Source organism: Penicillium expansum (assembly GCF_000769745.1).
Source record: "Penicillium expansum strain MD-8 chromosome Unknown contig8, whole genome shotgun sequence".
NCBI classification, from domain to species: domain Eukaryota; kingdom Fungi; phylum Ascomycota; class Eurotiomycetes; order Eurotiales; family Aspergillaceae; genus Penicillium; species Penicillium expansum.
The window spans coordinates 7,569-251,361 of NW_015971309.1; the positions used below are offsets into that span (position 1 = coordinate 7,569).

Sequence of the window (243,793 nt, forward strand, 5' to 3'; positions counted from 1 at the left end):
GCAAGCAGTCGATGTGCGGGTATACTAACGCAAGTGGAGGAAGGCGCCCCCGGCATAATCCAAGCTCCAGGACTAACCCGATTTAGGAAGTAGCCTTTCAGTCCACTGTCATCGACGTACAAATACCGTCACTACTGGGTACCTCTATTCTCCTTCATGGTGGGAAAGCAACAAAGGTCTCATCAACCATTTTTATTAACTTATAAACATACAAACAGACAGATACACAAAATGGATATCCAACACATTGGGCGGCAACTCAGCAGACTCACCTCCACCTCCATCTTTTGTGGACCTCATAATGTGCCACATCAGACAGCCACTGTATTTTGTCCCAATTTCATTTCTAATGAAAGGTCAACCACAAATATACTCCATCGACTTAAGAATAGCCGCTGGAAACATTGCCATTGCTTCTGCCAGTGCTATCAGCAGCTGTACCCACCTCCAAAACGCCACTATCGCCTTACCTGGCCATTTTCTCGAGGTCCCTGCTTCTATGCTGGAGAGATCAATATTTGCCCTTGCTTCAGCATCAAATTTCCAGATTTACGTCACTTGATTGATATGTTAAAATCACGAAAAGACAGGCTACCTGATTCCCGAAAATACCACGACTATCCTATGTTCCACAATCTGAGATTGAGCGATGTTCGTGATCACATGGTGCATTATTGTGCCTTCACTCAGCATCCTCTTGTCAATATTCAAATCATGACGATACTTTGGATCAATGAGCCTACCCAGACTCTGCGTGTGCTGACTTGTTTTGCAATACGCGGATCTAAATTTATTTTGTCACAAATTCTTGCAAATCCGAAAGCTCTTGCACATAGGGACATAGCGAAGTGGCTCAGAAAGATTTTTGATGAGGCTGGCTCTACCTTTTCCGGTTGGCAGAAAAATGGTTACTTTCTGGTATCTTCAAACCGTCCTGAAATGCCCAAAGGTCATGAGCCTAATCTTCTGGAAATATCCATCTCGCGGAACCTAGGAGATGGCCAATGGCCTAACAAACAATGGAAGGCCAATGCCCATTCCTAAAATTGCGAACTTGAACTAAAGCTGTGTTTCAGCTGGCTGCCGTCCTATTTAATAGGACCATAGTTGATTGCTGCATGATTGGTCTTCATTTCTTGGTTTTGGTGTTTATAACAAATGACTTTGCTTTTTTGGGACAGTACACACGTAGTTAGGAAAGAGACCTTTATACCTTTGGATAATCTTTCTCCCGAGGGATCGAAGGCCCGCATAAACAAGATGGCAAGGTTAATATTAGTTCAGATTATCGTGAGAGACTGTCTATAACGTCCAAATATCTCTCAAAGGTAACTTTTTCTAGCCCTGTCGACATCATTATAACCTACCCCACTTGAATACGTCAAGTGGACATGAAGCCAATTCCCCTCAACTAAACTATCCTTTTACGTACTAGCTTAGCTGACGGCCTTGTGGGGGCCAGGTGACTCAGACATCTCTGCCAAGTCACTCGGTTAGAACGGCATTCTAGAAGAACGCTAGAAGGGGAGTTAGGCGAGTTTGATTGGTGACGAGAAGAAAGATCGGGGCACGAGGATTTCTCATAAAGGCTTCGTATGTTGTACAATTTCGGTTTCTTGTCCAATATTAATGCTAACCCCGCGCAGTGACCCCCCACTTGAGCGGAGCGATGAAGTCAGGATCCCGAGAGGAATCAGGTATGGAAGACTTTCATCTATCTTGACTTTGGGTACGGAGTACTCCGTACAACATATAATAAATTTATGCACATTGCGACCGAAAAGTGCAGAATGTAGACGTGTCATTTCAAATACGGGATGGATGTAAGCAAACAAAAGCCCAGGCATGTCAAAGACGGTCAAGATGCGGTGAATCTGCGGGGTCCGAAAAGCGGAAGAGGAGGCTCCAAGGCAGAAACAATTGCTGATTGGCTGGTGGACGGGCGATAGGGCACTTTCTCCCTCGGAACCTCCCAAATCTCACCGACAACAAAAAATCACGCTAAACCTTACCAGTGGATCTTCCAACTTCCTCAACTCGATTTCTATTGGTTGGAATGTGGACGGGTCTGTCGCCAAACCATGTGCTATGATGCTGATTGGCTGTATCTCTCCCGAGGGCGTTCCTTTGTCCGTGTTTGGCGACATCATAGCGACAATGTTGTACTTTGGCTTGCATTTTGGTTGGTTGCCCTACGGGACAACCCCTCCCCCCCCCCGATGATCCCAACCGGGTAATTACTTGGTTACCCAGGTAGTCTCAAACATAAATAAACCCATCCCGCAGGCTTCTTGATTTTTATTCCCATTCTCTACTTCATATCCCAAGTGATGCACACTCAATCTAATATCTATCCCAAGAGATCGCTCTCCCAAACGTCAGCTACCTCAACCTCCTCCCACACTAGCCAGTCCTCTCAAGAGAAAAAGCGCTCCAGATTGTCGAAGCCCCTCTCCAATCTCTTTCGATCCAAGTCTCCTGCACTGATCGATATTCCCAAGAGCCACGAAGACATAATGTCACAGCCTCGAGACATCCCACAGAGCAATCACAAAAGTTCATACTTCCCAGACCAAGACTACACCTCAACCAGCCCTACCCAGATGTCTCCCAGCATGGGTTCACCGAAGGCGGACAGCCCCAAGCGTGCATCTACCCCCACCCGCAAAAGCAGCGGCGACTACAAACGCTACAGTGGAACTGTCAACCACTACGGTCGCCACTCCAACGACTGGCTATTTGGTGGCTTCAGTGTTCGCTATACTGTTCGTGATAGCCTTGATAAGCTCCGCAGCCAGGACAAGGAGAGCTGAATGAATGGTTCTTCTTTGCAATCTCGAATACGTCCAACATGCGGACCCCCTATCGGATCTACTCTGTCCTGTTTACCCCCTGGTTTACATCCATCTCATAATGAGACCCACCCCGACCGTTCGGCGAGAATCAATACTTGATCCACCTTCATTTGAAAGCTGTTGTGCTTCAAGGTCCTGAACCCGAATGTGGTCCGCCCCTGAGGGGTGTTACTATATTCGGGCGTCAACCACCGCGTCCGCTATGTACGAATTAGCCAATCGTCTGTGACCCTACTTCGTTTTCAGCTCGATCTCTGCCCTCAATCTGTGTGACCACCAGCACTTGACTTGCACCGGTCGCTACTTATGTTCCCCCGGGTCTTAAATATTTGATCATTTCCATCGTGTCTTGAATTGTGTTGGATTCAATATCTCATTATGTGCGCGATTGCGTTCTTTCTCGTTATATAGTCGATTTATCTATGAACGGACCAGACTCTGCCACGATCCCTTTTTTTTGAACTTCGTCAAATCAAATACAAATACCATAAAGCGTGACATTTTACAGAACCAAAGTAATCTAGAATATAAGGCCCACCGTCTCATGTTACCCCTGCAAAAACGATTTTATAACCTCCCAGGGCCGGGCCGGACCCTAACCCACATACATGATGAGTTTCATTCTCCTTACGATAGAGGTATAAATGTTTCGCTTTCTTATCTTACTTGACTCATCGTCATAACGGAGCCCAGAAGCACCATTAGAATAACGGAGGTCAGCACTAGCAGCGATATTCGAACTGTCATTGGGCCATCGATCCCTTTCAAGGTTTGTCGATACCCCCGCCTGGACACTATATGGGCTAAGCCTCTTTGCCCAGCCTCCACAGCCTCTCCCCCACTGTCTCCCAGCTATCTTAAACTCAACAAACTCCCCGTGTTGCATCAAAGTTCACCAGCATGATAGCATATTGGTGAATCAAGATCCCCCATGTCCCAAGCCCTCAGGACCGCCTCACGCCTAAAGCCCGAGATCCGTCTGGCTCAGGCAGTTTCGGAGTTTGAAGCTGATCTGTCCGGAGAACAGAAAGCGGCTTTTCGGGCTAATAGAGCTAAGACAATACAATCGTTGCCAAATACTCAAGATGTCATGTGTCTTGCTGCGGAGATCGATCGTGCCTCGGGAAGAAGTGGCCGTTGTCTCGGGCCTAGGCTTATGAATCTCCTGCAGGCAATTCAGAAATTTGCTGCCCTCGGTGATGTAATAGTTGGGGGATCACAAAATCTTATTGCGTGCGGAATTTGGACGATTGTTCGAACGTCGTTGCAGGTAGGTGTTTCAAAGCTCTCAATGGAAGGAGAACCATAGGATGGATAGGAATCTCAATTCCATTCTTTTGCTGACTGTCTAATCAATAGCTTCTGACAACATTCTCCTCGTATCTTGAGAAGCTGTCTATGCTGTTTATGAATGTTGGTCGTTCAGCACCTCGTTTTGAAAGCATGGCTCTACTTTATCCTCGCTCTAGGGATTTGCAATCATCACTTTGTGAATACTTTATCGGGGTTGTTCATCTCTGTCACGACATATTACGGTTCACCCGCAAGTCAAACCTGAAGAAGTTTGGTTCATCATTATCCGATTCGAATTTGAATAAATATGAGTCCGATCTTGAGTCCTGGGGGAATACAATCAAGGAGGAAGTTGCCCTTCTTATGGCAACCAGAATTGAGGAGGAAGCTAATAAGAACTCCAAGTTGCGAGAGGTTTCGTCCAGATTCTTTCGGACAGCCTCAAACCAGCAAAAGGTCCAGGCTCGTCAGCGAGTTCTCGATATCTGTACCAACTTTGACCACATGGTGGTGTGGAAGCAGATTCGAAAGGCCGGAAACACAAATACCTTTCGCCAATGCCTACACTACCAAAGGTGGATAAGTACGACAACATCGAACACACTCATTTATACGGGCAAACTTGGGGCTGGCAAATCCGTATTGCTTGCTAATATAGTCGAAAACTTGCATCTGCAGGTACAAGTCGAGGTTATACCGGTGGCCTTCTTCTTTGCCCGACACGACGTTTCGGAGAGTTTAAAAGCACAAACCGTGCTCGGCTCAATTGCGCGACAACTCCTTGAACGGGTTTCAGATCTGACAAGGCCGGCTGAGCTACTCGAGCGAATAAACAATATGGATTCCCCCGAAAGAATCTTTGCTCTCCTCCAATCCGCATTCCCACACGGATATAGGGCGTTTATCGTAATCGATGGAATTGATGAACTCGATCAAGAAGAAAGGAAATTTCCGATTCAACACCTTCACAAACTTCAAACTATGTTTGTGATTTCACTTTGCGTTTCGCTTCGGCAAGACGCAAATGACCCGCTGAATATCCGCTCGGAACAGCTTTCCGTTGTTACGATGACTTCGATGCCCGAAAACACGTCCGAGATCGAACTCTTCATTTCACATGAATTACAGAGATGCATCGAGTCCAAGAAGCTCATTGTTGGAGATGTATCCCTGCTCCTTGAAATACAGGAGACCCTTACCATGTTCTCACAGGGCATGTTTCTCTGGGTCACTCTTCAGATTGAATCTTTATGCGCCATGGAGACCGACGAAGCAATTTGTCAAGCTCTTAAAGACCTCCCGAAAGGCCTTTCCGAGACATTTTGGCGCATCTTGCAGAGATCACAGAAACTTGGCCATTCCTATCAGAGACCGATCCTAGAGCTGGTGACTGTGGCTCAGCGTCCGCTGACGTTAGATGAGCTACGCGAGGTACTGAGTGTAGTTCCAGGTGATACAAAGTGGAATCCAACGCGGCTTCTTAATAACATCCATAGCGCCCTGGCATGCTGCGGAAGCCTTGTCATTATCGACGAAGAGGAGTTGACCTTACGCCTAGTTCACCACAGTGTCAAGCAATATCTTCTTACAGAGTTCAAAGACTCAGCTAGTAGGTCAGTCACGAGTGTCGAGGCCCATGCAAGGATGTCGGATATCATTGTGACTTATCTGAACTATTCCGACTACGATCGTCAGCTGTCAAAGGTTGTCATCCCTGAGATCAAGTCTGATGAAACGATGAATGGTATAATTCGGTCTACGCGCTACTCCTTAGACTCCGTGAGCAGCAGCCTTGCTTTAAAGCTCTTTCGATTCCAGAATGACTCCGGCTTCAACATGGCGAAGGCACTCGCAGAAGCGAAAGCCGCGCGCTTACGTTCGATGGACCATTTTTTCTTTCGTGATTATGCGATGCTATACTGGCAGTCTCACATTTCACGATCTTTACCACTAAGCCCTGCAAGCAGTAACCTTCTTGAGAGGCTGTTTGAGCGGAAAGCTTTGGACCTTGTCACAATGACAGACGATGGAGCATCGTTCCTCCTCTTCCGAGCCGCGGAAACTGGCAATTTGTCTGCTGTTAAATATATCATCAGCTCAAAGCCAGGTATAGATGTGAACAAGAAGATGAATCACCACGGACACACAGCATTGCACGCAGCTGCTTGGTATGGAGCTGAAACCACAACCCAGTTCTTACTTTTCTGGGAGAATACCGATCAAGCTGCTACAGACCTTGATAATAACACGCCTCTTGATTTGGCAATCAAAAGGGGTCATGTGTTTATTGTGGTCGCTTTCGTGGGTCACTGTGGCTCGGATCTCACAAGAGCCGACCACGTTATCAGATCATTGCACCACCATCTTGACACCACTAGCAACTTCAACTTTGATGTGATCAGTGGAGTACTGCTAGTGGCAGCACGTGATGGAAATGAAAGATTAATCAGGATGATTCTCGAAGAAAGCCGGGTGGATATTGTTCTAAGACGTCGGATATGGAGAGCCATACATGCGGCAGTGAGCGGGAGGCAATTGCACATTGTTGAATTGTTGCTCAGCTATTCAAGGATACATCGACTTCCGCATTATGCGGTACAACTTGGCTATGATTCCCTACAGCAAGCTGTCAATTTAGGAGATCGGAGAATCGTGAAGTCTTTGATTAACTCCAATAAGGTGGATATTGATTCAATCAACCAAGACGGCTTGACGGCACTACATATTGCAACAGAGTTCAATAACCTGGCAATGGTGAAGCTACTGCTTTTTCATTCCAGATTGTCTGTTGTGTATATCCTGAGTAGTCAAAACCAAACTCCATTACAGACAGCGCTTTCTTATGGATGCGAGGAAGCAGGAGAGTTGATGGTTCAACATGTGCTCAGTGCCACAATCACCAAAGGCAACATTGAGACTGGAGATTTTTCCGCGCCAAGATGGGAAGCCAAGCCAGTCTACACACCGTTTCATTATGCCGTCGAGAAAGACGATGTTTCCATGGCCACTTCTCTGATTGAATTTGATGCAAGCTGGGTTCACACACTGGATCACGAAGGAAGATACCCATTACACTTGGCTGCCATGAATGGCAATTTGGATATTGTTAACCTAATACTTGCCATTGAGAACGTGGATGTCTTTCATATTGATAATCGGGGTTATTCACCTAGAGACTATGCGATGAGATTTGGCCATGCTGTTATAGCGAGATTACTGTCTTGATCATTCGATACTCGAGAATCAACTCACCGACCTTAAGCTAAAAGAAAATATAGGGAAAGAAAAGAAAAGAAAACGTAGACCGGTAGACCTGTAAGAAATATCGGAACCTACCAACGTGTTTGTGGATTCTATAAATTGAGATATATTCAGAAGGACGTAAATGGTACTAAGAAGACATAACTTGACATACAAGGACCCAACTTTCCTATCTTCAATTAAAAAATAATATGCTTCGCCTTTATCTTTACCGTCACTCTACCTAGGTACTTTTCTATTTAAGGTTTACTTGGCCAGGGTTGGAATTCAATAGAATCTCAAAATGTGTAGTTCCAGCCTTCGTCATTGCGATACATGGAGCGATAGACCCCATTACCGGTAACTCTTATCCTTTGGGAGTTTGTTAACTAGTCGTGTTGCAGGACTCATTGCGTCGTGCATTGCTTAAGGTTTAATGACCACGGATGTAGATAGTTGAAAGAGTCTCAGTATTCCCAAGAATGAAGCAGGGAATGAGCAAGGACGGACGGTAGAGATTTGACGGGAAGGGAATTGGTCTCTAAATGGACGAGTAAATATAGAGTATCTCATAAAGACTGCAGGGACAAGGGTAACAGAATACAGAATTTGATGGGCGCGTGGTTTATATTCCTATTTTATACTCGAGCAGAGAGCGATGATATATATAAGTACCTGCCTAGTGCCTAGATAAAACTAGAACGTTAAGTAATGGTATAATGGGAACCAATGGACCTCCAGAGCTGCTCAGCCGGGAATTATCTAGACATTAAAATATTATTGAGCAGAAGGGGGCCATCGGGACTCGATAATGGGAAGTTGAGAAATGACGTCCAAATCTGTCTAGAAACAACTTGGGCTATGTAGCTTAGATAGCCCAGTATTTCCATCAACCAGCCAAGTGGTCGAGCAGTAACTCGACCATCGCGTCTTCCTTGGTCTAGTGGTGATGATTTCCGCTTGTCATTAATACCGATAAGCGCGGGAGACCGGGGTTCGATTCCCCGAGGGAGAGATTTCTTTTTTGCATTTGTTTTTTTTTTGCTCTGGACTTGTGCTGTGCTTTTTTGACCATATGAAACAGCAAAATCACATAAAAAAACATCGAATTGTTTCTTTGTTTATATTCATATACGGCTAACCCAACCTTTTATTACTAGATAGGGCTGACCAAATTGGTGACTTATAATGAGGCTCAACCAGTGGGCAGTGGGGAAGGGATACCAGTGTTTTTTAGCCAAGCTGAAAAAATCATTAAATCACTCCCGATTTAAAATTATTCAGGCAGACGTGCGCGATGTGAGATAGTGTGAAAGACTATTGGCGAGGCTCGGTAATTTGCTTCGGTTTTCGCCACGGAAGCCTACGCTAAGGGTACGATATTTATTTAAGACATAAAATGTCTCCCACTTTTGGCTTTTAGTTCCATTTCACCGCCAAAAAACCATGGATTTCCTATCATCTCTCCGCAGGACAATGCCTGGAGCGTTCGACGACAGTGATGGAACCGCCGAGCCGAAAGAGCCCCTTTCTCCGCTCCATGCGGCAGTTGATGCGGAAGATGTGGACCAGGTGCGCCAATTGGCTATCACTGCGGACCCTGTCGATCTGACTGCCGCTCTAAGTCGATCTTGCGAACGTGGTAAAATAACCAGCGCCCAGGCTCTGCTTGAGACCGGGCGATGTGATGTCAACGCGGTGGTGGAAGGGGACACGCTCTTATTCTCGGCCGCGAAAAAAGCCGATTTGGCCATAGTAAAATCCCTGCTTCAGCACGGGGCCGATGCCACAATCAGATCCAAGAACAAGCGGTCCGGAGATAAACCCCCAGCTTTCACACCCCTACACGGAGTGGCGGACAGCACGCGTCCCTATGAAAAGTTGGAAGACCTGCCCCGTTACGAAGAGCTGATGCAGTTGCTGCTGGATGCTGGGTGCGACATCAATGCACAGGATGCCCACGGAAACACCGCGCTGCTGCTGTCCGTACACAATGAGATCGCCCTGGTCCCGTTTCTCTTACAACATGGCGCGGACCCGAACATCGCAGAGGACCGAGGAGGCACCTCTGCGCATTTCCTCCACCACCCCCTAGACCAGCCAGATTGGTTCAGAGGCCTTATGGCGAATGGGGCCCGCCTGGACATCATTCGAAGTGGAGATGGCCAAACCCCGCTGCATGCCTATGCATTTAAATGTCAGCTGGGCGATCTCTCATTGTTCCAGCCATTTGTGTCGGATTGGATGATTACTGATGGAAATGGTAACACGCTTCTTCACACCGCCGTCGCGAGATATCATCCCGGGAGCAAAACTATAGTGGAGCTTCTAAAACTTGGAATTGACCCGAACCAGAGGAACCATAAAGGGCAACAGGCAATTCACATGGTTGAAGGATCCGAACAAAATGTCCAGGAAGTGTTGGACATTCTGTGCGCAGCCGGTGCAGATCTCGAGGCTAGAGATTATCATGGATGTACGCTTCTCACTAAGGCTATGCGTGGCACCCCGCAGTGGAATTGTCGCGAGCTACTTCCCTATCTCATCAGCCGCGGAGCCAATATCAACACGCAGGATTATAAAGGCAATGGGGTTCTATCCTATCTGATCCAACCATACCATTTCCGATCGGAGTACTTAGACTTTTTACTGTCCCTTGGAGCAGATCCAAAAATGGTTAATTACGAAGGAGACACGTTCCTGCATCATCTCGCAGCCAATTTTGCCACCATCAACCAAGATAACGTTCTTTTAGCCATGATTCAACTTATCAAAATGGGCGTCTCCCCGACCATTCAAAATTTCCGAGGTTGGACGCCTCTGCATATGCTATGCAGTCAGTCTTCGGACGATTTTTTCGCAGCAACCGCAGAAGGAGGCAAGTGTGCTATCGACCTACTCCTAGATGCGGGTCTTGGTGTCGGTCTGAACATGAGTGACCACCAGGGGATTCGACCTATCCACCTTGCTGCCACGGTTTCTGAGCACCTGGTCGGTAAATTACTCGCTCACGGGGCCGATGCCACTGTTTTAACAAAGGATGGCCGCAATTTATTGCATATTGCTTCAACCGCGCGCCAAAGTAACTCCGTTGGGCTGATTTTAGACCACTGCGACTCCAAGACGCTGGCTTCAAGGCTAAATGCACGCTCGGAAGATGGAAGAACACCGTTGCATGTGGCTTGCCGCTCTGGAAGACTGGAGACGGTGAACATTCTTCTCGCACACGGAGCGGATGTCAACATCGAGGATAAGCACAACCGTACCCCTCTAGATGCATGTTCCGAGTCCATTGCCGAAGACCAGCTCTGGCAGGGGGCCGATGACCAGGAAAACATGATGAACACGTGCTCCGCGGCAGGGGTTTTGGCAGAAGACAGCAACCGACCGAAACAGCCCACATCGAAGATGAAAACGCCGCGTCACAACACCAAAAGTTTGGGGTGGAAAGGAGAAATCACATCTGAAAGTTCGACACTCGGAATTGGACGAATTGTGCGAGCATTGGCGTCTCATGGAGCCTTGGCATATGAAAAGAATTTTGGCACTGGTCCCATGTATTATGCGGTTGCCGAGGGAAATGAGGAGATGGCCGTGGAATTGGACCGGTTATCAAGAGAAATGAGCATTGATATGGGAAATTTCCGCTTTGTTAATACTGAATTCTATCTGCTGCGCTCTAAGCATCTCCCAGACCAACTCCGGGAGCAATTCAAGGAGTATGTTTCTGAACATAATGTGCTCCCAATGATCTTACTCGGCTACCACCATGAGGTTGCACAGGCGCTGGAGAAGAACGCTTCCATTATCGAGGACAAATCATCAATGCCAGCGATCATGGCTTCGCTCGCGCGGTGGGGATTTTCAGAGCTCTTTGGCCGGATTGGCAGCACCATAACCGGCAACTGGATCAACGGCGGCGACACTAATCTTGGCAGCGGAAAGATGACTCCGTATCTTCTAGCGGCTGGCCAGCGAGACCTTCCTAATCTAGATGTCATTCAGGTCATGGTCGAGAAGTTCAACGTGGATGTTAATATCAGATTTGAAGCGGACATGGTCGATAAACCTAGGGTATACTACCAATCAACGATGGCACTGGCTCGGCATTATAAGCCAGGTGACACGATCCTTCACCAACTGGCCCAAGGTACGCACTGGTGGTATAAAGGAGCCATTCGGTACCTCCTGGAACACGGGGGCGACCCCAACGCCCGAAATGACCAGGGCAAGACGCCTTTATGCAATGCCGTTTCACGGCGGGAGCTGGGCGGCCACCTCCAGCTCGAAATCACCAGAATCTTGCTGGAGGGCGGCGCCGATCCTAACATCCCTGCGACGTGTGGCTATACTCCGCTTGCCATGTCGGCGCATGACAAGCAGTTGTTCGAATTATTGATCGAACATGGAGCATATCCCTCTCAGGATCACCCCATGGAACTTTTCGTTGCATTGTATAGTTTCAACAAAGACGTGGTCTCCGCTCTTTTGGAAATGGACCTGGACTGCAACACGACGGTGTTATCCGATGCGCAACCACATTGGCACACGCACCGTTTCAAAAAGGTTGCAGTGAACAGCGGGCTCATACTAAGCCCTCTTTTTTACATCTCAATGCTACCATTCAACGAAGCCAACAGCCGCGACCACGCCTGCAGGATGATTCGATTCCTACTAGAACGCGGTGCAGATCCCTTCCTGCCTTGCGATGCGAACGACGTGGTTCTACACCAGATTTTCGCCAGCGGAGGAATCATCCAACCGTGGCTAGATATGCCCAACCTTGACCTCGAACGACGCGATTCTACAGGAAGAACGCTGTTGCTGGCAGCGGCGGGCTGTGTGACTGGAACCGACTCGTATGCCTGCTCGGTCTCGGCGTACCCACTCCGAGGTGGACAGCTTGGACCGGCGTTCTGGAAGGAGGGTGACCTGACGCGTGCAATGAGCCTGTATGAACGGGGAGCGGATTTGAGCGCAGTAGATTACGAGGGCAACAATGTATTGCATTATCTGGCTGATGTTGACTGCTCTAATGACCAATTTGCGTCGATTGAAGTGAGACGGACGTTGGCATTGTTTGTGGATAAAGCCCCAGAGTTGGTGCAACAAACCAACGTGCATGGGCAGACGCCCTGGTCGATTGCTGCGGAGAAGAATTTCGAGGAGTTCATGGAGATTTTGAGGACGGATATTGCGCGCGCGGGATGATAGTTTGCGGGTGTCATTTATTCGAAATATGTGGCTATCCAGGAGCTGTATGAGCCATCGGTGATCCCAAACTGGCTATATCAGATGGGTTAGATTTGTTGATATGCCATGTGACAGAGGAACATCATGCATATAATAATGAGTTATTATTCTGGGTATACTTTTCAAGACAGCTCTGAAGTGCATATGGGAGTCATTAGAGCAACTTCAGAGAATACAGCTATAAAGATTTTGAAAAGACTACACCACCACGCTAAGTGAAGATTGGGGGCCGAAAAGGGCTAGGTTTGACGCCGTTTAAGCGTTGTAGATCTTAACCATTGAGATACCACCCGTGGACGCGCTTCATTGCGGCTCACCTTTACTATATGCTCACTTAGTGCTCAGGGATCAGCTTACCCTTCACTTAGGGTACTCACGGCAGGAAAATAGGGGGGTCATCATGTCCTACCAATTAGATTGATATTATATGTGAAGTAAATCAGGTCCAATAGAGCCTACTAGAGCCTATTCCTAGCCCACTTAACCTTTCTAATTCTTGAAAGATGGAAGTATTCCGAGGTGTGATTTGTATACTGCATGTAATAAGAGAACCCAGAGACAATGGTAGCTTCTGCCTTCCGCGAAACTTATGTACCTCCGTTCCGCGGGAACCCTCTTTCCAAAGTTGATATATCATCCTCTTCCCAGCTGGTCTTCCATTCATGATTCAATGAACTTTCTGGACCTGTTGAGTGCGTCGGATCGTATCTTATACCAGGCACTATCTCCTGGTGTGCTTGGTCCACTGCAACACGTTCCACCTCCCCATTTGGTATGCTTCCGTTGGCAAGGTCACTGCGATGGGTAGTTGTACTAACACTAGAGAGGGGGCCCCAGTTGCTCAAAGTTGGGCACAAAGATTTTATTATCCTACACCTTCTCCCTTCCGCCCAGGGTAGTTGGGTGGATCTATTGACTTCTCTCGGCCTCTTCTCCGGACATAGGATCGAATTTTTCCGGGTCAAAGTATACAATATTGTATCACACAGACCAGACAAGGCCATCAAAGAGCCCGCGATGCAGAAATATGTGGCGCTAGGGGTATGACCAGATGTAGACGCCATTCGTCCGACGGCGAGAGGTAACGTCAGTGTGATATACACGGCCGGGTATAGCGCCATGTAGCTGATGACCCGTTTTAAGCGGCAGAGACTATTAGTGTTGGAACCTCCTAGCGTAATACAGTCGGTGATTCTGCGCTGGAGGTGAATGAACATAATAGCATGAAGTAGAAGCGTGACAAATTGTGCGGCGAAGATCCAGAAGTAGTGTGTCCACAGTCGCAATGCCGGGTGTTTAGTTGTTATCCAACACTAGGCGAAAAGGGATCAGCCATTTAACACAAGGCTATTTTACCAATGAATGGGGGAACTTACCCATGCGACTGAAGGGAACCAGACGTATCGACCAACGGTCGCGATTGGAATGATGACCATCAAAACGCCGAACATCCACAAACCGACTACCACACCCACGAATTTCCGATGGCCCATCTGGAAGTCCAGCACGATATGTAAGAAGGTAAACACAGCAATAGCAAACACAAACACCCCACTCATCAGATTTCCTGCCTGTAGCCAAATGCCTTGCAGAAAACACGAGACATCGGATGCATGGAGGGAGTTGGTGGCAATCCACCGTAAACTGACAATGAACCCCAGGCCCTGTATTAAGTCTGCAATTGCCAGGTTATATACAAGGACGATATATTGGTTGTACCCGATGTATCTTCGATAGTATCTGCGCCAGAAAATGAACCGATAAGTAAGGAAACATAGGACTAAACAGATTGCCACCAGCGAAACAGATGCGACAGATGAAACTGCAATCAACCCATTTCGCTGTAATCGAGGCAACGGATCGATCACACTCGCCCCAAGAGGCGATGTCGCCGGATTGGTTTGTAACGGTTCATTGCGAGACTGGAGTTGCCCGCCGTTTGAGAGCAACCAGTTCGCATAATTTGACATGGCTATCGTTGGCTGGGGCTGGGAACCAAAGAACCTTTTGACTCGACGAATGGATTCAGCATAATATAAATAAAAATACCCCACTTGAGAAATTTCGGTAGTTGTAGCTAGTTTTCTAGCTAGCCTGTTAGGTGTTACCTAGGAAGGTCATAGCCCACATGATCCACGGTATATAGGAACACGAGCTAGTTTAATAATGGAAATATACGGGGTTAAAGTTTGGTATTGAGCTTATTTAGGGATGGTCCACGGGAATTGGTTGGGCCCGTGAGAAATGGGCCAATTGGAATGCAAATCCCCAAGGGGGGTGATCTTAGGACCAAGAGAAACACGAATGAACTCATCATAGATTCCTGGGAAGTTACTTAGGTACTTATTCTTGCTTTTACGTCATCTCTTCTTTTGCGTCGGCTTCTTAGGGGTGTATATAGCAACTCCGACTAAGAGGAAACGTTGAAAACTCAAGAAATCACTCAATGTCTCTACCCTGGCCGACCCATTCAAGATCATCCTTCTCTTACTCCACTCCGTATAGCACTCCGTGGATAATTGTGCTCCTGGCCATGTATTCAAACCTTCTGGGAACTGGATAGTCCATACAGCGCCCCCAATATATTCCATGTATTTTTCGGTAAAAACAAAATCGGTCTCTGTTCCCTCTTTCTCGCGAAGAAAAACGTCGCGAAATTGCAGGTTAAGCTGTCCATTGACCCTGGGGTAGTTTGGCGCTGGTTTGCGGACGATCTCAATCATTTGAGCAGGAATCCGCAGGTCCACGCTCCCGTCAGGCCTTTGGTTTCTTCCCCACTGTTCAATGGTAATTCGGCCACGAGCATGGACAGTCATTGCGATCGCGGCCTTGACTTGACCGTCAGACTCTTTGAATCAGAATTCGATATCTTGCAGGACTTTTCGTCGTGGTTCGGACCATGCTACTTCGCCAACGAAATTTGGTCACTTGTTGAGTTCTTGGCCTGTCGCTTTGATCGGCCTCCAGGAATTGTCTGGTTTCTTGGTTATTTTCTGTCCACGGAAACCTCTTCTGCCTGTAGGCAATATGGAGGGAGACTCGTCGATTCTGGTCCAAGTCGAGACAACTTCATCCAACGCTGCGACAGCCACTGAGTGGGGTTGTGACCCCACTTCTGAAATATTGGACTGAGAGGCATGGTCGTAAGTCTCCCATGACAGCCTAAGGAGACTCTCTCCAGAATCCAAAAAGCACTCAATAAAGGAGCGTTCATCAATATTCATGATGAAATAAGGGTTGGACAACCCTCCGGATTCCTGACGCTCATAGCGGTCGAACTCTTGTTAATAATCCTAACATATTCCTCGACTCCCCCATGGTTGTAATTGTACCTTGGTGTCGTAGAAGGAAGGACATCAGCTAATATGACTCGATCAACGTCATGTCTTTTGAAGGAGGTGTAGAACACAAAGCGAGAAGGCCTGGTAGATGCTGAGTTGGGGAGTGACTAGCTAACGTTGTAAATATGACGACACATGTCTTTTTGGTAGTATTTCTGGAGGTGTTTTTCTGGTAGTTTTTTGAGATGAAATCTTTTTGTTCGCTATGTAACCGGTGTTATAGTTAGAATGATAAGAAGGATTACATTTCAAAGATTATCTGCTAGGATATCATTTAGAGAGCCAGATACCGCCTTCCATATCCGGAACCAGGGGTCGACTCCAAAAATAGCCAAGCCATGACGTCAACCCCCACACCATCAACATGGGGTACGCGCTAGCCAACGTCCGGTGCCCAGATGGTAAGCAATACCAAGCTTCTCACTCCCCAGTGCATTTTCGTCGCTAATTTTTGAAGATGAGCCATGGATCACAAATGCCGGGACAGTTGGATGATGAGAGCCATGATCTCAACGAGACCCCAGAGGAGCTTGGTCCCCTCCAGACCCTGAGCCCGAGACCGCCCAACACTCAGTGGAAGGCATCGTCGCGGGCAGTAGAGGAGACTCTTGCTAAGGGTCTGTCTAATGAAGATTTATGGATGTTGATCCGACGATTTGACAAGGTTAGTATGGTCCCTAGTTGTCCAGAATAATCGCTGACATGTGACCAGCAAATCTACCATGTGAAAGCGGTTCATGATACCGCTTCTCTGAACTTGGATCTCAATCGTACCGAAAATGAGAAGTTTCCACCAGAAAAACTGCGCATGACGCTTGAGAGGTTTTATATCTCCGTGGTTGTCGGAGTGACCGAATTTTTCCGCCATATCACTCGCCTGCGGTCGTGGAAAGAACCAGTGAGAACGACAATATTCTGCGCGGTATGTGTATCAGAAATAGTCGGGGTTTGCATAAGTCGTTAATAATTTACAGGGCTATTTCGTTGCTTGGGCCGTGGATCTCTTGGTTCCAACCATCTTAGGTCTTGTCGTAGCCTTGATCATGGTCCCGTCTGTTCGCCTATTACTATTCCCTGTTCGGCTAAAGAAAGACGAATCAAATGGGAGTAGCCCTACAGAAGGACAAGTTCAATCCGAGGATAGTCTCACGGGCGCTCCAGAAAACCACAAGGGTGAAGCCGCTGAACAAGAAGCCAAGAATCTGGTTGACAGCTTTGCCACTGTTGCTATGGAGAGTGCATCGGCCAGATACGGTCAAACAGTGTCAGAGGACGCTTCTGACAGACATGCGCTCATTGAAAGCACAGAAGCTGCCGATGCTGCAGCCGGAACCTCGACCGTCGATTCCCCTGAAGACAAGACAAAGAAGCCCATGAAAAAGAAGGTATCACATGCGACTGATAAAGTTATGCGCATACTGAGCGATATTACGGACATCTATGAGAAATTCGCCAAGTGAGCCATTCTGGAAGGATATATGAACACATGATATTAACGATATAACAGCATCCTTTCACCAACACCTCCGTTCCTTTTGATTACATCTAGACTCCGCATTGCGAGCATCTTTACATTGGTATCTGTTATTGTACCTTTTACATCTAGTTATTGGATCATCAAGCTCGTTGGATTCGCACTTGGGCTGGGCTTCTTCGGGGAACCAATCCTCACCTACACCCTTGATCTGCTGAACGCAAAAGTACCAAACTGGAAAGATCATCTCGATTTGCAGAAGTATGACAGCCATCGCTTTTTAGCCTCTTCTTGCATTGCTGACCAAAATACAGGACACTCTTGGCTGGAGTCCCCACAAACGCGCAGCTCACTTTGACCCTGCTCCGAATTGGCGAGATTAATTCTTCGCCACTACCACCCGCTCCATCGTCTGATGAAAACGAGCCGGTATGGCCCATCCGCCGGAAGAAGTCACAAGCAGCGAGCTCTACCGACGTCAGTAGGCAGGGGTCATCTGGGGACCTCCAGTCGACAAACTCCACCACATCGCTTCCGGAAACAAAGGTGCCGAAGAAGAGATTTGTGCTCAAACTGTTCAAGTTCCTTCGCCGCACAATTGCTACGGCAATCAAGGGCCATATTGCCTTTGACCGAGCCATGGCTATTGCAGGTTCTGCACATACCAAGAATCTGATTGGAATGCTGCAAACTGGGCACTTTGCCGCAACGCCTTTCGGGCCCTTGAAGTTCGATGCAAAGTTCGAACGCAAGAGAGGCGCGGCGGTCATTGACTCGTCGAAGGAGCCTCCTATTTTGTATTTTACCACAAATCAATCCGCTGGACTGGATGACCTACGCATCGAAAGTAGGAAGAAGGGAACTGTTCTGTTCCAGATTCCCGTCACCGAGATCAAAGAGCTGAAGAAGACGGAGGGACTTGGCTGGAAGGGGAAATTGATTGTTGAACTGACGGCTGGGAGCAAGGAGGCTGCGGGTGGGCTGGTTGTTAGCGGTGATGAGCTGGGCCAGTCTTACCATCTCACTGGCATGAGATCACGAAATCAACTGTTTAATCGGTTGGTTGCTATTGATGCGCAGTTCTGGGAAAGCCGTTGATACCTAAACATCTAGCTTCGTTGTACTGCATCTGGTCTATTTAGAGCTTACTGTCAGCCTTAGAGCCTACATACATATTTGTAGAATTGCAAATATCATATCACTTTACAGTAGAGCTGTATACCCCAATCAACTTATTACATTCAAATATATTTATTGCCGCTAAAACACTACTAAATTGATTCAACGAAAACCTTTATCTATCCGGATATGTATCTCTTCTATAATTTAATTACTAGAAGCTGGCAGACCCCAGATCAGCAAGCCCCTACTCAGCTCTCTGCAAGAGGAACATAACTGATATTATATCCATACGTAACCATATCTCACTAAAAGCACAAAGCTAGATACTTCTTGCATACTCGAATAAATGCGGGTTTTGTTGCAATGCTCTCTTCCATCTCAGCCTTTTGCCGGGCTTTGGTTATCTCGATTGGCTCCATCGACACCCCAGTCACCAGATCTGCTTCGAAAGCCTTGACGCGCCCAGTTCGGTAATAAAATTTGTAACCAAACAGGCAACCCAAATAAATCGGCAGCCCAATATACTGCAAGATGAAGTTTTTGTAATCAAATTCGATCAAGAATACTCCAAATCCCTTTGTGAGTGTCAAAAGACACAATATCAACAAACCACCCAGGGATCCCCATTCTCTTAATGGTGCCCGGTACGCGAATAGATTTGCCGGTATTTTTTGCAATTTGACCGCACGAGAGAAGTAAATGTGGGTAACCAGAATGGAAATCCAGGTGAGCATGCCTGTTAATTACAATAAAAACATTAGCTTCCGAAATTTCTTGAACGAGAGGTCGGTTATAAGAGGCTGAGAACATACCAAAAGTGGAAACCATGGAAGTAAGATAACTGAACACGACCTTTGCACCAGAACTTGTGCTCATATACGCCAAAAAGCAAAAAGCAGTGGGGATGATCATTGCAAATATAGGCACACCTCGATTATTTGTTCGAGTCAAAATCTTAGGTGCGTTCCCGTCAGCGGCAATGTTGTAGATTGTTCTTGTGGCGATATAATAGTCTGTTTCGTGTTAGCCAATGATGATATTGAGATATGGACACAAAGAAGACATACCGGAGGTAGCCGCTGATATCACAAACATCAGCAGACATGCGTTGATCACATGGTCTAGACCCCTTATCTTTGCGAGTTTGATAGCCACAACAAAAGGCGATGCGGCGGCGCTGGTGGAAGAGCCCGCGGCAAACGCCAATTCGGAGCTGTTGTATGGAACAACCATTCCGAGAAAGAGAACCGACAGTATATAGAAGATCACAATGCGGAAGAATGTCAGCTTTACAGCTCGTGCCATGGCCAGCCTTGGATTTTGAGCTTCCGAAACTGTGACGGCCACTAGCTCTGTTCCGCCGTAGGCATATACTCTAAAAGGTTAAACATGTCAGCATTTTTTGTGTTTGAATACTCCATACTCCATATGATAATAAAGTCGAAAAATGTGATATCCTTACGCTTGAACCATTGTACTCCAAACACCAACAAACCTACCCAAGGAGCCCTTTAATTTGTACTCCGCAAAGGCTCCTGGGTTGCTCCAGTATCGAAAGCCGGTTCGTTCTAAGCTGTCTTGGGTATTAGAAACGCTGTTTTATAGCAAGAGCTGATTGTGGGATACTGACTTGGCTCCACCACCAAGTGCCAAAACCAGCAGAAGAATGATAGCACCGGTCATGACTATGATTTTGAAGGACGATAACCAGAATTCGAACTCCCCAAAGGCTTTGACGCTGATAAAATTGATCACCAGGATGGCTATCAAGGCGATGGTGATCCATACCGCAGGATTGACCTTGTCTCCAGTCCAGTACTGGCAAAAAGTGTGACTGTAAATATCCCGTTCCTAGAAAATGTACGGATAGAGGGAGTAATACCTCAATGATAAGAGCTATAGCCGACAGCTGATTTGGAGTCGCGAGAAGGTATTTGAAGAAGTATGCGTATCCCGTAGCAAAGCCGAGAGCAGGGTCAACAAAACGTGTTGCATAGCCACCAAATCCTCCTAAGCTCTGTTTTAGCACACCCAATCTGTAGACAAAGATGTTCACGGCGTGTGAACTTACGTGACATCGGAGCAAAGGAAGTCATCTCTCCCAGTGCAGCCATAACCATGAAAACAATCACTCCGATTATGCTGTAGTCGACCAAAATTCCTCCAGGACCCGTCTGTGCTAATGCCGATCCACTAGTAAAATGCGTGAGCCATAAGATCGAGCTGAGAGTTCATCAGGTGAGACTTACGTTCCAATTAACAGACCAGTGCCCAGTGCACCGCCCATAGCTATCATGCTCAAGTGACGGTCCTTCAGGGTCTTGTGTAGATCCCCTTCCTCCTGAGAAGGAATATCCTTCATAGAACCCGTTACCATGTCTTCCACAGGGGGTGGTTCAACCCCAATCACATCTGCTTTGTGGGCCATAATATAAAATAAACGCGTGGAGAAGAAAAAGGACAATGGGAGTGAAGAGAGAATGCAAAATTCAGATCTTTCACTTGCTCCGGATACTTTGATTCCTTTAAGTACCGTAACTGACCTATGGCCAAATGGCCGGGGCGGCTCGTAAAGATACGATTCCGATTAAATGCGATAGTAAACTACCAAGCCCTCATGAAGCCTCGAAATTACAGACTCTGTTATCTTTTGAGCGGGATAGGCCTGGAGAAGATCTTAGGAAAGTGGGTTTCGACTGATAAGGCTCGGGCTCGGGCTCCGAGCCCGAGCATTCCCCAGAAGTCATGAAACCCTAAATTCGAGCAAAGCATTTCATTTCTTCCCTACTATGTACATATACCCTTATCACGTATCTTTCAAACCTCCATATTTGATAATTCTTCAATCGGAAGCATCATGGGCATGTTTGACAATGTCCCGCGTGGTCCTAAAGACCCAATGTTTGACCTGAAAAAACAGGCAGACAACGATCATTCTCCAAGAAAAGTTGATTTGGGAGTTGGGATTTATCGAAACGAGGAAGGAAATTATCATGAGATAAACGCTGTTCATGAGGTAATTCATAACCGTTGAAATGGTTGATCGATTTGACTCTGACGGTTCTCTCGCAAATCAGGCTAAGAGAATTTTGTATGAAAAGAACCTAGGGCATGATGTATGTATCCTCTCCTTCGTCAATTTTTGTTGCAAATATTCGGTTTGAAATCTGATGCCTTGAGATTAGTATGAATCGACTACTGGGAATCCAGAGTTCTTGAAGAGTGCAGCAGCTATCATGTTCGGAGAGGCATGCGAGGCTCTCACTTCCGGTCGGGTAAGTAGTCCTGGGAATCTGAATATGTAATGAACTCGAAGAAACCCAGTACTAGCATATTCACCCTTTTTCTCCCTTTTCTCACAATCTCCTACTTGCAGGTTGCATCTGTCCAGACCATATCGGGGACCGGTGCCAATCATCTTGCTGCCATGTTCCTCGCCAGATGTGACACGTCCTCTAGCCCTAAAGTATACCTCGGGACTCCAACCTGGGGAAATTATGAGCCACTTTGCACATTAGTTGGCTTGGAAGTGGTAAAATATCCCTACTACGACCCCAAGTCTGCTACTGTGAACTTCCCAACTTTAATTGAACGGGTGTTGCAAGCATCGCCAGGCAGTATCTTTATTTTACAGCCGTGCTGCCACAATCCCGTCGGCATGGATTTGTCCCAGTCTCAGTGGGACATGCTTGCCGATGCGATGAAAGAAGCACACATCTTCCCATGGTTCGATATTGCTTATCAAGGTCTGGGCGATTCTCTGGTAGAAGACGCTTATGCGGTGCGCCATTTTGTGGAAATGGGATTCGAAATGGTCGTTTGTCAATCTTTCTCTAAGAACTTTGGACTCTATGGAGAGAGATGCGGCACCCTTCATGTGGTTTGTAAATCCGACACCACTGCTGCAAATGTCTATGATCAATTGCGTTGTCTGATCCGATGGGAAATATCATCTTCGCCGCTGTACGGAGCGCGACTTGTTACAACTATCATTGGCAACAACCAGCTAAAGCAAGATTGGTGGGTATTTTATACCTTGGGTGGGGTCTTGGATTATTCTAATTATTTTGCAGGTCTGATGAGTTGTCAATCATGCGGAACCGTCTCCGCAGAAATCGGCTAGAGCTTCATGAAGCCCTAAAAGGCGTACGTTTTGAGAACCCATCCTCTTGTGTATATTGACTGACTAGGGTAACATATTTTAGAATCCCGGATCTTGGGATGTCATTATCAACACCAAGGGTCTTTTTTGGTAAGATGAATAGTTGACTCCTTTTATACCCAGAATGCTGAAGTACTGAAATATTCTAGTTGCTTGCCTTTGTCTCCACGGCAATGCCAAAGACTTCGCGATGAACATCATATTTATCTGCCAGACAATGGCCGGATCAATATATCTGGCCTAAACTCGTCTAATATTCGCCGGGTAGCCTCTGCAATCGTGGCTGTTAGGCAGGATACACATCAGGTTCATTTGTAACGCTTTTGATTCTTTGTTTGCATTAACCCTTATAGAATAGAATTTAAGAATCATTAGAGCTTGCGTTGGATCATTTTGAATCTTATAAGCTTGAAGTACGGCCCTTGAGAGCTTAATGAGAAAATTCCGCAAAAAACAAGGAATCGTAGTCTGATAGTGTGGTATTGAAGTTGCTAAGAAATGATACAGAAATGCATAAGCTGTGGAAAGATTTTTGATCTAAGGCTGTTCAAATGGCAACGACAAAATCGGATTCCCGAAAACATCTCCCCAATCTAACAAGCGCGCAATTTCGAGCATTTCCGACGGCGACAATCCGGCATCGCCAACTGCATCGACAAATTGTGAGAATGTGGATGTCTCTTCAAAGCTCCCGTTTTGATGAGCATCATCCTGAAAAACAACTTCTTCCGGCGGGACTAGATTTTGATCGTCCTGTTCTCCGAAAAGCCGAAGCAGCTGCTGGAATATCTCCAATTCAGACTGACGATATTGGGCGGGTACTGAACCACGTTCGATCATCGAGTCCAGAACCTCCTTTGAACGATCAATTTGGGGCATATCGTAGCCAGATATTTCCGGAAATGGACAGATGCTTTTAATCAAGAGAAGAACAAATGCGGAGGAATGTGTGCAGTCAATGTCAAACGGAAGAAACCAGTCTAGACGTGGGTTAGGATACAGAAAAATCCACGGTTGTTTTCGTGAGAGGCATACCAAGAAGACCCTGGGACCGCAAGGCCGAGAGTATTTGAAGGGACTTGTGTGCAGCTTCGAAGCATTTTCTGGTCAAAGCTATGATCGGATCGGTAAAGGTATGATTATTGGAGGTTGACAATCTTTGGAAAAGGATGTGCACAAGAAGCGGCCGCGTGGCTAGAATGACACACTAATTGGAATGCATTAATATCATTTTCCAAGCCGAAGACCCATGATGTACTGGAATGTGGATTACCTGGTGATAGCAGAGATGAAGTGTGCCAGTAGCTCTCGAAATTGGTTCCCCGCTAGAACCATTGAGCTTGAACTGGCGCTCAAGGTCTGGGGCGAGAGCAGCTAGACTGCGGAGAACTTCTTGCACGCTTTTTATAAAGGATTGATTTAATCGCCCATCTGATCCATAGACAGCTTATAAGACGAAAGGGAAGGACACATTAGTCAAATCTACCAAACAGTAAGCCTTTCAGTAGAAGAGGTACTTACAGTCTAGCACATTTGAAATGATTCGTGAAAGTCTGACGTGCATACCCAAGGTCCTGCATCTTTGGTGTAAAATGCCAGAGTTAGGTAACCCCATAGTCACATCAGCATCATTTATAGAGATCGGAGTCCCCATCAATGAGGAAAACCTTCGATCTAAAATATATAGTGTCCACCAAATAGACCGGTATCGTTCCGACTCTTCATCCGAGGCTTCGAGATCGACCTCACGATGTAGCCCTTGTGTTAGAGCCATACGAAGAGCGATTCCAAGCTAGAAGTGGTATATTTGTTAATTTTCTGAAACCTCAAGGGACCGAAAATAGTCTCATCGCCACTCACATAAACATATGCAAGGTTTCGGTGGTCTAGGCACTGCAGGTACAATGACGCTGCACATAAAATCTCCATAGATAGTAGAGGATCATCATATAGACCTTGTATGTCTGGCAGAAGCTTTATTGCTCGAGCAAAAAATACCACGCCAGATGGAGGCTCTTTAGCAGTCTTTTGCATCAAAAATGACTTGCCGAATGAGATGATGAGAAGATATTGTATGTACCACAATTTGGACTTCGGAGGCTCTGGAACGGTGCAATCGTAGAATTGATAAAGCCCATCCATAAAGGACTTTTGATCGAAAAGGTGATATAGCTGTGCAATGTGAAACTGAACGGTATTCATCAGGTAAAGTGCATAATCCAACGAAGGTAACTCGGCCTTGGTGAATGGTGTATCTCCAGCATCCGATAGATTAAACATGTATGCGTTACCGTCCACATGAAGAGGTATCTCAGGTATGCTTGGATGGTTGAAATGCTGTTGAATATCAACAATTACCTGGCGAGTGTATGCCCATGTTGACGACGGTCCTAGAAATCCTGCAAAGATGTCAGACCTAGGTAAAGCAAACCTCTAAAGAATAAGGACAAACCTACGTCTCCGGCCATTATTGTCAACACAGAACCTTGATCTTCCTGAGTCCAATGGATTTGAGATACTTGTCTCAGGTCCTTCAATATCGCCCAAGTCACTATGAGAACTTGATGCAACCACAGGCCCGTTTTGTTCCACGGTGGCCGCAGTGACTGCTTCTTGGCCTATATCCAATGCTTGGAATGTTAATACAAAAAGGACAACAGAAGCTCGCCAAATTTCTCTCCAAAAACTGGTGCTTGAAAAAAAGGGAAGCGGGGGCGGGCTTGGAGAGATGGGGTGGGTCATTCACCACTACCGTATGGCCGGGCTCTAGTATCTCCAACGTTGGAGGTTCGGCTTTGCCGATCTGGGGAGCTTTCCGGTCGTCTTCTTCGATTTGGACTTTCCTCATTTGGATCTTCACGAGCTTTTCGTTTCAGATCATTCAAAAACCTGGTGATGATCTCGTGAGCATAATAGTTTTCTGCTTGTAGGAAACGTGTAGCACATACCTTTCGCTGACCGTGACCTTGCGGTCATCTGGACCAAAGGTACAAACGGTAGAGCGTCTAACGCAGGTAGTACATGGATAGGTGCCAGAGCACCGAACTTTGCGGTCACGACAGATCATGCATCTAGACCACAATATCAGCGTGAATGAGGCTTGCAATCCAATGCCAAAGTGGATCGTTACGCATTAATCCTGCGGGTGCGACGCAGGTCCCTCGATGAATCCTCGTGCTCCATCGTATTACTTGACTCTGACTGGCCAGTGGATTCGCAGTACAACACTATAGGCACAGGCGGGGCGACTCTGGGAAAACGTTCGGTCGACGAGCCCGAGACAGAGTCAGGCCCCAAAGAGGACAACTTTTGTGGTTCACTTGTACTCTTCTCTCCCGACAGCCATTCGACGATAATAATGATGCGGGAATTGAGTTCAATCTTTCGCCAAAAGAGTATTCATCCACTGGTAGAGCCAGCCCTGGGGGATCAGAGAATCTATTCCGTTATCGCGGATCCACGTGATTGTTCGGTAAACCGGACCGACCAATTCAGGCTCAATTGATTTATATCGCTAGGTAATAGTTGGGAACAAACATTCAACCCATTGTAAAGCCTACATAAAACACAGCCCAAGGTTGATTCTTCTACTTTCCCTCAAATACAACTTATACCTGCCTAATTGGATTGCCCAGGCAACCACAGGTTTTACATGTAGAAAAGTCGCTTGCACAAAGTATGATTTTTTTACCGCCTTCAAATAAATCAAAACCGAAAAACAGACCACCTAGAAGAACATCACGATGCCGCAAACGCGACCAAAATAGCAAAAAGAAAAAACATACAACAGTGAGGATTCGCTGGTGGTCACCCACCCAACTACTAACTCACCGGCGTGTGGCTTAAGTACGGCTGAGCGGACGGGAAGCCCTGTTTTCCACACCCTATGGTCGTATGTATCGTCTTATTTGTGGAAGAGTAACATAGAGTGCACTCTGTGTCTGATTTCTGCCATCTTCTATTACCTTTAGAACTAGTACTTGAACAATTATTCGAAGGCGTGAGATCTTTAAAGTAACCATTCCTCCAGAGTAGCTCTCAAATCCCCCCAAAATCTCTTTATCGCTTGTAACTCCTAAAAGTGTCCGAAATTATGCGGAACAACTTTATACATACTATAAAGCGTAACCGGTATATTACCCTCTTCTAGCTTTCTGGCATATACAATCCCCTTATCTCGTAAGGGATCCTATCCTGCTACAAACATCAAATGTCGCGGAAGATTTTCCGCATCTCCGAGCAACAAAGACGCTTTACTGTTTAAGCACGAGGCGGTATCTGGATGAAATAGGTTCTAAACGGCGAGGAACCCACTTAAGCCTATGAAGATTTCCATACACTAGGTGCAAGAACGAAGGTATTCTTCAGAGGGACCGTACTCGGCGAACTATAGATAAAGAGGGTCGTATAGTCTGGGAGCGTTAAGGATAACACTATTGATAGGGATGCCCTTGTTACGATAGATCTGAGAGAGAGCGATACTGATTCCTGCTCCAGAGGAGGAACTAGCCAGGATGAGTCGATGGAGATCAACCTTGATGTTTGCGTTTAAATGGAGAAGTCTCTTAGGGAATCGAGTAGGACATCTAGTACACCCTCGGAATCTTCAATCCAGATCGGGAACTGGTTCTCCAGAGCCAGGCGGTATTCTATACTGACAATCACAAGGTCGAAACGCTCATAAAATGGGCATAAGAGCCAAAGCTCCTCGGAGGTATAATTGATTTAAATCTAGCCCCTACCATACGTAACTAAGAGGATCGGTAGAGGAATTTTATCTTTCTATCTAGCGTGGAGATAGTCGGACCGTGGAAATGATACTTGCACGTTGATATCAGCACCATCGCGGGATCGGACTGTGGTAGACTTTGCAGTATAGCCGACCTCTTCAAGAGGGTGACTTTCAGCCCATTTGGTGTTATATGTGGCCTTGTATGCTCGAATGGAAGCGAAATCAACTAAATGCCCTTAAATCACCTATTGTAAGAGTGGATATTCTCAGAGTATGATCCGAGCAAACCGCAAACCTTTCAAAGCCCTTTAACCTATTCCCGGATGAGATACTGCTTGGGCTGGTATGAGTTCCATACTGTGAGTCTCGATTTTAAGCTGTAGATGTAGATAAGGGCCGGTCAGAGGAGACTATGGCTTTCCTTTACTTGTCGAGATTTCTGTGCTACATGAAATCCTATCATTTCTTTCAATGGTTATTACCATTATAGGGGTTTACGGATCCGACTCATGTAAGCAAAGTGTATAATTGATCTCAGAAAAAATCTGTTTCCCGGTGCTGAGGCTCTAGGAAATACTTTATAGTATGACTTCGCAAGCTTGCGGATGGTCTTACATAGGCTGCGTCGGTATCTGGTAGACTAGTTAAAGTCAACTCAAGCTAAGAAAATGTTTGTAAAAAATACTCAATCAACTGTTTGGGGCTATTGCAGACTCACCTGCCTTGGGATAGTATTCTTATCTAACACAAGCTCTGGGCAGGGTAAGTGCCTTGCATTGCGGAAATACCCAAGTGTCCTCTCCATGTGCCACTTCCATGTTGCATTGTCAAGCACAGTGCCGAAGTGCTTCCCAGACCATCCCATGCATCGTCAAGAGCAGAGACCATTGTCTTGATCTGAGCAGTAGTATCACAGTTACGCCCCGAGGCGTAGAAGTAATAGGAATAACTCACTCCGTTATAGTCTTGCAGGGTACCTGTGACGCTACTGCAGCTTCCGGCTTGACTTTGCTGATACATCTTGTTCGCAATTCCGAGGATCACTGGCTGGGACTTGTTGGCATCGCTGAACTTGGTGCTTCCTGATTTCTTGTTTGACTCTGAGACGGAGATTGAAGTCCTCTTCACAAGTCCAATTTCATTTCTCTTCGTGGCGTTTCTGTCTTCCTCGAGCTCAAGAAAGTCAGCATCGCTCCTTTTAGCGCCTGCGTGATGATCGGAGCAAGCGCTTTGTGGGTCAATTCCAGAGCCGACGGTTGCCAGGCCAAGCACTCCATGCCATGTACCATGGTGATCAAAGTCAAGGCACACTGCAGAGGCTCCCTGAGAATGCAAGTCATCGAATGCATCGGAGAGCTTGTTGGTGATGGTCTTTGCTCGCTGAGTGCTGTCACAGTTTGAGCCAGTTGTGTAAGAATAGACGTAGTATTTATAGCCGACTCCATCGCCTCCTGTGGTGCTAATTGTCGCTGACTTTCCACAGATCTTTTGCGCGTCTGGTGTGCTGCTGTACCAGCTGGTAATTACGTTGGCAACTCCAGTAATCACGAGGCCAACCGAAGCAGCCGTTCCGATGATGGCTCCACCGCTCCACTTATGGACGATAGTATACTCATCGCTTGTCCGGACTTCCAGCTCCGCAACCTCTTTGTCATTGGTTTGACCTGAAGTCTGGTTTGGCTCAACTTCAAGTGCTGAGCAAACACCTTGTATGGACAGCAAAGCGACGATGATGGATCCAAAATGATCCGAGATGCCTTTGAACATGATTGCGATATGACGATGACTCTTGTGTTCGTGTAATATGGATAGTGTCTATGCCGAGTTAGCAAGATCTCCGAAGAGTTAGGCAGAGTAGTTGTAGATTGCATACTGTTAAAAAGATGGACGTGAAATGCAAGAGAACAGGGATAGAAGGGAATCACAATGATGATCGAATTCCCGAATGCCTCTGATGAATTGCTCAGAGAACGCGAGGGCCGATGCCTTTTTATATGCCAACGACTACACCACAGTGATATCGAGCCTACTTGCCTCATCTGGTAAGGTAGTTGGCTATCTGTGGATATCAGGTAAATGCCTCACTCTCATAACACTATCTGCATATCTATCTATATTAGGGGGCGAAGAATTGACCCCAAGTTGCCCCATTGTGGATCAAACGAAACTTGTTGTCAACACCTCAAAATTTGGGGGCGAGAGAGATACAGTGTCAGTCGCTTTTTCCTGGACCCCCTTGAAACATATAAATCACAAGGCAGATGGAAAAATGGAGATATTATCGAGGCGATACACAGCCTGAACGATGGCCCATAGAGTACCGGCTTTTCTTTTTGTCTTTCCCCTACAGGTTGCAGCATGGATATGAAGTGTAAGTACAGTGTTCCAAGACCCCACTTCTTTGATAACCTAATGAGTGCTCAACTGATGAGAACCAACATAAAGAAAGCAGACACCGAAGAGCGGCCGGAGAGTGGAGATAAGGCACAGTGGAGCCCGCTAGTGCCCTGGAAGTGCCAATCCCGCTTACTGGGGGCGACGCTGAGGGCTTTCAGAGTATCTGCAGAATTAGAGGGTTTATGAGCTAGTGACACAAAACTTGATATTAAGTAGGCGTATGAAATCAGACTTCTTTCAAAACACGTATTTTTCTGGGTTTGCGAGGCTCGGGACAAACTGTTATGATAAATATTGCCAGTGTTTGATGGAACAGAAACACTGAGGAGCACATTTCCCCCTTTTTGCATGCAGTTCTCTTTCTAAGACCTTTCCCCGGTAGATCTAGAAGTCCAATAATCAGACTGGGCTTTTTCAAGAGTATCGTATCGCGGAGTTGATGTATATTGGACTTCATGTTCCTTTCACGCCCCACATAGCCTGCAGTCTTTCATAAACTATTCCACGCTAAGTATAGATCGGGGGATCCCAACACTAGTGGCGTTTTTGCATTCTTCAGCCACTAAGCTGCCAACTATATCTGAGACATGGGGGGCTGAAAAAACCTGATATATGGTCCCCGGAAGACACCAAGTATTGCTTACATTGGGGGCCAAGGAAGTGGTATTTGTTTCTCGGAGTCAACCCGATGCCCGCGAAGGGCGATAAGACGACGTGCAAACTGCTTTTCGTATCTCTGCTTTGGATAAAACAACCACAACAACAGTTCCATCAAGTACAAGGCCTTGCGCGGGGCCCAATTCATATTTCACGCGCTCTCGAGATGTGATTCCCATAGTGGAACCATGACCACCACGACATTGTGTATCCTCTGAGCTTGCCTTCCTGTTTGATAGTGGACTATTGTCCCAATTACCTGCCGTATCCTTTAGCAAAATCTATTTTCAATACTAAAGGTGCATTGTGCGAGATCTGTGGCCACCCAGAATCTTTCATTGAAACTAAGAGGTAACCTGGTATATCCTACATGCAATCGGAATGAATGATACGTACTGAAAGAGCTTGAAATTGCCATATACCAGAATCTTTCTCCATCTAGCTTCCATGCATTTATAACCAGAGCTAGGTGCCACGACCAGTCATATGCCTTTGCGCTTTGAGCATACAGCGATGACATCAAGACGCATTCATGGAGGTCTGCATGCTTGTCTTGTTAATGTTTTGTCTTAGTCAGATGTAAACCCGGGCATACCTAGGTACCTAGGTAGGTACAAATTTACGGTGACTGTTCATAAGTATTAACACCTGGGCACACCACTTTGATTATGTAATTTTCTGCCAGTCAAAAGATTTTCTTCAATACTTTTGTACATCAAAATCTCTGGCTTTTGATGATTGTCTACACTAGGCTAGGCATCGTCTTTAAGAAATCATATCAAAATATCCAGACATGCGACATGAACTCGAGAGAGATAAGGTTCACCAATCTATTTATATAGGCGGTATAGGCGGTTAAGGAAGGCGGTATATGGGTGAAGCCAAAGGGAGTGTTAAAACTTACCTAGGTATGAACAGTCACTGTAAAAGAGGTAGTTGACATCTATTTCAATTGGCTGGGAAGAACCAAGATTCGAGAATGCCTGAGGTTACGAGGCCCCACCTGGGCAGCACGAATGGATGACTCAGAAATTCCTAACCAAATGTCAGTGATTACATACAGCCCTATACCTATTTGGGACTAGCGTCACCTTATTGATGATGGATAATGATTCCATAATCCCGATGAGATGGATTTCCAAGGTTCTTGAGCCGTCTAGACGACTTGATCTTAAGCTATATAAACCCTCAGGCCCACGTCGATATTTTTTCTAATCATAAAAAAGAACAATCTCAAACACATTTCAATTGTGCTATTTGACCAATCTAAAACCAAAATAATGTCGAACCCACTTGCCCACGCTAAGATTGCTCTCCGCCGATCCAGTGAACGTGGATACGCTGAACATGGCGGCTGGCTCAAATCTTTCCATACTTTCAGCTTCGCCGGCTATTACGATCATCGATTCCAGAATTTCGGAAGTCTGCGCGTTCTAAATGAGGACCGTGTTGCAGCGCGCAATGGATTCCCAACGCATCCGCATCGCGATGCGGAAATCTTCAGCTACATCCTAAATGGCGAGCTCACGCACCGGGATAGCATGGTTAAGAAGGGCTCCGAGGGGGAGCAAGGAAAAGAATTTTACCGAATGAAGCGGGGAGATGTACAATTCACCACAGGCGGAACGGGTAAGTCTATCGAACCTCCAATTTACCCCATAGTCAATTGAAGCTGACATGAGACAGGAATCGCACACTCGGAGCAGAACGAATCCAACAAGTCGGTTCACTTCCTTCAAATTTGGGCACTTCCCTGGAAGCAGGGCCTCAAGCCACAGTACCACACTATGGCATTCAGCGAGGAAGCAAAGCGCAAAGCATTTGTTCCTATCTTATCCCCGCTTGCTGCGGGACCCGAAGCTACCCCAGCACAGGAAGATGCTGCCGTGCCCAAAATTTCCGGTACTATCCCCATTCATGCTGATTTCGTCATGGGGGCTGGAATTATTGAGCCGGCCTCGACATTTAAGTGGACTATTGGCGCTGGAGAAGCTGTCGAGTCCAGGAAGAAGCGAAATGTTTATATTCACTTGCCCATGACCAAACAGGGCAAGTCCAAGGTCAGGATCAATGGTAGGGAGGATGCCGTTCTTGAGGAGGGCGATGGGGCTTTTATTACAATGGTAAATGCTGGAGATGCGCTCTGCGTGGAGAGTGTTGGAGAAGTAGAGGCAGAGGTTATTGTGCTGGATAGCAACTGAGAATCACCTCTTTTGAACCGAGCTTTTGTTGATCGCCTTTCATGTATAGTAGGAATTTAACGACAAATATGAAGTATCTGTACTCATTTATCAGCTCTTTACGTTGTTCATCTTCTCATGCATTGTTCCGTACTTCCTTGCGACAAGGCCTCCAAAGCGCGCTTGGTCAGGTTCACTTGAACGCCGCAATATGAGCTAAGCACTAAATCTCCGGTCAGCGTTGTTGGGATAAAATGCCTTATTGTAGGAACGTGACGAGATTGCGCACAGTTTGTACAGCCAACTCTAATATCAATGGTGTTCCCCAGTATTTTGACAGAAGCAAGAAGCTGGCAGCACTTTGGGGCCTATGTAATCCTTTGGTCCTCTGCGATAATTTCTCCTTACGTTCTCACGCTTATATTTGCATATGTTCCCCACCAACACCGGGTGTAAAGCGTTTTGTGTGGGCTTGCCACGATTATTCCTCTACTTAGGTAAACTTACACTCCCAGACTGGCTGGATCAAAATATATACATATAAGTTGCGTATGTATTCTATTGTTTGTAAATCCGAGAGAGAACATCGGCACATTTCTTTCCAGCACCGGCAATTAAACCGGAATCTTGTTGTGCAAGGATGAACCGAGCACCCAAAGTATTCAAAGCCCAGTCTTGGATCTCCGGGGCGTCGTAGATTCCAGCAAGACCAAAGATCTTGCGGTGTTTATGGCAGGATTGGCTGACTTTCTCTAGCGCATTACGGAACTCTGTACTTTCAAATTGGCCGGGGACGCCGAGTTCGATTGCCAAGTCATTCGACCCGATGAGAAGCACGTCAACGCCGTCAACGGCGGCAATATCGTCCACATTTTCGATGCTGTCCTTAGTTTCAATCATCAAAAGCACAGTGGAGGCATGTGCGTTGGTTTCCTCGATGATTGTCTTGACTGGAGTCGATCGAAGACCGAAAACTGGCAACTGGCCGGTCATCGACCGAAATCCCTGCGGAGAATACTTCGAGATTCCCACTGCAGCCTCCGCATCTCCTGTAACCGTTCCAAAAGCCGTTAGAATAGTTTTGTTTGGTACATCGAACGAGCGGCTCACCTTTATTATGGATATGTGGGAAGACAACACCCATGGCACCGCTATCCAGCACACGCTGGACAAACCCGTTCCCACATTGATATGGCACTCGAACAAAAGGAGTGATATCGATCTGCAGAGCTGCAGTGCAAATCTGGCTAGCATCATTTACTGATAATGTAGAATGCTCCAAGTCGACAAATAACGCGTCGAACCCGCCGTTTTTCGCAAGTTGGACAACAGCAGGGTTTGTAACTAGTCGAATGCCTAATGCCTTTATCGAGAGGCCCATATGGTGAGTATGGTATTATTATGCGGTGAAAGGACTACTGACCTTGCAGAGGCCCCCTTGGGCGACTTTTGTATAAAGATTATTGCTCAAAATCATACTTATAGTGGTAGATTTTGACCGGGAAGGGTATAAAAGCGGAAAACAGACGAGGAAGGTGGAATTTACAAGGGAACGAGACTTTGAATCTTAAGAAGATAGCAGAGCCTTTTAATAAAGACCATTTGGCTCCTTTAATTGAGCCCAATGAGCCGAATCTGCAACTTCTCATCGTCGACGACGAACCTGGCTAGTATAATTTCGGGCTCGGACCGGCACCCCGAAAAACAACACCGGTTCGCTGCGTAGGTTTGGAGTGACCCACCATTTAGCCGATAAGCTCCCATGCTATCTGATTACGCTCATTTGACTCTAATTATCGCTTCTGACTATACCACTAAAGTGGGGACTCAGCCGGTTAACATCACATCCCTTCTGCTGTGTCTACTCGGTGCGTGCTCCACCCACCGCTCGGCCTCGGGGCCTCGGGGCTATGTTTCGAGCTGACTCGGGAGTGATCCATCCCCATTGTCGCCGGGGATTGTCCCCCGCGCAAAGTTTCCACAGGGAAGACACCCAGGTAATAGCGATCGGTATGGGGATGGGCTCATGTTGTTGAAGATGGTTGATTAGCCATTATAGCTAACGATTTCAATACAGGGGTATCTACATAATTCAGGAACGGATTCAATGGCTATAAGCTCTATTAGCTGATGATTGTGGTATTTCCACTATGTAGGCTAGTAGTGTGTATAGTGTGCTATAAAAGTAAGAGGATGGAAACCATAGCTAATAAGAAGTGATTGTAGTTATGTCAAATATAGTAATAATTTATAGATCATTCTATCACGTGTTTAGCATGTCTCGGACTTTGTGAACTCTGGGGCTTGGCAGGGGCATCAGTCATGTTTGATGCCCGCTTTGTAGGGCAACCGCTTGGTCGAACCAGGCAAGCCAGGTTGGCAGCTTCGGCAGGCAAGCTTCTGTAATTACACTTCGTAACGTAACTAATTCACATGCGACCCGCCACCATAAGCGAGCCGCCACCCTACCTATATCTATTCATTTTAAATGCGTTTTTCTTAACCAAAACGCCATTAAATTCAATAAGCTAAAAACGTGTTCTCATAGGAAATGTAGTCAATTTATGACCCTGAATTACACATATACTGCACTTCGGTAAGGCTCTCGTACGTGGCTGTAAAGGTGCCGGAGCTGATTCTGCTTCACGGGGTATTTGCGTTAAAACTGCTTGCTCCGGCTGCATCGTTAATGTAGAGGCCTCTAAAACTGAGAGGCTTTCTTCGGAAGCTATTTGCCCTCTAGACTGAGTCCTTTTTCGCTTTTTCGTCTCGTTTTCAGCGCGTAATTCGCTTACTTCTTTCTTGAGTAAAGCTGCCGATTGCATCGTAATTTGGCAGGCCTTTAAAACTTGATTCATCACGGAGTTGAGCGGGCTCCGTGGGCTTTTGAGCGCTGTTTTAGCAAGGCTTTGATTAAGGAAGCGTGATGGGCACGTTGGACTGTGCTTTCCCATCTCTGGGCCAGGTGGCCGGACAAGTGGTTGCAGAAGCTTGCCGTCGCTTTTGTCGGTATGGCAGCGTAGACCTCTAGAGCGACCAGAAGAAACCGCACTGCGAACACTCCCATTTACCCTCGTCGTGAGCCAACTACCTAGGTCATGGGTGATGTCAGTAGGAACAATACCCAGCCTGTAGGAACGAAGCATTGCCATTTTTGGCCTAGTGCCTCATTAGAACCATCATACTATAGTTACCCTAGATACATTGTAGATTCTAAGAGAGCTGTGCCCCGAATTGAAATACTGTCGGATCAATTTTGATTAGGTGAGGCGATATAGGGGTGAGTTTCTGCAATAATGAACATTAAATAACAGACTTTTGCACAAACAGAATTCTGACTCCTAAAACACGGGTAATCCGGCTCATTCGGACTAGTTATTACAGCTCATGCCTCTTCTCAGGGAATGGATAACCAACGGCGGTCCAAGCTTCCCTGACTTTATCCACATGCTCGCCAGCACTCTCAATTGTAAGATCGGCGAACTCTTTGAATGTAGCTTCACCATCCGTGGGAAGCTTACCACTGCTCAGAGCGCGGTACCAGATAGGACCAGCACCTTCCCAAGCATATCCCCCAATCTTAGTAGCAGCAAGGAAGAAAGCGCGATTTGGGATGCCAGAGTTGATGTGAACACCGCCATTGTCGTTGCTGAGTTTCTTGAAATCCCTCCAGTGCGCAGGCTGAGGGTCTTTCCCCACTCGATCATCATCAAAAGCTGTTCCAGGATTCGCCATATCCCGGAGAGCCCTGCCATTGACACCTGCAGCCCAGATTCCCTCCCCAATAAGCCAGTTGGCGTGGTCAACAGTCTGGGGGTTGCCTTCACCCCATTGTTTTACCATAATACCAAAGGCATCTGCAATAGACTCATTGAGAGCACCACTCTGGTACCAGTATGGAAGTAAACTCGTAAACTCCACCACGCCATGGCTAAACTCGTGACCGATAACATCGAGCTCATCTGTGAAGCCATCAAAGAGAACACCATCTCCGTCACCAAAGACTAGCTCTTCGCCGTTGAAGAAGGCGTTGTAGAGGTCCCCAGCATGCACGAAGCCATCGAGCTTGATACCATTATTATCAAATGAATTTCGCCCGAAGAAATTGAAGTAGAAGTCATAAGTCTTCCCAAGCCCAACATAGCACTCGTTTGCATTGTTTGTTGGATCAGTCTCTTGCGAAAGAAGTTCACCACCTTCTGGAATCAGAATTTTGTCACGGGGAGGATGATCATCACGTGAATTCTGCGCATCGTAGACCGTACGGTTCAATTGACGCACACGCCCTGCCACTGTTCGATGCTTAGCACTGTATGCAAGTGTGTGGCGGGCTGCCTCGCGTTGTTGTTCTGTCGCAGCATTCCGTGCAAGTGTTTCAAGGATGTAAGGTGGAATAATACCTTGAGAGGTTTGTTGTGGCTGAGCCGCTGCGATACTCTGCCGATGACGTTCACGAACATCTTGAAGTTGCTTTGTTTTTTCAAGAGTGGATTGGCACCGACGGATAGTGTCCTGTGGTGCCAACCCCTTTTCAATGATGCCCTCCAGTACATATTCTGGTATAATGCCACATAAAGGAGCCATGCTCACGACCTGGCAGGTATATCGGTCGATACCCTTGGCTGACTTTGAATAATAAAGAAGCTGACTGATAAGATTGAAGTAGTTGCTTATGATAATTCTCTAGGATGTGTCCACAGCCTTCCTTTCCCCTAGAAGTCTATCGCTTTATATACATTAATGCTGATGTAGACTTCATACGGTAACATGACCACCTGGCCCATTTTCCTTTGCTTCATTGTTCATGATCTAGATCTTCACTCCCGTCATTGTTTAAGTCATTATTTGTACAGATAATGTAAATGTGACGATTAGATTACTAGCTATCTTATGGCTAGGCAATTCTGAATTCCATCCAGACTATCCTGCTTCCCATGACTTGCAATACAATATCCCTAGAAACTCAGCCACCACTTCTCTCGCAATTTTGGAACAAGGATCCCATTTTATGTGCCCATGGGCTAGTGCGCTCCACGTCGTTCTTCTGTGTAGAGCAAGCTAGAACACATTCATTACAGGAGCACTTAAGTTTACCGTTCATAGAACATCGAAACGCGGCTCGGACGTATTGACCATGGTTGTAAAGGGGCTCGAAGGAACCTTGTATAGAACATTGCTGAGACTAATTTACCTCGTATTCCCCAGCACAGTTCAACACAGATAATGAGCGATGTGAGAAATATTAACTTGTGACAAGGATTAGTGAAGGTTTGACTACAATAATGTATGTAGCATACCAACTAAGGCTCGGATAAGCCGGTAGAACTCTAATTTCAATCGCATTGTCTTGACGGCAGATCATGCCGCATGCGGCCTCGTTAGTCGTGTGATCTCCCACAAAAGGCATTACTTTTAGGCTTGCCAGCGGAGACCACAAGGATTCATCTTGTGGTTGTCTAGTAAAATCTAGTAAAATCAAACTTTTAGGTTGACGGTGACCATTGGAAAATGTGATTTTCCTTATTTCAAAGAACCGACTTTTTCTGGTTCAAAGTAAACAGCCAGAAACAGTGACCCGGTGGTATACTAATAGACTGTTAGTTCAACCCGCAAATAAAATGACGTATGATGCGCACGAACTAGGAACGCGCTTCTCCAAAGATAAATCCAATTTTGTTGGTGTGGTTCTATCGACTTCCTAGCCAGAGCAATTCACCCACACAGTTTGTAATAATATACAATAAACAGACAAAATAGTGATATCACCCTAACCAACCCTTAAACAGCAGCCAATCCAATACCCTTGGGATTACGAATTGCGGCGGGGAAGCAAAAATACAAACATGTTAACACGAAGGGACAAATTAATCTTACTTTTGCCATTGAGGTAAATTTAGTAATGAGCGCCCAAAGCGGATGGCCGCCGCCAGTTTATGTCAATCATATGAGCCCGCAAACTTGTACTGACTTCGTCTGATGTTGGGTTATCCGAGGTTTCTCCTCACTGTCAAAGCCTTACATTTACAGAATCGGTATCAACTGGTAACAAGCTCAAAATTAGGCTACATTAACAAAGATCAGATACCCGGACCAGCGGATCAGGTTATGGGACGTCAAAGTCTATTCCTACTTCTATAATTGTGCCAAGCGAAAGTGAATTTGTGCTTGAAATTGGCCAAAAGTTTGCTATGGAATGGCCGTTTATGGATATCGATTTCTAGATTGAAAGAAAAATCCGATAAAACGTTCCAAATACTATTAGCATAGTCTTGAAAGTACTGCTGTGGAAGTCCATAAACTTAAGATTATTTGATAATTCACAGATTTGCGCGTATATAAACCGTGCTCTGTCATAGTCGCATTGAGACTCAGTGCAGCATTATTTTATGTCACGGGTTCTCAATCAGAACATAATTAATTGAGGAATATGGCGGGAGATTGAATGATGTCTAAAACTTGGAGTGTCGTGCGTGGGTAACGAGAGTGTGCCCGGAATACGAAATCATATCATCATAAATTTTAGCGACAAGGGTTCTAGATGATTTGTTCCGCTAACGACTGCATTCTACGTAGAACTGGTACTATTTGCTTCGTCGCTATAAAAGCTTTTAGGTAGACCGGAGTACTAAGACTTCGTCCAATAGCAATCTTCAAGCACAATCTTGGTTTGCTCGTGTAGTTACAATCCCTTTATTGCCTGGATCGCTTCGTCCACGCCCCGCCCCAAAGCCTTTAGCAACCATACATCTCTTCCTCAGTTAATAATTTACTATGACTTCCACGATCGTTCCTCCAGCAGACACGGTGACAAACATGACGTCCAACTACGAGGTCAGGCTCTTGCTCGACCCGGATGCGGTGCTCAGCTTTAAACTCGAGCTAGCAGACACTGTCCTATCGACTTTTCATGTGGCCTCAACCACCAAGATGAATGTCCAGTTCCTGGACACGTGCTCCAAGGATATCTATACAGCCGGCTGGAGCACTCGTATACGCAAGGCCGAAAATGATGACTTGGAGCTGACGTATAAGAAGCGGTATGCCACATTGCCCGTCCACAGCGGGCGGTGGGCTATTTGGGTTTTCGAGTGCCCGTCCTTAACGCCCACCGCCCGCGGGCATGCCCACTATGCCTACCGTTATATAAAGTTGTCTTAAATATATATAAAAATCCGGAATTATGATTGTAAATATATAAAAATTACAAATTTAGTTGAAATATTTTGAAATCTGTCAAAAAAGATCACGCGTTACGCTAATTTTGCTTACTAAAAAGGCCCACGGGCCATGGGCCTCTCAATAGGGCCCATTTCCCGCTTACATAAGGCCCGTGGGCAATGCCCACCCGCCCGTCCATGGGCGATGTCGCAGTCTAATCTTAGCTATATAATACTAAGGAATAAAAGTAGGATTAAAGTAGGATTAAGACTAATTATAATAATAGTCTATATAGTTATAGAGGTTTTTTCTACCGAGATGTTAAGCCCCTGCTGTGATTTCTGGTATCTGACCTTAAATTATAGGCACCAATAGACCAAAACACACAGAGTCACGTTTGTTATGTATGACGTCACTGCTATATATCTCACCCAGTAGATATGGCTAGGTGGAAACGCTCACTCATCTACCTGGATTGGGGCAAAGTCCCTATAAAGCTCGCGGTTCAAACGGTACGCTAACCAGGTTCCCCAATAAAAAAAATTGGGGTTTCCTTAAAAGATGACCAGACACTCAATATCTGCCCAGAATCATCTTTTTACTAATAGAATTTATTTTGTTTACCTCTTTGAATAGCTTGATAATCTCATATAACTCATGACTATGGCTCTGTCACACGAATTGTGAGGGTAACTGCAGTATAGCTGTGAAAATACGGTGTGTGGAACGTAGTCCCACCAAATGCTAATATTGCCCCGTGTGCATGACTATTCTTTCACCTACCTCATTTTGAGAGCTTGTAGTTTTTGATCGGTATTATCGGTGTCCTATTCGAAGCAGGAATACATAAACGAGGTGGTCAATTTTGAAATTTGTTTATTCAATCTGAGTAGATGAGAGATTTTTATAAGAATTTCGGCAATTGCTGCCCTTGTAACACAGCCAGAAACTCATCTCGGTCTATTATTTATTTCGATATTGGTTAGTATGATATAAAAACTTAAGATTAAGTTCCAAAAGGGATGGGGCAGGCTGACCTTCACTTATTTGAAAAGAAATCGAGATGGCACCCTCTTTTTTTTTGGCATTGGAATTCTTGGGGCTCCGAGCCATGACATTCATCATATCAAGTGTCATGCCACGCAAGTATGGAAGACGTGGAAGGGTGAGCCGGGTATTCTCTTTTGAGAAATCGATGAACTCGGATGGAACAGAGATGGTTAGCCACTTGTCCGAGTCGGAATCATCCCACCGTGCGGCAAATTGGAAAGCCGTTCCCCGACGCCATAGTTGTATCTCGGCGCTGCGCTTGCCGGACATCTGGAACCCGAAGAGTGAATTGCCTTTCGTTGATAGGGACTGGATCCGCCGGGAGTAGAGGAGTTCGTACAGAGGAGAGAGGGAGCTGAGGAATGAGCGGGCTACAAGGTCGTTGCCAAACTCGATGGTTGTCTGGCTGGTCTTCTTGTCGCAATGGGAGAAATTGACGGGTGTCTCTGGATGGTAGAGCTGGTCAACGTGAGTTGAGATGTAGTCTGTGGAGTAGATGCGAGGGAAATGGATCCTGAACAAGGAGTGGTCGTATTCATAGTCGGCGTCACGATATATATAGTACAGGTCTGAATATCGCCATGATGCACGAGTTCGAAATACCAGCACGGCTTTGTATTGCTTGTGCTCAGTGCCTGCATCAACCACATTGTAGACGAGACCAGATCCACAGGGTTGCGACCATGAGAACTCCGGACGGAAGTTCATCTCTAGGACGGCTTTTTCAAAATCCCACGCCTCTAGATATGAGTGGAATTGTAGACCGACACCAATATTTGGCGCTGTGTCGTCGTAAACGTAGGAGTGCAGGGTGTTATAACTGCCATCGGTCTTGTCAGATCGCGCTTGGCATGTGTCGGACCACTGTAAGACCACTTGGCGGGACATGTTTCCTCGGTTGATCTGAATTCCACTGAGAGGCATGAAAAGTTCCATCGTCCCTGGAGACTTCTCGGCAGCAGAGGAAGTAATTACCATGCGTCGGATAGACCGCCAGGCTTCCCCAAAAGAGCGTTCCAGAATGCGCACCTCGCACGATTTGACCACGACAGGCGGGTTCAATGATTTCATGGTTGGCGTGTTCAGTTGCTCGAACATATCCACCGAAGTCTTGAAAATAACGCTCTCGGTAGATTCGCTTGCATCAACTAGTTCTCTCTGCCATACAGCGTCAAAGTAAGCCTTTGGAATATTGATGAATTGCGCGAGATCTCCATCAGACTGGAATGATATCGAAACGCTCATATCCTCAAATTTAAATGGGACAGGTTCTGAGACTCGAGCTCCGGGGAAGCCAGTCAAAGCGGCATTTGATAATTGAATAAGGGGCGGTAGATCATCCAGTACGACTAGCATTATCGGTTAGCTTCATGAGAGGGTGTTATAAGAATCATCACTTACAGTCTCGTTCAAGACACAGACTACCACTTTGGTTGCAGAGAATAATTTTTGGCTCACTTTCACCTTCCCGTGTTGCCAGCAAGAGCATGTAGGGAGCACCCTTGGTGCGCATGCGAGATCTTTTGCCCCCGATGCTGGCATTGACAAAAGTGCGGTAGAGGACCTTTTCCTGTTCGTTACCTGCATCCTCTAAATCAACAGCAATCCAGCGCAAATTATCCAACCCAAGATCTAGATCAATGCCGCCATCCCAGATTTCCTCCGGCTGCATAGGCTCCCAAATGGCAAGGTTTTGGGCATGTAGGTTCGACGGTTCGGGGATGTCGACTGAAGTATATTGGGAAAGTTCCTCGTTGATACCCTATATTGAATTAGTCACATGTTCAAGTAAATGATTAGAAGGCGCTGACATCGGAAACCTCGACAATTGACTTTCGATCCTCATCAATCAGAGGAGAAGAGGTGGCTTCTTCCTCCAGAACAATATCGTACAGAATATATGAAGCCTTGAGGAGGTCAAGATAAGCTTGGTGACTAGTCGATCTGGATTCTATGGAGGGACTCAGACTACCACGGGCACTGACATAATTATGTCTGTTGCAATTTGCTAATGTCGTGCGCGCCTTGAGAAAACGTTAGTAAATATTGTGTCCTGTTAATTTTACACGGAGATCTCACTTTCAACAACCACCAAGTCGCCACGCGAAGCCAATCTCTTGTTCGTAGCCTTGTGATCTGCAAACCGTCATTGACTGATGCTTCGAATATTTTCAATGTTTCCGCAGTTGGTTTATGTAATTCATTCTGTGGCCCAAAACGTATTGGCCGTGAGATATGCTCCTGGTGCCGAACCTCACGAAGATTTTGCATAGCGGATGTCACGGCCTCGACAACCCACGGATGGCCGTATTCAGCATCAGAGTAGGATCTTTTGTGATGTACGACTTGTTTCTCCGCCAGGTCGGACTCGTTCGCCCATATTCCACCATCAAGTGTCCGACCGTCGATCGAACCGCCCAAGAGAAGCTGCTCACTGCGGATCCGTGTATAATTTATTCGACCCCTAGTAGATAGGAATGGTGAGGTGTCCAAGGATAACCAAGAAGTCGCCGGGGTACTGTTGAAGAGCGAATCATCGGATTGGGTCATCGCCGATTCGGAGGATGTGGATGTATATTTGACGTTGCTGCTGCTACTCACAGAGCTTCTATTATTAGCTAAATCCGACATTCTGGCGCGGACGTCCTGGATTATATCGATTTCGCATTCCTCTTCGTTATTAGCTGGTAGCTCTACCACACCAAGGGCTGGGCTCATCGGCGAGACAACAGAGTCTGTATCCCGAACAGGTGATGCCTCCGTGCTGAGAACAACCTGTTCATCCTCTTCCATCGCTAGAACCATTGTTTTCTCTATAGGAGAAAGCGATACACTAAAATGATTAGACCATGAGCCCCAAATTTCGAGACAAGCAGAACAAACTCACTTCCCTTTAGAGCTTGAACATAGACTCAGATTGCAAGTGTGCACCATGATCCTAGATCTGATATCCTCAATCTGGGTTCGTTGTGTCGCCCATTTGATCTTTTGCCAGAAGACCATTCCATCGCCAGTTTCAAACCCCTTCCACCGGGCAAGGAGCTCTTTCAATCGCTGTAGGGTCGCGAGACAAGTACCGAGGGTTCGTTCGAAGGTCTGTTTGCGATCCTCATCCATCTTCTCAAAGAAAGATGAGTTGGAGCTCACATCGTCGGAGATGGCGCGCAAAGTGCCTTGTAACGAGCCCAGCTCAGTTACTAGCCTTTGGAGTCCTGTGGGAGCATCCTTCGCGAGGATTTGGCATTGGTTGCATACGTCCCATGTCACCTTGGTGAGGGCGGGGATCTCGATAACCCCGAGATTTGAAGGCATTTAATCGAAAAAATACAATGCCAACGAGACTGAATAATTTGAGAGAGAATGGACAAGAAGCTATGAGAGGAGTGGTCTTCCCTACAGTCATGATCCACAAGGTGAACAGAATGCCTTTCAACAGGTCTGGACTGAGGTAGACAGTAAAATATAACAAAGTGTTGCCCAGAGACAAGCCGAAGAACGCTTAGCCATTATAGTAATAGCTGTGAAAGAGACAGCCTCGAAGGATAACCCGCCAAGCATTCTGAGCCAACACGGACATCAGGGTTGATTCGCCTATTCGATGGGTGCACCCAACCACAGGTACTTTTTTCAAGTTAGTGATTTATACAACATAATTATTGGCCAACTGAATCAATAGTATGAATGGGTATCGGTGGAGAATGCAGACGGCTTTTCCCAAACCCACGTTTCTTTGATAAATTCCCACTAGGCTGTGTGTGCTGCAGGCAAACAAAGAAGCGTTGAGAAAGGTGGTGTCGGGTGAGTGCAAGCCAGTCTGGAACTATACAAACGACTGATAGCGTAGAGAATCATTAAAACTTCTGCTAAATTGGTATTTTTTTCATTTTGGGTTGGACATGAAGACGAACGAGCAGAGACCGCCCACTTATCCCCTGCATTTTACTGTCAAGGTGGTTCAAACCAAATCGAACATGACAACATGCAGTAAGCAAGGGTATTACACTGCTTGTTTCAAGTGATACAAAGGAAAACAAAACCTGAAAATGAAGATATAACTACTCTCCGAACTCTTATAGAAATTGCACTCCGCGACCCACTCGCTGCCTGAGGCACCAACTTTTGATCGTCGCGACAGCTCAGCCCCTAATTTTTTTATTTCGTCTCCTATCAGACACCCCATCAAGCTCTCAATTGATTCCACAAAGCATGAAACACATCTAAATAGTGTTGATTCTACCAGGCTGAGATATCTACAAGCTTGCCTACCACCATAGACCCCTTGACGATCTCCAAATAATCAAATCCACCATGGCGTCCACCGCGTCCTTCACTTTGGACGCGACGACAGTCCTCTGCATCGTATTCTCACTTTCTATGATGCCAATCGCGTACATTTTGAGCAAGACACTTGTCCCAGCCCACAGGACACGCGATCGTGTCCTCTTTTTCTGGCACGCGTATGACGCTCTCACCCACATCTTCATCGAAGGCTCGTTTCTCTACGAGTGCTTCTTCAGCTACACCACTCTTGCTGCAAATCAGAGCGTGGAGCCCTTCTTCCTCAACGACCCAACCCGTCTCTACGGTCCCGCATACGGGACTCGACCTACCTCGCGTCTGTGGCAGGAATACGCCAAGGCTGACCGCCGCTGGGCTGGCGCTGATTTGACTGTCATCTCGCTGGAGTTATTGACCGTCTTCCTCGGTGGTCCGGCTGCGGTTTACATCTGCTATTTGCTGTGCCGGTCGTCGAATGAGAAGATCAGTGCCAAGTCCCGTGGCGGTGTTAAGGCGACGCTGTGGCTGGTTTCGACCGTGCTGGCTACGGCCGAGTTGTACGGTGGATTTATGACCTTTGCGCCGGAATGGCTGACGGGAAGCTCTCAGCTGGCTACTGAGGATCCGGTTTATCTTTGGCTGTACTTGTTCTTCTTCAATACTCTCTGGGTCTTTATCCCTCTGTGGGTGTTGTGGGAGGCGGCGAAAGAGCTACGCGGTGCCTTTGTGGCAGCGGAGTCTGAGGATGAGAGGAAGAACCAGTAAGCTAGGTCTGAGTGTGGGTGTTATTGGAACGCCTGGATGAACTTACGGCTGAAATCTTTGCCATCTTTTTTTCGGAAATCTTGATCGGTTCACATCCATCAGGTATAAAACCAGGCTGGTGAAATGTCGCTATGTCTGTTAGGATCATGGTTGCATAAATTGTGATGATAGAATTTTGATTGTCTCTCAAGCATTACTGGCTCTTGATGATAGTAAAAAATGTTAACATCGCTTCTTACATAGCATTTTGATAGAAAGCAATGACTTCTAAGGTTATCACCGTGACTTCAAATTCGACAATGATAATAAATCAGAGATTTGCCTACTTGACCTAAGGGATTTCTAGAAGACCGGAATATTATCAGGATCCAGTTACCTAGGTAGGCTTGCTCCGTACTTAGTCACGGCTTCCCAAGCCACATCATTAGCGTAGTAATTTTGGTTTTCTTGGCGTACTCTTGTCATTAACTCGTGTTTCCCACGATTTCTGGATTACAAGCTTCTCAATTTTCATCCTCATGGCACCAAATCGAGACGCTGTCCGGATTCCCTGGTGGTTTCACCACGAGAGCTGGACCACGCCATGGTCATCTACGTCCGGAGATTTCCCGCCCGAGGAAACGGAACGTGAACATGAACAGCGAGTCCGCCAGCTCAAGATCCAACCATGGTTTAAACGGGCCTCGTGTGAAGCCACGGGACTCTTGACATATGAACTCCCTCTTCGTTGGCCTTGGGGATATACTATTTATCGCACTGTCTATACCCCAGAGTCAGATCTTTACTGGGAAGCTGCCGCTGATGCGATCCGATCTAATATCTTCGCTACACTTGACTGGGAATTACACCACGGTCGACGCCAGCACGAGCAATCCCATCGAATCTTACGCGACGGGTACCGCAGTCTCGTGTTTGATGACGAGACTCGCTTTGATGGGGCTAGCATTGCTCAAGTCCGAGAGGATTTCAGGGCCTTTGTGGAAAGCGAGGTCGGAGCTCTTGGTAACCGGTTCCGCTGGTGTCTGGTTATTGACGAAGAGGCCTTGAAGTGTTTTATCCGTCATCAAAAGTCTCTTGCTGGGCAATCAGAGCAAGATTCAACGCAGGAAAGTGAGCCCTGGGTGACGGTTGTCGAACCTAAATACGAACAAGAGCAAAGCAGTCAGTACGCAGGCTACATGCGCATTCCTCTTTCCCGACTCTTCCGGCTTGCGCGTCTTGGAGATATGGTACCCATGTCTCAAATGTGCACCATTTCTGAAGATATTCCCTGGTACGAAGACTTTTGATGCAGCACTATGGGTAAACGGCTACGCGGCTTTAAATGGACGCCCTTCATATATATTCTATTAGGGGAAGCAAAGCGAACAAATAAATCTATCAGCAGGCCCAAAGCTTTCATTACTATCCCTCTCACTGCCCCCGAGCTTTTTGAAACTCCAGAGGTTGCACCGGAGGTACCTCCCCAGTTAATCGGCTTTCGGGTTAATCCCATGCTAGTCTATCCATCTACGAATTTGTTTCATCGGATTGGCCTTTATTCTTCTCACAGGCTTTACTTCATGTAGAGACTTGTCATTTGAATTAGCACCGTGATATTATAGAAACACTATTTAATATAGGTCATTGAGATCGAGTTTGACCTTCTTTCCCACTTGGGTACGAAGACCCTTGATAATCCGTATCACTTTGGCTTTAAGTTTGTCTTTCTTCCCACTCCATTCATTCTCCATGTCATCCAGTGCATCCGTGAGCCAATCAGTCGCATGATCAACAATTGTGCTTAAATGTTCGGCAAACCACTCATCCCAACAGTCCAAGATTTTGGTATTTTTTCCAGTAGCTTTGTTATAAGCGTCTTGCGTAGATTTCAATTCCTGTCGAATCAATTTATTGGTGGCCTTCAATCGACTCCAAACTTCGTTATTTTCAGATAATTGAACACGGAGATGACCTGATATGTTGTAAGCCTTAGCTCATTATTATACTCACACACCACGGCGAAACGGCCTTACCTTCTTGATTGCAGTGATTGCCTCCGCTGGATCTGCCTTCCCAACGGCAGTGCCCCATTTCTTTTCCTCCACAGGAGCAACAAGACGCCACAGCTGTTTAATTAATGTTGAGTTAGCGATAATACCAATTAAATATCGGATAACCCCTGGAAAGTCCCCTGGAAAAGGAAAACTCGTACTGAGGACGCACCTGGGCTTTCATGCCATTCAACCTTCTTTGCAACAAACGGAACTTTTTGTCGTTTGTCCAGCTCCCAAGGGCCTCCATGATTCGCAGAGATGGAGTGCCTGGGTTGTAACCTCCCGGCATTGCGGTAGTTCCACTCAGGACATTCTTGTTGAAAAAGTTCAAGAAGAAGTCGCAGTCAATTTGGCACTTGATATTACTGACAAGCCATGCGAAGAAAAGGGGCATGGATTGGAGCTCGATGATGTGCTCAGCTACACGTTCTCGGTGAATTAACATTGATACAAAGGAGTCCTAAGAAGCACACTTACTATGGTAGTCTGTGTTGTCTGCCAGGACTATTGTTTGAACGTTAGTCTCAGTATTTGTGCATTCAACGTCCTCATTATCAATTGCTTCGTCGTAGATTGTGTTAGCAGTGGGCCATTCTCCGCTGCTTGGATATGCCTGTCTCCAAAATCTGATGACAACCTTGATCGTGCCATCATCACAGAGAAAAGAGTCCTCATGTTCGGGCGTCCGCTTTCCCAATAGGTGAGGGACCTTAGTAGTTTAATGCGGTGAGTCTCTCTCTAGATTGAAGGCCATGAAAGTTTTCAATGTAAGCTTACCTGGTCTGCCCATTGGGTATGCTGATGGATGCTTTGTTTGCTATTTTGCGTGAAATAAGGATTGTCAAATCCTTCTTCTGTGCACAAAAATGGGTCGGAAATACAGGAGTCGAAATCACAGACAATGTCATCTTCATTGCCACCTTGAAGCAAGTCATTCCAATTCTCGGGATCACAGGTGAGCGATTGTGAAACATTGTAGCTCCCGTATTGAACCAGATAAGCCTCGTGCTCGGAATTATCCTGCAAGTTCGCGTATAAGTCGTCACATGCGAGGTTTGACCAGCCTTTGCCCTTGACATATGTATCCCACACTTCACACAGCGAGCCGACGTTACCAGCCGCTCCATATGGTACGCAACCACCATGCTTAGAATGAATGATCGAATCCTTTGGGCTGGTGTTTCAGTTTTGTCTATGGTCGCCAGGGCTGTAGTCTCGATGTGCCCTTGCTTCAAATCAGGTTTGACTGCGCAAGTTGGATTGTTTCCCCATGCCTTGAGGGCATTTTTGAAATACTGCACCTCGTCAGAGTACCGCGTTGTCTCAGTATAGTAGCTTGATTCGCAACAATAGGTCCCATATCCACTTTGATAGCAACCGTGATTATAAGTATCCATAGCTACCTTGACTTTCCCTGCTGGACAAAAGCCAACACAACTCATATCCTTGTCGATATATCCAAAATGGTAGACCCATTCACAGTTCTGCCATCTCTTTTCTTCTTTCTCCGTATTACAGCAGTATTTCTGCTCACCAAGCTGCAGACTTGGCCAATAGTCGTTGTTTTTGCCAGTGTGATCCTGACAGAAATTTCCTCCACTACCAGTCCCAGACTTGCCAAGCTCTGTTTGCATTGTGCTCCCCTTGCCGGCACATGCGCCGGACTCACACGCAGGACTACCCCCCCATTCACAACTGTCATAAAGCGCCATGGAGGGTATACCGCTGGTGCAGCACGCTGTCTGATGAGTGTCCTGGCGACAACCCGACCTTGTAGAGCCGATTTCTTTCATGTCACTTGCGCATCCACCGTCACAGATGCCATCATTGAATTCATACCAACCGCAGGTAGGGGACTTTCCCGGCGGACAGCACCATGATCGATAGCCGAGACCCTCTCCACATGCCGATGCATCTATCATCGGTTCGCCGTCGTAGTTTTTCCATTTATCGGTACGCTGGATCATATGCCAGCCGGCAGGACATGGTATGCCACAATTTGTCCAATGGCATTGGTCGTGATGATTTTTCTCTGTGACTTTGCCAGAGTCATAGTCATATTGGATGTTACCAATGTATCCAGTGACGGTGCCCAACGCTTTGGAGTAAGTCGCGTTTTTGGTGTCATGGCTGATTGCCCAGACCATGACACCACCAAGGCATCGTTTTCGGGCAAAGTTCGTTTTCAGTTTGAATGTATCGACATCATCGTAGGAAACCCACTGGTTATCCCAAGTGTATATTTTCACGGTAGCATCCCGATCCAAAGTGGGCTTACCTCCTTTAGCTTCGCGGATCTGGTCTATCTCATTGTTAAGCAAGACTCCGACCTCTCGACTGCAAGCTCCTTTGATACCACCAGATAGATAGATGTATCCGGGATCTGTGCAGGAAGGATCGATGGTGTATGTCCGACCGTAGAAGGCTAGCCCCATGACAACCATGCCTTTTTGAATGTCATTTCTCCAGAGTAGATCTAAAGCGAGGTCAATCTCTGTGAGATTTGTATGCGCATTTAGATATCCCCCGGTCCATTTATTCCCTAAGTCCCAGGTGCCGTGGAGATCGTAGGACATTATATTAAAGAAGCTGACTGACTTTGCCAGAGCCTTGACATCGAAGTGTTGTAAGTACCAGTATGACGCCGGGAGAGTGATTGAAATCCCATTTCGACCACCTGTGTGATCTAGAGCCTTTCTCAGGTTTGCAATAAACTTAGGGAAATTTTTGAAATCCTCAGGACGGCCATTGCGGTCGGTTGCCTCAGGGTATTCCCAATCCAGGTCCATTCCATCAAAATCGTAGGTGGACATGAATGATACTAGGGAATTGATGAACTTTTTCTGATTCGCCACAGATCTAGCAATGTCGGAAAAGACTGTCTGTGTCGGGCCTGGATCGTTGAATGTCCAACCCCCTATTGCGATAAAGACTTCCAAGTTTGGATCGCCCTTTTTCAAGTCGGTCACCCGGGTGTACAGCTCGACATCTCGCTCATCGGCTGGTTTGACTTCGAAGGTTTCCGGATCAATGGTTGCGAAAGCAAAGTTGATGTGGCTATATACGCCGCCTGGAATATTTTCGGGCCAGAACCTGTTGCATGGTCTCCGGGATGCCCAGCCTTCGAAGTATCCAACGACTCGATCGAGTCGGCCGCTCTCAGAACAGTGCCCTCGGTCGACAGTTTTATTTCCACACTATTTCGAGATAAGCTGTTAGCGAAGACATCGAAGAGAGAAACCGTTTGACCAGGAGCACTTGCAAATTCTTCGGTTACGCCACAGAAACCCTAGTGAGAATGACATCTTGTTAGATCGGCTATAGCAACCCAATAATTGAATACTCACAAACTTCGAACAGCACACATTCAAGGGACAATTCTTCGCGTTCGAGAACTTTAACCCATAGTCACCCGGGTCGCATTCAGCTTTGGAGTCGCACCCGGCAACACAACTATCTCCGCAGAAATTGGGACCAAGTCCACAAATCCCAAATTTATTACTTCAAAATTTCTGTCGTCAGTATTGGCCATCGAAAAGCATCTGAGCATATGAGAATTTTCTTTTAACTTACCAACACCCACTTGGACAAGGGTTTGATGCATCGCAGCCTAGCTTGTAGTCACAAGTATCAACACATCCTGCACCGCAATGTTCCTCTGTTGTGCCACAGAAACCATCTTTAGAACTTTCAAAGCACATTATCAGCTTTGCTCTCCTCAAATTTTGAATAGCGAACTCACCAACAGCCCGTAGAACATGGGTTACTCTTACTGCATCCCTCTGATAGGGCAGTGCCTATCAGAAGGCACAAAAATACAAAAGTGAAAGTCGTGTGGGTAAGTACCCAGCGCTGTCTCGACATGTTACCGACAAACTGGTGTCTCTTATCTTGAGCGTGGACTTTTTCCTTGAGTGCTTTACGAATATGCTCGATGCCTCTTTTAAACTGAAAGCCATATCATTCATTATCGGCCAAATACAAAAATTACCACTGGTTTCATTTCAACCCTGTATATTGAGATTAGTCTAATTTCGACTAGCTGCAAATGTACCGCCGGCCCCTATTATTGCCTGCTATCCGCGAAGCTCTAGCTTCATTAGTTGGAAGGCTTACATTTTTGGGACTCGGGCCTCACAAGGAGCGTTACATTGCACCCAGTGTACTTGTAAATAATAACTTGCAGACGGGCTCCGGTCAACTCCGTACAACGGCAAAATCAGTGTTCTGCTATAGTTAGGGCTCGGCGGCTCCATCGGATGAGTGACTAGCTCTGCCAAGCCCCCAATAAAACATACGATATGTTCATCAACTGCATCTCGGCCAACCGGAGGCTTTAGTCTACCAATGGAAAGTTCCGAGGTTCGCATCCATAAACTTGTAAAATTTGGACATTCACAACGCTGTAGGAAACCAAGTTATAGAGGACCAATGTTTCTGTGACCTTTTCATCGATGATAATGCTGCTTAAAGTCTCCAGATATAATTGGAGTCCTTCCAAAATTGGAAGCATATATCAAACAAACGTGCCAAATCCCGACACTCAATTCCAAGATTGACCGAAGCCCTAGCCCAGCTGAAAGACCCTAGGTGCGGAGTACTCCGTAGGTAAACAGCTGATATTTTGCTGAGAATAATAGCTAATACAAAGTACTAAGACGATCGTCCCCATGGATAGATTGCGATACATACCTAGGTACTCGTGCTCCATGAGCCCACGGGTTCGAGAGCGGCTACTCCCGAAACCCCTACCCAATCAGCTTCAAGGTTATTTGCATGCCGGATCCTCTTGACCAAGATAAACAAACCAACAACAGATGAGAGCTTTACTAGCCTCACAAGGTATCTGCAATTTCCACAACATTCTCAGCGTTGAGCTAGTTCGCCAGGCTGTTCCCGTATTTGGATACATGTACTTCGTATGTACTTGCCAAGGCGCCGGATCGATGCCAAGGATGCAACCTTGGGACTCTGCCAAGAGCTGTAGCGGTCAATACGCGCCACCCAATCTCCACCAAGTAGAATCGCGCGAAGCCCCGAACCCTTTGGAGCAAGAACTACTAGACTGAATTCGGAAAATCATGTGCGGCATACTAAAATGATCTTTCATTCTATCAGACATCGAGGGAAGCATTCTCATCTTCGAATACAAGTAAGTTGTTTGTACAATTTGCTATTTGCATAAGAAAGCCTCCAACTAGCGAGAAGGTCTACGGAGTGGGTAACGATGCGATACTTGGGTTTCTCTGTGGCCATAATCCTTCAGGTGAGCAGATTGGTAGTTGCTGAAGGTCACAGCAATCACCATGGCCATGCACACCTTCACCACCACTTCCATCGGGGCGGGAATAACAATCCGACACCGATTGAAATCAGCGTTGGGGCAACCTCTACTCGAATAGAATATAGCGGGACTCCGGTAGCTGTGAATGATTCCGCCGAACTAGTCTCGCAAGCTCTAGGAAAACTGGCAGTGATCAACAAAGAGCGTTACGAAAACATCACTTACAACAGATATGAGTTTGCGGACGCACACCAGATTGTTGGCCAAAAGATCAATGCTCCACCGTTGAATTATGGTTCAAATGTCACACAGAGCTTACCAAATATTTCTAGCCACGAGAAGAGAGACGACCATGAGGGAAACTCTACCCGCAGATTGGTGTACAGTATCTCTCCAGAACTAGCCCAGGCAGCTAGAATTCTAGCTGAATCTCAACCTCCTACTCCATCGACTGGAGAAGAGGCAGATTTGGCAATGAACGTGAGGATGAAATACTTTGCAGAATCAAATGACACCAACACTCCTCAACAAGCCCATCGGCATTCAGATGGTCTTTCGGAATATGCTGTGACTTGGGCAGATGAAATGCCACTTGCAAATCGGACTACCGTTGAAAACGACGGGAAACTGTTGAAAAGAGCTTCATCGTCCGACTATTGGATGGCAAACTTGGAGCAGCGAGGTGCCAGTCCATACGCACCCACTGGGTACAAGGTCTTCAGAAATGTTAAAGACTACGGTGCGAAGGGTGAGTAGACCTTTTATTTTAGTTCCCTTGACCACTATAAGCTGACGGCTGAATAGGCGATGGTGTGACGGATGATACAGGTGCGACAGCTCATTTGATTGAGAGGAGGCATTGTTTCTAAAATTTTGGCCTGAGCTAATTTTGGGAATTATTTAGCCGCCATCAACACAGCAATCGCCGATGGCAATCGATGTGGTGCTGACTGCAGCTCTAGCACGGTTTATCCCGCTGTGGTGTTTTTCCCACGTGGATCTTATCTTGTTAGCAGTCCTATCATCCAATACTACAACACTCAGTTCCTCGGAGATGTATGTACTGAGCTCCACGGCCTATTCAAATCATTAATCTTACTACTCATGTCTAATCAATTATCAGCCGGGCGACTATCCTACAATTCTCGCAGCTGCAAGCTTTGTTGGACTAGGTGTCATCACGTCGGATGTTTACGTTGGTGATCAAGATGAATGGTACGTGAAACAAGCCTAATTGAAGCTATTTATGCTTTGATCGGGTTACACCTTCAAATATATAACCCTGACGATGGTAATAGGTACATCAACACGAATAATTTCCTTCGCAGTGTGCGAAATTTCAAAATGGATATAACAAGGACTGACCCTAATGCCTACGTCTGCGCCATCCATTGGCAGGTTGCACAAGGCACATCCCTAGAAAATATTGACTTTTACATGTCTCGAGCAGCTGGTAACACCCAACAAGTGAGCTTCCCCTTGCTGAAACCGCCTGTGGGTAGATCTAATTCGTTTCTAGGGTATCTACATGGAGAATGGGAGTGGTGGTTTTATGGCTAATCTGACTTTCGTCGGGGGAAATTTTGGGTATGGCTTCATTCCGATTTCTACTTGGTGTGTCAAACTTTCTCCAGAAAGCTGACAACAAAGGGCAGTGCATACTTGGGAAACCAACAGTTCACCACGAGTCAGTTGGTATTTGTTCAATGCAAAACTGCCATGCAGGTCCACTGGGACTGGGCGTGGACGATGCAAGACGTTGTCATTGAAAGCTGTGGAACGGGTATCCTCCTTACCGGTGGGGTCAGTCTAGCCATGAACCCTACCTCAATTCAACGGGCTTACTGATGTCTCTAACTATTGGTATTTCTAGGCCGGTGGCTCTTTTAGCACTGGACAAGGGGTCGGGTCCTTAATTCTGGTGGATGCAATAATTGCCAACACACCGACTGGAATAATGACTTCCCTATACGGGCAAAACTCCACAGAATTCCTTCTCCAGAACGTTGGTTTCTTCAACGTTCAGAAGGCAATAATCGCCGAGAGATTTTCAGATCCAATTCTTGCTGGTGGAAACGAAGTTCTGATTGATGCTTGGGGATTTGGCCTTTATGGTAATGCCAGTGGAGTCTTTTTCGCCCAGGAGAATGATCTTCCGGTTATGAAGCGCCCGGAAGCTCTGGTTGGTAGCAACAAATATGTGAAACCGAATTTGTTCACGCGTCGCCGACCTCAATACTATGATCTCGGTGGAAGCCAAGTCATTGATGTAAAGGCATATGGTGCCAAGGGTGACGGGGTCACAGATGACACGGATGCATTGAACAGTGTTCTCTCTACTGCCGCTAATCTCTCGTCGATAGTCTTTATCCCTTACGGTGTGTATATTATCAAAGACACACTAAAGGTCCCAGAAGGATCCCGGATCATGGGTCAGGCGTGGTCGCAGATTATGGCCACTGGGGCAAAGTTCGAAGATATTGAGAAGCCCCATGTAGCCGTCAAAATCGGCGACCATGGAGATGAGGGAATCGTCGAAATCCAAGAACTATTATTTACTGTCTCAGGACCCACGGCCGGTGCCATTCTTGTGGAATGGAACATACACGAGTCGACTCAAGGTTCAGCGGGCTTATGGGGTAAGTGATCCGATTTTTTATTTATCACCTCTGTTTACACTCTAACCACTTGGTTTTCAGATTCCCATTTCCGTGTCGGTGGAGCAAAGGGCTCCATGCTCCAAGCTAAGGATTGTCCTAAAAGGGCCTCGACGCTGAACAAGAATTGTATCGCGGCTTCAATGTTAATGCATATCACTCAAGGTGCATCTGCATACATATGGCGAGACTCCTGTGTGGGCCAAAGATACCAAGAATGGATACACTTCTTCCTTGCTAGGATGGTACCGCGAGCCAACCGATATCGTGGGCCAGCGCAATTTCACGGGCTATTATCTTTATAGCAAATCACGGAATAATGCTCTGCTCAACAGACTGTCTAACACATGCCAAACGGCAATGACAAGATTGATCAATTGCCCCGATGAGACCTACGCATTTCTCGGGCGAGGCTGGCCACAGTCGTATACAAACAAGACTATCGCCAGTATGGTCTGCAGCCGTGGATGTAAAGATTCGATCCAATCGTGGTATGAAGAGGTTACCACCCACTGCAAAGAATTCGATACCAAGGAGGATGTGATGAACTTTCGCGGCGGTATTCTTTGGGCTGGATGGAACCAGACATGTCTCCAGAGCCCCCAGGGGGGCGAATATTGCAGCGGTGAGCCACGGAGTTTATATAACTGGTTTCAATAGTTACTCATTCTTTCTCATCGCAGATGTAATCGCGGGATTCTCACCTGTCAAACATGCGGAGGAAATGCTTGACTCGGAGTTGTGTTCCTACTGCTATACAACCGTTCTGCAAATGGCTCAACAATCTCCATATTCCTTTTATGACCAGAGCTATCAGAGGCTATTGAATCTGACCCAGGAGAGGTGTGGTTTGACCGGGGCAACAGATATCGCAAAACCTGTTGAAGACCGTAGCGATGACCCCAACGACTTTTGCGCCTCTGACATCGTTTACACTACTATCCAGGGGGATACATGTGACTCCATTGCTGTTACGCACACTATTTCCTCCGCCGCGCTTTTCATCGGCAGTCCAGAGATCATCGATTGCACCGATATCAGACCCGGGCTGTCTATATGTCTACCATTTTCGTGTGACAATGTCTATACCTACCCTGCGAATGCCACATGTGCGACAATTGAGGATAGCTTTGGCATGGATAGTGGGGTGATCCGTCGATTAAATCCTTGGATTGATGGCGGCTGCACCAATCTTCAAGAATGGAGTGTGAACTACGGGCATGTTCTTTGCGTGTCGCCACAGGCCGGTACCCACACGCACATGGCGCCCCCACCGGGTGTTACATCACTACCAGGCTCAGATACTGGGTTTACAGATCAGGATATTGCCCCACCTGCTAATAGCACAGTGGCTAATGGGACAACAATGAGTTGTGGGCGTTGGCACGTTGCCCGCGATCAGGACACCTGCACAGCAATCTGTGTACAGGGTGGCATTGAATTTTCCTTATTTCTGGCTGTGAATCCATCACTATCAGCCGATTCTTGCACGACAGAATTGCAGATGGGAGCCGCATACTGCACTGGGCCAACCCAAGGCTGGGGCCTCGTTCGTCCGAACTCAACCACCCCTAGGTCATCCGTGGTAGCTACAAACACTGCGTTAGATCTTGGAATCTAGAAACTGTGCGTGGATTTGGTACATACGATGTGAAGAGAGTGAGGTTGGGAAGTGGTTCATCTTCAATGATCTTGAGGATGAAAGTTGTCCCTACAATCTATTACAGGTCGGTACTTGTTGAAGGTTGAATGCCAGTATTTCGCATGAGACTTATTATCAAAGAATGTATTTGACTGTTCTAATAGTAAGACCTATATTCATAACCACCCGAGATAACTAAATGTCGGCCCATACTATGAATCTAATACAGCAGACCTCTTTGAATCCTGCCATCGCTAGGCCGAATTAGTGCGTTGTCTAGATTTCATGCCCAAGTAGCACTGTATTTGCTCAATGCCCGCAACTAACTTGGAAGAGTTTGACGATGTAAGTAATCGCCGAGACGACTAAGCAATCGTCATGGCGACTAAGCGACTGGTATATGGATGAGACAGGTTGCGCATAAAATCTTGTCCCTTCCAACCTCTCATCTTTCTTCTTCATCCATCCCTAACTTTTCTTTCTTCTTGCACTGCCTAAAGTCAGAGATCAGATTTATCAAACATGTCATTGCTTATGCCCATCTCTCTTCTTCCTCTCTTTGATCGAGCCCCTCCTACCCCTCCTAGACGAGAGACGGGGTTTCAAGACCTCCCGGCAGAAATCAAGGTTATCATTGTTAAATACCTTGATGGTGACACCTTGACACTCAGGCATGTGGCTACCTGCAACAGACAGTTGTATCTCATGGCCATGCCTGAACTGTACGCCCATGTATCTTTAGGAGCTCCTCCTAATTACCGGATTTGGCCCGGTTTGGCATGGCCCGCAGATCGTCGTTCCGTAAGTCTCCTCTCTTCGCAGAATTTCTTTCACTTTCTGATGCTCAATATACAGATTGAATGCTTTCTTCTTACGATCCTCCGCAACCACCACATTGCGGCACTCGTGAAATCTCTCGATTTGACTGACCTGCACGACCTTTGCTACACGCACAGGCATATTCATACCCACCCGGATAGAGAACAGCTCATTATTCAACCCCTGCTTTCACAAGACCATAAAATGATCATGGATGCCGGTATGAGTTTACCATTGTATCCAACAGTCAGGGCCGCATTGCACAGAGCGCTTGAGCCTGATTTACCCCGTTCAGATGCATTGCTGGCTGTTCTTCTGGGCTATCTGCCTAACCTAAAACGTCTCGAGATCAAGATGGAGAGTGAGGACCCATATAGCGACCCTCCAGTTACAGAGTGGAATCTGGTCGAACGAGTCTTGATCGGTATCGTCGGTGCACAACCCATCTACATGGATGAAAATGACATTCCAAGTTTTTCCACACCTATGCTGTCTCAGCTCACTCACCTGAAAGCCGAAGTTGAAGGAACACGGCCCTTGGCTGACATTGATATGCTTATGGTACTTCTTCAAATTCCCACCTTGACCCATGCATTCGGTACCCAATGGACCAACGCACGACGGTGGCTGAGACCTGAATTTCAAAATGCCGATCGCCTCATTCACCTCGAGCTTCGTGACTGCACCTTTGATGCCCAGTGTCTTGAAAAGCTCCTCAAACAAACCAACAAGTTGGAAACCTTCATCTACGAACGCGGATGGACAAAGGAGAAGTATTGGGTCTTGAAAGTCCAAGACCTCAGCAAGGCGCTTCAATACATATACAAGACCCTGACCTGTCTTGAATTATCATTCAATCAAAGTGGCCGAAGGATATACGAGGACTTGTATCTTCAGCCTGTCGACCTCTCGGGGCTTGTTCATCTGAAGAGACTACGGATTTCGGCCGGCTATCTTGTTCAGACTGAACAGAAAATCTCATCATTTCAAGGTCGCTACTTACGGCTCTATGACCAGGATGGAGTCTACAACAGTGCAATGCCTTTGCACGAGCTACTTCCCCAATCACTTGAGGAGCTGCACATCTTCCAAATCCGTGATGGTCTTGAGTTCCTCCTCATGTCTGAGAAGCTGCGCGAAAGTCTTTACAGTCGAGGGTTGCCCATTTCATCGGAGCCTCCCCATTTCCAACACCTCAAGGAGATCATAATTGAGGCCCCTTTTGAGGACAAGGGTGTGTACTTTTTTAACGCACTCTCCCAAATCACAAACCACGTTGGAGTGAAGTTGACAACAATCGAGAACTCCGCCGATTATGTGCGATCCTGGATGACAGGCGAGAAAAGAGGATCATGCCCAGACAAAAAGATTGACTGGGGGTTTGACGGCGAGATCCAGTGGGAGCATCCTTTCACTCAGCGAGGGGAACTGAATTTCGACCTCCAGTGAATGTTTCAATCGGAGATCAGACGGATGAATCCCAGAAAGTGGTGAATACTGGTATTTAGATGAGAGATCAAGAGGTGAAATCTGTTGGGAAGGATTCCCTTCCTATTTGTATGTACTGAGTACCAGTGTATGTAGGAATTGACTGCCTTGTAGCCTGATACGTGCACGGACCATATGATCTACATGACGTAATCCCTCCACATGGCCCCGGGGATGGACCTCGGCCTTAATCCAAAGAGGTCACGTTCGTAGTTGATTGAGAATCCTTCCCACTAGTCTATAATTATTATCATTTCAACCCATTTGGAAATATCTCACTCATGCACATTTTGTCTGAAACGGATATCAGAGGTTGAGGGGCCCAATCCTGAGCATAACATCAATTCCCCCGAACTGGATTTCGCCCAAGCAGAACCATGACTGAATTCAAGCTATCCTATGAGTCTCAACTGGTGTGTTCTGAAGACCAGCCTGCTTCTATCTCCTCGCAAATCTTCACCCACGTCCCTACCCTGCATCATACCGTACTAACATGCTCATGCAATTAAGGACGTCTATCACCCCTCCTACCGCTACGAAGCCCATGACCCGCGCGACTGGAAATCTGCCGCTCTCCGTGGCCCAGCCCTCCCCGCCCTAGGAAATGCAACTGCCGGTGCAGTCGGCGCAGCCATCTCCAATGTGGTCGTCTACCCTCTCAATGTCATCGTCGCCCGTCTACAAACCCAGAAGCAAAAAGACAGCGACTCGAGCGAAAAATCAGACGAAGACGAGAATGCCGACGAAAATTATACCAGTGTGGTGGATGCTGCTCGCAAGATATATGCCCAGCAAGGCATCGCTGGCTTCTACCCCGGTCTAGCGCAGGATACATGGAAGACGGTCGCGGATTCGTTCCTTTTCTTTCTTGCTTATAGTGCCATCCGCCAGAAGAGGATAGTCGCGCATGTAGGTGTAGAGCGAGCTGCCAAGAGCAAAAATATTGTCCTCCCAATACTGGACGAACTTGCCGTTGGTGTCTTAGCTGGCTCATTTGCCAAGTTATTCACTACGCCGCTGTCGAATATCGTTGCGCGCAAGCAGACATCAGCGGCACGCAAGGGCGGGAATGCGACAAACTTGTCAACGAGTGATATCGCAGCTCGTATCCGCGCTGAGAAGGGTATCTTAGGCTTTTGGTCTGGATACTCGGCCACCCTGATACTCACCCTGAATCCATCGCTCACGTTCTTCCTCAATGAATTCCTCAAACGGACTCTTCTTCCACGTTCGAAGCGCGATAAACCCCCTGCAGCTTTGACATTCCTTTTGGCGGCTCTAAGCAAAGTTGCCGCCTCGTCAATCACATACCCTTTCTCCCTCGCGAAAACAAGAGCTCAAGTAATGAGCTCGGACTCTAAGTCTAAGTCTGGAACTGCAGAGAAGGCTCGGTCCTCCCTTCTCGCCTCTCTCACCCCTGAAATACTTTCCAATGTCGCCGCCATCGCCCGCACAGATGGTATAATAGGACTCTACGCGGGTCTTCATGGTGAAGTGCTAAGAGGTTTCTTCTCGCACGGCTTTACAATGCTCGCAAAGGACGCAGTGTACGCCTTCATAGTCAAGAGCTATTACCTCCTCCTACTGCTGGGACGTCGCTATCCTACACCAGACGAACTTATCCAGCGTGCCCGCGAACAGGCATCGGAGTATACAGAGATCGCACGTGAAGGAGCGCGTGACCTAGCAGAGAGAGCAAAGGAGGGCGCGGAAGAGCTGCTGAACGCTGGTTCTGGTGGTAACGCTGCTGATGCTTCTGGGAGTGCGCATACTGGCATTGATGCTTCTTCGGGTCTGAAGGCTCACATTTCATCGTTTTCTGATGAAGTCAATGAGACCGCTGAGCTGGTCGGTGATTATGTTGAGGATGAAGCGGCCGAGTGGAAGAGCCTTTATCATTGGTTTTGGGAGAAGGATCGTGGGTCGCATCGAGATTGATTTGAGCTGACTTATATTGTTTATAGCATTTACGTATTTGAGCATTCTTGTTACGACCATTTCCATGTTTTGTTACTCAGGTACATAATGACATTCGATTTAATGATCTCCAGGCTCATGCGGCCACCTAGACACTTGACTCATCATAAACAAAATACCATCTATGAGCATTTGATGGCTCAAATCTTTTGAGCCCCTGCTCCAGCGCCACAGTCTGTTCTTCGAACTGATACGGTCTCTCGCCGGGGTTTCATAGAAGAACACGCTGATATCCACCACCGAACTTCTGGTGTCTAAATTCACAAGCGTCTGCTTCTCTCTCCAAATCGGAAATATCTTGTCCATTTGGAACTTCAATTCGAATTTCTCGCAATTCGGGGAAGTAAGATGTGCGATTTCGGATAAGGTCACACAGTGGGCCAAGAGCATAGCCAATATCTCTCTTTCTTGGAGGTTGGAGAATGTGGGGCACCTCCAATGACCCTCGGGAGTCGAGAAGTTAGTGGTACTTCGATGTTGTTGAAGACATCCATATCCCATCCCAATCCAGCATATGCCCTGGCATGGCCAAGTTTGACGAGAAATCCCGGTAAAATGTACAAAGTAGTCAAAGGAAGCCTAGCGAGGTCAAGTGGCAGAATGAATCCTGTAGCTTCAAGCCACAGGCTTTGAAGCGATTTGGACGCGTGTTTGAGCGCTCGTGAGATTACCAGCACCAATCAAGACTCATAAATCAAAGTCTTCAATGACCTACAGCTTCGAAGGAGGCGCTTAAAAGTATCGTAGTCAACTCCGCTTCTGCGAAGCTCTAGATGAACAAGACCGGACGTGAATTTATGATTCAGCTCCGGGGCGCTGATCACAATTCCCCAGCCACAGACGGTAAGGTGGGTTATCGATGGGAGCTGAATCAATCTCTTAATGACGCCGTAGCGAGAATACAACACGCTTTGCACGTTCATGTATGTCCCACTTTCAATATCCAAATGTGTCAAATTTCCCAAAAGCGCAATTTGACCAGAGGTGTTTTGATTGCTGGCTTGTTGAAAGAGTTCCATAACGTAATACCCATACAAGATAGTTGCAAGTGAGATCTCAAGTCGGTTCAGTCTGGGAAGTGAAGCGAGAAGAGTGACAAGCACAGCATCAGAGGTAGGTCTTTGACCTCTATTCCAGCCTCTCACATGATGCTGTAGTAGTGGAAGATGTTTTGCGGCATCTGAGAGTAATTTCAGATTACTGGGGTGAATATCATCGATTTTAAATTGACTGTGAACCTAAATCCGTCCTGTGTGAAGGGGAATTGAGTACCCGACACCTTATATTGCCACATGGACCGGAGAGTCCAGTCAGTGATATCAACACGACGGAAGAGCTTTGCAAGGGCCGGAGTTCGAAGGATCGAAAAGGTCGAGGATTGTAGCTTTTTACTTAGCATTAGCAATCTGCCAATAAAGTTATTGCGGGAGCCATACCATGCGATTATGTTGCACCAGCTTTGCCTTTGCATATTCTTCGTCGAGGGCCCTTGAGGGCGTCGTATTTTCGGACTTATAGGGAAACTGCCATGGATATCCTATTTTGATAGAAGAGTAGAGAACAGGTGTGACGAATGCACGAAGCTGGCTGTTACAGACAGCAAGACTGGCTAGGCTCTTTTTATCGAGCCATTTGGCAATGAGAATAATAACCTCCAACGGCATGCTACTCAAAGACATGATGGTATCTAATATAGTACAATGTTAGAGTAGGTCAAAGATCGTCCATGGATGCGCCTAAGAATGGAAAAGTAGATACTAACTAGACTGTTGAAAAGAAGCTGCAAGGTCTGAGTGCATTCGGAGTTGCATGGAAAAGCGTGTCTTAGAAGAGAAAGGGAAAGGAAAAAAGAAACATGGAAGGCGAGTATTCCAGGAAAGCAAACACAGTTTGGTAATGTCATTATAGATGAATACATATCCCAGCCTATGTTTTTGTGATTTATTTCCTTTCCTGCAATGGCGATATACTACAAAATTAACCATTGCGGATATTTTTACTGCAAGTGCGTCATCCATATAGGATTCTATTTATAAGCCTGTACCTAAATTATCTACCACCAAGACAGGATGTTGTAAAGAATTATTTCTTCCCTTGATAGTTGATAAAATGTCTACAACATAAAAAGAGAGAAGAGGGTAAAAGGAGTGTTAAGGTCATATAGTAGAAGTATATATCAAAATTTATATTCCAGCGTGTATCTATTTCTACGCTTTCTTTCTTTTAATCCAATAGGTAGGGAAAGGGTAAAGGACATATAAATGGTAGTAATGTCGGTGCCTTAGGCTTCTTTTACCAATTATATTCTTCATCATATTAGCCGTTCCCTGCTATCCTACATACATATAGTGAGTCACACAACTGTCTCGCTGCAATACCCGACCTAATCGGGAGCCCGAGATTACCCTCCAGGGGATAGCCCCAACTATGGAGGCTGATAGCGCTGACTGGGGCGTGAACGTTGCACGCTGATTGGTTAACAGTGAGCAGGATATGTCCCACTCATCTTTATAAAGCTATCGATAATCCCTAAGTAAACAGACTCTGCATTCCGACACTTATCTCTAATTTTCCAACATGGCATCAACTCAAGCCCCCGGGGACCTTTCCAAGTCTAGTCGGCTCGTCTACCGAGCCCCAGAGAACGCTGAAGCGGACCTGGTCTTTTTCCACGATCTTATGAACGACCCTACAATCCAAACAATGAGTACTGGACGTCTCCCACGCCCGTGTCCCAAAACTTCTGCCGGAGAATTCATCAAAATGCTCCAAGACGCCATTCTAGGAGTGGTCATATGTCTCCCTCCTCAAAATTCCACCGAAGCAGGAAATACTCCCCCATCTGAGATTCCAACCTTGTTTGGGCCTGCTCAAGATTACAAGTTAGTTCGAATTGGCCACATGAGTCTTTTCAACGTCAATGGCCCCAATGAGGCCCATCATCGCAGTGCGACGATAGGAATCTCACTTGCGGACGGGTTTCGGGGGAAAGGATACGGTGGAGAAGCTATCAATTGGATGCTGGACTGGGCGTTTCAGCATCTTGGACTGCACAGAGTCTCCATAAGCGCATTTTCGTTCAACCACAATGCTTTGAAGCTTTACAGAAAGCTTGGATTTGTGGATGAAGGCCGTGAACGTGAAGCTGCATACTATCGCCGCGCTTGGCATGATGTTGTCATTTTGTCCATGTTGGAGCATGAGTGGGAGGTTTTGAGAGGAATAGTGCCAGATCAATCAGAACGCATTCCTCAGTCTTCCACTGAACCATCCAATTAATGAAGGCCCGACTTATGCTACTTTGTGGACAACCCAACTACTGGAAGCTGATCGAATCTTGGGTGTCAACCTATCACAAGATCAACTTGGGTTTCAATATGGAGGGATTCGAAGGTAGCTAGGTGGGGAATCTAAATCGAGGGCATTTTCATGGTTGGATGACAGTTAGCTTAATGATTCCATGTATTCAATAGACAGAAGACAGAAAGCCCGGCATCCTTTTCATGTTGACTAATTTCGCTCAATAAATTGTCGACTAACTCGAAGCCGCGCTGAGCTGTAGCCGGGGAATTTTGACCTGAGGTATGTACACATAAATTCTCTAAAATCCCAATGAAAACCCCAGAAAACTGTAAGATATTGTGGAACTGATAGCATTTGGTCTCGAACAAGTATTGCTGTATTCACAACTTCAGCGTATATAATGACTATTGTTCACTGAAGCAACAGAAAAACTGACAACAAGATGAAACGGAGCCACCAGCCCTAAAATAATACTATACATAAAAGCACTGTTGCTGCGACCAACTCAACGCTATGGTGGTACCGCAACATGAAGATGTTTATCAACCAATTCAAACCAAATGCCCTCATATCCAGACTCTCTCGATGCCCTAGCCAACTGGACAAAGTCCTGAAGCCGGGACAAACATGCACTTTGGACCGTGAATGAGGCCAAGGCCAAGCGATCTATCAGATCTTCTCCGGGCCCATGTATCTCAAACATAGCCATCGTCAAAGGAAACACCAGAGGGAGCGCGGTGGATCCCTTTACATTGATCGCCGACTTTGCAAAAAATGACAATTCAGAAAATATCCCATTTGCAAGTTTCCATGCTGCCTCATCTTCGACTCCCAGCGGATATCGCAACCGGTGGATGATCAATAAAGCTGCTAGGCGATATAGATTTGCGTGCGTCACCATTGCTAGAACTGCATGCTGGCCGTAACTGTCGAACAGTCCAGAAGGGGTCTGAGGCCGCCAGCGTCGGATCAACTCTTCTAATTCATCCAGTCGGTCGTGAAGGGCTGAGTATGATTCGGATCTAGCAGCGGGAGCTTCTCTCTTCAAGGTATTACTGCACTCGCAGATGTCATAGAGATGAGGGAGAAGTGTTGCGCAGAGGCCAAGATAGCGGTCGACGATGAGGCGAGGCTGGGGATCGAGTCGTATTATAGGGATCTCACGGTGGACTAAACACTCGACCGTGTCGATCAAAATCGGGGACATGGTTATTGTGTCCATTATAGGGGTATGCATCAATCTGGGAAGCCATGGTTTGGCTGACATGAGGGAGCTCCGAACGATAGAGTGCGCTGTACAGGAATACGGTGCCGTGAGTATATTGAAGACATACATAGTCTGACCCAGGAAGAGAGCGCAAGCTGCGTCGTAATCGTGTGAGATTTTCACACTTCTCAGACGTTGCAGTCCTTTCGCAGCCATGAACATATCGGGTTCATTCCGGCGTATAACAGGGGACTTTTGGTAGTTTGTCATCAGCCCGAGGAATGCCAGGTATCCTTCGGTTAGGATCGGGGCGGATAATTGCAGAATAACATAAATGGTCTTTTGGGATGTCGGAATAAAGCTTTCTCCAAAGACGAATGGTGCATGTATGACGGAGAATTGCTCCACGTTCATAACAGTGCGTAAAGCGTCTGACGTCGTTTGGAAGTTGGTGGGGGCGGCCAGTAATTTCTCTGGTGATATTATCATCACATCGGGACTTTCCGGCGACCAAACTTCGTCATCTCTGGTAGGCGAGCTCAAAGATGAACATTCACTAAGTGAGGAAGATGAGGCATGGCTCTCGCTTTCCTTGGACTGAGCGCGATGTCGCGACACGATGGTAGAAACCCGCAAATCCCCATGGGGGAAGTCTTCGGAAGAAGAGAGGTATCTCGCGCGCTTAGTACGACGAGCGGTGGAGCCAATCTTGAGACGGCTACATCTGATGCATGTCGGACTAGCACCTGCAGTACATGTCTCTCTCTCTTCTTCGTTCAAGTTGGAGTGGTTGCAGGCCTTTGCCATCTTCTTAGCGCGAATGCGTGAGTGGTAACAGGAACGGAGCACAAGGAGTAGTTTGGTACCAGTCCGCTTGGTTTTCAGATTGATGTTGGAGTTTATGAATTCGCGAGGTGACCCGGTCAGATCGGCGATTTCCCCGCTCTCCCCAGGATTACCCCATAGCCGGTTGATCCGCATACGAACTTCCTCTTTGGGAATCGAAAATTTGTTGATCTTGTTGATCGTCTTGTTGATCATCCAGTGTATTTTGAATTTGTGATGTTATTTCATTATTTCACAATGCCCATGAATGCTCATTCACCCACGAAAAGTACTGGTTGGGTTGCGCAGTGAATCACGCCCCCAGCCAATGGAAGCGCAGACAAAAACACTGGCCGAACCACGCGATCAGGGCACAGCTTTTGAAACAGCACTAGGGCCTCTTGATCTCGCCGGCTATCGCCGAACTGAGGAAGTATAAGCCCCCCATTGACGAAATAAAAATTCACATAGTTTGTGGCTGGTTCGTCGTAAGACAAGACCCCGAAGATCTTGGGGTTCGGCTCATCCACTATGTGAACCTCAAAAGGTCGACCCTTCGCATCGACCGACTGGCCCAAAATGCCCCTGATCTCTTCATAGATCTTTACCCAGGCCTTAGGCACGCTAGAATGGGGCCGTGAGAGGACAACAACCCCGGGCCGGACAAAGTTGACTTCAGCGTCAACATGCACATCAGTGACATCCAGATTCTTTCGGCCAGGGAACCAGATTATTTTCTCAACGCTAACAGACGACGCAGTTCTGCTTCAATCGTGGTCTTCGAAAGACCCGGGTTGCGATTTTCATTGATGATGCTGCTTTCAGTGGCCAGAAGTGTGCCTTCGCCATCCACAGCTAGTGCACCACCTTCCAAACGGATCGGTGATTCCACTAGAGTCACCGGAGATGGGAGAACATCGGATTCGATAACCCTACGGGCAAAGCTTCCGTTTTCTTCAATCTGTTCAGGTGCCATCACAGGCCAATCAAGCCCATCTGAAGCCCGGTCGTGGGCGTCAAGGTCATGTTTCCTCCCCCATTCACTAAAACGGAAGTTTATTGCGAAACGTTAATGGATGGATTCGTTAACTCCACGTACATAGACAGGGCCTGTATCGCGGACCCAAAGGTGATTTGTGAGGAATGGAATCACAGAGATATTCGAGGTATTACTCGGATATTTTGTAATAGCTTGGCTAACCATTGACTTTGCTTTCTGGATATCTTCGGGTCGTGCATATAGTCGAACTGGTTCATGGGCCGAAATTACAGATGCCAAATTAGCAATGTCGACACAGGCGCTTTCGTAGTACGCGGAAGCGATGGAGACTCTAGATGGGAACCCGAGAATGGTCGCAGCATGACGGGCGGTCTCGTGGGGGTAGAAGAATCTTGCTTTCACTAAAGATGAAGCCATATTTGCTGCAACCGGAATGCTAACGGAAATTCTGCATAGGAGCCTGAATTGGGTTTGTAACGAGGTAGAAGTGTTATCGCTGAGCTGAAAGGGAATTTAAAGTTGCGGGGGACGATTCTCCGCCCGTGACTTCCCACTTTACAATTGACAAGAATAGTCGGCCGCGTTTGTGGCCTTGTGATGTCTTCGTAGCAGTATTTCTAAGATGGTTGTTGGAGAGGTCACTTCAGATAAATATGAAGGCGGTAAAAAGCATACTTTGTGCGAGAGACATTTCTATGTATAACCAGCGACACCGTCATTGATCAAAAACAGCATAAATGGCCCAGTCTACTACCTACCCAAACAACTAAAATTATTTGCTACAAACTACTCCGTAGTGTAGAAACTACGTAAAAAAACAAATGACTGATAGAAGACGTGATATTGCACTCGATGGAGTCAACCCGCGAGCCTATCAGCAACTAGTTATCAAGGACACAGAAGTCCATTGCCCACGTAAAGAAAAGTCCCAACCTCAGAAGACATAAAAGCAGTCCCAAAGAAATTCCCTAAACCCCATAACCATTTGACGCAAAAAAAAAGAAGAATCCCATCAGACCGTAGCGCATTAAGTAAGAAAAGCCTTCGACCGCCACCTCACACGGATTGAGTGGGTGGTAAAGTCGCTCAAGACGATCAAAGTCGCAAGACAAATCTAACCACCGAAACCGTAGAGGGTACGGCCCTGGCGCTTGAGAGCGTAGACGACGTCAAGGGAGGTGACGGTCTTACGCTTGGCGTGCTCGGTGTAGGTGACAGCGTCACGGATGACGGACTCAAGGAAGGACTTGAGCACACCGCGGGTCTCCTCGTAGATCATGGCGGAGATACGCTTGACACCACCACGACGGGCGAGACGGCGGATGGCCGGCTTGGTGATTCCTTGGATGTTGTCGCGCAAGATCTTGCGGTGGCGCTTGGCGCCGCCTTTGCCGAGACCCTTTCCGCCTTTGCCGCCTGTTTTGGTTTGTTAGGTTTTGTTAAAGAAATTGTTTGATGATGATGGGGATATGTGGCAGTATTATATAGAACAGGATGAAGGACAAGGAAGTATAGGTAGTTGAGGGTAGTTGGAGGTTGTGTTAAAATGCGTAAAGGTGGACAGCCTTTCCTAATTAGGAAAGGTGTGATGCAGTTGATGCCCGAGGCATAAGTCACGTGTCGGCAGGAGCATCACCAGTTGTTATTTTGGGAACTTCACCACGCCGACAACATAGAGATGAGGGGAAATAGTGGCGACAACACATAAAAGAAGCATTAAAACTTACGTCCAGACATAGTTTCAAATATGAAGAATTGAAAGGATTAAAAATGTAGATAGATCGACGTCTGTGTTGTCGATTAAATGATGAAAAACACGCGTTTGATGGGTTGGCGTTGAGGACAAGAGAGGGGGAAAATGAGAAAATGACTAAATGGAGGGGGAAGGCAGTTTAAATAGGAAAGCCAATTACGCGTGATCCGGGAAGTAAGTGTTTTAGGTAAGCGAGAGATTTAACCATCATTCTGCAATGCGGCGGTGATTGGCGGGCGGCGGGGAAAGAAAAAGGGCGTTATGAAGGGTCGGTTTCCAGCGCGTCTACCAGGCATCGGCGAGCCCGCATTTTCCTGCGTCGAGCGACAATGATACTGCTCACGTGGTGATAAGATAAGTGGCGGCGCTAGCCCAATCGGGAAGTATACCCCAAGACTCCACCACTCGAATGAATGTGAACTTCATTTTATCTACCCCTTAGCTTTTGAACCCGTGGCTAGCATTTTTGTTAACTAATGAGAGAATGCTTTATATTTTAGAAACTACAAGTGAAAAAAAGACCCAGTCACGTTCATCATGTCTCGTGTGATTTGCAAAAATACGTCGCGTTGCCTATATAGGAGGCAGTCATGTATGGCTATCTTCCCATTCCCACGTCCCCTGTCCACGTCCAACCAGAAACGTAGACCGTATCGTGTAACTTAAACCGGAATAACAAGCAAGAAAGAAAAAGCAAGGAAGACAAAACGCCAGAACACCATGCAATCAAAAAAAAAAAAAAAAAAAAAAAAAGAAACCCAGGAAGTGCAATGCATCGAGATCAAGAGCGGAGGCGAGCATACTAAAAAACTTTTTGCGTTGAAAAGGAATGGCCATCCAGGAAAGAACAGCGAAGAATCGAAAAATGCCTCGGAAAAGAAATCGTAGCGTCATCATGCGTAGCCAAAGCGGCACGCGGAGGTAAACAAGAAAAATCGTGAGAATGACCGCGCCAGACAATAGCTGGGGAGATCGCGTCGAGAATTGGGCCGACGACTGGTGGTAGCGAACCGCACAGCGAATGATTCAACGAAACGTCCGCGGTTTATTATGCATCGCAGACAATCGCTCACATGTGCTGCTTGGTCGAAACCACTTGCGGGTGGAGCAGATAATATTGAGAGGCAGTCAAAAGAAGAAGAAAAACAGTTCCATCCATCAGAGTGCACCGATACATCTTGGGATCAAAGGGGTCGATATCAAGCCGACGGATCTGTCAAGTTCCACGCAAGGACTACCAAATCCCCTTCACGGAAGTCGTCAACGATATGCATTAAAGGTCGACTGGAGGGGATTGCAGCCAGGTTGGACGCTGTCATAGAACAGTCTTATGTTACTCACCCTCTAATAACTGTTGGAGAGTGAGGGTCATTCATGAATCCGCCGTGGAAAGGAAAGCGAAAGGCCAAGGGGGAGGCTGAGGCTGAGGGCAGTGGAGAGGCGCGTGGGCTAGTGGAAGCACGCGGTGCTTCGGCCACAGGAGCAGCGAGAGGAGCAGGAGACCGAGGAGAAAGCGGCGGCGAAGGACAGGCTGGGGCAGATACATTCTTTGGGGCCTCGCCTTCACGACCGCTCGAGATCGATGGCTGTGCTTTCAGGTTCGATCCTTGCGGAGACCCATACTATGACAGGTTAGTTTGAACGTCATGGTATGATTTGCTGCTGTGAAACTTACAAAGCAGTACTTATCGACCAACTCCTGGTACACGGAAGACTCGAGCTGTGGCTTGCTAGATACCAAAGAGGAAGGTTTTAGATCTCCCACACGACTTCCGGTGCGGGTATTATCGCTCACTGGGGAACCATGGCCCTGCTCAAAACTGGGAGTTTTCTTGGTCGGTTTGGAGGTCTCGGGCACCACAGTCTCCCCGGATCTCGCATGGGCAGTCAGAGCGGTCCGATCCAGAGGCGCCTTTGACCGCATAGCAGCAGACAGCGACGCTCCGAAGTCGTAACGGTTCCCAAATGCCTGGCGGTTGGAGTTTTCACGGCGTTTGGGCGGCGCGACCGTATCGATATCATCCGAGGGCGTGCGAGTCAAGGGTGCACCATTCGTACCACTGAAAGGGTTCGTGAATGACGTCTTGTCGCTGAGGTCAGGGAAATCATAATTAGGCGGCATGGATTGGGGTCGAACGGTATGAGAGCTAGTGAAGGATCGGCTGCGCGGAAGAGCAGGACGCGATCCGCCACTTGCCGGTTTGCTCGTTGGGGTCTTGGGGACTTTGTGGAAATCAATCTGATAGTTCACCGAATCATTGTTATCCCAATATTCCCGTCCTTCCACGTTGTAGCGGATGCACATGAACATGGTCTTGGTCTCCAGATTGGCCTGATCATTCAGCTTGAGGTCAAATGAAAAGCGATCGAACCCGTCGGCAGCTTGCTGACGGCGAACATCATGACAGTATGCCGCTGCAACCTCCGAAGTAGTCCTCCAATAATCCAGTGTAAAACGAGCCGTCACATTCTTATGGAAAGCAAGATTCGCGACTGCCACAGTGCCAATCAAAGTGCTCTTATCAGCAGACAAGAACAACCGCTCAAGGCGGACCGGACGAGTGGCACGTGATGAGGGATCCTTAGGCCAATTGGCAAGCTTGATCTCCCATTCCCACGACGGACCGCGCGAGTCAGTAGAGCTAAAGGGAAACTCGGCTTTGGTGTCGTGATTTTCAACTGGTGATGTTTCTGTGCTGACAGCCAATGGCCTGTCCAGTTGGAGGAAGTGACGGATATGCTCCAAGTGGGAGTCGAAGTGCACCGCCTTGGAATAGACGGGAGTACCGGGCATGCTGGATGGTCGTCTCCGCGAGGAAGAAGGGCGAAGAGCAGGTCGAACAAGCTCACCTGATTTCTTACGGACCATTAGGGGCTTGCACGACATCTCCACATCACTTTCTTCGGGCGAGCTAGTCAGTGCCGATTCCCGAGCCAACTCGATGGCGGTTTCCGTGGATGATCGAGAGTGACTGATCTTGCGAGCTTCTTTGGACAATGGTAGGTGGGGGAGCTTGGGCCGAGTGGGCTTTGCCTCAGTGGTGGATGGCACACTCGAAGAGGGCCGAACCTGTCTTTCTGGGCGGTCTGATTGATCCATTCTTTCTGGCGAACTCTCCCTCCTCAATCTAATTGATCGAACGGCAGCCTCCAGCTCGTCAAACTTGACGCCTTCCCCACTCCGGTGTGGTGATTCTTCATCACTTGAGTTCGGCCCAGACTCAGGAGGCGAGATTACGGCCCCGGGAGGAATGATAGCATTGCTTATCGGCGGTGGGGACTGACGGAGACTGGTATGTGGATCAATAGAGGGGGAAGCCCAGGCCGGGGATTCTGGAGCGGTATGCACTGTCGGTTTGGTGTTCGAAGGACTCCTCCGATGACGACGGGTATATGAGGTAGAGGAATATGAACGGGAATTCTGAACCCGTTCTGACGAGGAGCGCGCCAAACCGGGCTTCTCGCAAAGCTCTTCGGTTGGGCGAGAGTATTCAATGTGCTGCGCGGAGAGCAACGTCTTCAACGGCGCAGTGTATGGCATCCGGCCGACTTGTGTATCTCAACACAAGAAGGGGAATGAAAGGTAGATAGGAGAGACTAGGTGTTCAATGTTTCAATCACAATAAAGTGCCTGAAGTAGCCTGTCAGTAAGGCTTCATTAAATTCCGAGTGTGGCAACGGATGTCAAGGAGTGGCAAGAGGCGAGGAAAGACATGCCATTTCATCAGGGCAGGGGAGTGGGGTGACACTTGAGGAAGGTGCCAGTGGAAAAGTTAAGGTTTCACAGGTTACACCAGTAAAAGAAACGACTTTGGAAGGGAATTGGGGTTTGGTAGGGAAGGAGAGAGCTTATCAATACCGTGAACGTGAAGTATGAACATCGAGTGGCGATGGGAGGTAGCCAAAAGTATCGGCGAAAGGTGAAACGTTTAAAAAATAGTACAGAGAAGAGACAAGATGTACATATAAGAAAGAGAAGAAAGGGAAAAAAATTGGCAAGCTCCCGGCACAGCCGCGATTAAGAGAGGTGATTTAAAGGTACCTTGAAAGTACCAGATAACCTTTGAAGATATAGTGGCGAATTTAAGCAGCCATTTCCGCTATGACAAGAGAAGATAAGCCGGGATAGGAGTAAAGAAAATGTCATCAGAGTAAAAGAGATAAAAATCCGGTATTATAGCTTTTTGAGAGAAATCGGAAACCCGAAATCCCATCCAAAAAAAAAGTGGAACATGATAAATAAAGATAATTGTGCCATCCAAGCGCCATAAAATTAGTTGTCTAGGTGCGTCTGCTTTGCATAGACTCCGCTTCGATACCACCAAGGTCAATGCGTCCCGTATAGTTGTGAGGTGGGGGATACCTTCCTGGTTTTTTTTGTCTTTTCTTTTTTTTCTTTTCTTTTAATTTCTCGCTATTTTATTATTTTCTATTTCTATTTTACTATATTTTATTACTTCCTTATTTCTATTTCTACATTCCATTGTCAATTGTCCGATTGCAGTTGATATCTCATCAATATACCCGCGGACATCCTAAACTGATGTCTCATCATCTCCCCTATTTCCGCTTCTCCTATTGACTTATCCGAATTCTCCGACAATATGGTCTATTCGCACGAGCACGACGATCCTCCATATTGCAAGCTCACTATAATGCACTGGATGTTCCCCCTAGTATGACAATTAGCGGACTACAGGCCTCCATCAGCCCACAGGCGCCAAGAGGTCCATATACACTAACTTTGCTTCAACCTGTGTTCCCTGTTTTTGACCTGACGCATATCATTTTGTATTACCTCCCATGATCCCCAATACATCAAAATCGATCTTTCAAAAATTATACACTTAGCATTCCTTATTGAACATTTCCCTGCCATTGAGATTATGTAGTACACCGATCTTCCAAGGTTCCCTTATCAACATAGGTCCTGTCAAGGCCCCGTGGTCCAAAGATTGGTCGAGATTTATGGATCGGCCTAGCCAAAACCTGTTTGTCCCAGATTCTCCTAGCCTGTGGCAGATAGAGAGTCACCTTTTTTTTTTGTTTGGCGCGCACAGGTAGCTAGGGATACATTGCGCCATGCAAGTGCTAGAAGCATAATATCCACTCATCCCCTCCTTCGGCGCACCTCAACTACACCGTGTTCCAGCATATATGAAATCGTGGGGGCTACAAGTGCCAAGGGGGCTGGAGTTACTCTGGCATTGTCCTACTGTCCGGTCGGACTTCAATGTAAAAACCAGACGGAGAAATAGCTAAAGACATATATGAAAGAAGGAAAACAAAAAGAAGAAAGAAAGAAAACCATTGTCTAGAATGTAATTTAAATCATACTACGCTGTTATCAAGACTTTCTGACACTTCCAAAAACCTTGGATCTTCCAAAGATCAAGTTTGTCTATGTAATGACCTCGGGAACCTGTTACCTGTGGTGGAACGACTGCGGGTTTCCTATCCCGCTACACAGCCATGGTCTAACTACGTAGATATCAAAAGAACAAGAAACTCGTTATCCACCTGGGCAGTTTAGGTATGTTGTATACTTTATAGAATTCCACTGTGACGTGCATGGTGCATTTGAACATAGTCTCAGTGTTAGTGCACTTGTGCTGTACTCCGGAGTTTGGTGGATCTACGATAACATGCACACCAGGGCTCCACCGTGGGTGCCGCCAAAAGCCGGTAGAAAATGGAGAATGGAGTATGGAGATATGAAAATATGGAGATACGGAGATATGTGTTTGAGATCAATTCAGATTCAGAGATTTCCAATCGGATTAGTGTAATAACTAAAGAAATCACGAATCGATCACGAATCTTTCTACGGAATACGGAGTAGAGGAAATTCCAATGTCCGAATACGTATCCGAAATCACGACTTTCTCATATCCATGTATAAAATAAAAAAATAATATTTGTGGTAATTCCACGGCCGATAAGTCCATGATGTCAAGGTGCATTTGATAGTCCCCGATGCCTTGGTTTTCCTTTACAACATACTTGGCGGGAGGTCTGGACCCCCGGTCGCTCGTGCAGCATAAATAATTTTTTATTTTGTACTCCAAGACATTTCATCTTACAAGTATCATGGTGCATAGTCTTTGGGTGTTCTAATCTTTCCAAGATACATAGTTTAAAAGTTGAACATGCTGAACATGCTGAACTTGGAAGTAAAAGTTGCATTAATCCTATGTTTTATGAATCGATAGCTATGAAACCTTATGCAAGGTCAAATACTTCAAATTCCGAATTGGTTTTCCGTGGGGGCTGATGAAATCGTGAAACACGGTGACTCTCATCTCCATGTCTCACTAATTAAATGTCATACAAAACATTAGATGATAGTGGTTTTTTTTTTCCTTTTTTTTTTCTCTTATTTCCAAGGCTTCAGTGCAGAGTATAGACGCCTACGCCCGGACCACCAACCCCTTTGTTGTCGTTAGCGGCGCAGAGTTTTCCTTTTTTTGCCACTCTATTCATTGACCACTATCCCAACAAAACAGGTGGCTTTCACATGGCGTTATGGCTAATGATCTCCTCGGAAATGCCATGAGATTGGCTAAACCCTGAAGCCTCAGGGCGCATGGTGGGTACTCTAGAGTCTCGACTCGCAACCGTTCGGGAGTCTCGAACTCTTCTGATCTGCACAGGGCTACCTAGGTCCTAGGTACATATGTGCTTAATCTCCAGATTTTCAACCCCTCATTTTCAGAACATGGAGTTGTCCCACAAAACTCTGCCAGGTATCCACGGACTGAATGTGGGTAGTCTAGCCTACGGGCGGACCCGATACAATTCTGATGGGATCCTCAAATTGCCAATATGAACGTCTCGGTGAGCGGCAAGGTTGCAACATTCCGAGCTGCAGGGCGATAACGTCCGTTTAGCCCCTTCTTGCCGAGACCCTGGAAACTTCCGTGCACTTTTTTTGCTTTTTTTTCCTTTCTTTTTCTCATTTGATCCCGAAATCTGAGAACCCCTCCATCGGTTGTCCGGTTCACGGGAAACCCGAATTAGATTCCCTAACCCGCAACCCTTAAATAATAGAAATTGTTATAGGGTCGAAGCGTCGAAGCGGTCAGACCAGAACCTATAGGAAGTATACAGTGACCATATGTGAACCTTGAGATCACAGAGTTCAGCCTTAGGATCTTCCCAAGGTTACTCTCTCACCGATTGAGAGTCCTTTGCAAATCTACTGTCGAAATGATCGCCCAGATGCGATCCCTTTCCATTGGCAATTTGCAATTTGAACCTTTTGAACTTTTACAAATTGACACATCTCCACCGGAGTGATGTGCTCCTTGAAATCCGCCTTGTCTCGCTGGCGACAATTCCAAACTGCAACTGCCCCCGAGGGGCGTTAGCGTGGCTGAGCTCAGACTTGGGTCATCGAGCGGGCTCTCCATCGGCAGCTCAGTTCCGAGAATCATCTCGCGCAATTCGACCCGATACTGTTAAGAATAAGCTTCCCCTGCTTCACCTTGGTGATAAAACACGCAGCCGCTTTGGGCAGCGGCCTGTTCAGGCTGCAGTCACTGCTTGCCAAGAACAAAAGGAACTGAAGCGTGAATACCATGCATCAACGAGACTAGGAGAGTGAAATGAAAGAGAGGGGCAGCGCATTTCCTAGAGAGCTCTAGCTACCCCGCGTGGATACCGCTGGCGTCAGCTCTTGCGTTCATGGTGCATATTTTGCGAACTCGGAGTTGATGCGGACCCCAGTGGTCGGGGCGATGCTGACTTGCGTTTTGTTCCCCCAAGGTTTCTTACCCCGCGGCCTATACCCCAGGGTTCGCGTCTGGTTGGTAATGATTCGGTCTGGATCTGCCAGTGGGATATAGCTGTTCGCTACACTATGGTTGTAGAAATAGAATCCGCCCGGATATCCTCTTCGCTCACAGCATACACCCGATGGAGATGTGTATCTAACCTTCCGATTTGACCTCCATACGACAATAGGAACGGTGTGATCACCCAAGTATCCCAATTACTCACGTGTTGCACGGCATAGACGTTTCAACCCGTTTCAACCCTGAACCTTCCACAGTTATGGCACAAGATAGAGAATTCGACGATGATTGGCCCGTAGCTGCTGATAGCTCAAGAATAAGAAAATCGCACGCAAGCAGCGCATATGGGCTGACTATGCAATGTTGCACGTCACGTAAATCCTAGGCGCGCCTTTTCTGCAATGCACTGCACCGAGCACCACCTGACCTTCTAACATCCCTGTCAACCGCACACGTTCCCAAGGGGCATCTGTATCCCGGACGTTGTATCTCGAAGAAAAAATTGTTAAGGAAAGTGGCACCACCTTGTACATCTTGGCATCAACCAACCACTGACAATACGGGTAGGCGATCAGGGACAGCCGCTTTAGTCGATTCGATATACATTGTCTAGGTGGTATACATGATGCGTGTTAGTTCAAGGGCCAGCACGGGCCTTGGAACGTTAGTCGTGCATATGGTAGTAACATTATAGCAAAAAGTATACTTAATCTATACCTCAAAAGCCACCTATACCACCGACAGACTAGTAGCCTCACTCGAAGTAAGTATATTGTAGGTATACCTTGGCCGGGCCCCACGCTTATGCATAGCATTGCGAGGAAGGGCCAGCGCCAAAACATCCCCCACCAAGTTCGACCACTGGCCAGAACGGGGGCGCGGTAGTCAGTGCGTACGATCCCGGAGCTACGACTCGACGGTGCGGTGATAGTGGGGCGAGGATAGCTTGGTTAGTCTGCGCGGCCGTGCATAAGGCACTGCATTAGTGCGGCGAACTGACAATCTATGCATGATGGGCGGGGTCAGTGCATGGTTGTTGTTCTGGGCTGTTGGATGTGGGTTTGTCTCAGGGGTTTCATAGTTGATTTTACACTTTACGCTTGCAAAGTTCCATAGATAGTTTTGTTTGCTCTGGGGAAAATGATGTGCAACTTGCAGGTGTACCCCGAAGTCGCGGGGTTTTATCTCCACATTTACTAGTTACAGATACATACAGGGTTGATTATCAATTCGTCTGACAAATTGGAATTTGAGAGTTTAATGAACTCTCTCCAAATCTTCAATTGATATCGCTCTCGGCTAAGTTGTCGTTATTTATGGTGAGTCACTCCACTAATTCTGTAGCCACTACGGAGTATACAAATCGCGATCTGGAAGCTGGGTGTATCCACGGGTGACAGATAGATTACCTAAAAGTCAAGCCGCAAATAGAATGACACTCGGCTATCTTGAACCGCCATATTACGAGCTAGAAGATTGGCTGCTTTGGGCCCGTTATCATCCCACGCTTAGCGGGAGAGGCGTTTTCCGTCGTCAGCGTTATAGAATTTATAGAATGCCCATTTTTGATACGAGAATTAACGCCCATCAAGCCCCGTAATTCGGAGACTCGGCCCTCGTTGTCCGTCTATCGAGATACATTCAATTTTTGGAAGTTTGGATGTCAGAGATAAGGGTGGGGGGGAGGACAATCCTTGAAGGGGATTGAGCTCGTCCCTCGTCTGTGGGTGTGGGGTTGAAGAGGGCCCATGTAGGATACGTGAGTAATAATGATCGCTGCTAAGTTGATCATTTGCTCTTTCTTGTTTAATATCGAAGATTAGATATGGTTATTTTATAGGCCAATTATATCCAATTAGAAAGAAGACGTCCAAAAGACAAAAATAACTTGTCTAACATCGTCTCTATCGACCTAACTATGTACATATATCCCTAGTAAGATAGAGGGGTGAGCCCACTATTCCCCAGACTAAACCGAAAACTTAGTGCTTTAGGAATATTGCAGGCTCCTGAGCATAAAGGCACAAAGTAAACTTACAATGTTCTCGTATTCAACGGATATCGCTGTCTGCGGAGGTGAGTACGTTGGCTTGTAGCCCTGCGCCCCTCAATTGCGGGGTGCATCTGCCACCTCATACTGTCCGAGCGACGTTATCACCTCACATCTGATAGCCTTCTGTGTGTTTATACCTAAGTGCCAGTAAACATCTGACAATGCAGGTAGTATCACCAGACAAGGACAGCAAACCAAACCCCTCAACTGATAACACTAGCTGACGAATAGATCTCCTGCTGTCACTGCCATCCAAGGCCTCCGAAGCTATGCTCTCCCATATCCTCAAGCCACAGCGGGAGCCAGTGACCGGGCCCTACAACCCGAGCTCCCTTGACACAGACCTTCCCCACATTTTGACTGTCATGTTCACGCAGATGATCACAGCATGCATCTCGCACCGGGAGATCCGTGAGGAAAGACAGCATCAGCGTCTATCTCCCACGCGATGGCGTATGCACATTGAAACACACAGAGAAACACAAAGTTCTGCTCTTCACTCACATGACGCCCATAATGGCAGGTGTCTAGTTCCGACGTTCCGGCCTCACAACATTGTGCTCAGACTCCGAGGAAATAGCATTTCAAAGTCAATTCTTCGCTTTCGAGCAGCCACCCCCTCACCGCTACGCATGATAGCAAGATCAACCCATAGGAATAATGCAAACTACCCGCGACGCCCGCCACAAGAGAGGCGAGGTCTAAAAAGACACCTCCCTTGATTCGTATCTTTTTTTCCCCTTTGGGATCATCATCCCTCCACCATCCACCTTATGTGGCGGGCTAGGGACGATACTAAAAATCGACTGAAACTCTTTCTTCTCGGCCGGCCTGGTCTGCTCAGGGACCGGTGCTCGGACTTGTATTGCGTTGTCACTCGAAAGTATCTCTATCTCTACCCATGGACCGTGCGTGTTGTACTTCCATGGCGTTGAGGGACGTGTCCTGCATCTTTGCCGCCACGACTGCGTCGGCGAATGGGTGGTTTATTTCGGGGAGATGGCGAAGAATAGAACAGATCCCTATAGTCTGGTTTAGAACACACTTGTGAACTTGCAATGACCGATATCGGGTGATCTAATATGATTCCGTTGACCGCTTGGCCTTGTGTGCGCGGGAAAAAATGGCATAGAGATTTCTTCTGGCTGGGCTTCTTTAATACAATACCTTTGTCCGGTATATACCCTGCCATGTACCCTGTGGTAGAAACACCCTTTTATGTGAGTTCTCGCCTCGCAGCCGAGTGATCATACTTTGGAAGTTGATGGTCAAGACCAGATACTGAGGGGTCTCAGTGTAGTTACTGGAGGTTAATTAGACCTGGCTATCGTTGTAGAGCAAAGTGACATGTTTGCTGATATTATTTCACTCTGGGAATTCTACGCAGGCTACGACATATTATTCCAACTTGAAATGCAAATTGGGGATGTGCAAAGAAATTGCACGGTGGCATATTTAAATATGCGTATTCTGTTGAAACCTCAGCTGAGCCCATTTTCCGCCTAAGGCCAACAATCTTTCAAAGAAGATCTGATGATGGAAACCATCTACCATCTTCCATCTTCATCTTTTCACATTGCTATGTTCAACCCTTTTCATCAAGCTTCATCGGGGGTGCAGAAATCTATCCGGTGTCAAAACCAACTTTGTAACAGTGTCCAAGCCAAAAATTTTCAGGCATTTCGGATTTAAAGTCGAAAGAGACGAAGTTGAAGTTGAAGTGTTGAAAGTGAAGAAGGTGAAGGTGAAGGTGAAGCTGTAAGCGGGAGATCACCGCGGGGCCCATTGGTGGAGCCAACTTCTCCCACATTTACGATCCGTGGTCTTCACCGACCTCTCTGTTTATTGTTTACGGGACTTTTCTAAAACCTGCTCATGTCTCAAGTTCAAAGTTCCGGATTGGCGGACCTTGAGAAAGAGCTGGTATGCTCGGTATGTACTCGTCCATTCCGCCCCTTACGTTTCTAACACCGCTCTTTTGCCCCAGATTTGTACCGAGCTCCTCTACCAGCCCCTCACTCTCCTCGACTGCCTCCACACTTTCTGCGGATCCTGCGTGAAAGAATGGTTCTCCGCACAAGGGTCGCGTCGTTCCCGCGCTTCGCCTCCATTCACGTGTCCTTCCTGTCGTGCTGAAGTGCGCGACACCCGCCCAAATGCCACCGTGACGACCCTGCTGGACATGGTCCTGACCGCACACCCAGATCGCGCCAGAGCAGCAGATGAAAAGGCAGAAATTGCTACCAGGTACACCCAGGGCGAGTCGGTATTCCCAGCACTTCCCTCGGGCGGGGAAAGCGCGGAGGAGGATGGCGAGGACGATAGACGCATTCTAGAGGAAGTACGTGAGTTGAGCCTACGCGAAAGCCGGGCACAAGCTAGACGCGAGACCAGGCGGACGGACCAATCTTCGCGGACGCGTGAAAGGAGCACCAATACCGAGAGGCCTACGGAGGACAGCCGGTCAAGGCGTCGGAGGGATGACGATACAACGCGGCAGCAACGTACATTACGGCCCGATGATTCGGACCGTACGCGACGGGTGGAGCATCAATCTAGTCTGCGCTCATTGCTGAGTTTGTCCTCGGATGCGGAGACCATGGAGGAGGAAATCTTGCGGCAAATTCTTGAGGACGGATTACTGGACAACATCAATCTTGATAATCTTGGGCCAAGACAAGAAGAGGAACTCAGTGAACGGATTGCGGATGCTTACCGTCGGAGGCATATGCAAAGACCACAGTCTCGTCAGCGACCAGAGGCTGATGGAGCTACGCGAACACATGCGAGGTCCGAGTCCGCCCACAGGACTGCAGAACCAACGGCGGCTACCCGAGAACACAATGTCAGACGACCGCCAGTTTCCAGACCGCATCTGTTCGATTCGGCTCCCACGCGGCCTAGCACCGCAGGTCACCAAAGGCGCAGCTCAGAACAAGTGAGTGGGCGCCGAAGGACCTCCCCCGTCCGAACGAATCAGGCATCTGCATCGGATGAAGCCATACGGCCTGCTGCCCGATCCGCGAGTGATATAACTGCAGATCGCCACGTCTCTCAGACTGGGCGCTTGCGATCAGAATCAGCATCAGCCAGGCCGCGACGTGCCACCGAGTCAGAACAGAGTATCTCAAGAGCGTGGGTGACCGGAGGACGAGAACGAAGCTCTTCTAGACAGTCCACGAGTCAATCAGCCACGAATTCTCCCATTTCTGGCGCTGCGCCCTCAAATTCCTCCCGCAATTCGCTTCACACGGAGCACACCATTCCGTCATTATCTTCGCCCCTTGTTCCAATCCGGTCGGACAGACGAACAAGACCATCTTCGTCCCGATCCAACGTTCCTGCGTCGCCCACTGTACAATTCCCCGAGCCATCCATCTCCTGTGACCGCTGCGGGAAAGGCAACATCCAATATAATCTACACAAGAAATGCCCAAGTTGCAAGGATGGGAACTTCCACCTGTGTCTACAATGTTACCGCTTGGGACGTGGCTGTCTTCGATGGAACGGATTTGGCGCATCCGCACATACAACCTTCCAACGAATTATATCGTCGTCTACTCGACGCCCTCTGCAAATGAATGACCCTGGTCATGTCTTAATGTGGTTCAAATACCTACGGCCCTCCGAGACTGCCCATCGAACGATGAGCGGAGAAAGGCAAATGACCAGCGACAACCCAGTCCGCCGGCTACAAAGCGGCCTCTTCTGTGATACGTGTCAATCGCAGGCAAACGATTGTTTTTGGAAATGCAACCAGTGCAACGATGGAGACTGGGGTTTCTGTAACTCCTGCGTTAACCAAGGACGATGCTGCACCCACGCCCTGTTACCCATCCGGCGCTTTACCCATGGTCCACCTCCATCAGCGCCGTCCACCACACCGCCGCCGGCTGAATCAAATACCACCCCTACTCCATCCGAGGTCGAGAGCTTCAAAATTCTCTCATTCTCAACAAACTGCGATATCTGCACCTACCCAATCCCAGCCTCAAATACCCGCTATCACTGCCTAGAATGCAATGGCGGTGACTACGATGTCTGCACGAACTGCTACCTCAAACTCGTGGCAACAGGCAAAATCAACAAAGAGAACGGGCACAACGGCTGGCGTCGCTGCCTTGCCGGCCACCGCACGATAGTTGTCGGCTTCGAAGACCACGAAGAAGGTCAACGCCGCGTCATTGTCCGTGATCTTGTGGGTGGCCGCGCCCTGAATGAAAAGCACGTAGCACAATCACAACTACAATCACCAACTTCCTCCCCAGCAAGCGGTGGCCCCGTTGCATCCCCGGAACAAGGAATCGGTGACTGGAGCTGGGAGGACGGCCCCGAGCGCCGTAAGAAAGCATCCCGTCTGCGTGGCGGGCCTGCCCCCATGAACAGTACCACCGGAAGTACTACTGCCGGCTCTGATCCCTCAAATCCACCCCCTTCCAGTGCCACCGCGACTCCGATTATCCCACCCTTCCGCCGGTTCCCGCCTGACGGTGGTGTCGGCCTCATCGTCTACGCTCGGTGGTCTTGGTACCCAGAAGAAGAAGTCGAAGACGAGCTTGTTTTCCCGCGTGGTGCGCATATCACTGAATCTGAGAATATCAACGACGATTGGTTCTGGGGATGTTACGCTGGCCGAACGGGACTGTTCCCTGGTTCGCATGTCGAATTCGTCAGGGAGGTTCATAGGTAAAGATTCCTTGGCTTTTTGTTGTGTTTGAATATCGCACGCACATATGATACGCATGACATGCATCGTATACCCATTTCTGTTTCTCCTTTCCTTTGCGTCTCTTCGTTGCATGGTTACGATGATTATGAAGATCGGAGTTATGAATTTGAATGTCGCATGAGCGTTTCCGAGCATTGCATCTATACATTGTTAGATTCATGAGCCATGGACTATATCTATATCGTCTATGATATACTCCGACGAATATAAAGCCTGTGGTGTATCCCTACCAGTAGGACTATTTACCTACATACCGAACACATAACTTATCTAACTTGTTTTTTTCCAATAAACCTTTTGGCCCGGATCGGATAAGGTTCCATGGTTCTTACGATTGCTAGAATAGGCATAGTAGTTTTGATTCTACTATGGTTCGTCCTACCCTGCCTACCTAGGTATTTCTATTAAGTCGCCAGGTCTGAATTTCTTCTTTCTTTTCTTTCCTCCTCACAAACATCTCTGCCTTAAACTTCAGCAAACAACTCTCACTCGTCTTTCACCTTTACTCATTTCTCAGTTCTCTAGTTTTTCACCTCTCTATCATCTCGAGTTCTCTTCGTCAGTTACTCGTGAGCCCTCAATACCCAAGACCCTTAAGCCAATCTGAGGCAAGGAAACTTCTTACTTTTTTCACTTTGTACTCAAATCGATTTCTGCACATCCTCTATTCGGCACTCGGTTGAGTCACTTGACTATGGAATCTTCTCAGTCTAACCCTCCTACCTCGCCCAACTCTGCAACTTCACCCGCATCCCCAAAATCTCCATCGAAAATTCCGACGAGGAGCAGCTCCAAAAGGATTGCTCTTCCCGATTTGAAATCTGCACTGGAAAGGGCGGTTAAGGCCAGAGGGATAACATACTCTCAAATTACGGCCTTCGTTTGTTATTGGGACGATGACAACACTCGTGCTCAAGAAGATGGAGAAACCTTTTCCCATATGATGGCTGATCTTTTCGGAGTTGCTAGCCAAACATTTGTCATGAAGCACGAAAATCCTGTTCCAGGCTGGGATTTGGGAGAACGCCTACATCAAGAAGTTGTGTCCAAACACCGCATTTCCAAACCAACGCTCTTCGTTTTTTTTTACGCTGGCCACGGCACGATCAATCAAGTTAACGAACTTTCTTTTACCGCGACCAAGAAGGAAAAATTTGTTCCATGGCGCACCATCGAGGGTGAATTGATTTACCACACTTATCCCATGGATACCTTCTGCATCCTGGATTGCTATTATTCCGGTACTGCTATTGCGAGTAATCCGATGACAACCCATGTCTTAGCTGCTTGTGGCTCTTCGGCGTTTGCGAGATCCCGTGTAACTGGAATATCCTTCACACAGCGAGTTGCGCGGACCATGCGAAAGCTTTCTCACTCTGGCAAGATATCTATCTCGACAGATGAAATTTTCAATGCGGTACAGAATGAAACTCCTCGTGGCTGCTACATGCCAAGATTTTCGAGTCATAGTGGGGTGAATCCCATTGTCTTACCTTTCCACGTCACGTCTACTTCAACCCCTCCCTCGCCAGGAATTTCGTCTTCTGGTCATGCCTCAAGTTCAAGCCTAGGCCATGCATTACATTCCCGCCCACTATCACAACTTCCCTCTGGCCGCGAAACTCACGTCCTTGTTCTACTCGTTCTCGAAGGAAACCCGAAGCTGGTTGTCCAAGACTTTGAAAAAGTTGTTGAAAACCTGCCGGCCAAGTTCAAAGTGAAAATCACAGATGCCTATGAAACCAATGCATCTGCTGGAGTCTTTGTGCGTATGACTTGGGAGGCATATGCACGGTTCTTGTCAAGCGTAGAACTAGACGCACTCCTTCCTGTGATTGGACCATCACTGATTCGCACACATGAGCTCCGCGAGATTTCGGTAATATTCTCTCATCAAGAAATACGTGTAGGTTTTGATCATTCGCAGTGATTGCTCATTCCATTCGAATTTATTTGAATTTGTTCTCAACCACGAGGTACATTGGGAAATGATGTAGTGAAAAGCTCGTAGAAGGCCGCATAAATTGACGTCCATTGTCCACAGAGTTCGGGAAAGTCGCGAGTGCCAACGGCAAACATGGCAAATTAGATATCCATAGATGCAAAGAGAGATAATCTGACAGCAGGATCGGCAATGCCTTATAGTATAAGCTTGATATGGATCTATTTTCTGCACCTTTTTTTTTTTCATCTTGAGTGTGATATTATTTCTCCCTAATGGAGAATTGCAAACATTGTGATTATAATTGCAATCTAATTTAACCTTGGAACTGTTCATGGCTCCCATTAATAATCTCCTGTGGCCACGAAAGCCAATCTCGATATTTCGGATCCAACACAGAGTACAGCTGTGTCATGAGGCGCGAGCTTAGACCTTCCATCCACCACATCCACTCGATCTGACGAATAGATGCGCACCAATGAGCAAAGATGATGAGTGCAATCGGCTCTTCCTGACGCAGGAGTTCTAAATATTCATCAGAGACATCAAGCAGCCACCTGAATACATCTGCGGTCTCGAGTCTCCGCATGACTGCAGGCCTTATAGCTAGACCCAATATTCGGGCTAGTTCATCTAAAACATGTTGGTAGATAGCCCGAAGTGATGGGTCAGCTGCACACTCCCTCCATATCATTTGCTGCAACTCCCAAACATGCGGTTTCCCTTGCTCAAGGGCCTGTGGCTCGCGGTGGGCAGCAACTAGATAAGTTCCAATCGTAAAGATTGGTGCCAGCTTCCCCGTACGAAGGTCCTCACCGCCGGTACTGATAACAGTCGATGTCCCTCGGAAAAGACGGGCCCACTCTGATAGATTGCCACGTTCGAAGAGGACCAAGAATTCACCTTCTTCCGATGGCTTGGCACAGGAGAACATGCACGTTAGAGAGGAGAAAATGAAAAGCGCTGCACCGTTTTCTCGCGCGATAGTTGAGACGAGCGGGACCATCTCTCTTACGGCGGCGCTGTGGTGCATCTGTGCGTAAGCAAGGCAGCTTGCGCGTCGAGATCCATCGGAGCGAGCTAGATGCAGTGCAGAAAATGCGAGCAAGGTGTGTAATACTGGCGGTGTTGAAAATCCAATGCGAGGTGCTTCATGACACCAGATACTTTGCACGGCGGGGCTTCGCGATAGTGTGTAGCAGGTTGACGTTGTCCAGTGGTGCAACAGTTCCAAGTCAAAAACGGCCAATGTGGTAGGGAATGGTCCTAATGAGGACAGACTTGGTAATGCCGGTGATTTTTGTGCTGGGGCACGAACTGTTCGAGATCCAATGCTTTCTGGGCCAGATAGTGACACAGGTGATTCTGCGAAATCCGTTTGTGGTGTAGAAAGCACGGTTGAGGTTGAGGGAGTGGCAAATGAACAAACCACCCCGTGCTTCTCGCAATTCCGGCAATTTGGCTGGCTTTCATCACACTGATACAGAGCTATAAGCTAGTGCTCGACGGGAAAAATTGATGAATCTCTCACCTTGACTTTTCGCTTTTTGCATTGTAAGCACCCAGATCGCGATTTCCGGTGCGAACGGCGACCTGGAGGAAACATGGCCATGTCAATTACTAGCAGACACTGTAAATCTATGGTGGACCCCGACAAGGATTTAATATAAATTGCACCATTAACAGGAAATCTTGGGGCCTATCCTGCGGATTTTGCGGAGGCGCAGTGGCAACTCGGACGCAAAGGGGCTGTGCGCTAACCGAATACGGCTAGGCGGTATCAGCTCTGGTGGGGGGAGATGTTAGTCTGCACCTCACGATCTTAAGTCTGCACCTTACGATCGTCAGAATTAAGAAAGAAGCCTGATCTAGTCTATATATAACCTAGAACACATCAATCTAGCTTTAAGCACTCGTATATAGAGCGAGATATAAATTAAATCCATGTTCAATGTCTCTCTGTAGCTATATATATTTGATGATGCTCCAATGATGAGACATTTCCCCCGAAGAAACTCATTTCTTATTAACTTCAAGCTTTCGAGCCAATCAACCCTTAAAATCTAGGTCACATTGAAACAGATTATCATGTTGTTTCAACTTGACACGCTGTTGCCTGCGACTTTTTTTTGACCATTATACTCAAGACCTGTAGCCGGACAGAGCGGCGGAAGCCCCGATTACGTAGCCCCGCATCTCTGGTATGCGTTGCACCCTGCATATGTACCATCTTTCATGCTGTAAGCACCTCGATAAGGCGAACCACCATCCATGACATGGAGGTCAAGCACGACGTTCCACTTGACTTGCATGTATGACATCGGATGCACTGCACGGTATCCCACCTTGAACTCTGAAAACTGACCGCTCTTCTTTGCGCTGTCTCTTTAAATGATTGAATGAGCACCTATATTCGTAGCATCAATCTCAATATTAGCAAATATCTGGCAAGATCTCCCCACAGTAAGCACTTGGCACCCTTCCGTGGTCCCGCAGGTAGTGCTAGCGCATACTGATCAACTCATGACATAGATGCCGCAAGGTACTGGAACCCTGACAAGTGACCAAGGACGAGTCCTTGGTCAATTCGAAGTTGAAGGCGCTCAGTATATTTTCGTGGGCAACTTGACTGGCTTTGGGCAGTCTTTTTCCATTCCCAATGCCGACGTCACCTATGACTCAGCCGACCAGTTACACAAAGAATCTGAAGAATTCGAAGAGTTACCCATAGAAAAGGATCAGATTGAACTCAGGCTCAAGAATGGGGTTGCTATCACAGGCGGTTTTGATATGCCGTTCAGCGATGGCGAGGTGAAGAAAGGGACCATTGTTGGTGGTGAAGGAAGATGGTTGAAATTGTAATTGCGATGAGTCATGGCGTTGAAATCCATCCATGAATGTGTGAGAGAGCTTTGGGATTGAAATGAATCATGGGGTTGATCGAAGTGGAGTTGGTGTCCATTTTGTATACACCAATATAGATAGATAAAAAACCTAACGAACTTTGCAACAAGGCAACAACAAATTCTTTAATTAGAACATTAGAACCATGAATAAGAAACTATCAAGTCCACTTGTAAATATTGGCAGACGTCAACAATTCTAGAAACTCACAAGGCTGTGAACGCCCCCACCTGACTGCGCCACACTCTCAGCCGAGCAGCCCGGCATATAAACAGCCCCTCAGCCCTCAGCCCGGGCCTTTCTTGACTTGCATACATACCAAACAACAAGTCACAGTCTTCATACCATGTCGTATCAATCTAATCGTGAGTGACAATTCAAACATAATTCCAGTCTTGGCACGAGCTAACTAAGTCAATAGAACCTCCGTACGGAGGATACCCACCCCAACAATACGGACAGCAAGGCCCTCCTCCGCCCCAGGGCTACCAGCAGCCCTACGGTGCCCCTCCCCCACAGGGCCAATACCCCCCTCAGCAAGGCCACTACCCCCCGCCTCAACAGGGCCATTATCCTCCGCCTCAACAAGGTCACTACGGTGCCCCTCCTCCGCAAGGAGGTCATTACGGCGCGCCATCTCCTCAACCCCACGGATACCATGCCCCGCCCGCGCAACCTCCATATGGCCAGCAGCAGCATGGCTATGCCCCACCAGGACAACCGCCTGCGGGATACCCACCTCAAGGCCAACCACCCATTGGATACGGCGCACCAGCCGGCGGCTTTGCGCCCCAGGGTGTTCCCTCACAACCGTCTCCCGGTTATATCCCTGGTCAAGTAGCACCAGGCGAATTCCGGCCGCAAGCAGATGCGCTTCGCAAAGCGATGAAGGGATTCGGCACGGACGAGAAGGCCCTTATTGCAGTCCTCGCGCAGCTCGACCCGCTTCAGATGGCCGCTGTCCGCGACACATATTCCAAGCACCTCGGCCGCGATCTGTCCAAGGATGTTAAGTCCGAAACTGGCGGGTACTTCCGCGATGGCCTACTTGCCGTGATCGACGGACCTCTTTTGCATGATGTCGAGAGCTTGCACTCGGCAATCGATGGCGCTGGCACGAAGGAGTGGTTGCTCAACGAGGTCCTGCTCGGCCGATCCAATGCTGACATGAACGCTATCCGGACCGCCTACGAAATCAGACACAGGCGCTCGCTTTCTAAAGATGTCGAAGGCGACCTCTCCTTCAAGACGTCCACTCTGTTCGCCATTGTCCTTCGTGCTGCTCGCAACGAAGAGTCTGTCCCTATCAACCCGCAAACAATCGAGACCGATGTTCGCTCCCTGCAAGGGAAGAACGTCACGGAAGTGTGCTCAATCTTTGCTAAGGCGTCCAATGCCGAGCTCCGCGCTATTAGCCAGACTTTCCAGTCACGCTACCATATCCCGCTTGAGAAGCATATCGAGAAGGAATTCTCGGGTCATATGGAAGATGCGCTGCTTCTGATGCTCCGCTCCGCTACGGATCCTGCCATGCGTGATGCAATCCTACTCGAGCAAGCCATGAGCGGCATGGGAACCAAGGACGAGCGCCTTGTTGCCCGTGTCGTCCGAGTCCACTGGAATCGCAATCACAAGGAGATGGTCAAGCGCGCTTATCAACATAAGTTCGGGAAGAACTTGATTGACCGGGTACGCGGGGAGACTTCTAGTGATTACCAGCGCCTGATGGTTGCTCTTCTTGAGTAGAAGGCCTTTTCTTTTCTTTTTCCTTTCTTTTTCTATTCCTGTACAAATTATGACCTGAATGACTCTTGTGCTCATGATTGGTTACATTTACTTTGAGATACCATAATCTGAAATGAGGAATGCGCGTTACGCAAGACAGATAGTGCTGAGTACTACATTAAGAGAATCTAAAACGATTATTTTCTGCTTTGATCATCTTCTGAACACTTGTATTTGCTGTATAAAACGAATGGCATAGGCTACTTAGATATTTACATGTTCTAAGCCCTTTAGGCTATAAGTCAATAGTCCACTTCGTCCGTAGTCTCTCTCCCCAAGTTTGGAACAAAATCGGTATAGGAGCCATTGCCAAAGCAAGGAATGCCAGCAAACTATTTCCCCACCCAAGGCCGAGTTTGTCGTACATTTGCAATCCACATAGAGGAAGAAGAGCTCCAAGCAAGCTTCGCAGAACAGTGCAAGCAGCCACAGCACTGGCAGCATGCGCGAGGAAAGCGTCTACCAGATATGTCTGAACACACATCAATATGGTGATCATCCCAAAACCAATAGTCGCATTTCCAATCTCGGGAACGATCCAATGAACCATTTTATCTGTCGACCATCCATAGATAAAGAGACCCGCCGGTATGGCCAGTGACCCAGGTATGGTAAGATACGGGGGAAGTCGATCCTCGGGAACAGGTGTCTCCTTGCGCGAGAGTTTGATCTTGATCTTGCGATCACTCAATGTCCCGACATATGCAAGGCCAAGCAACATGCCTACTCCGCTTCCAAGGAATGAGAGGCCACTAGCGCTGGCAGAGAAGTTATACTGACCCTCAAAAACAATCGCGAATGTTGTGAAGAGGATATAGAGGAAGCCGTAAAGTACAGCAATGTAGCTGGACATCAATGCCACTATTGGGGACAGAACAAGCATTTTCGATGGTCGAATGAGACTCCGAATGAACAGCTGTTTTGGAGGGATTCCGGAATCCAAACGAGATCTGTATGCCGTATCTCCTTTTGCCTTTCGCAGCCGAGCAGCCTTCCGCTCGAGGATAATTGGGGCATATGTCTCAGGCACGACAAAAAAAAAGACGACTGATGCGGCTCCACCCTGCAAATTAAGTTAGAAATGAGGCGCTTTTGACATGGCATTGTCTCTCTTACCACTATGGCAAGAACCCAAAACACCCATCGCCAGTTTTTTGCCTCCACGAGGAACCCGCCCACCACGGGGCCAATGATTGGGCCGAACAGAGGTCCCAAGGACCAGATAGCCATTGCCTGGCCTCGTCTCTCTCTCGGCACAAGATCTGCAATTGTACCACTACCACATGTGATGGCAGCTACACCTGCAAACCCATCGAAGAATCGGAAAACAATCAAAGACGCCATGTTGGGAGCGAGCGCACTGGCGATATTGAATATCACGAACAACACATTGCAAACATTGTAGACCCATGTGCGGCCGCTATACTCACTGACAGGAGCGATAATCAGAGGGCCGAAGGCGAATCCTAGGACATAAACCGAGACGACAAAGGTAGAGAGGACACTAGACGTTGAACCAAAATCTTCGAGGACTTGTCTGATACCCGGCGCAAACATCGAAGAGGCGAGGGGACTAGTCTTGTTAGAATCTTGGTCTATATTAAAAGCTTCAGTACTCACGTTAGGAAAGTGATAAAAGAAACCATCCCGATAATAGTCCATTTGCGCCAGGAGCTCCAGTTCATTGGATTCTCTGGGTCTTCACTGGTTGGTTGCTCCCAGAAGACATCATATTCGGATGCCTCCGCCGTGTGCTCTTCGTTGACTTTCTCATCTGGTAGTCTGACAGACTGCGCTTCAGGATCAGACGATTTTGCATCCATGTTGAGGGCACTGAGAAGACAAATCCACACATGGCTATTTTATGTGCGCTGACGGGCTTTTTGAATCAGTCCAAGTCTGTCATATGCATGGCATGCACAAATTCCATGGGCTTCTTCGTAGCCGTGCACCTACAACATATTAAAGGGGAGCCCAACATATTATGCATATAATAAGCGAGATCTCCATGTTTTAGTCCGAGGGGACGGGCTCGTATTCGTACCTTTCGTGGCGTGGACGTTGGATGGTCGAATTCGGGTTCGGGTTCGGGTTCGGATTCGGATAGTGGGAGAACGCGCACTTGAACTCCATTCAACCCCTAATACAATCCCTCCCATTGGCGTTAAAATCTTGATCTAATTAAAGCTTCATCGATTCTGAATGTCTCAATTTGACACTGCCGCAGGAATACCTATGTTGATCAACGACAAACCTCGGCCCTATGAAGATCTACAACAACACATATAAGACCTCCCACGTTCGCATCGAACTGCCTCTCTGAAATCATCTATTACATCATTTATTACTAGCGAATATCAAGAAAAAATGGGAATCATCTTCAACGTGCAATATGCGCTGGTAACGGGACTCTTTACGGTACGTCATGCAATGCCTTTTGTGGCTTCTTTTCTAACGTGTTCAGGCGATATTGTATGTTGTCTATACAGTGATTTACAATGTGTACTTTCACCCCCTGAGCCGGTTTCCGGGGCCATTGGGACACAAAATATCACGACTGGCATATGTCCACAAATCTATCAGGGGAACCCTTCCCTTTGACATGCTAGAAATGCACAAGCGATATGGCGACATTGTCCGTATTGCGCCGGATGAGCTAGCCTTCTCCCACCCTGATGCCTGGCAAGATATTATGGGTCACCAGAAAGGGAAACCTGAATTCTCAAAGGCAGATTGGTTCTACCGTCCAGTTGAAGACTCACCGCCACATGTAGTCAACGAAAGCAGAGAGCAACATGGGCGTCTCCGTCGACAAATGGCCCACGGGTTCTCTGAAAAGGCAATGCGAGACCAGGAGCCGATGATTCGTGGCTACGTTGATACGTTGATTGCCCGATTACATGACTTTTGCAAGTCTGGTAGCCCGGTGATTCTTTCCGATTGGTACAACTATACCACTTTCGATATTATTGGAGACCTGGCATTTGGTGAGCCTTTTGGCTGTCTTCAGGGATCAAACCTTGACGGATGGATCAAGGGGATTTTTGACGCCGGCCGGGTTGGCATTACTTTGCAAGCTCTCTCCTTCTATCCATCTGTGAAGCGGACGCTGTTATCAATGATGCCTGCGTCAATGACGGATGCCCATGAGAAACACAAGAAACTCACCGAACAGAAGATGATGCGTCGGATGGAAAAGGAAGAAGGTCGATCGGACTTGATTGAGGGACTTTTGAGAAAGAGGGAGGAACTGGTGAGTTTTCAACTATTTTCGTTCAAGAATGATAACTGACCATTGTCAGAACCTGAGTATTGACAAACTCATTTCAAATGCTGAAATTCTCATCATTGGTGGTTCCGAAACCACAGCCTCGTTATTGAGTGGAGTCACATACCTCCTTCTCATGAATCCGACTGCTCATCAGAAGTTGAAAGAGGAAGTGCGTACTGTGTTTCAAAGCCAGGAAGAGATCAACCTGGTCTCTGTTAACAAACTGCCATACATGCTTGCATGTCTCGACGAGGCATTGCGCATGTATCCGCCCATTGCGAACGGTCTTCCCCGTGTGTGTCCTGAAGGTGGTGCGAAGGTCTTAGGCGAATATGTTCCGGCAAACGTGAGTTTCATTTGATGGGAACATTACCTCTTGATGCCTGCTAACGGTGCTTGTTTTTAGACTTTTGTTTCGGTTCATCAATGGGCACTTTATCGGCGCGAAGAGTATTTCAAGGACCCCAACACATACCACCCAGAGAGATTCCTGGATGATCCATCATTTGCAGACGATCGCCGAGAGGTATTGCAACCATTCCATACTGGACCGAGAAATTGTCTTGGAAGAAAGTGAGTAATGGCCTAGATGACAATGGGAAGCAATAGGCGATACTAACGATGTTGCTTTAGTCTTGCATATAGCGAAATGCGTCTAATCCTCGCTTTGATTATCTTCAACTTTGATATGGAGATTGCCGATGAAGCCCGTGATTGGATCAAACAGAGGAACTTCCTGATGTGGGAAAAGGGGCCGTTGAAAGTTCATTTAACTAGGGTGTAAGCTTGTTTATGAGATCAAATTGACTTGAGGTGTATCAAACGTCAAAACTATATATCCTCTTCACATTTTAGTTCTGCATAAGAAGAAAAAGGCTTGCGCCACATTGGCATCTCGTAATCCAATTGTATTGCCCAGGTGCTGCCTCCCTCGCCGTCTTTAGCTTCGACTTGTGTCACATCTTGGATTGGAATTCTGAAGTCTAAGGTTATTTTTAGCTTTTTTAGATCTAACTATATACTACCCGGTTACTGTTAGATTCTCAATAGATAAAAGTGATATTTCTTTAAGAGAGGGCCTAGGACGCCGCTCTTACAACAAATATTTCTCTGTTAAGTTTGTACTTGGCAATTGTTGTAAGTCTTGTCACACGAAGCCCTATATATTAAGGCTGATAATGAAATAGTCCTAAAATAGAAATCATCGACGTAATACTATTAGCTATAACGTATTTCACATTAAATTCAAATTCATATATATGGGTATTTTTCCATGCAGCGTGTAGTATCAATAAATCATGGATCTCATCAAAAAAAGAACAAAAACGAAAAATGCAAACGAAATATGAAACTTATCATGATGGCGTTCCATTACACACTCGCCGTGCGTCGCAGAACTTCACTGGGCTTCTGAGCGTATGCAATGAACATGCGGAACCCAGTCCCACGCTTCTGGCACTCGCGGAGTACCTTCCGGTCATTCCAGATACTAGGATCGGTATTTCCAGTCGAAAAAATGGGATCTTCATAACATTTCGAATACCACCAGCGTCCGACACGAGCAACAATCTTGGCGATTGACTCATCGTTTGCCGGAGATGGGGAAGGGTCAGAGAGCAAATCGCCGAGAGAGATATTCGCATCATTCGACGGGAATTTAGATGCAGTTCCCGTGCTTTGGCTACCGCCCGCAGTAGTGACAGAGATGGTAGGTAGCGAGAATTCCGTGGAAGGGGTGGTTGTTGAAATAGAGTGTGCTGATGAGCTCGAGTCGGAGGATCGCAGGACCATTCCTGCAACTGGAATGCGAACCATGCAGCGACGGAGACTGTCAAAGCCCTGTGCGCCGAGCTCACGTTGGACGCTGTCGCTGGTTGGTTTCAGGCTGAGGCTCGAGTCTGAGAGACAGGTCATTTCTTTGAGTTGACGAATAGCTTTGCGCGTGTGAGGTCCCATGTTGACCATGTCGCGGTCTAAAAGGCTCATTTCTAGATATCCTCCGGTGCGGAGGACACGTCTGCATTCTTGGATGATGTTGCATTGCACGGCCTCGGAGCAGACTGTGGGGAATCGTAGCACAGCGACTGTGAAGTAGTCCTTCGGGAAGGGGAGAGGGTTGTCCAGTCCTGCGTGATACACAGTGTGGTGGTTGGTAGGGGGCTGCCATGCAGCGGGGTGGGGAGGTGCCGCGGATATAGGACGTCCACCCAGGCTATATACTTCGGCATCTGGATACGTCAAGGAACAGTAGAAAGACCAGTCATCATTTCCCAGTCCGTCGATCACAAGAATTCGCCCTTGTCCTCCGGCCTTGACGTGGTTGTGTGCCGGGCTGAAAAGGACTCGGCCGAAAGATAACCAGCGACTAGTCATGAGCGAAGCAGAGCGCATGTTAGTCCGTGTCACTGCGTCCCACTCACGCTCCGAAGATGCGGCTTCTTGTTCTCGGTGGAACTTTGGTCTAGGTGAAGGAACAGCAGCGAGGGAGTTAAGAAACGTAGACTGCTGTTCACGACGCTGATCAGCTGAAGAAGGCTGCTCAGTAGGATTGGCAGCTTGCTGGGTCTTCTCCTCATTTGAGCCTCTATATCCAGCAACAAGATCACTATACGACGGTTGAGATGAAGGAGCGGTAGAGGATTGCAAAGCAGAGACAATCTGAGAACGACGAAGATGAACAGAGCTACCACTCGAGCGCACTGAATTGCCACCGCGTACTGGCTGAGGGAGATTGGAATTATTCAACTCGTCCTGAAGAGCCCTGCTCGCCATCGTTGCAAGTTCAAATCTGTCCTCTTCTTCAGTCTTTTCTGCCTCCTCGGGCTTCGGTTCATCTGGAGACAGAACATGGTCAATAAGATCATCGTACTCATTCCACACCTCGTCCTCAGTCGGCGGAGAACCTGGAATCGGGGGCACGGCTGTAACTGCAGCCAGAGCTCCAGAGCTATCTGACGAGGTTGAGCCTTTCTTTGGTGGAAATTGAAGGAACTCATAAGTTGAGAACGGTCCGGCGAGGAACTCTAAAGCGCTGGTCTCCTCGGAAGCGCTAAAAGTCGGGTTGAACCCATCGCCCCAGTTAGAAGATTCGCTCGGACCAATCCCCAAGTCCAACGGAACGTTGGCGACAAGTGGAGGTTCGTATGAGCTTCCTGTTGTTGGAACGGTGAGAGAAGGAGATTCGACAACACTGAATGGACGCGAGAATGACTGCATGGCGGGGTGATGATGGCGATCGCGCCGCGAAATTACTTGTGGAATTCGGCCGACCGAGGCCAAGCGTGGACGTTGTTCAGGTGACATCTCGAGCTCGGGAGCCATAAGGTTGCGATTGAACATGGCCGTCCTCGGCGATGGACGGTCATCATTTTCGAACTCGCCGTGCATCTTTGGCGGAGATGGCAACAGAATTGACGGCTTTCTTTTCCGGATGCTCAACCCTCTTGGGACTTCTACAGGATGGAAAATTGTTTCCTCCTCTGTTGGTGGAGAGTCTTCGATGTTGTTAATAATTTCATCGAGCTCGTCCGAATCAGCATCCACCAAGGCGTAATGGGCAACGGACCGAGTGTTCAGGACCGGGGAGATCGCCGCATGAAGTTTCGCGGTCTGGGATGAGGTTGTTGGAGGAGTTGAGCTCGTCTGTTCGTTGGCGCGGTTCTTCTGGAAGAAGTTCCACATGGATGTCTTTCCTTTCTTGGCTTGTTGCTTCTCGACCTGCTCAGGTTTGGTGGGTTTCTCGGGGGACTTTTGAGCACGCTTCGGCTGGTGTACGGTGGTATTGCTTGGCTCGTGGCTATGAATAGACGTGTTTGTGACAGCAGCCTGGGGGTTCGCAAACACGCCATGTCTCTTTCCTCTTGGAACGGGCATGCGTGACTTTGATGCAATTGGACGATCGGTTGCGTTAGATTGGTACCCAGGGCTCTTGCTTCCAATCGGCTTGGTGCCGTTAGAATAGCTTGGCGTGATAGTCTCACCGAATGTCCCCGTCGACGTCGCAAGGGATTCAGTAGACTGGCCAGTCGAGTATGATAGAAGAGTTTGGCGCGGCAAGTTCGAGGTCGACGCAACACTAATGCTGCTGAAACTCTGCTCACTTTGTGTTCGTGACAACGATGCGCCGTCCAGTCCACCGCCATTGATAATGACAGGCTCTAGACGGCTCATTAGAAAATCGTCAATGTCCAACTCCGGGCGACTCGATTGACTCCCTTTGCTAACGGCACTTCGTGTCGTGCTTGTTGATCTGGTTCTTGTCCCACTGCTACCACTACCGCTTGCTTTGCGGCCGCGCTGTCCGTATTTTCCGTAGCCCTCGTGGCCTGTTCCCGCGGCTGGACCTTTGCGAGTGGTTCGAGCTTGCTCCGTCACATTTTCAGACATATCCGGCTTAGACTTCTTTGTGAACAGACCAAACCGCTTTTGTGTTGGTATTTGCTTTGGTTCTGGCTTCTCTTTGGGAGTCTCCTTAGTCGATGTCCGAGGTGTCTTTTTAGATAGTATGGGAGATCCGCCATCCTGAGAAGAAACTTGGGAGATGGTTTTTGATTGCAGCGAGTCAATTGATGCAGCGGCAGCCTGGTTGGGAGTTGGGTGTTGCTGTTGGGTCGCTAAAATCTTTTCTATCGACTCGCGTCTTGTATGGCCCGTTGTTCGAAGATACCGTAGGTTGCTTTGCACAATCGGCGAAGTTTCAAGATCCAAGCGATGCGTTCCATCTCTGCTCGGTCGTGGTGGAGTTTGTGGTGTCTCCGCATTCCGTGAGGGGGAACATTCCACGGCCCTTCGTGGGTCAAACAAACTTCTCTCGGCTTCCTCAACTTCCCTCCGAGCCTGCTCAACGTCGATTTCGGAAGATTTTGAAGGGCTGAAATTGACCGATGACTTTCTCGGCGGCGGACTGAAAGGTGGCCCCCCGGGTACTGTAGAAGGAGATTTAGATGGTGGTGCCCTTTGGCTTTTGTCGGCCGCTATTGAGCTTGAGACAGAAGGCTTTGTAGGAAGTGCCCGCTTTTGAGTCTTCAGCTCCGGCTTTTCTTGTTGAGGGCTTGCATGTGCCGGTGGAGGAGAGAAAACAGGCAGTCTTGTTTGAGACGGACTCGGTTGTCTCAAACGACCAATCTTTGTAATACCGGGGGAATATGATGATAATGATGTTGGGGTAGACCCCCGACTCCAAATACTCGGAGACTCCGAGTATCTTGTCGAGGGGCTACTTGCCAAAAAGAAGGGAGCGGGAGGTGCTGGCAAGTTTTGCGTATCAACTGTCGTTCGAAGACTTGCCAGTTCCACTGGACCATTAAATCTAGACCTCACTGAGTTAACTGTAACATTACTCTCAGTCTTGCGGTTTGGTTTGTAAGAGGAAGCCGATTGCTCTGAAAGCGAGGACGACGAATTTTCGTGCCCTGACACATTGTTCATGACGAGGGAATGAGACTCTTGTGGAATAACAAGACTAAGCTTGTCAGAGTGAGATTGCTCCACATGTTTCCCTATTGTCGGTGCCCTCCTTCGAAGAACATTTCGTGCTCGTTTTGGCGGGGGCAATTGTTGTCCAGCAACGAAAAGCGAGGGTGTGTTAATCTCCGGGCTCGAAAGCGAGGAGGGGATTGGCTGGGTAGAATTCTGAGAGGAAGCAGACACGGGCGTAGTTGGAGATGTTGTGTTACCAATACTGGGGCGCGGAAGCATGGATAGGCGATTTCCACGACTGGTAGATCGCTTGGTAGCTGACGCCGCTGATACTGGGGCAGTATCTTCGACATCTGAGAATGATGAGGTTCTGCTCCTAGGGGTGTAATTGACTGGTCGCGCAATTTGGGACCGTGGAGGTCGAGCATAAGCACCAGCATTGGTACGTGATAAGTTTAAAGATGAAGCATCGTGTGGCATGTGATGGCCAGAACTGTACGACATGGCGTACGGATGAGTGAAAGTTCCCGGCTCCAATCCAGGGACAACTGATTAATCGGTGGGTGCATGTACTTCGTTATAGCAATCATCACGTCGTTATGGGAATATGTAGCTATCTGATCTAATCAGCTTGGTCCAAATTCCTCATGCTTAGTATATAAACTCACGGCATCTGAGTCATGTCAAACGAAAATATCAAGATTGATGGGCGCCTAGCGCTTGACAGTGGGGGTATAGAATTAAGTAAGTAAAAAGTAGATGAAATTCGCAAAAAAAAAGAAAAAGGGTATCTCAAAGTCACACAACTAAAAATTAGGTGTCAATAGACATTGCAGGGATGTTAAGAATCATAAAAAGGAAAAAAAGACATGGACTAACAGACGTCAGTAGATAAACGAGAAAAGTCCACTGTGGATCGGCGAAGCCTTAAAGCTGCAGCTTCGCCACAGTCTGGAGCAATGTGGCGTTCAATTTCAGGGTTGTTCTCCAGCGTTGGCCACGTCAGAGATAAAATCTGGCTGAAGTATACAAAAATAAATTGTAGTGTTGTCACAAAGAGATCAAAGACATTGAGGAATTTCTGAGATGCTGGACATTTATGTGCTGACTGGTCTTGCCCCTCTGATGTGGGGGAAAAATGCCTCGAAACCGGAATGCCCATATAGAACGTAGCCAGGGATCTCATTGGCAAGAAAGTAATGTCACTACTGTGATAAGACGGGAAGAAATCCAGACTGCGCAGACCTGGAGCCTGTCAAAAGGACCAGAACATCGCGAAAGTTGCGCGGTGCTTCTGAAGCGACGATAGCCCCCATCGCAAAGTCAAAAGGGAGTTCTACAAACCAGGGCGATCCCCCCAGTGGCCGGATGGACAGGATTGCGCGCACGGAAGCCCACATGGGGAGGTAAATACCGGTCCACTCGAGGGTTCTCCCCTAGCACAGACTTGTCGTTGGCTACTTTGCTTAAACGGTATGGGCACGCGGCGGCAAACAGGTATCGGGCTAGACACAACGTGACAGGGCAGTACAACCCGTGGCGTACCCTGGGCTATTCGTCATGTGTGCCTTGACTCGATAAGAAAGAAAAAATGCTACAAATCGTGACTCGATCGCACGTCAGATCAGCTGATAGACTCAAGCTGAGCATCTGCACAATTGGAATTGTACACCGATATGTAGCGGACAACCTCGTATTAACAACCCAACCAGTCTGGTTATCGCGTCTCCCTCGCCTCCTAAACAGCGCATTCGGAGACGCCGAACCACTCAAACCCAAATGGTGAAATGATCGACGCGAAGGTGATTTTTTTTTTCGTGCTTTTATTTGTTGGCGGTTTACAATTCCAGCCCTTCCCGGACGTTCGGAGAATTTCCCAAGGTGGTTTCAAGGGACCATGCATATGCGGATAGACGTAAGGGTGTCTTTTACCCTCAAACGCTTCAACTTCTCCAACACAGTCGCATATTTCTTTCCCAGAGTATTTGTTTGATACCGTACACTCGTATACTCGTATATTCTAAGACACTATCTCGAGCTTGGAAGATTTCCCAACGGTCATGCTGGTCAATAGTTTGGTACAGAGGCCCGTCCCGAACCTTTCGAGGTTCCAAGGTTCCAAGGATGAGACTGAAGGGGCTTTAAAGTTGAGTCTAACTTCTAGACTTGTATGACTCGAAGAGCCAGTGACTGTCCGTAGAGAGCATTTCGTCCTTGGCCCGGGTTCGATGTTCGAGGCATGGAGCCTCGAGACTGTGGAGCCCGCTAGGCACTGGGCTGTGACGGCCCACTGGACAATCGAGCAATGAACAAGCCCTGGACGAGAATCAAATGTTAGCTCGCAGCCACCATCTAAAAAAAAAGCCAGCTGTGGGTTGCGATTCGCGGGGAGGCCATTGAGCTAAGTGGGGAGGGCGTCAATCCGGGCAATAGGAACAACCAACGAGAAATGAGTCTGGAATGGCATTGACCAGTGTATGTTGTCTATTCAATTGTAACTAATACTGTATGCACTCTGTGCATGGGCACTCTCGGACTCTCAAAAATAGTAAAGACGTGAGGTCCCACAATCACGGCCTGGCCTCTCCTCGACTAGTGACTGGTCGTACTGGTTGACGCCCATCCTGCAGGAACAAGCGACTAATGCACTCTTCAGCTGACTTCGCACGCAGTCGCCGGGAAATTATTTCTGGGGGCCGCAAGAGAATTTGGGATTGAGTTCGGTCTGGGTAGGTCGATGCTTAGATATAGCAAATAGAGAAGTTGAGAGAGCTCAGGTTTCCTCATACACCTGAATTGCCTACATATGATTATACGGACAGGGCTACTTCTCTATACAATATACAAAACTCCATACACTTGTACATTTTCATTGAGATCCACATATATTAAAACAAATAGAATGGAATGATTGACCCTGAAATTGTCCGGTAGCATATCAACACACAAACGCCCATGATGAAACAAGAGATGGAACCAAAGCCCAAGTCAAAGACTAGACAAAGCAAACTATTGGAAACATTCAAGCGGCGGCTGCAAACCGCTTCTTGCGAGCCTCCATGGCCGCATTATCCTTCTCACTCCAAGATTTCTGGGCAGTGTTCCCACCGGCATTAGGCTTCTTAACGCCAGCATTGGTCTTGTTCCCATCGCCACGGTCGCGGTTGCGATTTCCATCGCCACGTTGGCGGTTGCGGTTGCGTCCAGCTCCAGTATCACGTCTCTTGCCTCCGCGACCACTCTGGTCGTTGCGGTTATCATTGCGGCCCTCGTTACGTCTCTTGCGGGAGCGCTCATCAGGAAGTGCCTGATCAAGACGACTGACACCCGCAGCGGGGGTAGTCTCAGCTTCGGCACCGGTACCGAATCGCTTAGCGCGCTCCAGTTGCTTCGTAGCCTCCTTCAATGCTGTGTCGTCGTCCTCAACAATACCGAACTTCTGCGCGCGAGCCTTGCGCTTCGCCAGCTCTGCCTCCAGATCGGTCTGGGGCAGTCCTCGTGTGTAGTCAACGGCGGGCTTCTGTTCAGTCGCAGCTTCGGGCTGAGTGGTGGGTTCGGCGACAGCGCCGGTCGCCTCGACCTTCAAGTCCTCGGTGGTGGCGGGGTTCTCGTCGAGCTGCTGGTTGGGGACAGCGACGGGGTTGGAAACTGCGCCCTGGCCACCAGCTGCGATCGCAGCTGCGCCAGCTTCTGTGGATGGCTCGATGATTGTCTCTGCGGGTTCGTCGTCCCAGTCAATGACGTCCTCGGCGGCGTCAGTCTTGGCTGCGGCAGGAGCTGCGGCAGGAGCGTCGGATGGCTTAGTCTCATCATCTTCCTGAAGGCGCGAGACCATTTCGGCCTTCTTTCCAGTGTGCGGGAGAGAACGAGTCTTCAGAATCTCGACCAACTCGGCGTTGGTCTTCTTGCTGTAGTCGGTGGCCATTTTGCGATCGGAGATGGGTAGGCTACAATTGGTAAAGGGAAGAGAGGGTGGAAGTAAAAGTAGTTGGAATAATAATCAGATGTTTGATATTCAGAGGAGACCAAATATCATACTATGTGATAAACAAAAGAATGGAAAATGAATTGCTGAAGGAAAGACACTCAGAGACGCGATCTCACCCAGTGGAGGTCCCCAGGTGCAATTACAACAATTACATAAGCAGTTTAGAGTGATCTCATTGGCCACCCGGCCACCAAGCAGCAAAGCCAGATCCACCTCTTCTTGAAGCTTCTCGATCATCGACTTGTGTTTATTTTACTTCCTTTATTATATTCCACAACCTATTCCTTCAAATTAGGACGATGTCTACGTCCCTACGGTCGTACATAATTTATAAGTATCCAACGACAATACGGAGTATACTTGAGAGACTAGAGCTAAATACCTATATGGATTCGCTGGGAGCTATTGGTGAACGTATAATTCGGCGCTTCCGGCCAGAAAACTGATACAATATGACATGTCCTCGATTTATGCTTGATTGTCCAGGTTTCCATTTCCAAAGAATACGAGACACGACAAAGATCCATTGTCATTGGCAGCTAGAGTGCTCCGTGCAGCGATCCACATGCCACAGTGCAGAAGCTGCGGGACTCGAGCTGGGAATCCAGACGAAGACCAAGAGCTCATCGAAAATTTAACAGGCGCTTTCATCTCCGAATCAGAGGTTGACAACTGTACAACGTACGGAGAACCGCGACAATTTTTTGGGGGGAATATGGGGGACCTGCATGCACTGCGCCACAACAAAAGCAGGTTTATGGACTACGTACATCATACGCCACATTGCTTCCTCAGGCATCGCATGAACCATACGCTGCTATCATGCTATTCCAATGTTGTTGTCAAAGTACGAGTACAAAGTAGGCAAAACGCACACGATGGGTCTTTCAATCATCAATGTTATACATAGAAAAGTCCATTTTACAAATTAAGCCTTTATCCACCCTCTTCTGCCGTGTGTCTATGAAACCGAAGAAGGCGGGCAAAATATCTATAAAAAAAAAATCAAAAAGATGAATCGAAAATATGTCACAAGGCCGCAAAAGCGGCCGAGTATTCTTGTTCATTCTAATCAATCAAAGTAGGAAATAGAAGAATTGAGCAGAAACCCACATCCGCCCTCCAAGGATGTGCCCGTGACCGGTAAACGTTGGAAGCTCACCAACGCCAGAGAGATGGAATGTGACTCCTTGGTCAGCCCTAATAATCATTAAGATCACGCTTAAAGCTAAAATGAATACCATCTGATAAAGATGTTGAAAACAACACTAACCAGCTCCATACGTGCAAGCCCATGTCCACTTCTCATTGAAGTGTATGTTATCCAAATCTGCTTGTTTACCGTGGATCCATGAATAATGCGGTGGGGAAACGTTCAGATTTTCCGCTGCATCGCGATATACGATCCCGGAAATGTCAATGGTCGAAAAGGTGAAAACATTACTACCCCACAAATTACACGCAGCATGTGGAATTCTAGAACGTCTTTCGTGGAGCATGCTTTTTGCACCCAGATACAAGAGTACCCAGAGAATATGGCTAGCACTTGAGAAATATAAACCCAGATTTACGATGTAGAATGTAGATGTCAATGAAAGAGAGATGAGAGAAGAAAGAGACGAAAGAGAGGTGAGAAGAAGGTGGAAGGTGGAAGGGAGATAAGAGGTGAGAAGCACGCATATATAATCCTGCCATCCACAATAGCCTGAGGCTTTGCGGGATCCATTGGAAATCGGCAGGTTCTGACAAACATTTACGCTGTTCTTTTCCTTCCCTGATTCTATTGTTGCAAGGCTCTGACAAGAGCACAATCGAGCCCTAAAGTGTCTTTTTAGATGTATGTGAGGCGGGTTAAAGAAGCATATTTTGTGCAAACGACTTTTCTATGTATGACCAGGGACTTTGAAAAAAACTACAAAGACGTGTCAAGGCTGTATAAGCGACTATTCTTGTGGGTAATCATTAGAAGGGCTCCAGGGCTCCCAAGCTAAAATACATGCGTCGGAAATTTACAGGGCTCCGAATAGGCTACGAAGATAGAGAGCTTCTCAAGCTATGATGACCGGTTCGTAATAAACTAAGCATTACAAAGTATCGTTGGGTTCGGCAACCCGGAACGCTGTATTTCAAGGACAACCCTAATCTTACATTGATTGTCGTAGGATGCCTCTTAGATCCTCATCATGGCGATCGTCAACTCATTCCTACTCTCCATCCTTATTGAAGAAAGGTCCTCGCCGGAAAGAAACCCTCCCAATCCGCCTGTATTCACCATCTCCATTCTCAAGTCTCATTTTGAACTCCACCCCGGGCATCATAAATTCACCGAAGCAGTCCAAGTAGGCCTCCATCCACTCCTTCCAGCCCTCCAACCCTTGCATCATCGTAAAATTGCTCGTGAGATACTCAGCTCTCTTGTCTGGTTCGGTCACCCATCCAAACATCTTCAGGTTTGGGATCATCATGGCCCAGAAAGGAATGTCGGGTGGGTTCAGTTCCCCGCTGAAACATGGGCCGGGGGCAATGGCGAGAATTGATCGGATTCGCTGGATATTCTCTTTGCTGAATGTTTTCTTGAGTGTAGCTTCGACTCCTTTGTCCAGGTAGACTTCGAACAAGTTCTCACCATAAAGGATGTCCAAGCATTCATTACTCATTTGTTTGGAAACATGCAAGATGTTAGTCCAGAGAGGAGTAGTGTTGGAGAACCTGTCTCGAAGGGACGGGTCACGCGTGGAAACCACAGGTTCGACGCCATATGGTCGATACATCGCATTTGTCACTTGGATGGCGCATTTTCGGGGGATGCACAAGGCAAATATTTTCAAACGTAGCTCGGTGGGTATTATGTAGAGTAGAGATGTCGTAGTGGTTGGACTTGGTCGTTCAGTCTGGTGGTCTTGTGGGCTCTCCATGATGTTGAACTGGAAAGGTAGATCCAATCACTTCTCGTATGTTTCGTTCAGATGCTGGCTAGAAATTCGAATATTCAGAATCGTCACCCTGCGTGTTTGTGTACCTTATCAACCGGATCAGATCGGCGATTCTGAGATAAATCCACGACGGACCCCGGTAGCCAGGGAGATATTAGAAAAAGATTGATAGTAAAGATAGCAGCAAGTGAATATGTCACATAGACGATAGGAGGGATGGTAGGGAGCCCAATTTGACAGCTGGGCCAAGTAGGAAAATAGCTTGGATGTGGTGATTGGTAAATGCAGAGAGCTGGGTTGTAGGAAGAAAGATGAGCCTGATTTGCTGAGTCGTCGAAGGACCTTCATTAGTTTAGTGGGGATCAAACGGTTCATATCCTGCCCTCGAGGGTGTTGGATAACGGCGTTGCAGTGGCTCTAGGCTCCGATATCTATAGGCTAGAACAAAACATTAAACACAATGAGAGCTAGGAGCCTCTCTGACAATGCCCAGCTATATTATCTAGCTAGACATGCATGTGCCCTTATTCACAGGATAGCCATGAAAGCATGAAGAATTAGGTTTGAAACGCTGTAAAGTGTGCACAAAATAACGTTTGAGATATTAGACCTCATTAAGATCCCCAAGCTTTTGAACTGCACTTCTCACGGTGGGAAGAGACAAACACGTCTAGCATAAATTAGGCGAGTCGCACAAAGCCCGGGTACATATATAGGTACATCTATGTAGCAAGTGTGAGAGATCAAATACTCAGTCGTTCATGAAGCCCAACAATATGTCGAAGGGCAGGCTTAGAGTGAGATTTTCTGACTATCTGTCTTTTCTTTCAAATCCCTATATAACCGCTTGTGCTGCTCCAGGAGAATTAGCGTTGCCATAGTCTGTGGTCCTAGCCGAACAAAACCGGGCGTCCACCCTCGAAAGACCCATCTCATTCCCTCTGCAGTTGTAAGATCCTTTATCACGTGCAATACTCCTTCTTTGTTTGAGGATCCCATCAACTGAGTCTTAACTACATCGATCGGACTGCACAGTGTCGTAGCAACTAGTGCCGCCAAGAACGAAGCCGATAAATGCAAACCGGGATGATCGTTATGAATGCCAGTAGTTGCCACTATCAGATCCCTAAAACTATCATATGATGCAAGCTGACAGCTGGTCATCATACCACAGCGGAAAGAATTCGGCCACAATCCCTGTCCAAAGGCCTTCCATCCCTCTTGATGCTTAATCTGTCTCCACGCATCGAATATGTGTCGGTAATTGCGACGAAGGTGAGGAGGCAGTGAACCGTCATTTTGCAAGCGGATGTTGCCTATATCTGAAGAGTTGCCAAAGATTGCGCCAATAAATCCAGAGATCCCTGCTAATAGACCAAGAACTGGTGGGGAGGTGGGAATGTTGTTCGCTTTGGTTTGCTCTTTTAGTGTCTCGTAGAGGCCGATACGGACTGAGCCATATGTTACTACCGAATGGGTGAGTATCAATTTAGTATTGATCGAAGAGGTGGAATTTTTAGGTGGACCAACACTGTCTCATAAACCCTGCTGATAGCTTCAAAATCATCAGTATCTCGTCACAATCAACATTGTTCTTCATTAGACATACCCCGTTATAAAGCGCAAGTACACCCTCACCCTGAACGATTCGAATGCAGGTATTGAGTGTCCCGGCTTTGCCACCACCCTGCTCCATTTGCATTCTGACCTTGACTATGATTTATCAATGAAAACTGTGCCTTCAAAAGATTTGAAATAGCTGGACTCACTCAAGTCCAAAGGGTGAGAAACAAGGACCGCCATACATGATGCAGAACCCCCAAACCACTTCGGATAAACGATTGACTGAGATATGTCTACTGATTTGCTCATACTGAATATCTCAAATAGATCCCCCTTTGTTTTCAGGCTACTTAAGAATCATTGGATCTTTTTGTATCTCGCATGGTGGCATATAGCCGATTTGGAGGCCATCACAAAGCCGGCTGTAGTGCGGGGGGTTACCGAATAGATGAAGTAGGCGGTTATACCCCAGAATCTTCAGTCTACATATGAATACTCTTTGTACTGTAATTTTCTTTATGTACGACATGAATTAAGGAGATTGTCATGTTCGTGTTAGGCTAGCAGATGAAAGGGTACCGCTGTTTTTCTCTTTATCAGTCAGCCCAGGTCCTCTGATATATTCAATTCTAGGAATTCTAATCTAGTCTCAAGCGAGTGGCAAGCATTGCCATTTGTTTTCAAATTAAGAGGACCTTCCTGTAGTCAGAGCTGCGGGAATCTCATCAATGAGTGAGAATCTATCTATTTAAACCAAAGCTGCGTTGGGAGTTGTCAAAAACAACGTCATATATATATCAGAAAGACCGAGCAGTTGTGGCAATGACTTCAACATGTTAGATTGAATACCAAGTGAGAATATCAAGTGATCAAACATCCTGATATGTTTATCGAATGCGCCTACCATGGACATGGCCGGGACAGTTAGAGTGGTCAAAGCCATGAGTTGGTTGGACGCGTTATTGAGATTGCCCAGGAAACTTTGCATAACCTTGGATGGAGCCTACAAAAAAACAAAAACCTCGTTTCCTATTGACGCAAGGGTCATTAAACAATACTTCGAGTCTTTGACCAGGACGTAGATTACAGACATCTTCTCCAAGCACCCGGACAAGCCGAACAGTTGATGAAAAAGGAGTTCGCGTCGATCGGGGGTAGTGTAAGCCCAATGACACTGTGCAACGAGGCATGCGCAAGCACAGGGGCCAAGTCGCGGGATCCAAAAATAGGAATAATCAAAGTGTTTCCTGGACGGAAACTTTCAGAGATTAAACTGAAAAGAACAGATACTACACTTGATCTAAGCCAATAGGCAAAGAGAGCTGAAGAAGAAAGAAAAGAAGAGGAAGATCCGGGGGAAGGAGGGCCCTCTTATATCCCCAGGGCGGTCGGTTTCTGCCAACAATTGACAAATGTGGCAAACAACAAAACGCTCGCTTGTTTTCCTTCAACGTTGAAGTTGGCTTCATAAGGTTGTAATATTGGTGTTGTCTGCTGGAAATGCAATGATGAAAATGATTATGGTGTCTCAAGCAATTTCCCCGGGTAATTAACTTATCAGTCTATGTAGGTCTTCTAGTATATAGGTTCAGATGAAAAGGTACCTTGTACTATATAAATCAAGGTTGAATCGTGCTGGTTAGATTCATAAATGATATCCCTACATTGGAAAAGAGACAGCTCACGGAAGAAGAATCAGATGTTCACTATACACAGGGCTTGGTTGAAGCAGTAGAGGTAGAAAAAAAAACAGACACACAAAGGAGAATGACAAGACATAATAGCACAACGCCATGGGAAGAAAACATGGAACATTTGGTACACCCTAGCCAGCGTCGAAAGTTCCAGGGTTTATAGATCACATCAAGGAAAAAAGGTCGTTCCTCTTTTCTGATTTTTCCCCCAGCACAGGCGAATCTAACCATCTAAGAGGGTGCCATGGGAAGGTTTTCTTCGGGTTTGGTTTTTCATTTTTATTATTGTGTTGCCAATACCGTCTATCGGTCAACCTCACCGAACACAAGATCCATAGTACCTAGAAGAGATTCAATGTTAGAAGCTGGGAATTGAAGTAGATAAAAGAACAAAGACTTACCGATAATTGCGACAGCATCGGCGAGCAGGTGACCACGAGACACCTGATCGAAGCCACCCAAGTGGGCGAAACCAGGAGCACGGATCTTGCAGCGGTATGGCCGCTCACTGCCATCACTGACCAGGAAGACAGCCATCTCACCCTTGGGGGCCTCGATGGCTGAGTAGGTCTCACCAGGGGGCACAGAGTAACCCTTGGTGAAGAGAAGGAAGTGGTGAATGAGAGCCTCCATGTTCTCCTTCATGGCGGCACGGGGAGGGGGTGAGATCTTGTAGTCCTCCACGCGGACCGGACCAGCGGGCATCTTGTTCAGACACTGGTGGATGATACGGAGGGACTGACGGAACTCCTCCATACGGCAGAGGTAACGGTCATAGCAGTCACCGTTGACACCGACGGGAACGTCGAATTCAACCTGGTCATAGGCATCGTACGGCTGCGACTTGCGGATATCATAGGGGACACCCGAGCCACGGAGCATGACACCAGTGAAACTCATGTTGAGCGCATCGGTGGCGTTAACAACACCGACACCTTGGGTTCTGGCCTTCCAGATACGGTTATCCGTGAGCAGCTCCTCGGTCTCGTCAATGCGGTCACCGAACTGAGTGGCCCACTGGTAGATGTCGTCCAAAAGACCAATGGGGATATCCTGCGACACACCACCGGGGCGAACGTAGGCAGCGTGGAGACGGGCACCGGAGACACGCTCGTAGAATTCCTAAAGCATCCGAAGCGTCAGTAAATAAGATCTATCCGTAGTGGCTTTTCACAGCTCTCGATTGCTCACCATAAGCTTCTCACGCTCCTCGAAACCCCACAGGAAAGGAGTCAGAGCACCAACGTCCATTGCGTGGGACAGGACGGACATAAGGTGGTTCAGAACTCGGGTTATCTCGCCGAACAAGGTACGGATCCACTTGGCACGCTCAGGGATATCGACGTTCAACAGCTTCTCAACAGCCAAGGAGAAGCACTGCTCGTTCGTCATCATAGAGACGTAATCCAATCGGTCAAAGTAAGGCAGGGCCTGCATGTAGGTCTTGTACTCAATCAACTTCTCAGTACCACGGTGAAGCAAACCGACGTGGGGATCGGAGCGAACGATCTCTTCGCCATTGAGTTCCAGAATCAATCGAAGCACACCGTGAGCAGCGGGATGCTGAGGACCGAAGTTGACAGTGTAATGACGGATCTTGCGGTCGATCCCTTCGGCCTCGGATTCAAGGCCAGCAGCATCGGGATTCTCGGGAGAACCCTTGTTGGCGAGGGAGGTGAAGGTCGGGTCGGTCGGCACAAGTCGTGTGGCCTGGTAGCTAGTAGCCTCTGCCTGACGGCGAGGAATAGAGGTGGTTATCGACCGGGAACGAGGAATGGATGTGTTGAGCGAGGAGGGGCGGAGGCAGAGCCTTTTGGGCGCATTGCCCGCTAGGCGAGCGAAAGAAGCGGCCATGGAGGATGGAGAATTGGGGGGTCCAAGAGGGAAAAGAGGGGAGATTATCCTCAATCCACGCGCATTCAATGGGTGGATATTGCTCGCTACGGATAGGGAACTCGCTGAAGGTCTCAACTTGGGAGTCGCATTTTGGCTCGTCACGTGAAAAGCTGCCGGGTCATCAGCCGTGCGCTGGTTGGCTTGAAGGGGCCACTATACTGTATGGGTGGTGGCTCCACGCTAGCCTTTCTTTGGTTTAGCGCTGTGCATTCCTCACAGAATCTGGTATTTTCAGATTATGTAATATCTCATTATGTGCGCAGAATAAAGCCCCCTTTGCTGCCTTAGGCAAACTAGAAAATTGCTTCGAGAAATCTCTCTTATCGGTGATCGCGGATTTTACCATCAACCTTCACCAGACCCTCTATAGTTGCTCACCATGGCGCCTCTTGTTGCCTCGCAGGAGGAGCTGCAGCGCCGCCGTGTATGTCTCCAAGAATGATTCCATGCAACTCAGAATACTAATCGTCCCAGATCATCGGTATCAATGCGGAAACCGTCACCAATATCCCCTCTACAGATTTTCCTGGCCATTGGCCCGGAGAGTCGCATGGGTGGGCACTCGACGAATTCAAGAATGTATGTGCTGAAACATTATAAGGAAGGTATATTCTACTGGATTCAGTCAATTCTGACCATTACATCCAACAGAATTTCAAAGTCGAATTCCACCGAAATGAACGGTTCGAGGCTTCCTTCTCGCTGATCGGACTTGACGCCGCCGTCGCCAACGCTTTCCGTCGTATCCTTATGGCCGAGATCCCCACCATCGCCATTGAAGACTGCTTCATTCACAACAACACTTCAGTCATTCAAGACGAAGTGCTCGCACAACGACTGGGCCTGATCCCTCTCAAGGGTTCTATCGAGGGAATCAACTGGATGCACTGGTTCAAGAAGGCTTCCGAAGACGGAGGCGAGGAGGAAGATGGTCCCTGCGACTTCAACACCATTGTGCTCCACCTCGACGTGGAATGCTACAAGAATGAGTACGCAGACAAGGACGAGCAGGACCCCCGCAAGCTGTACACCAACGCCCATGTTTACGCCAAGGACCTCATGTACATGCCCGTCGGTCGTCAAGAACAGTACTTCGTCGGCGACGGTGCTATCGCACCTGTCAATCCGGACATTCTGATCGCCAAGCTCCGTCCCGGCCAGAAGATCGAGATGGAACTTCACTGCCAGAAGGGTATCGGTGCCGATCACGCCAAGTTCTCACCCGTGGCTACCGCTTCATACCGTCTCTTGCCTGTTATTAACATTGAGCGTCCTATCATTGGCGAGGATGCGAAGAAGTTTGCCAAGTGCTTCCCTAAGGGTGTGATTGGTCTTGAGCCCGTCACCTCTGCAGAGGCCGCGCAGCATGGAAGTGGATACGAGGGCCATGCTGGCGAGCAGAAGGCCGTCGTGAAGGATGCGTTTAATGATACTGTCAGCAGAGAGTGTCTGCGCCACGATGAGTTCCAAGGCAAGGTCAAGCTGGGACGTGTGCGGGATCACTTCATTTTCAACGTGGAGAGCACCGGTCAATTTGAGAGTGATATGCTCTTCCTGGAGGCTGTCAAGGTTATGAAGCTGAAGTGCAACCGGTGGAAGAGAGGTCTGACCGATCTGATGGGTTGATCAATGGGTCTTTTCTCTGCTACACCTTATTATATGCATTCTTTGGCGTTGGATTTTTTGGCTGCCTTTGCGCTGTACATTTACTAAAAGTCGATCAGGGCTTCGCCTCACGAGGCTGGAGTCTGGATGTGTTAATTGTCTTGGAAAAGAGCCCAACAGCTATCTTTTGAATTCTACGCAGTTAACTAAGGCTAATCATTCCGGTCATAAGCTATCTGATTTCTCGTAATTTTCGCATGAGAGGGAGGACAGAATGGCCTTTATTTGAAGTGAAGACGGAAGCGGAATGTAGTGGTGTAGGCTGGGTCGCTGACAGCGACTTCCTCTCCATCCTCGATCAAATCTGCTAGCTTTTTTCCCAAGTGAGGTCTGGTCATTTCCTCAAGCTGAGGTGGGAAGCGCTGGTAGAGTGTCTTCTCTTCAGTCCGCATACTAGGCTTCTTCAATTGAGCCTCGGCCCTTTCTCCGAGGCTGTCAATGAACTCGCCCAGGGTCATATTAGGATCCACGTTCAGCTTCCGGGCAAGTTCTCCGCACACGGGGCAGTCGGGTTTCTTCTCCGCTTCGAAGGTGTAGGTGTATACCCCTTCCTCGCCAGCATACATCATATAGTTGGTTAGGAATGGATTGCAGCCAGTGGCGATCTTGAGCACTTCTGAAGTTGTGGAGGCCGCAATGACGGCATTCGTTGATGCGATAGCCGGAATGATATTTTTGACCACGCCCTGGGTCATCTGGAAGGTAACGCCATGGATATGGAAATGCTGGGCACGTTCATAAGCAGCATTGTATATCCACGATATGTGTTCCATGTCGTCGCTGTCAAAGGTGTCATCTTTGCGCTTCTCTTGCCATGCGATCTGGTGCGCCCATTCAATGCAGTGCTGAGGCTGGCGCGGGATGGTGGCAATGGTGCAGAGAGGAACTGCTGGACGAGGGGCGTGCATATCCAGTTGGCACTCAATGCAGGAGGAAATAGAGGGTAGAATGACACGGGCTTGGCCCTTGAAACCTGTTTGATATATCAGCAGCAAGTTCTAGTTGAATTTGACGAGGCAGGTAGGTAGGTACCTTCAGTTCCACCATCAACAAGTGGCTTCAGGCTCGAAGGGTCATCTTCATCGACCATTGAGATCAACGTGGAATTGATCCAGCGTCGCGCTTCGATACTGTCCAAGCCGCAGACGACAATGTTAAACTGCATGTAGTAGTCTTCATCTTTGTCCTGGATCTTGCCGACGTAGGGTGTGATATTCACTCCCTTCACTCGCTTTTGCACAAAAGCAGCGGCAACTTCAGCTTTGGGCTTTCCAATATCTGCTTGGCGGAACAGAAATTGCCGATTGAGATTTGATATGTCAATGGTGTCTGTTGACTGTGAGCTTCTGGTCTTGGCATTCCGAGTTGAAACACATACCCATGTCGATGACATGAATATCTTTGAATCCTGACAGTGCAAGATTCTTTAAGATCTCGCATCCTAGTCCACCAGCTCCGCTAGATTTCAGTCAGTCTTTCATCTTGATAGAATACCATAATCTTGCAAGGTTGACAAACATCACCCTAGAATTCATGTTAGTAAAAGTGGTATCTCCGAAATAAATTAACTTACAAGATTTTGGAAGATTCCAGAGCATTGATAGGCTCGGGGCCGGGGTTCCAGTCGTCATCTGTAAAAGGACCACGTTTACTTAGGACGTTGTAGAGGTGCTTCCTGTGGGGTATTAGAGCAGATCAGAGGTCTCGAGGGTCATCCAACGCACCATCGACCTTGTTGGTCCACGTAAATCGGAGATTCTGGAGCATCTGGGGTTTCCACATCCACATCCATATTGATAGGATCCTGTTATAGGCAGCTGGTGAGAGTAAATAGGCGCAGTATCAAGTCGCGTTGCACGGGTCAACGCTCGTTGTGGTGGATGGCAGATAGAGTGACCTTAATAAAAGTGGTATCAGGCACAGATCTAGTCTAGCTTTCGATCGGATTATCAAAGTATTCAAGTCACCAAGACTGAAGAGGCTGAGTTGACAACATCACCTGCGCGTGGGCTGCCTCGGGGGTTAGTATGGCTGACTAATCCCAAGCCCGCCTACAGTAATCTTCACCTCAGGCACAACCTCTTCACCCGAAGTGATATTCAAATCAAAGATGGAAGGCCTTCTGACGGCAGTGAAAACTGTAAAGCGAGATTCAGATGCCCTTGTTGCATCTGCTGTCGAGCCTCTGCGTGCTGATCCGCTAGCAAGAAATGACTTCGATCCTGAACATCTATCATCACGTCGCATTATAGATCTACTCAAAACTAGCCCCGATCGTGAACAGCTGTCTGCCATTTTGGGAGCTCTTGATCCGTTCAGCAAATCCAAAACTACAAAGGACTTCGACCTCCGGATTGCAAGTCCCATCACAGGCCAGATTCTCCAACTCTTAGTCAGCACCACGATTCCAGATCATTGGGGATCGCTAGATGCAAAAGACAGCAAAGGGAAAGACGCCAAAGCTCGAGCAGCATTATTGAGATGTCTTAGCAGCGTGGCCGGTATCGGTTCCTTGGTGGCTCAGCTACGATCTCTAATCAACGCAGCCCGCGCTTCTGCCCAGCAAGTGCAAGGTTCAAGCAGCCAACTTGGTATTCGGGATCTCTTGGCTGTGCTTGCTGCTTTGCTAGAACCAAAAGACTTTTTGCTCCGTCTTTCTTCTGACATTTCAGTCATCTATGACAACAAAACTCGACAGCAAGTTACGTGGAGAGAGCTTGTGTCGCTTGTTGCTGCTGGCAAGATTCTATCAACAGCAGCCGAGGCTCTCACTGTTGTTGATGAGTCAAGATCAGTATCTTCAATCTCCTGGGTTGGGAATGGTTCCCAATATGCATCATGGCTTGGGCGCAACGTTTCTCATATGGCGACGAGACTAGCCCCAGATAACGAAAGCGACTGGGCCTCGGTTGCTTTGTTGACAGGGCGCGCCTCAAGCCTTGGATATACAGGTGAATATACAGCGAGGGATTTTTTTGAGCCCCAGGCTAACATCGCACAGATCAGTTTGTCAAAAAAATATACTCGGATCTACTTGTTCGGCAGTCCTCGCCAGCGCACTTCGGAATTTTATTAGACCACCTCAGACGGACAGAGCAGCTTGCATTTGTAGAAGCGATCTTCCGTGATATACAACGAAAGCACTTTTCAGATGACCTATCGGGGACAGTGGGCCAGTCAATCACTCCTTCAGAGCCCATTAAAGGAATGGCAGCTTTGATTTCTACCGTCATCTCTTCTCGGCCAGACCTGGAAAACCAGGTCGTGGAATGGCTGTCAAAATCGCAAGGTGGCTCGATAAACACGTTGGGACTGCGTCGTGCACTATTAGCCACTTTCATTAACCGCGGTAGTAAGTTCGTGTTGCCGAAGGAAAGAGACAACGAAGCTAAGGACCTCCAACAGGTGTATTAAAGCCACTGCTCATACGCAGCCTCGAGCAATTTGGTGACAAATTCTCTATCAAACACGTTCCAAATGTGGTTCAGAATGGTTTGTCAACAATCCACAATCCTCCGTTCCCAAAATATTAGCTCTGACATTGAATAGCAACTGCACAGGTGATTCTTCTCGCCGCCGGCCACCTCTATCGGCTAGATCAAGCGCAAGTGAAAGAAGTAGGCCGATCACGAGCATATCTCAACGCAGTCTCTAATCGACTTGCTGCGTCCTCTAACAGAGCACGACTTCTTGGCATGATCGTTGGAACAGGAATATCTGAACTCATTGAGGAGCCAGGCAAAGTGCTGAAATTTGACCTAGAGGAAATGCGAAGCGAGGAAGCTCTATGGTATTTGGATTTGACAAAGGTCCAAGACGAGGTCGGTTCGCCGGAATCCATCAAAGCATTGCAAGAGCCATTGCCAGCAAACCCAGAAATAGTCCGCCCCAAGCCTAAAAAACAACCGAAAGCACAATTTTCGCGTCAGCATACAAGCAAGATTGTTGCGATTGAAGAAGTCGAGGATAGTGACGAAAATGAGGATGAGGATGAAGATGACGATCTCATTCCATATGAAAAGCCGGACGACGATGCATATGATTCCGAGGATGATCCCACTTTGATCCAACGGAATAAGCCGACAGCGCCTGTGTAAGTACAAATTGCCTACTGATATTGATCTTGCTAACAACTCTAAGATACATCCGTGATTTGATCCCATCTCTCCGAGACACCGAGAATGTCGAGCGCTATCATCTCGGCATCACCACTGCCCCATCCTTAATTCGACGGAAGATAGGATTCGGAACTGAACTTGCCGAGCAGATCGAGGAGTTAGCTCTGACTATCGTGGGTCTTCAAAACGACAACAACCATCCATCATTCCATGAATCTCGCCTACAAAGCATGATTGCATTGATTGTGTCCGAGCCCTTCAAGATGGGCCGCTGGTTTACTGCCATCTACTTCGATGGAGACCTTTCTCAAGTCCAGAGATCCGCTGTTCTTACAGCTCTGGGTTTGAGTGCCCGCGAGTTAGCCGGGAATGGAGAAGGTGATGCTAAAGCATTGCGTCTCCCAACTACCGGCGATACCTCATTCCCATCCAAACGGCTCTCGCCTGCCCTAGAGGCGATGTACTCAGGATCAAATGAGTCTCCCATCGCAACGCTCACCCGGGAAATGTCTCGCACATCCTTGGAACCGCTCGCAGCCAACGCAGCAGATACAATGACTGGTCCCAACGCTCTCAAAGTTCGCACCTTCTCATCGCGTATGGAAGTCGAGAAGAAGCGCCAGCAGCGTGACACCCAGCGCCAAAACTCCACAATCAAGGATCTGCACAAGGTGCTTGCCGAGGGCTTCTTCTTCCCACTGCAGGGCAGATTTGAAATAATGATGCTGCAGTTCTCATCGTATGTTTCATCTCCCCATCTCATTTCAAATCATATACACTAACATTGCCCTAGATCCTCCACGTCATCATACAACCCATTCTTTATCCCCCATCTCCTGACCCTCTTCCTCCAAACCCTTTCCCTTATCCTCTCCACAACAGGTCCCCACACCCCCTTCCTCCCAGCCCTCACCCATGAAACCCTCTCCCTCCTCTTACCGCTACACACAGCTTCAGTTTCCAGCGAACCAACTGTCACTGCCGCACTCCTATCTCTCTTCCTCGCTATAGTGGATCTCAATATTGCGTCTGGCTCAAATGGTGAACAGCGTCTTGTTACCGAATACGCTACGCAGGTGATCGAGTTGCGCGAGTGGGCTTCCCAGGTCTTCGACCGGACGCCGCCTTCAGCTGCGCGGGCTGATCCCAGCTCAGCGGTTACTGATCCGCAGGAGCAGATACGCACCCTTTCTGCTGGTGTTATGGTACGGCTTGGGGAGGTGATAGAGCGGTACCAGGGCCGGTTGATGGGCGTCCATTCTGGATTTAGCTATTAAGTTAATCTTTGGTTGAAATCAAGAATCGAAGCAGATGACGAAACTATGTGAACATCATTGAAAAATTCCACGCCAAACGAATCAAACAGCCATCGGCGCGCCTTGGCCTTTATATTAGATAGAAGACGGTAGAGCGTGCTGCTCCCTTTCTTCCGATAATGACATACATATGTAGCTATCATTATGATCACTGAGGCATAGATTAAACCATTTACTCCGCCTTGGCAAAGCTACCCTTCTCGATAGCCGCCTCCATCATCCGATCACCACTAATGATACTCGTGGTACAGATAATAATCTTCCTCCGTGGAGCCTCTTGTGCAGCAATGAAGCGCAACGCGGCGATCTCCGTGAACGTAATGCCTCCTAAGAAAAAGACATACACAGCCTTTGTAGCAGAGTTACCGCTCAGTGTTTGACGAGCCCGCACAGCCTTATCATCGCCCTTCTGGACAATACTGAAAGTTGCACCTCGAGCACTCTTCACAACGTCCTCAAAGCCAAGCCAGCCAGGCGATGTTGTATTAGCGGTATTCAGCGAGACGGCCGGCGTACCTCCCTTGATCAACGACACCATATAGGACTTTTGTAACACGCATTGAACCAGGCGAACACTAAGGGGTGCGAAGCCACTGTACACGTAAGAAATGTCGTTCGGATCCTTCTCGCTGACCTCCTCGATGACAAGACGAAGGTTCTTGCGCAGGTAGCCATAATTCGTCTTTGATCCTGCTTGCGCGCCGGATGTAGGAAGGAGCATCGTGGTTGCTGAAGATCTGGGCTGGAGAAGTTCCATTTTCTCTAGCGCCCAGAACGTGAGGAGGTGCTGGTGGCCGTACGCATGGACAACCTGTCTCTTAAAATTCTCTAGGTCGCGAGGGCGGAGACCCCCAGACATGCAGGATTCCAGACACAGGAGCCGTAGGACGGTCTTTAGCGGGACATCTCGGGCTATAAGCTCTTCGATTGTCTCGTGCTGGTATGTGGAGTCGGCACCGGCTGCGTTGTTTTGCTGGACTTCTAAAGTTTTGCGGAAGGTTTCGGAGCGGGTGAGTCGCATTATTTCCTCTGCGAGGTTGGTATGGGTTCGAAGACTCTGGTGCTCCAGCTGGTAGGTTGGTAATCGGTTGACAAACTCTCGAAGCTCGCCTGTTGTTTTAGCCGTGTGGCGGCTCTCGTACTCGTTTTCTAAGCGGCGTGCCACCTTATTCAGGATATCGCCCACGATTGCAAAGTTTGCATCTCGCAGTTGACTGAACAACTGATCCGAGGCATCCAGTTGGATCTTTCTTTTCAGCCCCTGCTTGGCTTGCTGGGGTGGCTTGGATGACTCTTGGGACTGTTGCGAGGGAGCAGGACCGACAATGCTTGTATCAACGTCTGCTTGGTTGTTCTTTATACCGACATATTCATCAATTAAGCCTTCATAGGTGAGCTGTGTGAGAAGGGGCGTCCCAAAGTCCACGTCACGGTCTATGATGATCAAGTTCTCTATACTTGCACTTGGCAACAGCCCTCGTGCAGAGGGATCAACAAGTCCGGAGCTCTCCTCTGCATCAAGTTCTTTCCTCATGCGCAATAGGAGATCTGTCAGGCGCCGGGCATTGTCGCCTTTTCCGACAATTCGTGGGAAATAACCATGGCGCTGCTGGACACCCATGAGAGCCTTAGCGGCATGGAAGATACACCCGGGATCTTTGTGCTGAATAGCAAAGTCAGAAAATGTCTCCTTCAAACGTGCAACCTATCGACTTACCAAGTACAAGTCTCCAAACGACTCATCCAATTCTAGTGACAAGATATCTTGTTCGAGAGGCATAAAATAGAGAGGAAGCTCGGCGATGTTCACGTCACCGATGATTCCTGCCTCCTCCAAGACCGCATTGCTTACAAGGGTCCGTCTTGGAGCGAAGAAGATGGAGAACTCATGTTCAACGTTCCCATTATTCTGTAGGCGTTTGATTTGTTCTAGAGTAGAAATGTCAGCTCATCCTGATGGCACTCAATCAGAGATAGCAGGAAAGGGCCCTAATGAAATGAGCTTATAAAATGTTGTAATGGTGAATATCAATATAGGGAATATTTCTCCAGATTACATAGAGTAGAAAAGCCTCTATGTAATCTAATGATGGCCCATCATGGACCCAAATGAAGAGATCCAATCTACGCAGCCTAACAAGCCGAGAGGGGGCAAAAAAGAGACAATGTCATACCTGCCACAATTCGAACGTGGCGAGCTTTCTCGCCACGAACAAGGAATACAACATTGCGTTGTGATGAGTCGATGTTTGCATTTTCCAGCAAGAAGACCCGGTCCACACCATACTCCTGGAGCACGGAGAACTTGACGAATAGCCCCACTGGGCCGGCCAGCTCCTGGCTTATGACGAGGTTCTTCTTACCCCGGGCCTGGATAATAGTTAGAGCAGATCAAAATATCAAGGAGCTGTACGCACGCCTTCTAGTAAAGTCAAGAGATCTCTCCGCGCCTTGTCTCTAAAGTAGTCCGCATCAGACCCCGATAAAGGAGCCATTTCATCCAGGCAGCAGAGGCAATGTTGTGGCCAAAAATAAACAGAGACGTTGAAGTGCCACTGCGCCCGCATTAGGTTAGCACTGCCACTGCTGATGTAACTGCGTATGTTTGGTATTAGTATGGTTATTAATGCGCCATACCTAACAGACTTAGTGGGTAACTTTGGTATGTCTCTCGTATGTATATTACCATCAGGCGGCGATCTCGAATATCGAGCTCCCCTGAAGGCGTCTCACATTAATTCTTTCTCTTGTCTCATTTCATTTTCTTTCTCCTTACTTTCTTGTACTTCCATTTACACTCGATCATTTTAATCTCATTCAACAGATCTTTACAAGCTTACATCCCCCAACATCATGGGTCTTTTCAAGAAATCCGATGGCGACGAGGACTCGAGCCGCCGAGCACTCTTTGGCTCACGGAAGAAGGACAAGAGCCCATCGAACACCTCAAACCCTTACGCCCAGCCAATTCCGGTAGACCCATACACTAAAGCCAAGATTGGCGCAGGTGTTGCCCCCTTACCTGCCAACTACCCTGCTGCCAACGGCGGCCCCGCGTCGCAGAGCCCCCACTCCATCCCCTCCGACAACAAGTACTCGGCCAACAAATACGGAAACCAAGGCGGCTACGGCAGTGATCGATTTGGCGGATCCGGCGCAGGCGCCGGTTCTCCAGCCTCCGGCTCGCGGTATGGAAGCGGTGGCTACGGAGGTCTGGGCGGCGGCGATCCCAATGACCCCGCGGCTGCAGACTCCGCTCGCAACGAGCTGTTCGGCGGCGCCAACAAGAACAAGAAGCAATCACCGGACAACAACTCGGCCGGTTCACCACCGCCGTACTCCGAGGGCCAAAATGGTCAAGGACAGAACAACTACGGTGGCGGCAGCAACGAATACAGCATGGCGACCTTCCAAGATCGACAGCTGACAGCTGAAGAAGAGGAGGAAGAGGAAGTTCAGGCGACGAAGAACGAGATGCGCTTCGTGAAGCAGGGCGATGTGGCCTCGACACGGAATGCCCTCCGAGCTGCCGCACAGGCCGAAGAAACCGGTCGTGCCACTCTGGCCCGACTCGGTGCGCAGGGCGAGTCAGTCCACGACACGGAGAAGAGTCTGGATATGACGACCATCGAAGGCCGCATTGCGGAAGACAAGGCAAAGGAGCTCAAGACTCTCAACAAGAGCATGTTCGCTGTGCACGTGTCCAACCCATTCACGGCCTCGCGACGCCGGCGCGACCGCGATGAGAAGGTCCTTAATACACACCGTGATGATCGTGATATCCGCGAAGGTACACGGTCCGAGGCACACGCGACTAATCAGCGCATGGAGAAGGTGTTCCGTGATATTGACCGCGATGCGGCGAAACAGGGCAAGGGAAAGAAGGCTAGTGTCACCGAGCGTGCCAAGTACCAATTCGAGGCGGATAGCGAGGACGAGGCAATGGAGGACGAAATCGAGCAGAACTTGGATCTGCTCAGTGGTGCTACTGGTCGGTTGAACGGTCTTGCCAAGGCCACTGGCAAGGAGCTGGACGAGCAGAACAGACATCTGGAGCGTATCATGGGCAAGGTGAGTTTTTTAAATTTGTTCAATATGGTATGGGGCATAAAGATGAGACTAACTGGCTATAGAGCGACTTTGTCGACGATCAGATTGCCATGAACCGGGCCAAGCTGGACCGGATTCGTTAGATGCGTTGCTTTTTCAAGGCAAATGGGGCTGCGGTATGCCTGGTGCTGTCGAGCTCAGTAATTTTCTGTGTGCCTTCTGTCCGTTGGACATGGATCACATATTGGCGTTGGGGCTGGTTCTTCATTGTCTGTCGTGGTCATACTAGAACCGGCGACTAGAATATTAGTTGAACATCAATTATCATAATCTCATTGCGATTCATTCCGAGTGTATCATGCCAACTCAATTGACTACAACATAGGGAATAGCCCAGCCCATGCACTTTGTGATGCTCCAACGCCTTTGGGTATGCAATACGAGCTAAATTGATCCTTCAATAATGCCCGGTATTCCCAAGAGACCAGAGCACTCTTGACATTCCACTACTCAAACCTTCAATCGCAATATCCAAATTCTACGGAGATCGACACCCCGGCTGCGGGGAGTGTGGGGTGAGCACCCGGAGAATGAACCTCCGCAGAGCCCTAAAGGTATCGGGGTATAAAACCACACTTCCAACCTAAGAACAAGCCACTTATTCTTACAAGGCATTTCCTCTCCAGCTTACAATCTCTGACCAAGATCTCATCATGCCTCTACCCCAAAAAACCGATATCCTCGTGATAGGCAGCGGCAACGCCGGCCTCAGTGCCGCCCTCTCAGCCGCACAAACCAACCCAACCCTACGAATAACCGTGATCGATAAAAGCCCCGTCTCATGGGCAGGCGGCAACAGTTACTTCACAGCCGGCGCCTTCCGCACCGTCCACAACGGCCTACACGACCTCCTCCCACTAGTCAACAACATCGACGCAACACAAACATCCCGCATCGACATGCCAAGTTACACCGAGCAAGACTTCACCGCCGACCTGCAGCGCATGACAGGAAACCGCACCGACCCTGCGCTATCAGCAGCTCTAGTCCACGACTCGCGCGCCGCCGTAGGCTGGCTATCCGCCAACGGCATCCGCTTCCAGCTCTCCTTCAACCGCCAGGCCTACGAAGTCAACGGCAGAATCAAGTTCTGGGGCGGACTCGCGCTGAAAACCCAAGATGGCGGTAAGGGTCTTGTAGAGGATGAGCTGCGCGCGGTGAAGAACGCCGGCGTGGATGTGTTCTTCGACACGGCTGCTACAGCGCTAGCGACTGATCCGACTAGCGGTGCTGTTATCGGTGTTGAAGTTGTCAATAGTGACAACAGTACTGGCGCACACAATAAACTCACCATCGCTGTCGGCGCGGTCATTCTCGCTGCAGGTGGTTTCGAGGCAAACCCCCAGCTGCGTGCGCAGTGGCTTGGTCCTGGGTGGGATAGTGCGCGCGTGCGTGGCACGCCGTATAATACGGGTGAGATGTTGCGGATTGCGCAGCGGGATGTGTCGGCTAAAGCGGCCGGGAACTGGAGTGGATGTCATAGTGTGGCGTGGGATGCGGATGCGCCGGCGGATTCGGGGAATAGGGGGGTTTCCAACGAGTTCACGAAGAGTGGGTATCCGTTGGGGATCATGGCTAATCGGGATGGGGAGCGGTTTGTTGATGAAGGGTTTGATATGCGGAATTATACGTATGCGATGGTTGGGCGGCGGGTGCTTGAGCAACCTGGACAGATTGCGTTCCAGGTTTGGGATGCGCGGACTGTGGCGTGGCTGCGTGAGGAGGAGTATCGTGGTGAGGTTGTTCGACGCATTGAAGGAGATTCGTTGGAGGAACTTGCGGGGAAGTGTGCAGAAGTTGGACTTGTTGATCCTAGGCGTTTTGTGGAGAGTGTTAAGGAGTACAATGCTTCTGTTGAGGGTGGGGATGGGCAGAAGAGGTGGGATCCTGCTGTCAAGGATGGGCTTGCTACTAAAGGGCTGGCTGTTCCAAAGTCGAATTGGGCTTTGCCTATTGACAAGCCGCCTTTCCTGGCTGTCAAGGTTACGGCGGGCATCACGTTCACTTTTGGTGGATTGGCTGTGAATCCGGAAACTGCGGCAGTCATTTCGGAGACCACGAATGATGAGGTTCCTGGTTTGTATTGTGTGGGTGAGATGCTTGGAGGTATCTTCTATGATAACTACCCTGGTGGAAGTGGATTGACTGCTGGGACTATCTTTGGGCGTCGCGCTGGTCGAGCAGCAGCAGAGCGAGTTGGAAAGAGTGGAAGACTAGAACGCTTATGATACTCATTGTACCAAGAGACTAGATGTCTATAGAGAAGGTCAAAGGATTGCATACCAAGAGATGCAACTACATAACTACAGAGAATCATAGGATGTTCAGAATGTCTTGTATTGATTAGACAATATATTTAGTAGCGACTGTAATGTGAAACTCGAACAAGGCCAGGCCCAGCCAGTATCAAAAGGATAGGAACAATGCTTCTTCCTATGGGTATCATCACCAACACCAACCCAAACTTGCACGTGAACCCATGCACTTGAAACGCAGACTTGGTGGAAAAAGGCGACTGGGGAAAAAAGAAAAATGTAAATGATAAATGATAAATGGGTTTGAGCCGTGCAGAATGCAAGCCATGGAAGATTAAGAAGCGAAACAAAGAGTCAGGGTATGGCCTGTAGAGAAAATAAAGAAACATCGAATCATCACAAGCCCCCATGGTATCGAGAAAAAAGCAGAAAGGTGACGCCCAGGTCTAGCGAAAGAATAAGAAACGAAATGAAAACAACGCATCCAGCCGGAAACCTCTATGGTCGTAACGTGGGTGAAACAAAGGAAACATGGAGATATAAGAAAAAAAAGAAAAGAAAAGGCTCTCTCTTGCCTGTAGCCCTCGAACAGAACCCATTATACCCATAAATCACAAACCGTTTTGGAAGAAGTATGGTATGTATAAGCGTCTCTCTCTCCGATCAGGAAATGTTTGTCGGGAGTTGATAGAAAAATGGGATGAAAAGGTGATCCATGCTGTTGTACAAGGAGACGAGAATGCCCGAGCCGTTTGTATAAAACATGCCAACACAGTTGGTTCATGGATTGGCTAATGGCATATGGAGAACGAGTTTGTGGCGGGGTGGAAGGTCTGGCGCTTTGTGCGCGAAGGGGGTAGGGGAGAGAGAGAGCAGTCGACAGGATTTCCGTGTCGAGTAGAAGAATGTAGTCATATGAAAGGATATTCGCAGATTACTCGTCGTCATCGCCAGAGCCGGTGTCCTTCTCGCCCTTGTGGACCTTCTTGTGTCGGCGCAGGTTTGAGACAACAGAGAAGTGCCGCCCGCAGCCTTCGACATCACACGCGAATGCTGGAAAATGTTAGAGCATGAATTTCAAATGATTGGTCTTCAAAAGAGAGCAAACTTACGCTTTTCACCAGTGTGGCTGTACATATGCGTCTGCAGCGAAGATGGGCGCGTGAACCGCTTGTCGCAGACCTTGCACTTGTGCTTCTTCTGGGTGTTCGAGGGCATCTTGGAGCTGAATTGGCTCATCATCGATTGCGGGCCAGGGGGAGCGCTGCCGGCCAGAAGGCTGGTCGGCCGGGGGAGAGTGCGCGATTCGTATGACTCGGAGGTTGTGGAGCTGTAGTCTGTCACGGAGGAGTCGACCGAGCCGACCGAGGCGCTGTAGTAGGGGTAGTTGCCGCCGGAGGAGATGGATGAGGCGGACGATTGGGCGGAGGGGAAACCGTAGGAATCGGCTGAGCCTCGCGTGCCGCGAGGGCCAGGGCCATAGATGTTGCGCGGGGTCAGGTCCTGGCTGAGAGCGACCATTCCGCGGCTGGCGTCGAGCGCATCACCGAAAGTGGGGGCCGAAGCTGAAGCGCCAACGCGAGCGGCGTCTCTGTGAATTTTTGTAAGTTTTTGCGATTCCGATGTAAATGATTCGGACTCGGATTTCAACTTACGAGTGCGAGATACGACGGGCGTCTTGCGGGGAGGGGTGAATGGGGGCGTATGCATAGCTGGAAGGCGCGAAACTGCTCATTGGAGGAGCGGTGGTGTAGGAAGGAGCCTGGTCGAAAGTTGTGCGCGGCACCTCGTGTTGCATTCCCATTACCTCTGGGCCATAGCTGGCGGCCGCGTAAGTGCTCCCAGCCACCATTGACGGGGCGGACACAGGGATGTTGGGGTAAGGCATAGACATGGCGGAGCGGTTCACTTCCTCTTGCTTGACCTGGCTAAGTCCCATACTGGCACCATTGCCCATGGAAGTCGCGTAGACTGGGGGTGTCGAGTGCGACGAAGTGTGCGCCGCCCACGGATCTGTGAATTGTGGTGGGGTGTGGTGATAGACATTGTCGAAGCTCATGCCGCCATAGGGGCGGTTCTGGTTTTCCATAACCATCGTCATGGGGAATAGCGTCGCGAATCGATCGCGAGTAGAAACTGTAGAGAGGGTTGGGAGATTGAGTCCAAAGGGTTTTCCTTTGGAATAGAGTGATCGTCTGTGTTGATCCGGAGGAATATGAAGAGAAAGTAATAAACCCGATGATCAACAATTATTTTATATTTTTAAAGGGAGAAAAGTGAAAGCAGAGACAGTCTGGGGAAGGGGATCGGCGAAGCTTATGAAGGAATATAAGGTGTGAGGCATGATCCCATATACTCCAAAGTGCCACTGACGACGTCCCGTCGGGGGTTGCAGATCGTTGAAAAATATAATACCGGTATTTATTTTATTTTTATTGTTTTATTTTCTTATTTTCTTATTTTATTATTTTAATTCTGATTTATTTTATCATTTTTTGACTTTGATTTTATTTGATTTTTATCATTTTTATCATTTTTTTGGTTTTTCTCATTTTAAGAATTTTTATTATTAATAATTCCTTTTTTTTTTTCCCCCTCTCAGGATTGGTGAATTAAAGACATTGCTTAGGCAAAAGTGGTCCTCAACGGGAACCAGTTCCTCGGATATGAAATTACTCTTTATATTTACCCTAAGCATACTAGTCATGTATTACCCTTTGTCAATCAGGGTCTAAAATATATTAATTGCTTAAGCATCAACTAGGCTGAGGAATGGAAGATCTAAGGAATCTGTAATTCAGTATTTAAATGGGAATGTCAAAAGTTGCTCGACTCCGGCATCGGAACAGCAATTATAATGAGCCATAGAAGGTACGGACTAGAGAGTAGCCAGAGTGAAAGCATAACGCAAAAAAAAATATTATCTATATACAATATAATAAGGGGACAAAAAAGGAGAATATCATGAGACCCAAAAAGCAGTCGGTGACCTCAGAATCAAAGGGGGTGTAGACTAGGGGAATGTTCAATTGTAGACTAGCCATGATGAACACTGATGAGTGGTCCAACCGTGCCGTGTCTGAGGGAGGAGGAAAGAAAAAAAAAGGAAATTTAAGAATTAAAATGAACATAAAAAAAAACCATAATGATTTATAATAATATGTGAAAAGAGAGAAAAGAGACAAAACAGAGAGAAAAGAAAAAAAAAAAAGAAAAAGAAAAAGGAAGGGACCGCCAAGAAATAAACTCACCAAGGTTCGCCCTGAGTCCGCTGTTTCAATGTAGCGGGGCAGATCCCAGTGTCAAAGGGTATACCCGTTGCCGTGGGGGTTAATATGAGTGATTATAGTGATAGTTCTTGATGGAGCACGGAGTCCAGTCTATTCAATGTTATTATCATACTATGTCCATTAGTTCAAGTAGATCCAATACATAGTAGACCCTTTGAAAAGGACATGGCTTAAAGACATACCCACATCTGGGATGGCATACTGGAGTCTCTCATTATTGGCAAGCTGCAGGATCATAGCCCTGGAGGGCACATATAACATAGGAAACATAATTTCTATTATTCTTTCCAAAAAAAAATTAAAAGATAAAAAGGAATGGCTTAAGCCATGGAGGGGGCCTTTGACACGGCACAGAGAGGGTTTAGCGCGTCAACCCGACCTTACATACAGAGAAGGGAGCATCGAATCACTAGCCGCCAACATTATTGACTGCATTCTAATTCCATTCGGTCAGGGAATTTGGGAAAAATGCGATGACGTTTGACATCCAAAGTCGAAGGGCTCCTGTTTCAGAAATTAGGCCGAATATACAGAGTCGTCTTAGTATGTTATGCTCCATAAACATATGAAGGATGTGCAGTGCAGTCCAATGAAGCACACTCCCACACGGGACAAAACTACCTTAGAGCGAGAGCGGGAACCACACTCTCTTACTCGTATCCCATACGGGGATGTCCTCCGACCTTCAAAACAAAAATTCCTATCCGTCACACCGTTTAGTGTTCCCTCGGTCGCAGAACCACAAACGCACACAAAAATACGAGCGTGCAATGAGGTCGCGCACAGCGGTACACAAAAAAAAGCCTCCTGCAGGAAGAAGGAATAAGTTTGAATACCAACGCTGCCATTAGCCGGGCCATGCGAGTTGTATCACATAGAAACCACCCTTAAGTCCACCCCTAAGGCACTCGGGCGGACGAAAACGGAATCCATGACAACCTCGTATTATGTCGTAGGTCTATGATGGATGATAAGGACCACGGGCTGCAAGCCATGTTTTTGTTTCCCTCCCCTGTCAGGGATTGAGACAGCTGGACATCAACGTCAGAGGGGCGGAACAGCGCAACCTTTCATGGGGGGAGGGGGATGAGTGGGAAAACGGGAAAAAGGGCCGCTTTGGACAGATTGGCGGGCGCGGCTCCCGCAATAGCGCGTTAGAGCACAAAGCCTGAATGGGACATATCACACCCAATCTATTGCCCTTTTTTGTTTCTTCTCTCCTTGGTGGATTGTTAGGAGATTATTCTTATGCCTCGTGCAGTGGAACCAGATATTTCCTGTTCTATCCGATCAAATTTGCTATTCAATAGTGTGTAAATTCGCAATAAATAAATTTCCGATATCGATTCATTTCATTATGGTCCCCGAGACTCGGGGATTGATGTCACCCCCCGGGGGTCGCTCTCTGTGATACAGGTACTCCGTACTCTCTGTACTCCGTGCAGTGCTGATCACAAGGCACGAGAGGGGATCGTCGAGTAAAATCCGAGGAAGAGGCTGAAGAAAACTTACATAATTTTGAGTTCATGAGGTCCAATCACATGCGGAGTACTCCGGACAAAAGTCTCCATTAAATCATAATGATTAGCGTTGAGCCCGGGGAGAAAACAAAGGTATAGCGTAAGACCGAAGTACGTTATACATATATGGTACATTCTGTACTCCGTAGCCTAAACCATAAAACATTCGGGGATCAGGATCAACCGCTGCTCTCCCGGACGAGAGGACAAGACATATTCAAGAGTGTTCTCGCCACTGCGGAGATCTAAGCGGGGAGCTTGGGACCACGCAGACCCAAAACCAAGGCCCGAATAAATCCAGTTCGAACCTTGGAAGTTTCTTGCTTTTAGGCTGTTCAGCTTCTCCGCATTCCACTGAACCATGGCAACCACGGCATCCTTGGGTGCACGGGTTTTCCAGAAAAACTTAGACCTGCCGCCAACCTTGGAAACTAGCACTTAAACAACTTGTGGGCCGTAGACGAATATCGGGAGTTCAGTCTTCACCAATTCCCGAGTTTCAAGATTGACCTAAGAAGCTCGCTCGGCCGAATGCAGTATAGGAGAGAGGAGTGGCTATCCATGGATGGCGGAAGTGTGCCTCGAAGACAACCGTGGGTCCCGGGTTACCGGATTAAGATTGGAGTATCGATTAGGTTTCTCTCCATCAACTGACTCCAAGCACTTTATCCTAGCACTTTTAGTGTTTTGTTTATTGTAAACATGCATCTATGTAACCTCAGAACGAGGTTGTCTGGTTTCCTAGTAATCAGAGCCAAGGTTACCAGCTGAGACAATAAATGGATCTATATTATATGAATCTACTCCGTATGGATCTATCAGTATCTATGTTATACTAGGTTTGTCTTGTATACATCCCAACTACATATGAACAGGAGAAAAGTCTCAGTGCGGGCCGCTCGAGTCTAGCCAGAGTCCCGACCGTGTCTAGACGGTCGGGGTGGACATCCCCCAAAAGAAAGGAAAAAAACCGAAAAAAGCACTTGGGCAGTCAGTCGGGCACCCAAATCCCAAGTCCACACTGCACAGTGAAAGGGGCAAAATAACCCAGATACAGACCCAGGTTACTTCAGCTTCAAGTTGCCCCATTTTGAATAGCTCATATGGAGCCCTTAAAATTAAGAGGCGCGAACTCGACCAGCCAAACCCAACCCCAAATCCAATAAAAGAAAAAACAAGCAATGCAACATCTAGGCTCTAGTCTGAGCATAACCCCCCTTTTTTTGCACCCATGCCGTGTTGGTGGACCACTTGGCATCTCACCGGCAGGACTCCGTCGCTTTCAACGAACGCAAATTGTGTTGGCAAATGTGGCGTTTTGAGGGTACTGATTTTTGAGTGCATGGTGAAGTGGGTGAGAGGGGGGGGATGTGAGATGGAAAGTGTGACCGCCAAGATGTGTTGTGATTTTGGTGTGGATATGTGGTTGCTTGGTTCATCCCAATTCGTATCTGTATACATTGGCATGGCGTTCAGTAGTCCAAAAATATGTGCGACTTTTAGGGAAGGTATACCTTGGCCGCAATATTGCGCCGGAGCGTGCCGGATAGACAGAGCCTGAGAACGGAGTCACATTGTGGAAGTGTATCACTCGTAGTCTACAGGTTATACAGGTCCACTGGCCCAGAAGGCCCCTGCTAGACACGGGAGGGGTGGATCATTATCCCAAGGTCATGGATGTCGCGACTGAGCTCTTCAAGCTCCCCTACGGAGTAGACGGGCCTTGACGGGCCTGACCGCTTTTCTCGGACACGGCTCATATTAATGACGCGTCCTCTGGGACCCTGAGATGTTTTTTATCACTTTGCAATTTCATCATTGTCGACTCCGTAGGGATTATCTGCTTTCCCGAGGAACCCGCTGGGAAATCCCAGAAAAAGAAAAGGGCGGTCAGACATTGATGTGACAGTTCAACACAGGAATATCGGAGAAATAACTAGATCAAACCCCAGACTTTGATCTCAATTTACAATCGATCGTCCATGTAAAGAACGATTATCACCTGGCTGAAATGAAAATCACTCCCAAAGTACGCAGTAATCAGATCCTTATCTAGCACGTTGACGATCCGCCTCAATGCCGAGTGTCAATCAGGTACCCTTGACCAACAAGGCCCTGTCATCTGCATGGGGCTCCAATCTTGGCAGTTCCCACACGGCAGATCGGCATTGTCCCTAAATCAAGGTTGACATTGTGTGCAAATCATCGTTGCTGTTTTTTTTGTCTCACATTGGATATAATATAATTTATTCTAGTGATTACAATCACTTATATTGTATGTCAAAAACTCGGAATAGGTAAATGTATTGCACTTTGGTGATTATTATTTTCATCACTGCCACGCTGCCTCACTGCAGAAATCCCAACAACCTGGCTTTCTATATATAGAACAGCTGAAACGCTCAATTGAACCATTCTTTGCGATGCTCACAGCGTTACATCCACAGAGTGGGCCTGTGGACTCTCGGGTTTGTGAAATACCGTGGAAGGTCCAACAAGAATCCGGGTAAATGGGACAAAACCCAGGCTCCATACGGAGTAAGGCATCCACACCTGAAAAACAATCACCCAAAACGTAGAACTATAATGTTGATGATTGGCTGAAGGGGTCCTCCCGATACCGGACCCCTTTCCGTTTATTTTCAAAGTTTCAGACTAATACGGATTAGCTCGGCCCTATTCAGACTAGGTTAGCTTAATTCCATTGGGTCCACATTCTTACATGTTTGTTGCAGAGCCTTTCAGCCAATCACAGATGATTATTTGCAACCCAGTCCCACCTGGAGACGGCAGATAGTCGATAGCCGATCTTGGCAGTCGCTGATCGACCAATTGTATCTGTAGACCCACCAGAAGCTGACGCGTGCTCATCCCGCGCTTTTCGAGTCAACGTGGTTATCTGCTCCTTGGTATAGGTCGAACAAAGTAGGAAGGTTAACCTTGGATTCAGAAATTCGAAACATCTCACACCCTTTTTCTTCTTAGTGTTTCCATTTTTTTCAAGGTTCAAGTCTCTTATTTCGAGTTCATGTATTTCTATCCATTCCCGCAGACACGAACCCCTCCAATCTTTAAAAGTCAAATGACGTGACCCTCCCCCAACAACTCCCCGCAAAGCCCGTTTTGGCTTGGTCCCCAAAGTTGAGATCCCTGCGTGCGATCCTGGTTAGACTCCACATTTCCCGCTAGGAACACTGCCACTCTCAGGGTCAACGCTAACAACCTGAAACGCCCGTAAGTGGATCGGGAATTTCGAATACAGTAATTTTTCATTCTTTTTAATGTATTCTCCTTTCCCTCCTGTTCGAGAGATCCAATATACAAAGTACGAGTATGTAGATAAACACTGAAATCTTGCATTATCGTCTAAGCCGCACCGATTAATCCCTGGCCACTAGTGTCTACCAGTACGGAGTACTCATTTTGCGATTTCATTACGTAGTGGGTCTCGTGTCAAGGAGGACATCGGAAAACGACCGGAAAACTTCGGATATGGTTTAGACTTGACATCTATGCCCAGGTGGGGTTTTAGACTAAGTGCGCCTCTTTTGCCTGAAGAATATACTTTTTGCCTTAACAGGCGATTAACTCTACTGTTTGATCGGACCCCCCCGCCACCATCAAAAAAGAAAGTTCGATCCAGTCCCATCTCTGCGGTTCAAGTTGGAGTTCCCCGAGAAATAAGATGTCACTGTGGATATGGTAGAAACTGCGGTGTGCGCTGTAAGAGAAACTCTCTCTCTCTCTCCCTTCCACCAGACCACTTGGGTTTAAAAAAAAACTTCATCGGAAGTGTTGTGTAGCATCATATAAAAAGAGTAAGCTTCCCCTTGTCTATCGAACATTGTAAAGTAAAAGACGCACTTGCAGAAAGTGGAGAGATTACTCTCTTGGCCTATGTCACCAGACATTGTCAACACTGCAGGAAATATACCAAGGGCCTTGAAGGAGGGGCCGTAGTCTTAGCCTAAGCCTTAGTGCGTACTACAGCCCGCTGTTGACGGAGAAAGACCCAAAGAAAAAGGTAACGCGCCAGAGGCGCCTGATCCACAAAGCGTGTGTACACCCCTCGCTGTGTGTGCCTCAACCGTCATGAATGGGGCGTACTGCAGGGTCTCCGATCCCTTGCAACGGACTCATAAATTAAAAAATATATATATAAAAAATACTCACAGAACAGGAATTCTGTCTTACCTACGATGTACTCATGGTTTGCTTTTTGGTTGGTTCTGTTGTCCTAGAATGAGAACCAAAAGAAAAGCATCGATAGCAGAGTTACCAGCATTGTTAAGCTAGTTCCAATCATCCAACGCGCAAGTCTTCTCCAAACCGAGATCCATGATCCCTTCTGTGTTGCGCAAGTCAATCGCTGTGTCCGCTGATTGGTTCACAGCCCTGTATGCTATGTCCACATAACTTTTTTGGGGGGGCTCCATATGTAGACCTTCACATGAAAACCGAGGAGTTTCGGTATCTCGCATGCTTGACAGCTATCTTGCACTTTAGTACATGCACCAACACAGACTACTCACGACCCTTGGGATTGGTAGATGCGCGTCACGCGATCTTCTCCACCTCTGCTATAGGATGTACAACAGTAGACATCACACTACTCCGTACTCCGTACAGACATTGTACATATCATATACCTGTGCCTCCTGTGTTGTACAATGTACACTTTATACTTTACACTTTGCCGGTGGAGTCACCTCGGAGTTCATTCCCTGCATGCTACCACGATCTAAGGATCTATGAACCTCAATTTGGACCCATGGTCCTTGCAGCGAAAGTGAATCCTGATTCTGTGCCGTGTCCGCCACTGCGCTAAGAGAGGAACTGATAGCTGTGAGCGATTACCCGTGTACGGAGTACGGAGTATGCTATAGAATATAGAAGGTAATCCGTGAGTAATAATAAAATTAAGAAATGAAATAAGAAATAAGAAATAAGAAATTAAATAAGAAATAAGAAATAAAGATCCTCAACGCCCGAAAGCGGATAGTACCTAGACCCTGGAAATCCAAAAAGAAAAAAGAAATCTGAACCTTGGAACAAAGGAACCGTGTACAAACCATGGAAAAGGTAAAAAAAGGGGCGTTACACGACCGATGCCCCCCTTATCAGGGTCTGTGTGTTCTCCTTCGACTCCAACCTTGTTGTGTATGGAGTCTGGAGTACGGAGTACGTTGACCAAAATCGAAATCTCCTCCATTCCGCGGTTCGTAGTTCAGCTCTGTGATTGATGCCCTGAATTCAGGGGGAGGCTGTGTAGTTTGAAGCTTTGTACATACTCCAGTCCCGATTAGGTTCTTGATATCTAGCATTTACGTTGTACAGTGTACACTGTACATTCAAGGTCCATGCACAGAGAATCAGTATACGTACTCGGTGATTTATAGTTTAGAGGTCAGGGTATATATGCATATGTTGTACTTGCTATAATGCCACAACATATGTAAGCCTCTCTTGGAGTTGCTATGCTTATATTGGAGTATTCTACAACATACATGCACATATTGTAACCTCGAAAAAGAATAAAAGCAAGTATAAACGTAATTCTAAAATGGATATTCCCCACAAGAACCACATCTGCCAGAGCTTACGCGGCCACATCCTGCGCCAAGACCCTTCCACGGCAAGCTTAGGCATTTGGCGCTCTTGGCAGGGAGTACCTATGGGGGGGATTACTCAATAGGGAACCATTAGGAAGTACACAATCTGCCCCTCCTTTCTGATTATTTTGTACTTCGTCGGGACCCTGTGATGACGAGTTTTCTGGTTTCTATTTTTTGTGTGGCAAAATGTGGGAAAGGGGTTGTTGGATTCCCCCACCCGTATGGTTGATTATTCTCTTTGCTAAAATGTTTTGCTACACTATGTCTTATAGTATGTAGTGTCAATATGTATACCTATTGTCGAATACGTGACGTCGACGTTGTACCCCAGATAGACCCTGTTGATTTAAAGATCTCGATGATTGACATGATTGTCGGCCTTAGGAGCGATCCCTGCCTGATTGCCCCTGTCACCATGCTTGGCCTTGTCGATTATTCTATGTACGAAGTACGATTTATAGAAACGATCAACTCTACACGTTGTTTTTTGGATTTAGATATTGAAATTAATCAAAATCACGGATATTACAGACTCATTGGAAGATTTTTCCTGCAGGTCATCAAATGATTGTACATACGGAGTAGATAGATATATATAGTTATCACCTCCGGAATCACAAGACAGTAAGCAGCCACAAAACATTTATATGCGCCCAAGGTACTCATCACAAAACGCAATAATCATGAATCGAATTTTGAATTGATATTGAAATTTCTCTAACTTTCACAAATGGGTTACAGTTACACATGAGACGCCAAACATCCCCCCGAGTATGAAGAAAATATTGACCAGAAGAAAGAAAACACCGGCTAGCAAATAACACACCCCATAGAACTTGTATCTAATAATGCATGAAGAGAAATCAGACCATCCAATGCATCATCCTTAGATAATGATGGATAGTTCTGGTCGGTCCACGTCGCCCTCCATATCCGGGTAGTAAGGAATCATCGCATCGGCTCCTTGGACGTATGCATCGTTATACAGTCTCCAGTAAGGCATGCGGACCTTCCGAGCAGGGTGGAACAAGCCAGCCCAAACGTAGTTCATAACGATACCAGTGCCGACTGCCATTCGGATAGCTTCAATGGCTTCAATGACCCGATCAATGACGTGGGGACTGGTCTCGAAGATGTTGGGGAAAAGAAGGTTGAGCAGATGGACCATAGCGTCCTCGCAACCAAGACCAATAACACCGAGTGCGACGTGCTTGACCGCGCTGGCAGCGGTTTGTCGGTGGACTTGGTCACGGTCGACAAGTGCATCCTCTAGCAGCGGCGTGACAGCGTAGACATAGTCCTTGCCCATCTCGCCGATGTACTCGAACAAGAAGGATAAGGCCTTGAGCACACCGTTTTGCACATTGAGATCGGGCACCCGGTACTCGTTCATCAACGCCGGGAGCACAGTGAACGGTGCGCAAGTTTCGGCCACGATACCGATGGCGACAGCCGTGCAAACACGCGACTGACGCTCTTGTACTCGCAAGTTGCCGAGAAGAGCGGCGAGGACATCCTGAGGACCAATAGCCTTGGCAATGAAACCAAATGTGTTGTTGGCCGCACGACGAATTCCCTTCTTGTGAGCCTTGAGCATATCCATCAGCTCAAAGCAGATACGCATCCACTCACGGGCGTTCACGGACTCGGGACCACGGTCGGCAATACGACCGACGAGATCAATTGTGTTCTCCTGCACCTTTTCGTGGCGGTTGCGCAGAATGGGTGTAAGTCGGGGAAGAAGATCGCGAATGGGTGGCTGCATCTGGGTGATACCGACCACGGTGACGATGGCACGCAAAGCACCCAAGATGGAGCCCAAAACCTCGGGATATTCTTCACCCAGGTATTCGTAGAGCACGATACCAAGCTTGCCCATGAGTGCTTCCTCGTCACACTGTTTCATCACCAGCGCAACGCGGGAGATGAGATCGGCCGCCTGTTGTCGAACAGTGGGGGATTTGTTGTTTAGACGCCAGAGAATAGTACTGACAATCTGAGGAATATATGCCTTGCATCGTGTGCCAAGTGCGTTTACCACTGTGCCGAATCCATTAAGAATGACAAGGTCTTCGATGCTTTGTTCCTGGAAGGCGAAGAGGACACCATCAATGAGGCGTTCTTCCAGCCTCTCAGAAATGTCAGCGGCTCCAAGTGATGCAATCAATTTTTCGACCGTTTCCACAGTCATCTTGCGATATGGCTCGCTTTCGTCCTTGAGGTTGTTGACGACGCGCTCAAGAATCTCTCCAACACCCACTTTCTGGCCCAGGTCCACTGTGGTATCGACTACCTGGCGGTAGTTTCGTCGATCGAGCGCCATACGTCGCATCCAGAAGCCCTTGAAGAACTCTGTCAAGACGTGCTCCTTCAAATAGCTGGCAGTCACACCTGGAGTGCTTGCACATTGAGAAACCACCTTCAATACGACCTTCTTCATTTCCTCATCCGGTGAGGCGAATTCTCGAATAAGGATCTCCATGATTTGAGTGGTGTAGTAGTTGGCATACTCTTCGTCCATAAGAGGAATGATATAGCCGACAGCCTTGAGGAACGCAGAGAGACCCTTGCCACGCTGCTTGCGGGCACCGGTCCAGAGAGGGCTCAAGATGTCATCGAAACTTTCGATACCATATGGGTTTGCGGCCTCAGCCAAAGAGGCCAGAGATAGAGCGGTGACGGTTCGAACTTTAGCTTGTTCATCGCTAAGGTTACCTGAAACGCATCCAACCAGCTCTTTGAGATGAGGGAGAATGGCACAACCCATGAGGATAGGGATATGCTGGACAATCTTGACACCGGTGTGTCGAGCCTGCCATGACTTCTTACTGCGGCAGACAGCACGGAGGAAAGGAAGGAGGGCGGGAATACCGAGGGCAGAGGCCACAACGGCGAAAGCGCGTGCTGTCGTGTTTCGCACATATTCATCGGCGTGGTCAATATCAGGACGCATAGTACTGATCATAGTAGCAAGACCGGCGGCCTTGGCAAGGTTCGAGATAATCTCTCGGCCTTCAACACGAGCATAGTAGTCTTGATCAATGAGCAGTGGTTCGATGACAACCAAAATCTTGTGAACATAGGGACGGACCAGATCATCCAGTTTGTAGAGAATTCTGTCGATGACCTTCACCAGCAAGTGGCGTTCCTGGTCTTCTAGGGTCCTTTCCATGAGCAGGGGGAGAATCTGATTGAAAAGAGCTCCGGGACCAAAGTCGCGTGCATTGTCTGTGATTTGGCGCAGAGCAGTTTTGCGCATGGGCGGGGTGCCGTTCTTGATCTTGAGTAGTAATCTCATAATCTTTCGCTCCTTCATTTCTTCCACAGTCATGCTGGTTTCATCCCCACCCTCCATCAGCTTACCGAAGTAAGCCATGTCCTCCGCCTTGAAGAACTGAAGTTCACCCACACCGGGGATATCAGTTGGAAGATCCTTTCCTACAGACTGAACACTTTCTGGCTCTTGCATCATGAACCCTCCAACACCGCCGGCGCTAGACATAGGTGCTGGCGTGGCCATGAGCCTGCGGGCTTGGGTTCGGACTGGTTCATACCCGGGAGGAGGGTCAAGGACCTTATAGCCATCGGCCTCACCGGGAAGCATGATATCGAGCTCCTCATCGGACCAGCCAATAACTTGACCGGGTACATCCCCGAAACCAGCTGCCGGAGTAGCAGCACCTGCTTGGGATGGATGCATGGGAGTGGCGAGTCCTTGGTTGCCGACGGGAGTGGCAGCTGTGAGAGATGGCGCCAGATCCCATCTCGATCGGCCGGATTTGGCTGCTTCTGCTGGAGCAGGTGCCTCATCGAAACGCGATCTTTTGCCTGGTTCAGCAGCAGGCTCGCCCCATCGGTTCTTTCGCTTCTTTTCGGAAGACACCGCGACGGTCGAGCCTGCCTCGGCGTTTTCCTTATCGTGTTCCACCATCTTCAGCGTAGCCTGGTGCTCTGTAACGTCCTCACCCTTCTCGCGCTTCTCTGCGATCAGCTTTTGAACGCGCTCTTCTTCCCTGGCGATCTCGCGGAGGGCCATGACCTCACGATAGGTTTGGCTTTCTCCTTCAACGTCCGCGTTGGCAGCGAAGGGATCGGCGCGCGTCGGGGTCAAGGCGCCACGGTTGAATCGGCGTTTCTGGTAGTCTGTCTCGCGGTCTGCGATTCGCGCCGCCTTTTCACGGCCTAGCAAAATGTCCTCCTCCTCAACCCCAGCTCCTCGCGCCATCTCATCAATCTGGCTTCTGGTAGCAGTGTATTGGCCAACCAGTTTGTGTCCTCCATCCGCATCTTCCATTTCTTCATCGCCATCAACAGCGATCGAAGTATCGTAGCCTGAAAACTTCTGTGCTCCATCCCGTTCGTACAAAAAGGTGTCGAAGGATTCCGTCAGGGAGGCTTTGGTCGAATTATCAGTGCGCTGAGAAGATTGGTCAAAGGTCTTAGAGCCCTTTTGACTAGCAGCAGCAGCATTGCGCTCGGCTTGGAGCCGTCGAACGGCCTCGATATCGGCTACAGTGGGGATCAGTATATGGTCAGGTGGGAGAGCTTGTGAAGACCTACCGTCAGACATGGTGACAAAATGTAAAAGTCGCGAGGATGTGAGTGAGCCTGTATTACCGCAGAAGCGAACACCGCAGCTACATCCGGATTGAAAACCGCTGTAACGGTCACAATAATGGTGATTGAGGATGCTGTGTTGCTAGCCGCCTCGTGATGAAAAGGTCGTGATTAGGCTGCACGTGACTAGAGACCTTAGCTTCTTGGGTGGCCCGGTGTCTCATCACGTGAATTCATGACATAAGCATGATCATGCCCACCTGGGCACCTGCCCAACCATCTATATCGCCTAAATAGGCAGGTGGTGTGTTTCTGCCACAAAGTGAGGTTATATTGAACCAAACGCAGAGATATTTTGCCCTTCGGGGCATACGGTGAACTGAAAATATACAGAGAAGATTAGCATGGCCCCTGCACTAAGGTTGACATGCCAAATCAAAGAGAAGCTACCTATTTTTTTTAATTCACGCGACCTCGCTTAAGATGTTAGAGTACGGGCTGTTTCGAACGCATATTCATTTGTACAGTTCACTAGTTATGTAGTTCACGTACCATCGCCGTTCGACTCTGCGCATTGTCGGAACTCCATGAACTTTTTTAAAAGCTCTATCAGGCCAGGTTTGGGCAGTCAACAATGTTGGCGGCTGAAAGGAAAATGGCGAACATCCGCAAGGGAGGGGTATAACGAATTAAACAACAGCCTAAAGAGACCAAAGTGAGAGTCGATTGATCTTGCTCAAAGAAAATTTTAGCCCCCAAAGCATGTTACAGTATTTTAAGAACTCCCTGTGAGCCACCAATGCTAATAGTTGGTTAGAAACCATTGATATTTCGATATTTTTTCTACCTACAACATAGAAGTGCCATTCTGGGCTCTTTACTGTATAATTCCTTGCGTTTGGCCAACTCTCACACTGTGTTTATGGCTCGTAAATTATGTATTGCTGCCTGATTAGCACTTACATCTGTGGCGCTGCAAGGGCGCGTATAGTCTATTTATGTCTCACAACCGGTGTATCAGGGATATTGCAGGCCTGCATGAACTTTAGTGTTCCTGTGCACTTGAAATTGATTATCTAATTTAGGAAAAAGGTTCTTAATACGACTGGGGATGAGAGCAAGAAACTCTCCGATAGCCAATGAGAAATCTAGGCTAAAGTAGGTGCATCAAATAAGCGCCTGTAGAATTCCAAGATCCGAAAGAACGTACTTGATCAATATGGCTTCTTCTAAGGCTGATTATACTGAATTGTTGTTATTGATAAAGCCTACACAATATTACTCATACCCCAATCTATCCATGGATTCTAAGGTTGTCCAACATTGAAGACAATTTGCTGCCGGCCAGTAAACAACAATGGGGCTAGTGTAACCTATAAAGCCCTGTGGTTACATCCTTTTCATTTTAATCAACACAGATGAATTAAAATCTCATTACCTATATCTCTAGCAACCTTTCAAGATAGGTGGGGGGTGACAACAAAGAAGCCAATTTTAGCACACCGTTAGCCCAGTAAGCAGACTCGGACACAATCTATGAATGTAGACAACTCAGATGTGAATGGCGGTATAAACTTATATGGAATCTATCATTGGCCCCCCCAAAGGTTCATTGAACCAAAATCCACTACGCTTAGTTAGATTCGGTTTACCTCGAGAGCCTTGCTACCTGTGCGGCATATCTCAAACTCCGAGCATGTCCTTTGTTACATACCAGAATAGTCCTGCCAACCTTTTCATTAAATGAGATATATCTCCCTGTTTGTTGGTTTCATCCTTGCTCTTATACCTTATACCCCAGTTACTTTCCATGACTCCAGCACTAGATTTGCTCGAGCAAATTCTAGAAACAATCTATATCTGATAGATCCAAAATCACCCGGCTACCATGAGGCTCTTTTTAGCGCTGCCATTGCTGCTCGTAGCAGCAAATGTCGAAGGACACTCGGGTCTTCCTCATCCTCTGGCTCTCGCTTCCTCGTTCTCCCAAATCTACCACCAACTTAACAATATCAACCTCGGGAATTGCTCTCTCGCAAATGTATCCCTCTCATTGAACGAGACACATTCACCGCTTCCAGCACCATCCAAAAAATATTACTCTCAAATACGTTGCATTGGGCCGAGGAACACAGAACTACACCTGTCTATCGAATGGTTCCTTGAACTCCAATATCACCATCATGCCCAAAGCCACAGGGGCTGCCGCTACACTCTTCGACGCCTCTTGCATTGCATCATCATCTCTATCTCTCCTCCACGAAGTCCCCGCACTTATCAGCGCCACTCCTCTTGAATCTCTCGCGTTCATGGCAGCCCTTGTGGGGCAAGGAACGAGAAGTACCAACCTTATTATTGGCGAGCACTATTTCAACGCTGCTGGAGACCCAGTTTTCGATATGCGACTGAGTGGCTCCAATTCCTGGGCTGCTACGAGTAAAATAGCCTCTACTTCAGCGCCAAAGTTAAAATCGGGATCCTCTGGTGATGTTCCGTGGCTGAAGTTAGGATACAAGAAGGGAAATGACATTCGGGTAAGTTCCGGTTATCCATAACCCCCGGATCTGGAGTATACATATCTGACCGCACTGTTCTATATAGGAAGTTTACCGAGTTGTGACATCCCAAGGTGACCCGCCATCTACGTGCTCTGGTCAAGATGCAGCGATTCAGGTTGATTATGCCGCAGAATATTGGTTTTATGGGTGAAAGAAGCGTGCTAAGTTTTTGTTTTGAGCCATACGGGGGATCTTTGGATTTTTTTTACAAGCGATATGCAACCGATAGCAAGCCTTTTTTAATATATGTATCTCGAACTGTGTGAAAAATGCCGTTCACGAAATTCGATGGGATTTGTCTAAGAAGCAGTTTGTAGTCGCCCGTGTAGGTATATGGTAGGATTTCCAATAGATTTGAAGGTTGAAGTAGAAAGTAGGCGCTTTTATAAAGAAGACACTTATTTAAAACCTAAGAGGTGATACCAGTCCTGTTTCTTCTATTTGTTGTTTGTCAGTATACTTTGAATGACAAGCCCTAACCTCCTCACCCCCTCAACTAGCCGCCCTTCATCCTCCCACATGAAACAAAGTCTCAGCCGCCGATGTAAATCTCCCCCTGGAACATTCGCTGGGACTGCAAATTTCTGACCGCCACCCAGCACCAAATTTTGTAACTCTAGGGCCTCGTGGCACACTTGAGTTGCGGTCAATGCGGCCGGGAGCTGAATCCAGATGTAGTATCCCCCCGCAACTGGACTGGTCTCCGGATCAGGAGTAAATGACACACCGAAACGACCGAGATGTGTTTTGATTGCTGATGCCAGAATGCAGTGCCTTCGTCGTCCTTCTGGGACTAGGATATTGGTAATATATTTAGGCAAGAAGTTATCCTCCAGCATATCATTGATGAAAGTTGACGTTAGTTGTGAAGGAGCACCACCAGAGCGCGTAGAACCACTGTGAGTGAAATTTTAGCTTATTTTCAATATTCTGAATTAAGAATGAGGACTCACGCTTGGGAAAGACCATAGATGAAGTCTTTAGTCCCTTCAGCCCATCCAACTCGACATCCCGGACCAATAAGCTTGCTGAATGATCCATTGCTCACGACATTTCCAAATCGATCTTCTGGCCCACTATCAATTACCCGATCTATATCCACGAGGCGATGCTGAAGATGTGGAACCTTGTTGGCGGGATGTGTCACGCCCCAACTGAGAAAATCATACACATCATCAGCGACAACAAGAGCATTGTACTTCCGGGCCAATCTGACAAGTGCCTCACGCCTCGAGTGAGACATCGTCGTCCCTGACGGATTAGAGAAGCTCGGAACACAATAGATGACATGCTTGTATATCTTTCTGTACGGCCTGTGGGGCTTGTATGTCTTCTCCTGTTTCTGTTAGCATGTGTTATACCAAAAGCAACCAGCCGAGCATGGAAAAGAGCACATACCCGGTCATCTTGACAGCCCGAATCTCCACTACGCTCAAATGCATCCAAAGCAAGTTCAAGTGCAGCAACATCCATCCCCTCCCCGTCCTCGGGGATCCCTCGCATCCGGCCACTGAATCCAGCGTCCTCAAATACCCGGAAGACAAGATGATATGTTGGCTCCACGAGCCATATAATCTCTGTCTGGGCTGGGTCTGTGAATACCTGCAATACACATGCTAGATTCTGGCTGGCACCGCCGGTAATGCATATCCGCTCTGCGCCGATGGGCTGTGCAGGTGCATAGGATTGGGATAGCCACTCGGCTATATTTTTTCTTAGGGGGAAGTAGCCTTCGTCAGGGCCATAGGCAAATCCTTCAGTGAATATGGATGTGTTGGATAGGGCGTTGTTGGCTGCTTGTTTGAGGCGTTCCACTGGAAGCATGGCCGTTGCGGGCCATCCCTGGAAAAAGTCAATTTGAGTAGTAGGTATCATTTCATTTCTTGAAGACGATAATACCTATGGATATTTTTGAGAAAATTGGCTTGTTCTTATACTCGGGGCGTGGATAGTTTGTACCATTCTTGCTTTGGGAATATAAGCGATCTGGCCAATCACATTGAACATCCGCTATCATTTTCCCCGGATAATATAGACAATCGCTCATACTGTGGATTCTATTACTTGATTTATTCTCTGTTGTCTACTCTACTTACCAAATATTGTTGAAAGAGAAATGGTTCTCTTATTGATCGGATTGCTAAATAATGAAAACCCTTGAACGCCCGCAAAAAAACCACCCATTCCACGATTGAGAACAATGGGCTAGCGCCAGGATGAATGCAAACGCGAAGAATAAGAAAAATACAATCTCACCAGTCACTATGTAAAGCCCGCCGCTTAAATATCAAGGGGCGGAATTGCATCCATGCAGAAAACGCCGATGTATGTGTCCCCACTCCACCAACGCAAGCCACCCCGTATCAGACACACCACGGTCCAGGTCCAACCCGCAAGGAGCTGGAAATTTATACATTGTCATCCTCATAGACAAAGTTAATGTCACGGATGCGGCGGCGATTGGTGGCAATGAACTCCTTGTCACCGGCGGGTCGCTCATTACGATTGTTGGCGGTAAGCATGCTCTGGAGGCTCATGCAGACGCTCTCGACTGTCTGTACTGGGGACCAACCGGCGGAACCCAGGAGATCAAGGCAGATAATGCCATTGCTGTAGATGTGGGGATGCATTGGGATTGTACGGGATGTGCCAGTGGAGGCAGGACATTGGATGAATTGGACCTCGGGGGGTTCTAAAATGATTGTGTGTCAGAATCCAGAATGATCTGATAATTGAAAGGACGAGATAAAGACAAGATGAATGAAATGAAGCTACCGAGGCAGACAATAGAGACAAGAGGCTGCTGGCTGAGAAGATGGGGCTTACCGATAGGGTACTTGTTACTGAAGGTGAACTTCAGGCGATAAGTCTGGTCCAGATAAAGTGGATTCTGGTCAAGGATCTTGATGTCCATCTGCCATTCCTCTAGATTGTCGCATTTGACGATAGTAATTCCCGGTGGGAGATGCTCTTGCATCTGGAAAGTCACAAGGTCAGAGAAACATGTTCATTGACTGATAATATGCATGTGCGCCATGGTATGCTCTTGGGCAAAGTATGCCATCGGCGGGACAAAGGCGATAAGGTTAAGAAGAAAACGGAGGGGTTGGTACCTTAATGAGCTCCTATGATTCACAAATATAGAGTCAGCAAGATTGTTATTCCAGTTTTGTTCAGATTCAGAGTATATTCACCTTGCTCAGACGCTTTGTGGCGAACATTGTTGCGATGAGTGCTGAGAGAAAAAGATTTAGATGTTTGAGCTCCGGTGGAGAAGGAGGGGCGGTGTCTCAAGTGGAGTAGAGCGGATGTATGACGTTGACGGAAATGCAGGAACTTCTCAATAAGTGAGATGAGACTGAACTAAAGCAGTAAAAGATATAATATGGTCAAGAAAGAAGAGATATTGTTAAAAAGATCATAAATGAGGGTCTGAAGCTAAGTGGGGAGGTTATCTATTAATACACGTGATATCGACACCTGACTATATATTGGGTCATAACTATGGCCCCAGAGATACTTTTAGTTCGCTTGAGAAATTTTTGCGGCTGATTGTGTATAAAACTTGAGAATTGTATGTTCACTCTGATTGACTAGGATAAATGGGAATCACAGAATTATATCCAAGAACCGCCAGGTAGATAAAAGAGAAGTACAGGGCAGGATAGACATAGGAACAGGATATGAACAAAACATAAGATGTAGAGACACAAAGAAAGACGGCAAACAATTTACGCAGAAGCAGCCTTCTCGCGAGCTTCACGTTCAACCTTCTCCCGCTCCTCAGTCTCCTTCTGCTCACGGACCTTAGCCAGAACAACTTCACGGAAAATAGCACCGCGAGCAGCGCTGGCCAGACTCTTCTTCTTTACATGGCCAGGGGCCGGACTGGCATCGCTGCTTGGCACTGGTGGTTCCGTTGCACCTGAATCTTCGGTTGAACTGCCCATGTCCACCGCGCTGGGAATATCTTCCGCATCCCCGTCCTCTTCCTCGTGCATCTTGAGCGACTCGATACGGTTGGCGAGCTTGACGATCTCGATTCCGCGGCGGAGACGGGCACGTGCAATGTAGGTGCGGATTTCAGGCAGCAAGTCACGGTCGCTCGCAGTCTCTCCAGTCAGCCATACGTGCTTCAGGGCTTCCTCGGAGGAAACTCGCTTGGTGGGGTCCGTATTCAGGAGAGTGAGAATGAAATCTTTGGCGTCCTGGGACACATCGCGCCAGTACCGCTCGTGGAAGATGATGCGGCCTGTTCGGCATTCTTCGATGAGGTCGGTCAAGTTCTCGGATCGGAAGGGGGAGTAGCCACACAGGAGGGTATAGGTGATGACACCGAGCGACCACATATCGACAGCCTTGCCGTGGCCCTGCTTGAGCATGACCTCGGGAGCAGCATATCCAAAGGAGCCGGCCATGCTGGTCAGTACCTCGGAGGGGCTGTGCAGCATCTTCGCAATACCGAAATCGGCCAAGACCAACTGAGAGTCGGCAGCACGGGTGAGGTAGAGGAGGTTTTCGGGTTTCAAGTCTCCGTAAGGGTTAGTTACATGTAAAGCGCTGGTATGACATAATAAGACTGACCTCGGTGAACAATGTTGCGCTTGTGCAGATAATTCACGGCATCAAGGACCTGGCGGATGGTCTGCGACGCATCCTTCTCAGTGAACTTGCCATATTCGCAGATCCGGTCGAACAACTCGCCACCGGTGGCTAGCTGTGTAACGATGTAGAATTTGTCCTAGATCCACGGTTAGAGCTCTACAACGACCGCACCAAAACAGAGACGTGCTCACTTTAGATTCGAACCAGTCGACGAACGAGACAATGTGGGGATGTTGGAGTGATTGCAGCATCTCAAGCTCATCATGAACCATGCCCTCGTTGCCACGGACATTTTTCTTCAGAATTATCTTGACCGCAACTTTCTTTCCGTCGGTAGAATCTGCCTCGCGAACAATTCCGTATGTACCGGCGCCCAGCGTCCGTCCGAATTTGTAGAGTGCCCTATAGCCAGCGAAAAATAGGTCAGCGAATGTGGGGTAAGGGAGCTACGATAAGGAACCGTACTTCTTTTCGTAGCTCTCCGGCTGCCCGGACAGCTTGTTGAGCATGTTTGCGACTAGAGAAATGCGAGTTAGTAAATTGCGGGGCCTGCCAGACGAATCGCGCAAAACAAATGAAGCAAAGGACCCCTGGAGGAGCCGACCGAGCGGGGAGGGCTTAGGCATGGCGGAGTAGACCCTGACACAAAATTATAGCTAGAAGTCCAAGTCCTCCTAGCCCCCATATATTCCACAGGGGGCTGACAGGAAACGTGTAGATCGACATGGCAATTCCAACGCAACGAAGAGTCAGATTATGCACAAGGCTGATGCGAGGCCGGAAAATATTTGGCCAACACAAATGGACGAATCATAGCAAGATTGAATAGAAAAAAAAGTCCCGCAAATATGAAATATCGACTCACAACTCATGATGTGGGGATAGGGCTGCAGACGCCCAAGGTGGCAGACGCGGTGTGAGATGGGCTCGAATGGGCGCGGAACCAGTTAGGTAGCAACGAGTAGGACGAAGAAGAGGAGGATTCAAGGATTGAGGCTTTTAAAGTAGAAAATGTAGTCCAACCTAGTAAAAGAATATGGTCAGCGATATCGAAAATATAAAAACGCCCAATTCGAGGGGTGATCATGCGCGGGGGTGGCTGCATGAAGATTCCAAACAGAACCAATGGAGTAGACATACCACACACACACACACACACACACGTAGACGAACAATTATCAGAAATCGCAGGTCAATTGTAAGTGCGCCTGAGATGAATTTAAAAAAGATAGGAAAAAAAAGGGCTGAAGAGGGGGGAAGATCAGGAGTTCTAGACGCGATAAGCCTTGCACTTGGGGTTGTAGGGTTTAGCGCCAGCACAGCCACAACGGGAATGTTACTGCCTCCAGGGCTGACTCTCCAACATCTAAATTAATATACAACATAGAGCAATATAATAGGATTAATTAAATATTGAAAAAAAGGGGTAAAACTTGATCATAATCATGTCCATGCACTAAAAGTAAGATGTAAATTTCTAGCATTGAAGCCCAAACTTAACTACTCCGTACATTGCATATAGATCTACTTGCATGTGACGTGACTGGGGACATGTTACTACGTACATTACTAGTGTACATGCAGATGTGTATTTACTACATACATACACTATATAAGAATCCACAGCTGTTTTCAAGTTTCTAGACCTGAAATGCAAAGATTATGCCTTGTTTTTTTTTTTTCTAGTTGAAGACAACATCACAGATAAAAAGCGCCAAGAGCTGTGGTGGGTACGGAGTATTTAGAGCCACAACACCACTTCGCCCTGACACTATGTTGTACTCCATACAACCACTTTAGACCGGCAATTAAAACATGGCAAAGAATGACACCTGTGTAAATTTTGAAGCTATGATGCATGAAAATTAATATCAAAGCTCTTCCCTGATTGGCAATGAACATCCCGACCCCACCAGGGTGCGTGTGTGGCATGGCGTCGTCACTAAACGTCATAGGCTTAGCCAGAGGTATATGAACCACAGCAACCATGGATTTCTGCTGGCTTCATTCTCGGTTGAATTTGAAATTTACTATCATAATATCCTCAAGAACTTGAACTTTCAATCATGCTATCCTTCCTCTTCTTCTTTACCTTCCAGGTAATTCTACTTGCCGCTTGGGTCGCTGGTTACCTGGACCCATACCAGAAACAGCTCCAAGAGCTCTTGCTAGACTATATGGGCGAGACAAAAGTTTCTTATGGTCTGAAAAGTATGTTATCTCAAAGAGAGAAAGAGGAAAAGAAAAGGAAAAAAGATTTATACTAACCAGAGTTCATTTATAGAAAGTCTGACTGGCAAGAAACTCACCGAGGACCAGAATCTGAGCAAGATTCAAGATCAACTCGGGAATCAACTGGGTGGCCTTTTTGGGAAAGGAGGTCTAGGAGAGGGATTTGGTTCTGTATTGAGTAAAGGTCTTTGAGAAGTTGGCTGTTAGGACGAAGGACAAGAATAGCAAGATTCACTTTGGATTATTTGAAGTTAAGATTAAGATTAAGTTTTAAGAAACAGATCCAACCATAGGGATGTTTCCAGGCAGCCTTCGTCCAAGCAGTAAAATACAAAGATCATCAATAACGTGGTCTTTTGTACCAAACCAAGTGAGCGAAGACGCAACAATGTTTTTTTGCCTCCAGTATACCAGATGGCATACTCAACTCCACCAAACCACCTCGGCAGCCAAGATGATCAAACACAGACCATAATGGTGCTGATGATACCATCTTGTCAACCACCTAGGTATTGCGCAATGCAATATCCATCGACCATTTTGAATCGAATGGCTCGAATGTCATGCAACTGCATTGGTGCTGCACAACACCCAACCTCCGAAAAAGAAAAAACAAGAAAAGCAAAAAGCAAAAAAAAAGTGCAAATAATTCAAAAGAGATCAGGAAGAGAACAAGCAGTAAGATCTCACCGATACAGCCATTCGCGAGATCCATAACCTGTCTCACCAAGCTCAGCCAAAGCAGTTTCGCAAAGCTCATCGTAGTACTCAGTTCCCTTCCAGTGACTATGCTTCGACCGAATACCAATCCTCCAATCCTCTTCCCTGAGCCGCTTAATGCGCTGCGCCTTAGTCTCAACCCGAATAACATTTCCATACTCATCGATATTAGGTCCTTCGATCACAGGAGGTTCCTGGGCAGCACCGGAATCGGGGTTAGGCTTAACGGGAGAAAAGGTCCAGAAGGAAGCAGAGCGGGCCATAGTCGTGTTGCGAGAGCGACGAGCCTGCTGTAGATCCGAAACATGCTTGATCTGCTTGCGGAGTCCGGTCACGTCGGCGGGAATATGCTCACGGAGCCACTTGACGGCGCTGTTGAATTGATTGATCTGGGCGGCGCGCTCGGCGCTGACAGGCGCGGGGGAGGACTTTCTCGACCGCAACGAGGGCGACTTGGTGCTTCTCTGCTCTGGTGAGCCTGCGCGGCTGGTGAAAGGGGAGCCGAGGATGGGGATCTTCTTTCTCATAACGGGGGTTGGCGTCGATGGAGTTATGGTACTGGGCGAAGAGAGGACGGGACTCAGACGCTTCGGCTGCGGTGCTAGGGTTGAAGGGCTCGCCTCCTCTGTGTTAGCATTCAGTCGTCCGGATGGGATTATCTTCAAGGGTAGCCGGGGAGGGCGAGATCGGACTCGTCGATTCACCTCATTCCTAGACGTTTCTTGCTCTGAACCTCCACAGATTACCATTGCAGAGCTGCTGCACATGAGCACTTCGCCGGAGCTCTTCCGAATTGCAAGTGGGGGTGGGATAAGCTCGTTGCGCTTTGCTGGGTCCTCAAGTTCAGCTGGGAATTTGATCGGAGATAGACGTACTGGCGGCCGCTTTAGACTGTCATGTTTCGGCGGCACGCGGGTCACAAATGGGTCGTCGGCTCCCGCGATAATAGAGTTATCGATCATCCGGGCAATGTTTCGGACGATAGATCCTCCATTGGGAAGCCCATCTCTGGCACTATTGAAAGAGAGCAATTGGTCTCTCGTAGCTGGGCGAGGAGAGCTGCCGTGTGGTGGAGGAGGGGGCTTACGGGTCGGAGGCGGGATATGAAAAGCTGGGGGTGGAACGTCATAGTTAAGAAACGAGGCTTCTCGGACAGTAGGAGGTGGTGTGACGCAAAAAGCAGTGGTAATAGACGAGTGGGAAGGAGAAGAGGGAGAAAGGACAGGTGAGGGAGGAGTTTGAGCTAGCTTAGTATTATGAGCTGATAGATTCTGAACTGACAGAGCTTGAGCATTTGGATCAGGGCCAGGGCCTGGAGGGAGATCATAGGTCGGCGAAATTGTGGGACTCCACACAACGGTACTCAAGGAAGACCGAGGAGACGTGTTGGGCGAATGAAGAAAAGTAACTGGTGAGTAGGTCTGGTTGGGATTCAGAACCGGGGGTGGGAGAGTAGCTGGCAAAGACTCATAGGCAATCTGAAACTGCTCCATAGCAGAAGTCAGAAGTGGGACCTTGACAGCCGAAAATATATGGGCTGCTCGTCCCATGTACTCATATGAGGTGGCTGCATAATAGTGGAGGTAGGTCGCACGGATTGGATAGAGCTATGTATAAACCCGTTAGCGATCAGAATTTGAGATGACATGTGTGAAACACAAACCGGACTAGAAGCGGTGTCTATGAGCTGATTGCAACGCAAGGCACATTGCTTGTATTGCTGGTTGAAACATAGCCATTTCACATCAAGGAGGGCTCTCTTCCATTCATAAGAATTCCGTGGAGGAGAGAAGACACCAAAGGGCAACGAGGCCGCGGGTGGCATTTCTGAAATATTTGAGGACGAATAGGAAGCCATTTTGGAAATAGAGGGAACAAGTGAATGAAGGAGGAAGAGATGAGACACGAGATGGGATGTAGGAAAAGGAAGAGGAGATCAAAAACTGGACTCTCTGCCTCCCCAAATTAAGACATGGGCACTTGAGGTGCCATTCCACATCTTGCCAGACAACTCCAGTGCCTATGATTCTACCTTGTCTAGTCATGTCTATTAGGCTTGACCAGCGTCAAGGACACTCACTCAAGACTACGGGCCTAGCTTCAACTATTTTCACAGGCATCAAAGAAAGTCCATCTTTGTCTCTACCAGCTATAAGGCACTGCCTACATCCTTCATAGAGATCTGCGTAGTGAACATAATGTGCATGAAAACCGAACATAATATTAGTTACTGGAATCGTAGATAAGTTGACTCATTGATCCCACATATCTGGGCCTCCTTACATGGCTTCCGACTAAGGATATTTGCCAGTAAAATATTCCACGAGCCCATAATCATCTAGACCTGCTCAACAACATGAACACCATTCATCTCATGTCTAATCTCAGCCCGTGACAATGCCTCACCAGTTGCCGAAAGTGACTCGAGGAAATCACTCAGCAAACGGTCAAGTTCTGCTGTCACCACACCATCATCCATACCCTCCATCAGACTCGCCGCACTTGGGGGATTGAGAGCCGGGAAGGGGATTGGTCCCTCGTCTTCTGCCTGTAACATGGGGATTTCAGATGTGTCGTGTCGTACATTTCGCATAGTTTCAAAGACGGGAGAACCCGGCTCTGAGACGGGGCCCGAAGTCACCGAGGAAGCAGTGGGGGTTTGGGGAATTGGAACGGCTGTGCGCAAAGCTGTCATACTATCTTCGTACGAGGAAGTCCTGGAGTGCTCCTTCCATACAGGGTGAGATTCTTCGTCTGGCCCAGGGCCGTCGAGGACACCGGAAGCCTCATATTCACTATAGCCGGCTAATTCCATCATTGCAGGGAGTTCGGTGTCGAAGAAATGACTATGATGAAGCGAGTTTGCCCCCTCTGGGGTGGTGGGGCGATCGAAGCGGAAGGGATCGTAATCTGAGTCGGAGGTATTGGACGCCGAAGTTGAAGGACGTGAGTCACCTGGTTCATCTATTGACAGTGGCTGCGATGGCGGCGGAGGCTTAACCTCAGGCAGCGGAGCTCGGAGAGTATCATGTCGGTCATCGTAGGTTTGACTCTCGGGCACAGATCCCATGACTGGGAATGTCCATTGCATGGTGGCTCGCTTCTCAGCTTGGAAAGACTCCTCCGTTATGGGCTCCTGTGCAGGAGCTTCCTCCTTCTCTTCTTCTTCCGGTTGTTCCTCTTCATCTTGTGTGAATGACGGGAATTTCCAGTCCATGGTAGGAGGTCGAGGACCAGACGGCACGAATGTATCTTCGAGGTTTGCATCATCATTCACGCCACTATCAGATGATTTTGAGCTAGTCTCAGAGGAGCTCCTGTGCAATCGAAAACTGGATCGGTTTGCGCGGATAGTGTTTGCGTCGACTAATTGAAAAGGCTGGGCAGATGGAGCTCCTGCTGCGTAGTGTGAGGCCTCGAATGACCCGATGTCGATATCGAGAAAGGTTGATGTGACGGAAGAGCGGTCTGTTTCCGCACGGAGGGGGAGATCTGAAGTGGGTTGGGCAGGTTCGATGGGGACAAAGTCATTTTTTGTTTCGTACGTGTAGCTGGGCTTTTCCTCATCAAACAGGCCTTCCATTGCCTCTGCACCTCGGCGCACGCGTTCGTCGAAATTGACCTTATCTTCATAGTTGAGATCGTCCTCCGAAAACGTTTCATACATCTCATGCTCAGGCGTTGTGTCGGTGGGACTGATTGACTGTTCCATCTCCGCCAGCGAGGCAGCAATTTCATCCATGTCAATGACAGAGAATCTTCGCTCAAACCCATCTGTTGTACTGAAATTCCAGTCATCTTCTGACTCCTCGATGCCTGGGAGTTCAGCTGCCGCCGCGCCACCTGGGTGGAACAAAGAAATCCGCTGGCCTCCTCGCTGGGACCACTGGTAGTAGTTTCTCACCAACTCACCCACAGAGGTGGTCGGATATTCCTCATCTGTATCGGCAATGTAGGGGTGGGCAAGGATGTCTGCCATTGTGGGGCGAGTCTCTGGATTGGAGTCAAGGGCGTAGGCAATAAGATCCTTCAGGCCTTGACTGTACTTATCGCTGTCCAGCTGGGGAGTCTTGCGATTTAGTTGGCGACCGATTTGCATTCGTTCTCGCAGGCCTGCGTTTGGCGGGTTGCCGTTCGCGAATTCGAACAGTGTGCACCCATACGCCCACACATCAATCTCATTCCCGTATTGATGGGCCTCTCCCCGGGTTGCAAACATCTCGGGCGGCATCCAGTGTGGTGTTCCGATCCAGGTGGAACGTTTGTCTCGCTGTGATTGGAGAACACCAGCAACACCGAAGTCACAGATTTCCAGACGACCCTCTTCATGAACAAGAATATTTGCAGCTTTCACATCGCGATGAATGATTCCAGCTTCGTGAATAGCGTGAAGTCCAACAGCTAGCTCACGAGCGATTGGAATGATATATTTCTCATCGAGCTTGTCGTTCGTTGCACGCATCAAGGTACGGACACTGCCACCGGGACAGTACTCGCAAACCAGCCACAACTGAGAATGAATGGAAATGGCTTCAATGATTTCGTTGATGTTTTTGGCACCGGAATCCTTCACTTGCTTCATCACCTTTGTTTCATGGATGAAATCCTTTATCGACTCATCCCTGAAATCTCGAAGTGACTTGTAGTCTAGCGAGTCAATATCTAGGACTTTGATGGCAACCACCCGACCCGATGGCTTTTGGTGACCCTTGTAAACACGACCATAAGCACCTTTGCCTATCAACTCTTCAAACTCGTATGGTGGAACCTCGGTTTTCGCACGACGACACATCTCTTGGACGGCCACCCCCTGTTCACGAGCTAGCTTGAATGCTTCTGCCTTGTGCTTTGTGATGGCCGCCATTGCAGAGGATGGGTCCAAGAGTCGGGATATTCGAGAATCCATTGTGAGTGAAGATCCGCTTGAATGAGCGAGGTGTGAAGTAAGATAGCCGTAAGAATGAAGTAGGTGTAAAAGTGAGCAAGGAGTAAAGATAGAGATGGGGGCTAGGTGAGACGAGTTTGAAGTATAAAGATATGCGGCTCCTCTGGCGTAAAGTTAATGATTGGGGGTGGATGGAGTGCGTTTGCGGCTTCGACACAGCAGGTGCTTGAGCTTTTTAACACAGCGCTTCAAGGCTCTCTTGCGCTTTGATGTGCCCCTTTTTGCAGAGGCGAAAGAAACTGTTGACGGACGAGTAGAGATATGAAGAGGCGTCTTCTGGTAATATCGAGGGGAAGCTGTAGGTGTAGCGCGCCCTTCGAATATACTGCGAAAGGAGTGCTGTTTTCTGATCACGAAGCTGATCGGACGAACTCGTGAGGAGTATTCAGGGAAAATGGCGTAGGTGTACCGATTTGCGCGCTCCTGGGTCTGGTGAGAGCTTTCAAGATCCACTTGTTGTCCCTCGTGACGGTCAATGGGGAGATGTAACTCTCTGGAAGGAACGCTGGGAGACAGGGAAGGGATCTGAGGGGAAACGTTCCGAGTGTTGAGGATGGTTGAAGTGTCGTTAGAAGGAGGCGGGGAGCTTCTAGAAGAAGTAGTTGATGTATTCCTTAGCCCACTTGTGTCGAGAGCAGATGTATCAGCTTTGGCACAACTGCTAAAAGAATCTTGCTTTCCGATCGGGGTACTGTCCCCAAAATCTTCAGAGAAACGAGGAATCCGAGGTAGGCTGGTCGCAGGTTTGATCTGACTGCTGGTGAGCGTCGACGTATTAGCCTGGGCACTGTCTTTCGGTGGCACTCGTTCGGCGTTAGGATCAAGGTGGGATAAAACTTGGTCCCTGGCCGTGTGATTGTGACTGGGAGGTCTTGGAAATGATTCAAGTAGCTGCTCAAAACTCCCAGGCTGATTTGGAGTTCTCGGGTCCTGGGAGGCTTCGCAATTGCCTTGGGTTCCAGGGGTCTCGTTGAGGTTATCAACAGGGTTGGGTGGCTCACCTGTTTCGCTGTCATAGACTGATGAGCTCGGGGGTTCAACGGATCCGGGGCGTGCAATGTTCTCAGATGCCTTGGAATGTCCAGGAAGCTCAGGGGACTCAAGGCAGTGAGGCTCGTCTTCTGTTGCAAGCTGTTGAAGTAACTCGGAGAACAGAGATTCTGAATCGGTGCCTATGAGGGAAGTCCACTCTTCTTCGTAGTGAACCAGGTCTCTGCCCTCTGAACCTTCACGAAAGTTACAAGGATGATTGTTGGTGGATCGTAGACGAAACTGATTGGCGCGTTCACTGTGATGCGGTAGGTTAGTTAGGGAAATCCACCTAGTAAACGGAGGAATATCTTGCCAGAGCCTAGTAGATGCAAGTCTGCGGGCAATGCTGGTAGAGCTGTGATTAGCCTCTAGGTCTGCACCAGGAAGCCCAGCAAATGGGTCGGATGAGCCGAAAAGACGAAGCAGGAATTGGTGCTCGCTTGGAGGAAATCCGAGCTCCTCAATTAGGTCGTAGAGACTGGGAGACTCGTCAGCCATTCTGTCTTTGGAATTACATAGATCGCATATCAATCGAGCCCGTGGGTGAATTGAACAAAGGGAGAAGCCTAGAGGGGATGAAAGCACTCGTGTCGCGTTTTCATTGTTTTGGAACCTACCTGGTCGCTTATTTAATCGAAAGGCGAGCCACCACCTAGGAAATTGAAAGTCCATACAATCACGTAGACACGCCGAGACTTTCCATTTGCCCTAGCAATATGGGATGCTTTGTAGAGGCAAGCGGGCCTTGATAGTGAACCAAGGCAGAGGCAAATATTCCAGAGCCCACAGCCTGATTCACACACAGCTTCCTACTGGTATAGTATAAGACTCGAGAAGCGTGGATATGTTGAAGAACAAGGCGATAAACATCGGCTGCCAGACGTCGTTGGCGATATTGTGGCACGTGATATATACACCCTTTTTGAGGAGCTGACCGCTTTGTGCTATTAGGACTTGGAAATCTGACCGCCATTAGAAATGCCTTTATACTGGGACATCAGACCTGGAGTATTAATTCCTTACAGAGAATCTGTAAGAGCTAATGCAGTAAACTTCACTCTTCACTGGACATATTGTTCCAAGTACTATTCAACAATTTACAGCCTTATTGGGGACCTCCCTGGAGATCTTATCGCTTATCGCGAGTGCTTATCGTGAAAGCTTATCGGCTTGCTTTTACAGGTTTGTTGCTCTCCGAATGCTGCTCCTGTAAATGACCCAACGTGATAGAAGACATTGTTCAACAGAAATGCCACAGCCAGTCCACCTTTCATGGGGCCTGTCATATCATTTATGTTCGAGAAAGGCTGGGAAATTTGGAGAAACGATGTGAGAGTAGTCTTACCTACCTAGCAAATGCATGAGGAGCTTTACAAACGGGATCTCCAGGCTTGTTAGGCCAACATATGGTTGTGTTTGATATGGCTATCAGTAGTTAGTGCATATCTACATGTGTTTAAGTGTTAGGGTTCGCCACACACTTATTGAGCGCTCAGTTTCTCCATGGTAGCCGAAACAATCCGTGCTTCCCCCGAACATTCGCCCCCATCCCGGTGTCTCCCCGGGGGTACGGCATGGGGGGTCTTCTTCGCGCTGCACCATGATTTCCATGTTGCATTAGTTGATTATTACATATGCTGTAAAAGGAGGTCTTTCCCATACGCATCAGAAAGAAGTTATAGTATCAGTTGCTGCCGAACCAAACCACAATGGAAACCACCACTACTGTGCCCCTTATAATAGATGGCAAGGATGTTGTCCTTGCTTCCCGAGAGAGATGGATGCCAATTCCTACTCTTGAAAACTCTACTTCTTCATTTTTTCAAGGAGCAACAAAGGAACTGGCGATACAAGCTGTAGAGTCCAGTGCACGCGCTTTCACGACATGGTCCTCGACAACACCAGTCCAGCGACGCGAACTCCTCCTGAAACTGGCCGAGGTGAGTGGTCCCCAAGAATTCCCCCACAAAAAGCAGTCGGACTTTGGCATATTGATTTTTAATTACAGATCTTGAGAAATAGAGCAGCTGAGATCAAGCAGATCTGTGAGAGAGAAGTTTACAGTGGTCCGTTTTGGGCCGATATTATCACCAATGACAGCATCGGCATCATCGAGGAGTGTGCAGCCCTCACCACTCCGATAGCTACTGGCTCGATCCCTTTCACAAAGGGAAATTCTTATGGGTTTGTTTTCAAAGAGCCTCTTGGAGTTATTCTAGGTATTGCTCCATGGAATGCTCCGGTCATTTTGGGATTCCGTGCAGTTATCGCGCCCATTGCGGCGGGCAATGTTGCTATCCTCAAAGGTAGCCCTAGCCTCTTCTTTGAAGATTTGCCCAATTCTAATTTCTGCTCCTTTTCATCTGTCGTTTCTCATCCCCTGTTCCGTCTGCATTGGTTCTAATCATATACGATAGGATCTGAACTTAGCCCTCGAGTCCATTATTTTGTGGCATCCCTGTTTCGGGAAGCTGGATTCCCTCCAGGCGTGGTGAATTTCCTTCTTCATCGCCCAGAGGATGCCTCGGAGATCTTTGACACTTTGATCACACACCGCGCGGTTAAAAAGTGCAACTTCACCGGCTCTACGCAGGTTGGCCGCATCATCGCCAGTCAAGCGGCAATGGCACTCAAGCCAGTCTTGCTAGAGTTAGGGGGCAAGAATTTCACTATTGTGCTGGAGGATGCCAATTTAGACTTGGCAGCCCAAGAAATTGTCAAGGGTGCATTTTTGAATGTAAGTGAAAGCATCGCAGGTATCGTTGCAGCCATGTATTTCGAGAAAAGCTCACATCCAGCCCCTCATAAAATAGAATGGCCAGATTTGTATGTCCACAGACATGGTAATCACTTCAAGCGCCGTCGCTTCTACTCTCGAAGCCAAGATTTTCTCCTTGGTGCAAAAAATCGATCACGCCTCTACAGTCATCTCGCCGGCTGCCAAATCCAAGCTGGAGATGCTCGTGGCGGATGCCCAAGCCAAGGGAGCTAAGATTTATACCAGCCCGGTTCCATTCACTCCACTTTCACCCCAGGAATTTCTTCCGACAGTCATTACCGGCCTCACCAAGGAAATGGTTTTCTACGAGACAGAATCGTTCGGGCCGGTTGTTGGCATTGTGACGGTTGAGTCTGAAGCCCAGATCATTGAGATTGCTGAGCAGGCCACTTACGGTCTGTCGGCCTCCATCATCTCCAGTAACCACTATCGGGCGCTCAAGTTGTCTGAGTCTATCAAGGCGGGAGCTGTTCACATCAACTCGATGACTGTGCACGACGAGCCAACTCTGCCTCATGGAGGACATGGAGAAAGTGGCTGGGGTCGATTTGGGTCTCAGTGGGGAATGGAGGAATTCATGCAAACCAAGACTGTCACATTACATCCATAGAATCCTATTTATTCCCGGTGTTTCCCCGGCCGTTCCGAAGTGGATAGACACTTCGGGTAGGCGATCCGGATTTACCGGGGATCTGTTTCAAACCTCCAGTTCCTCTATTCCAGGGGCCAATCGCTGGAGGTGCAAATGAAATTTATATCAACTTTGACTGATCCTCTTCAATCCTTGAGAAAACACCAGAGTTTGATTACGTCGCTTGGAGATTATTTTCTAGTCCAAATTGAATAAAAAATGGCATCCCCTGCTCCCCAGCATTTTCCTGACCGTCCTCAATTCTCAGACTTCATGAAACCATGCCGATTCGAGGGCGAGGTTCAAAACTTGGAGGTGCATGGAGATATCCCCAATGACATCGACGGTACTTTCTACCGTGTCATGCCTGACCCTCAGTTGCCTCCTTTCATCGACAATGATCCCGTATGTATCTGCCTGATTCTACTATTCCACTTTCTTTTTAATATTTTGACAATCAAATAAATTAGTGGTTCAATGGAGATGGAAATGTCAGCGCATTCCGCATCAAGAACGGTTCTGTGACATTCCAGCAGAAATATGTTCGCACCGAGAAGTTTGTACGCGAGAGAGAAGCCCGCCGCGCGCTCATCGGTACGGATTTTCCAACTAGACACTTGTCTCCCACTTTAGGAGAGCGGGCTATTGACAAATATTTTCAATTAGGAAAATATCGGAACAAGTTCACCGATGCCGTGGAATTCACCGTTAGAAGTACTGCCAATACGAATGTTGTCAGCTTCAACAATCAACTCTTGGCTCTCAAGGAAGACTCTCCTCCATATGCGATGGATCCGGAGACTCTGGAAACACAGGGCTTGTATACCTTTGATGGCCAGCTTCCAAGCGTGACTTTCACTGCCCATCCCAAGACGGATCCAGTGACCGGAGAATTGATTTGTTTCGGTTACGAAGCCAAGGGCGACGGCAGCCCCGATATTTGCTATTATACTATTGGCCCTGATGGTAAGTTCACCCAGACAGTCTGGCTAGTGAGTCCTGTCTGTGGAATGATCCATGACTTTGCAGTGACGGAGAACTGGGTAAGTGCTGCGCTTTTATGTCCATTATGGCACGATGTCGGCATCTAATCAAGAGCCTTTGTGTCAGGTTCTTTTCCCTGTGATTCCCCAGCTATGTGACCTTGAACGATTGAAGCAGGGTGGAGAACACTGGCAATGGAGCCCTGAAACTCCCTTCTATATCGGAGTGATCCCCCGCTACGGAGCTAAGTCTTCAGACGTTAAGGTAAGCGGAATTTTACAACTAATCTTGTCCATTTTACTATTTCCTCACACGCCAGTCGCAGTGGTTCACATACAAGAATTCATTCCCGGGTCATACCGCCAATGCCTACGAACAAGATGACGGGAAAATCGTCTTCGATCTCGGACTCAGTGACAAGAATGTCTTCTACTGGTGGCCCGATGCTCAAGGCAACTCGCCTGAGCCTAGCAAAATCCACTCTCAATTGACACGCTTTACTGTGAACCCTCACGCGGAAGAAGGAAAGCTTCCCGAGCCGAAGGTTCTGCACCATGGAAATTCGGAATTCTATCGCATTGATGATCGGTTTTCTGGAAGAAAATATAGCCACAGCTTCTTCGATCTCATGGACCCCAGCTTGGGGACGGACTTTGCAGCCATTGGCCCGGTTATGGGCGGGGGATATCCTCCTTATAACTCGCTGGCACATCATGTTGAAAGTACGGGCAAAACAGAAGTTTACTTCCCGGGACGCACACATCTTGTCCAGGAACCCGTTTTCATTCCTCGTGCGGGATCTAAGGAGGAAGGTGATGGATATTTGATGGCATTGGTGAACAACTATCGCACCTTGTCCAGTGAGCTGCATCTTCTCGATTGTCGGGATTTCACCAAAGCCCGGGCGACTATCTTGCTTCCTTTGAGACTCAGAGCCGGTCTGCACGGGAACTGGGTTGACAACAACTAGCGAGTGATTGGGGTCCATTATTTCTGCTAGATTTTTTTTTCGAGATCAGCCGCTACAGGGTTAGAGGCTTATCTATGCGCTTGCTGAAGTCCACTGTTTCCTTGGGGTCTTCTTAGGTGTCACATGTAAACCTTGTTTCCGCGCAAGTATCCGCTGCTCCGCATATGAGTACTGTATCTTTTCTCCTTTGTTTCCGTCGTCAATCTCTAGGATACATATTGAATAAGGGAACGCTCAAGGCTGTATACTCTCTGGTATATGAGTCGAGTTAGCACTCGTAATTTAGGATCATACCAACTAGTATATATAGAAGGAATCCAGATAGGCAGTCTAAGAAGTGAATTCAGAGGGATATAGGGGTGTGTATTATGCACATTATTTTATCCATCCTGGTATTCGCTTGAGCTCGTAAAATTATGCATTTCTTTGGGTTTTTCATGTCAAGTTCTGTTTTGACGGAAATGATGAGCAGAGAGACATGATGCAAAGGCCCTAGTGGGCCTAGTTAGTAAACTTTTGTACGCGTTCGTTTGCGAGATAAGGTTCACCCTGGGGCCTCCCGCCTGCCGCTGGATAGATCCCGATCTTCCCCCGCCTCTTCCCCACTATGGACTAAACCCTCCCTACAGAGCATTGGATGATTGTGTGCACAGATCTTAGATAGTGTCGTTTTATATTATCATTGACGGTGAATCAAATTATGGATCCAATGTCATATTTCTACTATCCACTTGGACCAGTGGTTTCAAACGGCGCTTCTTCCGAGGTCCAGCCCCGAATATCAATGCGACAAGAAGGCCGACACAGTAAATCAATACAACGAAATCATTATAAAGAGCTGACTTGAGTTCACTCCCGCTTCCGGTGTCCATAGAAGTACAGTGGAGCAGCCAGGACCAAGGTAATCATATTTAACATGAACATGATCATATAAACTTGAGTAAAACCCTGGGAGGTGACCCAGGGGACGGCCTCATACAGGAAAAGAAAAGCGAGAATATTTTTGAAAATATTGATGAGAACGAGACACTGGGCGGCATGTTTCTGATGACGATGGACCACATAGGTAAGAGCGATGTTTGGTGTGTAGACTTCTCCAAATGAAACTGCCTGTTGTCAGTCATACAGATCCATGAAGATCGAGTGAAAGAAGCAAAATAAAGAAAAAGCACCGCTTACCCATTCCAAATCCAAAAGCTATTGCAACCCAACTGAGCTTGTACTGACATGCAAAGGCAAGGAGAATGCATCCAGCCGGGGCAATGAACATCCCAGGAAGCAACGAGACAAGGCGTTGCTCGGGTCTAATCTCTCCTTTGCTTTTTTTCACAATGTGTGTGGTGATAATATCGGAAATATACCCGCCACCAAAGCATGCCACAACAAAACCGATTATCGCAGCTATCTCCATGAGACCTATATCGCCTGATGAAAAGTTATACGGTGGAGGCATAAGGAGCGTGGACATGGTGAATCTAGAAAAGAAGATAAAGTAAGTACCACTCGCTTGCGAAGTTCAGAATTAAAACGTACATCATGATAATCTGCGGGCTTAGGGAACATCCATAGGCATAGATAGCCCACAGTACGGACGGATGGCGTAAGAGTCGAAGGGGGTCAACAAGGGCTTTCAAGAAATTAATACTGTCATTATATCGAATCAAAGAAAGGCGCTCTTTGAATGGCAAGAGATGAACCGTGTACTCCACATTTGTAGAAGCGCTTTCGACAAAACTAGTATTCGATTTCTCAGTTGCCTCCTCATCTCCGACGGGTTTCATTCCAATTTGACCGTCATCTTCAAAGTCAGGCCGGCGAAAGTTGCTTTCTGGGCAGAAAATGAATAGAAGGACGAGATTAACAGCGGCCAACCCAACACAGAGCCAAAAGTAACTCCTCCATGTTTGAGCAGTCGATTGAACCATAAAGCCGGCGATGAGAGGACCAACAGCCGTTCCCCCGGATATCAAGATAACGTATCTAAAGCAAAAGTGGCCTAGTCAGAGAGTACGTTAGGTGAGACACTGCTTCAGGTTGTTCTTACATGGACATCATTGTGGCCCGTTCATGAAGGAAGAAGAGATCTGCAACTATTTCTGGGACAATGCTCTTAAGAGGAGTCGTCAGCAAGAATATGGCGAGTGCAGGGGACACGTAAGCTCCCCTTCTTCAGTGATTAATGTCTTACCTCTCCAGCAGCGGCAGCAAATCCAAGTACAATCCGGGCAGCAAGCAAGCTATCAAAGCTTTTGGCGAGCGCACACCAAATCAAAGCGCCCACTTGCAAGGCCATGGCCATCAAAAGCGATGCTCTCTTGCCTAATTTCAATGCAAGTGGAACCCAGAATATGTTGCCCAAACCAAGGAGAAGGAAGTTGAACTAATGAGAGCACTATCCATTAACCCCTTTCCTGGGATGATACAGCACACGTGGAGATCAGAGGAACTAACCGTCAAAAGTTGAGTGACGTGCGCCTGAGACTTTGAAAAGTCTTGCATGAAGTCCTTTACAGCCACAGAAGGACCTGCACCCGCCATGTTGGACACAAAGTTGAAAAGGGATGTCGACAGCACGACCGATACTTTCAACCAACGTGGCCACCGGAGGGGGTCATATTTGTGGTTAGTTGGTGGAGGAATGAGATTCATTGCTGGGCGATGTATGTTGGTAGAATTGCTGTTCAACCCACTGAATTGCTAGAATATATTTTTGAGCTGAGTCTTTAGTAGACAGGCTGGCGGTATTTGGCTGCCTTAAATAGTAGAGAAAGTGGTTTCATATAGATTTGTCTATGATAAGTGCTGCCAATTTCCCCACGCCGGGTACGCCCCGGACGGGCCGATATTCCGGGGCCCCGGGGTAGTTACAATTACGAATATAACTATTGGAACGGGCATAATCCCCAGAAGAGCTGGTTATTGAAATACTAGTAGCCAATAGCCTAAGTCCTTCTGTATGGTAATTTACGAGCTAAAGCTCTATTGGCTATGAAGAAACCATTTGTGGCTCATTTCAACTGTTTTGTATAGTAATTCGAGATTGATGCTAGAGAGACAATTCATTGTACCTGATTTTAATATCCTATAGCTGAAAAGAATGTGGAATAAAGTCATTAGTATCTTAGAATACGGGTTTCCTGCTGGCAGTGTTCCGTAGTTTAAAGTTGTGTACGTTTTTACATATCGTCGATCCAACCTTAGAACAGCATTAACGCGTCACATACCTATCCGCTCCTTCCCCGGTTCTTCCCCTTGGTCCGAGGAAGCCAACTGTTGTTTCTCGCTTTTCTATCCACGTACTCATCGCTGTGAATGTGGATAATATACATGGGGACTCCACGACAGACAAAATATGATTATGATAATGATAGCATCAATTTGAGCGAATAAAGCCACACCATGAAACGCTATCGAATATACGCTGCAATTGTTCACGAAAGTCCAAAGGACGAGACTGGTGCTTACTAGCTCCACGGCATAAAACATGATTACCAAGAAAGGGTATATCTTTTCACCCTAAGCGGCTCACTATAAGCATTCTAGAGCATCCAACCACTAGTCTGGTGATAGGAATCAGCAAAGAAAACTATCTACAGAACTTGGAATCCCGTAGTATTACCATAGAAGAGAGTCTGCTCGCCTTGAGGGTTCATATCTCTGACTACTCTCTACAAGTTCTTGTGGGCTTGCCGTTAAGAACAGGCTCAACTCAGTGATGGAAATAGCCTGAATAGAAACGCTAGTTGACACCGTGGACATTGAAGATTTGGTGGATGCGATGGGCACAGTGGGTTTTCCCAATGAAGATTGTAGCCTTTTCAGTAGGATTGCATTCTTAGCGGAGAAGGAAAAACTTTCAGCATGTTAAATGGAAGAGGATTTAAACTCACTTTCCATAGGCCCATCAAATATCACCTTTCTATGTCATTTATCTTACGTGGTATCACATAGCGTTAGTTTCCCAGTGACGGTGAGTTGCTATTTCTATAAACATTCCGATTGCGGATAGTAGAACTTTTCAAATGAATGGACTCCTTCAAGTCCGCAGTGTAGGTTCATATATCTAGTTTCTAATCCTCACTAAATGTTTCCCAACATACTATATGCGTAGCTCTCCAACCTTGTTATTCAAATTCATAGTTAGAATCTATGCCACATCCACCACTCATGGTCAGCGAGAGCGCTAGACACATCCTTTCCGTTGAGCAGAATTTTGTTGCCTTGGAAAAATCCCTTTCCTAACATATTGAAATCACAACAGTAGGGAAAATCCACGATGTTGAGTAGAAAATTAGTACATTAAACATATAGACCCAATTGACACAGAAACTATAAGAAATGTATGATTTTCAAAAACCAAAATCCAGGGGGTTTTACTACATATTCGCCATTGATCATATATATCGCTAAGGTTACACAATCAAATGCGAATCATTTTTGAAGCCTACAAAACTTATTACTGGTGACTTTCTATCTACAGTTACTCTAGATAATCCCCTTGATAGATTGCTGCTTCGCTGTGTCACAATAAAAATGGCTATGGTAGTGATGGAAAATATATCAGTTTTCTGGGGTCTTTTGGTTAGTATCTTATGTTAGTCTCATTCAAAGATATATATAGCAGATTGGATAGGCTTTGCAAGACAGCAAGTATAGTGAGGAGCTAAAGAAGGCTAGGTTACAAAGTACACTATGTGAAGCGTTTAATGGTTATTAGAGTGGCTTCAAGTTTTAGTATCTTTCATATAAAAACGAAAGGTTATGAACCAGACCCCGAAAAGGCATTTTGAAGATGACCCTAAGGAGTGATGGCGGGATATTGCTCCATGTCACATGTAAGAACAGACAGCTTTGAAAGCATCCGGATAGCAACGTGGTCATCAATGGAATTTGATAGGCGGGGTAGTTCACTAGATTCTTCGGTTGGTAAGGTGGCAATAGTGCCTGTGAGCTTGGGTGATGATCTTTTTTTTTGTCGGTCGCGCTTAGCTTCCAAGAGGGAGAAGAACTTTGCAAGGAAGCGTATATTGTGTACTTCTATATAAAAGAGCCTAATCTTGTCATCTGGGGGAGCTTTTGTTTGTAGGTATGAAACGTCCGATGTGTCGCATGATTTTCCTATCATTTATATTGGAGGGGCCGGGACTACCGGAGTACTCGGGCTGGCAGACTGTCCCGGCTTATGGATTGTTTTGAGATCCACTATTTTGATGATCAAGTCAAATTTTTGATAGAGTCAAGTCTTTGTTGGTCTCATTGGTTTTTCCTTGGCTACAGCTCAGTTTCACTTCTTATCATGTCGGTGTAGTAAGTATGTAGGTGGGATGATTTGATGCCTTGGTGCCTTGGTGCCTCCAAATGAGGAGTTCTTTTGCCCCCACTAATGCACGGTGCTGCACGAGCCAGTAGTGAATGAAGATCGATGAAAATTTACTCGAGGCATATCTGCGAGGATTTTCTTTTGCGATTGAAACATTTAGAGATCATTATTTTGACTTATATAGAGATATACTAGTAGCTATATAGCTGTACCATAGATTGAGCTCTTGAGCTGTGTATGCCTGAGGTACCTAGGCCGATCAAATTTGAAATCGCTTACTAATATGCATTGCCCCACCAAGTTGATAGAGGGGTTTTGGGCATGAAGTCAAGTCTTTTAGGGAACCTTGGAAAGCTAAAAGCATCGAGTGAATCATACGCTTTACATTGACTCATTTTGAGCATCTAGGAAGATGAAGGAATCATAAAATATAGCTATAAAAAGAGTTGGAATACCTCTCGCTTGTGATATGGTTGTCAAACGTCACCGGAGTACCCACGGATGGCAAAATAGTCAGCGTAGTGAGTCAAGACATGCAAGTATTGAGGATTTGAAATCAGAAAAAAAAGGCCGAAATGAGAAGAAAATGAGAAGAATCTGATCAATTAAAAAAAAGAACGAATATAATATAAATGGGTTTACTATAAGAGAAAAAAAAAAAAATTGGGCTGAGCTCAAAACGCACAAAACCGGGAGGAGAAAAAAAGTCCCCACTTTCGCTTTTCTTTTTTTTCTCTCCCACTTTCCCTTCCCCTCTTCTTCCTCTTCTTTTCCCCTCTATCTCTGTCCCCCAGGAGCAGTTGCACATAGAAGTTTTTGATTCAGTGATCGAGAACTCTCGGTCCTAGTCATCTGTGTGCTCTTCTTCTTCTCTTTTTCTATCCTAGTTTACTAAGGATTAACCGCCAAAATGGTTAAGTAAGTTGTGATCTTCAGATGATGTGACAGAGCATACAGCTAACCGTGATATGAACAGCTTCACTATTGAAGAGGTTAGTATTTGCCTTTCCAGGGTTTCAAGGTTATATCAAACATTACCAGTGGAAGGAGGGGATATCCTTTCCTCAATTGCCATCCTTCCATGCTTCCATCTTGCCATCTCCCACTTCCGCTGGTGATGATTGAAACCCTTTCTCCCTTGGAATAAACCACCATCAAATCATCATGAATGTCGATACTGACCTACATAAGATCCGGACCTTGATGGACCGTCGGGCTAACATCCGAAACATGTCCGTCATTGCTCACGGTAAGTTCTTACTGAAAATGATGTGATACAGTGAAATGACCCATTCTGATTTTGCTTCTGTGCTTTAGTCGATCACGGAAAGTCCACCCTCTCCGACTCCCTGGTTCAGCGTGCCGGTATCATCTCCGCCGCCAAGGCCGGTGAGGCTCGTTTCATGGACACCCGTCCCGATGAGCAGGATCGTTGCATTACCATCAAGTCTACCGCTATCTCCCTCTACGCCAAGTTCCCCGACCCCGAGGATCTTAAGGAGATTCCCCAGGCCGTCGATGGTGACGAGTTCCTCATCAACTTGATCGATTCCCCCGGTCACGTCGATTTCTCGTCCGAGGTCACTGCTGCCCTCCGTGTCACTGACGGTGCCCTTGTCGTTGTCGACTGTGTCTCCGGTGTCTGTGTCCAGACCGAGACTGTCCTGCGTCAGGCCCTGACCGAGCGCATCAAGCCCGTTCTCTGCATCAACAAGGTCGATCGTGCTCTTCTCGAGCTCCAGGTCTCCAAGGAGGATCTGTACCAGTCCTTCTCCCGTACTATTGAGTCCGTCAACGTCATCATCTCCACCTACTTCGACAAGGCTCTCGGTGACGTCCAGGTCTACCCCGACCGCGGCACTATCGCTTTCGGTTCCGGTCTCCACGGCTGGTGCTTCACTGTCCGCCAGTTCGCTGTCCGTTACGCCAAGAAGTTCGGTGTTGACCGCAAGAAGATGCTCGAGCGTCTCTGGGGCGACAACTACTTCAACCCCAAGACCAAGAAGTGGACCAACAAGTCTGAGCACGAGGGCAAGACTCTTGAGCGTGCCTTCAACCAGTTCATCTTGGACCCCATCTTCAAGATCTTCGCTGCTGTCAACCACAACAAGCGTGACGAGATCTTCACTCTCCTCGAGAAGCTCGAGGTCTCCCTCACCAACGATGAGAAGGAGCTCGAGGGCAAGGCCCTCCTCAAGCTCATCATGCGCAAGTTCCTGCCTGCCGCTGATGCCCTTCTTGAGATGATCTGTATCCACCTGCCTTCCCCCGTCACTGCCCAGAAGTACCGTGCCGAGACTCTCTACGAGGGTCCCACCGACGACAAGGCCTGCATCGGTATCCGCGACTGTGACCCCACTGCTCCTCTGATGCTGTACGTCTCCAAGATGGTGCCTACCTCCGATAAGGGTCGTTTCTACGCCTTCGGTCGTGTCTACTCCGGTACCGTCAAGTCCGGTGTCAAGGTCCGCATCCAGGGTCCCAACTACGTCCCTGGCCGCAAGGAGGATCTCTTCATCAAGGCCATCCAGCGTACCATTCTCATGATGGGTCGCTTCGTTGAGCCCATTGAGGATGTCCCCGCCGGTAACATTGTCGGTCTGGTCGGTGTCGATCAGTTCCTGCTCAAGTCCGGTACCCTCACCACCGATGAGACTGCCCACAACATGAAGGTCATGAAGTTCTCCGTCTCCCCCGTCGTGCAGCGCTCCGTTGAGGTCAAGAACGCCCAGGATCTGCCCAAGCTTGTCGAGGGTCTCAAGCGTCTCTCCAAGTCCGACCCCTGTGTCCTGACCATGATCAACGAGTCTGGCCAGCACATTGTTGCCGGTGCTGGTGAGCTTCACCTCGAGATTTGTCTTAAGGATCTCGAGGAGGACCACGCTGGTGTTCCCCTCCGTATCTCCGACCCCGTCGTTGCTTACCGTGAGACCGTCGCTGGTACCTCCAGCATGACTGCTCTGTCCAAGTCCCCCAACAAGCACAACCGTCTGTACATGACCGCTCAGCCCATTGAGGAGGATGTCTCCCTCGCCATTGAGTCTGGCCGCATCAGCCCCCGTGACGACTTCAAGGCTCGTGCCCGTGTCCTTGCTGACGAGTTCGGTTGGGATGTCACCGATGCCCGTAAGATTTGGTGCTTCGGTCCCGACACCACCGGTGCCAACCTGCTCATCGACCAGACCAAGGCCGTGCAGTACCTCAACGAAATCAAGGATTCCGTTGTCTCCGGTTTCCAGTGGGCTACCCGCGAGGGTCCCGTTGCCGAGGAGCCCATGCGTTCCGTCCGCTTCAACATCCTTGATGTTACCCTGCACGCTGATGCCATTCACCGTGGTGGTGGTCAGATCATCCCCACTGCTCGTCGTGCTCTGTACGCCGCTGCCATGTTGGCCGACCCCGCTCTCCTCGAGCCCATCTTCAACGTCGAGATCCAGGTTCCCGAGCAGGCTATGGGTGGTATCTACGGTGTCCTCACCCGCCGTCGTGGTCACGTCTACACTGAGGAGCAGCGTCCCGGTACCCCTCTGTTCATGGTCAAGGCTTACTTGCCCGTCAACGAGTCCTTCGGTTTCCCTGCCGATCTCCGTTCCGCTACCGGTGGCCAGGCTTTCCCCCAGTCCATCTTCGATCACTGGAGCATCCTCCCCGGCGGTTCTCCTCTCGACGCCACCACCAAGCCCGGTCAGGTCGTCCAGGAAATGCGCAAGCGCAAGGGTCTCAAGGAGGTCGTTCCCGGTTACGAAAACGTAAGTCTTTTTGCTCACTCTCCTTGGTTTCAGTTACTAATCTCGCTCTATAGTACTACGACAAGCTGTAAAAATGTTCACGGTCACCCAGAATTTCCCTTCTGCCAGTCATTCGTGGAATCTTTCATGAGATTGATGAATTCAATACAATTTCTTCGGTTCAACAAAATTTTATTCCCTCATTCGTCGGTATTTGCTTCGATCGTTCCGTCTTTAGAAATCCGGACATGAATCTTGAAGCCTCTGGGCATCAATGTTTCTGTCCTTTCACTGCTGTTTCTACATTTAGTTTTTGACCGAGGGTTTTGCTTTTTGCGTTTTTGCTGCCGTCTAGCAACCAGTTTCGCTATGAAAATAAACTTGGGTCTGCTAGGCACAGTTGTCCATTCGTAGAGCTTGCGCGTAGTTGTAAAGACCAAAAAGTAAAAGAATAAACAAAGCCCTGACTACGATCGCAATCCTTGGAAGTGTTCGGAGTACGGAGTAGCTTGCGGAGAATTGCCCTATGTCACTCAAGCACGTGATCTACCGGTACTCGCGTTTTTGCCTCCAACTTCGCGTTCCCAGCCATATCCTTCCATTCCCTCAAGGTTGGGGGTGAATGCTTATCAGCTTAAAATAGCTCATTCTAAAGCTTTGTTATTTGAGTCACAAAGCTGTGCTTTCATCCCACATACGATTCTCATTTGTACACGCAGGAAATATCCCGAGTGACGGCTTTGTTGAAACCGAATCCCTGCAATCATCGCCACTTTCACGTCGATCTTTTGTTCGACCCAATTCAATCCTCACTGTTTGAAAATTCTCAGGAATTATCTTCGCCATGCAGTTCACTGATGCGGAAGCCGCGGATGTAAAGAAATGGGTGGTCAAAAAGCTGGAGGACATGTGAGTTGATCAGGCGCTTGAATCGGGTCTTGACGAGCCTTGAAAAAGAAAGCAGCAACTAATTAGTTTCATTCTTCCTATAGTTCTGATGCCGACTCCGATGTACTCGCAGACTACGTTTTGGCGCTAGTTAGGTCCGATGCGCCAACCGAGGAAATTAAGAAAGTCTCGGTGGAAAACCTGGAGGATTTCCTGCGCGAACGTGCGTCCGATGTCTCAATCGCATCGAATTGTTTCATATCACTGACACTTACTAGATACGCAACCATTCGTCAACGAGCTCTTTACAACATTCGGTCCCAAACCACCCGCGCCTCCTCCGCCCGCACCTGCACCTCAGCCTCAGCGCCAGCCCCAACCTGCTGCTCACATTCCCTCACCACAACCTCCTTTGAATGCCCCTAGCGGCCCAAGGGCTGCCGTCACTCCCGGCAGTGCGAACCGCAAACGAACTTTCAATGAGGGGTTCCAAGGGGAGCCAGAGCAAGATGATGGTGGTTTCCAGAATCGCGCTATGAAGACTGCACGACGCGGTGGGCGCGGAGGTGGTCGCGGCGACTTTATGGGTGGACATCAGATGCAACAAAGTCAACAATATCCTCCACAGCAACAGGGTCAATTGTTCGCGCCGCAGCAACAGGGCCAACAATTCCCTCCACATCAGCAGGGCCAACAGTTCCCTCCGCAGCAGCCTGGTGGCTTCCCCATGATGCCCGGTTTCCCGCCATTCGATCCAAACGATCCCATGGCAGCAATGATGGCTATGCAAGGTATGGGATTCCCGCAGATGCCGGGGATGCCTATGCCCGGGATGCCCGGTCCTCCCGGTCAGCCAGGAGCCGAACAGATTCCACAAAGCAACCAGCGATGTCCGTTCTATGATACCCAAGGTATCTGTTACCTAGGAAATACGTGCCCTTACCAGCACGGCGAAGGAGGTGTCTCGAAAGATGATGGTGAGAGAAATTCATTCATCCTAGATATCTCATTGCTAACAGTCGCAGAATATGACCCCAAGACTGCGGGTATGCATGCACAGCGGGGCGGTGCTCCCACGCGCGGTGACCGTGGCCGCGGCCGTGGTCGCGGCGGATTCAGCGGACGAGGACGCGGCCGGTCCGATTTCTCATCGGCAGGACCTAATGAGGACCAGTCTGTTACAACTATTGTTGTTGAGCAAATTCCCGACGACAAGTTCAACGAGGATTCTGTGCGCGAGTTCTTCTCTGAGTTCGGTAACATTACCGAGGTCTCTTTGCAACCGTACAAAAAGGTGGCTTTGGTCAAATACGAGACTTTCCCGGAAGCCAAGGCCGCGTGGTCCAGTCCCAAGGTCATCTTCGACAACCGTTTCGTGAAGGTTTACTGGTACAAGCCGAATCGCGATGAAAAGCATGACAGCGCACAGCCTGAGACCCCAGCCTTCAACCAAGAAGAGTTTGAGAAGCAACAACAAGAAGCACAGAGGGTACATGAAGAGAAAATGAAAAAGCGACAGGAGACTGAAGCAGCCAAGCAGGCTCTAGAGCGCCAGCGCGAGGAACTTGTCAAGAAACAGCAGGAGGAGCGGGCCCGTCTCATGCAGCGACTCGGAGGCACAACAGACACAAGCGATGCTGCCAGTGCTGGAGACGCCATGATCACTGACTCTGCCGCCGATGAGAATATCAGCGATGAGACGAAAAAGCTGCGAGCTCAGCTGGCTGCTCTGGAGGCCGAGGCAAAGAGTCTTGGACTTGACCCTGCGGCTGACCCTTCGGGGCGCGGTGGTTACCGGGGTCGTGGTGGCTTCCGCGGCCGAGGCACATACCGTGGACGCGGTGGTTACGACCCCAATTTCCGCGGAGGATACCGTGGGCGCGGTGGGTTTGCGGCTCGGGGACGAGGAGGTGTGCTGCGTCTGGATAACCGGCCTCGACGAGTCGCCGTATCGGGCGTTGATCTCAACTCAGACAAGGACGAAGCATTGCGTCAGCACCTGATGGTAAGACATGTATCTTTCCGACTAAGCGAAACATATATACTAATTTGTTATGTTCTAGGGCGTTGGCGAATACGAATCCATTGAGGCTCACCCAGACCAGCCCAACTCCGTTGTGGTGGCATTCAAAGAGCGTTTCCAGGCCGAGAAGCTCATGTTCTCCCCGTGGAACATCCCCTCCGTGGGCGAGGTCCAGCTCACCTGGGTGGCCAACCCTCCCATTGTCCTTCCTACCGCTGGGTCATCGACGGAATTCAAGGGTGGCCTTGGACAGGACGAACCGGAAGACACAGTCATGTCGTCCACGCCGGTGGCGAACACCGCCCCTGCGCGGGATATGGACTACGACGTTGCGGAGGATGACAGCTGGGGCGCATAATCCTGTTACCTTTTGTGTGTACCATCAGATGTTGGTTGTATAGGCTGCATTAAGCTTTTCTTGTGGGGTGGATGTTCCATTCCCGACCTGTTGTCTAAAACAAATAGTGCTACAATCGTAGAATGTATATCAAAGTAGATCATCACGACGTTACACACTCTGAGGAATCAACTCAACCGTATATCCATCCTATCAACCCACATCAGCACAACAGCACAACAGCAAAACACCCTACCTACCTTGGAAAGGCATATAAAACTCACCGGATCAGAAACCATAGCAAACTTCTCAAAAAACCACGCATAATTCCCATGAATCTCCCCACACCCAATCCCCCTCTCCTCCTCCCATTCCGAAAGCGGCACCGTCTCCCTTGAACAAACACCCACATCCTTAAGAATACTAACCCCACCCTCCCGCAGTCTCTTCACAGCAGCCGAAACGTCAGGAACCGTGAATCCCAAATGCGCGAATCCAAGATGCGGGGGTACATTCCCCGTAGAAACAGCACCGTCACTACCATCTGCACCAGCCTTCTCCGTGCCATGCACATGATACAACTCCAGCAGCCCGCTCGTCCTCGTCATAACAGGTATTTCACTCGTGCTCTTCGCCCACGCCGTGACATCCTCTTCGGTCTTTGCATCTGCCGGTGGATGTCCGAGGTAGTAGATCGTGAAGGGGCCGGCGTTCATGGTGAAGATTACCCGCATGCCTAGGAGGTTGATATAGAAGTGCAGTGAGCGGGCTGGGTCTTGGATGCGGAGGGCTAAGTGGTTTAGTTTGTAGTCTTTTGTTGCTGGTGTTGGGGGTGGGTTTAGATTTGGGGCTGCGTTGAAGAGGCCTTCTTCTTGGGGGAGGTGGAATTTGTTTTCGGGGGACATTGTGTGTATATTATAGATGATGAATGTGTTGGATTGGTGGAATTGGATCAATTGGAGGATATATATTGTATTAATTGGAATTAAGAGATTCGATAGAATGAGGGGTTGATATTCTCTACTAGTACGGCGGATCCCGTTTGGCCTATCAAAAAGTACGAACTGAGTATGTTGAAATAGCTCATGCATGAACTGATATCTTCAGTATCAGGGTACAGGTACTGCTGTGGATTACTTCAAGAGACTAACTACATCTACTGATAGACAATCATATCCAAACCACCCTTGTACGGCATCGTCACCCGTCGGAACCCACTACCCTCAGCATCGACATACGCAAAGAGCTCCTGATACTTATCACCCACCATAACGGTATTATCAGCGATGATGACCGCGCCAGGCCGGAAATGCGGCTGGACGAGTTTCAGCGCGGGGAGGGCGAGAGGCGTCCAGACTGGGAGTTTTGGTTAGTATAGATGCTTCCAGTATCACTAGATATCCAATCGACCATGCAACGTCGAATACAAGATAACCAGTCCAGCTATCAAACAACCAACATATGCACAGAGTAGACATATATCCGTATCTTACTGCACCAGCACAAAGAAAATAAACAACAACTTACTATCCAACAGCAAAAAGTCCACAGTCCCCAAATCAGAGGTGAGAGTCTCACGCAGATCCCCAACACGAAGATCAATCACATCCTCAACTTCGCTGCCGGCTTTCGCCCAATGCGCTCGGGCAAGCTTCGCCTTGGACTCCTCCTTCTCCGTAGCGATGACCAGCGGCTTAGTGGTAGCGCTAACGCGCTTCGCGTTCTCTGCAACAGCAAGCGCTAGGTAGATAGTGCTAACGCCGAAGCTAGTACCGGCCTCGACGACTGTTTTTGCGTTGATGCTGCGCAGGATGTGGTAGACTAGTTCGCATTTATCTTGGTCGAGGGCGATGAACTTGTCCAGCATGATGGAGTCAAATTCGGCGGTGCATTGTGCTGGGAGGGTGGGCCAGTCCACGGTTGTTTCTTGGGTTAGGGATTTGGTGTGGAGGCCATTTAGAAGGGTTAGGATTTCTGGAGAGGCTGTGAGGGGTGAAGGGGACATTTTGGATTGGTTTGTTGGTTATTTGGTTATTTGATAGTTGTGAGTATGTCTTGGCTACTAGAAGGAGAAGGAGGAGATGAGGAACTACATGATTAAATAGATGAAGGTCTGATCTTAGTTAGGAGGGCCCGAGAAAACAGGCCTTAGGCACTAGGCGTTAGGATTGGGGTATTGGAGAGATGTACTCCGTACGAAGTAGGTAAATGGGGTAGTTGCGTAAGAAAGCCTTCAAGATCCGAGGTCCAGGGCTAAATTGATATCCACTGAGTCACCGGGGAGCCATGTGCAAAGTCCGTACGATGCACATATACGCCCTGTGGTAAATTAAAGTCCGACGGGTGAATATGAATCAAAGAAGTGCCGAGGCTAACCGACAGGAGCAATATGATGGCTACTCCATTCAGGGCCCTAAATTGGCCCTACAACATAATTGGCCCTCGTATTGGAAGCAGACCATCGCTATGACAACTCCGCAAGCACAACAACAAACTCCATTCTACTCTTCCAGCAAATCCGCATAGCTATTCAAAGACCTCCCAATCAAAGCAACCATCTCCCATATATAATCCGCCGTAAACAGTCGCGCCCACAACCTAGTAACCGCTGCACTCAGCCGAGTATTAGTAGCAAGCAGCCACTCCCTCGAGACACCATGCTGCACCTCCATAACCATCTCTAGCACGAAGTCCCGTAACCGGGTTTCCTGCTCCGTCAGCCTCGGATCCGGATCGGACACCGTAATCGCCTCGAGCCACTTCGCCAACAACACCGCGCACTCCAGAGAGCACAAAGCATGCTGGTTCGACCACAGCGCCACCTGCGAGTGCGCGACGAATCCAATCCCGAGCTTGACGGGTGTGCTGAGGGCATGTGCGCAGTGGAGCGCTGCACGTGTGAGACGGTCGCCGCGTCGGACCGAGAGATTGTCACGGAGACTGGTTGCGATCTGAACAGGGTCCCATGTTTGCAGTTGGCGGGCTGAGCCGCAGTCTGCGTTGAGTCGGATGTAGGCTAGTCGAAGTAGGGCTGCTGATGTGAAGGATAGCGGGCCGTTCGGGCTGAGTGGGTCGACGGAGGATTCTTGGTTGCGTTCCCAGCACTGGCACCAGCGTTCGAGTGCTTGTTCGACCTTTACGAGTTCAGGGGTGGATGTCACTGATGATGGGGTGAAGCGGTTTCGTCGTGACACGGGTAGTCGGCCCGCTTTCGTCATGAGCCAGATGTCTTGTAGGATTGCGTGGATTAGAACGTAGCCGCCGAGTGAGGAGAACCGCTCTACATCACTGGTTGGTCCGAAGAGGGCTGAAAGGGCATCTTGGAATTTTGGTTCGCCGGGACTCTTCAGCCGCTCTGCCTGCCAGAGGTCTGCGCGCGCGGCTTGCCATTCTTTTTCGGTGCAGGGTAATTCGATTGTGAAATCTTCTGTGAGAATCATCGGTGGTACGTCAAAGACAATGGTTTGGATACTGAAGAAACAGAGGACAATTAGTTTGGTGCGCTTTACGCATTCCCGTCGTATCCAGCTACTCCATGTCCCGTCATCCTCGGGTAGTCGGTTCAGTCCACCTTTTCGCATAAGCATTTCCATTAGACTGCGAAGCGCCAGCCCCTCGTGGTATGGGGGGTTGTTGATGAACCATAGCGACACCGAGGTCAGATACAATAACGACTGTAGAGTTTCTAGGGCATCAATGTCGTCGGCGATATTAGCCGGGAACAGCTTGCCCGATTGGAAGACCCGGCGACAATGTTCCAAAACCACGGGTTTGGCAATCTGGTAGAGACGCATGCTAGTCTCTGGCTCGCGGCAATACCGTGCACCCAATGCCGCCATCGATAAGAAGAGCGGTAATGTCATCGAGTCTACATCGAAGGTCGGGATATGCACGATTGGGTAGTGCTCATGGAAACCAGTTACATACCCGGTCACACATCGGGATAACGCATGTCGAGATGGCAAAGATGGATCTGGGACCACATTGGCGTATTCAGATAACATATGCGATAACTTCTCCCGACATTGAGCCGTGACCGGTACGAATCCCGTGGGCTGACGCGCCTTGGAGGAGATGTGATACCCCTCCGGCTGGAGTGAGGGCAACTGAGCGCCATGTCGGGGAAGTATGGAGCTTGAAGGCGTCGAAGGCGTAGTCTCAGTCAAAGTCCCTCTATCAGAAGATTGATCATAGTCTGGAACCGGGGAGAAGTTCAAGGGTGGGAATAGCGGAAGTGGCTGATAAGCCGGCGAAAAGGGATGATTTGGCAAGGGAACGCTATCCAAAAATGAGGTGAAGTCATGGCCATGATATGATCCCGGCCCAAAGCCACCGAGAGCATATCCGAAATCCGGGGCTGGAGATGGGGTGGTGGGTCCTACGGAAGGAGCGTCTGTGCCCGCCAACTGACCCAGCATCGGGCGGTGTACGGCTGGCGATAATGTTTGGAAGTGGTCATCGGGCCCTTCTAACGCACTGGGATTAGATTGGGCGTGATTTGTGACTACAGATGCCAAGGAGTCTAACCCGTCCAGGGTGGGAGGGTTAGTGGGAGAGGGCGTGTGTGTCCGATTGCTGGCTGGACTGGCATCGGGGTTGTGAGAAAGACGCTCATGACGACCCAGCAAATCCCTAGAGTTGTGAGTATCTCAAAAATGTACTTTGAATGTGAAATTATGTATCATACTTGCGTGTAAAGGCCTTGGGACATTGATTGCAAGCGAACGGTTTCTCTTTGGTATCTGTGGGGTATTAGGTTATGAAATGGAGTATGAGATGGGGCATGAGATGGGGTATGAGATCCAGGGTCTAGAAGACATACGTGAGCGATCATGCCTTTGGAGATGTTCTAGACGAGCAAATGCCCTCGGGCATCGGTGACACTGATAGGGCTTGCTAGTCAACATTGGGGATGGGACATGGCGTGGAGTGTGCGGTCGGGGGATTGTAGTGCAACTCCGCTAAGATCAACTAGCATATTCCCTACACGGTACATAGGTACTCCGTACATGGGTACTATTCTTTGTCCGCATGCACCACTCCAAGGTCTACGGAGTAATTGATTGGAATATCACGATCTTGCAGCCTTGCATAACCATGCACTATTGGCTCCTTATGCCGATTCTCTGTCTGATTTTTAATCAGCTTCATCGAATCGGTGGGGATCCCGCATTCTCCAATTTGGGGAAATTGACATTTTGACCGATGCCTCTGTTTGCATCTCTGGAGTATAGTACCCTGTACTCCGTACTCCGTACAGTTATGAACGCTATGTGTCAGGCTGTGAACATCTTTTTTTTTTTTTTTGCTTCCCCCCCCTTTTTTACCTTCTTCTTCTTTTCTAGTGTTAAAGGTAAATATTCAAGTCCCCTTTTGATAAGTTACGTATGCAGTGAAAACCCTTCAAGTAAAACTAGTACAAATTAAGTAGGCGGTGTGCGATGACTCCGATGCCCACATGGAGAAGGAGCTCACAGCCCTGGATCTCAGGTCAAGGCCAATGTACTCCGTACTCCGGACAACATACATATTACATTGATATAACTCAAGACCATTAACTGCATAGGGTGCCTAAATGATCAACATGCTCCACATTATTAATTCATACCCAATATGATTGGAATGATGTATCAAATTGGGGAAAGATTACGCTGATGACTCGGCCTTGGATCCTTTCTCCAATTTTCTTTCGGAGACTCCACGCCCTAGATCTTAGAGAAAAAAAAAGAATTTAGCCTATAATCCATTTAAGTCCGTCAAAATCTAGAAATCTCTTTCCAAATATCATCCTGACTCACTTCATGGCATCTGCAACGCCTGAGTCACTTAAGCCGCAACCCACAGCCATGGAAAAGCGCGAAGAGACTGCCGAGTCTCTATGCGGGTCCCAAGATATCGAATTTCGGTATCTAGACCTGGAAACACCTCTACCGACCCCATGTATTACTTTACCACCAGGCCCTGCTCAGTCACCACCACCAGAAGCGCCCAGTCTGGAGAAATACACATCTCCGTTTCTGTGGCCGCAATGGCGCAAGTCCATGATGACTTATATCGCCTGTGGGGTTACTGCACTGGCAGGTTATGCTGCCGGCGAGGTTAGTCCTGCAGCAGAGGAACTGACTAAACTATGGGGAGTCAGTACTGTCGTGTACAATCTGAGTATCACACTTTTCTGTTGTGGGTTCGCTCTGGCGCCCATGGTGCTGGCTCCGTTTTCCGAGATTAATGGACGGAGACCGATCTTCATCGCCAGTGGAATTCTCTTCGTTGGTATGTATACCGTGCTACATTATGCTACTTGACTCATGCTGACTTCATATGTCAATAGCCAGTTTAATTGGCTGTGGAGGCACGCAGTCCTTTGCTGGATTGCTTGTTGCTCGATTCTTCCAGGGTGTGGGTGGATGTATGTATAGCCCCGAACAGTCGACAGCACTAAATAGATATTGACTTGAGCCCCTCACAGCAACATTCTCCACCATGGTTGGCGGTGTGATCAGTGATATCTATCACGCCCAAGACCGTAACACGCCCATGGCCCTCTTCTCCGGATCTGCGTTGTTCGGTACTGGTCTGGCACCAATGATCTCTGGCGCAATCATCACCCGCACTACATGGCGGTGGGTGTTCTACTCACACGCAATCGTGTCCGCCGTATTTGTCGTTATGATCTACTTCTTCTTCAACGAAACACGCGGCAGCGTCCTGTTAAGTCGCAAAGCGGCAAAGTTGAACCAGTACTACGAGCAACTCGAAGAAGCAGGCCACCACGGTGTAATCCTGCCGAACGAAGAAGGGTCTGAAGAGAAATGTATCCGTCGAATCAGATGGAAGGTCAAGAGCGACGAGCAGCGTGCATCGATCGTAACTATGATCCAAATCTCGCTGTATCGGCCATTCCGTAAGTCCACATCAACCCTCAACCATCTCAAGAAAAACAAGAGCAAAAACCTAACACAAATCCAGACATGCTCCTCACCGAACCAGTCGTCTTCTTCTTCTCCCTATGGGTCTCCTTCAGCTGGGCAGTCCTCTACCTCCAATTCGGCTCCGTACCACTAATTTTCCGCACAAACCACAACTTTACAATTGAGCAAACAGGCGCCGTCTTCACATCCATGTGCGTCGGCGTCATCATAATCACAGTCATCAGCATCTACCAAGAACGCATCGCTATGCGCTTCGGTAAATACTCCAGTTCTCCCGAGGGCAGGCTGTACTTCGTCTGCGTGGAGTCTGTACTTCTGCCCATCGGTCTGTTCTGGTTTGGTTGGAGCTCTTTCTCATCCGTGCACTGGATCGTGCCTGCCATGGCCGTTGGGTGTTCTACTATGGGCATCTTTTCTATTTATCTTGCTACGTTTAATTACCTTGCTGATACTTATCATCGGTATGCGAGTTCGGCAATTGCGGCACAGTCTTGTTGTAAGTTTTTTTTCCCCCCTGGGTTGTTGTTTTCTTGGTGGCACGTCTAGATATATTGGGATAATTTGCTGATATCTTACTCTTTAGGCCGGAATTTGCTTGGTGGTGTCTTTCCACTGGTTACAACTGCATTGTTCACCAACCTGGGTTATCCAGAGGCATCGAGTCTGCTGGGAGGACTTGTAAGTTGTGAGAATTACCCCAAAAGAGGAAAATTGACTGACGGGATCGAAACAGGGTGCTGTTTTGACTCTGGTCCCCTGGGTGCTGGCCTTATACGGACCCAAGATTCGAGCTAGGAGCAAGCTCGCAAGTGTAAGTGATATCCTCCATCAATGTAGATTCTTCGAGACTAATGGAATGATAGGAGCTCGCTCATTAAATGATGTACGGCGCATGCAAACTACGAACACGACAAAAAAGTAATTTAATCTTAGTATTTTTTGGATGCAGGATCAGGATCATATAGAGCGGAATCATATAGAGTCAACGACATGGTATTATCAACTATTTCAGGCCCAGATAGATGCCCAGTCTGAATTTTCATTACAGCAAATGAATTGAAGTCATACTAACCGTACGCTTCCTATGATATGAGCATGGTTATGCCAGCAATTTAAAATCCGCCACAATGCTAAAGCGATGTGCATAATCCAACCATGTGTCGCATGCAAAACCCCGAAATCTTAGATCAAAACAATGCAATTACCTCGGGCGTTGATGCCCTCTGAATGGATGTGCTCCATTTATCCCAGGACGGTACGATGCATATCGATCCTCATCCTCGCTATCACTGTCCATTTGATCCAAAAGACGATCAATATCATCACCAGCATGAGCTTCCAGCCCTGGCTTTCTTCTGAGTTCACGACCATTGTGAGACTCGGAGCTTTGAGAGCCCTGGCTTCCATCGTGGTGAGCTCCATTGCTGGAAGCATTGATTGACTCGTTCAGGCTGCTTTGCGTGCTCGCTGGTTGCAGCGGGCGAGGACTGAAACGGTACCCGGAATTCTCGGGGCTGGACATGAACATCAGGGTTTCGATGGCATCTTGTTCCATGAGTGCGTTTTGAGAGTGCGTGCGGTGTCTGTAGAAGCCGTTCGGTGTGGATGTTGGTGCATGTGTGAGAGATGATGAGAGCAAGGGCGTCCCTGGCCCTAGGACTGCTTGACCATTGACTGGCTGAGCGAGTCCGTTCTCTTGATGTGAATGATGGCGTCGGTGGCGGGAGATAGGGCTATGATTTGAAGGGTTGGAGACGGCGTTAGGGTTCGGTCGACGGCGCTGGTTATGACCATTTGATGAGATGATATCAACAGGTGGTGCTAGCTTGGGAATTGGAAGGAATTGATTAGATGAGAATGCTGATCGCGAGCGGTTATGACTCGAGAAATGATTGGAGTTTCCGTTGGATGATGTTTGGGAATCTTGTGAAAAAGGCGTAGAGTTTCCTGCTGGTAATGATGCGATGTCACTTAATGCTGACGGGCTCAATGGCGACGCGCTGTTGTGTGTTCGCAATGCGGTTTGTGGGGTAGCTTCACGCGACTGTCGGGCCTGCTCTACTTTGGCAGCTGCGTATGATAGACGGTTACGGATATGGACGGACAACTGGGTAATACGAATGAGCTATAGACACTTGAGTGAGCAAGTGGGCACGTTACCTGTGCAATCCTACTCCCATAAGCTGACGAGCCTGTGCTCTTCGAACGTCGTCGTGCAGCTCCATTCGCGTCGGTATTGTGAGGCGTGGGGATATCTAAAGTGGATTTGAAGTCGCCAGCTGCTGTCCGTTTCTGGCTTGGAGCCAAGCGAGCATCAAAGTTCGACTTTGTGCGCGAATGCTTTGGCGATGGCGGCGGCGATATTGAAGCATTGCCGGCTTTGATTGGCGATAATGAAGGTTGCCATCGATCTATTGAGGCGCCTCCGTTCACCGGCTGCATGTGCGGGGCAAGTTGGGATTCCAATAACTCCCGATCCACCCACGGTACTGATGTATGTCCATTCAATGTATGAGAATTATTGAACTCTGACGCCTGGCTATTATTACCATTGGTCGAGGATGAAAGAAGACTTGAAAGGGAGTCTGTGACGGTGGTAGCGGAAAGGTCTAGTCGTCGGCCATCGCCCGATGTATCGCTGCCGCGCTCCGACGATTCGATATAGGCTGGGTTCGGGTTACCCTCGCCGCGAGCGAGGGTAACGGCGTTCAAGCCATCTATTTGTAGTGACAATGGTTTCGGCGATTGTGTGGATTGGGCTTTGGCCGAAGGCATTGGTTTGTGAGGCACGGGGGACGTCGCGTTGTTCATAGAGTGGGTGTTCGCACTGGCCTCCGCATGGGGCACCCCGCGATTAGAAAGAGCATCGCGACCGTCATTCATGATCAAGGATGAGATGTGAAAGATTAAAAGATGCTGGGATAGCGACAATCGGCAAATACACGCGACCTAGCTTTAATCGCGAGTTTACGCGGCCGCACGATCTCAACACGCATGTCCTGTCTCGAGTCACCGCATCGAGAGTCGGGGTCGAGAAGGTCCAATACCAAATGATTTAGATGCAACTAACAGTCGAGATCGCAACAAGACGCGTGTGAGTGCTGTGGGAACCAGGAGCATCTGCCCGATCGAGTGGCGATCGACCAGCACACGCGCAAGGGTTGCGACAGCACGAGGCGGCAAATGGCTTTATCGACCGTGATTCTGACCCCGGATGAAGGGCCTGACAGTGGGTTGAAATAAAAGAATTTGAACGTAAGAACTAATTTTGAATACAGATGCGCCACAGTATGCTAGCACCAAAAGAAATGCCGTTGAATAATTGGCAGAGGTTAAGGGTGACTGGTCTTGGAACGCGCGTGAGAGGCGCGGTCACGTGGATGGTACTAAACCAATTTCATCTGCTTCAATGAGTTTCTGTAGAAAAGAGATTATTCTTAAAGCATCAGTATATGGTCATTCAAAGATGAAGATGGGTTGAAGATGGTTTGTAAGTGGACTGGGCTTGTGATGGGCTATACTTCGAAGTATACTACCACAACATCTATAAGACTACGATATACAATCTACAATATACATCAAGTCCAGTCAAGTTAAGGAATCAAAGAGAACATCAAATTTAGAGTTCTTATTAATGATATAATATACAACATGGAGTCATAGAGTCATGGGAAATATACTCCGAAATGACTCAACTCCAATGACGACAGATAACATACAGAAAAAGAGAAAAAAACAACTCAGCGGAAAGTAAGAATAAACCGAGAGAAAACAAAAGAAAAAGCAAGACAAAAGAAACAAGAAAAAAGACAAAAACAACCCTTTCCTCCGTACTCTGTATCAAATCCAGGCATCAGTCTGGCAGGCCTTTGATACCTCTACCAGCACTGAGCCATCCGCACAGTCCCCTAAACGATGATGGCCGTCGACATCTTCAGGTAGTCCGGAGTCAGATCACAGGTGATCTGGTTGACATCCGGAGCCTCAGAAGCACGACTACGAGCCACGTGAGCAGGCGCTGGCGCCTCTAGAAGGAACGTTAGTATCAAGGATAATATTGGAAGGACACTGCTGAGGGAAATCAACTTACTTAGTCCTTTGGGACCATGCCAGGTCCCTATCTTCTCCTTCCAGTCCTCATACTTCTCCTTGCAGTCTCGAAGCTTAGGCTTAAGCTTGGGTTTCCATTCTTCCTCATACTTGGGCTTTAGCTTGAGGTAGCTAATAAATCTATTAGTCTTTTTTGGGGGTTTTTGGGAATACTCGATGGATTGTGCACTTACAGTGTGATTCCCAAAAATATGGCACAGGAGGCCGCGATGAACCCCAGAATCAGTGTGGAGATGAACATTTCTTTCTCCATGTCAACCTCATATTTCCGAGGCGAGAGCGTGTTGTTGTTAACAAGGCTTGGAAGAGGAGCCATGTCTTTCTAATGGTTGTTTGATGTTTGGGAAAGATGTTTTATTGATGAATGAAGACCAAGCTTTGATGGAGCTTGATGGAAAATAGATGTAGTTGGAGAGTTGGAAGTCCAGGAGAATGGGAATTCGCGAGGATAACATAGACAGGACTGCGAGCTACTAAACTTGTTACGGAAATCGTGATAGATGGAGTATGAAGCTTTGCGAGTTAGGGTTTCATTACCCGTTGTGGTATCGGGATGATAGAAAGATGATTCAGGTCCTCACCTACTATGCCTCATCCAGAAGTATGAATATTCAAATCCTAGGTTCAATTGGAACTTTCCTGCTTTGGGAACTGTCAGGTGCCTTCAGATGCTCCGAATTTCATGTGAGGCGGATATTCTACTTCTGGCACCGGAGACCAACCGACGCCGAGAAGCAGTCTGGTCATTAGCATGGAAAGAAAGTACAGTATATACGGCGTAGGAGGCAACGAGAAAAAAGCCTGTGCAAACAGTAGTGCATTCATGAAATAGTTTTGATATAAATAAACATCCAACATAATGTAGGTACAAGTTTTTGGGTCCAAACGCCATCTATGCAAAAGACCCAAGTAGATTAAGACATGTTCAAGAACAAAGAATAGATCACTTGCGCTTCTTGCCGCGTCCACGGCCACCAGAGTCTTCATCTGGGTTCTTGCGCTTCTTGCCCTCCTTGCGCCAGTAATCATTGCGCTCTCTCTTTTCACGCTCGGCCTTCTTCTCCAGACTATCAGCCACCTTAGCACGGTAGACCTTGCGGCGCTCCTCCTGCTTGACGGATCGCTTAGCTTGCTTCTCGTTGCGCATGGTAGTGAGCTTCTGCATGAGGTCACGGGCCTTCTTTTCCTCGCCTCCGAGGACAACGGCACGCTTCTGCATGTAGGTCTGATCCTTGTGGCCCCTCATCTTGGTGATCTGCGACTTGAAGGGGAGCTCGGAGGCCAGCTGTCTTGGCACACGGAGCGGGTTGAAGTGACGGGCTTGTCTTTCGATGGGCTTGTAAGCCGAGTCTTTGAGTTGGGGGGTGGCGATGCCCTGAGCGTGACGGACTTCACCGGTCAAGCGCATGCCTTGCCATCCATTATCACCCTTCTCACCGTCGACCTGGTCCAACAGGTTGGTCACAGGATTGTAGTAGCGGTGGGGCTTGATGGGGTACCAAGCACGCAGGAAGGCAATATCACTCATCAAGATCTTATCCTCGAACGTAGCACGGAAACAGCCATCGGGTTTGGATAGCGCACGCTTGATCTGTCCACGAATACCAGAGACAGTCTTGATGGATGCACCCTCGAACTTGGCAATTTCTAGTGCAGAGGTGAACATGTCCTTGATGAAGGCGGTGTTCTTGAAGATCTTGTAAGGGTGACCAGTGAGCTTGAGCTTCTTGACAATTTCTGTGTGCTCATCCACGCTCTCAACAACACCAGTGGCCGCAATACGGAAACCGGGGTTCTTGTTCGAGAACGAGTTCACACAGCAGAAACCGGTGTTGGGAGCGACGAGAGGTCCGTAGAAGGTAGCAAAGCAATGCATATGCTCAGGTGTGTACTTAAGCATGCGGTTTCGCGTCCGACTGTCGGAGGTGCTGTAAATAGGCATGGTCTGGAAGCGACGCCAACCAAGCGAGAAGATCAACGGATCGTTGCTCTTGAGAATCTTCTTGTGCCAGCGATGTCTCTTGATCCGGATCCGCACGTAGCCGAATCGGTCCTCAGTGGGCGAGAGACCGCCAACGATGACAGGGAAGCGGGGATTGAACTTGGAGGCAAACTCGTAAGGTACGTTCTCGAGGACGATACGTGCGTAGGTGCCGGCTTTGTAACCTTCAGCCCGGGCGCGCGAGGTAGGGTCGAGTGTCTCGAATTCGGCGCGGTTGATGTCTGCCTGCTTTTGTAGCTTGGCTTTCTGTAGGTCGTACCAATCGTCTTCGCCGAACTCGCCATCAATACCATCATGGGTCCCGTCCTGAACCTTTCCAAAGCCTTCGCGATCCTCTTCTTCGAAACGTAGCTTGAGCTCTTCCTTCTTTTTAGCATTTCGCTCACGCTCAGCTTCCAGGTCGGCAGCCTTTTCGGGCTCATCATCGCCTTCCTCATCATCATCTTCATCGCCATCCTCTTTGATACCGTTGAAAACTTCGCCAGACTCCAAATCTTCGTAGTCACCGTCGCCTTCATCTTCATCATCCTCATCCTCATCCATATCACCATCCTCATCATCTGAGCCACCACCAGACAGTTTGCCAGTGATGAAGCGGAGTTTGATTAATTCGAGTAGCTCCTCATCCCGCCACTTGCGCTCCAGCTCATCGTAGTCGTACTCTGGAACGGCGCGGAAGTCGGCCTGGTCTTCTTTCTCGTTGTTTGTCTTCTTGAAGAAGTCCTCGCCTTCGTCGTCGGCGGTTCTATCTTCCTCGTCCTCCTCCTCATCGTCGGAATCTTCACCGCGCCATGTCTTCACGACATCAAGTGGGGTGATCGACTCGTCGTACATCATTCTTGATAGGTCGCTGACTCGGAAAGGAGGGCGCTTTCCGTGAAGAGACTTGGCATTGGCGAGCATGTTCTCCTTCCATCGGACATTGCCCTCCTCATCATCTTCATCATCTTCATCCTCATCCTCATCCTCATCCTCATCCTCATCCTCATCCTCATCCTCATCCTCATCCTCGTCTTCATCGCCGCTTTCGATTTCCTGGTCCGAAACTGAAGAGATGGAGCCCAGGTCAGAGTCACTATCAGCGAAAGCCATGTCTTCTTCCTCTCCACCAGCATTTCCGTTCTGTTTGGCCTTGAAGCGGGCTTCAAAGTCTGCAGGCGCGGACATGTCGAGTTCGCCTTCATCATCTGTCACATCCTCCTCGTCCATATCTTCATCGGCTTCCTCTTCGCTATCGAATCCTTCGGGGATCTCCATGTCGTCTGGTTCGGGCACAGCCACACGAGCGCGGCGTCGATCTTTCCGGCCCGTTTCGTCGTCATCCGCTGTATCGAGGGCCTCACCACCACGGAAGAGACGAACACCCTGATCAGCCTCACCCAGCATCTTGCGCTCGCCTTGAAGGCCAACAACAAGGTGCTCGCCAAGACCGCGGCGTTCCTCATCGTCCGAATCCTCGTCCGAATCCCGGTCGAAGGTGTTAGTCTTGATATCGATGTAAACTGCGTCCTTATCGACCAAGACACCGCCGACATCAGACATGGGAGCGAAAAGCAGCTTTTGGTGCTCGCCAAGCTTGCGGCGGTTCGACTTTCCTGTCGCCTTGGCGATCTGCTGGTCCATGTACGGAGTTGGGCATGGATCGGGCAAGCCCTCAATATTGGCAACCGTAAGGTCACCAACACCAGGAACATGGACTCGGGCGCCATGCGAGGGGAAGTTGGTGCCGCGCAGGTAGCCGTAGAGCGCGATTGTGCGATCACACTTCGAGTTTTCCTCGATCTGAGTAGGTGGGGTAATGTCCAAGAAGCGATCCGCAAGGGCGTAAGGGTGCGAGTTGCGCCACACGAGCGGACGAGGGTTTTTCATAACGGACAAGAATCGTGAAAGGTTGTGCACTTCGCGATCGGGGTAACGACCGTTAATAACACCGGACAAGTAAAAGAGCTTTGCGCCCGCGTATAGCTCACTCCAGAAACGGTGCTTCAGGCGCTTCTTCGCGTCCTTCAAGGTGCTGTGTTTCTTGAATTGATCAAGATGAGTAAGGATACCGAAGACGTTACCCGGCATACCAGCTGTCGATAAGGCGTTCAAAAACTCCATGGTCTCCATCTCGAATCCGAAGTTTCCGTCAATCATGAGAAGCACAATATCTGCGATCTTGGAAACATCGATCGCCGCTGCCAGAGAGTCGGACGGGCATTCGATGAAGGTCAGACGCTTGCGCTTGGTCGTGACAACGGTCAACGGGCCTTGCGGCGAGCTGAGGGTTTGCTTGGTGTAGCGGCGGATCAGAGATTTGAGAAGAGTTGTCTTTCCGACTCCCGGGGGTCCAACGATGGCGACAACGACTGGTGGAGCCTCCTCGGGCATACGATCCACGAGGGGAACATGGAGTCTCTTTTCTCTCACCTAGAGGAGAAGTTCGGGTCAGCATCAATTGACCAGCAGGAAATTTCCATATACATACATCATGCGATCGCGCAGCCTGCTTATTGAGCTTTCCAGGCCTGGAAGTGACGAATGCTTTCGGATTAGCACCTATAAAGAAAAAATCTTTGTTAGCATGGACTCGAAAGCAGAAAGTTTGTAGATTTATTGGAGCGCTCTCGCCGTACCTTCGAATTTCTTCTTTTCTTTGGCAGGGCGATGCGCCCTGTTGGCCTGCTGCTCCATGCTATCTGTAAAGAGGTGTAATACCTCAACAGATCAACTCCTTTATTCAAAGATAAAGAAAGACAAGCGCAATCGAGGTAAAGGACTTTCCCCGACGGCGGCCAAAAAATTAGCAGCAATTATTTTTCTGCCAAAGCGGAGTAGATAAACCTTAGTCAGGGGATCAGAAGCTTTGTGGCCTAAGGCATAAATTGTTCTTAAATTACTAACCTGAGGCAGTAATCCTTATCCTGGTAATCCTATACCGGGCCGGTAATTTGGCTCCACCCCACCCCAAGCCATGAGATATCAGAGACCCCGCTGGCGCTTTCCTTCAGTCTACCCATGGACGGCATTAAAGTTCCGCGATAGCGCTATCTCACGCCGCGCTGCACTCCTTTAGAAATCGGAGGATGTAATTTCCCTTCGGGCTTCGGGGCTATCAGGTGGGGCAGAAGCCGTTAACATCGGGAAGCCCCCGATTATCCATAGCTATAAATTGACTGTTCTACCTCCCGGATCTTGTAAATCTAATCTTGCTCTCTGTCTACTAGACCTCTGTGTAACATCCAGTCTCTAACACCTCGCAACCGCATATAATGTCTGCACGTCAGCCACCCCCAGCTTACACAGCACCAGCCGATTCGGGGGTTCATGCAACTTCCCAGTTGTACCGCACCATCTCCAAAACCGCATCCAGCCCCTCTGCGCGGATCTCGAAAGAAGCATTCACCATCAGACCATGCTCCGCTCAAGCGTGGGTTGTCCCCGCCGGCCACATCTGTCGCCTGACCACGCCAAAAGGACCACAGGTGGGCGACCTGAACATTTGGAACGCAAATAACCCCCGAGAACGGATGTGGGCTGCGCGTACCCGACAGATTCATTCCACCCACGTCTCAGTGGGTGACCGACTATGGTCGAACCTGCCGTACCTGCGGCCCCTTGTAACAATCACGGGTGACTCATTAGGCGGCGGGCAGCTGCATGACGTGCTTGGACCGGATGGAAAGCGCAATCCGGATGTCGTATTCGGGCCCACGCAGTTTGGAGGGCGAGTGCATGACTTGATGGGCACTCGGTGTGATCCTTACGTGAACTTGCTCATGGGTGGAGAGACCTTTGACTTCCACTGTCACTCGAACCTGACTCGTTCCGTCGTCCCTCATGGACTGACAGAGCTAGATGTCCATGATGTCTTGAATGTGTTTCAGGTGACGGGGTTGGATGAGAATGGAAAGTACTTCATGGAGACCTCCCCTGCAAAGGCAGGCGAGTACTTTGAGTTCTTTGCAGAAGTGGATGTTCTCTGCGCGCTATCTGCGTGTCCTGGCGGTATGGCACCATTGTACCCAAATGCCTTATCTTTATGCTAATGATACTCTCAGGTGATTTGTCCAATTGGGGTTGGGATGATAAGGAAGCTGATATGGGAGCCACTTGTCGTCCGTTGGGTGTGGAGGTATATCAACTGGCAGATGACAAGGTCCTGGAGGGGTGGAAGGCTCCAGAAAGCCCCAAGTACAAGGGGATGCACGGGATGAAGATGCCTCCCCGTGAAGAGGATGGTTACACTGGACTCTAGGGTTAAAATATCAAGTAAAATTATAGAGCCGTCTATTAAAGCGTTGAATACCTTGTCTCTATACAAGACACATTGCCCCGCGTTTTCTTAAATATGATGTCATAGCCTCGCATCGTTACATCAAACAGCAATTCCCCTCCTTTACAACATATGTTGTGGGCCGGATTCGAATTATACGGGAATTGTAGAGCAATTTCCAGCAAGGGGCGCCATGTAAATCCTGCTTTTAGAGAGTGAGTTCATACAGAAGCCACTAGCAGGTCAATGTCAGACAGGCATGTAAGACCAATAGATCACGTCTAGTAGCACAGGGGGTACCCAAGTACTACAGGATACATGTAGTTATGCACAGTGAAGAATTAAAAATATGTAAGAAAGAGAAAGCGGGTGATTGGAAGGTACCTGCTTCAAGGCACCTCTCAAAATAAAGTGTAGCCTTTCCCCCCTCTTTTCCTATAAATTGCTTTCTTTCGGTTTGCTTCCCTTTTCCTCTTCTCCACGCTTTTCAATCTGACACTAGATTTTGCTATCTGACATAATGCCTCTTTACAATGTGAGTTAAGCTTTATCTTCCAAATTATCCGGACTAAGACCTTGCTAGATCACTCTAAAGACCAACGCTCCCACCGAGGAGTTGGAAAAGTATGTCGCAATTCTATCATCTTGAACACCTTGGTACTAACATCTCTTTTCAGGGCTAAGGAAACAGCTAGGGAGAAGGGCGGCGTCATCAAACATGAATACAGCATCATAAAAGGCTTCACGTAAGTGGCGCTGATTCGATCTATGCCATCGAGGCGCATCCTGATATATGGATAAATACTAGTGTCGAGTTCCCCGATGACACCGTCCAAACCTTCGAATCCACTGAATATGTCCATGTTGAGCAGGACGGCGCAGTGACTACTACGTAAATGTCCTTGTTCATCATTCCTAGGACTGAAAACTGCAATCGTTGTGGATGTCCCGCTGTATGATGAGAAAACAGAAACACGAAGGTTAGATATCCGGGGGCTCTTTTCTTTTCTTTTCTTTCTCTTTTGGTTTGCTTCAGCGAGATGACTTGATACCAATTATGCGACCTGCTTTCATCCGCGATGCCATGTACACCTTACGAGTACCCACCTTTTCCAAATGTGAGAGGTACAGGCATTGATGCAGATGGAGCAATTTCTCGAGTCCAACTATCAAGTTGAGTTATATGCACATTAACTTCAGTGAGTCCTATGCAACATCCGAAAGTAGAAATTTACGTAAATGTATGTACCTTTCACCGGTAAATAGCGACCTTGGTGGTTTGATCCCTGTTGATCTGCAACATTGAACCGATGATATCCGCACCGCCGATGCAGATCTTCCGTCCCGGGGGGTTCATTGTGAACTTCCACTTATCTCTCTATATTTCAAGGTTACAATTCACAATGACAACCTTAATACCTAGAGCTATGGCTTTTCGGCCTAGCTGCCGGAGCCTTCCGATTGCGCGACCTCGTATTCTTCGTCAATCGTCCACGCAGAGTCAAAATTGGACCGGTCGTCCACTTGATGTCGCCAAAGACAATGTCGCGCAGCTGGCTGCGAGTCCCCGTCGGCCGTTGACACTTGCAGATCTACTCAAGTCAGTCTTAGATTCTATAACTTATAGCAAAGCTGAATCAAAATGTGCTAAATTCACATCAATCTCCCAGACATGGCCGCCCACCATTGAACAAAGAGGCTCTTTTAGCCTCTGCCAACTTCACTCTATCCCTCCTCCCCGCCCGACTAGCTTCTCGCATTCAAGCATTACGAAACCTCCCATTCATCGTCGTCTCAAACCCTCATGTCTCCAAAATCTACCACAATTACCTCCATTCTCTATCGACCCTCATACCATATCAACAGCGCCGCATCACGACCCTCGAAGAAGAGAAACAGTTCGGGGATGTACTGGCAGACCTCGTACACACGCATACAAATACAATCCCCGTGCTTGCCCGCGGGTTTCTAGAGTGCAGGAAATATGTCAGCCCGGCCGACGTGACGAGCTTCTTGGACACGCATCTACGGGCGCGTATCGGTACGCGCTTGATCGCGGAGCAACATCTAGCACTTCATTATGCCTCCCAGCCCATCAGCGATGACCCACCCGATAGCGCCGACGCGCCTGCGCCCAAGAACTCGATTCCATCAAACTATATAGGCGTAATTGACACGGCTTTGCAGCCGGCACGCATCATCCGGCAATGCGAGGATTTCGTTGGAGAAATCTGTGAGCTTAAGTACGGAGTGCGACCGCGTTTGAACATTGGAGGTGAGCCTGAGGCCACCTTTGCTCACATCCCTGTACATGTGGAGTACATTATCACCGAGTTATTGAAGAACGCATTCCGGGCAACTATTGAAAATGGAAATGAGCGTGAGCCCATCGAGGTGACGATCGCTGCTGCTCCAGATGTCCCCGGAAATGCGCCGGCGGTCCCGGGGGATACCGATGCTGGCTTTGAGCTTGATTCGGAGCTTGCCAGTGCCAATGAGAATGAAAACATTGGATACTCGGCTCCGTCGTCTCAGAGTATCACAATCCGTATCCGTGACCGTGGTGGTGGTATTCCGCCTGAGGTTCTGCCCCATATCTGGTCGTATAGCTTTACGACTTTCTCCGATATAGACCTCCAGGGCTCGGAGAACGGCAATATGGATGCTTTAAACACCATATCTGCTAGCGGTGGCCAGGTCAGCAGTATTGCAGGTCTTGGTTATGGGCTGCCTCTCGGCCGAGCCTACGCTGAGTACTTTGGTGGTAGCATTGCGGTGCAAAGTCTGTGGGGATGGGGGACAGATGTTTATTTGACGCTGCAGGGAGTTGGAAGAATCGATTGAGAACAATGGAACGACAGCACTAGATACCCTGCCTAGAACAACCAACTCATGATACCTGCAGATAGCCTTGCCTTCTACAACCTTGCCTTGGCTGGTAGCTGGATAAACAGATCCATGAAATCCGAGATCAAAGTATCTGGGTTTTGAACAGCACCCAATATCCGACTGATCTCTGTCGCAGAGAATATAAGCCCCATATTTTGGAAAAACTTCTCCTGTACCGCAGCTGGTGTTTTGGGATTTCGCGCATGTCCTACGGGATATTCAATCAATATTTGAGGCAATGAGGACCCATCTGCCAAGTGGACCGTCATCCCTGCACCGATACTCTTCTTGTCTAGATCCAAGTAGTCCTCTGTGAGCTTAGGGTCGGACTGAACCACGATCTTTGATCGCAAGGCTTCAAGTTCCTTACTACTCGCCCATGGGCTTTCGTCCAAATAGTCCACAGCCTCTGGCGGACTACCCTTTAAGAAAGCCAGGGCGACCACATACTGAATGCAGTGGTCACGGTCAGCAGCGTTGTGCAGCGGCCCATGTTTGTTGACGATCAGAAAGGCAGCAGCAGTCGTTCGCAGATCTATTCGCTGGATCTGTTCTAGAGGATCGGCCAGACCTCTGTGTCGAAATCGACGCGCCTGCAAAACTGCTGCTTCCACAGCCGAGATCGCATGTCCTTCTACTGGCATACTTTTTAACAGCACATTCTGTACCGTCCACGACCCAAATGGTCGTGGAAGTACAAATCCCGCCTCGCCAAAGGTCCTTTCCCAGAACCCCCATGGGTTCGCGCTCAATGCCCCTGTCGAACCAGGCTGGCCGTCCTGCACCAGTAGAGCCAACTGCACAGCTCTTCTGGCCGCATCTCCAGCTGCCCACCCTTTCCTCGGGATAGTGTTTGTGCCGGATCGATACACCCGGTTCGGATGGCCATCCATCCAAACATGAGAAATAGTCGCCATAGCTTGTTCATCCGTCATCCCTAGCAACCAACAAACAACAGCAGCAGAAGCCAACTTAACCAGCACGACATGGTCGATTCCATAGACGTTAAACGCATTTCGCATTTGATAACACCCCTGTATCTCATACGCTTTGACTAGCGCGACAAGCAGCGTCTGCATCGTCAACGGCGGACCACCGTGGACCCGTCGACCAGACAAACTTGCACGAGACAGCCAATCCATGACTGGAAGTATAGCACCGAGATTATCTGCAATTCAATCCATATGTTAGTCTTACGGACGCAATCCCGTCCCAACCCCGTGTCTTCAATAGACCATACCTGAAGGATGTCCCCACTCCTCACCACCAAGCGCATCATTATGATCCAAGTACCGAATCAGGACACCCAGATCGAAAGCGCCCTTCACGGGATCGACCTGGAACTCCGTTCCTGGGACCTTGAATCCACCCGGTACGACTGTGCCCTCGATCACGGGACCGAGCAGTTTTCGGCATTCGGTGCTTGTCGCTGCTGTCTCGATGGCGCAGCCCATTGCGTCTAGCAGGGCTGTTCGCGCGCATTTCCAGATCGCTTCGTCGTCTTGGTTGAGGGTGTGGTGGTAGACATAGGTTACTATGTCGACTATCGGTTGGTCGTATGAGCGAGACATTTATGTTGGGATGGGTGTTTCTTAGTGGATGGTTGGTTTTACTCTGTGTCTGATTTGTTATAAAATTGGCGAGACGATGGAAATCTATGACTTTTGACAATGTCTCGTGAAGGATACATGTCGCAGAAGTCCTCGGTGGGTTTCCTGGAATCACCCGGTCGTACACGACGGTCTTTAGTGTGTATCTTGGTGGTCTGCTACTCATGGACACGAACTCCCGCACCTTTGATCCAAGTATCTTGTACGAGGGCATTTTCATAGGTCATTCATTCATTGCCGAAATATATCCACGCATAGTTCACTCTCTAGCCAAAAAGTATCCCGAGATAGAAGCATCCCCCAGGTACATAAGCATATGAGCTTCTAGAATCCGCCAACACCTCTCACTCGCTGGACAGCACCAACGGCTCCTTTGGCCCAACTGAACCGACCCGGTATAGGCCCCATTGAACCCGCCGGAATCTCGTCAGTCTCGGGATCATGCCAGCACCCATCCTTCGTACTTGCAGCGCCATATTTGGCAGTGTTTTGGTTGCGATTGATCAACTCCGTCCAAGCACAACAAATGAGCGCGGAATCAATAAGGACATTCACTTCCTGGCTGTGGAAGAATGATTGGGTGTCAAGGTTTCCATTGCCTAAAAGCATTGTTAGATATTTGGTTAAGGCATACTTCTCTCATAGTGTTTTCATTTTTTGGACTTACCTTGAATCGCAATCTGCTCATCAACGATCATCAGCTTAATATGACAGCTCCGCTTCTTGAAGCTATTATGAATCGGACGAGTTTGGTCCTTGCCGACATAATAGCATATCCGTAGACGAGATTTCTCGTCGTCAGTTTCGAGGGCTTTGTACAGCCTGTTCGCAATCATTTCGTTGGTTCCATTTTGGAACGGGAGGAGCTCGCCTGCGTCGTTGTAGCCAAGACAGAGATAGCAGGTTACCACGACGCCGCGGCGAACCGCGTTGAGGAGGGGTTCCATTAAAGGCTCGGCGTTCATGTTTGGCGTTTGAATGAGGATTGAATGCTGGGCGTTGTTAATTGCGGACAGCCACGCTGCGTTTTGCGGGGTGTGGACGCTGCTGTGGTTTGGGGCTTGAAGAAATTGAGAGTTAGCGTTATGGTCGGCTGTCTGCGGGAGCTTCTCTTTGTGGTTTCGACTCACATCCGAATGGTTCCCTGTTTACTAATGCCATTGCGAAAGGCTCGTGGCGAGGTATGGTCATATAAGGGTTGAATGTATTATCCTGGTCGCTGTCTGGTGCATCGCCTGTTGTGTCGGGCTGGATGGTTGTATCTGTTTGGTTGTTAGGCATTGTCATAGATGAACCACGCATTTTACATACTGAGATGACGGCTGACGGCCTGCGTGCGTGTTTCGTCACCTTGTGGGTGGATACAATCGTTGACTCTCCGGGCCTCTTGTTCAAAGTCCCTATCATAATGTGGAGAATCGGTAGTATGCTCAGGAAGAGCTCTATCTCCATTCTCTGTAGGAAGATCAACCTTCCTTTCTTCGTGGCATGGGATCGGAGCATCCCTCGCTGGAGAGTTCAGGAGTGGGAACGGGGGGTCGAGAGCCTTTCCCCAGGATAGCAACGCAGTATCATAGAAAGAATCAACAATCGGGCCCTCGATATGAGCTAGCATCTCAAGGTTGTCGTTGTCTTGGATATTACTGCTTTGTATGAGAGCCATGCGCCGATCAATAACAGTGAATTTTGCATGGAACGTCCCAAAGACAGGCCGGTGAAAGTTGATGACTTGGAGATCGACATTAGGGATCTCGCTCGCGGCAGGTAGTTTCACCTTTCCGCCGACATACTGGTCCTCGTGGACACTTAGTCTATTTTCCCACGCCTAGTGGTTCATTAGAATCATGTCCGCAGATTGTGTTCGGTATACATTCATGGGACAAGCACTCACCTGACGAGGATCTCCACGATCATAGATCATCTTCATAACTATTTTCTGTCCCCTTTCTCCTGCTCGTTTGGAAAGTTCTCGAATGGCATTCGTCACTAATGTGGATGCGTCCGAGTGGATCCAGAAATTAGTCCCCAAAAAGACCTCGTGTTCGGCGCGCACAATGCAATTTGCTAAATGACGACAGAGATCAGGTAACGGGGCGACAATTGTTAGTGGTAGCACTCCTGTACTCCCCAGCAGTTGGGGCGATACAACTCCCGACATTGGGTTTTTTTCTAAAGAACATAGCGCGTCATGATAAACCTGGTGGGTGCGTGTTAGAATGTTATCTCTCAATGTCGAGATAGCAAATGAATTTACCTTTAGAAATAGATCACTCGTTTCGGTAGACCCAAAGTTCCCGCAAGCGTGAGCTTTCTGCAGCTCATTCAACGATTCCCATTCCGATGATTTGTCGACATCTGATTCTTCCACGCCATCGTATGTATGCGACGCATGATGACTCTCGAACAGTTTATGAAAGACTTTCTGTGGACATTGCGACGAGTCAAGAGCTAACTCTGAGGTTACTGTCTGCCCTTGACACATATTGTACACCTTGCGGGGTACCATCTTGCAACGAATTCGATTTGGACTTGGAGGTTGTCGAATGATCAAAATAATTCCAACAACAAAAAAGGAACAGGTCGCAGCAAATAACTTGACAAGTTCAAAACAGTTCAATATTGTTCCAGTCAAGTTCCACGGGTGGAAGATACCATCCATGACTGAAATGACGTAGGTTACGTACTTCTTAGCCCTAGCCGAGCTTTCTGGTTTCTGAGAGGACGAAGACAAATGGGTCCAAGGAGGATTTGGTTAATGGAGTCGAACAATTGTGATGCCTAAATGATTTTGGTCTACACGGTCTTTTCTCTTCTCATTTAACTTGGAAGACCAGTTCAGCCCTATGACGTCGGATGCTGCAGTCCCCACAAAAAATATTGCTTGGTATTCCTGATTTTAGAGATATGGATCTACAACATATTGCATAGAGGACCTCAAAAGGGGGCTAGTTAGGCATTTGTAATTAATGTTATAATTCAATGAAGTATTGCACAAAAAAAGCTATCCATAAAGCCATGCCCGAAAGGCCTTCCTGTTTGCGCTGCTATACGCAGCTATGCGCATGCCAATATATTTCACTCCATCCATAATTGTTTCAATCAGAAGCGCCAAAAAAATAAAAATAAAAAAATCATATCGGAGTCACTATCTCCTCGGCGTATGAAACCTCCGAGATCTTCCATTGCATTTCCTTGGTCCCAAGGCCCGTCGATTTAAAGCCTCCCTGTTGGAAGCCCTCGGCTTTGGGCACTTTAATTCCAGAGTCAATATCTCCAGCTTTGCCCACTTCAATCCCAACGTCAACATCTCGAACTCCCAAAGCAGACTGACGGGGTGTCTTGATCTCAGTCTGCAAATATAGATCTAGTTCGTTGACATAATCATATTCAACCTTGCCGGTGATGGCGAGTCTCTCATAAGAGTCAAGCCCTCCTAAGCGCCACTCAGGCAAGGGCTTGGGTGAATTTCCCAGGTCGTAAACATAACCAGGACGTCCCTTCTCGTCAACCGCCTTTCGACGGGCAAACTTGACATTTGGCCCAATTGGCGTGTAGTCCTTGATCTGCTTCTCCCTAAATCCCACCACTGGATGAACAAACTCGAATGTCTCTCCCAGCAAATTTCCATTTTTGTCGAAAGGATCGTAGCCTCCAGGTGTTCGCCTCTCCGACCCGTTGGCGTAGTAAAATGGCGTAAAGCTGTCTTCCAGCGGGCCTGTTCCCCAGCCATAGCTGCGTCGTTTGTCCACAGGCTTGACTGGAGACGTGGAGAAATATTTGAATGTTAAAGCTGAGGCTATTGCTGCAGCCTTGCGTTGCGCCCAGCCTCCCAGGGATTCATTATTGACTGTATTTTCAACAAGCGTTGAAATGTGATCTTCCATCTCTTCTCTTTCCTCGGAGATAAAATCTTCGTTGAGCGACAGATAAGGTTTGATTTGGTCCAACATCCAGGAGAAGGTGATATTAGACATTTCTTCCATGTTGCCCTCATCTTTGAGGGTCTCACTCGAGCCTCCGCCGATGTTGATGTGATAACCGGGGAACCACACTTGTGTCAATGTTCGGGGTTTGCACTGGTGCTTGTAGTCGTCTTCCAACTTTAGGAGCGTTCGGGTCTCCTTGTTCCAGTCTCTGGCGGTTTGGTTTAGCTTTCGGGCTATGTTGTTGACATCCTCATCGCTAGCCCTGCCGCTAGCCTTCAAGCGGATTGCGTCTTGCAAGAGATCGTCCCATTTTTGAGCTTCCTCGTCGAACTTTTTCTTCTGGGTTTGGATCTGCTCTGAGGTAACGTTTCCAAGTTTGTGGAGATACCACAGGGTGGGCGAAAACGCGCTGCGGTGTTCATCGAGGGCCAAAGCCTGAAATGCATGTTTGACATCTGGGGATTGTTTGTCAGTATTCTGCCTATCATGAAACCACACTGAGGCAAAAATAGAAGAGAGGAGTTAGTATACTTACTAGGTGAAAGTCCAACATTTTCCCATCCATCCTTACCCGCCCACCACAACAACCAAGATGGCAGCTTCATCCCCAGCACTTTCGGCATTCCAATAGCGCCGACTGTGTCATAGACACCAACAACTTCCACATCCCTTGACCCCTCCTGAGCCCAATCTCCCTTACCGCGCTTTTCAAATAGGAAAGTATCGCCTTGAGCGCCCTGATTCTCATCCGCCTTCCCATCCATCCACTCAAACCAGAGATCACTGCAATAGAACCGCTCGCCGTGTTTCTTTTCCTTATAAACTTCCCAGAGATCAGGAAACCGATTCAAATCCTGTTTTCTGCAAATACCAATATCGGAGATCAAACCAGCAATGGCGCGGGCCGTGAATGCACCCCTCGAGAAACCAAAACACATAATCTGATCGCCGGGTTTGTAGTTCAGGACACAGAAATTATACGCTTCGATGACATTCCCTTCCAGGCCTAGGCCAATAGCGCCTTCGATCTTTTGTCCCAAAGGACTTGAGGTCGTGCCAATTCCGGAATCATACCAGACTATTTGCTGCCATTGATTCCCGTGTTCGTCGGTTCCGACATTGTTCAGAGCGCGACAGAGACGTGTCACATTAGATGGGACGTTTTTCTTGCCCGAAACGGCGGATTGCCATGTTCCGTCGCAGCAGATGATGATGCGCTTGCGGATGGGCGGGATCTTTGAGTCCCCTCTCTGTTGGACTCTGTATTGTGGCTCATGGATCTCGGAGCATAGAGACATTTTGTATGGATGGAGTTTGATGTGCTGTGGGCGAGTGTTTAGATCACGACTGGTAGGCGGATACGACTCTATCTATATACTTTTTCACTTACACCCTAGTGTAATTTTTTTTATTAGTGTCGCCGCACGAGTAGCGTTCGTCTCGAGGTCGCTTTGAATCATCTGTTTTGTTTACCTGCACGAGGCCCCCCGCTAGCATACGAACCCCAACGCCACGATCGGCAGCTTAACCCAGTTTTAAGTCGCCCAGACGCCCCATTGTTCGTGTTTTCTTCAGCTCCTGCAGGAACTGAGACGCTTCATAGGATTATCGTAACATAGCCTCTTGCCAAGCCAATAATCACGCAGGCGTGCATATGGCCTCAGCTAGGCACGCCCCTGCCCACATGGCCAGCCTTATGGCCAGCATGTACGGAGTAAAGATAAGCGAAAGGGTGGCCCAGCTGTAAGCATTCCCCGGGGATGCCGAAGCCCAGATAACAATTCATGAGCTGGACTTTTCAAGGTCCGTGCCAGTGCAAAAAGTCGCGATAACTACGGGGTACTCCGTATGTTGAATGTGGATTGGTCGAACCTAGCGGGAGGGAGCGATGGAGCTGAACCCCGGGGCCAGGGCTATGGAGCTTATAAATGCGCTAAACCCTCCAAACCAACCAATGACCCTTGTTATAAATAAGGAAAAAATGTCTATTTCTTCCCCTCTGTCACTGTTCGTACAAAGGTCTTCTGTATTGGGACCTGATTTGACGAGATTCTCGGCTCGATTTCTGCCAGGGTTCGAGACTTCTTGACTGCTGTTGCTGCTGATTTTAGCTCTCCGCCGTGACGAGACTGTGACCACTGTACTCTTGTCGTCGGGGAGGACGCCAGTACTTCGTGTTTCGCAATCTTCTTGTGGGGTCACTTTGCTTACTAGACAGTGGGTATGATCTTGAATATTTTTTTTGGAGCGGTGAGTTGTGATTATGGGTAGAATTTTCATCCAGGGGCTAGTAGAATAGAGGTCGAAGAGTAACCAGACTGCCTGCTGTAATTCCGAGGCCGGTCTCAATGACAGACCAGATGACGATTTGGTAGCTAGAGTCTAGAGAATGTTAGGTTTTATCTTTGAAAAGGGGGCTTGACCGCCACACTCGTACTGTTTATAATTAGCAATAGATTCATCTCCAAAGTGAACAGTCAGCCAAAGTATCACTCGGTAAGACTTTTTGACGGCTGACTGGAGGAGCGCAACAATACCACAAATGCTCTCTTGTAGATAGATCTCCATGCTTGTAAAGTCTGTATACGCGTGCCCGACCCCATCCATTGCTCTAATTACGCACCAGATATCCAAATATATAAAAAGGATCTAAAGCGAATTAGGATTTTATCACACCATGTCATATCATACAGGGTCACTAGACCAACGTGGCCATCATCAAAGGATCATCCTAGTCAAACGCTCGAAGGATATTCGGTCGTACGAAAATCCGCAATGAAGCCGACGAAGATAGCGAGACTTCGATTTAAAATAGGCATTGAGGCTCCCACTTGGACGTTTCCTTTCCAAAACATAGAAAAGAGCTTTTTTGACGCCTTCACATACATCTAAAAAGACCAGCTAAAATGGCACACAAAGCCGACTATTCTTGTACAGTTAATCTTAGAAGAAAACAATCTCAAAGTGCAGTAGATAACGTAATAATATGTTACCACCATTAGCTCAGGAAATATAAAGCCTCTGAATCAAAGTTCACCTCCATATTACTTATAATATACTATCTACTGCTGCATTGACTGGCTAGCGTGAATTATATTGGGGGTTCGTAGTGGGCTCTCGGGTTAATATGCCGATTTATAATATCCAATATATAACATAACGTACGAATCCCTTGGGTACAGAGCTAAAGTGGCATCGTAGAGCTAGATAAGAAAGCTTACTGTGGTTTTCCAAGTTGTTCTCTACGGTTTCTTAGTATTTTGTTGGATCAAACCCACTTTTCTCGCTCTGGTAGCTAAGCCTCTTAAAGCATGAGTTTTCATACACTCAAAAAGACGTTGTTCCCATGTGAAAGCTTTTGTGTAGTTCGGAGACTGGTTCCCGGCATAAGCCCGCTCATCCGCGGTTATTGGGCCAAACATGGAGAGGAGAGCTTGTCAAGAGATTCGGAGATGGTCCTTTCAAAATGAGATATAACCGAGAAATATATGTATATCTGATTCTCCAGACGCAGTCGGTATTCCTTCGGACCCCCGCCCTCGGAGTTGTGGCCGAGATTCCAATTCAAGGCTTCCCCAGATCTTCAGCTTTATTAGCAATGTGCTTCCCCTCTCTTTTTTGCTTCAGATACCGATATTCAGAGATTTGAAAGATATCCTTTTTACTATCAAACTTTTTATAGTATCATAGAGCTCAGCTATGTACGGAGTTCCCCCATACAAATATTCAAATATTCAAATATCCCTTTTACTCACATACTATAAGGGTTTATACAGCATCTTTTGCTTTCTTTGAAGCCCTCTGGGAGGTGTGTACTAGCAGCAGGTTTATTTATTTCAACGTTTAATTCTAACCATTACAACTCCAGGGCGGCGTCAGCCATGTCTTTGTCAATTTGGGATCAGATCACCCCTCCATTCTCGAGGCGATGGTTAAAGGCCAGAAAGAAAAGAAGGATCAATTCCCTACAATCATTACCTGTCCCAATGAGGTATGTTAACAATTGCATTATGAGATTCACCAATCTCAGCGGCAGCACTTCGGTTGGAGTCGGAAATAAGACTGAGAACCCTGCTGACGATACAATATATTATCTAGATGGTAGCATTATCCATGGCCGATGGTTACGCCCGATTGACCGGAAAGCCACAAGCAGTAATCGTCCATGTCGATGTCGGCACGCAGGGACTCGGAGCAGCAGTTCACAACGCCTCATGCGGACGCGCCCCGGTGTTAATCTTCGCCGGTCTATCGCCTTACACGATCGAAGGCGAGATGCGAGGTTCGCGCACGGAATATATCCACTGGATCCAAGACGTACCGGATCAGAAGCAAATCGTATCCCAGTACTGTCGATACACCGGTGAGATCAAGTCGGGCAAGAATGTTAAGCAGATTGTCAACCGGGCTTTACAATTCGCAACTAGTGACCCACAGGGGCCTGTGTACCTCGCAGGGGCGCGAGAGGTCATGGAGGAGGATATCGAGCCGTATCAGCTAAATCAGGCTGTCTGGGGTCCTGTGGCGCCAGCTGCCCTACCAACCTCCGGCGTTGAACTGATCGCATCTGAGCTTGCAGCTGCGAAGAGCCCTCTTATAATTACTGGATATTCTGGGAGAAAGTCCCAGGCTGTGGCTGAGCTCGTCTCATTGGCAGATAGCTTCAAGGGAATCCGTGTGCTGGACACTGGTGGTAGTGACATGTGCTTCCCCGCTGACCACCCTGCATGGTTAGGATTGAGATATCCAGGCCACGAGGCCGTGGGAACATCCGATCTAATCCTTGTGGTGGATTGTGATGTCCCCTGGGTGCCTACCCAATTCAAGCCGTCTGCGTCAGCCAAGATTATCCACATTGATGTCGACCCTTTGAAGCAGCAGATTCCTGTTTTCTACATTCATTCGATGGCTTCGTTCCGTGCCGACGCTTCTACCGCGGTTAAACAAATCAACGATCACGTTGCCTCCCAGGAGTCTCTGCAGCAATTCATTGGCACCCAGGAAAATATCACTATGGGCCAACGCCGAGATGAGGAGCATTCGAAGCGTCGACAGGAGATCTCCGATCTGGCTGTAGTCCCGGAAGGCGGCAGCGAAGCCTTCTTGAATATCAACTATCTCATGGCGCAGGTCCGCCAGGGCGTCCCAATTGATACCATCTGGGCTATTGAGTCAGTGACTATGACCCACTTTGTTGCAGACCAAGTCTCAGCTACCCAACCTAAGTCGTGGATTAACTGTGGAGGTGGCGGTCTCGGCTGGTCTGGTGGCGGTGCACTTGGCATCAAGCTTGCTAGTGATATGCAGCATGGAGGACGTGGAAAGGGAAAATTTGTCTGCCAGGTTGTTGGTGATGGAACGTTCCTCTTTTCGGTACCTGGATCTGTGTACTGGATCGCCCGTCGCTATGGAATCCCCATTTTGACAATCGTGCTGAACAACAAGGGCTGGAATGCCCCCCGGCGGAGCATGCTCCTCGTTCACCCTGAAGGGGACGGTTCTCGCGCTACAAACGAAGACCTAAATATCTCCTTTGCGCCAACGCCTGATTATGCTGGTATTGCCAAGGCAGCAGCAGGTGGTGAGTTGTGGGCTGGGCGTGCTTCGACGGTTGCTGAGCTTGCACAACAACTTCCAGAAGCTATTCAGAGTGTTCTTAATGGAAAGGCAGCGGTACTGGAAGTGCAGCTTGACGGAACTACGGGGAAGTATGTGGAAAATTAAGAACATGGAAACTATTGACAAGAATAGTTTTGATTGAGAAATAATTAAGCAATCAAGTGGATAGCCGCATAACTAGTGGTTAAGCGAAGCATTAGTGAGCAGAGAAGCAACTGAGCGCCCTCGTAAAGGCGGCAGCTGGGACGTATACTCTATAGTGACCTGGACTCTAAATCAAATTCAAATGTTATCATCCATTAATATAAAATATAAAGCTAAGAGAAATAACTCGGGGCTTTCTCGGGACTAATTGGGCCCTTACTGAAAGATAGAGCATAAGTACTCTCCGCGCCCTTTGACATGGCAGTGCATACAACCATAAATACACTTTGTACTAGCCATTGACAGCCATTGACTTTAAAATAGTCGAATGAAAAGCTTATCAAAAGTGGACTATGTACTCCGTAAGTATCTTCTATCTTTGTAAAAATGAGTCATGTGGTTCGGAGAAAGTGCTCGGCATGGAGAGACATCAAGTTCCGCTCCGCTTTCGCCGAGCTCTCTGCAGCACCTTGGATTTCTCCTTCCTTCTTGTATATAACCTTTGGTTTCAAGGATATATCAGGCCAATACTACAAATCCCATATCCCAAACCCTCCGTAACACCCTCCGCACACCCATTCGAGCACCTATCCGAACACCCCTCCACATACCTCCCCGCATACCCCTCCGATTTCGCATTCCACATTTACACCGCCACCAACCCAATATGAGTCCACCGGCAGCCATCGATGTCAACCTGGTGGGCGTCACTGATACCTCGGCTGTCCCTATTCCGGAACCCTTGACCGTCAATGGCGTGTCTGCATGGAGGCAGAAGACGGCCAAGGTGCCTACCGGCGTGGCCGCGGCATCCAACAGTGATATGTTTAAGAGCCCGGTATGATAAATCTAGATTGTGCATAGGCATCGCAAGGATATGGGCCAAAAAGAATAGCCAATTGCAAGATGTGAAATGCTAATACTGTTTGGGCGCACTAGATCTGCTACACCAAGCCCAAGGCTAAGCAGTTTGAGCGTATGTCTACCTTCGCCATTTGCAGATCTATACATTCTCACAATTGTTCCACATTTACTAACTATTATTTGATCTCAGACCGTTTTTCACTCGAATCCAAGTCTCGCCAGGTTCGCACTCAATTGCGCAATGCGAGGTCCACTTTTGCTAATCCGCACAACTCAGGCGTCCACTCTGAAGTCTGCTGCTCGTTACCTGAAGAACCCAGGTAATACCCCAGAATATATTTTCTCTCTCTTCCAGTTCATGGACTAATCGTGTTTAGGTCTTATTTCCCTCGGTGGTGGACTACCCTCGGCTGACTACTTCCCCATCGAGCACTTGGATATCAAGGTCCCTACTGCCCCCGGATTCTCTCCGGAGGCTACTCGTGAGTCAGGCACAGTCCTTCGTGCTGGAAAGCATGATATCCAAGAAGGAACTAGCACCTATGGTAAGTCACCGTTCTCTCCAGGCATTAGCAATGGCCATGGCTGATCCAATTTCTCAGACTTGGAGATTGCCCTCAACTATGGACAATCTACCGGAGCTCCGCCATTGCTTCGCTTTGTTACGGAGCACACCGAAGTGAGTATAAACTACCAGGTCTTTCGCTTCTTGGCAAATACTAACTAGATCAGATCATCCACAGCCCTCCCTATGCCGACTGGCAATGCACCCTGACAGCTGGCAGCACCTATGCCTGGGACACTACTCTCCGCTTGTTCTGTGAGCGCGGAGACTACATCCTCATGGAGGAATATACCTTCGCCAGTGCCGCCGAGACCGCCTTCCCGCTGGGCGTAAAGGCCGTGGGCATCCCAATGGATGGAGAAGGTCTCATCCCGGAGAAATTGGATGAAATCCTCAGCAACTGGGACGTCGCCGCCCGGGGTGCACGCAAGCCTTTCGTGCTGTACACCATCCCAACAGGCCAGAACCCGACCGGTGCCACTCAGTCCGCGGAACGTCGCCAAGCCGTGTACAAGGTCTCCCAGAAACACGATCTCATCATCGTCGAGGACGAACCCTACTACTTCCTGCAGATGCAGCCCTATACCAGCGGCGACGCCTCTCCAGTGCCTCCCCCCTCCACCCACGAGGAGTTCATCAAGTCACTTGTCCCCTCGTTCCTGAGCATGGACACTGATGGCCGTGTCGTTCGTCTCGAGTCCTTCTCTAAGGTTATTTCCCCCGGTTCCCGGGTTGGCTGGATTGTCGCCTCCGAGCAGATCATCGAGCGCTACACTCGTAACTTCGAGGTCTCCTCGCAGAACCCTAGCGGTATTTCCCAGATCGCCCTCTTCAAACTTCTCGATGAGCACTGGGGCCACGCCGGGTACTTGGATTGGCTGATCAACCTGCGCTTGTCCTACACTGCTCGTCGTGACTCGCTCGTTCACGCCTGTGAGAAGCATCTGCCCCGCGAAATCATTCACTGGGAAGCCCCCGCGGCTGGCATGTTCGTAAGTTTTCCCTCGTTTTTCTTATTTTCGTCTATTCCGTTCACTTGTCATTCTGCGATCAATACTAATTTTTCAACTAGCAATGGATGGAAATCGACTGGCGCAAGCACCCCGGCGTTGCCGCGGGCAAGACTCACGCCGCTATCGAAGAAGAGATATTCCTGTCTGCTGTTAACGAAGGTGTCCTCCTCTCCCGCGGTAGCTGGTTCATGCCTGACCACGACGTTCCCGAGGAGAAGATGTTCTTCCGTGCGACGTTCGCTGCTGCTTCGTCGGAGAAGATTGACGTGGCTATCTCGCGCTTCGCCGAGGCTCTGCGCACTCAATTTGGCCTGTAATTTCCTGGGAAATGATTTTGACGAATCTCTTTTATTAAAAAGAGGATGCATTAACATAGTTGGTTTTACGATTTTAGATGGTAGATATGGCGGTTTTGTAAAAGACTGGGGTTTGTTTCAGAGAACATACTGCATTCTTAATTTTATCTCTTTTTGGTCAACTTATTGATTCGTATAGTCGACAATTCTACTGGTTTATTATTGTATCCGATTCATCTGACTATCGAGTCGAAGGAATAGTATGTGTATGATTAATGATGTGAATTAATAATGTACAAAGACAGCAATGGTATCAGGCAATTAACCAAAAAAGAAACCACAAAGAATGAGAAAAGTATCCAAATGAATCAAAGGCATTCGTTCGAGGGGAAAAATCTCCAAAAAGGAGAAAATCACGACCCCAGAATCTTGCTATAAGCATCCTCCACCTCCTTAGCAATCTCCAACAGCGTAACAATAATAATCTGGTGCGTCACATTAGGCAGCTTATCACGCTGCAACCCAATCCATTCCAACGGCGGCGTAGCCTCACCCATATCCCGGAGCTGCGGCGTGTCAATAACCGGCGGCTCAAGCGCAGTATAGGTATACCTGGATTGAGGCACATTGACAACCGCAGTAATCTTCTCCTGCTTCTCGGAGCTCGCACCACCCCCTTCACCACCAATACCCGGCCCACCAGTGATGCGCACCGCAGACGGCGGCAAGGGCTTACCAAGTCGCGACGCGAGAGCCCGCGAGTGCGCCTCCCACATATCGCGGATGAAGCTGATGCGCGAGTAGTTCCAGCCGACATCCACTTTGCCCTCGAATGTGCTGCGGAATATGTAGTCGATCTGGTGGGTTCCTGGAGCCTGCCAGGTTTCCATGCTCGCGACAAGTCGTGGCACTTTGAGGATTGTTCCGCCGCGGGACGCGGCGACTCGTTCGGCGATCTCGTCAACGGAGAGCTCGTCGAGTTGCGCGGATGTCGGTCGCGTTATGCCGGATAGTGCTACGCGAAGCTGGCCCAGGGTTAGGCCTAGGGCGCTGTGGATTTTGTTGGATTCGAGAGAGACGGCGAAGCGGGCTTCGGCGTCGTAGGCTTCTACTTTGAAAATTTGGTTGTCGAAGAATGAGCTGGGGAATGCTCCTAGGTTGACATGGTGGATCTTCACGACGACGCCGGTGTGTAGAGAGATGGGTGCTTTCTCGGGTTGGTCTTCGTCTTTCTTTGTTAGACCCTTGGCGCTGACATCGAGGCGCTCGGGGAAGACAGAAGACTTTCGACGGAGGTATCGCTCAACCTCGCTTAGGGATGTTTTGTACGCTGCTTGGACGTCTTGAATCAAGCGCTGCCATGCCTGGAACAGGGCCAATGTTTGTGATGCTGTTAGAGATGTGCAGAATAGCTGGAGTTTGTCGCCTTCTAGGACACTGAAAAGACGCTGACTCTGCGCGCCGGATGTGTTTCGAACGTTGTACATCAAGAAGTTGAACATGGAGATCTGTGCAACCAAGAAAGGTTGGTAGTCGAATGACACATTGGCTTGGAGGTGATGGAAGGCAATCGTGGCTTGAATCAACGGTGTGTGCCCCGTCTCATCGGAGCCCTCAGGCCATTCGATGGAGGTGTGGATTTTCAGCTTTCCGAGTTCGACAATTCCACTCATGCGACCCTTACTCTCGATCGCAACTGAGCCGAAATTGATACACATGTTCTGTTCATTGTCGGATGTCTTGCTGGTAGACACCCACAAATCAACAATGGCAAACTGTGCCTTGCCTAGGGTCGAGCCTAAATCGAGTTGAATTTCAACCTTCTCAATCGCGATAGTAGTGTTCCAGGGGAATGCGGATGCGGACGCAACCTGTTGGTATCGCTGCACGATGTAGGTTTGCGTTTCGGATGGCTCTGGCTGAACGGTCTCACCGGAGGTAGGTTCATTGTCGGATGGAAGCCAGATCTCCTTGAAGAGCAAAAAGTCTTGAACTTGTTTGGCATTGACCGCGACCTTCATTGGACTGACGCGCAAAATAGCTGACATTCCGTTCATTCGACCTAGGTGCTTGCTGTTCATCAAGGATAGCACCATGGACTTCACCTCGAAGCTTGCGGTTGATTCATTGGAGTACACATGTTTTACAGATGCTTCCAGGCTGTTGAAAGCCAAAGAGAGAGCAAGGAACCGGCCCTGCTCTTCCGATAGGACCGTGTTGACAGTCACGTAGACACTTTCAAATCTTGCAGTAGCCGCGACTCTTGCAATAGGCTGGCAGCTCAAGCTAAACTCCTGTTTGCAAAACAGCAGTCCCAAGTTTACCTTGCATCGACCCAGGATGCTGGTTGGATCAGCGGCATCAAATGGCTTCTCCTGCATTAGTTTCTGTGACTGTAACTTCGTTGCTGCAGATGACCTTCGAGACTGGCCCTGCTGGTTGCCCATGATCTCCTTGACCGTGGCGGTCATTTGCTTGACGAGAGGAACAAGGGTTGGGTACAATGTATTCGTCGAGGGGTCGACCTTCAACTCCGCATTCAGTGCGGGATCATCGGTACCGTTGTCCTCGAATTGGACTTTGAGTGCCACTCCCGGTGCTCGAAGGGTTGCTGTGGTCGCTGCATCGCCTTGTACATATTGACCATATTTTGCGTCGGAGAGTTGGCTACCCTTCCATGTCGCCGCTAACAATGTCTGGTGATCATGACCAAGCTTTCCTTGGAGCGTAACTGTAGCGCCCGCAAAGTCAACATCAACGAGGAGAGACCGCAATCGTCTGTTGCCGAAAAGACTGCCATTTTTGTTGGTAGTGGCGTTTTCGGGGGAGTCTGCTCTGGTTGCCCAAACCGCCTTGCCTTCACGAAGCGCCTCGCTTGCGGTAGCGATTGACTCTTGTATCATACTAGCGGGAATGATAAACTCGGACGTGGCGCGTATGTCAAGAGATTTGCCAGCTGCTTGGAAAGCAAGCCACACTTCCTTCCCTTTGGAGGAATACGCGACGTTGAAGACGAGCTCTGGCATAAGAGCTGAATTGAGTGAGCGCTTTCCTCTGTCCGCCCCGAATGGTACCATCTGAAGCTGCATGTTTTCAATTCGAAGTTTGGCCGCGTTCTTCTTCTTGTTGGATAGTTCGACTTGCTGGATTGAAAAGACCAAGTCCTCGGGCTGTCGACCAGATTTGTTGCCCATCGTAGCCATGTTCCAAGCAATCTGAATGGTCCGGAATTGCAAGGAGTAAAGAGCATTGAGGAATGTTTCCGGAGTGGAATCATCATTGACGTGGATTTCAGGGACATCAGTGGCTCCGTCTTTTGTCTCGATGTGGCCACCATGTCTCAATTTCCTAAGACGCTTGACTTCATGGGAAAGGTCTAGGGTCTTGATACGCTCTTGTGTATAGACGGCAATGTCAACCACGAGGGCTGCTGTCTCAGCAAATAGTTCGATATCGAACCTGTCGCTGGTGAAATGGTATGCTCTGGTGGTCTCGCCATTTTCACGGACCGCAGAGGTTCCCTGAAGCTTCACTCCAGCGGAGAAGCCACCATAAGATTGACTGCTAGCTTTCTCTTGTCTTCGGAGTTCAAATATGATTTGAGGGGCATCGATATTGAACTCGGGATGCTGCATGGCGTATCCCCGATCTAGTCCGTTTTGAAGTCGCATACGCATCATCCCAAGGCTAAAGATCATCTCCGCAGAGTAATCTTTGCTGTTAAGACCAGGTGCAATGGCGTGAATCTCGAATCCAGCCATTGTGAGACGCGATTTATAGAGGATCTCTTGTCCACCAGATGCTGGTTTGGGGGTTGGGGACACCCTTTGAAGCGATAGCACGTCTTCCAAGTGTAACTGGAGGACATCTAAATTCTGCTTGAGATCACAAATCAAATGGGAAATATCAGGTCCTGTCAAAACAGCTAGGAGGCTGCGCACAGCACTCGTTTCCAGGCGAATCAGTTCAATCGTGATATCAACCTCCACTTCCTTGCGCCCTGATAAGAGGTTCGCAAGGATTCGCCCGTTTACGGGAGGTATTTCCAGCATTGACAAAACATTGATGTCGCCTTCGCCCGATACGAACATGTGAGAGTTCTTCTTCACATCAAAGTCAACCTCGATTTTGGATGCCTCTGCGGGCATTACCGACATCCGAGCGACCTCGCCTGACACAAGGTAGGTCAAAGATGGCAGAAGGCTAAACGTCAACCGGTAATCTTCTAAGAACATTGCCACATGGAAGGTGTCACGGGTGGGTTTGTTCGGTGCGAGGCTCTGATCTGATTCTAGCTTTGGTACTTTGACAATATCCATAAGCTGCCGGATGTATCTGACTTCATCCGCGATAAGTCTATCCGCGGTGTGTGCCAAGCCGACGGGGTCTTCTTTCATGTCATAACGAAGCTTCCTGCAGGACGCAGCGAGCTTCCAATCGTGTCTGCATTCGTCGGCATCTTCCTCTGATGCAAGCGAAAGGTACATATATGGGTCAGCAATTCTTGACAACATCAGAGATGTTGATTGACTTTGAAGTTCAGATGAACATCCTTCAGCACTAAACAATACCGCGAGGTCTTCGTGTTCTGACTTTTTCGCACCAAGCGACTTGTGAACGATCGATCCCCGGAGAGCTTTGGCTATCAAAGCAAGCTTGACATTGATACCATCGAGAGTGATGGAACCGAAGTCGGTGCCAAACATGAATTGCAGCTCGGTTGGTGTTTTCTCTTGGGCCTTGTCACTTGGGAGATGACCCGGTGAGGATTCAAGTGTGATATTCGACATGACCTTGAATACCCCTTCAACAAGGTCCAAAATTTCCCAGCGCAACCTCAGGGCTGTTGATCCGCAATAAGACTGTAGGGTGATGAGTTTCTTGCTCCGCCCATCTTCACCTTCAGGCGAGTCTGGAGCAAATGACGCAACAGTGGACAAATTCCCTATGATCAAATCGCTTTCTTTCGGACCAGGATCCATGGAGAATCGGAATGTTTGGACTGTGGAGGATAGGAACATCGAAGGCTGGGGAGTCTGCCGTTCAGTGGCGTGCGGCCAAACACGGCGCATGACATAGCTTTTGGCAACGTGTGCCAGGTCCCAAGCTCGCCAGTGGTCAAAGCCGGATAATACAGCCTTTTTGGCATTCGCCTGCAGAGGGAAATTGTCACACAAGCATTTCTGCTCCAACTCACGCTTGTAATGAGCAGGTAGACCTTTGTAAATTTTGCGAATGCGAGACATGATTTTCCATGAGTCATGCTGCCGCAGGTGATTTGAGGAAACCCTCAGGACGTAAGATATGCGAGCAAGGAAGATTGGATCCGGTATATCAGTAGCCGATTGTGTAAGGGAGTACAAGAGGTACTGTAGGCGCTTCTCGCTGGCTGTTGAAATTTGTTGAAAGGATGACGCAACAGAATCAAACATAGTCGTCGCCCGACGAACGAGAAATGCAAGACGCTCCACAGACTTTGCTGATGTTATTGTATTGAATGTCCGCATCTGAAGATTGGAGCGAACATTGGGTGAGGTCACGAGCCAGAAATTCATATCTTCCATGTGAGAGTTGAAAATGGCTTTTTCGTGGAAAGAATCTGCTCGGCTACCCTCGATGGAAATTGAGACGTGGTCTGCTGCCGCATGAACCGTCATGCCTTGTTTGAGACCTTCAAGCAGATCGCCTTTCTGACGTTGAACCTTTCTTCGGAATTCAGTATGCAGACGACGGATCTCGATGCTGTATTCATCTCGAAACTCAATCTGTTTGTTGTTGGGAGCCTCAGACAGATCAACTAGTCGTAATTGGATAGAGGGGACACGAAGAGCAACAGCTGTTGAAATTTTCGGTTGGCTCATGGCCTTGTCATAGCCAACGATATTCGATATCACATCCTTTTGAAGCGAGTCAATGATTCGCGTAGGATGCTTTGGTTCCAACCCATCTAGTAAGGTAGCTAGACTAAGAAGGAATTTGGGCGTACAAAATCCTCGGATACCAAACGGGAGGTCACACGCAAGATTTGTGTACTTCGTTTGATCATCATCAAATGTGAGAAACACGGACTTATGATTCATTGCAGAGTCTTCCCCCATTGTGTCATCTTCATCCGTAAATGGCAACGGAAGTTCAGATGTATCCAGATGGAGCTTATAGTACGAGAAATGTGGCATTATCCATGGGTTTGCGTCTCTCGTTGCAGAAGACGAGGATGCGCGTGTCCGAGGCCCGGAGTTTAATCCATCTCTCGAGCGGCCGGTTCTTGAGACAGACGGGCTAGATCCTCGGGTAGGCAGAAAAGGCCGTGGTTTGGACACATGATCTGAGGCTGCTCTAGGGCCGTTGGCAGTGTGTATCCGGACACTCTTCATGCTTGATGCTTCTGACTGGACAAGAAAGCTCCTGGCACTTCCCGTGGGACGAGGCCTTGAAGCTCCACGATATGACATTGCACCAGCAGAATCACTCCTGCCATCAATAGGCTCAGGCATTGAAGGTATGGCCATGGTCGGAGGGAATACGTCGTCTTCAGGAGCAAGCGTTGAAGCTGGGCCAGTCTCCTCCCAGTCGAAAAGCAACCACTGTGCCCTGTGAGTCCGCTGGTCGTGGATTTTGATATGTTCTTGCTGAAGTCGACGACTTTCGGCAATATCAGATTTGCGCAAAGCCATCTTCAGCCCAATTGTGAGTTGTAAAAGCCCTATGGGGGAGATCATTTGTTCCCCTGGTGGCTTGTGTTGAGAGAGAGACTGACGATCAACGGCAGCGATCGAAATATCTGGAACGAGAAGGCTCATGCGTTTCGAAAACTTGGTGTTTGCCCAGTCGTTGAAGTTCACATTCAAGGGCCGTGTGCTCAAAATCACAGCTGTTTGGTCCAGTAGCACGGAAACATGAATCGAGTCAATCTTAGCTCTCAAGAAAGTCACGTCAAATAAAAGCTCTGGGAACAGCATCGGCAACGCATTTTCCTCGTTGTCAAACGAGAAATCAAAGCTCTTCAAAGATGAAGTCAAACAGGCCAAGAACTCGGTGGAGCATTCTCCGACAATTCTACCGACTTCAAAATCCCAATTACAAACGTAGGTTGGTTCAAGCGGCGGCAAACCAAACAGACGATGGCCGTAAACCGAGATTCCATCGATGAACAGCTGAGTGCTAGATATAGTGGAAAGACCATCCAGTTGGGTGGTCTCCAAATCAATTTTCAGAGGGGCAATGGAAAATTGCAAGTCCATATAGTAGTTGGTAAAGCGCAAATCCGCTTCCAGTGATGCTGCGCCGAGTCCCATGCACTTCGTGTGGTCATAAATATTCACAGGAAGCAAAGCACGGGGGCCGTGAACCGTGACACGCACAAGCACATCCATATCATTTGACTTTCGGTTTGGGTTGATGCCTGTGGGATTTGACGGTGGCTCGTCGGCATAGACTAGCTCTTGATATTCTTCGAGTGTCTTGAAGTGCATCTCCTCGCCAAAATAGTTCTCTCTGATGGTCATGAAACTCTTGATTAAGAAACCAAAGAGGTATAATCGAGGTGAAGTTCCATCGATATTGAGTATCAGTGTGTCGGTCAGTTCTGGGGATGTTGACTGGAAATAGTTATAGGAGCCGTCAATGAACAAATTCTCGAGAGTGGCCATGGATTTTTGTGGTAAAAATTCATGTAGCGTATCCCATAGAGGTGTCGTGTAGTCCACACTGCCATCTTCAAGGTTGACCCTGAACTCGATGGCATTTTGTTCAGGTTGGTATTTGTTCAATGGTATCATGACATTTGACGTTAGGCGCTTGCCTTTGATGACAATGAATCGGTTGTCCTCTAGGTCCGAAGGATTGCTAATGATGTTCCGGTCGTTGACATTGAGGTAAAGTTGGAAGTCAGAGAAATTGAGATCGAGGTTATAGATAAAAGGCACAAATGCGTAGTAGTCCGACGGTGGTCCCGAAGCCCAGTCACTTACAAGATCGGTGAGAAGGAATATATGATCACGTAGGAGAAACAGCTGTAAGTCCTGGCTTTCAGCAGTAAATTTCCAGGAGCGAAGGCTATTCCAGGAGAGTGGGTTGGACAGATCGCAAGTGACCTGTTGTCGAGGACATTGCCAGAGCAAGCCATGATTGATGCTAGATGATAATCTTGACTCTCTCAAGTCGATAGAGAGCTCATTGCGAAACCCTGCGCTCGATCCCACCATGTCCATGGTGTAATTTATGGTAGAGTCAGCGGCAGCACAAAGGGAAAGCCACCCAAACGGACGAATTTCAGGGCCAAGGTGGCCTTTTTCACCTTCTTTGGCTCGAGCATTCTTCTGGTCATTGGGCTTCTTTGCCCTCGATGCACCCCCAACGGCATCAGCACGACCCTTCCATTGCCAATCCTTGGAAGGCTCTCGTGTCGGAATACGCAATGTCAATTCCTTGTTGATCTCCACGCGCAACCTGAATGCTGTGCTTTGTCGCAGAACACCAGGAACTAGTTGCTCTGTCGGCTCAGCACTGCGATAGAAGTTTGGAAAAAAGACATTCTGCAGGCCAACTCGCTCCCTATCAGCCCATGGTCCGTAATTTATCGTACCCCCGTCAATCTTGATGTCAATTCCCCATTCCGGAGAAGGGGCATGATTGATATTGCTATTCATTGGTTGAGACCGAACAGTTGACGTTGGTTGAATAATGACTCGTCCAGGAATGTCCCAGAAGTAGGCTATATTCAAGCTGGGGCTATCAACAATGGTAGAAAATCTGCCATATTCAACTGAGTTCCATTTTTCATGATCATCCTCGCAACCATCGTCCAGATAACGAGAGAGCCCGGTCCAGCGGACTTCAGGAAATTCTGCCTGGCTTCTCGGCATACTATTAGCGTGTCTGCCATCGATATGGAACGATTCGACAGATGTCTGAAAGTATGGGATCAAGTCTCGAATGCTGTGCCATACTCTGCGCCTCTGGAATTGATAGTTGAAGATATTTTGCGGTTTTTTCTTCGAACCGGGCTCTTTCTCTTGCACAGAACCTAGGTCTTTGGCGGTCGCCGACTGGTTCTGCTTGAAGTCCGGGTTTGGCCGCATTTGAATCACTGGATTATTGAGTTGGAATGAAAATATTTGACGATACAAATCAAGAGGGCCCGAATTGGAAGCGTCGATGGTACCCGTTCCAGTGTCAAATGTTGTTGTCAACACAGATCGGGTATGCTCATTCCCCATGACAATAGCGCCTTTCCGGCAATCCAGTTTCATAGGCAGGAGTTGTAGCATGCTGGATACAGGGTCTGATAGTTCTGGTTCACGAACAGTAGTGCTCTGCGACGCAACCCCACCTCTCTCACTCATGCTGCGCTCTGACATGGGTTTCATGCTTGGCTGATGGCCAGGCGTATCTTGAAAATCAAAGGCGTTACTTGCGTTGCCATCTTCTGCCGTACCGCGAGACCCTGGGGGATTTGAATTGTCGTCGTCTGAGTCAACATTTTTAGGAGAGTATCCAAAGCCAGTTAGGATACTATCATAGGCGGGAGTCCGGTTGTAGATAAACCATTCAAGGCCATACGTGTTGATAGTAATCCGGCACGGTAATTCAGTCGTCTTTCCCATGCCACCTTGCTCCCCAAGATTGTCGTCTGTTCCATCGTGCGGGGATCGCGCATGTTCTTCCTTTGAGGTATGATGAGCAAGACCTGCCTTGCGTCGAATCCCAGTCAAGTCGTTTCGCTCGACCGCACGCGTCCAATAGCGCCATGTTATGAATCCTCCATGAATAAATATCGTCTCGTTCACGCCATGGTACCGAATGCCCTTGAAGAAGATTCTCCCACCAAGTAGGGAGATTTGAAGTGCATTGATATCAACATATGCGCGGTAGTAATGCCAGGTGTATGCTCGAACGGCGTAAGAGATAAGGTTCGCGAAGAGCCGATTGAAGTAGAGCAAAAAGAACAGAGCGCTACGCCGGTGATTAGCGTAAACCAGCCGCGTCGAACAGCGCAAACTTACAGAATGCAGGAGACAATCAATTCCAAGATGAAGAACCTAAATTGATCAGTATAACATCCATGGTCCAAGGAGCAATTCCATACCAATTGAAGCTTGGATCCGGCGTCAGGAAGGCCGATGTCAAGCTTGTACTACCCATCTCTCTCCGCCCGCCAACATGGGCAGCGTCGGCGCGATAGAACGCGAATGACGAGTCAAAATTGACCTCTCATTCATCGACACCAAACTGGCTGGGTCAAATAACATGGAAGTCGCAAGGTGAGGACGTTGTTTAGGAAGTCCGAGAGCGGTGTCACGAGAAGATCGTCATCGGCCAACACGACTCCTCATTCCGAACCAACATTTCTCTAGCTTGATTCCCCCCCATTTTGGTCTTGACCAACATGTTTTACCCCTCTCTCGACTTCGCGGAATGAGCTGGATTATCTCTGCAGGCAGAAATCGGTTCCCAACTCGTGCTTGTCCCTAAGCTTCAGCAATCATGACGACCGCAGCTGGAGGAACAGGCTCCAGCCTGGCACGCGCCATTATCATTGTCACAGGTGTCTCAGCTTTGGTTTCCTCGCTCTTATCCTTTGTGTGAGTCTAATATATCCTGTGTATCCCCACTCATAAGCGCGATCGTGGTAGACTCCCAGGCTAACATGTTGTCTCGAACCGCAGGTCCATATGGTTTCAAGCGTACGAGCTTACACTGTCCCAATTTGAGACCCACAGCTCACCATACATATAGCAAAAACTACCGAAAACCCTTGCTCCAACGCTACGTGGTGCGCATATTGTTGATGTCAGTATTGGCTCGAGTATCAGCTCAGGGGGTACGGACAAAGAGCAGTGCTGATTGAGCTTAGGGTCCCGATTTACGCAGTATCATCATGGACGAGCATCATCTCGCTAAGGGCGGCTCAGTTTCTGGATCCTGTTCGTGACATCTACGAGGTATGTGGGGTTTTGATTGACGATCGAATTGGCCTTTATTAACGGATGGCATTGGTAGGCATTCACCATTTATACCTTCTTCCAGCTCCTCATTAACTTCCTTGGCGGCGAGCGGGCTGTGATTATCATGGCCCACGGCCGCCCTCCTATCTCCCATGCCTGGCCTATGAATCACTTCCTCCCAAAGATTGATATCTCGGATCCCCACACCTTCCTCGCTGTCAAACGTGGTATCCTGCAGTATGCTTGGTTGAAGCCCATTCTGGCTCTCGCCTCCATCATAATGAAAGCAACTGACACGTATCAAGAGGGCTATATTGGGCTCGGCTCTGGATACCTCTGGACAGGTATCATATATAATGTGAGCGTGACGATCAGTTTGTACTCCCTTGCCATGTTCTGGGTGTGTCTGCATGACGATCTCACGCCATTCCGCCCAATCCCCAAATTTCTCTGCGTCAAACTCATCATTTTTGCCTCATATTGGCAAGGCTTCTTCTTGTCTATCCTGCAGTGGCTGGGAGCGCTTGGTAATGTTGCTGGATATACTCCCGACAACCTTGCAGCGGCCATTCAGGACAGCCTCATTTGTTTTGAGATGCCAATATTCGCTATGGCTCACTGGTATGCATTCTCGTGGCACGATTATGCGGACCCGACCATCTCAGCTGCACGCATGCCCGTAAAATACGCACTACGCGATGCCTTTGGTGCGCGGGATTTGGTTGAAGACACCAAATTCACCATTCGCGGTAAGAATTACGGATACCGGGTCTTTGATTCGGGTGATAACATCATCCCTCATGAGGAGTCAGGGTCGCGGGTTAAGCGAGTAATGGCCGGCATGAGGTATGAGCGTGGAGGTAAGGCAAAATATTGGATCCCAAAACCGGGTGAAGCCAACAGCCGCACGCCTCTCTTGCGCGGCGACCCCAGTAAGCGCAGCCCCAGAATTGAGCGGGCCAGTCAAACCTCGAGAGAGAGATTCCGATCTTATAGTGATATCGATGAAACTGCAATGGATGACGAGGATGAGCGACTATTCATCAATGCTCGTGCACTGGAATTCGGAGACTGGAATGTAAGTCATGCTGATGCAGGGTGTTCGCTGTGATCGAGATGCTGACCGTGCATAGTACCCGGTTATTACCGCCAACGAGGTACCAAGGGACCAACGGCTGCCACCCTCGCGGAGAAATCAAGATTCAAACCGAGGCGGAGATGTCAAAAAGGCCCGTAGGCACAGGAAAAGTCGCGCGTCAGATGGTGAGAGTAGGCAAAGTCCCAAGCCAAAGTCCACTAAACCTGGGCCAAGCTCGCCGAGTCCCGGTCCCTTGCAGCGAAACGTCAGCTCCACCGGTTCCACCGGCACGCAGCGCAGCCAGCTGGTTGACCTTGTGGTGGAGAATACGGAGGCCGAGGAAGAAGATCGAGCTCAAATACAAAGAGAGTATGGCTCTGCCTGGGCAGAGCCTGAACCTCGACGATTCTCGTAAGCTTTCAAATGATTGGCGGGTAGTAACCCTAGAGATCCCAGAGCAAAGTTATTAACCCGGTTCCAATTTCTAGAAGACCCTCCGGAGAGCCAATCGAAGAAGAGGCTGAAACCAACCCGACACAGCCAGAGTCTAATTATGACGAAGATCGGCCCAAATGGGCCTACGACGGCATAGAGCAGGACAATGTATGGGGCAAATAGCGCGTTCTGTGATGTATTTTGCCTTTTGATGCATCCTGGATTATGATCATCTACCTTAGTTACTCATTTACTCATTCTCGGTCTCATATATTTGTATCTGCGTTCTGTATATACCCTTCAAAACGCAACAGAATAATGCAAAACATTATGAAACTCCAAGAAATTCCACGGAAATAGAATTATCCTTTCAATCTCTGTAAGCGCCCAACTTCTCATCACGCCAGAAAAGGGCCTTGATAGGCTTGACAGGGTATAGCTCAAAAGAAAAAGCACAGATGTGATAACTCCACCGGGCGCTAACGAATAGTAGTGCTTCAATCAGCTCCGTCACCGACGATCAATGGTGCTAAGTGCGCTGGCGCCAGTATGTGTTTCTTTACTGGGCATAGCCCCCGGTTATTAGTGCCACGATGGTGCGTTCCTGGACGAGTTGGGTAAGGCGCTCATATTTGGGCTTATAGGATGGATGTTCCCATCCCGTCTGAGGGGCTGATTTGCCTGTGCAACTGGTTTGTTCCTTTCCTTTGTTTCTCTCTTTCCCTTCCCTTAAAGGTGATGGATTGATTTCTTGACGCGCTGGTCGCCATCATGCTGGCTTTGGAGAAGGCGGGGTCGTTATTCACTGGTTGGATACGATCATGCTTGACATGTCTACCGGGCGAGGATAGTTGTCAGCCCAGACAAGCCGGGAACGGTATGTATCCGAATACTTCAAAACTCTAGAGATGATCGACTGATATATATCGCAGGCGTTGAACGGGAGATGAAAGTATGCCACACTCAACCACACCTTATCCCACCCATGAAGCTGGTGGTATACGATGACCTCCCCAGTCCAAGTTACCATCAACATCGGAACTCACTGTCTTCATGGTTCAACGACAGCCGGAACTTGGCCTCACGAGCCTCTAACCGGGCAAGCATGTCTTTAAAACGATCTTCAACCACCCCGTTGAAGATCGGCGCACCTTCAGACTTTCGCAGAGTGCAATCTTTCCACGATCACCGGCCACAGTCATTCCATTCTCCCCCAGCACCTACCTATCAACCGTTGGAGCTCCGCATTCATCGATCAGGCAATCGATTGTCAGACCTACCTTCGTTTGAAGCCTTCCAACTAAACGAGAGCCCCCAGCGCAAAACACCACTTGTGCCCACTCGTGCCCTCACGACTTCAACCGACGTTCGAGATCGATATGGCCAAAAGGCATTTGTGGTCTCTCGCAAGCCAGTCGGGTCCCAGAAACGCAGATCACTTGGAAACGTGGAGCCTCTTCTCGTCAAAGAGCCCGTCCGCACCACTAGTACCCTAGTTCCACATTTCTCCAAGGTCACTCCCATCGAGAAACCTCTTCCAGAAGCTCAGGCAGCATCTCCAGTCCACGGCAGGTCAAAATCAGAAGGGACCACGCTTACAACGAACACCCCATGGCCAAGCGACACAAACACCATCCCACCTTGGGGAAGAGTACCTCGGACTCCACCTGCACCCAAGAGCCTGTATACATCATCACCGGATACATCCCCATCCAAGTACTCAGCAATGTCCAGGGAAAGTCCTTCGTCAGCCAGCTCGCGCACGATGCCATCATACTTCTCATCCCCGCGCCGTCCCTCCATCCCACTCCCCGAGAACCGAGACACAATCGATTCAGTCCCCTCCTCTCTTTCCAACCGTGTGACTCAATGGATGTTCCCTACCCCTACCAAGCCCTCTACGCCCCCGAAGCAAGCCTTTGTGCCCGGCGTGAACGGGTTTAATTGGGAGCGTGCCCGCACCCTGAGTGGTACCACAGTCGCATCGACTACCACGACCATCACTGGTGGCGCAAGAGCACGGAACAATAGCTCCATCTCTAGTGCCTTCTCTAGTGCTATTACTCCCCGCACCTCATTCCAGGTCTCCTCGTCTACTGCAGAAAAGGATGTCGACCCTGGTGTCTGCTACCCGACCATCTTTGAAGGCCAACAGCAGCACCATCAGCTGTCTTCGTATCATGACAATGGACATATGCGCTACCATGAGCCCGGTATTGGGTTGGCGTTTTGAGTTCTCTGAAGCTTTTTTGAAGACGACACTTTTAGCCACTCTGGGATTTTGATAATGAGTTACTCAGTTTCCTTATTACCCTGTTCTGGTTTGAAATTTATGTTTCTTGGACTTGGATGGATGCTTGCTGGGTGTTTGCTTTTGGAACCGATTTTATCTCGATTGTGCGTTGGAATACCCCGTTTCGATTCCGGTTGGTTACATAGTTCTAATGTTGCTATTTATGTTGCTGTTTTAAGGGGATTAAATGAGGTACATAGCCTACCTATGAAGTGATAATGAATGCAGTTTCGATATGTCTATATCAGACCTTACTAGATACAAAAAGATTATTCCGAGAAGGATTCTATGTGGGGAGAAAGAAGAATATTTCTACAGCAGAACACAGCTCAAGGCCCATGCTAACACACATGGCATCCAGCCATAATATCCGAATCTATTTGGAATAAAAGTTCATTGTACACAAAGTCTGACGCTAAGTCTCTCTGTAGGGTATCTCAAAACGGACAATGTAGCTGCCAGAAAGACAAATAAGGTACAAGGGAAAAGAAAGGATAAATGACATGTACAGCCACAAAAGATCAATATCCTGGCTTTCATACAACGAAATCAAAGCTTTAGTCCGTGGTGACTATCTCCACACCGTCCGGAGCAGGTGTACTTATGGAATCGGTTTTGCGATGTTTTTGCATGCCCAGAATCTGCCAGGCACGACCCATCATGCCGTGACCTAAGCCCTGGGGGAATTCGACAGAAGCCTTGTGAGCATGTCTAGAGACACGATCACGCATTGCGCGTTCCTGCTTGGCAGCAGCCAGACGGTCCTGTTCACGTTCGTGATTGACAATCTCATCGCGCCATTCGGCCCAGTGCTCGAAGTTTTCGCGCTGCTGGAGTACCTGGTAGCGGAGACGGGTCTTGGACGGGCGCCAAACAGTGCGGCCGGCGTTGTCATTGTTGTCACTAGCTGGGGCAGCCATCGTGGACTTGAGATCAGGGACACGGGACTCCTTGGTCAATTTGAGGAGATGGGTCATGACGTCCCGACTTTCAAGAGCAGTGCGTTGGATCTTCTCTTGTTCGGGGGTGGGTTTGGCACGTGCGAGTGGCGCATCAAGCCAGGCGTGCATGTCAGTAGATCGCTGGACGGAGTATGGGTCGAGGATGTTCGAACGGCGGTTTTCCTCGCGCAGGAAACGTACAGCTGCTTGGAGGCTTTCCACCTCGGCGCGGAGGGACTCGTTCTCGTCCATAGCTGCCAAAGAAGCCTCACTCGCGATGACAGCGCCGTTGCCTGTGGTCGCCAGACCTGCTGTTCCAGACATGCGCTTCATCCGCTCAAGGCGAGCCATGAAATCGTCTCGCTCTGCTTCGGCAGTCTGAAGCTCCTTCTTTTGTTGCTCAACTGTTTTTTCGAGTTCACTGCCTGCTCTCTGAATTTCCTCGATCTTGGCTTCGAGATCTTTGACCATGGCAGCCTTCTTGCTTGCCTCTCGCATCCTGGATTCAAGATGCTCAATCTTTAAGCCCTGCTCTTCGAGGGTATTGTCCTTGACTCCAAGTGCGGCCGACGCCTCGTGAATCTCATTTCTCAATTGGCGGATCTCTTCGTCTGCATCAGGGGATGTCATTTTGTTGGACTTCAATTCCGCAGCACGGGCAACCCAGGGGAATGAGGCTCTCTCAAACTCTGTTGTGTGAGACAGATCTGATGAGATGGAATCAAGCTCCTCAAATTGGTCGCCTACTTCCCGCAATCTGATAAAGAGCAAGGAAACAGGGTCGTTACTTTCTTCCAGGGTTTCGGAGGACGAGACAAAAGACATGGCAGCCTGGGACATGCAGTCCAGAATCTCTTCCGGGCTGAATAGTTCCGTGCGAGCTTCATCACTCGTGAGGACAACAAGATTCTCGCCGAGCTTTCGAGCAAACTCCGAAAGCTGCCTGGTTTCATTCTCGATCTTCTTGAAGGGTTCGTCGGCTTCCTTTGGAAGTGCAAGTGACCTCGAACGCAGATCATCAAGAGATCGGCTGATCTTACTCATCGCGACCTTGTATCCGCGGGCCTGAGAAGCGAAAGTGTCCAATTTGTTCAGAGCAATCAGGTTTTCCTCATCCCCTTCTGCTGGAGCAAGCATCTTGGAACTGATAATGAGATTAACGCGTGAGATTGCACCGGCTGAATGCTCAATGTACGATTGAGATAAATGGGCCCGCATACACAGCTCATCGGCAAACATCTCCAAGCTGGAAGGAAGAAGGGTCTCAGAAAGGTGTGCGAGGAGAGCGATAGACCGCTGCAATTCCACTGCAAACTTTGCAAGATTAACTTCGTCCTTCTTCATAGGCTCGATCCAGAAGTTCAGCATGCGCTCCACTGGCTCCATTTCGAACATTGCGACCTTGATGCTGCCAAATTCCTCAGGCGAGCAAGCTGTAATATAGTTCACAAACCGGTCACACACATTTGAGATCCACATAAGATATTCCAAAACCACATGAGCTTGGAAAAGTTCTTCGTTGGAGACTACTGAGTGCTCAGATCCCTTTTCTTGGAGAGTGCTGCTCATAACATTGGCTTTGAATGCGACACGCTTGAATCGAAGCAAAGCCTGAATAGAATTCCGTTCCCCCTCAAAGTACTCTGGAAGATAGAGCTTGATCATTGAAAGGTGCTGTGCATTTTCCTCAGACTCCATACGGTTCAGTTCGACATCGATAGATTTGGTCAGGGCCTTCGATTGATTGGCCTGCAGTTTCATATTCAAATCCTGCATCTGGCGGTGGCGCATTGCATTTTCGGTGGTCTCTGCCTCTGAAACTTGCTTGGTTGTGCGCATATCATCCAAATCACACTGCAGGTTCGTCACCAAATCCCTGAAACGGGTTAATGTGTATTCAAGGTCTTCGATAACTTCATCCTGTTGTGTGATCTTTCGGCATTGGTCGCTGAACACACCCTCTCGGTACTCAATTTCTTCTTGAAGTTGCTTCTCGGTCTCGATATGGGTGTACTCCATCTCGTCACTAATCTCCTTGAGAGATTCCAAATCTTCAATGGCAGCTTTCAGCTCATTAATCTCGTCCTGATAGCGCATGTTTTTGTCTGCTAATTCTTCAATCATTTCTTCGGCCCCTAGTGCTGTCTCCAGCTGCTGCTTAAGATCATCAACATTGGTCTCAGCAACCAAGAGTCGCTCCTTTGCAGCCTCATAATCAGACTTGACAGCAGCGTACTCCTCAAGGTCGTCCTCTAATTCTTTGATCTGGGACTTGAGATCTAACTCCTGCTGTTGAGTCATATCTCTCAAACGAATGAGCGCCTCGCGGAGACGTTCATTGGTTCTCTCCATCTGAAGCCACCCATGAGTGGTTCTGTCTTCTGGAGTGGTCTCCTGGCTGTATTCTTCATTCTCCTCTCGGAGAACTTCCACCTCTAAATTCAGCTCGTCCAACCTTGATCGTAGCGCTGCACACTCGTGTTTGAATGCCTCCGCTGTCTCCTCTGCCATTTCGCGGTCAAGTGTAGCCATTTCCATGAGCGATTCATGCTCTGCCTGCATGCGCTCCACGCTATCAGAACGAGTCTCAAGTTCTTTTAGCTTTTTGCGCAGCTCGGTGACTTCCATTTGTTGCGGTTGATACTTGGCTTGCAGCTTCTGAATGATCGTTTCAAATTTGTCACGCTCAGCCTGGAGTTGCTCGAGGGTCTTCAACTTCTCCTTGTCATCGGCTCGTTTCTTTTCCATCACTCTGAGCTTGGCATTGAGTTCTTCAAGCTCGCGATTGAGTGCAGCACTCTGCCCTTGGCGTTGAGATGCAGAGAGCGGGGCCCCAGGACGCGAGGCTACTGGTCGTGTAGCAGTCATCGACTGTCGAGAGGTCTTCGGCGCAGTGGCTCCGTCTTGTGCACCATCCCCTTCAGTATCAGGCGATTCAGCATCGGTTGGATCTCCGGATCGCCCGCTCATGACCGCATCTCCTCCATCGGATGCTTTTGTGTTGCCAACCTGCCGTAGTGAAGGACGCTTTGTCAATCCCGCTGTCGATGAAGCGATGGTACTTTGAGAGCCTGGTCTTGAAGTTCGGGCTGCTGGTCCAGAAATCGAGGGTCGCGAGCCTCTAGAGGCCGCTGGTTGTGTTGGGGAAGGACCCAGTGAATTTCTGGAGCCGGGAGCTAGTCGGGGTCGATTAGAGGCCACGGTAGAGGTGCGAGAAGTACTCCCGATGGACGGGCGACCCGCGGTCGTTGCGAGCTGTTTCGTTGGGGACTTCGTGGGTGACTAAAGAATGTAGAATTTGTAGTTAGCATAATAGGAGATGACGACTGTATAGCACACGACATACTCGGAGAGACGATCGAGCGGCCACACCCCTCGGCGCTGGAGTAGGAGTGGAGGTTGCATTGGTACTCTGTCGCCTCGCTGCTGTAGGAGGCAACCCAGTTTGCTTTCGCATACCAGTGGAGATCCCGGGTTTAGGCTGCGCTTTGCTACCTGCAGCGCTGGTAGCGGGTTTGGTGGTTTGTTTACTCTCCGGCTCGGGCTGGACAATCCTACCAACCACTGTTGGGCGGACAAACATGCCGTGTCCTGGGGCACAATCAAAATACCGTTCGCCTTGGACTGCGCCATCGTTTTTGCCGGTGGCCTCATCTAACTCAAGGCCTATCCATTGTCCATCCGCAAAGTGAGTGGTGCCAACGAAGCGCACCGTTGCTTGCCTTCCATCGGGCAGCTCAATCACCGTGCCTACAGATAAGGCTTGGCCAGACATATTGAATGGATTCAAGAGCTACAATGAGCTCTTGAGCGATAACCGAGAAATTCTGGTTGTTGGGAGAACAGAAACTTGACACCTCCTGAGTTCAGCGGAGCGCGTCAAGTGATTGTCTACTGCCTGAGGCAGAAACTTCTAATCTAAGATGTAGATCACTGCACGCATTGATGAAAAATATCAGTAAAGGCATCTTGATTATATCATTATAGCAGGCTTCAACGTTGAACCCTGGTTTCATTTCACATAATCTAAAGGGTTGTGTGTCTAGCTAGATAAATAGGCCCATAATCATATACGTTCATAGTCGTAAACCAAAAGTCTAGGGGGAATAAACAAAGAGTATCGTGGCCATGTCCAGATCTAAGCACCAATACTTTTGGTTTGCTGTTTAAAGACGTGGGGGAAAAGACCTGGGAGCTCTTGGAGACTAGATATCGTGTACTTCGAAGCCGGCTTGCGTGGTATAGGGATACCTTGTTCAAGGAGGTGAACGGTAGTCCATCCCCGAGCATGCGCATGTACACAATTCAAGTGGGAATCATCTAGTTCAACGCTATTAGCATAAAGAGCCAAACCCCACCATAAGCATGCAATAGAAAGTGACATACCAACAAAATAGCACTGATCCTTACTAGGAGCACCGGCTTCCTTCTCCGCTTTAGCATACATATCCTGACTAGGCTTGCAGACCAAGGGCAATTTTCCATAGTCACAATAAGTAACACCTTCGAACAGATCCTCGATACGGAGCAACTCCACCACACGCTTTGCGTGGGTGACATAGGCATTTGTGAGCAGCCACGGCTTCACCTTTGTTGTGTCCAGGGATTCCAACAGTTTGCGCAGCTTGGGATCAGGCTTGAGGATATTGTCAAGAGGTAGAGCATCATCGACCTCGCGGTTGAACGCAAGTGGGTCAATCTTGTGGTGGCGGGTAAGGCCTTCAATGGCAAGTCCATACTCCTTGTAGTACTTCTGGTGGAGCATATGGGCATCTTCCGACTTGAGGTCGAGATGTTTGACAAAGAATTTATCTAGCAAAAGTGCAGTTGTGTCAGTTTTGTATTCTTCGGCATATTATGTCGGCTTCGCTTACTGATCAATGTCTGCATCTCATCGTGGATGTTGCAAGCTACGCAGAGGTACGCTCTGTCAGTAGTAGCGCAGAAAGAGCGGAAATCAAGAGCACTAACCTTTAGAATAGAGCTGTAGGAACACAAAATAGTCAGTGACCGAAATGTTAATTTTAAGCTCTCTTGACTTACACAATTGTCAATATCAAAGAAGAAGACTGGCCGTGAGTCACTGACTCCATTGGCGCCGTTGGTTGCCATCGATCTTGAATTGTGAAGTCGCAGGGGTAGATAAGCAGGTGAAAGTCTAGACAAAGTGACGATAGGTCTAATAAGCCGACATGAAGATAATGCAAACGATCGATGCATAGGTCAAAGACAAGATAAAAGTAAGATCAGCTTCCTCCTCTTGCTCCTTCACTTTCCCGCTGTCTGCGCAGTACCCGTGACCTTACCTAATCGGATTTAGCGTCCTGACAGCCAGCATGGACTTTTTACAACATTTCATTTGCTCTAACATCCAACCCTCGGAGCCCTCTCAATTGTAGATTGGACTGAGTGGATATTTGACGTGTGTTTTACGCGTTGGCAAACATATCTGCTTTCAGTCTCTCTCATCTTGTTCTAGTTTCACCGATCCCTTTCCTTAGCTTTCCCCAGCATCATGGCCGCAACTCATGGGCCAGCAACTCACCTTTCAGCAGGTCCCATGGCTGTTTCAGCCCTTACACCAGAGGATGAGGTACGGGAGTACGAAAAAATCCTAACCATCAATGACCAAGTCTTCTCGGGCACTCACCCCCGACTCAATGTGCCCCAGCACCTGGTGCGCAAGTCTGGGAGAAATGCCCAAAATGCCCCTGTTCGAACTCATTTACCTAAAAACCCTCCTCCGACAGCTGTATTGGCAAATGCGCCTGTGGCTGCTCCCACAAAACAGCCTTACAATAGCTCGCAGAGCGCCTCGGCCAGAAACGCCTTGCCTGCACCACAACCCGCCCGTGTGGCTTCAAAACCTACATCCGAGATTGATCCCATCTTCTTGACCAAGTCAGATGATCTAATCAGGGCGGAACTACAGTTACAAAGGCAGAGATTGGAAAGAGCGTTGCGTGATCAAGTGGAGTTCAGGAAACAAGAGACAAAACAGAGACCTGCGGTTCAAGACACGAAGCCCGACTTTGATGTCTCAGAGGTTTTCAAACAAGCTCTTGAGGCGGTGAAACCAGTCTCGCTGAGCGATGCATCTGAGGCCAGTGGACCTGCCCGTGCTGCCAGTGACTCGTTCGACGAAAATTCATTTTACTCCAGTAGAGCTCCTGACTCGCCTCCCCAGACTGCCAGGCAACAAAAGTCATCTCCCGTTGCTATAGTTGCACCCACAGGACCTGCCACACGTGTCCCAGTAACCCACTACGCAGATGAGTTGCAGCGACTTGAAGCTCTCAACCGTCCTGGATCTGACCAGGAAATGCCAGATGCTTACCTTGTTGCTGACCAGCGTCACCCCCATTCTCAGAAGCAGGCCCGCAACCACAAAGCAGAGGCTCCCGTCAGCCGCCTCCGCGATTCGCATCGGTTCGAGACTGTGGACGAACCCGAATATTCTCCACCTGCTCCAGCGGCGCCGCCAGCGGATCATCGTGAATATACCCGTGGGTTAGAAAGTGGTGCTGGAAGAACATCTAGGCCAGATGCCAGATACACCGACCGAACCAGAGATATCCGCAAGCCCCCATCTCCCGCAAACGTGAAGGTAGTTCGAAACCACATCACATCACCGGCAGCTCCCCGGCCATCTCGAGTGTCACCTCTAGCCATTGCAAAGGTTCCTTCTGTACAGCAAATCCGGGATGAACGATCTGAACATGGTTCTGAACAGGTGTACTCGGACCCTGATTCTGCTCGTGGTAGTCCCAACGCACAGGTCTTTCACGTCATGTCCCGAAAACGGAGGCGGCTGCGTGAAGGCGATGGAGGCCCCCGCCAAACCTTGCACAGGACACAAAATGCAGAACCTGTCGAGACCTTCATCAAAGAGGAGCCTGTTTCGCCGCCACCTTTCGCCGATGATTCTACGGTGGTTCGTACCCGACACCCAGCAGAGCGCCCCGTCTACATTGACATCGCGTCCCCTCAATACACTCCAGTATATGAAAGTCGCGGACCACTAGTGCGAGAGCCAGTTTACGAAATTGACCCGTATCACGAGCCGCTACCAGACGCTGGTCCCCAGCGCACAATATCCCGTCTGAGCATCAGACGACCCATCCGGGAGGAAGCTGATCTTCGACGAGTCGCAAGTTCACAGTATGCTCGACAATCAGACTATGCCCGTGAGTACATCGAGGCCCAGCCACGCCCAGTTCGAGCAGCATCATACGTTGTGGAACGCCCGGTTCAAGAGCGGCCAAGGTACTACGAAGAAGCCCCTTCTTACACGCAGCATCGTTACATTGCTGCGGATGACATGCCGCCCCCAACATATCGGGAGACTTACTACGAAGAGGCACCGCCGGCACGGATTATGGCACCCTCTCTCCGTCGGATCGTGGTTGATGAGCATGGCACTCAGTATTACGAGTTGCCACAGGTCCCAAGACTGCAGCCGATGGCACCTCCACCCCCGCCCCGACCAGTCTCTCGGATGTCAAAGGATGTTTACGATGAACGCGTGCATCATCACGCGGGTAGTGTTCGTGCGCCTTCAGTTGTGCAAGACCACTACGGTGAACGACACTATGTGCAGGAAATGCCCCCGCCCCAGCCAGTCTACAGGCGAGTGACGTCAGAATATGCTCGCCCCGTAGCAGCCGATGAGAGACAAGGCTACGCTGCTCCTTTGGAGGGCCATGAACCTTACTCACGCAGCAGCAGTGTACAAGTAGCGGAGTACCTTCCTCGTCATGCGGTCTATGTTGATGAGCGTGGAGTGCCCCAGGAGAGAATAATTCGGACAGCCAGTGTGCGTCCTCCACAGCCTCGCTATGAAAACTCACATGAGGTTGTTCAGCGAGTTGGGAGCGTGCGACCAACTGGCCCGGCCCGCGAGCCCAGTGCCTTCAGGGACAGACAGCCCGCGGAATACGTTGAGAGACCGTACTACATTCGGGATCGACGGTACTATGAAAATGAAGATGAAGAGGGAGATCGCCTTGCGCTGGATGGTGCGAATGATACGATCCAGCGGGGTGCACAGCGTTACTAGTTGCGTGTTGCGCTTGGTTTTTTTTCCCTTCCATTTGCGCAGCATCTCATGACTTTGTATTTAGATGTACTATTTCAGCGACTCATACCTTAGGCAATACAATCTTGCAAGGTCCTTAAAACCATTGTCTTATTACTATATACCAAGTAGCCTTAAATCGACAGATTCGTACGTGATATGACCATCGATCAAGATGTTCAGCCCGATGAAATTATGCTTGACAATCCCCGTTGCACATCCGAAGTTGGCTGCTTTTTGATATGGAGCATTCCACGTTGCACTCATTTGTAGTGAGATATCAATGTGAGTTCGTTGTAATAAAAGCGGTAGCATGCTTTTATCTGCAAATCAATCATCGGTCCATCCCGTACAAATAAAGAGAATCTAAGTGTAGGAGATAGCCATGGTTGATTGGTTTTGCTAGATCATCTAGCCTCGGGGACTTGTATTCATCTCACATCAGATGGCCAGATATTTTCAGCATTGTATCAGAAGATGGATCGTTATCATCATTTGGGAGTTCTGAATCAAGCATTCCCCGAGGATTGAAATGTGGTGCATGAAAGCATATCAAATCGCAGGTGGACAATGGGTTTCAACTCACTAGGCATGATATTTCGAGATTTGGAGAGTTCAAAAAATCTGTGCCGCATGCTTTTATCTGCGCAATTCTCTTGTTAGCCTGCCATATTCAATCAAAGTCGGTAAACTGTAGTATCAACTTCAAGAAATAAAAAAAAATGAAAGAAAGAGATAGCCGTGGCTGCTTTCACCAGGATCAGATTGAGGTAAATTTTGTTCACATGGGCTTTTCAACACAAAACATATATCATCACGTGCAAGCGAAGCAGAGTATGGCCGTCTTAGAAAATGAAATGTATGTTGTACCAACCAGAATAAAACCGAGAGAGAACGAGCTCGAGCTTTCGAGAGAAGAGATATGCAAGATACAATCTTGCAACTTCTAGCATGCGCTAGGTCAGTAACAGGCATCTGAAGACAAAACTCTCATGGTCAGTCAATGATTTCTTGCTCTGTCATGGGAGTGGTAAGGCCAGTGCGTTCTATAGTTAGCGACAACACTTGTATCGGAGTAATTTTGTACGACATGGTAGTTTCCGTAACACTTTCATTCGAGTTTTGGTCATCACTTGCAAGCATGTCATAACAATAGTTGGAACCTTTTTGGGGGGGGGGAGTAGATAGATTAATATGTACCTTGTGTGATGTGAATGGAGTCACAAGAAGCATTGAAACGATATGTGGCCGAGGAAACATCTCATATATTTTGCCTTTGATGCTGGAAAAACAAGAGCCTTATAGACAGATATGTCATGCCTGGAAATTCCACAGTCAGTATCATGATAGTGCTCGACAGGGATTGCTCGGTTCCATCCTGGAGGGATGTGCATCAAGTACATCGCATCAGACCTTGCAGTATCACATATTTCAAGGTCACTGACATGTTTATTATCACATCAGTTGGTGCAATGTAGTTGGGAGAGGACTGGGAGCATTGCAGGCAGAATTGTAAAAGCAGGCCATATCATACGTGTTGAATCAAGGAAATACCTTAGCGGGTGAAGATAGCCAGAGTATCTGGGATATCGCATTTCGCAGGCGTGAATGAATGGGTGAGGCCCAGGAGATCTAGAAAGGTTGATGCCTATAGGACTCTATTGTATTCGAGAGCCGCGTAGAAATTTCTCACTGTGTTCAATGAAAACTTGACTTGAGGTGCCAAAGGACCAGGTTATAGGGGAGTGCAAATCTGTCAAAGCAAAGGGACCAGGTCAGCTAATTGTAGGAGTCGAATGGGGATTGTTTGGTCCAGTAGCTTTTAGGAACAAAGTGATTCTCATTAGCCATTCACCTCTCGTATCAGAGTGACAATTTCTTCGTCATGCAGCTCAGATCATCAAACAATCATCATTTGCAAGAGGGCATATTGAGACAGACCAGGGTATTATGTTCAAGGGTCAACGAACACGCATAGGGGTCAACTTACTACAGAGCACACGTATTGTGTTACCAGTGGGCAGTCTATCAGAAAGGTCAGAACCTTTGGCTTTGACCGTCATCGGTCCACTGATGGACCAGGATGAGAAGATGGTTAGTTGGCAAAGGAATATGCAGAGTGGTCGAAGGTAAGTTGTAAGATGAGTTGGGTTGTAGGTAAACAGATATCTTGAAGAAAGTTCTTGCTCCGTTTGTCCACCACAAACGGGTCACACATACAGCACTTTCACAGGTATCTTCTATCTCACCCTAATCATACTTTATTCTGACATGAGATATTGAAAGTGTATTCTGGTTCTAGAACGTCTATGCAGCTCTAACAACAGCAAGTGGAAGGATTAGTTTATGCTAATGATTGGGTATTGTTAGATATTGTTGTGATGGAGCTCAGGCATCGCCTTGCCTCGGAAAACAATAAACTTGTAGCGAGGACTTCCACTCTAAAGTGTTACTATTCCCTACAGATTGTCAGTGTTTGCTTGACCTAGGTGCCTGAACAAGCTCGAGCTCGGACATAGTAGCCTACCATCATAAATCTAAGGTGGTGATACTCATAGTTAACATCAATATACATGATATCTTAGGGTCACTACAACCGTTGAACAATTGATTTAGAAAACACTTCAACTCAAATGATATCCCCAAAGACACCAGAGCTTAATGACACTCTCGGTATCATTGAATGGACATAGGCATAGTTTCTCATGTAATTCAGAAAAGAGTAGCCGACTGCCTATGCGGCCTTGTTGTGTTTTTTTAGATGCGTGTGAAGGTGGTAAAAAACATAAAATGTACAGGAATAACAAGGGAGAACCGTTTCCCCTGGTAGTCACGACGGTTCAACTACTCAAGGATCAAATAATCAAATCCATGAGTCCATGAGGGACTGGTGTTTCGTTCATTAATAGTACATAGTATACAGGATACCCTTGACCGAAATTCACCATTAGTAAAAACCAAGTGTATCCCTAAGGCCACTGAGGGTTGAGCGATTACGATACAGGGGCATGAATTGGTATCCTACAGTAAGCTGAAATATTCGTGGAAATTGATAGCGCCTGACTCCTATGCAGTCACCCTTATTGGGAAGTTTGATGAATTTCAGGTTTGAATTGACAGAAGTCATCGCTATTAATAGCCGGTATTGAGGCGTCCAGCTGCCCCTTGACCGCCCATGAACCGAGGGGATGACAACGGCTAAAGGAATGGTTCTTATATTTCAATACCTGTGGTTCTCCATGCCTATATCTTGTCTTGTGTACAAATTTGGACAGAAAACTAGGATGCACGTCTAGGGATTGATCTTGCATGTGGAGATGATCCAATTGACTCAGTTCACAGCAAACATCTAGTTAACAGCCTATGCCTTATCACACACACTAGCGGCGCTAGTGGATCACTAACCATTTCAAGGGCCAATCCTACACTTGGCCCCTATTTCTCCCCCGGAGCACGAACATGTCCCTTTCCCTCCACCTTTCCCTCCGTCTTCTGCTCTAAGTATCTGCCTTGTTTTCGTATAAATCATAGAAACAAAACATTTCATTTATTTCACTTAACATCCAAGGGAATTGTAAACTTGAAGGGGCAGCTTGAGATGTAGGGGCTGGGATCTCCCAACAACCAGCTCAACCCGCATAAAATACTCTCTAGAAATATGACAGTGATAGAATGTTGGAGAAATGCTAGCCTCCTCAGGTACTGCTACTGGGACAAGGATGGCTGCTTGACGTGAACCACTGGTTTTCCCATTCCTTTCGACCCAGTTCAGAGCAACCCCTTTGTTCTTCCACAAACATAAACTTCTTCGAAAGACTTGTGCATTGGGATCATCGCGAAAGCGTACTTCGTCAGGCAGGCCACTCATTGGGGTTGTAGTTAAGTATGTCACAGCCTCAAGAACTGTGCGAAGTTGACACTGTTGTGGTAGCTCGTTTGATACCTCAACACCCTCTAGATCGAAATCGAGATCTAGATGTATCGGGGCTATATCCGATCTACCTCGAGTTTCAACAGGAAGATAGGCAGATTTTTGCTGAGGAGAATTCACTGTGAGCTGGCCCTGACTAGCCGCCCACAGCGTCTTTCGAAGTCGAGTTACATCAGAAAGTTGAACGTTGCCGCTATTAACCCAGAGGCGAGGTGGTCTCTCCAAGTACGACGGAAGAAGCCGAACTGGTCTCTTAATGTGCAACATTTCACCGCATTCCAAAGTAACTTCAGCATAAATGTAGTAGGCAATGCTACACATTTTAGGGCAGAATTGATCCGCCTTGTAGTGGATGGTGGGAGGAAGTTGACAGTGACCGTGATTGAATCCCACTCCAGCCATCGGCTTGGAACCAGGGTCAGAAAGAAGCGCATCAGGAACAACGAACAATATTGGAAAGATCCCATTTTTTGGATACAACTCCAGTGCATGGTCGAATTGGTGCATCTTGAGAAATACGTTGTCCACTGTGCTTCCACTGTTGGCTAAAGGAGCCAGCGTCGTCACCACAACCTGCGCTGTCCCTGTAGGAGTTGTTAGCTTAGATTTGTCCTCAGAAGCAGCTCAGTAACATATTCTGACCGATTAGTGCCAATGAGATGCGCAACCGTTCGCATGAGCCCCTTTCCTTGAGTACCAGCTCCCCTATGATACTATCTCCCGTTGTGTAAATTCGGTCGTTCGTGGATAGTTGGATCTTCATATTGAGGCGTATTTTGATATAATCGATGTTGGTGCTGGTGTATGATAATCGTCCTGACACAACTGAGTTGGGTAGACGGTATGTACAAGAGACGATTATAAAAATAAAGGGATTCGGATTATCCCAGAACCCTTGGTGACATGTATTAGGAAGTGACCCCAGGGGGTAGTCGCCGTTTCAATGATACTGGTTCCCATCTGCCAGTGGCAAAAGGATGCAAGCCACATGGCCGATCCCCATGTTTTTTATTTTCTAACATACACTGCCTGGCCTGTATATTGGATCCACATTAGGGTGCATTAATGTGAGCGATTATAATATTACAGTACCAAACAGCTAATTTCCCATATGACCAGGGGTTTTAGCGAGAAAAATCCTGGCTGAGTACATGTAAAAACGAAACCAGAATTGTGATCTCAACTACGGAGTACAAGGGCTCCAATTTACTGGCTAGGTGCTAGGTGGTGTACAGTACGCAACAATACACACAAAGAAACTGAGTAAACCTGCGGGAATCTTATAGCAGATGACATTGCACCATTCCGAGGGTATTGAATAATGATCCGCCTTGCCATCTTTTGTGCATTTCAGAATATTGGAAATGGACTCTTCCACTGGAGGGTGCTTTGTCTGAGTTATAGGTTTGCTTTATGCTCCACTGTGCATATGCTATTGATTTCTATCCATGGATGTTTTCGTGACAATGGTATATTAAATATTATGGAACTTCGACATTTACTAGTAGCTTTCAATTACTAGGGCTGCTGGGATATTCATTTGTAATTTATCGCTATCAATATGGAGTTCCAGGGTAGCCGGCTCGCACGCCCGGGGTGGCTGACTCAAGGCACACTAATGCGGATCTAATATACTGGCCAGGCAATGTACTTTTCTGGGCTGCAAAATATATGAAGGCAACCAAAATTATAATCAAGACTAGGATCTCTAGGGTTGCAGTGCATGAAAATTCCAATTCTTAAAGTGAGATGACAAGGAGAAATGTGATTACATATTTCCTGCTTTAAATTCTATGTACAGTGTAGCTCACTGCAGTGAGATACTTGTTGCGTCCGAATGTCCCAATAGCCCACTAAACTAAAACAAACGTCCTTTCAGGCCCCATTGATGCATGTAGTCCATAAAATCAGACATTATGCTATAGCTGGTAGGACAGCAGCCCGACGGATTTCCGAAGTTCTTTGTTTTGCTATTTTCCTAGACTATGCGTCCAAGCGATTACCTAGCTCGGCTTTTTGTGGAATCGGCTCCTTCTTTTCCCTTTTCTTTTTCTGTTCCTATTGGGCGTCCTACTGGCTGTGGATTTCTGAGTCACTAATGGCCCTGGGCATCCGGATTGCTGTGCCTCCCTCTCCTCTCTCCCTCTCGCACTCACCTCCAATATCACAACCTTTCCCTATTCATCACATCGCCTCCTGAGACAGCTCTCAAGAAATTTCCTAAGAATTGGTCTTTTTTGCCTTCACTGATTGACCAGTGCTCTGTTCTCCCTGGGCAGATCTTTGAAACCAGGCCCGGTCTTTTAACTCTCCAATCTTCAAATCCACTCCTCACTATCATCAGCTGCAGCATATTTCATAATGGAATTGCAGGAGCCCCATCCACCGAGGCGAAGCAAATTCCGTCTTTTCGTGATTATGACGGCGCTTTCGGTAAGATGCCACCTGCAAGAAAATCTAGTGTTTCCCTGCTAATCCCATGATCCAGTTATCAATGTTTATTGCTGCTCTAGAACAAAGCATCGTAGCCACAGCAATTCCCACAATTGCTGCCCAGCTCCACAGCGCTTCCGGATATACATGGATAGGTGGTAGGTGGGCTGCTTCGCCTTGCTAAGATGATCATGGCTCACTTATCCTCTAGGCGCATATCTCCTCGCAAATGCTGCATCGGCGTGTATTTGGGCGAAGCTCTCTGATATTTGGGGCCGGAAACCCCTCTTGCTTCTAGCTGTTGGGCTTTTTTTTCTTGCTTCGATTGTATGTGCGACGGCGGTGGGGATGAATATTCTCATCGTTGGTCGCTCTTTACAAGGCGTAGCAGGTGGCGGCTTGCTCCAAATTGTTACAATCACCATCTCAGATTTGTTTAGTGTCAGGTAAGGAGCTTCTATGGCTGTATTGAGTTTCATTATTGACCTTCCCAATAGACAACGAAGTTTATATCTCGGCCTGATGGAGCTCATGTGGGCTTTTGCCGCCGGAATTGGGCCTTTGCTCGGTGGAGCCTTCTCTCAATATGTCAACTGGAGATGGATATTCTGGATCAATCTACCAGTCTCTGGCATTGCATTCGTTCTGATATTCTTTTCATTGGATGTACACAATCCTAAGACGAAGATAATGGATGGCGTTCGAGCAATTGACTGGTTCGGCAGTCTCTTCTTTCTTGGCCTGACTCTTATGATTTTGCTAGGACTGAATTTTGGTGGTGTGACATTTTCCTGGAAGTCACCACAAGTAATTTGCTTGATTATCTTTGGGGCTCTGTGCTCGTTGCTATTCATTTATAGTGAGAAGCGACTCGCAAAATACCCTTTGATGCCTCTGTACATCTTCACTCGAGTGTCAAATACTGCTACTTTGTTAGTGACATTCGCCCATGGTTTTGTGAGTACCTTTACCCTTTGCTTACTTTGATTATATTTTGCTGATATGATTATAGGTCTTTATTGCTGGAGAATACTATATACCTCTTTATCTACAATCTGTTCATGGATCATCACCTATGAGTTCAGGTATTCTTGTCCTTCCACTGGTTATCACGGAAGCTGTGTCTGGCGTGTTCACCGGTGTAATCATCCACTACACAGGCCGGTATCTAGAACTTATCTGGATTGGCTTAGCCTTTATGACCCTCGGCAATGGGCTTTATATCAATCTCACTGTGGACTCGCATATCAGCGAGATCATCGGATATCAGATTCTCAGTGGACTTGGTATCGGATTCCTATTCCAAACGCCTATCATTGCTATTCAGGCTACAGTATCCCAAGAAGATACCGCTACTGCTACAGCAACGCTTGGTGTAGTCCGTAATATGGCAAATGCTTTCTCTGTTATCATTGGTGGTGTTGTTTTCCAGAATAGCATGACGAAAAGGCAGGCTAGTTTGTTGGATTCCGGCATGTCTCCCAGCATGGTGGCTCAAATGTCTGGCGATTCTGCTGCAAGCATTGAATATATCGGAGCTATCAACGACAAAGCGCAGCTACTTGCAGTCAGGGAGGCCTTTACATGGAGCTTGAGGAACATGTGGATCTTGTATACGTGCATGTCCGCTCTCGGTATCCTCTTCTCAGCCTTCATTCAGAAGGTTAAGTTGAACAAGGAGCACGTGGAAACTAAGACAGGTTTGAAGATTGAAGCAACCCCTGCAGTGGAGAACATACCTAGTGCGTGAATATTTTACCGATGTATCTGAGATTTCATGTGAAGTGACATGTCACTTACTTTTGCATGTCAGATAGTACTTATAGTAGCAGAAAATCTGAGCTAGAACGGTCGGGGTTAGCATGATATTCTTGATTTGATAACAACTCAGTATTGACACATAAGAAAACTGGTATCATTTTCTGTTACTCGACATTTTTGAAAGATAGCCATACTAAAACCAATATTTTTCAGCGTGGAATATCCAAAATTGCTAGCCTTGGATTTAACCTATGTATCGTCAAATTACACAGTAGCGACTACGACTATTATGGTAAAAGTGGTGAAGGACTGTTAAAGAGTGAGTCATCGGACAAATATGCCTGGTGAAAGACTGGATTTCAACGTCCCTAGCTCCTCGGGCCTTGTATCACGTGCATTTGCTAATAGTCCGGGCTGCCCCAGGTTGTGGCCCTGAAATTATTTCAACCACCGTGCCGGAAAGATATTTCTACAGACCTTGCTGCTGTATTTTAAGACCACGTTTTGGGGTCATAAACCCCGCTCTATGTCCGTTCAATGACTAGATGATGCAGCTGCTTCCTAGTCGGTCCCTGGCGGCCAGGGGTACTATCCAATCGGAACTTGCGGGGAACCAACATAAACCCGCCCGGCCCGCAGGAACCAGGAAAAGCGCTCTTTAAACCGGTCTCGACCACGCCCGGGCAGGACCAGCGTATGTACTTCCGCCTGACGCTACCGCCTGCCACTCGAAGCCTAACCTGACGTCAGGCCCCATGGTTAGATCATGTTTGTTTTTGTTACGTCCCCTGCCCATCTCTTCCCTTTTCCATCTTCCTTGCTGACGGGAGAGCGAAGCTCACAATCTATCGTGCAGGTCGAGGAGCACAACGATCATGTCCTGGTAAGGAATTTCCAGGCGTCCTGCAGGTGCTACCAGGGGCTCAGTGGAAGCTCAGGGCCGAGTTCTCCGCAACTTCCAATTTCAAGCTTCTGAAACCGGATAAAATGGGACATTTGGTTGCCTAGGGTTCGCAATTTCTACCAAATGTAATGTTTGATTGTCATGCGACCATCTCTTCAAGGGTCAATCTCAAATTATTGCCCCAATTGGGATAGACCGACCTTCAACGGATGGGAAGGCCTAGCTCACTCATCGCCGAGGTGGATAAGACCTTCGGTTGAGGAAACCTGGTGATGAACAAGTTGTCAGTCAGGCGCTGGGGTTGGAAGGGGGCTGGATGCTGTACCCTGCTGGTCGCATAATTTCTTCCTTTTTCATTTTGGGGCAACTGGCACTCTGCAGAGTCGAGTTATGTTGTACTATAAATCTTCCAAACCTCCTGGCTACTCTGCGTGACCAAGTTCTTTCATATTTTCTGGTCGACAGAGGCTCTATCCTGTATATTCCGACTCTCACAAATCCTAATTGCCATCATGTTCATCGTCACTGGACTTTTTATCATCTCCGCCCTTTGCATTTATAAATTTTTCTTATATCCATTGTTTTTCTCCCCTCTGGCAAGCATTCCAAATGCAAATTGGCTTTCGGCAATCACGCCTATCTGGATGCAATGGAAGAGATTCCAAGGCGAGGAAGTTTCTACCTTCCAGAATGCATTCATGACAAAGGGGTCTATTGTACGGGTTGCGCCAAATGAAATTGCTGTGAACAACATGGATGCAATCCGTGTAGTTCATGGGTATGCACAGAACAACTGCACAAAGACAAGCTGGTATTCGGTTTTTATGCATAACGGGTAGGTTTTTGGTTTTCTTTGAATATTATGTTCTTTGACTCTCCCATGTTGCGACGCTTATACAACGTCAGCGCTCGCAACTGCTTTTCCTCGCTTGGTCCTGATCATTCCATGCGTCGGCATAGAATCAGCTCAGTATACACCAAACCCTATGTTCAAGCATCGCCCCATGTCCGCACTTTGCTATCTCGCCTGTTAAAGACACGCCTTCTACCTGCTCTTGAAGAACATGCACGAGCAGGCACCGCATTGGATGTTCTTCCAGTGAATTTTGCCTTTAGTCTGGACTTCGTGTCCTCATTCATTTTTGGTCTTTCTCGCTCTACAAACTTCTTACAGAATATCGAAGCTCGCGATAGATGGTTGGAGTCCTACGCAACAGTCTACTCTGGAGGACCTCTTTTCTGGCTTCAGGAATATCCTGATGTCGTTGCTGCTACGAGGAAGTTGGGTATATCCCCTGTCCCGAAAAAATATTTCAACGCAGTGAACCGCTTTGATTCCTGGATCATTTCCCTTGTGGACGCGACAGAGGTGGCATTGCTTCATTCTAACAAGAGCAAGTTTGAGCCTGGTGAATTCCCGGAAATGTACCACCAACTGCGATCAGGCATAGTTGGTGGAAGTGAAAATTCATCCGATATCCCTTCGTCAACACAACGTCTAGAGCTGGCCAGTGAATGTTTGGATCATCTTGGTAAGCATCCCTACTTAGTATTTATTATCCTGTACCCTGGTGGTGAACCTCAATTGACTGAATCAAAGTGGCGACCCGAGATACATTCGGTAAATTAATTCCGGCCCATCTTTTGCACAATAAAAACAGTGACTTTTTCTCATCATTCAATTTTAGGCATTGTCTTCTCGTTCGTTCTTTTATACCTTTCTCGCCATCCCAAAGCGCAAGAAAGGCTCCGTGAAGAGCTTCAAACGATGAAGACAGCGTTCCACTTCTCCGGTGGCACGGAGACCTCAATTCCATCTGCAAAGTCACTAGAATCTCTCCCTTATCTCAACGCCGTGCTCAAGGAGTCCATCCGCCTACGAGGAAATGTGCCCACCTCTAACCCACGCATTACCCCAGCTAGTACGCTGACGAAACTGGGCCCTTATGAAAATATTCCCCCTGGTGTCAGGGTCAGTGCCTTTGCCTGGTGTCTACATAGAAAGGAAGAGGTTTTTCCAGATGCAGAAGCTTGGATACCTGATCGTTGGCTCGATGATAATCAGCAGTTTGCACCTGGAGAGCAGGAACGATGGTTTTGGGCTTTTGGAACTGGCAGCCGACGGTGTTTGGGCCAGAACCTGGCGCTTGAAAGTGAGTCAGTGCCCTTAAATTTCAAAATTCCACATGGTTGACACTTTGATCGACAGTGCTGCGCTTCTCAATGGCAGCCATATTCAGCAACTTTGAGGTTTCAATCCATGATGACACACGGTTTATCAATGCATCCGGATTTGTCACTGGGAAAAAAGGCGAAAGTCTAGAGTTGATGTTTAAGCCTCTCTAAGAATATGTGCTCAAGTTATGACAGCTTGAGACCGAGTGTGACCGGCATTTTAACGGAGATAGATGTTGGAGGATAAAATTGTCTATAAGTCGTGTGTCAGAGGTATGGAAATAGTTTCATCAGGTTCCAAGACTGCCGAATTGAGCCCTGGTCAATACTGTCAAACGCTATGTTACACTAAATGGTTGAAAACCGAGTCGAACCCTCGGGAAATACATGGACTGCTACAGATGCGAGTATCATACAAAAGCGCATATTAAGTCTAGTCGTCGATGTCCGCACAAATTATCAAGTAGTGGATC

The 243,793-nt window shown here is 48.1% G+C and overlaps 78 protein-coding genes across 78 annotated transcripts; 39 read left to right on the plus strand and 39 right to left on the minus strand.

The window, feature by feature from the left end:
- Positions 1-231: 231 nt before the first annotated feature.
- On the plus strand, positions 232-1,044 carry PEX2_002830 (uncharacterized protein; the record flags this gene model as incomplete). The annotated part of the gene is made up of 1 exon (XM_016737561.1): positions 232-1,044. The coding sequence occupies one exon, from the start codon at positions 232-234 to the stop codon at positions 1,042-1,044; it is 813 nt and encodes a 270-aa protein (XP_016598617.1).
- A 1,286-nt stretch (positions 1,045-2,330) lies between these two features.
- Positions 2,331-2,813, plus strand: PEX2_002840 (uncharacterized protein; the record flags this gene model as incomplete). Its single annotated transcript, XM_016737562.1, has 1 exon — positions 2,331-2,813. The coding sequence occupies one exon, from the start codon at positions 2,331-2,333 to the stop codon at positions 2,811-2,813; it is 483 nt and encodes a 160-aa protein (XP_016598618.1).
- A 973-nt stretch (positions 2,814-3,786) lies between these two features.
- On the plus strand, positions 3,787-7,373 carry PEX2_002850 (NACHT nucleoside triphosphatase; the record flags this gene model as incomplete). The annotated part of the gene is made up of 2 exons (XM_016737563.1): positions 3,787-4,125; positions 4,215-7,373. The coding sequence occupies 2 exons, from the start codon at positions 3,787-3,789 to the stop codon at positions 7,371-7,373; spliced, it is 3,498 nt and encodes a 1,165-aa protein (XP_016598619.1).
- A 1,491-nt stretch (positions 7,374-8,864) lies between these two features.
- On the plus strand, positions 8,865-12,599 carry PEX2_002860 (uncharacterized protein; the record flags this gene model as incomplete). The annotated part of the gene is made up of 1 exon (XM_016737564.1): positions 8,865-12,599. The coding sequence occupies one exon, from the start codon at positions 8,865-8,867 to the stop codon at positions 12,597-12,599; it is 3,735 nt and encodes a 1,244-aa protein (XP_016598620.1).
- Positions 12,600-16,457: 3,858 nt separating this feature from the next.
- On the plus strand, positions 16,458-18,554 carry PEX2_002870 (uncharacterized protein; the record flags this gene model as incomplete). Its single annotated transcript, XM_016737565.1, has 5 exons — positions 16,458-16,646; positions 16,695-16,904; positions 16,957-17,438; positions 17,490-17,717; positions 17,771-18,554. 5 exons carry the CDS (start codon positions 16,458-16,460, stop codon positions 18,552-18,554), a joined length of 1,893 nt encoding a protein of 630 aa, XP_016598621.1.
- Positions 18,555-18,883: 329 nt separating this feature from the next.
- Positions 18,884-21,006, minus strand: PEX2_002880 (Amino acid/polyamine transporter I; the record flags this gene model as incomplete). The annotated part of the gene is made up of 8 exons (XM_016737566.1): positions 18,884-19,314; positions 19,391-19,591; positions 19,646-19,953; positions 20,074-20,151; positions 20,209-20,396; positions 20,461-20,588; positions 20,650-20,771; positions 20,828-21,006. The coding sequence occupies 8 exons, from the start codon at positions 21,004-21,006 to the stop codon at positions 18,884-18,886; spliced, it is 1,635 nt and encodes a 544-aa protein (XP_016598622.1).
- Positions 21,007-21,613: 607 nt separating this feature from the next.
- Positions 21,614-22,834, plus strand: PEX2_002890 (Pyridoxal phosphate-dependent transferase, major region, subdomain 1; the record flags this gene model as incomplete). Its single annotated transcript, XM_016737567.1, has 5 exons — positions 21,614-21,694; positions 21,764-21,853; positions 21,955-22,598; positions 22,652-22,724; positions 22,784-22,834. The coding sequence occupies 5 exons, from the start codon at positions 21,614-21,616 to the stop codon at positions 22,832-22,834; spliced, it is 939 nt and encodes a 312-aa protein (XP_016598623.1).
- A 5,379-nt stretch (positions 22,835-28,213) lies between these two features.
- PEX2_002900 (uncharacterized protein) lies at positions 28,214-29,239 on the minus strand (the record flags this gene model as incomplete). Its single annotated transcript, XM_016737568.1, has 1 exon — positions 28,214-29,239. The coding sequence occupies one exon, from the start codon at positions 29,237-29,239 to the stop codon at positions 28,214-28,216; it is 1,026 nt and encodes a 341-aa protein (XP_016598624.1).
- Positions 29,240-31,806: 2,567 nt separating this feature from the next.
- PEX2_002910 (pirin family protein) lies at positions 31,807-32,727 on the plus strand (the record flags this gene model as incomplete). Its single annotated transcript, XM_016737569.1, has 2 exons — positions 31,807-32,155; positions 32,213-32,727. The coding sequence occupies 2 exons, from the start codon at positions 31,807-31,809 to the stop codon at positions 32,725-32,727; spliced, it is 864 nt and encodes a 287-aa protein (XP_016598625.1).
- Positions 32,728-33,264: 537 nt separating this feature from the next.
- On the minus strand, positions 33,265-34,087 carry PEX2_002920 (Pyruvate/Phosphoenolpyruvate kinase; the record flags this gene model as incomplete). Its single annotated transcript, XM_016737570.1, has 2 exons — positions 33,265-33,591; positions 33,806-34,087. 2 exons carry the CDS (start codon positions 34,085-34,087, stop codon positions 33,265-33,267), a joined length of 609 nt encoding a protein of 202 aa, XP_016598626.1.
- A 1,147-nt stretch (positions 34,088-35,234) lies between these two features.
- Positions 35,235-35,660, minus strand: PEX2_002930 (uncharacterized protein; the record flags this gene model as incomplete). The annotated part of the gene is made up of 1 exon (XM_016737571.1): positions 35,235-35,660. One exon carries the CDS (start codon positions 35,658-35,660, stop codon positions 35,235-35,237), a length of 426 nt encoding a protein of 141 aa, XP_016598627.1.
- Positions 35,661-36,084: 424 nt separating this feature from the next.
- PEX2_002940 (M4 family metallopeptidase) lies at positions 36,085-37,290 on the minus strand (the record flags this gene model as incomplete). The annotated part of the gene is made up of 1 exon (XM_016737572.1): positions 36,085-37,290. One exon carries the CDS (start codon positions 37,288-37,290, stop codon positions 36,085-36,087), a length of 1,206 nt encoding a protein of 401 aa, XP_016598628.1.
- Positions 37,291-39,519: 2,229 nt separating this feature from the next.
- PEX2_002950 (uncharacterized protein) lies at positions 39,520-39,864 on the plus strand (the record flags this gene model as incomplete). The annotated part of the gene is made up of 1 exon (XM_016737573.1): positions 39,520-39,864. One exon carries the CDS (start codon positions 39,520-39,522, stop codon positions 39,862-39,864), a length of 345 nt encoding a protein of 114 aa, XP_016598629.1.
- Positions 39,865-40,827: 963 nt separating this feature from the next.
- Positions 40,828-44,226, minus strand: PEX2_002960 (uncharacterized protein; the record flags this gene model as incomplete). The annotated part of the gene is made up of 5 exons (XM_016737574.1): positions 40,828-42,263; positions 42,316-42,676; positions 42,726-42,938; positions 42,994-43,747; positions 43,802-44,226. 5 exons carry the CDS (start codon positions 44,224-44,226, stop codon positions 40,828-40,830), a joined length of 3,189 nt encoding a protein of 1,062 aa, XP_016598630.1.
- A 996-nt stretch (positions 44,227-45,222) lies between these two features.
- On the plus strand, positions 45,223-45,957 carry PEX2_002970 (EXPERA domain-containing protein; the record flags this gene model as incomplete). Its single annotated transcript, XM_016737575.1, has 1 exon — positions 45,223-45,957. The coding sequence occupies one exon, from the start codon at positions 45,223-45,225 to the stop codon at positions 45,955-45,957; it is 735 nt and encodes a 244-aa protein (XP_016598631.1).
- A 518-nt stretch (positions 45,958-46,475) lies between these two features.
- On the plus strand, positions 46,476-47,246 carry PEX2_002980 (uncharacterized protein; the record flags this gene model as incomplete). Its single annotated transcript, XM_016737576.1, has 1 exon — positions 46,476-47,246. One exon carries the CDS (start codon positions 46,476-46,478, stop codon positions 47,244-47,246), a length of 771 nt encoding a protein of 256 aa, XP_016598632.1.
- Positions 47,247-47,570: 324 nt separating this feature from the next.
- PEX2_002990 (Chitinase II) lies at positions 47,571-51,360 on the minus strand (the record flags this gene model as incomplete). The annotated part of the gene is made up of 7 exons (XM_016737577.1): positions 47,571-47,911; positions 47,954-48,065; positions 48,163-48,413; positions 48,471-48,702; positions 48,771-49,064; positions 49,109-51,086; positions 51,341-51,360. The coding sequence occupies 7 exons, from the start codon at positions 51,358-51,360 to the stop codon at positions 47,571-47,573; spliced, it is 3,228 nt and encodes a 1,075-aa protein (XP_016598633.1).
- Positions 51,361-52,810: 1,450 nt separating this feature from the next.
- On the plus strand, positions 52,811-57,555 carry PEX2_003000 (glycoside hydrolase family 55 protein; the record flags this gene model as incomplete). The annotated part of the gene is made up of 13 exons (XM_016737578.1): positions 52,811-52,912; positions 53,184-53,233; positions 53,292-54,025; positions 54,082-54,105; positions 54,182-54,333; positions 54,401-54,492; positions 54,576-54,744; positions 54,797-54,864; positions 54,933-55,080; positions 55,151-55,916; positions 55,977-56,127; positions 56,177-56,559; positions 56,618-57,555. 13 exons carry the CDS (start codon positions 52,811-52,813, stop codon positions 57,553-57,555), a joined length of 3,777 nt encoding a protein of 1,258 aa, XP_016598634.1.
- A 543-nt stretch (positions 57,556-58,098) lies between these two features.
- PEX2_003010 (uncharacterized protein) lies at positions 58,099-59,844 on the plus strand (the record flags this gene model as incomplete). Its single annotated transcript, XM_016737579.1, has 2 exons — positions 58,099-58,377; positions 58,432-59,844. 2 exons carry the CDS (start codon positions 58,099-58,101, stop codon positions 59,842-59,844), a joined length of 1,692 nt encoding a protein of 563 aa, XP_016598635.1.
- Positions 59,845-60,260: 416 nt separating this feature from the next.
- PEX2_003020 (putative mitochondrial carrier protein) lies at positions 60,261-61,821 on the plus strand (the record flags this gene model as incomplete). Its single annotated transcript, XM_016737580.1, has 2 exons — positions 60,261-60,296; positions 60,394-61,821. The coding sequence occupies 2 exons, from the start codon at positions 60,261-60,263 to the stop codon at positions 61,819-61,821; spliced, it is 1,464 nt and encodes a 487-aa protein (XP_016598636.1).
- Positions 61,822-64,437: 2,616 nt separating this feature from the next.
- On the plus strand, positions 64,438-65,139 carry PEX2_003030 (GNAT family N-acetyltransferase; the record flags this gene model as incomplete). Its single annotated transcript, XM_016737581.1, has 1 exon — positions 64,438-65,139. The coding sequence occupies one exon, from the start codon at positions 64,438-64,440 to the stop codon at positions 65,137-65,139; it is 702 nt and encodes a 233-aa protein (XP_016598637.1).
- A 535-nt stretch (positions 65,140-65,674) lies between these two features.
- On the minus strand, positions 65,675-67,411 carry PEX2_003040 (uncharacterized protein; the record flags this gene model as incomplete). The annotated part of the gene is made up of 1 exon (XM_016737582.1): positions 65,675-67,411. One exon carries the CDS (start codon positions 67,409-67,411, stop codon positions 65,675-65,677), a length of 1,737 nt encoding a protein of 578 aa, XP_016598638.1.
- Positions 67,412-67,467: 56 nt separating this feature from the next.
- On the minus strand, positions 67,468-68,612 carry PEX2_003050 (agmatine deiminase family protein; the record flags this gene model as incomplete). Its single annotated transcript, XM_016737583.1, has 4 exons — positions 67,468-67,868; positions 67,949-68,238; positions 68,295-68,305; positions 68,397-68,612. The coding sequence occupies 4 exons, from the start codon at positions 68,610-68,612 to the stop codon at positions 67,468-67,470; spliced, it is 918 nt and encodes a 305-aa protein (XP_016598639.1).
- A 697-nt stretch (positions 68,613-69,309) lies between these two features.
- On the minus strand, positions 69,310-69,932 carry PEX2_003060 (histone H4; the record flags this gene model as incomplete). The annotated part of the gene is made up of 2 exons (XM_016737584.1): positions 69,310-69,611; positions 69,923-69,932. 2 exons carry the CDS (start codon positions 69,930-69,932, stop codon positions 69,310-69,312), a joined length of 312 nt encoding a protein of 103 aa, XP_016598640.1.
- A 1,215-nt stretch (positions 69,933-71,147) lies between these two features.
- Positions 71,148-73,489, minus strand: PEX2_003070 (protein phosphatase regulator GAC1; the record flags this gene model as incomplete). The annotated part of the gene is made up of 3 exons (XM_016737585.1): positions 71,148-71,232; positions 71,290-71,570; positions 71,624-73,489. The coding sequence occupies 3 exons, from the start codon at positions 73,487-73,489 to the stop codon at positions 71,148-71,150; spliced, it is 2,232 nt and encodes a 743-aa protein (XP_016598641.1).
- Positions 73,490-81,672: 8,183 nt separating this feature from the next.
- On the plus strand, positions 81,673-84,487 carry PEX2_003080 (SH3 domain protein; the record flags this gene model as incomplete). The annotated part of the gene is made up of 2 exons (XM_016737586.1): positions 81,673-81,729; positions 81,785-84,487. The coding sequence occupies 2 exons, from the start codon at positions 81,673-81,675 to the stop codon at positions 84,485-84,487; spliced, it is 2,760 nt and encodes a 919-aa protein (XP_016598642.1).
- Positions 84,488-85,220: 733 nt separating this feature from the next.
- PEX2_003090 (uncharacterized protein) lies at positions 85,221-86,456 on the plus strand (the record flags this gene model as incomplete). The annotated part of the gene is made up of 1 exon (XM_016737587.1): positions 85,221-86,456. The coding sequence occupies one exon, from the start codon at positions 85,221-85,223 to the stop codon at positions 86,454-86,456; it is 1,236 nt and encodes a 411-aa protein (XP_016598643.1).
- A 328-nt stretch (positions 86,457-86,784) lies between these two features.
- PEX2_003100 (uncharacterized protein) lies at positions 86,785-87,501 on the minus strand (the record flags this gene model as incomplete). The annotated part of the gene is made up of 1 exon (XM_016737588.1): positions 86,785-87,501. One exon carries the CDS (start codon positions 87,499-87,501, stop codon positions 86,785-86,787), a length of 717 nt encoding a protein of 238 aa, XP_016598644.1.
- A 1,499-nt stretch (positions 87,502-89,000) lies between these two features.
- On the plus strand, positions 89,001-91,118 carry PEX2_003110 (Annexin, type fungal XIV; the record flags this gene model as incomplete). The annotated part of the gene is made up of 3 exons (XM_016737589.1): positions 89,001-89,326; positions 89,709-89,737; positions 89,794-91,118. The coding sequence occupies 3 exons, from the start codon at positions 89,001-89,003 to the stop codon at positions 91,116-91,118; spliced, it is 1,680 nt and encodes a 559-aa protein (XP_016598645.1).
- A 274-nt stretch (positions 91,119-91,392) lies between these two features.
- Positions 91,393-92,980, minus strand: PEX2_003120 (MFS transporter; the record flags this gene model as incomplete). Its single annotated transcript, XM_016737590.1, has 3 exons — positions 91,393-92,220; positions 92,274-92,730; positions 92,778-92,980. The coding sequence occupies 3 exons, from the start codon at positions 92,978-92,980 to the stop codon at positions 91,393-91,395; spliced, it is 1,488 nt and encodes a 495-aa protein (XP_016598646.1).
- A 544-nt stretch (positions 92,981-93,524) lies between these two features.
- On the plus strand, positions 93,525-95,212 carry PEX2_003130 (cytochrome P450; the record flags this gene model as incomplete). Its single annotated transcript, XM_016737591.1, has 5 exons — positions 93,525-93,575; positions 93,622-94,410; positions 94,460-94,774; positions 94,835-95,001; positions 95,062-95,212. 5 exons carry the CDS (start codon positions 93,525-93,527, stop codon positions 95,210-95,212), a joined length of 1,473 nt encoding a protein of 490 aa, XP_016598647.1.
- Positions 95,213-95,799: 587 nt separating this feature from the next.
- Positions 95,800-100,326, minus strand: PEX2_003140 (uncharacterized protein; the record flags this gene model as incomplete). Its single annotated transcript, XM_016737592.1, has 1 exon — positions 95,800-100,326. The coding sequence occupies one exon, from the start codon at positions 100,324-100,326 to the stop codon at positions 95,800-95,802; it is 4,527 nt and encodes a 1,508-aa protein (XP_016598648.1).
- Positions 100,327-102,868: 2,542 nt separating this feature from the next.
- Positions 102,869-103,771, minus strand: PEX2_003150 (SAP domain-containing protein; the record flags this gene model as incomplete). The annotated part of the gene is made up of 1 exon (XM_016737593.1): positions 102,869-103,771. The coding sequence occupies one exon, from the start codon at positions 103,769-103,771 to the stop codon at positions 102,869-102,871; it is 903 nt and encodes a 300-aa protein (XP_016598649.1).
- Positions 103,772-106,038: 2,267 nt separating this feature from the next.
- PEX2_003160 (uncharacterized protein) lies at positions 106,039-106,749 on the minus strand (the record flags this gene model as incomplete). Its single annotated transcript, XM_016737594.1, has 1 exon — positions 106,039-106,749. One exon carries the CDS (start codon positions 106,747-106,749, stop codon positions 106,039-106,041), a length of 711 nt encoding a protein of 236 aa, XP_016598650.1.
- A 3,578-nt stretch (positions 106,750-110,327) lies between these two features.
- PEX2_003170 (NADH-quinone oxidoreductase subunit D) lies at positions 110,328-111,878 on the minus strand (the record flags this gene model as incomplete). The annotated part of the gene is made up of 3 exons (XM_016737595.1): positions 110,328-110,365; positions 110,426-111,146; positions 111,216-111,878. 3 exons carry the CDS (start codon positions 111,876-111,878, stop codon positions 110,328-110,330), a joined length of 1,422 nt encoding a protein of 473 aa, XP_016598651.1.
- Positions 111,879-112,299: 421 nt separating this feature from the next.
- PEX2_003180 (DNA-directed RNA polymerase core subunit RPC40) lies at positions 112,300-113,546 on the plus strand (the record flags this gene model as incomplete). The annotated part of the gene is made up of 3 exons (XM_016737596.1): positions 112,300-112,344; positions 112,395-112,499; positions 112,572-113,546. 3 exons carry the CDS (start codon positions 112,300-112,302, stop codon positions 113,544-113,546), a joined length of 1,125 nt encoding a protein of 374 aa, XP_016598652.1.
- A 260-nt stretch (positions 113,547-113,806) lies between these two features.
- On the minus strand, positions 113,807-115,377 carry PEX2_003190 (NEDD8-activating protein UBA3; the record flags this gene model as incomplete). The annotated part of the gene is made up of 6 exons (XM_016737597.1): positions 113,807-114,558; positions 114,618-114,914; positions 114,964-115,043; positions 115,104-115,109; positions 115,159-115,260; positions 115,310-115,377. The coding sequence occupies 6 exons, from the start codon at positions 115,375-115,377 to the stop codon at positions 113,807-113,809; spliced, it is 1,305 nt and encodes a 434-aa protein (XP_016598653.1).
- A 318-nt stretch (positions 115,378-115,695) lies between these two features.
- Positions 115,696-118,980, plus strand: PEX2_003200 (telomere length regulation TEL2 family protein; the record flags this gene model as incomplete). Its single annotated transcript, XM_016737598.1, has 6 exons — positions 115,696-116,536; positions 116,587-116,937; positions 116,991-117,077; positions 117,135-117,678; positions 117,726-118,442; positions 118,497-118,980. The coding sequence occupies 6 exons, from the start codon at positions 115,696-115,698 to the stop codon at positions 118,978-118,980; spliced, it is 3,024 nt and encodes a 1,007-aa protein (XP_016598654.1).
- A 211-nt stretch (positions 118,981-119,191) lies between these two features.
- PEX2_003210 (Sec1 family protein) lies at positions 119,192-121,514 on the minus strand (the record flags this gene model as incomplete). The annotated part of the gene is made up of 4 exons (XM_016737599.1): positions 119,192-120,682; positions 120,737-120,948; positions 121,194-121,389; positions 121,437-121,514. The coding sequence occupies 4 exons, from the start codon at positions 121,512-121,514 to the stop codon at positions 119,192-119,194; spliced, it is 1,977 nt and encodes a 658-aa protein (XP_016598655.1).
- A 358-nt stretch (positions 121,515-121,872) lies between these two features.
- PEX2_003220 (putative plasma membrane SNARE protein (Sec9)) lies at positions 121,873-123,212 on the plus strand (the record flags this gene model as incomplete). Its single annotated transcript, XM_016737600.1, has 2 exons — positions 121,873-123,090; positions 123,153-123,212. 2 exons carry the CDS (start codon positions 121,873-121,875, stop codon positions 123,210-123,212), a joined length of 1,278 nt encoding a protein of 425 aa, XP_016598656.1.
- A 570-nt stretch (positions 123,213-123,782) lies between these two features.
- On the plus strand, positions 123,783-125,357 carry PEX2_003230 (uncharacterized protein; the record flags this gene model as incomplete). The annotated part of the gene is made up of 1 exon (XM_016737601.1): positions 123,783-125,357. The coding sequence occupies one exon, from the start codon at positions 123,783-123,785 to the stop codon at positions 125,355-125,357; it is 1,575 nt and encodes a 524-aa protein (XP_016598657.1).
- Positions 125,358-126,318: 961 nt separating this feature from the next.
- Positions 126,319-127,485, minus strand: PEX2_003240 (C2H2-type zinc finger protein; the record flags this gene model as incomplete). Its single annotated transcript, XM_016737602.1, has 3 exons — positions 126,319-126,437; positions 126,497-126,975; positions 127,040-127,485. 3 exons carry the CDS (start codon positions 127,483-127,485, stop codon positions 126,319-126,321), a joined length of 1,044 nt encoding a protein of 347 aa, XP_016598658.1.
- Positions 127,486-129,345: 1,860 nt separating this feature from the next.
- On the plus strand, positions 129,346-129,764 carry PEX2_003250 (uncharacterized protein; the record flags this gene model as incomplete). The annotated part of the gene is made up of 2 exons (XM_016737603.1): positions 129,346-129,449; positions 129,650-129,764. 2 exons carry the CDS (start codon positions 129,346-129,348, stop codon positions 129,762-129,764), a joined length of 219 nt encoding a protein of 72 aa, XP_016598659.1.
- A 4,880-nt stretch (positions 129,765-134,644) lies between these two features.
- On the plus strand, positions 134,645-135,022 carry PEX2_003260 (uncharacterized protein; the record flags this gene model as incomplete). Its single annotated transcript, XM_016737604.1, has 1 exon — positions 134,645-135,022. The coding sequence occupies one exon, from the start codon at positions 134,645-134,647 to the stop codon at positions 135,020-135,022; it is 378 nt and encodes a 125-aa protein (XP_016598660.1).
- Positions 135,023-136,695: 1,673 nt separating this feature from the next.
- On the minus strand, positions 136,696-140,379 carry PEX2_003270 (U2 snRNP complex subunit HSH155; the record flags this gene model as incomplete). Its single annotated transcript, XM_016737605.1, has 2 exons — positions 136,696-140,318; positions 140,370-140,379. 2 exons carry the CDS (start codon positions 140,377-140,379, stop codon positions 136,696-136,698), a joined length of 3,633 nt encoding a protein of 1,210 aa, XP_016598661.1.
- A 2,170-nt stretch (positions 140,380-142,549) lies between these two features.
- On the plus strand, positions 142,550-143,075 carry PEX2_003280 (uncharacterized protein; the record flags this gene model as incomplete). Its single annotated transcript, XM_016737606.1, has 2 exons — positions 142,550-142,900; positions 142,968-143,075. 2 exons carry the CDS (start codon positions 142,550-142,552, stop codon positions 143,073-143,075), a joined length of 459 nt encoding a protein of 152 aa, XP_016598662.1.
- Positions 143,076-143,322: 247 nt separating this feature from the next.
- On the minus strand, positions 143,323-145,901 carry PEX2_003290 (Pyridoxal phosphate-dependent transferase, major region, subdomain 1; the record flags this gene model as incomplete). The annotated part of the gene is made up of 6 exons (XM_016737607.1): positions 143,323-143,361; positions 143,413-143,821; positions 143,878-144,260; positions 144,323-144,766; positions 145,339-145,616; positions 145,751-145,901. 6 exons carry the CDS (start codon positions 145,899-145,901, stop codon positions 143,323-143,325), a joined length of 1,704 nt encoding a protein of 567 aa, XP_016598663.1.
- A 754-nt stretch (positions 145,902-146,655) lies between these two features.
- PEX2_003300 (serine/threonine-protein kinase) lies at positions 146,656-148,038 on the minus strand (the record flags this gene model as incomplete). The annotated part of the gene is made up of 4 exons (XM_016737608.1): positions 146,656-147,455; positions 147,509-147,665; positions 147,721-147,931; positions 147,995-148,038. The coding sequence occupies 4 exons, from the start codon at positions 148,036-148,038 to the stop codon at positions 146,656-146,658; spliced, it is 1,212 nt and encodes a 403-aa protein (XP_016598664.1).
- A 2,409-nt stretch (positions 148,039-150,447) lies between these two features.
- PEX2_003310 (uncharacterized protein) lies at positions 150,448-152,306 on the minus strand (the record flags this gene model as incomplete). The annotated part of the gene is made up of 2 exons (XM_016737609.1): positions 150,448-152,088; positions 152,145-152,306. 2 exons carry the CDS (start codon positions 152,304-152,306, stop codon positions 150,448-150,450), a joined length of 1,803 nt encoding a protein of 600 aa, XP_016598665.1.
- Positions 152,307-152,819: 513 nt separating this feature from the next.
- On the minus strand, positions 152,820-155,387 carry PEX2_003320 (putative serine/threonine protein kinase; the record flags this gene model as incomplete). Its single annotated transcript, XM_016737610.1, has 1 exon — positions 152,820-155,387. The coding sequence occupies one exon, from the start codon at positions 155,385-155,387 to the stop codon at positions 152,820-152,822; it is 2,568 nt and encodes an 855-aa protein (XP_016598666.1).
- Positions 155,388-155,540: 153 nt separating this feature from the next.
- On the minus strand, positions 155,541-156,956 carry PEX2_003330 (uncharacterized protein; the record flags this gene model as incomplete). The annotated part of the gene is made up of 1 exon (XM_016737611.1): positions 155,541-156,956. One exon carries the CDS (start codon positions 156,954-156,956, stop codon positions 155,541-155,543), a length of 1,416 nt encoding a protein of 471 aa, XP_016598667.1.
- A 1,211-nt stretch (positions 156,957-158,167) lies between these two features.
- On the plus strand, positions 158,168-159,847 carry PEX2_003340 (putative aldehyde dehydrogenase; the record flags this gene model as incomplete). Its single annotated transcript, XM_016737612.1, has 4 exons — positions 158,168-158,398; positions 158,467-158,764; positions 158,876-159,195; positions 159,272-159,847. The coding sequence occupies 4 exons, from the start codon at positions 158,168-158,170 to the stop codon at positions 159,845-159,847; spliced, it is 1,425 nt and encodes a 474-aa protein (XP_016598668.1).
- Positions 159,848-160,087: 240 nt separating this feature from the next.
- Positions 160,088-161,822, plus strand: PEX2_003350 (carotenoid oxygenase family protein; the record flags this gene model as incomplete). The annotated part of the gene is made up of 6 exons (XM_016737613.1): positions 160,088-160,273; positions 160,339-160,462; positions 160,535-160,834; positions 160,898-160,911; positions 160,979-161,116; positions 161,172-161,822. The coding sequence occupies 6 exons, from the start codon at positions 160,088-160,090 to the stop codon at positions 161,820-161,822; spliced, it is 1,413 nt and encodes a 470-aa protein (XP_016598669.1).
- An 849-nt stretch (positions 161,823-162,671) lies between these two features.
- PEX2_003360 (putative MFS transporter) lies at positions 162,672-164,471 on the minus strand (the record flags this gene model as incomplete). Its single annotated transcript, XM_016737614.1, has 6 exons — positions 162,672-162,928; positions 163,002-163,297; positions 163,356-163,802; positions 163,867-163,931; positions 164,011-164,202; positions 164,274-164,471. 6 exons carry the CDS (start codon positions 164,469-164,471, stop codon positions 162,672-162,674), a joined length of 1,455 nt encoding a protein of 484 aa, XP_016598670.1.
- A 3,581-nt stretch (positions 164,472-168,052) lies between these two features.
- PEX2_003370 (elongation factor 2) lies at positions 168,053-170,962 on the plus strand (the record flags this gene model as incomplete). The annotated part of the gene is made up of 5 exons (XM_016737615.1): positions 168,053-168,060; positions 168,119-168,134; positions 168,334-168,391; positions 168,460-170,891; positions 170,945-170,962. The coding sequence occupies 5 exons, from the start codon at positions 168,053-168,055 to the stop codon at positions 170,960-170,962; spliced, it is 2,532 nt and encodes an 843-aa protein (XP_016598671.1).
- A 108-nt stretch (positions 170,963-171,070) lies between these two features.
- On the minus strand, positions 171,071-171,472 carry PEX2_003380 (uncharacterized protein; the record flags this gene model as incomplete). The annotated part of the gene is made up of 2 exons (XM_016737616.1): positions 171,071-171,237; positions 171,421-171,472. 2 exons carry the CDS (start codon positions 171,470-171,472, stop codon positions 171,071-171,073), a joined length of 219 nt encoding a protein of 72 aa, XP_016598672.1.
- Positions 171,473-171,714: 242 nt separating this feature from the next.
- PEX2_003390 (CCCH zinc finger and RRM domain protein) lies at positions 171,715-174,139 on the plus strand (the record flags this gene model as incomplete). The annotated part of the gene is made up of 5 exons (XM_016737617.1): positions 171,715-171,779; positions 171,863-171,981; positions 172,037-172,735; positions 172,784-173,763; positions 173,822-174,139. The coding sequence occupies 5 exons, from the start codon at positions 171,715-171,717 to the stop codon at positions 174,137-174,139; spliced, it is 2,181 nt and encodes a 726-aa protein (XP_016598673.1).
- Positions 174,140-174,289: 150 nt separating this feature from the next.
- Positions 174,290-175,023, minus strand: PEX2_003400 (putative lactoylglutathione lyase (Glo1); the record flags this gene model as incomplete). Its single annotated transcript, XM_016737618.1, has 2 exons — positions 174,290-174,328; positions 174,403-175,023. 2 exons carry the CDS (start codon positions 175,021-175,023, stop codon positions 174,290-174,292), a joined length of 660 nt encoding a protein of 219 aa, XP_016598674.1.
- Positions 175,024-175,274: 251 nt separating this feature from the next.
- Positions 175,275-176,123, minus strand: PEX2_003410 (O-methyltransferase; the record flags this gene model as incomplete). The annotated part of the gene is made up of 2 exons (XM_016737619.1): positions 175,275-175,474; positions 175,646-176,123. 2 exons carry the CDS (start codon positions 176,121-176,123, stop codon positions 175,275-175,277), a joined length of 678 nt encoding a protein of 225 aa, XP_016598675.1.
- Positions 176,124-176,619: 496 nt separating this feature from the next.
- Positions 176,620-178,536, minus strand: PEX2_003420 (transcription factor domain-containing protein; the record flags this gene model as incomplete). The annotated part of the gene is made up of 1 exon (XM_016737620.1): positions 176,620-178,536. The coding sequence occupies one exon, from the start codon at positions 178,534-178,536 to the stop codon at positions 176,620-176,622; it is 1,917 nt and encodes a 638-aa protein (XP_016598676.1).
- A 1,383-nt stretch (positions 178,537-179,919) lies between these two features.
- PEX2_003430 (Major facilitator superfamily domain, general substrate transporter) lies at positions 179,920-181,928 on the plus strand (the record flags this gene model as incomplete). The annotated part of the gene is made up of 7 exons (XM_016737621.1): positions 179,920-180,391; positions 180,450-180,527; positions 180,588-181,022; positions 181,088-181,546; positions 181,634-181,728; positions 181,784-181,861; positions 181,914-181,928. The coding sequence occupies 7 exons, from the start codon at positions 179,920-179,922 to the stop codon at positions 181,926-181,928; spliced, it is 1,632 nt and encodes a 543-aa protein (XP_016598677.1).
- A 323-nt stretch (positions 181,929-182,251) lies between these two features.
- On the minus strand, positions 182,252-183,933 carry PEX2_003440 (uncharacterized protein; the record flags this gene model as incomplete). The annotated part of the gene is made up of 2 exons (XM_016737622.1): positions 182,252-183,157; positions 183,211-183,933. 2 exons carry the CDS (start codon positions 183,931-183,933, stop codon positions 182,252-182,254), a joined length of 1,629 nt encoding a protein of 542 aa, XP_016598678.1.
- A 1,025-nt stretch (positions 183,934-184,958) lies between these two features.
- Positions 184,959-185,476, minus strand: PEX2_003450 (uncharacterized protein; the record flags this gene model as incomplete). The annotated part of the gene is made up of 3 exons (XM_016737623.1): positions 184,959-185,077; positions 185,141-185,271; positions 185,334-185,476. The coding sequence occupies 3 exons, from the start codon at positions 185,474-185,476 to the stop codon at positions 184,959-184,961; spliced, it is 393 nt and encodes a 130-aa protein (XP_016598679.1).
- A 627-nt stretch (positions 185,477-186,103) lies between these two features.
- On the minus strand, positions 186,104-189,838 carry PEX2_003460 (GTPase BMS1; the record flags this gene model as incomplete). Its single annotated transcript, XM_016737624.1, has 3 exons — positions 186,104-189,574; positions 189,633-189,703; positions 189,781-189,838. The coding sequence occupies 3 exons, from the start codon at positions 189,836-189,838 to the stop codon at positions 186,104-186,106; spliced, it is 3,600 nt and encodes a 1,199-aa protein (XP_016598680.1).
- Positions 189,839-190,416: 578 nt separating this feature from the next.
- PEX2_003470 (urea carboxylase-associated family protein) lies at positions 190,417-191,402 on the plus strand (the record flags this gene model as incomplete). Its single annotated transcript, XM_016737625.1, has 2 exons — positions 190,417-191,152; positions 191,206-191,402. The coding sequence occupies 2 exons, from the start codon at positions 190,417-190,419 to the stop codon at positions 191,400-191,402; spliced, it is 933 nt and encodes a 310-aa protein (XP_016598681.1).
- Positions 191,403-191,940: 538 nt separating this feature from the next.
- On the plus strand, positions 191,941-194,264 carry PEX2_003480 (alpha-ketoacid dehydrogenase kinase family protein; the record flags this gene model as incomplete). The annotated part of the gene is made up of 6 exons (XM_016737626.1): positions 191,941-191,955; positions 192,004-192,044; positions 192,098-192,166; positions 192,229-192,312; positions 192,865-193,020; positions 193,091-194,264. 6 exons carry the CDS (start codon positions 191,941-191,943, stop codon positions 194,262-194,264), a joined length of 1,539 nt encoding a protein of 512 aa, XP_016598682.1.
- A 74-nt stretch (positions 194,265-194,338) lies between these two features.
- Positions 194,339-198,425, minus strand: PEX2_003490 (MmgE/PrpD; the record flags this gene model as incomplete). Its single annotated transcript, XM_016737627.1, has 8 exons — positions 194,339-195,477; positions 195,550-195,852; positions 196,312-196,518; positions 196,587-196,979; positions 197,050-197,181; positions 197,231-197,744; positions 197,811-198,116; positions 198,174-198,425. The coding sequence occupies 8 exons, from the start codon at positions 198,423-198,425 to the stop codon at positions 194,339-194,341; spliced, it is 3,246 nt and encodes a 1,081-aa protein (XP_016598683.1).
- A 625-nt stretch (positions 198,426-199,050) lies between these two features.
- On the minus strand, positions 199,051-201,143 carry PEX2_003500 (T6SS phospholipase effector Tle1-like catalytic domain-containing protein; the record flags this gene model as incomplete). The annotated part of the gene is made up of 2 exons (XM_016737628.1): positions 199,051-200,300; positions 200,381-201,143. The coding sequence occupies 2 exons, from the start codon at positions 201,141-201,143 to the stop codon at positions 199,051-199,053; spliced, it is 2,013 nt and encodes a 670-aa protein (XP_016598684.1).
- A 2,800-nt stretch (positions 201,144-203,943) lies between these two features.
- PEX2_003510 (uncharacterized protein) lies at positions 203,944-205,569 on the plus strand (the record flags this gene model as incomplete). Its single annotated transcript, XM_016737629.1, has 1 exon — positions 203,944-205,569. The coding sequence occupies one exon, from the start codon at positions 203,944-203,946 to the stop codon at positions 205,567-205,569; it is 1,626 nt and encodes a 541-aa protein (XP_016598685.1).
- A 706-nt stretch (positions 205,570-206,275) lies between these two features.
- Positions 206,276-208,367, plus strand: PEX2_003520 (aminotransferase-like domain-containing protein; the record flags this gene model as incomplete). Its single annotated transcript, XM_016737630.1, has 8 exons — positions 206,276-206,446; positions 206,548-206,584; positions 206,663-206,694; positions 206,750-206,792; positions 206,850-207,017; positions 207,075-207,151; positions 207,205-208,029; positions 208,110-208,367. 8 exons carry the CDS (start codon positions 206,276-206,278, stop codon positions 208,365-208,367), a joined length of 1,611 nt encoding a protein of 536 aa, XP_016598686.1.
- Positions 208,368-208,759: 392 nt separating this feature from the next.
- On the minus strand, positions 208,760-218,489 carry PEX2_003530 (uncharacterized protein; the record flags this gene model as incomplete). The annotated part of the gene is made up of 3 exons (XM_016737631.1): positions 208,760-218,300; positions 218,351-218,386; positions 218,434-218,489. 3 exons carry the CDS (start codon positions 218,487-218,489, stop codon positions 208,760-208,762), a joined length of 9,633 nt encoding a protein of 3,210 aa, XP_016598687.1.
- A 342-nt stretch (positions 218,490-218,831) lies between these two features.
- Positions 218,832-220,988, plus strand: PEX2_003540 (OSTA/TMEM184 family protein; the record flags this gene model as incomplete). Its single annotated transcript, XM_016737632.1, has 5 exons — positions 218,832-218,929; positions 219,202-219,289; positions 219,348-220,370; positions 220,426-220,781; positions 220,859-220,988. The coding sequence occupies 5 exons, from the start codon at positions 218,832-218,834 to the stop codon at positions 220,986-220,988; spliced, it is 1,695 nt and encodes a 564-aa protein (XP_016598688.1).
- Positions 220,989-221,790: 802 nt separating this feature from the next.
- Positions 221,791-223,038, plus strand: PEX2_003550 (uncharacterized protein; the record flags this gene model as incomplete). The annotated part of the gene is made up of 1 exon (XM_016737633.1): positions 221,791-223,038. The coding sequence occupies one exon, from the start codon at positions 221,791-221,793 to the stop codon at positions 223,036-223,038; it is 1,248 nt and encodes a 415-aa protein (XP_016598689.1).
- Positions 223,039-223,655: 617 nt separating this feature from the next.
- On the minus strand, positions 223,656-229,151 carry PEX2_003560 (uncharacterized protein; the record flags this gene model as incomplete). The annotated part of the gene is made up of 5 exons (XM_016737634.1): positions 223,656-227,321; positions 227,386-227,789; positions 228,426-228,851; positions 228,914-229,010; positions 229,083-229,151. 5 exons carry the CDS (start codon positions 229,149-229,151, stop codon positions 223,656-223,658), a joined length of 4,662 nt encoding a protein of 1,553 aa, XP_016598690.1.
- Positions 229,152-229,554: 403 nt separating this feature from the next.
- Positions 229,555-232,098, plus strand: PEX2_003570 (uncharacterized protein; the record flags this gene model as incomplete). The annotated part of the gene is made up of 1 exon (XM_016737635.1): positions 229,555-232,098. The coding sequence occupies one exon, from the start codon at positions 229,555-229,557 to the stop codon at positions 232,096-232,098; it is 2,544 nt and encodes an 847-aa protein (XP_016598691.1).
- A 3,574-nt stretch (positions 232,099-235,672) lies between these two features.
- PEX2_003580 (uncharacterized protein) lies at positions 235,673-236,314 on the minus strand (the record flags this gene model as incomplete). Its single annotated transcript, XM_016737636.1, has 1 exon — positions 235,673-236,314. The coding sequence occupies one exon, from the start codon at positions 236,312-236,314 to the stop codon at positions 235,673-235,675; it is 642 nt and encodes a 213-aa protein (XP_016598692.1).
- A 2,094-nt stretch (positions 236,315-238,408) lies between these two features.
- PEX2_003590 (MDR family MFS transporter) lies at positions 238,409-240,230 on the plus strand (the record flags this gene model as incomplete). Its single annotated transcript, XM_016737637.1, has 5 exons — positions 238,409-238,480; positions 238,536-238,638; positions 238,692-238,926; positions 238,978-239,437; positions 239,493-240,230. 5 exons carry the CDS (start codon positions 238,409-238,411, stop codon positions 240,228-240,230), a joined length of 1,608 nt encoding a protein of 535 aa, XP_016598693.1.
- A 1,427-nt stretch (positions 240,231-241,657) lies between these two features.
- PEX2_003600 (Cytochrome P450) lies at positions 241,658-243,491 on the plus strand (the record flags this gene model as incomplete). The annotated part of the gene is made up of 5 exons (XM_016737638.1): positions 241,658-241,980; positions 242,052-242,677; positions 242,746-242,766; positions 242,834-243,298; positions 243,355-243,491. 5 exons carry the CDS (start codon positions 241,658-241,660, stop codon positions 243,489-243,491), a joined length of 1,572 nt encoding a protein of 523 aa, XP_016598694.1.
- Between the last annotated feature and the right edge of the window lie 302 nt (positions 243,492-243,793).